General features: G+C 48.6%; 1 protein-coding gene across 2 annotated transcripts; it reads left to right on the plus strand.

The window, feature by feature from the left end:
- The first annotated feature begins 36026 nt into the window (after positions 1-36026).
- Positions 36027-223268, plus strand: LOC138570729 (SURP and G-patch domain-containing protein 2-like). Of its 2 annotated transcripts, none has more exons than XM_069649140.1 (11): positions 36027-36176; positions 36841-36969; positions 61535-62788; positions 88216-88312; positions 108246-108652; positions 124907-125018; positions 139907-140361; positions 152447-152502; positions 174980-175125; positions 220211-220325; positions 222989-223268. In XM_069649140.1, exons 2-10 carry the CDS (start codon positions 36846-36848, stop codon positions 220323-220325), a joined length of 2766 nt encoding a protein of 921 aa, XP_069505241.1. In that variant the 5' UTR covers positions 36027-36176; positions 36841-36845; the 3' UTR covers positions 222989-223268. The 2 variants fall into 2 exon arrangements, with proteins under 2 accessions (XP_069505241.1, XP_069505242.1); XM_069649141.1 differs by having other exon boundaries at positions 36159-36467.
- Positions 223269-288358: the final 65090 nt, after the last annotated feature.

A 288358-nucleotide genomic window follows, 5' to 3' on the forward strand; every position in this document is an offset into this window, starting at 1 on the left:
TGCTTGTGAGTTTGTTTGGTGAGTTGGGGGGTGGAGGGTTCAGGTCTGTATGGATGCATGGTGTATGCATGTGAGTTTGTATGGTGAGTTGGGGGTGGGGTCTGTATGGGTGCATGGTGTATGCTTGTGAGTTTGTGTGCTGAGTTGGGGGTGGGGGGTTCGGGTCTGAATGGGTGCATGGTGTATGCTTGTGGGTTTGTGTGCTGAGTTGGGGGTGGGAGGTTCGGGTCTGTATGGGTGCATGGTGTATACTTGTGAGTTTGTATGGTGAGTTGGGGGTGGGGTCTGTATGGGTGCATGGTGTATGCTTGTGAGTTTGTGTGCTGAGTTGGGGGTGGGGGGGTTCGGGTCTGTATGGGTGCATGGTGTATACTTGTGAGTTTGTATGGTGAGTTGGGTGTGGGGTCTGTATGGGTGCATGGTGTATGCTTGTGAGTTTGTGTGCTGAGTTGGGGGTGGGGGGGTTCGGGTCTGTATGGGCGCATGGTGCATGCTTGGTGGCATGGGGCATAGTGTTTGCTTGAGGGGTGGGTGTCTTTGGGCATAGTGTTTGCATGAGGGGTGGGTGTCTTGGGGCATAGTGTTTGCATGAGGGGTGGGTGTCATGGGGCATAGTGTTTGCATGAGGGGTGGGTGTCATGGGGCATAGTGTTTGGTCGGGGAGTGGGGGCTATGGGGCATAGTGTTTGCTTGAGGGGTGGGTGTCTTGGGGCATAGTGTTTGCATGAGGGGTGGGTGTCATGGGGCATAGTGTTTGGTTGGGGAGTGGGGGCCATGGGACATAGTGTTTGCATGATGGGTGGGTGTCTTGGGGCCTAGTGTTTGCATGGGGGTGGGGGCCATGGGGCATAGTGTTTGGTTGGGAGTAGGGGCCATGGGACATAGTGTTTGCATGAGGGGTGGGTGTCTTGGGGCACAGTGTTTGGTTGGGGAGTGGGGGCCATGGGGCATAGTGTTTGCATGAGGGGTGGGTGTCATTGGGCATAGTGTTTGCTTGAGGGGGGTGTCATGGGGCATAGTGTTTGCTTGAGGGGGGGTGTCTTGGGGCATAGTGTTTGCATGAGGGGTGGGGGCCATGGGGCATAGTGTTTAGTTGGGGAGTGAGGGCCATGGGGCATAGTGTTTGCTTGAGGGGTGGGGGCCTTGGGGCATAGTGTTTGCTTGAGGGGTGGGGGCTATGGGGCATAGTGTTTAATAAAAATTAAGGGTTGAAAAAGCCTCCTGCCACGCCACGCCACGCCACGCCACGCCTACCGCCCCACCCACATTTACTTTTCGGCCCACTATAGCCATCATGTAGGGTGCTTTCGGCCCTCTGTCAAAATCAGTTGTGCACCCCTGATGTAGACGATCTCTTAATATGCAGCGAAAGCGAAGAGCAATGTAGAGCAGATTCAATAGCTTTATTGAACCTACTAGCAATAAAAGGGTACAAGGTGGACAAGGGAAAACTGCAATACTGCTTAGCAGAAGTATTGTGTCTAGGGCAGCTAATTTCACAGGATGGTTAAAGGATTGTACCAGACAGAGCAGCAGCAATATGTCACATACTAATGCCCAAAACTGTGAAGGACATGCAAAAATTCCTCGGCATATGCAATTACTGCCGTGCATGGATACTAGACTATGCTGCATACACACGCCCCCTTCTCCAAGCGCTGAAAGAAGCGCAAAAGAACAGCGTCCCCATAAAATGGACACAAGAGATGATCACATAATTACTTAAATTACAAAATCTCATCAGAACAGCACCCGTTCTAGCGACACCAGATTATGATCAGGAATTTTATTTATTCTCCCATTGCAATGGAACACTAATAACAGCAGTACTGACACAGAAAACATCATTAGGCCACAAGCCATTAGCCTATTACAGTGGCACATTGGTCTCAGTAATGCAAGGGTACTTTGTGTGCGAACAAGTCATCGCTGCAGCAGCATTCACGATAGAGAAAAGTGCCACCATAGTGATGGGATGTTCTGTAGCACTATTTGTCGAACACTCTCTGTGTGCCATAATAGAGAGCAGGGCTGGACTGGGAACCAAAGTGGCCCAGGAAATTATTTTCAAAGTGGCCCCATATTTCTCTGAAGGAGCGAGCACAGCGTGTGAGCCCAACCCTTCTATGTGGGGATTGCGAGTATCCCCCAAGAAGATGTTGAATCAAATTAGTCAAAATTAGTGCATTTAAACCATGTTTGAATCATATATGGATTGAAAAAATTCATGTTTTAAATAAGTTCATGATCTTACAAAGTATATCTTCAATGATATACACACCAATTCGCTCTGTAACACCTATGCGTGCTCTCGCACTTCACTAATGTACTATGCACTTTCTGTAACTAGCACCTAGATGCCTAAGGTTTTGGTGCACTGAAATAAATGCAAAAATAAATAAATAAACAGATGCAACCATTCCTGAATTCCAATGAATTCTGCATTTAAAGGGGACAACTCATCCCTTTCCCAAAGTCATTGATCCCAGAAGGTAGATCCCACCCGCAGCCAGGATCTTGTTGTTGGCCTTTCTTGCGAGTGTTTGCTATCCTATGGAAAATATGGGAAATAATACAAATGCCTTATCCAGGAGTCTGTCGATGGTGTCATCAGATGTGGACCATGTAGACTTTTCCCTCTCCAGATTCACACAGCCCTCCTCCTAGCACTTTCCAGCTCTCAAAGGAGATGTACATTACAGGAACACCACACACTTTTATCCTGTGAGTCACCCTTTGCTACTCACTTGCAAGGAACTAGCATCCCTGCCCCATGGACCCACTTAGCCTGAGCAAGCACGACATACGGGCAACAGAATATCGGCAACTCTGAGTTCAATCGCAGACAGGGAGAGTAAAAGCTCACTATACAGGAGTCTAGGACATAGGATTGGGGGGGTGCAGCGAGTGGGGAGATGGAAGGAAGGAAGGAAGGAAGGAAGGAAGGAAGGAAGGAAGGAAGGAAGGAAGAAAGGAAGGAAGGAAGGAAGGAAGGAAGGAAGGAAGGAAGGAAGGAAGGAAGGAAGGAAGGAAGGAAGGAAGGAAGGAAGGAAGGAAGGAAGGAAGGAAGGAAGGAAGGAAGGAAGGAAGGAAGGAAGGAAGGAGAAGTTAGTTTGGTTGTGGAAATACTGTGCATGCTGATTCAGACCATTCAAGGACAACGACGTGCATATGTTGTCAATCTGGTGAAAACATAACACAATGGCGCAGCTGTAAAACACTCGAGCAATAGGAGCTAGTGCTGATTAAACGATCCATTACTACAATATTATACTATTGCAGAGTTAGCAACACTATGAATTCTTGGACAATAACGAAATAAAGCCAAGGCACTTACAGGTTTCCTGCTCAGGTACTGATGAAGTGAACGCTCAGGCAATGATGGGTGGTAGCTGGATGCAAGTTATAGAAGGATGTAGTTATTCTAAGAGCCCTGTGGGGTGGGTTTGATGCAGAGGCATTACTAAGCGTTCCCATTACCAACCCCACTTTATCGTCCCGGGAATTAAGAATTGATGATTAGGCCCTACTGGGATTCTTGCCTTCACTGCAAACCCTGTGTCCGGTGCTTATCCCACTGCTCATGTGCAGAGCAAGCATGTACATGGCTTAAGTCTTAGGAGGTCAGAATCGAAAATCTCTGGACGCAAAATATTGTGACAAGGAAGGGACGCGTAATAGGATTGAGAAATCAATGATCCTAGTTCATATTATGAGGGTTGAGAGGGGAGGTTGGTATGAGAATAATAGACCCCTCACTGAATGAGAAATGACTGCATTGAACAGCACCCCAGAATAAATGGCAGGGGAATGATATGCAGGTCTACTACAAACAGGGGGTCCAGTAGAGCCGAGGGAGTGTAGCACAGCTAGAAACCATGTAGAAGATGTGTCAAGAGTAGGCGGCTAGACGGTCAGATAACATGAGCCAGCAGTGTGCATAGACAGTTTGCGACAATCCGGCACCTTTGGCCGCTGAAAATCAGGTAAGGATGGATTAGGTTCTCTCAGTGATCTCTGAATTTCAGGACTAGTCAAGATGAGGCCAGTCCACCAGCTACTGTGTTAATACCCCCAGAGATCTGTGGCAGGAAGGGTCTTCCGTCCTATTATCTCAGCTCCCATGTGGCAGAAATGGCACATGACCCCTAGCCCCCTCTAGGCACCGACATGTTAGGAGACAGTGGATGTAATGACCCGAAACCCTTGTGTGCCCAAGACCCTGTCATTGTCATGTTGATTCTTAATGGTAATGGGTGTAAGTAAGCTGTGGGAATCCGGGCAGTCAAGGCTTTTCATACCTTTTGCACCCATTACCAGAAACAGTGTAAAATGCCACACACTAGGTGTCCATGGCAGGCATCATTAATATGGGACTACACACGATTGTTGTAAGTCTAAAAAAACAGGTGGAATCCATAGGGATTCAAGTGTCTCCACACAGATGAACATCAGTGCATTTGCAGTAATGAGCTGCTGTGGGAAGTGCGACTTGGAGCAGACTTCACACTGACCCTATACCACAGTGCCCTTCTACAGATGCAGGAAAAGGGCACATAAATACGACCCGGGCACTCCTCCTCTACGTCGCAAAATGCCATCAAAGAGAAAAAGCTGAGGGAGAGAAGGAGTGAAATAAGACAGATAACGGGAGAGAAAAAGGTGAGGCAAAGATGGAAAGAAATTCATAGGCGAGAGATGGGGTAAGAGGCGAGATGGGGTGCAAGAGAAGTCTCAGAAGCACGCAACTGAGGGAGGGACTATAGAGAGCCACAGTAAAGTTTAAAAAAGACACTGAAATAGTCAGGACTAAATCCTCAGGAGAAATTGAAGAGGGCAAGAAACATTGGGAGGCAGGGGCCGGAGTGATGCAAAACTAAAACAGAACCATACATAGAAGAAGGAAAGGGAAAGTGATAGTAAGGGATACAAATACATTGGAGAATGGTAGATTATTAAAAAGAAAAAAATCAGGAAATGGAAGCAGAAACCTGCGTATATATCAATAGGCATTAAGTCTGAATATCAAGGCACGTCACGCGGACACTGGATGCACAAAGAAGTCTTGATGGAGACAGTCAACCTCCGATGCTTCTGCGAGACAGCCTTGGAGTGAAAAGTAGGCAGGAGCTTTTCTTGGGGCTGGGATTACTCACGGCAACAAGGAGCAGCAAGAGCCCTCCCTTGTCTTTATGCTGCACGGTCGGGGATATCAGCGTTGCCAGAGCCAACATTTAGGGAGTGAGCAGGAGCTAAGAAATTCTAGCAGCACAAAGGCGTCCACGATTCGGTAGAAGAGGTGCTGCCACCCTTGTGCAGCCGGGTTATGGGGTAGGGGGTGTGTAAAAGACCAGTCGTGTTGGTTAGGTGAACGAGCTGCAGTCTTGGTAGTGCTTTTGCATTATTGTGCCTGACAGGGTCTGGGTTTGCTCTTATGACTAGAATGCCGGGAGTCATGTAAATGTCCAAGGACCTGAATGCGGGCGGGCCTTAGTAAATAAATGGGACGCCTTTGCATCTCATGCCAGCAATACTGTGTGTGCATATTTATTGCATACAAGGCGCAAGCGGGCCCAACTCAATTTTACAGCCCCCTCTCCACAACAACTGGTGACAAGATCATGTGGCACAGCCTCCTGACCCACTGTGTTCTGCATGGCCCAGGTGATGCTGTGTAGTGCCCCAGTTCACCTACTTGCACTCCTAACAGTGGTAGAGCCATGGTAGGGAAAGAGCAGGGGGTTGGGGGGCGCTGTGATTACCGGCTTGCCAAGGCCTCATGCAGCCCGGACCACCTGCCTGCAGTCTGCTGACCTGCCTGGCTGCGTGCGCTGCCAATGTGTGCACTGTGCACAGCCTGGGCTGCAGCAGGAGCATGTGCGGTTACAATCCGGTGCCCAGACCAGGAGGCCCTCATGCGCAGGCGCGGGGCCCTGCTGCTGGGAAGAAAAAAGAATTACAGCGCCTGCATCGGTCTGTGGTGGCAGCCAATTCAAGGCAAACCACCCAGACGGAGCTGAGGCGAAATCCCGCTATGTGCTTAATTTATGTGCATGTATACTTCCACTTGAAAAAGAGGCCCTACCAGCCAGAGGCCTACCGGGGGATGTCCCGGTTTCCCGGTGGGGCAGTCCAGCCCTGATAGAGAGGTCAAAGTCCAACCACACAGAGAGCAACTGCATACGAAATAATAATATCCAGCCCAAACATACACGTTGTACAGTGTAAAACTGTAAACCCAGCCACCTTCATCACAGAACCCTGCACAGTAGAAGACATGCAAGCGCACAACTGTGCAACATATGGGGGGAAAGTGATGGTATCCCTAATGCCCTTGAAGAAGGTGAGATATAATGTGTGGATGGTTCAGCATCCATTGACTGTGAGACAGGAGCAAAACATGTAGGGGCAGAAGTGGTAAGAAAAGAAGGGGAAGAATATGAAGTGATAGTGCAAAAATGCCTCCACTCACACTTTTCAACACAGGCAGCAGAATGTATAGCCTTAAGTGAAGCATTGCATACTGCCAAAAGATGTGCAGTGACAATTTACTCTGACTCGGCATACGTGACATTGACGGTGCACTCCGGCTTGTCACGATGGCGACGAAGACGATTCAGGAGAGCGGATGCCTCTCCCGTACAACACGCACAACTATTGAATGACCTAATTGAAGCATTAGCAGAACCATCAGTAGTGGCCTTAGTGAAGTGCCAGGACCACACAAATAATACAGACACTATCTCACTCAGGAACGCAGCGGTGGATGCCGCTGCGAAAAAAGTAGCATATTTTGACGTTCCCCAAGCAGTAGAGTGTGTAGTAAAAACACCTGTATAAGACGACAAGGAAGAAGGGTACAGTGCCACACCCATAATTCAAATGATAGAATGACAGCAACGCGTGCCACCACATGAGCAGGAAATGTGGACAAAAAGAGGGTGCAAACAATCACCCACAGATCTCATCTGGCGGCAGGAAATGACGGGGACAGTGGTAATGGTGATAGAGTTATTACAAATTGCATTCCAACAGCTTCACTTCCCTGCACACGTAACAAAACAACACATAGCCACAGATACACTTTGCACGCACACTTAACGAAATTGATAATAGAGTGCACGACATGCCAAACATACAGTTCAGGTATGACCCTCAGAACGCTGCAAGGAACCCTGCAACGCCCATCAGGACCATTCCGAGAATTAAACATTGACAATGCCAATATGGGAGAACGGTGCAACGGGGCGAGATATTTCATAGTTGTGGTATGCCCCTTTTCACGTTGGGTGGAAGCAGAACCCTGTGCGCACCCAGACGCCAAATGCGCAGCAAAGTTCCTGGTGACGGAGGAGTTCCCGAGGTGGGGAATATGTGACATGATCCGTTCAGACAACGGCCCTCACTTTGTAAATGATCTCTTCAAAGAAGTAACCACATTGCTGGGTGTTAAACACAAGCTTGCTTGATTTATCACCCGCAAACAAACAGAATTGTGGAGACGATAAACGGCCTCCTTAAGAGTATATTGTCTAAACTGTGTCACACCCTAAAAAAGAATTGGGTATATTGCTTGCCCCTATCACTGTTACACTCAGACCACAGCCAATTAAGGACCACCATCTGTCCCTGCATGAAATAGTGATGGGAAGGCACATTCAAACGCCACTATCTCCAGTGAGAAGAGCATCAGACGCTCACAGACCTGCCATGGTGCTAGGGTATGAATTTAAGGAATATCTCACCGAACTGACACAAGCTGTGCGGAGTATAGCAAAACAAATAGCACCCCGATTTACACAAGAAAATGAAACAGATACAAACACTCCAGCAGCCGACAGCCCAGCATTACAGTTAATGCCCGGTGAAAGCGTGTATATGCGCAGTTTCGTGCGGAGATGGAACTCCCCATGATTCCATGGTCCATACGACGTGGTTTATTGCACACCCTCGGCTGTAAAGATTAAGGAGTTTAAGTATTGGATACATCTCACAGATGTAAGAAAGGCACACAATAGCACAGCACCCCAAGGTGAACACCCACAAGAGCAAGAGAGTGCAGTGCCATAAAGAAAAAGGGGCACTACAACCATGTTGGGTAAAGAAAATGAAAAAGAGAAACTTGAATGCAGACATTTTATAAGAGTGTGGAGTAGTATTAAGAGTATTTAAAGAATGACACAATTGTCTCTCTCTCTCCTATTATTGCAGCAAGTTATGGTTGATATTTTCCCATTTTCTGCTTCTCTTCCTCTGTTCTCCTCTCTCACTGTTAAAGTTTTCTAAGATATGTATAAATAAGATGCAATGGTTTGATGAGGAGTTAAAAGATTATATTTGATGTATTTGTGTGTACTTAAAGGCATGGTCTAGTAAAATGTTTTATTGTCCCTACGGGTCGGCCATGTTTTTTTAAGCCTAAGTGGCTCGATTTTAGAAAACTTTCCTATGGGCCTTACCCGAGTTTTCGTCCATTAAACGCACGCGAAAACAAGCACCAGGGAGCCGCCATTTTCTGATAATCCTATCTTTTCCCCGATCGCCCTGGCTGACCTGCTTTTGCGGCACTAAATCAATTCCCCCGCCCCTGAGCCTGTCATCAGCAGACTCGTACCGCCCATTTCCCAACGCCAAAGCACGTCTCGTGTCAACATTCGCTGCGCTTCAGCTAATGACGTGTCGCCATGGAAATGGCAGGACGCCTCTTTCCTCAATAAGTATAAACAGACCGTTTCACAACACACAGCAGCAGATTTTCGATTCCATTCCTCTCTCTGTGTTACTTTGAGTATTCTGTGACTCGTTTCAGTGCTCTGGTCAGCTACCTTCGCCGCTTGTAGCCCGTGTGAACAGATACCAGTACCACCGCTATAAATTATTTTAGTTTGTTTAACACACAATGGCTACAATAATGCCCTACATGTACGAGCCCGAGTATACCGAGGAGGAACTACTGGAAAGGGAAGCACGTGAAAACGATGGGGATTCGGACGGCAGTTGGCAGGACGAATCAACAGATGAAGAGCCTGGGCCTAGTCGAATGGACGGCGTCTCCACCTGGTGCACATGCAATTGGTGCGAGCTAATGCCAACTGAGGACGAGAACTGCTGCTGCCGAGAAAACTCGGGATGCTTGACCTACATTTCGGAAGGCGAGCCACGACCGCAATGCATCACCGAGCTGCCAGACTTCAGGGCAGCCTGCCTCACACGGGCCGTGTTGAGAATAATGATGGTGCTTATGCATGAACTTCGAGCAACCGTTCGTCCTCGTAATCCGAGTAACGAGTAAGTATACTCTGCTTGTCATGCCACTCCTATTTCATGTTCTTCTACTATATCCAAAATTACATCTACATATCATTGTAACGCATGTAAGTCGTTCAATAGTGTGCATTGTCTAGATAACATTTGTCCATGTAAAATGTCATTATTTACAAGAATTGTCATTGACAACAAACGTTTATTAAACTTATCTTGGTCATTTAAAAACAGTTTGTTTCATTCCTTTTCACAGGTGGCCTATCGTTCCTTTACATGGTGGCTTCATGGGAGGCTTGGACACCGCGTTCGAAGAGTGATACCCGCCTGTGCCGTTCGTGCCATTAGAGAAACGTTCCCGAGTGACAGCGGTCAGTACAGGGGATTTTCTCTCGCTGTGCTGCAACCTGACCTGTATAATCTTTAAAGTCTTGTATTTTTGTGTCATGAAAATAAGATACAAAATAAAACACCACATATATTTTAACAACGGTTGTCTCGATTTTTTAAATGAATCAAGTGTGTCTCCATTCAAGGATGGACGTCAGACATCTGTGCTCCGAATGGGTGAAGGTCTGGTCGCTGTGAAGCAGGGTGGTCACTATCTATCTAAGCTAACATAACATATTCTCGATAATGCATGCACTAAAGAACACTTGTTCAAAGTCTTTCAGTAGGTTATGTCTCTATAAAAGTCACACATATATCTATACTAACAATTACCATTGGATTATACAGGCCTTAGGGTCTTGACCACTATAATACACCGGTTGAAGTGTGGGTCTGTGCTCACAAGAATCTCTGGTATGTGGCATTTGTTATTGATAAGCAACGATATACTATCATTGATATAAAGGCGATATACTGTATATTGATATAAAGGCGGTTCGTGCCGGTGGATGCGCACTGGCATGGGGGGCTGTCAGGGGCGCGAAAGGCCAAGGTGCCAAACTACATGTACACTTCAAAAGGTGTCCCACGCCAAGGGGCCATCGGTCACATGGCCTCCTCAGACCCCGTGTCTCCAGCCAGGCCTCCCCTTGAAGCAGGCCGCCCCCCTAAGACCACGACATACATATGTCATTCTTTCACAAACACACCCCAGTTTCTAATACTTTAAAAACCACTCGATATGTCTGATGAGAACATCTTTGTGCTTTGCAAGTCAACTCCTGAACGTGCTACCTGGGAACCACTGAGATCTATGCTAATCTGCTCGTCGTCGTGCTATCCGTGAACTTCTGTGACCGCTTCGAGCATACCCATCAGTATGTATGTATGTATGTATTTAGTTTTTATATAGCGCCGATAGCCCGCAGGCATCAGGGCGCTTGTACATAGAACACTGCTACTGCGAGACCGAAGACAGACAACACGTATGGGACGAACAAACGGTACAGCTAGCTAATGAGCGACACAAACTCTAACTAAGGACCTGCGCCCACGGGTTCTTATCTAAAGAGGTATGTCTTCAGCCTCTTCCTGAAGACTGGGTGACTGACTTCGGACCTAAGTGATTCAGGGACGCTGTTCCACAGTTTGGGAGCCAGCACAAGAAAGGATCTGCCCAGCCCTGTTTTTAGCTTAAACTTGGGCACAAGCAGAAGACATTTTCCACCCGAGCGAAGGTTTCTGGTGGGGTTGTAGGGCCTTAAGTGTGTTTTCAAATAGGAAGGCGCTGAGCCATACAGGCATTTGTGAACCAAGCAGAGGGCTTTGAACTTAATGCGCTCCTCTACCCTGAGCCAATGCAGCGCTAGCCTCTCTTCAGTAACATGGTCTTTCCTTTTCAGGTTTTTTACTATTCTGACCGCATTGTTCTGGATCACCTGACAACTAGATAGATCCTTGGAAGTGGCCCCCAACAGCAGGGCATTCCCATAGTCGAGCCGTGAGAGAATGATGGCTCTGGCTATCGTTGCCCTGTTTGCTTCATTAAGCAATGGTTTGATTGCTTTCATGAGCCTAAGATAATAAGCTGAATTTTTTTGGAGGAAGTTGGTTTGGGCGTGAGAGTCGACAACTGAATCGACCATCATGCCTAGGGTCTTCACCTTGGGAACCACTTGGATAGTGGCATTTTTAATTTGAAAATAGCTGTACTCTGCTCCCAGTTTTTCCAACTGACGACTGGAGCCAAACAACATCAATTCTGTTTTGGAGTCGTTCAGGCACATCCAATTTGCCTGCATCCAGTCGTCAATTAGCTTATAAACCTTGGTGAGCGTTTCACTATCTGTGGCGTGGTTCCTACCCCCCAACTCCAATATGAGTTGGGTGTCATCTGCGTAGTTAGTAAATGACACTCCGGCATTCACCAGAAGGGTGCACAGAGTGCGCATGTAAATGTTAAAGAGCATTGGGGATAGGCTAGCACCCTGTAGCACTCCGAATAGGATGTCGCAAGAGTCGGAGAAACTATTACCCCAGTGAACTCTCGCTTGGCGGTTAGAAAGAAAGGATAAGAGCCAGTCAATAGCTCCCTCCGAGCAGCCAACGCTCTCCCTAAGCGCCTTGATAAGAAGACTGTGATCCACTAGATCGAATGCTGCACTGAGGTCCAAAAGCATCAGCATCCCCAGTTTGTTATCGTCCAGCATCGTCAACATCTGATTCTGCAAATCTAGCATAGCTGTTTCGGTGCTGTGAGATGCTCTAAAGCCGGATTGTTGTTGGTGTAGAATCTCCTGTTCTTCAACGTAGTGTTGGAGCTGTTGTGTAGCTACCCTGTCCAACAGTTTGAGAACAAAATTCGAATTAGTGATGGGGCGAAGATTTGCGGGATCCTTGGGATCTAGTCCCGCTTTTTTGACGAGAGGAGTGATGGTAACTCTCTTCAGATCTTTAGGTACCATACCCTCCTGAAAAGACGCGTTCACTATTCTCCGGAGGATGGGAGCAAATAAGTCCTTGTGTTGTAGAATAATGCTGGGGGGCAAGACATTTTCTGCACAGGTCGTAGGTTTCATGTTGTTCAATACCTCTAGCATATATGCTTCTGAGATGGGGTCAAATTTAAAGAGTTGTTCCCTGACCGGTGCATTCCCTTCAGTGGGGCGGATCTCCTGGTTATGGGTGGATCTAGCCTTAATAATGTTTTGCCTCGCCTTTTCTGTTTTGGCTTGGAAAGCACTAAGCACCATGTTGCAGTCCTCCTTGGATGGGGTAAATGGGGGAGTAAGAGATACAGGTTTTTCTATGCTTTTCAGAATGTTGAAGAGTTTGCTTGTGTTGTTATCAGCATGCTCAATTTCGGTATTGAAGAAATTAGCCTTAACTGTCTTGATTTTCTCTTTATATTCCCTATCCTTCCTTTTCCAGCTTGCTTTACTATCCACCGATTTATCTGAGATCCATTTTCTTTCCAGGATCCGTTTTTCCTTCTTCAGTAGAAGAAGCTCAGGTGTGTACCATTTTTGGTTGTTGCTGTTCCCCCTGGTTAGTTTGGTGGTGAGTGGCGCCTCAGTTTCTACTAACTCGACTAAGTGTTTGTTATATTTATCTAATAGTTCGGTGCAAGCGTCCTGATCCTGAAAAGAGCGCCATATTTTCTCCAAGCAAGGCTTGAGCTGAAGTTCGTTTAAGTTTTTGAAGTTTCTGATTTCTGCCTTAATATGGGGATTTTGCTTGTGTGTATAGCATGGCAACTTTAGTTTGGCTAATATCAAATGATGATCACTCCATATGCAGGGAGTGGTGCTGCAGTTTTGTAAGAGGATGTTGTGACCACACAGCCAGTCCAGCTGGTTTCCCTGGGGGGTGGTAGGAACTTTATTAAGGACTTTAAAGTCGAGATTATTCAAAGCTTTCTCTAGTGCTATGGCCCCTTTGTCTCTCTTATTACCACGCCAGAGGTTCCAGTCTCCCATGACGACCGTGGACACGTTAACCGATCTCAAGGAGTTTAGGTGGGAACAGAGTTCCAATGAAAAATCTGAGACCAATGATGGTGGTCTATAGATAGCTATTAGGTTGAGACAATTGTTGGGGGAGAAAATCAGTTTAAGGTGTAGTGCTTCGCACCCGCTAAAGCCTATAGATACCTTGAAGAGTTTGAGACTGTTCTTGGCAATAATTGCTACTCCACCTCCCCTACCCCGTACTCTGTTGTCGTAGTAAATAGTGTAATCTGCTGGAACGGCCTGCTCGCATGTGGGCCCCTCAGTGCGCTACCTGTGGCCATCCACCTATTCTCCCGCAACATACTGCTCTGCTTGCTGAATCCAACTGTTTGTTGGTCAAGGTAAGGCCATGTATCCTGGTCATATTTCGCAGCTTTTTAAATTTCTATCTATTTGCGAGTAGAGTACCCAATAGTGCTATGTTCATTGGTCTCATTGCTATTGACTTGAATTTCCATTGCTATGCTATCAATAGATCTATTTATTTTCATCTGTGTCAATTGTCATCGAATTGCATCCTTCGGGGGTCCAGTCTATGATGTAAGCATGTTTCCTTCTCGTGCAATACAGAACATCCAAGGGATGAGTCACATGTTCAGTTTTTAGTCACATCATTTATACATTTCTGCAACTTATGCAAATACTAAGCCGCACATAATGAACTGGTATAGTTCCTGCGACCAAAACAAACCTTGCATTGATCATTGTATGATTCATTTACTTTTGTATCAAATCTTTATTCTTGAAGATTGTATAATAATGTCGATATTTACTTTTCAGATTTATCAACAATGCCTGCCTGTTCGATTAGCGGTTGCCCTTCGAAGACCCATGCGAAATCTGAAGGCACTACAATGCATGTATTCCCGAAAACTGTTGATCGAATAAGAGAATGGGTCAGACATTGCGGATATCCACTGGATGAGCTGGAAAGTAGAGTCCAACAAGTCTTACAGGACAAGAGGGGTGATCGATACCGCATCTGCAGCCGGCACTTTTCCTTGGACATGTACACAACATCTTGGGTAACAAAGAAGAATAAACGGCGAACGACACGGAAATTGCTCGAAAACGCTATTCCCACTCTATTCGTCCACATTCCGCCACTGGTGAGTCAAGTGTCTGGATTTAGCTTTAGGCCTTGGAGTAGTGTGTAGGTATCCGAACGGATTAATTGATATTGTAGGTGTTCTATCCCTTGTAATAATTTCGATATTGATATGATTGTATAGTTTTTTGAATAATGACATTTACCAATATATTCTTTTTTGATTTCATAACCCACAAACGCAATGTATATATATGGGAACAGGGAACTGTGCTGTATTGAGCATTTTACAAGTATTCTGTCGCCTTACATGGCTATTTTTAATATTGGCATTTCATTATCAATCATTAATTGACCTTTACAACTTCTTGACTATCCCTTCAATCTGAAGCAAGAACATTCTACATCCTTGACGTGGTCGCAGTTATCAACCACTTCTAGCGCGTATCAGGTAATCTTACTAGGCTAATCCGCTACATACTTGTTTTATGCATGTCAAGTAATAGTTTTATTCTATCGTGTAATTACTTTACCGAATGTTTGGTTACTGCTTTCCAATTGATATACACCTTAGTTATCGTCCACTGGTGTTTGTTTTCAGTTCTAATTAGTGTTATCCATACTAATGCAAGTACTGTCTTTCAGGGAGATGCTGAAGCGTCCGCCACATCTACAACATTTCTAGATGTTCTTCAACAGCAGGAGGTATGGATACTGACAGCTCCATCGAGCGTCATCATCAGAGCTGGAATTCTTGTCGTTTGATTGTTCTACACAATGTTTCATTCATGGTTAGCCGTTGATATGTACCTGTGCTGTCGACCCTAGGTGTGTGTTATGTTTTCACAATTGTAATCCTCGCTAATGCAAGTACTATGTTTCAGGCAGTTGATGGAGCGTCAACCTATGCACTTGATGCAGAGCCTGACATTCAAGTATACGAATCGGCGCAACAGCTTTCGGAAGTGCGCACTACATTTGCAACATCCATAGATATTCTTCAGCAGCACGAGGTATGGATAATGACAGCTCCATCATGCGTGATCATATAACGTGATTCCATTTGCTATACTTTCTTCCCTATTAACGCAAGTGCTGTGTTTCAGGGAGACGACGAAGCTTCCACCACAATCACAACATCTCATATAGATGATGCAGATGTAAAGGAATCGTTGAAAAAAGTCGATGAAATGTGATCATATTTAGATTTTCCTTGATTCTTTTGGACAATGCATCATTTGCGGTTATCTCTTTATATGTACCTGTGCGTTCCACCCCAAGTGTGTGTTATGTTTCCAATATTGAAAACCATACTAATCCAAGTACTGTGTTTCAGGGAGATGACGGAGCTTCCACCACAATCACAACATCTCATTTAGATGATGCAGATGTAAAGGAATCGTTGAAATAAGTCGATAAAATGTGATCATATTTGGATTTTCCTTGATTCTTTTGGACAATGCACCATTTGTGGTTATCTCTTTATATGTACCTGTGCCGTCGACCCCAAGTGTGTGTTGTGTTTCCAATATTGAAAAGCATACTAATGCAGGTACTGTGTTTCAGGGAGATGCGGATGCCTCCTCTCCAATACAACCATTCATGGCAGTCCATGCAGAACCAGAGGTATAGATACTGACAGTTCCATCGAAATAGATCATCACTGGTCGAATACTTGTCGTTTGATTGTTGCACACAATGTTTAAATCGTGTTTGGCTATTGAGATGTACCTGTGTGTTCGTCCTCACGTGTGTTTTATGCTAACAATATTTTGATACATAGTAATGAAAGTACTATGTTTCAGGGAGACGATGGAGCCTCTTTCCGTGCTGTCTATGCGGATACAGAAAATATAGTCGTTGCAGCGCAAGAGGAAGGGAGGACATGCGGAAACGAATCGGAGCTACAGCGTGCAGATGTTGAAGGTCGAGTCAAAAAAGTTGCAAACAAAAAAGGTTAGTTACAAACAGTTCATAACTTTAAAAATATGTTTGTGCTGGGGACTATTTTATGTTTTTTTCCAGTCAATTCTACTACACTCCATCTTGTGTTTAAACTGAACATCCCTTTTCCAATCTCTCCTCCAGTTACCCGTGGGTGTCAGAACTATACACACACAGACAGTGAAGCGAATGAGAGATGTGGCTTGCCAGACCGTGTACACTATGGAGGAACTATTAATTGAGGTGAGGCGTGTTCAGGCTCTAGATGCTCATGTCCAATGGCCAGAACATGAATTAACTGTGTTTGGAGACTACAGCAAAGTTGCATTGGACCATAGTTACAGTGCGACCACACCACCACAAGAAGATGTTATTGAATGTATTGAAGATAGCTCTGAAGTAGTTGCAGATCAATTCACACAATCTACACCCACCAAGAATTTGCCACCCAAAAACCTGTCGACATTGTTGTGTTCTCCCATCAATGTTGAAGTAATAGATGTCGAAATGACAGAGAATGAACCAGCCGCAACATCCATAGACGCATCAGAACTTGATATCAGCGATATTACTTTCCAATGTGTTGAAATCTCCACAACGTCACAGGCCGAAACAACGTTGACGCAGGATGACAGTCTAATGAAAGAGAGCAAATACATTGTATTCGACAGTTGTTTGATGGAAATTATAAGTATGCTGAAATGTGTGCATTCCATTAGAGGGAAAGTATGTGGGAAGCCATTGATTAATGTGACTCATCAAATAAAAGGCAGTAACGTCAAAATAAATGCCGCCTGTAGATTAAATCATAGGTTCTCATGGTCTGCACAACCGATACTGGGGAAACTGCGAGCAGGCAATCTACTGTGTGCAGCTGCATCACTTTTTAGTGGCTCCAGTTTTAGAAAGTTAGAGGCTTTCTTTCAGTTTGTGGGACTCCATTTCATTTCTAAAGCGCTGTACTACATATGCCAACGTGATTATCTGTTTCCGGCCATTAGTGATGCTCGGAAAATTGAACAATTGTCTCTAGCAAGTACATTCGAAGGCAAACGATTCAGGCTAGCCGGCGATGGACAGTGCGAAAGCCCTGGATTTTCTGCCAAGTACTGCACCTACCACTTTCAGGTCATGGATAGTAAGAAAATTGTGAGTTCGGTGGTCGTGCAGGTAACACAATGTACATCTTCAGTGGCCATGGAGAAACTAGGTTTTATAAAAACAGTGGAATATCTACAATCGAGGGGAATGCACATCGACCTCATAGCCACGGATAGACACGTTTCAATTGCCAAGACAATGAGAGTGCAGTTCCCACATATTAAACATCAATTTGACGTATGGCATCTTGCTAAATCAATCAATAAGAAAATCTCGGCTGCAGGGGAAAAAAAAGGTTTTGAAAGTATTTTGCAGTGGTCACATTCTATCACCAACCATCTTTGGTGGAGCTCAAAAACTTGTGAGGGGTCAGTGGAAATACTACTTGAAAAATGGCGGTCACTGGTGCACCACTGTACCAACGTTCACCGCTGGACAGCAAATTAACATTTCCACCAATGTGAACATGGCCCTTTGTCCCCAGAGGAGGCACGGAAGAAGAAGTGGTTGATTCCATCTTCACCGACACACGAAGCCATTGAGAAGATTGTTTTCGACAAAACTCTATCAAGAGATTTGAGAGGACTGACAGAATTCTGTCGCACAGGAGATTTGGAGGTGTTCCACAATATGTGCCTAAAGTACAGGCCAAAGTGCTTGCATTTTAGCTTTCGGGGCATGAAACATCGCACTCTACTAGCGGTCTTGGCCCATAACAGCAATGTTGGACTCGAACAATCTAGGACAAGGGTTACGTAAGGATGCCTCGCTACACTAAGGTGTTTTCAAAACGAAGTAAGCAATGGGTGATCAAACCAGTCTATGATGAAATGCAGTTCGACTTTGTGAAAGGCCTTATTGTTGCTGTGTTAGAGAAGCACAGATATGGAATTTTGGACGTTTCTGTGCAGAGCAGTGATCCATTGCCACCGAACATTGCGACTGTGCCATGCCCACCCGAAGCACAGCTGATTGTGAAGTACAAATCCCGGTTTAAATAATTGCAATACGATTGTCTTTTTGTAAATAAATGTTATTGTACAGTGTACATGTAAACCTAACCCCTACCTTCACCATCATGGGTGGCGAACAAGCTGGGTGTCATCTTTGAATTCTCTCTATTCACCTCACATATGTGTATGTATATATTTTTCTCATGTCTCATCTCATGTAAATGTAAATGCTGCGCACTGTTAACGGAGGGGAGGCTTGCGTATTGCAAATAATAAAACAAACAAACAAACAATAAATCTCACTTTTAACTCAACTCCTGTGGTACTTCATACTTTCCCTGACCTTCCGCCAAAAATTAAATGTCTCAATTTGGGCTGCAAAGCTCGCAGACAACGGGGACAAAATTGGGGCACTTAGAACACGCCAGCCAAGCGGGCCGTGGCATTTGGGAGAGAAGCCAGTTCGCATTTGCAGATTGAGGCGCACTGCATAGACGGATTCTAAACTTCAAGTTCTCACAGATGCCTATACTACGTGATGTTGCAAATAAAGAATGCGAAGGACAGCGCCCAGATGAAGCCCACAAGTCGCACTGGGAGTATAAGGGTCTATTGTTTTTTGACCTTGAGACAGGGACCATGCCGAAAGAACTACATTTGAAGGGAGTGCGCAATAACGTAAGAGACGATAAGGCAGAAAATTCAGAAACTAGACCGAGTTTCATTTTAGGTCAGTATACGAAAAATCATTGTCAAGAGCACGGTCCGTTTTACAGACTGCATTACGAAGAGACACAATGGAAATTTCAAATATAATGTAAGTAAATCTTTACACGCTTTTATACCGGAATGAAGATTTAATGAATGGATGCATGGATAAATGAATGAATGAAGAGCTAGGAAAAGCAAGTAAAACTGTTCGTAGTGGGCACATGGGCATGCAGGTCCACTGGTCTCACCAATCTTGGTTTTGGCCCAGCCACTTTTCCCTGCACTACGGGACTGTCTCTCTATCCTTCTGCCCCTTCTCCCGGCATTTACCTTGCACTTGCCACCAGCTGGCCCTATTATTTAATTTGTATTCAACTAACCATGTACAGCCCTTCCCCATGCGCGATCAGAAAGACACCTGGCCTAGTAAGATCGTTGTCTGTCTGCCCTTGTTCCCCACCTGCCTCGTCACGCCTAGAAACATTTGAGTATAGGCGCGTTACAAATGCCATATCATATATCATATCATTCCTCACGCATGTAGACTAACTGTCGTTTATCATTGTGTGTTGGCCTCGATTTATTTCGTTACTTTTCGCATTGATTTTAGAGACAAACATACTCCACTGAACTATCCTTGCAAGCAAATAGTTTCTGATCGGCCGTAATAAATAAAATGAGTAATATTAATGAAGTTCGGCTAGCGAGACTAATTATCATTTTTTTGTTTTCATAACAGGTATTTGATCCCATTCTGCCACTGCCATCTGTTTGAGACACCGGTGGATGGATTCTTCAGCAGACACCTGCAGCTTCGTGTCAACAACTGGAGCACGATCACCATATTATGGGACGATCGCCAAGGGCCCACATGCCCTTACGCTGTACTAGTGGCTAGAAGCAACATAACAACCTTTAGGCTGGACTAGTGCCTAGTTGATGGAACAGCCTTGCGGTTCACCGTGCTTCCAAAGTGATTCTTTTTACGAAAATGAACACCCTGTGTACCATAAAGGAACAGCGCGTGACTCAAGATGAAACGGAACAGTTATTGGGGATACAGATAAAAGAAAATAAATGGCTTCCGGAGTTCATATGGCAATTGCTGAATATTCTCTAAACATTTAATGTCAAATAAATGTACTTTACCAAATGTACCGTGTTGCTGTTTCATTTTAAAGTACAGTTTCATATTCCGAATTGTGGCGCGCTGTGTTGTGAGTTGATCTGTGATGGTTTCCGGGTTCTGTGTGGCGTCGCGCAGAAGACGACTGGGGTAAGGTCCATAGGAAAGTTTTCTAAAATCGAGCCACTTAGGCTTAAAAAAACATGGCCGACCCGTAGGGACAATACAAATTTTTACTAGACCATGCCTTTAACCCATTTATATCGCCCCTTCAGGTGGGAATATGGTGGAAAGGAGGGCCCTCACTAACGACACCACAAATGTAGATAGCGATAGGGAAGAAATTAGCGCTACTAGAGCTTATAATTATGACTGCGGCCTGTACTTCGTAGCAATAATTTTCTCTGTCATGTTATTTTGTCTGGGGCTCTACTGGAGCATCACTTTTATATTGGGAGATATAAAAGAGGGAGGGCGGGGTACATTTAATACAAGAAGGGTCAAGCTTTATTTGGAATGGGTTCAAAGTAATATGGGCCCACAATGCTTCCTTAAATGCCAATCTTACCACTTTGCACAAAAACCGAACTGTCGAAACCCCTATTTTTACATATGCTACTATGGGTTATGATATTGATAATGTGTCCATCGATTATAATGTTGACGCTTCTATGTTTCATGTTCTGGGATCGCCATATGTAAATATGCACACAACTGAATAACCTACCTCAGATGGCGATAATATACACTTTAAGCCTCATGTCCAAACCACACAAGCGTACCTAATCTCACAGTCTTGGCACAGTGGTAGTGAACAAAATGATGGACCGTGGACAGACATTTTTCCTGTACGATATCAAAAGGTGAAAAAGATGCACAATGGTCTAGGGGGCAATAAGAGACGGAAAAGGGAGGTGGAAAGAAAGGGATATGATGCATACCATGGCCTGGGATTAGATGAAGTAGAAGACACCCGCCACCCTGACCAATCTAATAAATGGTATTCAGATATGAGTGCCACGGCTAAACAGCAAACCAACGAGAGCTGTTAAGTTTGCTCTTTGATACCTCATGCCTCTGACACACCCAAGGTTCTCATACCCCAACAAACACCTTTGTTGGATGCCCTGTAACTGGTTCATCTAGCCTTATGTAGGATTCGGAGTACCTTCCAGGCACACACAGTAACAATACAAATGCTGCAGAACGAGAAAACATGCGCAAGCAGCCCTCAAGGCGTAATATGCATGAAAGAACCATTTTTTATAATAAAAGGGACAGTGTTCACAGAAAATAAATGGCACAAAGAAACAATCACATGTAAAGCTGAAGCACTGCGAGGACTGACAGAAGAAAACTTTCAATGGGTCAAACGAACATGCACTCCAACATGGTCTCAACACATCGCCAAACATCTAGGCACAAACAAATGCCAAATGGCTGCAGATCGTGCGCTGGGAACTGATACAGCTGGCTAATCACACAGAAGAAGGGTTAAATGTGATCAAAGTGAAACTTCGAGCCCTGCGGTTGATGACCATGCATAACCGGTACGTCTTCGACCTACTCACAGCAATGGACAGCAGTGTTTGCTGAAAAATCGGGAGTGCATGCTGTACATTTGTACCTTCTGCCGATGCTGACAATGAGACCATATCACACGTGATATCTGCAGTACACAACCTAGGTGAAAGAAAGACGAAAGAAGGGGGTTCGAACCCAGCAACTGGTTTGACGACATTCTCGATTGGATACCTTCCTGGTTCAGAAAAATAATGAACATTTTTTTGTCCCACTCATCGTTTTTTTGTTGTTGATTTTTTGTGTGTGCCAGGTAGGGGTTCGATGCTGTGCAAAATCAATGTCTAGTTCTGCAATGATGATGGTGACAGTGGGTAAACTGACAAAGGTACAAAATATGAAGGATGCACAAATGCAGACCGGGGAATATGGCAACTCCAAATATCACATGACTGCAGTGTATCGTTATCATCCAGGGGACAGGGTGGACAACTTATATCACACCACAATTAAGGAGCCCCAGGAATTAAAATGGTATAAGGAAGTGTGGTTGGATCTGGATGGGGATGGGGGAATATACATGACATGCACCCCTGATGAGTGTGCTAGAAGAGGTCAGCGCCTACGAAGTGTATGCAGAGCATGGATGCCAATAAAAGGGACACCTGCTTGGGATGAGGCAGTGATGGAGGCGGAGCACTACATGAATGCCAATAATACTAAACAATAGGTTTGTTACTTTAGATGTAATGAAAGGGGGGAATGTAAGGAAGGAGGGGGCGGTTGAGCCCCCATACCACTACGCGAAAGGGACCACTTGCTCTTGCACTAGTGGGGGACGCCTTAATTGCCCTTCAGCAGCCATCGGGAATAAGGCCCTAGCATAAGCAGAGGTGGGGCTATTGCAAGACACACTTGGACTCAATTTTGTGTACTCACGACTCCATCTTTGCACTAAGCCACATTCTGGCATTGCAAAGTCTCCTCTCCCCTCAGCAGCGCCGCACACAGCGAGCACTGACAGCCCCCACCTTTTCCGTCCTGCGCCTCTGCCTCCCAAGTCCCTTTCTCACGGATGCGCTGAGACAAGATGTTGCAAGCAAACAATGTATTAATTTCATTCTTCCTCTGAGATCACTGTCCTGTGTGTGACCGGGCCGAACCATGACTTGTAGTTCATCCATCTCAACAAACCTGCTCCCGTGCCTCCCACCCCCGCTGTTGGAAAATTACTGCTTGATTGGATATTTTGCTGGATATTTAGTGTCACATTTCTACTCCTCTCATTATATTAAATTAAGCCTTGAGACCCGGCTTGTTTTTTAGTTATAAGGGGGTTCCCTATTTCAGTCAGGAAGATTCCTCAGGTTCCAGTTGCCATCTACTTCCTCTGCTAACTGATACCTAACCTGTTTTCAGTTCCCTTCTCCATTTACCCATTGATAGCAGCTATTCCCATCCTTTCCACTGAACTTGCGCTTGTACACCAGGGTCTCATTTAATTTACCGAACTTGCTCCCCTGCACCTGAGCATCATCACTTCTACAGGACTAGCGCCCCTGCATCAGAGCAGGATGGATAGCTCATTAATTTAAAGACACAGGTGAGCGTTCCATCTTCAAGAGGAGAATCATCTTTAGACATCAATGTTCATGCATTGTGGAATAGACTGGACACTGTAGGGTTATTTTAGGAAAATGAAGTAATTGTTTAATTATTACAGAACACACCTGACCAGTTCAACCAGAGGGAACCTGGGAACACCTATTCCAGTTATGGGCGCTCCTGCGGAGACCAGGTAAGTGTTACAGCTAAGGATAAGAGCAGATTAGGCTGCTGCGCGTTTCCTGATGCTGTTCTGACCATGGTGTCAGAATAATTTTGTTTTTTTTGCAGTGCATTGCTACCTTGCTCCTTCTCTGTTTATGCTATGACTACTGAGTGCCGGAATCTCAAACGGTCCTGTCGGATCCAGTGTCGTTTCTGTATGGAGGAGGAGGACGAGGACGTTGAGCCCGCCGGAGCCTTCAACCTCGTCGCAGGCTCGTTTCATAACTTATACTCCTCTAATGATTGCGGTTATGCTCCACCAAGCAAGTTCTACGCTTTCCATACATATAAATCACTTTCAAACAATTGTATCCCTCATTACACTCAAGATTGATTATAATTCAAAAGTACTTATCTGGCTGCCTGAGCAGCAAAGAAAGGACCAGGACTCAGGAATGTGGAGGAAGATAAGGAGCATAGTGTGACGTGATTGGTTGAAAGTGTCACATGGTTTTATGGTAGGGTGACCAGATTAAAAATAAAAATAAAACGGAGCAGGCCATAGAGATAAAGGTAGGACTAACATAAACACTAATACAACTGTAGTCCTACTTCTATGTTTCTGGCCTGTTGCGAGGGGGCAGGAGAAGGGGTGTGCTCACAGGTACACTCCTCTCATTGGAGGAGAGCGGCCGGGGAGGGGAAGGGGGAGGAAATGGGGGGCATTCATGCCCCCATTTGCGCAAGAAGAGTCACGCCGGGCCCGATTTCGGGATTTGAAAATTGGGTTCCGGCAAAAACCGGGACCGTAGCCACCCACCCTGGCAAATCCGGGATGGGGTTTATAAAATGAAAAAACTCCCGGGACCCCGGAACGGAGGGGGATATCCCGGGACTGTTCTGGGAAAACTGGGATTTCTGGTCAGCCTATTTTATGGACATATTTAAAAATGAACTACACAAAAAATACTTTATCTGGGAAATGTAGTTTTTGATTGTGAAATGTTTTATATGAGTTGTAACTGTTATATGCTGCTCGAGATTTAGTAGAGAAAAGCATAACTATTATTTATTTAATGTGATACAGTCTATTTAATAAACTTTACACATGTTAATAAGTAAACATCATATATAAAAAAAAAAAAAAAAAAAAAATAAACTTCCACAAACAGAATAATAACAATATAGCAAAAATACAACACTGTAATAATAATAACCTATTTACACATATAAATCAATCTCGAAGCTCAAAGCTCCGGTAACAAAAAAACAAGTGCAAAAAAGAGAAGACCAACTGGCCATGTCAAAGATAGCTAAAAATTACGGATACTGGTTTTAGATCTGAATATTCAATAATTCTTCTACCTTAATCCAGATATTGAAGAGAGCTATCATTTCTCGCATGCTCTCAGAGTTCATGCAGTGATGCCAGAATAATGACGTTCCGATTGATGCTAGATTATGAGAAAACTTTCCCAGATGACAATGAATTACATCAATCATAGTGCCACATTCTGTCAAAACATGTCTTGCTGACTCTAGTACTTTGTTTCTTACACACAGCCGACATATGCGTTGTTCCAATGGCAGCTGCTGTCTTCTGCCCGTGACCAACAGAATGGGCAGTTGGCCCATCCTTAATAAAAGGATAAATCGTCGCAGTTTTTTTGAGGGGCATAGATTGAGATACCCTTGAGGTTGCAAGAATGAGTACAGCCTATATTGTACAAATGCGTAGCTTTTTAACGTACTAAGATGATCGAAATTCTCTAGCCAATCCCACATTTCTACCCTCTTATCAAGTGCATTTTGGACTTGCTTGGTATATGGGCCTGCTCGCCAGGTCCATCCAATGGTAGCAAGAAATTTTGTCATCGTCACAGATGGAGACTGAGGGTTTTGTCTATTACACAATTCTTGGAAGATGGTAAGCAGGAGCGGATTAGCTGTTGTACTGCGCATTTTCAGAAAATGCCCCAATCTCCTTTTCATGACGATAGCCTTCATTGAGGGTAACCCTAGTTCTAGTCGAATGATTGCCATCGGGACTCCCGGGCCCAGGCCAAGTATGCGACGCCAGAACTTACCCTCAATGATTTGAAGCCAACTAAAATCTAATTCTAGGAGTGAATCTAGACCATAGGTCATCATAGGGATAAATACCTGCATATATAATTTACGCGTACCCCAAAGTGTAAATCCTCCTTGTTGATTAGTAAAATTGGCTATTAAGGATGTTACTTGTGCTGCTCGCATCGTACGTGAAAGCTTAAGGGCCGCATAGTCCCCGTTAGGTTCAAAATCAATACCTAAATAACGGTAGAGTGGGGCGTATGAAATCAGGTTGTTATTTACCATAAGGTTCACACGAGACACTTTTTTGCTAGTAAATCTCAGTACCTTCGTTTTGTCTAGATTAATGATAAGACCATTAGATTCGGCATACTCCCATAATGCAGTAGCTGATCTACGTAAGCCACTGATGGTATGGTCGAAAATGACCAAATCATCAGCATATGCCATAACGGGACAAGCGGAGTCCCCTATTTTGGGGGGGGCAATTACGAATAGAGGATAGAGCAAGCGGGATATCATGCACATAAAGATTGTACACTAGAGGGGCAGTCACACAGCCCTGTTTGACCCCCCTGTTTTGATATACCTTACCAGTCAGATGCCCCTCCTGATCCAATTTTAACCTGACTGAGGTGTTATGATGCAGTAATCTGAGAAAATATAGTACGTCAACAGGGCAGCCTAGGGAAGCCAGTTTAGACCATAGGCGTTCTCTGGGTACCATATCAAAAGCTGCTTTAAAGTCAATGTATAGTGCATACAATGGTGGCTCATCCCTTTTGCGAGCTCTTGCTCTTAGTAGGTTCATTACCATCAAGTTATAGCCTGTGGAGTAGCCTTTTCTAAAACCACATTGAAATTTGGATAATATATTGGCCTCATCTACCCATATCTGAAGGTCCTTAAGCACCAGAGCGGCAAACAATTTGCCTGTCGTGTCTAGCATAGAGAGGAGTCTGTAATTATTCGGGTCAAGACGGTTTCCCTTTTTAAATACCGGGATCAACACGGCCGTTTGCCATGTCTTCGGTATAACTCCTTGGCTCAGAATTTTCTCAAACATAATTGTCAACAATCCCGCCCAAAACTCAGGTTGGGTTTTGATAACTATGTTCGCTAGGCCATTAGGGCCGGGAGCTCTAGAGGATTTTAGAGTTTTTATCTTACAAAGTATTGCTGAGTATGACATGTCAAATGATATACTTGATCTCGGCAGAGGCGATGGCAGACTCTCCTCTTGCTGCATGATAGCATTACGATTCAACAGGAAATTCTCCCATTCCTTTACACCAATAGGATTTGCAAGTTGCCCCTTAGTAGTTTCTCTAGCTTCACGTAGGAGTGCCCAAATGCTACGAGTGTTTTTCGAGCAGATGGTGTGAATCAACTTCTGGTATGCCAGAGTTCTTTCGGTAAGCCGTAGTTTTTTGATATTAGTTCTATATTTATTCTTGCATTTCCTAAGAGCCGCCCTAAGATTTTCTAAGGGTTCCCTCCTTTGATTGATCATACGCAGCTCCCTTCTATGTTCCCTCTTAATGTCTCTAATCTTTTTGTTAAACGGGGGTATCCCACCCTCTATATTGATCATATTCCGATTAGGGGATAAGGCATGAATATTAGAAAAACGACTGATCCAGGTTTCTATGGCTTCTATAGACATATCATTGAAATTGGGTAATAGGGACCAATACTCCATATTTAATGCTTCTGAGGCTAAATGTATGTTCTGGGTAGTCCACCTGATGCTAGAGCCCTTTTCATTTACCTGGATTGTACCCAGATTGCTCTTCTTCGATTTAGTGTGAACAATATTTAATACACACTGAAGTGCAGCATGGTCACTCCATTCATTTAAAGATACCGTTAGGTCAGCAACACATTGCAACATTTTAGGGCACATAAATATATAGTCAATTGTACTGTAGGCAGAACCATTGGTCCATGTTTGTTTTCCTGGATGATCACTAATAGTGTAACCGTTCACCATCTCAAGATCCCAGTCGTCAAACAGAAGACGCCATTGCGGGCCTTCAGTATCTTTTTTGCTATGTGTGAGTAACCGCTTGTTTCTAAGCCTAGTATTTTGTGGGTGTATCCCTCCCTCCCCTGGTATTCGGCAATTAAAATCTCCAACTACCATTACCGCGCCCTTTCCCTGAGTTGCTGACCAGAAGGCCAACAATTCTTGAAGGGCCGCTTGAAGTGGTTCACTTATACGGGCATGAGGAGGATTATATATATTTATCAAAAGTAGCTTTTCTTCTTTGTCCTTAGGCCCATATTTGACTTCCACTGCCAAAATATTATTGTCTAGGCTACAGGGTATCTGTTTAGAGATCAAACAACTTGCCACCCCAATCAACAACCCGCCGAATGGTCTGCCCTTCTCTCCCCTATTCGCAAAAGACTGATAAATCACAAAACCATCCAGTAATAATGGGTCCATCGCCCAGGTCTCTTGTAAACATAGTAACTCATGTTTGGCGACAAAGTTTGCTGACCCCTCGGGGGACAGCAGGTGCGTGAATCCTCTACAATTTCACGACAGTAATGTCCAGGTTCAATGATTGGATAGAGCTTCAGGAAGCGCTTCAGCCAACCATTTTAGGACGCGTTGTATTTCTGCCATTTCTACTTTCTTTCCTTTAGGTAAAATCGGGCATACATCTAGGACAGCTAAACCACTTGTTTCGCCGTTATCGATACAGGTGTCAGGATCGTCCAAGTCGGCATCTATCTCCACATCAACTGCCCAAAGTTCGTCACGATACTTCCTGATTAGCTGTGCGGTTGACAGAAACTTGCAATGCAGGGCAGAAACACACGAATTCCGCCCCTTCAATGGCTCCACAAACTGAAAGTCATCAGATTGTAATACTCGCAATTCCGGAACAGAGTGTAGGCGGGTTAAGAGTTCTGACCGAGATAACCATCTGCGCCCGCCATTATTATAAAGGTTCTTGATCCGACATATCCTACTGAACGGAGTACTTGAGCCCTCCTCCATAGGTTTACTAGGAGGATGGATGGTTTTAGCCTGAGGGGGCGGCGGGTGGGATGGTTTCACTGAGGGCCCACATTCCCTTTCCTCAGGGAGCTGAGCTTCATCTTCAAGTTGTTCCCACTCTTCGTCCAATGCTTCTAGGTCATCCAAAATTAATGTACCTTTAGCCTCATTATCCTCATCCTCCCTGGCAGGCATTGACGGCATCTTCGATTGTTCCTTGTTCTGATCTTGGTCTGTAATCAGCCAGCTAGTCAGGCAACCACCTCCAGGGTTGTTCCTTTTCTTAGCTCGGGCAGCCCTCTTCTTTGCTTTTTTTGAACGGCCCCCGGTTTTCGCAAGTTCTTCTGCTGAGGGGCACTCTGACAGTTTTTTCCTGTTTTGTTGCGCCTTCTTGGCCAGTTTGCGCTGTTTGCGAGAGTAAAAAACCATCTCGCTCCGGTCCATGTTTGCGGATGCTTCTTTGTTGGGCAAAACATTTATCTCTTCAGCTATATCAATAGCCTCTGCTAAATTGATTTCTGCCTCATCTTCCACAGGATTTTCATCAGTTTGGGGAATAATCGGCGCAGTGGTATTGGTTAGTATGCGTCCGGTCATTTAGAGCAAAATTTTTAGGGCGAACTGAATAGAGGCTACAGAGGATTGTATCTCTGCTATTGCGTTTGCTCCTGGAGACAGGATAGAAGGGTCCACATCCTCATTGTTCGGGACGTCCTCCATAGATACCATTACTAGGTTGGGGGAGGCTGATAATCTGCCCCTCTGCTCAGTATAGTCCAAGATGGTGACAGGAGAAGCCACAGGATGCGTTCCCTGTGTCAGATCTTTTTCATCCTGCCTCTTAAGCATCAGGGGGGTCATCCCACGTTGTATGTTTAGGCATAAATCAAGTAGAGAATTATTATCAATGTCATCGAAATTAGTGGAACTCATACAGTCACCCCCACCTCCTCCAGTGTAAGTTGGATCCTCTATTATCGTTGAGTTGGTTTCAGGTATACAGTTTGTAGGGAAAAAACCAGTAATCTTCCCTTGACCTGGGAGGGTGGATTTTTTTAGTTTCTTCATAGAGGTTTCCTTAAAACTGCCCTTCTCCTCACCCAACAATGCCTCTGCTTCCCGAACTTTCGACGTCTTTCGTAGATTGTATTTGTTTTGTGCTGTCTTCTTCCCTGGATGCATAATTAGAGGGAGGGTGGTAATCCTGTCCGTCACACCCCCAGCAGAAATGCAAACACAAAAAAAGAAGGGGTTATAATAAAGAGTGGGGGGGGCTCCGTTGGGCCTCTTCTACTGTAGATACAGTGAGTATTTCCCACCCCTCTTTCAGTTCTAGCACCACCCCAGCAAAGACTTAGGGTGTCCCCTAAACCACAGGTGCTGTTTACTATAATGTGCTAAGAAGAGGGGAAAAGGGGGGGGAGCAAGGACACCAATAGGCACCAGTAGGGTCACAAATAGGCACCAATAGGCACCAACTATGCTGGTACCTTACATACAGCGGTCATGGCCACCGTACCCGCACCGTACCCGCACCTTCCTTCCGCGCTTCCACCTCGTCGGGGGAAAGTGCAGGTACTCGACACCCGGTGTGTAGGTGTTTTTCTAAGCGCGGGCCGACCACCGGGAGAGGCCCCCTGCAGCTCCCCACTCGCAGCGAGTACTTGCCTCTCCGGTCGGGTTCCCCCGACAGCGCGCTGGTCACTCCAACAGCGCTCCAATGCCCAACGCCCAGCACTCGGCACCCAGCTTCCCCACAGCACTCCGGGAGCTGGTAGACGCGAGTGTTGGAGGACTAGAGGAAAGAACCTCTGGCAACAACCGGCCGTCAGTCAAGCCGCACCGCAGAGACAATCTCCCACTCAGTCGATCAGAGAATAGGGCGGCCGCTTCCGACTGACTCAGAAATCATCACTCTGCATCGGACAAAGCATAACCGAGCCTCCGGTCTTGACTTAGAATCCGAGCCTGCGGTCATGAAATAGATTCTATGTCAAGACTCAGAGGCTCAGATTATGCTCTGATCTTCTCTTTAATTCCCGAGCAGCAAAGTATACACAAACAATTATGAAAAATAATATAACATGACAAACCACAATTCCCAAGAACTGCAGTGAATTTGTAGTTCGTTTTTCATAAGTCCATAAAAACCATGTGATCATTCCAGTCCAATCACAAAACACTCTCCCTTGTAAACACTGTCTACACCAAACTCCTTCCTCTTTCTTTGCTGCTCGAGCAGCTGAGATAAGTACTTTTTGTTTTTATTTATATGTATGATGTGATTGTGGAGTATGGTTTAACGTGTTCGTGCACGCATGGGTAACACTTGTTAAAGCGCGCAGCGCGGCAGACAGACGGCAGAGCATATCCGTTTATAGAAGTAGGAGCCCAACAGGACTTTTTGCTCCGGCGTTTGCTTTCCTCGCTAGGAGGCACTCTTCATGGAAGTAGGCAATGGCGCGACAGGACTTCTGGGGTTCCGGCGCCAGTGCGAACATCTGTGAGGAGAGAATAGGAGGTTGGTTTTTATGAGCGCATTCAACGACAAAATGCCTTACTTCAAAGGCAAAAATGAATCTGCCGAGTTACACGAAGCATGTTATTACGGCAAATCGAAAGGCGTGCAGATACAGCAGCAGAAGACAGATGCCACTTGGTGGCAAAGCACAGCACTGCACCTTGAATAGCCAGTAAGTGACGGGCTCAGTCCCAGGTTAAACTGCTAGCAGACCCCTCATTATCTGCCTGAAATAGGAGGTGATATCCATTAAAGGGCGTATTGATAATTTAATAAGATCAATGAGGCGGGCACAGTCCCAAGCAAACCTACAATTATAAAGGGACCCGCGAAGCTACAAACAAAAGTATATTCTGATTGACGGGGCAACCCAAGAAAACCGCACATTATTGCTACACGGCAAATCTGCAGAATGAGTGGTTATTCTGAAGATTCTGAGGGACCACATGTTAGTTGTTTACGCATGAGTCAAGCAGAACAGAGGATGCACGGTGCCGGCAGACCCCATAGTGGGGAAAGGGGCTTAATGCAAGACCTGGCTGCTTTGTCTCGGAGCATCACAGATCTGAGCAAAGCTCACAGGGACAGAGGGGGAAGAAAGAAAAAGACCTGCATGGATCGTAGCACCCAGACCCACACCCCAGCCCCCCGGTTTCACTGCACAGGTCCAGAGCGGACAAGAGGAAGGCGAGGTCTCGCGATACATATAATTCCATCTCAGATGACTCATCTGAGGAATACTGCAGGAGCAGTTCTAAATCTGACGGGTATAGTGCATCAGGAAATCAAACCTCCTCAGAAAGCGACGGGCGGAAGCCCAGAAGCAAAAAAAAGCAGGGGGGAGGGGAATCTCGTAGAAACGAATTCAACCCGGATGAGCTGGTGCACATAAGGTCGAATGAATGGGAACCCCCAGAGAACATAACTGAATATATAAAGAAAAGGCTGAGAACACCCCTGAGCAAATAGGCTAGAAATAAATTAAGGGCTGAATGCCCCAGGCCTAGAGTTCCAGACGGAGTAGCAGATACCCCAGAGATCGACGAAAGGATAATTACATTCTTGGGGAGGTACGGCAGAGATGTGAAGAAAGGAATAGACAGGTCCTGGAGATCATGTCAGGACAAGCTCTAAGACATGCTGGGCCCTATCACAAGGATATGGCAACTTGCTGAGGAAGCCAAGTCGAAGAAAGAAGCCATTGATCCAGAGATCATTGCTGGATGAGCACAGAGGACCCTATGCTTGATGGGAAAATCTAGCACTGCGTTGGCGACGGAGAGAAGGAGATCCATTCTGATGAAGGTGGACTCCAGACTAGGAGAAATGGCATATTCTGAACAGGCAGCAGCAGCAAAAGGTAAATTGTTTGATGATCTATTCATCAAAGACATGGCGGAATTCGCCAACACTTATGCATCCATGGACAAGGCTCAATCATCACTCAAGAAAATCTTCAGAAGGAAGGTTTTTGACAAGGATGGGGGGGCCGCTTGTCCAGCCGTTATCAATATAACAGATCAAACTCTTTCTTCCCTTCCAGAGGAAGAAGCAGGGGTAGAGGCTGGAGAGGCAGCGGTAGACAACAACACCAGAATACCACAGGTGAGAGAAACAAACGCGCTGGCGAAAGGGATGGAAACACACGTTCCTCCAGTAGGAGGAAGACTGAGGTTGCATTTAGGGAAATGGGAGGAGATATCCTCAGATGCATGGGTGATGCAGACGGTTCAAGGTTTTCAGTTAGAATTTTGTCAAGAACCATCACAAGTAACCATACCAAAGCAGATAAGGTTCAGCAAACAAGACGAGGACCTACTAGACAAAGGCGTAGAGTTACTGAAACTAAAAAAGGCAATCAGCCCAGCCACAGAAGGACAGGGAGGTTTCATAAGCAACCTGGTTTGGGTAAAAGGCAAACACAAGGTAAGACCAGTGATAAATCTCAAGGGTCTGAATTATTTTCTCATATACAGACACTTCAAGATGGAAGGGATTCACCTACTAAGGGACATCCTACAGAGATGGGATTGGTTAGCAAGAATAGACCTCAGGGACGCTTATCTAACAATTCTGGTTCAGCAGAATCAGAGGAAACTACTACAGTTCCTCTGGAAAGGAGATAAATGGGAGTTCATGTGCCTTTCCGTTTGGTCTAGCATCTCTTCATGGTGCTTCACCAAATTATTTAAACCAGTGGTAATTCACCTCAGGGAACAAAGAATCAGACTGATTATATACCTGGACGACATCTGTCTGATGTGCCAGGATAAAGAGATTCTTGTAGAGCAGATTTGGAAAACAACAGATTTATTACAACAGCTGAGATTTCTAATAAACTGGGAAAAGTTAGAACTAGAACCAGCATAGGAGATGGAATTTCTGGGATTTATCTTAGAGATGGTTCAGGGTACTCTCAGACTACCTTTGGGAAAGGTGAACTCCATAAAGAAAGAAATAAAGAGCACGATGACAAGACAAGTGATTTCTTTGAGTGAGATAGCGAGGTAGCTAGGTTGTCTGTAATCATTGATACAGGCAATCTTTCCAGGACCGCTGCACTACAGAGCATAGCAGAGGTTGAAGATGGAACAGATCAGGAAAGGTCTATCTTACGAACAGAAAGTGCCCATCTCTCAGGAAGCGAGAACGGAGCTAGAATGGTGGTGCTGCCACATGGAGGCATGGAATGGCAGGGCGATATTTGGTTCATCCCCGGACCTGGTAATAGAATCGGATGCCAGTTGATGGGAATGGGAAGCCAGATGCGGTGACCAATTGACCGGGGGGAGATGGTTGAGCGAGGAATTGGGCCTACATATCAATTGCCTCGAACTCCTGGCGGGATCCTTCGCAGTCCGTTGTTGGACACAGGAAGGAGTGAGATGTGCCATATCACTCAAGATGGACAACGTTTCGGCAGTCAGGTACATAAATTGACAGGGCGGGACGAGATCCAGGATGCTGACAGAGATAGCCCAAGACTTTTGGCACCTATGTCTCCAGAGAGGAGTCAGCATGAAGGCAGAACACCTGCCGGGGGAACACAACCAGGTGGCAGACTGGAATTCGAGATACCTGAGAGACTCCAGCGATTGGCAGCTGGAGGACTCAGTATTCCAGGAGATCATGCTTCAGAGAGGTCCGTGTCTGACAGATTTATTCGCTTTGAGGTTGAACAAGAAGATCTCCAGATTTTTCAGCTGGAGACCAGATCCAGAAGCGACAGTGACAGATGCATTTCTCCAGGTATGGGGACCAGCGAAGGAATACGCTTTCCTTCCGTTTGCCATGATAGCACGTTCCGTGGCACAGGTCAGGAGACAGGAAGCGACAGTGTTTTTAGTGACACCCCATGCCAGGTCTTTCGGGGCAGCTCAAGGATTTATCAGAGAGTCATGGGCTCAGAGAACCGGAAAGGCCTACAGAGTGGCATGGAAGAAATTGATTAATTGATGTATGGAGAGGGAAGTTAATCCCATACGAACGGATGTAATTCACATAGTGAATTTCCTAGCAGGCCAGGCAGATCAGACTAAAACATACAGAACTATTAACACATACAGATCTGCGATATCTGCAGGACATGAGTACATTGAAGGGAAACCAATAGGTGAACATCAATTGATATGTAGATTATTGAAAGGTGTCAGGTACATGAGACCACTGATGCTTAGGTATTTGCGTGTTTGGGACGGGAGTGTGGTTTTGAGGATGTTTGAATCATGGCCAGAAAATGAGAATCTTTCTAGGAAAGCTCTTTGGGCGAAATTAACTACTTTGTTATGCTTAAAACAAACTACACATTCACTGCAGTTCTTGGGAATTGTGGTTTTTTATGTTATGTTATGTTAAAGGTACTTATATAGCGCACCGTCACCAACGGAATTGGTCCCCAGGTGCTTTGGATTATCTGTAAGCAGGAAGGACGGGCATGGTTAGTCTGGAGGAGGGGAGCAGGAGAGTGGGAGAAGTGATGTGCTGTTGGCAGCTTCAGCTCTGTATACACCCAGTGCTGGGTTTTGGTGCTAGTATCGGATCGGAGAGACCTCGAGTGCTGTAAGTGATGTTCATGTGTTGTTGATGCGGTGTGGTAAAGTGCGTGCGGATTGCTGGGAGAAAGATGGTTGTGTGGCTTTGTGTGGTGTCAGTATGCAGAAGGACGAGGGTTGGGTTAGTGGGGCCTGTGTCCTGATTCAGGTCATTTCTGATTCTGTTAGAGTTGTATCCCTGTGGGTTGGGTTGATGCTGGTTCTTCAAGGGCCGACTCGCTTTGTTGGTGCTGCGCTGACCCTACTGTATCATAGTGGGTATTGTTTGGATTGATAGGTGCGTCTGAACCTTTCTTCTGGTGGGGGACTGGTGGGTTGGTAATATGTCTATCATAGCTCTCAACTCACACGCTTTTGGCAGGTGCCACCCGCCTTGTAAAGGGCTGACTCACCCGCCAAGCCTCCTGGACGCCCATTCATTCCAATGGGCGTCTCACCCGCCAAAAACAAATTCGGGTGATTTCACCCGCCTTTGTGACACAAATGGTTGAGACCTATGGTCTATTATCTTGTTATCTGGTGTGACACTGGTCAGTTGAGGTTTTGAAAGGTACAGGGTGGTGTTTATGTGGTGCTCTGGTGCTTCCATCTTGGTCGGCCTGTGAAATCAGATGTTATATTGTTTTTCATAATTGTTTGTGTATACTTTGCTGCTCAGGAAGTAAAGAGAAGATCAGAGCATAATCTTTCGCCTGGAATCTTTAATAGAATCATGACTTTACGAATTTGTGGAAAATATGTATTTGTTTTTACTGTACCACATACATTTACAGAACTAAAAATACAAGGGCCAGTTGTATTTGTTTTTACTGTACCACATACATTTACAGAACTAAAAATACAAGGGCCAGTTATGTAAATCATTAAGGGATTTAAACCCATGTCTTTTCTTACTTCTACATTTCATAGTAGCATAGTTTAGCCAGCGCAATTTTTGGCTGAAAAAACACAAAGGGTTACTTTGGAAACCAACTGATTCCACGGCCACTCCTTATTTCAGTCCTTCCTTAATGTCCATAGAATTCATTCTAGGGCGGTTTTTTCGTATGACGTCACATGCGCGACTCGTGGGCGCGCGTGGAGGTCTTGCGCAGTGGAAGTTAGTGAACGCGCATCCGACGGCCGTGCCAGTAAAGGGAGAGTGCGATTAAAGCAGCCGTCTATCTTGTTGATATTCTTGGTAAGGTTTCTTCTGCACACTTCAATTCCACTGCCAGGGACATTCAGTGCAAGCCGAATGGGACATAATCCTATGTTTATGCTTTTATAATCTCTGCCCCCATGGAGTTCCGCCATTTTGCATTTTGAGTCGTGGAGAGATCTTATGTGTTCCCGCTCTCGTTCGGTCTGTGGTCCAACCCCGATCGTGGTAGAAAGCATTTTCGCACCCCATGAAAGTGCCCGCGCTGTTATGACCATTACTAATACCAGTGTTCGAAATCGCGAGTTTCAGTTTCTCCACGTACATATGGTGAGTTGGCAAGTATGTTTTTACAGGCCTTGCTCGTTTATTCTGTGTACTGGCCAATCCCGCGCCTCTGTAAAATTACCTCTTTTGTGGCTCAGTGGGTCTTCTCCGGAATCGCCCCCCCCCCCCTTTTCAGAGATGCTTCCATCGGCGCCTCTTGGCATCCCAAGAGGCCACCGGGAAACTCATTACATTAAATTCTTTATTTCACCCCCAGGTAACGGCACCCAATAAAAATGTTTTAGGTAACGTTACAAACGGCTATTCGTTGTGCCCCTCTCCAATCCGTGTTGCGATGCTCCGTAAACGACGACACTTAATTGTATATATCAAAATATATTTTATGCTAAAATATACTTATATATTTTTGTTGCAGTGGTAATGATGCCGGAGCACAGAGTTACCCGGGATACATTTGATGCTTTAGTGCTAGATAAAATTCGTAACTATCGCTTGACCAAGGATGAGGCAATTCGAGAAACTCTCCGTGAACTACAGTTGGCAGGTATTTACCTTTTTGTATTTTATTGGTGTAAGCGGATGTGCTTTTATCAAAAAATAGTGTATTTCTCACCGCTGTATAATCGGAGAAAGGATACATGCATAGTTTTGTCCACTCCTGTTTTTTTAATTTACAATTTTGGGAACTGTAATCCTGGGTTCATAGTCGGGAAAACCTCAACTATATATATACACTTCAGAATGTGAAATTAAACCAGGGTGGACTGGCGTCTCCAGGCGGGAATAGGGCATGTATGGTGATAAGAGAGGTGGGAAATTCGAAGGTGCTCCTGTATTTACATTTATTTTCATTTGAATAACGGATGTCAATTTCTAACAGAAATTACTTGCGATAACTCGTTTAGATCTGGTTAGAGGCAATCCCAAGAACGGTGTGTGTAAAATGGCACAGCTATGTGAACAAGTGGTCCGCCCGTTTATGGGGCTGTAAACAAGTGGCGCATATAATGGGGATAGAACAATAATCTATGTAGTCACTTTTACAAGGTAACTTTTATCATGCAGTGAAATTTGCCGTAGAGGCCACAACTTATCAGCATCCCATAAACCTGACCCTGCTGACTCGATCCTCTGCCCAGCATTTCCACGTACTGCTTAACCCTACTGCCTGCTACTGCATACTTCTCCCACATGAAAGATATTGTCAATACCTCCCGCGGCCCGGCGGGACGTCAGACCCTTGGAACTATTCTGACCCTAGCCTTGTCACGCCTAGTCACTTGGTCCTTTTTAGCCTACTGCACTGCTAATCTAGGTGCTGCACTTCAGCCCACTGAGCTGTCTCAAATCTAGGTGATGCCCTGCTCTGTGCTGTTAGCCCCCTGTACTGCTGCCTGCGCTTTAGCCCACTGTACTGCTAATCTAGGTACTGCATCTCAGCCCACTGTGCTGTCTCAAATCTAGGTGATGCTCTGCCTTGCGCTTTTAGCCCACTGTGCTGCTAATCTAGGTACTGCATTTTAGCCCACTGTACTGCTAATCTAGGTACTGCATTTTAGTCTACTGTGCTGTCTCAAATCTAGGTGATGCACTGCCTTGCGCTTTTAGCCCACTGTACTGCTAATCCAGGTACTGCATTTTAGCCTACTGCACTGCTAATCTAGGTACTGCATTTCAGCCTACTGCGCTGTCTCAAATCTAGGTGATTCCCCGCTCTGTGTTTTTAGCCCACTGTACTGCTGCCTCAAATCTAGGTGATGCACTGCCCTGTGCCTTAGCCTACGGTACTGCTAATCTAGGTGCCGCATAGGTATCTGCCACCCAGGCCCTACCTCCAACCTCCGAATTTAAGTGAACCCTGTTTGCACATGCATCTTAGCCCTACGTTTGAATCCCTGAATTTAGATGAACCTGTTTGCACATGCATTTTAGTCTCACTCCTCATTTCTGAATATGAGTGAACCTTGTGTACCTAGACTCATTAGCGCAGCCGTTGTGTTGCCTTAACAAGCCATTGTGCAGCCCACATCTAGCCACGGTGTTGCCCACACCTAGCCAGTGTGCCGCCCATACCTAGCCATTGTTACCACTGCCCATACTTAGCCACTGTGTTGACAGCCATTGTACGCTCTATAGAATGATCCCCATCCTCTTCCACCTGATCACCCTTTGCCCTACAATGACAACAGCAAACCACCCACCGCAATCTATGCCTACTGCAACGTCAAACTCTGATGACGAGCCCCGACGGACCAGCACCCCAGACACTAAGCCACAAACTATAGAGATAAAGATACCTACCACCCACCACCCCATAACAAATATCCCATGCAATACCTTAAGTAGAAATGCAAAATTACGATCTAGACTACCCAAAATCTATGAACCACTAGCCAGGCTAGCCACCAAACCTAGCAATACAAGAAACCACCAACGCAATGCCCCCAAACTAGACACCTCTCCCACCAAAAGAGATTCCCACGCCGACAGTCCCACTAACAACCACCGCAAATCAAGCAACAGACCCACCATCAAGCAACAGACCCACCAAAAAGAAAAGCCATGTCACCCCTGCGACACCCAAACCAAACATACCGCTGAAGGGTGCCCTCATTAATGCTAGATCATTGATAGCACATGCCACCCAAATAGGCGATTATGACCTTCTAGCCATAACGGAAACCTGGCTTCACCAAGCAGCAGGACCCGATTTGATGCTTGCCCTGCCCCCTAACAACATTCTCAGAGAGGACAGAACCAACTCTCGAGGAGGCGGCCTAGCCATCATCGCTAAAAACAACCTCGCCATAACAATGTAAATGCCCTCAATCACCAAATCTTGTGAATCCTTAACCGCCAAACTCTCAACATCACCCTCCCAATATATCAATATACACCTCATCTATAGGCCTCCAGGTCCCAATGGAACCTTTGAGGAGGACGTCTCTATGATCCTCTCAAATAATCTAAAAAACTAAACGCAAGCCATCCTCCTGGGAGACATGAACTTAGGTTTCAATGACCACAAAGACTTGCAAGCGACTAACATTGCCAATGTCATCACAGAACTGGGATTTACCCGAAGAATCTCACAACCTACCCACGAAAAAGGTCGAACACTCGACTGGGTAGCCAACCACAAATGTAATGTAACAATTACCGATGTCTGCCCACACATCTGGACAGACCATGCACTAATATCCTTCCTCATAAATGAAAACACCACCCAACCCAAGGAAATTGTACTGCCTCCCCCCTCTACCGACTAGAAATAAAAAAAAATACATAACTACTGACAAACTGCTACCACTTATCCTCCTAACCCTAAATTCCTTATCTGAATCGCTAAACCCAACAGCCCTAGTGAACAAATTCAACTCAACCATGGCTACAGCCTTGGACACTATCGCCCCGTTGAAAATGCGAAAAAGCAAGCCCAGAGCACACTTAAATACTTGGTTCACCCCTCACCTCAAATCCCTAAGAATTGAAAAATGCAAATGCGAATCCGCCTGGCGACTAACTCCATCAGAGACTAACAAAATAGTTCTCCTCAGTGCCTCTAAGATCTAAGGAAGGCCAAAAAAGAAAACTTTAACAAAATATTACAGGCTAAGTCTGGAACCAAAGAACTATTTCTTATACTAAAGTAACTTGAAAACCCTATCCCTGCTCCAGACAACTGCGATAAAAATAAAACGTGGTGCTCCAACATCCAAAAAGCTCTAAATAACAAAATTGCCATACTCCAAACCAAAATTGAGAAAAAGAAACAAACTATACCCACCTCCACCAAGCCAGAACACAAATTCAACTTCACCAAGGTAACAATCCTGGAGATTGAAAAAATAATACTCTCGCTCAAACCAACTAACTGTCGAGGCGACATATGCCCAGCCCAACTGATAAGACGCGGCCAGAGACCTTTCCCCATTTATCAGCAAACTTATTAATGCTTCCTTTGCATCAGGCCTATACCAGACAATCTTAAGCAATCATGGGTCCTCCCCCTCCTTAAAAAGCAAACCCTGGACCCCGCCATCCCGACTAACTACAGGCCAATCACCACAGTACCATTTCTGCTAAAAATCCTAGACGGAGTGGCCTACCTACAGATCCAAAAATAGAGAAGCACCAACTATTAGGTACCAGACAGTCAGGCTTCAGGCCTCAACATGGCACCGAAACTGCACTTATCGATCTCAAAACCCAGGTCGATGAGCTGAGAGATCTTGGAAAAACTGCCCTACTCCTCCTGCTGGACATCTCAGCGACATTTGACCCGATGGATCATGATGTGCTTTGTACCCACCTGGAAACCGTGGCCCACTTCTCCACACATGCCATTGCATGGATTAGGTCGTTCTACGCGGCAGAACCATGGGGGTTTTCTCCACCTCTGCAGCGGCTGACCCAGTACCTATCACATGTGGCGTCCCCCAGGGATCCTGTGTCTCTCCGACAATGTATAACATCTTCACGAAGCCCCTGTTCGATGATCTGGACCTTCTGGGTGTCACCTACACAAACTGCAGATGATTCTCATCCCACTTTCGGGGGATTATGAACAGGATTTGGCCTTGGCGAACAGAATATACCTAATCATCATTCAGGCATGGATGGCCCGTCATGGTCTATGCCTGAATGATGCCAAAACGGAACTCATCATACTGGGGAACACACAAAATATCAAAAAACTGAACGGTGACTACTCATTTGTCATAGATGGCAACACCATTAAAGTAGCGAAAGAAGTAAAAACACAAGGTTTTGACCTCGACTCTTACCTCTCCCTAACAAAGCAGGTGAACGCAATGGCCTCTAGCACCGCTTACACCTGTAAGCTGATTAGAGCAGCTAAACCATATCTATCCACCGCCAGCTGCCTCACCCTATCAAGAGCCCTGGTATTATCCAAATTGGACTACTGCAATGCACTATACATAGGGTCCAAAAAACACACGCTGCAAAAAATCCAAACCCTGCAGAACGCCCTTCGAGCCGCCCTAGGAATCCCAAGAAGAGAGTACATCTCAGACGTCAGACAATCTAATTGGCTATCCACAGCTGACAAAATTAAACTCAAAACAGCATCACTGACTTTCAAAAGTATTAATGACCTAGCCCCCAAATACCTAACAGAAAGATTCAAAAGGAGAACTTCTAACAGACCTACCAGAGAAGCATACACCAACCAACTAGCCGTACCCCCATTTAAGCTGCACCGAAGCCCCAGACAAGATGGCCCCCGTCTCCATGGAAGCACAATCAACAAAATGTGCTCCTGAAATCACCGCCGCGGGCCCGTGTCCCGATTCGCTGCCTCACCCCGCCCACCCCTCCCTTCCTGCTTTAAATGGAGGGGGAGAGGGCCGAGAGGCGAAGCCGAGCAGGGAAGGCCGTAAGGAAAGGCCTCCGGTGCTCTTTGCAGCTCGAAGTCTGCCGTTTGCCGCGGACACCTACTGGAACCACAAGGTAAGGAGTCCCGCACTCCGGAACTACCCCACACACTCGCAAAAGGCGAGACCGTCTACGCACACGTACTCTACCTAGCGTATTGGTCACTCTGCCCATCCCCACAAGTGCACGCAATGCACGACTTCAGTCGAGAACCTTAGCTACAACTAACCGAAAGGCCACCTCCCCAGTACTGCATCTATACCATAAACTAAGCCGCACATCGAAGCTGAGCCCACTTATCAAGCACCACCGTGAGCCATTTGCATTGGCTACAATGTCTAAGACTCTTGTTAATGTGTCACTCACACGTATGAATGAAATTACCGCTATTTGCAATTCTTCTACCACTGCCTTGCTACCTAATGATGCAAATGCAACTTTCTGTGTCTATGACCCCAGAAAACATGCCCCCCACTGGTTTGAATGAAATTACCGCTATTTGCAATCCTTCTACCACTGCCTTGCTACCTAATGATGCAAATGTCACTTTATCTGTGTCTATGACCCCAGGAAACATGCCTCCCACCGGTTCTGATGTGCCACCCTCGACCATCAATGTCACCCCTGAACCACACCTCAAATGTGCTCTCATCAACGCCTGCTCCATCAATGCGCATGCACTAGACATCCACGACCTTATTACCACCCTAGATCTAGATCTTCTAATGGTCACCGAAACTTGGCTACATGGAGCCTCAGGCCCCGCCCTATCCCTCGCTCTCCCACTTGGCTATGCCATCACGAGACAAGATCGCATGACCACTGGAGGCGGTGTCGCACTCCTAGCCAAAGACTCAATCACCATCAGAAAGGCTGACAAAACTATCAACAATAACAGCGACTACCTTCAATTAAAACTCACCATCTCGCACCAATGCACCATCACCCTACACCTCATCTATCGACCACCAGGCCCCCTAGGAGACTTCCAGGCCTCCATCACCCACCTCCTGGCGGACAACCTCAAAAAGTCATCCAAAGCCATTCTCCTTGGAGACATCAACCTTGGCCTGAATGACGCCAAAGACCCCACAGCCAAAGCACTTGACACAGCTCTAGCCACCCTAGGATTCGTCAACACCATCAATAACCCCACACACGCCCTAGGCAGATCACTAGACTGGATCGCCCACCACAATTGCCCCATCACAGTCACGGGCAACACCCCCACCCCATGGTCCGACCACCACACCATCACCTTTAACATCCCCACCACTACAACCACATCCCACCCCCCTCCTCCCTTGCCTCCTGCCCTCACAAGGAGTGCCAGTCAACTGACCAAAGAAAGACTCCTACCCTTCTTACTGGGACCTGCCTTCACAGCCCCATTCTCCAACGACCTAGAAACTCTGGCAAAAAATTATGATAGGGCCATCACAGCAGCAATCAATACCATCGCCCCACTTACCTCGGAAAACCAAACCCACTAGACACGCTAATGCGTGGTTCACCCAAGACCTTCTAAAACTACGCTCCGACAAAAGGGCAGCATTAGCTCTCTGGCAAACATCCCGGGATGAGAAAGACAAACTCAACTTCAAATCCCTTGCAACTAATTACAAGAAAGCCATCATTAAAGCCAAAGCTAAATCCTTCGAAGTGAGAATTACTGAGGCCAAGTCGAACACCAAGGAAATGTTCGCCATTTTCAGGGAACTTGAGAACCCCACACCCACCCCCCAAAACTTCACTAAGGACAAAGAATGGTGTGACAACATCCAAACAGCCATGTGCAATAAGATCAGCTCTCTCCAAGCCAAAATCTTGAACACCAAACTAACACTATCCACCCACACTACACCCTCCCCACCACCACTGCCCCCATCACCCACTGAGGCCCCACCCACCTTCTCGTTTAAAACCATCCAAGAAAACGACATGATCAACATTATGAAAAACATAAAACCCTCCAATTGCAAAGGCGACCCCTGTCCTGCCTCCATCATCAAAGACTGCGCAGACACCCTGGCCCCTTTCCTAACAGCCTTCGTCGACGCCTCTTTCACCACAGGGAGAGTCCCCGCCTGCCTAAAGGAAGCATGGGTCCGACCCCTCATAAAGAAACCCACACTTGACCCCACCTCCCCTAATAACTACCGCCCCATCACCACTGTCCCTTTCCTCCTCAAGATTCTAGACAAAGCAGCTTACCTGCAGGTCCAGCACTTCCTCGAAGAACAGCACCTCCTTGGACTGAGACAATCCGGCTTTCGCCCTAGGCATGGGACAGAGACCGCCCTACTCGACCTAAAAAACCAAATGGACGACGCAAGGGACCAAGGCAAACCTGCCTTGCTCCTTCTCCTGGATCTGTCGGCAGCTTTTGATCTTGTAGACCACAACATCCTCTGCCACCACCTCTCCTCCACAGCCAACTTCTCTCAAGAAGCCATTACATGGATCACCTCCTTCCTCCAAGGCAGGACCATGCAGGTCTTCTCTGACCTAGCCACTGCATCACCCTCTATCATGCTATGTGGGGTGCCCCAAGGCTCCTGCCTCTCCCCCACCCTCTACAACATCTTCACCCGCCCCCTCTTCCTTGACGCCATGGGCATCTCTTGCACCAACTACGCCGACGACACACAGATCCTTCTCACTCTGACAGGCGACTATGACACGGACTCCGCTACCCTCAACATCTACAACACAATTCAAATGTGGATGGCTATCAACGGCCTCTGCCTTAACTGACAAAACTGAGCTCCTACTCGTAGGCTCCCCTGACACCATCAAGAAACTTGACGCTCAGTTCAGTCATTTCACCATTGACTCAATCATGATACCAGGACTTGACACGGTAAAAACATTAGGCGTCTACTTAGACTCCAATCTATCCATGACCAGACAAGTAAACTCCATTGCCTCCTCGGCCGCTTACCATGCAAAACTCCTTAACGCAATCAGACCTCATCTGTCAAAAGACACTTGCACTAACATTGCCAGGGCCATAACCGGCTCGCGACTTGATTACTGCAATATTCTTTTCCTTGGGACCTCCAACAAAAATCTTGAGAAGCTCCAAGTAATACAGAATAATGCCCTACGCGCTGCACAAGGCATTGCCAAGAGAGCACATCACCGCTGCCAGAAAAGCATCCCACTGGCTCCCCATAAAGGAGAGGATCCTATTCAAGGCTCTAAGCATCACCCACAAATGTGTCCATCTTGCCGTCCCAATGTACCTCTCCCAGAGGATCCACCTGGTCTCCTCCACAAGACCCACTAGATCGCTCTATGCCATCATGCTCTCATTACCTAGGGTAAAAAGGACCAGAGCAGGGGGCTCCAGTTTCCCGTACCTCGCTGCCGTACACTGGAACACCCTCCCTAGCTCCCTGCGCTCTGAACCCTCACTGACCGCCTTTCGGAAAACCCTGAAAACGACCCTGTTCATCTAACAATTACATGGCCTAGCCCTCATAATTGTATTGTATGATGTATTATGTGGTATATCTGATCACAGGTCACTGCCTCACTGTAACTCAAGGCACAACCTGCACACATTGTAACTAAGTCTTCCTTGCAAGTAACAGCGCCACAATGCCCCTGGGCTGCCTGCGCGCTATATAAATTTAATAAATAAATAAAGCTGAGCACAGCCGGAGACACCAGCTTCCCTGTCAAAGCAGCCCAGCTATGGAACTCCCTCCCATCATCCTTAATATCTGTCCAATCTTATCCACACTTCAGACTCAATTGCATTAAATGGCTCAAAGAAAATGACCTATAACCTACTAGACTAGGACTATCCACGTCTGACCCACCTGTCAATCTGCAGCCGAACGCATACCGCGTTCATCACCCGCTTAACCTACCTTGCTTCCGACACTCAATGCTTACTGTGTACACATCCCTGTGCACACTCTCCTGCGCATGTAACCACGCATACTGTCATCACTTACACATTTCAGGAAGGTTACAGGGTGTAGCAATAGTAACTGTAACACGTACATTGTCATCACTTACTGTTAATGCACCTTGTAACCCTCCTGAAATGTGTAACTGTAACATGTAAGCTTAAAGTATTCTTGAACACGCGCCCGGATACCCTCGGGTCTGGCGCGCGCTACAAATAAAATAAACATAAACAGTAAAGCATGTGACTTATAAAGTTAATATTAACCAAAGGAATCGCTTTTAAATATGAAAAATTTACATTAATGAGCCTTATTGAGGCAGTGATGGGCGTCGGGTAGGGAGAATGGTGGAGAGGAGGTTCCTAGTCAATGCATCAACTGCCAAACTGTCGAATGCCATACCATTGGGAAAAGGCATCGGATGCATTGCATTAAAAAAATACATTTGTTTAATGGGTGGGTCCCCAAACCCCTGCCCCCCTTTTTTTTTTTTTTTTTTTTAAAACTAAACCCCTTACCATTTAGAGAGAAAAAAAGCATTGAATGTATTTTTTTTCAATGGTATGGCCTTCGACTGTTTGACAGTCAATGCAATGACCAGATGCTGGGAGAGGGCAGGCGAGCTTGCTATTTAGCAAATAAGTGAAGTTTCAATCTAGCTCTGGCGAGATCCACAGTTGGGCTGGCTTTGGATGTTCTGGGCAGTTGGTTTCAGTGGAGTAGGGGAAAGAGCGGAAGTGAGAGATGGCAAAGGGGGAGATATGGGACTGAGGTGTTGAGGGCAGAGCAGGGAACGAGATTGTGGGTAAACTGAGATACAATCAGGCTGGGACTGAGGCACAAGGCCATTGATGGCTTTGTACAGTATCAGGGGTTTGAAAAGTGGGTACCTGTAGCTAACAAGCAAGTTATCAGTGGGGGATGATCTGGGTAGAGTGCTTTGTGCAAAGGGAGGAAAGAGTAGATATCAAGGCCAAGGAGTAGGCTTGAGCCGTAGTCGTTTACTGAGCATGAGAGTGAAGATTAGTGGTTAGTAAGAAAAGGCAGAATTTTCCAATAAGTGAGGGTGCTAAAATACTGGCATCTGGGGCAGTGGCAGGGGGTGGGGGAGCGAGAAGGTCAGGTGGGAAGGTGATGGGGGTGATATCGGAAGCCGAGAGAAAGGAGCTTCTTGCAGTTCAGCATGAGACGTCAGACAGCCATCTAGGGAAGAATTGAAGTGAGACAGGTTGTAATCTTTCAGAGGTGGCTTGAGTTAAGGCGGGAAATGATATATGGCATTTATAACGTGCCCGTACACAAGTGTTTCTAGATGCCACAAGATAAGAGGGAGGTGGGAAACTTGGGGAAGACAGAAAACACAATACTACTAGGCCTTGTCATTTGGATCGTGCAAGTGCAACACTATAAGCACAAGGGGTCGAGCGGGGGTGCAAGGGAGAGGGGGGGGGGAGGGGGTTCAGCCAGGGCCAGCGTTGCTCTGTGTAGGGCAGGTGGCAAGGCAGGCTGTAGGGCTTAGTTACAGCCCCTAAGTGTGCGGTAGGCCAGGGGGCAGTGCAAGGAAGACTTGTCGTGGAGGAGCGTGGTACTCGGCGAGACTCTGAGGTAACCAAGCAACCAGTTGGTGCAGCAGACCAGTAAGTTACTATGTGAGCGAGAGGGAGAAGGCAGAGGAGAAAAGGAGGGTCTTGAGCTGCTTCTGGCGCTTCAGGTGGTCCTTCTCAAGTCTGAGAGTAGTAAAGATACACTGACACTAATGTGGGCACAGCACTTCTCACAGCTGCTGCTGCCAGCATCTCTTCCCACCACCACCATCGTGTATTGCCTCCATGGGTGCTGGTGCTGTTACTGGAGATCCTAGAAACACCTTTCGACTGACAGAGAGGTGAAGCGCTGCATGTGGCTCTGAGGTGCAGAAGTTCGTAACTCTTCACCTTACTGCAGACTCGGGGGAGGAAGTGTGTTGCTACTGCTTCCTGGACAGCCCATTTACATCCCTAGGTTAACCCCGACATAGAGAGGCTCAGCTAGAAAGGAGGCAGGCAGTGGCCAGATGTTCAATACCATCTGTGCTAGGGTTTGATACCTCGCCACAGCTCCAGGAACGATGGGTGGAATGTGCAAATATGGAGCTATTAAATACAGTGGAGTGCACCCTGGCAATGACCTCGGTCATCAGGTGCTCAATTGCTGTCAAGTGTCGACTCCATGTCCTGATGTCACCTTCATGACAGTCCTGGTTTTATAACTGAAGCCACTCTGCATGTCACCGTGACTAATGGAACAAAGTGAAACAACTCCCAGAATGTAAAGCACTGTTGCCTAAAAAGAGACTGTTTGGTGATGGCTCACCTCATCTGCCCCCTTTTCCGGACTTTTCTTCCCGGTCTTCTGGTCCTATGTGGGTTTCTCCAGTGATTTGGGATAGATTCTCCCCAGTAGTCCTGTATGGACTGCTCGCTAATCTCTTGCAGGATTCAGAGCAAGGGACGAGCAGCCCCGGCTGCATTGAAGACCTCACTACACACTAGGGCGTTCCAAAAATATTTTAGTTTAATCAGCAAAAAGATCAGTCAACGCTAAAGGATAAGTCTTCTAGGGCAGAGGTACAGCGGGTCAAGAACAAAGGTCCAAGGACTAATCCTTGGCGGACACAAACTGGGTCGAAGTTGCAAGTTTACAAGATTTTATAGGATTGATTTTCCAGGTAGGTGATCCAGGCAAGAGCAGCTTTGTGGCCTGGTTCTGGGGTGTGAGAAGGAGAGGAGTGGCTTGAACGTCCTAAAAGTTTGCTGTGGTGGACGTTATAGGGGACTTTGGAGACCTACATCAGCCCACTCTCGCTACAGAAGCCAGATTGAAGTTTATCTCTAAGGCCTTATCCTCAAGGCACTCAGTGGTCCGGTCGAAGATCATCCGCTTGAGGACTTCTGAATCGCGGGGAAGAGGAGAAACTGGGACATAGTTGGCTGGGATGTTTGGGTAGGCAAAGGGTTTCTTCAATGGCAGATTTGATTGAGGACGGGATCCATCTGTGAGGTGTGGAGGGTAGGGTTAAAGAGCTCTGAGAGATGTGTGCGACAAAGTCCCATACCATTTGGGGACCCAAGGGGTCCATTGGCGTGCAAGCGGGGTTGGCACTGCAAGTAGAAGAGTAGATAGGTGGTGAACAGGAGGAAGATGGGAGTGCAGAGTGTCATGAATTTTAGAGGGAACGTAGTGGGCAAAGTCACTAGCAGAAAGGGGAGAGGTGGTGGATATTGGCTGCGGGGGTGAGCAAAGATGAAGTTTGGGGGTGGTGTTTGCAAAGGGGGGCGATTAGGTTTGTTAAGTAGGATTTTGTAGTGGTTAAGACGGCAAGGGAATTCTTTTTACTGTAATTTATGTCAGTGTAGCGGGTCGCAGTGCATGTCTGTTTTTGAGGGTCTGAATTTCAAAGGTGATCTAAGGCTGGGAAAGGCAATGTGTGAGCAGGCTATTTTTGGTCAGAGTGAGTCATGCATAGTGAAAGTCAGAGATGGCCCAGTAAACAGAGGCATGACTAGGGATAAGAGACAGGGCATCAGTCCTCACATCGAGGTAAGGGGCTAGAGAGTCCCACCTGACATTCCACTTAGTCATTTGAGGGGGGGTGAGTAGTAGATGGTGGGGGGATCGAAATGTTAAAGTGAACAATGGGGTGATCCGAAGGAGGGGGGGGGGGTCAAGAGTTCCCACCAAAGTGGGTAGGCTGGTAGTAGAGTGACTGGTCCGATTGGGGGGAGTTAAGTTCAAGGCAGCTGGTTGCAGAGAGCATGGTCGTTTAAAGTCCCCCTGCATGGCAGAGGGCATGTTGGTAGGAAGTGACTAGAGGCGAAGGTGGGAGGGACCAGGGATTCAATGGCGAGTGAGAATGGTAGGAGGGAGGAGCTCAGTAGTGGCATTTAACAGGTGAAGAGTTGTTGGCAGATGGGCATAAAGGGGCAGTGTTGAGGGCCTCATTAATAAGGAATCCCAGACCAGCGCCCTTCCCAACAGGTTAGTGGAGAGAAGGTAGCAGTCATGTTTCTGACTGCCTCCTATTACCCTCAATGTTCACTTTGTGCAAAGTGGTCAGTGATGTAGGGGGACTTCTTAAAGGGGGTTGTGCATTTCAAATGTTCAGAGGTTAGTGATTGGTGGGGGAAGAGGGGGTGTTGTGCAGTAGGTGAGGGAGAATGATGAGGTTGGCGATCGGAGTACAGAGCGTCTTATTTGAGAGGTGCGGGTACAGGGGGAAGGAGGCAGATAGGGTGGCTGGAGAGTGATGCAGAAGTTGCACCAAGTTGAGGCGAGAAGGTGAAGGAGAAGAGTGAGTAGAAGGAGGAATGAAGCAGTCTGGATGCACAATGAAGGGTATGAGAAATAGGCAAGTGAAGACCATGAAGATGGGGCTCAATCTGAACTTCAGAGCATGGGTAGGTGATTGAGAAGAAGCAGGTGAAGTTTGAGTTGGACTAGAATGGGGCTATAGGTAACCAAAAAAGTGTTACCGGGCCCAAAATAGCATTGTTCTTGATCCTATAATGGTAGCCTCCACAGTGAAGGCATTTTATTTATTTTTGCATTTATAACCACACACAAAACCCAGAGGCATCTAGGCACTAGTTACGTAATGTACTATGCACTTTATGTAAAGTGCAAGAATACACATGGGTTACAGACAAAATTGGCGTGACTACAGACTGGCAAAGCAGCCCCTCCTGTTGCGGGGGGCTTAAGGCCTCTAGACAAGCCTACAAGACAAAAAAGGTGTGGCGCTACAGACTGGCAAGGCCTCACTGTTGAGGCCGATTTTCTTTTCCATGCTCCTGGTGGAGAGATGTATCAAATGCGAACCTGGTATTGTGACGAGGGAGCTGTAGGTAGACGAGTGGTCTAGGCGAAGTCTGGAGAGGTGGCGAGTTTGTAAGGAGTCCACAATGGGCACACAGTGAAACAGTCCAGGAACACGCTTGGACAAACGGGTATAAAATACTTCTTTACTTGTGGCCATATAACCAGTGAAAGTTGCCTACAAACAGGTAATACTATCAAACAACACTAATGGATACATATACACAATCACTGGAGTAGGGCAAAATGCATATCAAGCCCCTGAAAGGGAATGTACAGATTAGTATAGTATAAGCACTACAGGTCCACAGAGATACAGTCCCAGCTTCAAAAATCCATCTTGGATTTATGGCGCCTTGTGCCCAAAAGATCAGCAGAGCTCCATACAGTTTTGTGAAGCTGGAAAAAATCAATGTAGGGTCTCTGGGGTCCAATGAGCAGTTCCCAGTTTTAAGGGATGTTAATCTAGCAAACGTGCCCACAATGTTTGGAGTGCATGTGTAAATGAGCAATGGCAAAGTCAAACTATTACAAAAGTTATCAAAACTTTTAGCGGGAGGAGACAACCAGGGGGGCGCAGGCATGATGGCCGCCTGAGCCGAGAGCTCTCATCCCAGGCCCGGGAAACCTGTGGAGAAACAAGAACAAAAGGGCCCCAGCCCGTTAATGGTGCTGCGAAAAGGCCGTCGGAACCAACGCCCTACATAAACGACCGGAGTCTGGAGGTGCCCCAATAACTAGCAATACGGGTGGGATCCTGGGCGCCCTTTTCACCGCTGGAGAGGGAAACGCTGGAGGGGTCCTTCCAAAGATGGGCCACGACAAGATGCACCACTTGACCTGAGCGACTTGACCCAATGCTCCCTCTATACGGACCCTCTTCCCATCTCGAGCATGGTCCACACACTTGGACCCAGGACCCCCCAGAACCTGGGCGGCCCGCCCCCACCAATGGTCGCAGTGTCGGGCCCAGGAGGAGCTGAGGGTCCCTGGTGGGAGACCCAGGCACGGGGGACAGGCGAACAACCTGCGGCCCACCCATAATCAGATTTCCCCCACGGACTTAATAACCACGGGCAGGGTAACCCAACCACCGGAGCCACTGAAACATCTACGAGGGAAGAATTTGGAATAGGCTGATGGCACGGCCATCCTCATAGACGAGACACGGGCTACACCCACGTCCGGCCTCGGCACAACCTCTGAGTTGGAAGGAACCCCTCTTCAGATTCCAATTCTGAGCCGGAGAAGACGAGATGGCTTCCGGAGGCCTTTTCGCCCCTGCACCGGACCTGGCCGTGATCCAGAACAACATCAAATGATCCTAGAGGAAATCCAGGGGATAAGAACGGATGTGGGAGCCAAGTTGGCAGACCTCACAACGAAAGTTAACACTGGAGGAACGCATGGAAGGGGTTGAGAACAACCAAACCTCCACTGCACTCCTAGAGACTCAAATGGAAGCAAGGTTTATGGAGGTCCAACGTCGCAAAGAGGAACTACGATTCAAGGTCAGAATCGGAGGGAGAGAGCCCGCTTGGCCTAGAGGGCAAGGGGCACGACATCATACGGATTATTCTTGGTACAGATGGCGTCGAGGAGATCAAAATGGACAGAGTTCACTGTGCGGGAGGCGGAGGCAAGGGCCCTCGCTCAGTGCTGGCAAGATTACACTACTACAGGGACAAGGCTAAGATCCTAGAAAAGGCCAGGACCCTGGAGGGTCATGGAAGACTAAGTGATCGGGCTGGCTCCTTGGGCGGCCGTGATGTGAGGGACCCTGTTCGAGGCCCCAGATACTTTCAGGGGCAAGGCAAAGGTGAAAGGGGCCCGCAAGTTTTAAAAAAAATTAGACGCTCCTGTCCGGCTGCCGAGGGGCACTTAAAATAATACTGAAGCTGTGGAAAAGCTCCTGGCCAAAATCGCCTACGGTTTGCTGGCCACGCATGAGGGCATTGGAGATGCAGAGGGTAGAGGCCCCAAAGTACCACGTTCAAATGCCACATTGGCGCCAGGTTTGCTCCCGAGTTTGAGGAGCCAGTTGAAGTTCACTTATGGAAACTGAAGAGTGGATGGGCTGACGGTCCTGGAGGGGGTAGGGAAGAGCGATGAGATCTTGGTGGGGTCCCCACCGACGATCCTAATAAGGCAATGGCTCCGACACTAAGTCGAAGCTGGGGAACCCCGACAAACTGCTTTACCCCTGGGGCTGGGGAAGAGACCCTGGTAGTTCGTTGATCAGTCCGGACGATCGTCGAGGGATGAGGACTAACTCCTCAAAGGGGGGGGGGTTAAAAAATGGGGGGGGGTTAATAAATGGGAGAGGGGGTGGGAGACACCCGCTAGGGTTAAGGGGAAGGGGCCAGTTGGATCGAGCCTGGGTTCCTTGCTTCACAGTGGGCTCTACACCGGAAACTGAGGAGCACAAAGAAAGCGAGATCAAGGACGACAGACAATGGTTGAAGGCAGGATAGGCACACTGAATGTCAAAGGCTTAAACTCCCAAAATAAAAGATCATGGACAACCTGTTCCAAACAGTTGATGGTACTTTTCCTACAGGAAACCCACTACAAAAGGGTAAAGAATCGACGGTTAAGGGAAAGTAAATTGGGAGCAACTTCTGGGCCTCTAGCAGAAGTTCAAAGAAGGAAGAGGTAGGCATTCTTCTAAACAAAAGTATGGAAACTAAAAGGGGCTTCGGGGGGCGATTCCTGGGGATTTAGGGCACCTGCGAGGGGGAACGCATCCCACTAGCCACCCTATATGCGCCCAACTCGGGTCAGATACGTTTTTTTACCCAGATCTTCAGGCTAATGGATGAGGCTAATGGATGAATGGGCAGCGGGGACCATGATACTAGGTGGTGACTTCAACCTCATAATGGACCCCAAACTAGACTGGTGGGCGTCAAGAGGAGCCACCAAAGACAATTTAGCCTTACAGACGCTATTGGTAGACGTATGGCGCAAGGCATGGCCAGCTCCGGGGGGGTGCACACCCCCCCACACATTACACCTACACGAGAATTGATCTGCTCTTAACCTCGGAGGAAGGGGGAGGGGTGGCCACGCTCCCAGGGTGGAAGCAATAACATGGTCTGAACGCGAGTTATTAGTGGCAAACTGGTCGCTGCCGTGTCCCCGAGATCCTCCCGTTGGCATTGTAATGATACTCTCCTGAGGGACCCGGCCTTCAGAGACTTCCTAAGGAAGGAAATGGTAGCCTACTTTGAAACAAATGATAATGGGGAATCCGACATGGTGATGGTATAGGAGGCCGCGAAGGCCACATTCCGGGGTCTCCTGATAGCTGAGGGCTCCAGGCGCAAGCGAGAGAGTGGGCCAATTGAAAACAAGATCCAAGACGAGCTGAAGGCCCTGCGCGCAAGGCTGGGCCTCAATGGGGAAACCCTCCTGGTAGAGATGCAAGAGAAGCGACAGGCACTGCACACGGTCCTCGTAGGGGAAGTGGTCAAGAAACTGAGATGCACGCGGCAAAGATATTATGAAAGTGGGGATAGAGTGGGGACTCTCCTGGCACGCAGGGCTAGGGGATGTAGAATGGAAAGAAGGGGGGGGACCCTCCAGAGACAGAAGGAGCAAATAGTAGATTGCTTCGCTGACTTCTACAGGGAACTCTATACAAAACAGGGGGGGGGTCAACAGAGAAGATTTATGCATACTTAGCGGAATACCCACTACCCCGACTGACCCGGAGCTGCAGCGACTAGAGGGGGACATATCAGTGGAGGAAGTGAAAGGCACCATTGAGGTTAAAGGTGGGTAAAGCCCCGGGGGGAAGACTGGTACATATAGGCCAATTTCCCTTCTGAACCTAGATGCCAAGATCTTTGCCAGAATTTTAGCAACTCGTTTAGAGAGTCTTTCCCCGCCTGATCCACCCAGACCAGGTGGGATTCATCCTAAACAGACAATGCTCCAATAGCATGCGCAAAACCCTCCTATTCAAGGATGGTCTTGACGCAGAGAAGGCCTTCGACAGGGTTAGTTGGGAATTCATGAGGGAGGTTTTCTCGGCAGTAGGGATGGGACCGAGGTGGCTGGGTTGGATGTCAGCACTGTATTCCGCTCCCCTAGCCTAGGTGGTCCCAAATGGGACCGAATCGAGGGAATTTCTCCTGGGGAGAGGCACTAGACAAGGCTGCCCGTTATCCCCCCCCCTAATATATGCATTGGTCATGTAGCCCTGGGCGATCTCGGTCCGAAAGGATGAGGCAATTAACTGAGTACAGATAGGGACGCTAACTGGAAAATGAGTCTCTTTGCTGACTACATCACTAAACCATCCCAGATGGTTCCCTGGGTGCTTCAGGGCCTAGCGCGCTACAGAGATCTCTCGGGATTCAAGGTTAACTTGGCATAGTCGGTGGCGTTCATAGGGGGTAATCTATCAGATGCAGAGACAGACTACTTGGGAGATCTCCCCTTCCGACTCCAGAGGGACGGGTTCCGATACTTGGGAATCCAGGTCACCAGCGACCCCTCAGACTTCTACCCCAATAACTTATCCCACTCTGGTCAGAAGTAAAAAGGGACGTGGAGAGATGGGCAAGCTCAGGGCTCTCATGGATGGCCCGTCTTAACCTGATTAAAATGGTGATCCTCCCCAAATTCCTATTCCTGTTCCAGATGCTCCCCGTCCAGGGACCCACGACTTTCTTAATGGAAATTAAACAAACCCTTTTGAGATTTCTTTGGGCGGGTAAGAAGCACAGGATTTCATACAAGGTTCTAACAAGGCCCAGGGAGGACGGGGGTGTGGGGTTCCCAGACCTTGAAACATACTATAAAGCTGCCCAGTTGAGGGTCCTGACAGACCATTTCACCCCCGGTACGGAAGAATAATGGGTGGCAATGGATAACAAGGTACTTGCCCAGTCATACTAGATGAATGGTTAGGAGTCCCCAGATCACGTATTCCAAGAAGGGTTTTACACCACCCGGTGCTGGGGGTCCTGTGGTCGATCTGGAAGGAGGGGGGCTATTATAGATGGCTCACAACCTGGCCTTCTCCGCTGAGTTGCATTTGGGCCCCACCGTTCATAGACCAAATAGCCGTACCTTCCGCATTCCAAAAATGGTACGAGGCCGGTCTCACCAGGCAGGCCATCTATGGGTGGAAGGGATCCTTCATGCCCCTAAAAGACCTGGAGGAAGCTTTGGGGCAAGGCAAAATATCACTGTTGCGCGCTACCTCCAACTCAAGGAAGTACTTACCGAACCTTCATGGGAGGGGGGGGGCACTCTTGGGAGAGACCTGACCGACTTCGAGAAATTGCTAATCTCCACCTGTGGCACCATGGGGGGGGGGTGTCATATTCATCTGTACAAACTCCTCCTGCTCTTGGCCCCTCTGGATCCCCTGCCAGCACGGACACAATGGGAAAAGGACCGGGCCAAGGCCAAGATGCCAGTGTGCAAAGGACCGATAGACTGTGCCTTGAAAAGTTCTCTGTGAGCTCTTTGTCCGATTTAGACACCAGTGCTCGATCCGTGGCTAAAGGTGGGGGGTGGGCTGGCGGGTGTAGGGTTATTGTTACAATGTTCCCAAGGTGAATAATGTTGAAATACAATGCATGATGTGATAACCTAAAAATGGCAAAATATGATTTTTTAAAAAAATCTTTTAGAGGGAGATAGTGGTGCAGCTAAGTTTTGCTACAACACGCCCGTACTCAGATTATTCTTAGAAATGAAGTGTCCGAGGTCTCGGCCCATGATCTCCAGGTGTTGCAGGTTCGAGCACTCAGGCCGGCGATTAATGCCGGTGCAAGGTCTTCAGTTGAGAAATGCAAAGGAATTCGATGCAGGTAAGCAGTTTCAGAGGCCGGCCACCGATGCACAGTGACTCAAAGGGATTCACTTTTCGTGGTCAAACTTGCATCCCATCTCTGGTCCCCTTGATGCTAGGGCCATAAATGTTTGCAGAGGAAAGTCTTACTGCACAAGCCGAGGACCCCCAAATTCCAGGCTCAACTCAGACCGGTGACACCTGCAGCACGGTAGCCCAAACTGAACTGGTCGGCCACTGAACGGCCCAAAGGCACTCCAAGGGCTCTTCTTCCTAGGACACCGAGCTGACGTCGAATGGATGTTGCCTCCACAAGGGTCGCAGCTCCTTCGCAGGACTGGTGGAGATATTCTACAAGATGGGCTCTACCAGGACAGCAGTGTAAGTTGGCTGCCAGGCCTCCTTCCAACAGGTCTCCGGTCTCCTTGCGTGTATTGCACCTGGACAGGATTTTTGGCTCCTTAAGTTTCTTCCAGGTCTCCAGAGTGGGCCAGGGGTATTCTTTTATTTATTTTTTAAGGGTGTTTTGTTAGCGACTTTTCTTTGCAGAGCCAGTAGTAGCGAGTTTTTCTTGTGTGGTGTGTGTTGCCTGTATTTTGTGCGGGTGAGCGCTTTTCCTAGCAGTTTAACTAGAATTACTTATAAGAGCACAATATTGATATAATGTAGCCATTCACAGGAATGCTATGGTCTTTTACACAAAAGCCTCATTGCCTGAGATTTTGTTAAACGTGTGCCGAGTGGACCAAGGCCGCCGTGTTCATAAATACTCAAAGTGGGTTGGGTAGGGGTCAAGCAACACCTAATTGTTGGCCTCTAGATTGAGACTGAAAAGTATGTCAGTACTTTTGAAAGTAAGGCGCCATGCTGAAAAGTCCTTGTGACATCCTATTAACAATTTAGAAGCCATGCTCTTTTAACTACAGGAACATCCATAAAATGTATAACTGCTATTTGTATGCCTGTTGCTGTTCCGTGACTGTCAGACATTTTGAGCATATCAAATCAAAGTAGCTTTGTCAGTACTGTTAAGTATAGAAGGGCTCACGTTGCCAATTAAATGCATTGCTGCTCTTGTGAATGTTGCTTGTACAGTGTGATGGGGTAATGAGGCAGCCACCTGATTGAGTGGGACCTTTTCCTTACTCGCTTATGTTTATCCTGACTGGGATATTTGTGTGTTTTTATGGCGTCTTGACAAAATCCCTAGGCATCTGCTTTTTGTATAGTGATGCACAGCACCCAAGGTCCCTTGGACTTCTCTGAATGTTTAAATACATTTTCTTGGGTGAACTACCGTTCCCAAGAATAGTAAGATAATCCCTGTCTTACTATTCTCTTTGTGGTAGCAGCACATGGCCCCCTATGTGGAGTGCTGGGGGGGTTACCTGGTGATTCCTATTCCATTTCTCATGTAACATGGTTTGTTGCACTACCCTACTTTAAATCGCTGGTGGCAGCAGTGTTTTAATTTTTACTACCAGTGTGCATCTTTACTGCAGGCTGGACCCTCAGCTGCAGTACAGCACCCATGGGTGTCCATTTTCCCAAAATGGACCCAGTCTTTTTTTTTTTTTTGCCATTTTCTGTTTTTCAGTTTCTTCTGGGCTTTTACCCTGTTAGTTGATGCAGGTTTGAGTCCTTTGTGTTTTACCTTTGGCTGGCTTCAACCCTGAAGCCCGCACAGGCTCCAGTGTGTCTGGAAAGGCATGAAGTGAGGGCGGGTCCGTAAAATGTCCCTGTCCTTTGTCTCTGGGCGTGTCTGAACGAAACCAGTCCTGATTGGTTGGCCGGCTGGCTGTCCTAGGAGGACAGCCACCCTGCTGTGTGGTTGCCGGCATAGGCGCTGAATCAATGGGAAATCGCATAAAAAGCAAGGTTTTTCGGAATAGAGGCAGTCAACACTGTAGAGTAACATCCGAAGAAGAAATTATGAGATGCACATTCTGGACCGCGAAGTGCCTTGTGAACCCCTGCAGCAGTGCTGACCGCGATTTTATATCGACTGGCAAGACCAGTATTGGATAACTTCCTCCATTGGGCTAATCGGACCAACTAGCATCAAGACAAGCTTCCATTTGGCGCAACCCCTGACTTGTTGTGCCTCACCAGAACTCCAGAAGCTCAATACAGGTACTGTGGGACTTGGGGTGTTCACCGTTTAGCCATAAATAGTGCCTACTATCCTGTGAAGTGCTTTTATTCCACTTTAGAGTTGATTCCAACTCTCATGCCCTGGCCTGAACAGTTGTGCTTTCTACAAAGTAGTTTACTTAAGTTACTGTGATTTCTGCCGACCTTACTAACTTTGTCAAGACTAGAAGTGTATCAGAACTATTGACTCTGACAATTCACTTTGGTTGTCCTGGCTCCATAAAGGCACCCTCCTAACCCTACTGGCTTTGGCAGTACTTGTGTTGGGAAGGGGCTGGCACCTTCCTTCATTCCCAAGCGCTTTGGAATTAGGCAATACAACTGTTTCTAAGCGGTACAAGAGTCCAGGGGGGAGGAGGGGCACTAAAAAGCAGGCAGTTATTTAACTAGAAGGTGCAAATGACTATTGGCTGAATACGTTTGTAAAATGTTAAATTCTATTTAGTTTTTCTCAAAGCAGGATAAAGAGCAGCAGGCTCTGTGCCAAAAGGAATGTGGCCGGCACTAAAAAGGGATCACAGAGCATGCAGTGTTGCGCCACTGCGGGTAAGCTCTGGCAGAGCACACAAAGTGGCTGGGCAGCAGTTAGCTGTCTTTCAAAAGCCCATATATGCTAAATGGGGATTTTAACATGCTCAATGCACGACATACAGAATTACGGAAAACAAAGGTTTCGAGGGGAATTACTGGACCAGATATTGATTAAAGTATGTAGAGTATGATGGGGAAAATGTGTCTATATAAATGTTCATAATGTAGCAAAATGGTGATAAACTAGCGCTACAGAGTATTCTTGCATAGGCTAGCAGTACGATATGGCATTTGTAACGCGCCTATACACAAGTGTTTCAAGGCATGGCAAGGAAGGGGGGACGGGGAGGTCAGACAAAGCTCTTACTAGGCCAAGTAACATTGAGATTGTGCAGGGGAGGGTGGTTCGATGTTTGTGTGCGCAGTTCTATCTCTGAAGCTTATCGAGCTCTGCATTGAGGGGGACATACAGTCGAAACTCGTGTCGTCGAAAGCTTAATACATGGCTTCCCCAATTTGTAGATATAGAATGTTTTGATGGAGACCTTCTATTCAAAGAATAAGATTAAAATTCACTTTGCCCAGTGGGATGTGATGCTGTGGGCTTGACTTCATATATTACCATACAAATACCATAGCCAGTGCGCACCCACTAGCGTTTTTACCCCAATCCTCTCATACTTTGGTCCTAATGTACGCAGGTGTGCTGCGATTTCAACCAGTAATTTACAAGTTACATGTCTCTGTGCAAGCACATGAACACAGTAAGCTGTTTCAGTGGTGGTTCTTTCTGGTTCCGTTTGGCTAAGCAGTAGATACACTGCAGTAGATACACTAACCAACTGGGCAATATTTCCCATAACGCCAGTGCAACTGAAGGACTGGTAGTTGTGCTCATTTGTGGCATATTTGACTTTGTTTCTTGCCAGCCACATCCCTGCTGGAAGCAATAGCCTACATAGAAGTAAGTAGAAGCAAGCAGCTTCTTCTGAAAAGGAAGATTGGCTGTGGCAATGGGAGACGTTTCTCAGCCACAGGGCAGCAAGATGTCAATAAGGGTGTCTGTACATGTGCCTAAGGTCAACCCAACACTCATGCAGCCTTTTCAAAATACCCACAAGACTGTACAATGCCTGCCATGGAGGGCACGTAGGGAATTCACAAATGCACTTTCAGCTCTTTGACTTGTTGCTGAGAGCTCCAACAAGTACTAGTAGTCCTGTACAGCAGCTGTTCAGATAATTGGCAGCCGCTGTCCCAACAGAATGTCCCTCCTGCCTAGAAATAGTCACTGTGCTATTAAAAATGATGTACCTGAAAATGATTGATGTGGTGCCATACGAAACAAAATCCAATTCTGCTGAGAGGCTTACCTTGAAACTTTAACCAGGGTTAGCAGTTGTGAGGAGCTGCATGCTATTTAGCTCCTGTTTGTAGCCTAGAAGAGCATGGTTAGCTTGACTGCAGCGGCTACTTCTGTCTCCCTAGACCAATTGAAGCAAAACGACCACACCCATGTGAATTTTATTGTGTGGATTTGGGACATCTATGTGACATTTAAAACCTGTGGGGGGCCATAAAAAATGGACAAAATGTTTGCATGTAATGTCGAAGTTAGCGTTCTGTTCTAGTTCCTTGGCCCTACTGTGGCAGATCCCGGGCACTGGTTAATGCTGGATACAAGTTCATTTTAGCTCCTGCCTATACACTCATAATTTTGATCCCTGGGGTGTAATAAGTGTAAATAATATTTCAGTGTACGTATGGTGTCCTAAACCCCCCCCCCCCCCCCGGGGTTAGTGGTTGTACAGTTGACACCAGGGATTTGTACATAACTGCTGTAAGACTAAGAAATATCTACACTTCCACTTTACAGCGTTTCAATCTAGCCCTTGATTCTCTTTGCGTCAATACCGACTGCTGGTTTAAGTGTTCAAGCAGCCATTCCAACCTAACAGTTGCTCTCCATATGCTTGTGCTGTCACAATCTCGACTCTTCATATACTGCAGGGCAGACTGCAAGAAATTCAGGTCAATCGGATGGTATTTGTGTCCTCCTAAACGGCGACTTTAGTGCAAAGCTTGAGAGCTTACGCACTGAAATGTCTGGGCAGTTTATCAGTTTTTCTGCACGGCTGCTCAAACTGCCTGCTATGTTGTACCTTCTGCACTTCGCAGCAATATCATTTCTTAATGTAAAAAGTTACTCTAGCTGCTCTGCCGCCCATCCCGAAAGAGATTCTTACACTTCAAAATTGTACTTCCAGCTATCCCTAATCATGGAGACGAGCATTACAAATATATTCAATTTACTTCTGGTGAGCTGATCTAAATGTGCACGTTTGTTGGTTCTAAAAGCCCATCATTGAGACCTTACTGCTGGTGTTTACTACTGCATGTTTAGCACAATAAACGTTTTTTTGTTTATCCAACAGCTCCTTCAAGATCTGGCCTAAGATTACCAGAGCAACGCTATGAAGCTGATTTTCAAGATGAGGAAAGGATTTTTCGATCGAAGCGAGGTGACTTTCCAATGCAATCCCGTCGGGAGTTGGAAGATGAAGTTTCTGCTAGTCTTCACTTTGTTTTTCCAGACCGTAGACGATCTCGCAGCCCCCCAATAAGCGATAAAATCTACTTCAAGGAAGATTTTGCCAGTTCTGAGTTAAGGGGCAGAGACTTCAACCCCACTTCAAGAGAGTCCTCTTGGTCTCGAGAACAGGAACGTGCTCGTTCTCGACTTAGAGATGTTAGCCCTCTTAGACCACATGAACGAGACTTTGAAGGAGGTCGCCTGGGAGAAGGATTTAGGGGTATAATGGGTTCGGATTATGACCCAGTGCGGTCAGAATTCAGAGGCCGAACAGTGCAGGGACATGAGGGTTCATTTACTCCGCGTGGAACAGTAAGGGAGGAGGAATCGTGGAGTGTTAGAGAACCCAAGACTGATGTATTGGATGATGCAGATGTCTTTTCTAAAGTTGGGAGTCAGCTGATCCACTGGGCAGAGTTTAACAAAATAAAACACTCGCCCGATTTCTATCAACAACATGGTGCTCTTTTTTTGGCAGAAACAGAGGCTTGTGCCAAGACACTGGCTTCGTTCAAATGTTCACTGAAAAATGAACACCGGGATTTTTGTTTCAACGCCGTCCGAGAGCTGAAGCACCCAGCCCTAAAAAGTCCAAAGGTTGATAATGAACTATTAAACCTGCTGGTGAATAAAAATGCTGTGCAGACGAAGAACGACTTTTTTGAATTAATTAAACCTTTTGATAAAAGTATGATGTCAATTCAAGACTCTCTTCTAAAGAGCGTTATTCCACTTTTAATGGCATGCAATACATATGAATTAAACAAGGGCTTTGATAGTTCAGCTGACCTGCGCAGTGCCCTTGAAAACACAATATCCCTGTGCCGTAAATCACTTGTGCTTTTTGGACAGACCTATTCCCTTGCAACATGGTTCAGACAGGAGAGAATTCTTGAAACGGTTGGCTTACGGGGAAAAGGACCAAGACCTTCAGCATTTCCAAATCTTGATGATTCCTATCTGTTTGGGAAAGAATACATGTCTCATCTGAAAACTTTTCTGGAAAGCAGCAGCACGCCTTTCCGCATGAAATCGAATGCCAATGCTTCGGAAAAGAAGAAAGACAGCGATACACATGTGAAGTCTGAGGCTGAAGGTAACTGTTGAAATGCAATTTAATGTTATTTTTATAGACTGAATTTGATTTTGGAGTCTGAACAAGGTCCATGCTTCAGAATACCTGGGAGATGTGAGGTGTAGCCATGCAAACGTTGGCTTTAAAGTTTAGTCCCCGTGGAAAGGAAACCGGGGGTCCTGGGATTTTGGATGCTTGTGCTTTTGTTAATGGGTGAACATGGGTTTGAGAGCAAAATATTTTGGTCACGAAGTACATTGCATGCGAGATAAGCTGTCCCTCTTTCTGACCCCTGATGCAAGGTCCAAATCCTTAAAACTCTGAGCTAATGGGCATAACTGTTTAAGTGCAATGCTGCCAGACAATTGATGTGGCAAATTGCAGGAATCGCTGTAGCAGATTTGTGAGGTAAGCAGCCATGGACTTGGATGAGTGAACTTCCCAAGTGGCCACCCAACCTTTCCCCTAACTAAAGGAGATCCAGTACATCTGCACATGGCCCTTCACTCCCATCCTCTGTTATCCCATACCATTGTTTTGCTTATCTGTGGTGTGGTATGCTATATTGTATTGTTTTCATTGCTCTGCAATATATGTGCAACTTTTTTCTGCGATGGTCATCCTTTTAACCTGACAACTACTTGGTTTTTCACCTGCCTGGGAGTCTGTTTTGGAGCAAATGTTTTGTGTTTTCAATGGCTGTACCTTCATTGCCCAGGGAGTACACTTTCCCTACAGCAAAGATTGTGGGGCCATGTAGCTGGTAATGCTAATTTTAAAGTCCATGTAGTGGGTGGTAATTGAATGCGTTCTTCTGCTTGAGAGTTAATCTCTGGGGACTGTGCTAATGTCCTTTCCTGATCTGGCGGAGGGGTCTGTCCTATTGTGTCTGGATTGAAATATTCTGCCATGCGTTATTATGCTGCAAATACGGATGAAAACCAAGGCCGTTTCTCTTGTAGCTGGGACCCATCCTGAGATGAGTACCTGTTCCCTTCCCTGCAGGAACTTCATCAGGCCAGCTACAAACCTAATGGTGGTCCGTTTTATTTCTAAGCTGCCAATCTTGTCAAAGTATCATAACTGTACCAGTTTATGAAGTTTAATACCCCTGCATTCAAATTTCAAGCTGCAAGCTACTAGCCAGGCACTCGCCTCCTCAATGCTACCCACAGCACGCCATTTCTGACTAGTTGGCTGCTAGTCGAGAGTGCACGTTTTCGGGCGTGCCAGGGTACATTGGTTCTTGACATTCCATGAAGTACCGTTTTACTGCATTTGAATTGCCCTGCTCCCTTCCGGAAGGTGCTCTATTAATGGTCAGTCCTCACTACCACTGTGCGCGCACACGCACAAGATTCTTAAACTTGTTTGCTACCAGACGATCAGTTTCTCTCATTCCAACAGTCCTAAAAGTAGTTCCTGTTTTGTTGTGACCACCTACTTCTAGCCAAATAAGTCACTATCTCACTTTGCAATGTTTCTTGGAATCTTTCCTGTGGGCGTTCCCAACTATGTTATCAACGTGGATTTCTAAATATTTCTGCATCATCCCCACCTCCTTCATTTGTATGCATTGTTACAAGCTTGTACAGGGCTTTTCTCAGCTGGCACATATTTGTTTCTATCCTTTTGAAGCATTTCCAACATTGTGTACCCCTTTCCTAATGATTACAAGTGTAATGAGGCCTTCCTATGAGTTGACCTGTTAGGAAGATGTTTTCTCAGCCCTTTTGTATGCTTGTGAAAATATCCCACGGATACACAGGGTCCCAAAAGATTGACCAAATTCTTCACATTGGTAACTAAGCAGGAGCACTCTGGCTTCGCTTTAGGTTGGAAGGTTATTGAGCAGGTACAATTAGTCGCACATATGCTCCCCCCAAATAGTACTGTACACTGTAAAAATAAGTGTAACAATCAAGTCAGTTAAGTACTTTGCAGTTTACTGTTTAACGCAATAGATGTTGGACTTGCCTTCATCAGTAGCAAATTGCTCGTTGATTCTTGGCAAGTAACAAATGGTGAGCTTGGCAAGTAAGAAATGAGCTGTGTATGTGGAGAATTTAGGGGGAAAGTGACTTTTTATGCTTTGCTAGTAAATTGCAATTTGACGACTTTCTCCCTCGTGTATGTATTAAAAAGAGCATCCTACGCCTAAAGCTATGACTTACGCTGTAAGGTTAAGTGCTGGGGGGGGGGGAAGGAACCCACGCCAGTGACTAAACTAGATTCCTACAGTCGTAATCAAGGGGGCCCACAAATGCAAGTACATGAGCATAAGCAAAACTGAAGGTTGATTGCTGAAAGGAAGGTTATGAATTAATGTTGAGCGCTGGCAATGGCTCTGTCCAAAGCTCCAGACAATTCGTTTTTCAAACTGCTGATCCATTTTGTTACAGAAGGGTGCAATCCATGTGCAAATATGGTCGCGCCAAAAAGGAGCAGTCCAAGCTGAAAACATGTCTTGAGGTTGCTTGTGTCGGTGCAGAGGTGACATGGCCTAGCCGTTCAACCTGGAATGCTTGCTTGGTGGCAGGCCCATAAATGCTTTGCATATGGCTGTTCTTCTATAATGTTGCAAATGGTCTATAAGCAATGGTGTGGACGATTGCCTAGAGTAATGTGAGTGGTTGATTTTTTTTTTAAATTAGAAACTTCCACCCATCCCATTTTCTTCCTTCTATCCCACCTATTAAATAGCAAACTCAGGTTATACACAGGTAGACCATAAACGATCTCTCCTTAGAGGGAGAGGCAGGGGGTCAACAGTTCCTGGTAAGATGGATTTTCAGAATCCGCGCTGTGGACCTATTCTGAGGGGCCAGGGTTCAGTTAAGAACACACAGGGCACTCTAAATACAAGTTGGGCAGAATGTATAAAAGGTATTTTAGTCCTTAGACAAAATCTTACCACAGAAAACGCACTGGTAAGTAACCCTAAAACAATGACACTATACTCATTCACCTTCGTGTGCTCTGCTAAAAAATGTATTTGAAAATAGTTTTCAGAATACGGCAAGTGTAATTAATAAATTGAACCAAAATCTAAGCAATTTAGATACAATAAAGGAAAACCTATTCAAAATGATTTGGGGTTCAATGCCCGAAGCAGAAATGTCTTTTCTCCCCTGAACATTACTGACACCCCTACTTACCTTGCATTCCGTTGTCCGTGCGACACCTGTTCCCTTTCACTTCTGTGATCGTGAACCGGCGCTGCGGTTGCCTTTTTTGGGCCAGCTGCAGGTTTGTCCCCCACAACCCCTGCTCACAATATAGTGAGCAAGGGTGCAGGGGACAACCCTGCAGCCCCCAGCACCGAATGTGATGTGATGTCGAACGTTTCGGCCGTTAGGAATTTTCGAACGTCCGAAAATCGGCCAAATCACGAATTGGGGGGGGGGGGGGGAATAAAAATTCTGGTTATTTTGGCCTGAACGTTCGGTGGCCATTCCTACCTAGAGAAGAATGGGCCTATTGCCCTTTGAACAAGTGTTGGCTTGAGACAAAAAGTAGATTGAATGCCCCCTAAGTACAATAAGATTGCTCTTAAGAACAAGAGGAAAGTTCTTCAGACCCTCTCCCAATCAGCCTCCTTGGGGGAGACCCGGGGAAGGATACTTGACCAGAACACTGACGTTCAAGGCTAGGCAAGAGTTGCATACTCTGGGAACCCTGTAGGAGTTTCCACATTTTGTAGGACTTCCGGATTATAATCTTTGGTAGGAGCTCCAGGGGCCTTTGGGGCATAGGTGTCTGGTTTTGGGCCAGCGATGGCCAATTGATGAAAATGGCAGAATGCGGTCCCTGGTGATGGAAACAAAGAAACCGTCCTGCAAGGCCCTGCTTTGAGTTGGAGAGCTGCAGATTCCGGGAAATGCTTCTTGTTCTGTACTATGGATCTGCAGTATCCCAACATTTGACTCTGGAGGACGACTGCTGCAGGACTTTGCCACGCAAGTGCAGGAAGTGTTGCTGGCAAGCTTCAAACTCCATGGTGCTTAGCGCGGTGCAACGAAGTGTGCAGCCATAGCTCCCATTGAGCCGGCAAGGAAGAGAGGCTGTAAGAGGCCTGCGGAAGGGAGCAACATAAAGGGGCACTAGGGAAGGAAAGAGGTTGGAAAGGGTAGAGTGGAGAGGGTGCGAAAAGGGAGAGGGAAAGAAGGAACATCCATGGGTAAAAGGGTGGATTTGGGCTTTCATGGCTGGTTTTGGGTCTTAATTAGCGCTCTCTATAGTGAAAAGCTCCTAGGTGCTACACTTCATATAGATGCGAACGGTTAAATCCCTTTCGTGGTGAGAAGGGGATTCAGGGTGCAGTGAGTGGAGGGGGGGGAATCAGGAGTGTGAGGCGGGATAGTGCGTGCAGGCAGGAACCTGAAAGGAAATTACCGAAAGATTGGAAGCCTTGGGAGGTAGGCAAAGTGTGGAAGCCAGAACACGAGCAAGTACTTGGAGAAGGAGGGCGCAGATACCTTTTCAGGGTACGAGGAAGAGTATGACAAACAGGAGCCACCATGATGGAGATGATCGGCTAGAGTCTCACATCTGCTGTGCCCCTGTATGGGATGATGGAGCTGGAAACACACTGGTGGAAAGGACAACTGGTATTCACTAGGCACCTACGAATAGAGATCCTCCAGAGCACCAAGAGACCACACAAGTGTATACCATGCGCGGTATAAGAACATAACCTTAAATGAATAATTATCCTGCCCCCGAAGAAGCTGAAACGTCTTGCTCCCTCGAGCCCCCACCTCTTCCCTCATTGGAGCAGCATGGCATGAAGGTAAGCCCAATGGGTTTTTAAATCGCGGGACACTTCCACTGCATCTTGAGAAAGCAATGTTTATTTACCACTATAATGTTCGCCGTGCTCGCTAGTCGCTACACGCACCAACAATGTGCTTGTGTTGCTGATCTGAAGTTTCATCAAATCGTTTAAGATCGTAATGCATCCGTGAAACTTTTATTGGGACATTTTTCCATATTCCAGCATTGATTTTGCTGTTTTGTGGTCACTTTCAAAGATGGCCACCACTGCTGAGGGCAGTGGAACCATCCTTTGAAGCCTAGACCCTCTGCAATTGGCTGGCTCACTTCCATTTTATCCAGTCTGGTTCCTTCTCTGTACTTTGTCCCCTCTGTGTGATTCCAGACGTCATGACTGCTTCCCAAGTGAGATCGTACCAAGGGATCACCACGCATCATGCACGCCTACTAGTGAGTGATGGCTGAGCTATCCTGTTGCCTCCTCCACGAACTGAGCTTTGTCATGTGCCCTCGTGCCTCCCTTCCCACACCTAATCCTACCACTTCTCTTACTGCATTTGCATTTAAAAATCGTTTTTTGCTGTTCCCTTTCATCTGTGCACCATTTATTTTAGGCCCATGTTTGAAAAATTTGCATTTTTGCTTTCTTTGAAGGCCTATGTTTGAAAATAGAATTTAGCGGTACCCTTTTGCTTGCATTTAAAGCCTACTTTTGAAATATCTCTACTTCTGAATTGTATTTTCGCCTTTTGGTTCTACTAGGACACCTGGCCAGTCAGTTTAGCTAGAACTGTGCAGTGCAGCCACTGTTCCTCATTCCTCTACTATCCTCTTTCGCCCCTATGTCTCTCAACATCTCACCCGTTTTCTCTAACTGCTACACTATCACCTATCCCCCGCCCCATCTCTCTCGAATTGAGGAAAGAGCACAAAAAAGACATCTTGAGTGCAATTCCTGGTTTCCCATTGCAGACACCTATGTCAATGCTTCTTCCAGAGAGGTTTTCACCGATCTCTTCTCTGTCCCCTCTTCAGACCTATGGACCTCTCCTCATCTCTACTCTCACTCCTTCCTCATTCTCTCCCATTAATGGTGGTGCCAAGTGGGAAGTCCTCTTGGCTGGCTTCTCATGTTCACATTGCTTCGTTAATGTCTACCACACAGGCGCTATCGTTGAGGGTCCTCAACCCAACCTCCTTCTCTTTGACCGGATCCTGCCATCGCTTAACTTCCTACCTTCTCCTCCCACTACTCTCTCTATACCTCCCCACCAGTGTTCCATGCCCTTGAACCCCTCCTCTGAAAACGTTCACAGGCAAAGCGCTCCTTCACCTGGCAACTCAACACCCGCTCAGCCAACAAACACTTGGCTTACATCTGCCTTCTCCTTGAAGACATTGACATCCACATTCTCGCTCTTACCGAGATGTGGTCCAATGCCAGCTCAGTCAATGCTTTTGACTCCCTCCTCCCTGATGGATACAAAATAATTTCCAAGCCTCGACCCCACTGCTGGCGGTGGGGTTGCCTTAAACTTCCCTGAGTGGGTTTCTTCGACCATCTTACCCACCCAGCTCTACTCTTCCTTTGAGAGTCTGGTGTGCAAATTGGTAATCTCTCTCCCTCCACCTTGCATTGCCAGCATTTACCGGCCTCCAGGAACTACCACCCTGTTCCTCTTGAATGGAATGATTTCAGTTCTTCCTTACTTTCATCCACCTCCAATCTACTCCTCTTGGGGGATTTCAATATCCAGTTGGACATTCGTGTCACATCTACTCTTTTCATTGACCTCTGCCCTCTTTCCTTCTCCATTCTCCCTTCTGGTACAACCCACTTGGCTGGACACACTCTTGATACCCTCATTCACTCTGGCCCCAGTCTCTCCTCTCCGCTTGTTAGCCGTCTTTCTTGGTCAGTCCATTCTCTCCTCCCATTTGTGTATCTTTGGCACTCTGACCGCACCACCAAAATTCCTGACAACACTAACATTCGCCCGATGAAACGTGTCAACTTCACCTCCACATTCATCCCACCTCACCCCCCTTGCCCCTGACTCTACCACTGAGACTGCTCTCAGCAACCTCTATTTGTCTATTACCAATACCCTTGACATTCTTGCCTCAGTCATGAGGATCTGCCTGAAACACGTCTTGAAGCGTAACACCTGGTACGACTCTGAACTTGCTGCCCTGAAACTAAGTGCAGAGGGGCTGAATGCAAGTGGCAAACCTCTGGCGCATCCTCTGACAAACTGGCCTGTCGCCTGCTCCAAAGGCAATGCAGACTCGCCATCCGTCCCATGGAAAGAGCCCACATACAGACAGATTTCTGGTGCATCCAACAACACAATTGAACTTTTCTTCCGCAGTAGTCTCCTCTGCTTCCCCGGTGCTCTGCAAAGCACTGGACACCTCTCCACAAGAACTCGGGACATCCAGAACACCCTTGCTTCTCACCCTCCCAACCCTTCCCACTCCACCTCACTCCCCTACCCCTGTCACCTGAAGTTGTTACCGGAGTTGTCAGCTCCATGAAGGTCTCCTCTAAACAGGTTTCCTCTTGCTCATCCAGAACCATAAAGGACAACCTTGGCTGTCTTGCCCCTACACTCACTGATTTCTGTAAACATTCTTTTGCCACTGGATCTTTCCCCTCCTCCCTTGTGCGCCCCCTCCTTAAAAAAAAAAAAACCTTCAGCAGACCCTACCTATCCAGCAAGCTACCGCCTTATTTCCATCACCCCCTTCCTGGGGAAGCTGGCCTTGCCACAACTCGACTTGCACATCAGATTCCGAGCCTCCAGAGGCACGGAAACTGCTCATGAGAACACCTGTGAAGAACTACTTGCATCTCTTGACTCCAACTCCCCAGCTGTACTCCACCTACTCGCTCTCCCCTTTGCTTTTGACAGTCAACTATTCCAGCCTCATACAAAGGCTCCACAATACCCTTGGTGTCTTGGACCGGGCACTGGAATGGCTGACATCCATCCAAACGGACTGCACGTCCCAGGTCATCCTGGGCTCCTCCTCTCCTACTTACTTCTCCACCTGTGGTGTCCCCCAGGGCTCTATCCTCTCCCGTTGGCTCTTTATCATCTACCTTGCTCTGCTTGCTCGCCTCATCTCCTTTCTCTGCCAACTTCCAGTGTTATGCTGAGGACACAACTTTTTCAAACTGCCTGCTTGACCCTTTTGCACCTTCCATCATCCCAGACTGGCTATCTGCCATCCAGTCCTCGTGCACCGCCAACAATCTCTGCCTCAACGCCTGTAAAACTGAGATCCTTCCCGTTGGGACGCCTGTCCAGTTTCAGCTCTTACTTTTTGAAGGAATTCTTCCTTTTCTCACTTTCTGCAAGAGATTCGATGTTACCTGAACACTGGTTCTCTCTAGGCTTGACTTACAATAGCCACCTCCTGAATCTACTTTCTTCCACTCTGCGACCCCCCTCCAGTTAATCCAGAATAGGGCAGGGACCGCATCTCTCCTGCCCTAAAATGTCTTCACTGGCGTCCGTTTGCTGCATAGATTAAATTCAAATCCCTCTATCAGCCACAAGGATGTCTGTGCCGGGGACCTCTCTTCAACTTGATCTCACTAAATGCTCTCCTTGACCTCTACGTTCTCTGGCACCAGCTCTGTGTGTAAAGCATTTTGCTAAACAGAGTAGGTGGTTGATCACAGCCCCCCCCCCTCTCTATGCCTTGAGCAGAACTTCCTTAAATTCAGGAAGCTCCTCAAGACTTTCCTCCTTCTTTCCCTTCTCTCCTTTGCTAATTTGCACAACTTCTGTGATGGATGTACTGGGTCCTTGGGGCCTCCGACTTCCCACCTCAATCGTCCCAGCTTCCATCTACCCTCAGCACTTGCCGTTGCACTCCCTCCCTTTGGAGGCTCGCACTTAGCCAACGCGGCCTCTGGTCGTCTAGCACTCTCCTCATCATGCACTTATCTGTGGCTTGTTAGGGAGAACTTTCATTTCTGTGCTAATTCACTCTTTTGCAGCACTGAAGACTTTTACATTTTAACTCTTTAGTGAGTGGGACCTTTTTTTTCACTTGTTCCTGTGTTTTTCCCCGACTGGGATATTTTTTCTGAGTCTGACAAACTGCATAGGCATCTGCTTAATTTATAGTGACCCAGCCCCCTCAGTGCAGTTCTCGTAAGGTTTAAAAACCTTATTTTTTTTTTTTGGGTTATACTACAGTTCCCAAGAATAGTAAGGGGAAATTGATCTTGCTTAGCTTTTTACTTTGTAGTTCCAGCACACGCCATTTTATGTGGAGTGTTGGGCAGGTTACCTAGCAGCTTCTTATCCTACCTTCTCATGTAACATTTTTTGTTAAATTTACTACTTTAAATGGTTGGTGGCAGTGGTTTATTTTTTTACTACCAGTGTGCATTTTTACTGCAGGCTGTACCCTCAGCTGCAGTACAGCACCCATGGGTGACCATTTAGTCAAAATGGCCCATGTTTTCTTTTTTTGACATTTTCTGTTTGTACAGTCTTTCTTGGCTTTTACTCTATATTGAGACAGGTTTGACCCCTTGCCAGGCTTCAGCCCTGAAGCCTGCCCCTGGCTCCAGCATGATGGACAGGAAGTGAGGCACGGTTCCGAAACTCTCCTGTCCTTTGTCTCTTGGTGTGCCTGAATGAAACACAGTCCTGATTGGCCTGCTGCCTGTCCGGGAAGGACAGCCACCCTGCTGGCTGATTCACAGCCTAGGGCTGTGAATGAATGAGAACAAGCTTAAAAGGCGAGGTTCTTGGGACTATAGGCAGTCCACCACTAGAAGAAAATCCGAAGAAGAAATCGTGAAGAGAAGCCCGCTGCAACCTCATGGACCTCAAAGTGCCTGGTGAAGCCCTGCTGATGTGCTGACCGCTTATTTTTTTATTTTTTTTGTTTTTATTTAAAAAAAAAATTTCAAATCGACAGAAGCTCCGGACGGTATGACTTCTCCTCTTGGGCTGGTGAGACCAACTAGCCCCTAGACTAACTCCACTTAAGCACAACCCTCGCCAGTGTTGCAGGAGCCCAATGCTGGGCGTTGAGTGTCCGTTATAGAGTGCAGCGTCTTCTGCAGAACTAATCCAGCCAAAAGCTCCAGAAGCCTCCTACGGACTCGGGATATCCTGATCCAGAGTCCAGGACTGAGGGTGCAGGGAAAGTCCAACCTGGGATATTCATTCTCGTTCTCCATCAGTGCTGTTTGAAAGATGCTGAAATCACAGAGCCGCTGAATCTTAGAAAATCTGTAGCTGACTGTCCTCTCACGAGTACTGTCCCCACGACTGAGGCCCAGAAACAAGGGTCTGCTGTAGCAAGGGGGCATCCAGCTGGAACACTTTCTTCAAATCAGAGGTATTGTGGGGGCTTGGGGTATTTACCTTATTGCCATAAGTCGTGCTTCCTCACTTGAGACGTGCAGTGGCTTAGCTTTTGGAGTTGAACTCCACTTCCCTTGCCCAGGCTTAACGGCTTGTGTTCCTCCAGTGATTTTCTTGAACTATGACTTTGTGAAAGACTTTATCCAAGAACTGCATCTGAACTATTGACTTGCTCCAATTGACTTTAGCTGTCCTGGATCCTTAAAGGCACCCTTCCAAATCTATTGGCTTTGGCATTACGAGGACAGTTACTGCGGGGAAAGGCTTACCTAGATTTCAATAAAGGATTCAAACTGTCTTCACATTATCAGAAAGTATTTTCTAACCCATCCTTCCTGAAAGCAAGAGTCTAAATATATTGGTGTTTAAGATCAATAATGATAGTATTGCATTTAAGTCACTCGGGGTATAGGAGAAATGTATTGGCATTACCAAAGAGTATTTACCAACTTTATTGACTTTGTGAAGTGATTCTACAGTTTGCTTGACTGTTCTCCAGCATGGGGTCTGCAGATCTGAGTGGGTTTTGTCCTTTTGAAGGCACCACTCCCACGGGGGTACAACAAAAGGCCAAGTCCGCTACCGTCGAGAGCGCCGTTGCGGCGGGCTCATCAGCAGCCAGGGCGCGTTCGACATCGCCATCTGCATCGGTCTCCAGTCAACGCTCCGGATCTTCATCCAAGAGGAAGTCGGATCACCCTTCAAGCTGAAGGTGGCCCCGGAGACGACCAAGGAGAAGACCAAACAGGGTACAGTGTCTGGCCTACCCTTGGCGGAGGAGAAGACCAAAGGGGAATGGGCCTCTGAGCCGGCCTCGAAGTAGGCCAAGCAGGACAAGGGGACTGGCCTGACCATGAAAGCCCATGTGCACCAGACTAAGGTGGCTCCTTCTGTCGATTTGGTGGTGGTAGCGTACCTTTCAAAGGCTGCGGCGGCGGACCGGCAGGGTGCCCTTCCGAGGGCAAGAGTGTCCCTCCCAGCCAGGAGGGAGACTTCATTCCAGCCCATTGAGAAGACCCCAGAGAAGATGCTCTTCCCGAGACCGTCCCCTCTGGATGCGATTGAGAGGGCAGGGAGGTGCTAAAGTCCTTCAGGGCACGGACATCTCCTCTGCTTAAGAGGAGAAACTCCTCTACCTCCAGACCATCCAGGAGGAGGGTGGCGACACGAGAAACGTCTGAAATCACAAAGAGCCGCTGAATCTTAGAAAATCTGTAGCAACGAGGGTGCCGATGAGGACGGGGATACAGTCGAGGGCGACTGAGGTCCTCAGATTGACCCTGCTCCTACGCCCCAGCTGCCTCTCTGTACACCACAGCTGCCACCTAGAGATCTTTCTATGGACATTCTCTCCACTCTACATACACTTGTATCTGAGATACAGAAGAGGATGCCGGTGTCGCTGCCTGCTCTCCCAGCGGCTCCGGTACCGACTGCCCCGCTGACAGGGGAACCGTCATCAAAGAGGAGGCACACGCTGCCTCCTTGCCAGCAGTCGCCTCCTTCTCTGCCAACCTCGGCAAGTGAGACTGAATCGGACACTGACGCCAGCGGGATGGGGGAACCTCCCGTTGCTTCCGGCCAGATCCTCTCTGCCAGACGAGATAGGATCCTTCCATGCTCCAGAGGAGAAGGAAGGCTTCTTGTATCAGCTCCGCGAGGCAAAGAGGAAGACCATCCTTTCAGTCCCTCTCTTGGATGACATTTGGGATGAAGGACTGGCACTCATGAAGAACCCTTATACGGCCCCAGCTAAGAGGGACCGTTTAGAGAAGTACATGGTGACGGATTCCGTGCCCAAGTGCTTGCGAGACCAGCTGTCCCCGGCCTCAGTTGTTTCAGCAGCGGCCAAGAAGTCAGTCTGGCTCGGCGTTTTTGGTGACGTCCACCCCTCCGGACAGCGAGGGGATGAAGTTGGATGCACGATGGGAAGGCAAGTTATCTACTCTGGGGTGATGACCATCAAGGCCTCCAACGCCATCACTATGGTTGCGCGCTACGACCGGGAGCTGTGGTTCAAGCTCTCACCTCTGCTAGGCGTTGGAGATTCTGCAAATGGACAAGGTGGCTTCGGACCACGCCATCACGGTGGCCACAGACATCACAGATGCAGTTTTCCACCAGATGGGCAATGGCATTTGCCTTCGCAGCTCTGGCCGGGTCAAGGCCACCAACCTTCGACATGAGGTCCAGAGCAGGGTTTTAGACATGCTCTTTGACAGAGACCATCTTTCCGGGAAGGCTGTAGGCGAGTCTCTAAAGGCCATCAAGGCGGACACAGACGGCACGTGCCCAGGGCACGGTACAGCTGCCCTTTCGGTCCCCAGGAGGCAAGTCTCCCCAATGCTCGAAGGGTTACGGCGGGTGCTCCTCCGCTTATCGCCACCCCTCTGCCCAGGAGACCAACCTGGGCTGCTCCAAGGCCTTCGAAGAAGGACGCCGCCATCGTTGCCAGGGACCCCAAGGCAGCCCGTCTACCTCTAAGCAAGAATGAACTGGCTGGGACGTTGGGCCCCCAACTGTGCACCCCGGTGGGAAGCCGGCTGGCGAACGTCAGCATGTGGAAGACCATCTCCACCGACCCTTGTGTGCTGGATGCTCTCGGCCACAGACACTCTAGAGTTTCAACGGAAGTGTCCCCAAATACCACTGGTGGCCCGGCAGGAAAACCACATCCCTCAGCTGCTGCTGGAGGTTCGGGCCATGCTAAAGAAAGGGGCGATTGAGCCCATAAGTGGCCTTGGAACTAGCTCCTGAGTGTATTCAAGGTACTACTTTTTGCAAAAGAAGACCGCGACTGGAGGCCCATTCTCGACCTGCGACGACTAAGCAAGTACATCAAGTGCCAAAAGTTCCGAATGGTCACTCTTCAACACGTGCTTGGACAGCTGGAAGTGGGAGACTGTCGTCGTTGGATCTGGAGGATGCGTACTTCCACATCCCCATTCACAAAGGACACCGCAAGTTCCAGCGGTTCTTTGTGCAGGGGGAAGCATTACCAATTAAAGGCCTGTACCTTTTGGCTGAAGTAGGCACCCAGAGTCTTCGCCTGGTGCCAGTGGTGTCCCATCTACGACTACAACGGATATTTACTCGGATGACTGGCTCATCTGGGCCAGCTCAAGGAACATCACCATCGACCACACGGCAAAGACTGCCCACCTATTGACGGATCTGGGGTTCTCAGTAAATTATGCAAGGACCTGCTTGACTCCATCGCACGACGCGCGCTTCATGGGATCCCGGCTCAGCAGTTTCATGCCTGGCGTCGCCATCGGAAGAGAGTAGCGGCCATCCTGGACAAGGTACAGGGATCGCCATGGTGAGGGCCATCAAGTCTCTGCTAGGCATGATGTCATCGGGCATTTACCCCATTCGACTCGGCAGGTCAAGGATGCGCCCACTGCAGGAGTTCCTTGACGCATGTTGGATTCAGGTGCTTTCAGGACAGGATCACGCTCGACGAGGGATTCCGTCAGGTGATGAGGTGGTTGGGTGTGCGCTCTCACCTGACCGGAGGTGTGGATTTCCAGGCACCATCACCGCAGCAGGAGGTGGTCATGACCGACGCTTCCCTGGAAGGAGGGAGAGCCCATACCAGAAGTCTTCACTCCAGAGGTCTGTGGCTGCCGGAGGAGAAGACACTGCACATGTTTTGGGCCCTCAAGTCATTCTGCCGTTCCTCAAGGGCAAGGTGGTGCAGGTCTTGTATCCCAGTCAGTCAAAACACTGGGAGTCTACCTGGATTCCAACCTCACCATGACAAGACGGGTGAATGCTATCAGCGGCAGCCTACCACTCAAAACCTATCACTGCTGCCATGCCCTTTCTAACGCAACAAAACTCCCTTACCATTGCCAGAACAATCCTAGGATCTCGCCTAGACTACTGTAACGCAGTCCTACTAGGCACATCAGCTCAAACAGTGCAGAACAATGCTTAGAGCAGCCACAGGAATCTTGAGAAGAGAGCACACCTCTGACGCCACAAAATCCGTCTACTGGCTGCCCGTTAAAGAACGCATCCTCCTTTAAATCCCTTGCACTGACCCACAAATGTCTCCACGACGCAGCACCTCACTATCTAAATATCTCGCGCAAAGATTCTCTGCGCCCCCATCTAGCAGACCTGCTAGATCTGGCCAAACCAACTGTCTCTCTATTCCCAAAAGCCTCAGGATTAGAGCAGGCGGCTGCAGCTTCCCAGTCCTTGCGACCAACTGGAACCTACTACCTCCTGCCATCAGAGGCATGGAATCCCACACGGTCTTCAGAAAAGCTCTAAGAACCCTGTTCGTGTAAGGCACTCGCTCGTCATGCCTACCTGTAAGGCATTGGACCACTGCCTGTTAACAATGTATAATTTATGCCACCCCAACCCCTGTAACTAAGTCACATTCTTGAAACAACGCCACGATGCCTCAGGGCTGCCAGGCGCTTTACAAATATAAAAACAAACGCACAATGTTTAACATCAGGAAACTGGAGGCACCAGGTCCCTAGGGCTCTTCAAAGAGGCGCAGGACTTAAGGCACTGGGCCGTCGTCCAGGGCATGTTCCTCATCTTGTTTCATCTGGCGGGAGTAAAGAACACATTCGCTGACTCACTCAGCAGGGAGCTTCGCTCTTGCCACGAGTGGGAACTTCGGCAGGACCTAGGACGAACACCAAGTGCCAGAGGTTTGCCAGCAGGTTCCCCAGCAGGTGATCATGAGGGACACATTCTCAGTCCCATGGGATCGCCTTTTTCTGTATGTTCCCTCCGTTGCCGTTGTTACTTCGAGTCATCAGTCAACTCAGGCCGAGCAGATCTGGTACCCGGACCTTCTCAGCATGACGGCTGCCAGTGCTTGCGGATCTTCTCGTAAGGGAAGGAGGAGCCATTCTTCACCACGATCCAGGGTCTCTGAACCTGAAGGCCTGGCTCCTGCAGCGCTAGAATTCAGTGGCTACGATATCCCGGCGGACTGCAAGGATGTTCTCGCCAAGGCTAGAGCATCGTCTACTTTGAAATGCTACGAACTCAAGTGGAAGAGAGTTGCTATTTGCTGCCGTTCCCAGAAGATTGACCCTCTGAGGGTCACGGCTCCTCTGGTATTTCTGTATTTGCTGTCGTTGGCCAAATCGGGACTGGCTCGCATCTCCATCAAGGCCCAAGGTGCCGTCAGACTTTTATCTAAACAAGCCCTTGGTGTTGGCTGTGTTTGTTCAAATGCCTTTGTCGCCAATTGAATGGACTTTGCACTCGCTGGATGTGGCTAGGGCGCTGAGGTTTTATGTGGCCTGCACGAAGAGTTTTGGGAAAAATTCTCTGCTTTTTGTGAACTTTGGTCCTGTGAACCATGGGAAGGCCCTGTCCAAGGCTTGCATTTCCAGGTGGTTCTCCGGCTGTATCACCCACTGTCACCGGTTGGCAAACCGACCGCTGCCTGGCCGTCCGAGAGCCCATTGCACCAGGGCGATCGCTGCTACAACGGCTGTTCCTGTATGGTGTGCCCCTGCTGGACATCGGCAGGGCTGCTACGTGGAGGTTGATGCACACCTTCACGAAGTTCTACCGGACCCGGTGCAGGATGATCATCGTCGCACCGGCGTGGCCGAGACAGATATGATACCCAGACCTTCTGGACTTGTCAGTGTCCCCCTCCAGTCAAGCTTCTGGCGGCCGCAGACCTCACCAGAGAAGGAGGCGCGATCCTGCACCATGACCCAGGGTTGCTGAACCTGCAGGCCTGGCTCCTGCAGGACTAGAGTTTGGAGGATACGATATCCCAGTCTAATGCAAGGAGGTGCTTGCCAAGACCAGGGCTCCGTTTACACTGAAATGCTACAGACATAAGTGGAAGAGGTACGCCGTCTGGTGCCATGCACAGAAGATCGACCCTCTACGGATTACGGCTCTGCAGGTGCTCTCGCTGGCCAAAGCAGGGCTGGCGCATTCCTCCATCAAGGTTCATCTATCGGCTATCTCCCGCTACACCATAACTCCGGGGCGGTCGTCGTTATGATCACCGCCTGGTCAAGGAGTTCATCAAAGGACTTTTCCATTTGTTCCTGCCGGTGAAGGCCCCTGTGTGGGAGCTCAATGTGGTGCTTACCAGGCTCATGGGTCCTCCATTCGAGCCCCTGCATTCTGCACCATTCTTGTAAATCACCTTACTTGACATTCTACAATACGGGGGTGGTGCTACGGACGCACCCCTCCATGCCCAAGGTGCCGTCTGACTTTCATCTAAACAAGCCCTTGGTGTTACCTGTGTTCTTCCCGACTCCTTCGTCGCCGGCTGAGAGAACTTTGCACTCGCTGGATGTGGCTAGACCGCTGAAGTTCTACGTGGACCGCACAAAGTTTTCGGAACACGTCGCATCTTTTTGTGAACTTTGGCACTGAATCATCGGAAGGCCCTCTCCAAGGCTTCCATTTCCAGGTGACTGGCTGCATCACCCATTGTCACCGGCTGGCAAACTGACTGTTGCTTGGCCGTCCTAGAGCCCACTCGACCAGAGCGATTCCTGCAACTAGGGTGTTCTGTCTGGTGTGCCCATGCTGGACATCTGCAGAGCTGCTACGTGGAGGTCGACGCACACCTTCACGAAGTTCTACTGCGTCGACAGGGATTCCAGGGAGAAAAGTCGCGCAAGCAGTGCTGCGCAACCTGTTTGCTTGAAGGTGAGCCTGGTGAGGAGGTAAGAGATGCTTAATCTTGAGCCTTGCCACCTCCCGTGGTAGTGCAGGTGTGTACTACTATGTATTCTTCATGAGCATGTGAATCTGCGCCAGACTCCATGCTGGAGAAGGAACTAGTTACTTACCTGTAAATGTTGTTCTCCAGCATGGGTCTGGCATGGATTCACATGCGAACCCTCCCGCCTACCCCTCTGCGGCTCTTCTCTTGGTCCTACTGCCACTTTACGTGCTACCAAATCTGAAGATGGCTGCCGGAGGAGGTGCTTATGTAGAGGGCAGTCATTGGCTGGGGGCAGTATGACCCAGAGACCAGTGATTGGTTGTAAGGCGAAAGACAGTTCAGAAATGAAACTTTATTCTTTTACCAAGGATTCCCAGCCAGACAGGGAATATTCTAGAGTATTTGAATCCATGCCAGACCCATGCTGGAGAACAAGTGTTACGGGTACGTAACTTGTTACTTACAAACAATTGCATCTTTTTTAATTTTTAAGAATGCTCAACTAAAACTGATGTGTAAATAATGTATAACTGGACCCTTGAGAGTGTAAGTATTGTATAAAGTAGTAAGTGTAACATCAAATGTTACATAAGAAAAAAAGATAAAGGGCTACTAGGTATAAACCTCCCCCGCCTGCTCCCCGCTGGCACTCCACATAAGATGGTGTGTGTGCTGGACCTACCTACAAAGTAAAATCAATTTCACTTTGCTATTCTTGGGAACGGTAGTTAACCAAAGAGAGGGTATTTAAAACTTAAGGGAAATCCAGACTTCTCAGTGACACTGCACTGAGGGTGTGCTGTGTCGCTATACAAAGAGCAGATACATGGAATTTGTCAGACTGCAAACATTTTGAAAACATAATCCTAATCTGGGGGGGGGGGAGAACAAATGAGGGAGGGAGAAAAGGGTCCCACTCAGGAGTTACAATTATAAGTCCAGCAAAAGAGCTGGTGGTCTCTAAGGTGGGAGGGAATTGGCACAGAAATGAGATTGGGGTAACCTTTTTAAATGCTCATCTCCACAGGGCTCACTCGCGCATAGATTTCTGTATGTTAGCCGGGAGCAATCATTGGGATACAGTGGGACAACTTATTTGGGTTATCGGACCATGCCCCCTGGCCTCTTGACCTCCATGAAGACGTGGGGGAAGAGAAGATACACAGTACGCACATGGCGTTTCGGCGTGGGGGTGATTTAAGACACTCTTCAGGGTGGACATATGGCAGGCTATCGCAGCTTATTTTAACCAAAATGAAGGGTCGGTGGGAGACTACGGGCTCCGGTGGGACGCGTTCAAAGTGAATAATGAGGGGCAAATGCCTCACCACCACCTATGGCCTAAGAAAAGAATAACTAACCCGCTTGAATGACACAAGGGCCTGCATACAACAACGGGAGGGGATCTAGTGAGGGGCTCAGTGTGGCGTAGAACTAATCCAGGAACAGAGGCTTGGGGTCGAGGCACAAGTCAGACTTGGGAATCATGATTATGCTCAATATCTCAAGCATATTCACTGGAAGCGGGACAACGCAGGGAGGCTGTTGGCCTGGCTACTAAAATGGGAGAATCTGCCAGTTAGTCACGCATATCGTCACAGATGAAGGGACGGTAGCTGCATCACAGGCGGACATTAATGGAGCCTTTTGGGATTTTTACAGTAAACTATATTCAAATGGGGGGACCCCGAACATGGAAGACCTAAGGGAAGTATTGAGCCAAACCCATCTGCCAAGCCTGAACGCTGCAGAGGAGCTTCAGAGCCCATTTACAGATTAGGAAATGAGGGGTGCGATTAGATATCTGTCACAGGGTAATCTCCAGGGGAAAATTACTCTAGGTGTGCAGACATTTTGGTCCTTAAATTGACATTACTCGATCATGCTGCCTGTCATAAAGGTATGCTGCCGTAGTCCATGCGGGAGGCCATGATGGGGATAGCACAGGGGCAACGTGCTGATCTTGGGAGCAAGACCACGCAACACAACATAGGTACGAATCGAATCCCGCATCCACGCATGGAAACCAAACTCTGGTATATATTGTGTGTTCTAAAAAAAACTGTAGGTATGGACCTTTAGCTCCGCCCCTTTACCCAAGTTAGGCCACCTCTAAAATTAGTAAGTGTGCCTTTTCTCCATAAAGCAAGTTTATTGTACCCACGGCCGGGAGGGGGCTTGGATGACATCTAAGAGTCAAACTAACCCTGGTGTCTCTGAACTATACAAAGAACATACATTATATACAATTTGCAACAGTTAAATCACTCCCCCAGATGGCATCGCAAAGTCACCCTTGCCAAACATGATTGATTTTCCTGTACAGAAGAATCTAAAACCCATGCAGTTCATTGGGCATTTATATTGTAACGCAATCCTTTAAAAACGTATAATTACAAGGTTTACATTTTAAACACACCCCGTCCCTAAAGCACCTCCATATTTGGTGGCAGCCTTACCTCTTAGTTACATAACAGAATTCCTATCCATGATGCACACAGACCTACTCACAAAATACCTAAGCACATGAAGACGAGAGACGGACATATACATTCCCTTTTGACCTACTCATGTTTGCAAATTGATTTTTATGATTTCAACGTGACTGACCTTTTTCCTAGTCACATGAGTTCCGCCCACTTTGACAACACAATCCTTCTCCTAAAATGTATTGCTACTGGTGCCCCAGGAGAGCCACCTGATTCAAACAGCCCCTGGAATTCACAAGATGCCTTTCTCTTAGATCATATCTTCCCTTGCCCTTCAGCACTCTATCATCTGCAAACTGACCGCAGCTACCCCATTGATCCACTTGAAAATCCTGTTCCCCCCAACTGCTGACTATTCCTTTGCAATCCTTTGCCATGATGGAAAAACACCCTTCTGATTGATCCACAATGCGGAGACCCATGATACAGACCAATCCCACCTCATATATTTAATCTTTACTACATTCCAAAAACACTTCCCGTACATGTTTGCCATTATGTGTGCATTGTATATCTATCATGATCTCCCCTCATGACTGCCATTCATACAGCTAAACTCCACGTGCACATATTGATCGCCCGCCGTGTGACAATGTTTCATTGTTATGTTTCTGCGCGCCTGCACATCTACAATTGTATCGCCTCTACACAAAATAACCTAAATGTAACCCCATTTACTATAAATATTGTTATTGTAGCAGTTTGCGAGTGACCGAAATGTCTGTCCACCCCCCAGTCAGTGGTATGGCACGCACAGTTCGAATTTTTCCAATTTCCCTTCAAAACCAATTAAATTACTGGTGGTGCTTGCAAAGCCTGGGAAGGACAGATGCAGATGTGAGTCTTACTGCCTCATATCCCTGTTGAATGTGGATGGTAAAATCCTGGGGAAGGTTCTACCCGAGCAAGGAACTGCCTAGAATTGTCTGAGTTCAAATCGCCAGGTTGCTCAATCCCTCCTCTTCCCAACTTTCATTCCCTCTGCGATGCCTTATCAGAACTTTTTCGTAACATCGCTATGAACAGACATTCTGCCATCACCTCAAAAAATACAAATTATTCCCCCGCCTGTTGCCTGCCCCAACTCCCTCCTGATGCTAACCTCCGCCTCCTTCTCAATCTCACACCAGTAGTTCTCTCTACTAGCACAAAACCGCCCGTCCGGATCTCATGAGGACCCTTGCCTGGCCACCCTCCTCAAACATCCTAACCTCAACCTGTGCAGGCAGTATTGCACAATCCATCCGTAACCAATCTCTTACATTGGGAATCTCCCCGGAAGCCTTAACCTCCTACATCAAACCCTCCTAAAAAAAAAAACCTAGTCTCCCCCCCACCCCGTTCCGACACCCGCTTCATGGCTAAACTCATGGACTGCACAGCATACGAGCAACTCTAACTTCACTAAAACTAATAACCTGCTTGACCATGCTCCATCCGGCTTCAGGCCCCTCAGAGGAACTGAGCCCTTCCTAAACCATTTGGGACGATCTAAAAAGAACTGCGGACACGGATGGATGCACTGTAGTCATTCTCCTTTACCTCTCTGCTGCCTTTGATACCAGGGACCACACCATTCTCCTAAAATAGCTAGTCTTTAAGAATCAACTACTGACCTCACTTGGATCTCCTCCTAAATCTCTAATCGCTCGCAAATCATGCTCCCCCACCACCTCTGCATCCCGCCCAGTGCTGAAAGCGGTCCCACAGGGAGCATCCCTATCCCCCTCTTCAATATCGATGAAAAATCACAGATGCACACTGGACACAGATCTATCCTCTCCCAACACATCAACTCTGTATCCAGAACCTGCGCATCCCCTTAACTCGCCTACCCTCACTGAATCGCTGCCATCCTCCCCATCATCCTCTTGTCTAGATTACGCAAACTGCTTTTAGACTCACCAGTGTTCCTACTTGGGGGGGAAACTACAGAATCCAAAACACAGCGGCCCACCCGCTCATTGGCCTCCCTCCCAGAGAAAACATCAGCCCCACACTGAGTCCTCCACGGTCTCCCTATTGGACCAAGAAGTGCCTTTTTAAAACTATGTGCATTATTCAGTGTGCCGTCCACAACACAGGACTGGAATTCCTCCAGGACACTGTTCCAGGCCAACCTTTCTCCTAGTTATCCCCCAGTATAACTACACCAGACTGGATGGATCATCCTTCTCTGTTCACGCTCCCACCATCTGGAACTCTATGCCCCTCCACATCTGCAGCAGCATTAACAATCACCTCACATTCAGAAAGGCCCTCAAACATGCCTTTTTTTCTTCATCTTGAAACTCACCCACTCTATACTGTGATTGCCCGAGCAATTGTCCCGGACCCACCTACTTTCCAAACCTCCACTGATGCCGGCAGCATTTGCATCGGGACACCATTAGAAATGTGCACTTTGCCTGTCCCACACACTGAAGTACTGGTTCAGTCCCAACTAAACACCTACTCTTCAAAACCACCACGGATAACTACAGCGCTCGTAGCGGCACACAGAGATACTTGCACACTACACCCACCACCCCCACAGACGTTCATACTTGACACTGTCCCTCTGGGCCTCTCACCTGCCCATGCCCGAACCACCAACTCTGACCGTTGCAATCTGGTCACCAAACGACGCTGGTAAATATGACCTTGGATGTGGCAACTTAAGATGCAGGGACAGAACGCTCGTTCAGACGTACCACTAGAGATGGCAACTGTAGCAGGATCAGTAAAACGGGACAGTTTAGATTCGCGCAATCACCTTGAGCGCCCTACCTAATTATCAAAGGACTTACCCAAGAGCACACCGCTAAACCCATAGGTCGCACTGGGGGGGGGGTAGTGAGGAAATGCGCTAGTTCAACCGGGACTATTGGGCACAGAATGCACTGTGGCGGTAGGAACAAACACACCAAGAAGAACTTAGACGGTTCTTTCCGACGGGGATGATACCATTGATCTTGGCCATAGGTGGCAAGAAATATTTAATTTAATGTCTTCTATTGCACGCATAGAAGGGCACCGGCCAGTCCTCCCCCCCCCCCCCCCTAGAGGTAGTATGCTAACACCACAAAACATACTCGAACGACCGATCTACCTTGCTATGGCCTCATGACCAGAATCTTCCCTGCAAGGATATGCCCTTGGCAGCCAGCTAAGTACTCAGTGCAAAGGGCAGCTCCTTCTGGGCAGCTCGTCTCCCGGTTCGACTATGGACAATCTGCAAAGCACCCTGCAGTTACTACAACTAACATACAGTGGATTGGTTAGTGTCTCTATCGCATCTTGTAATGGAGTAGCCGTCAGGGATGGCGAGAGTGAGTGATGGCCCTGCAGCTGCATGTAGCCAGGTCTCGGTAATGGTTAAGAAATCTAGGTCCTGAACTGTGGTGTCTGCAATATCAAGAGCATGAGCAGGAAGTGACCTTGCGCTAATTAATGCACCTTTAATAGAGGTAGCTTTTCAGAGGGAACGATAGTAGTATGAACCCTAGGTATGATGTTCTTGGGCGTTGTTGTCTTAGGGATGTTAGTGTGTTTGAGAGAGGTATTGAGTTTTTGCAGTGGTGGTAAGGTTGTGTGCTCGTGGGGCTGCAGATGGGAATCTAGAGCCTAATCTAGAGTTCCTAAGATGCAAGGCGCAGGGTTGGTTGGAGGTTTATTAGTGAAGTGTTCCAACCATAAGGCTGGTGAGTTCAGGTAAGGGTTAGGTGATGGCACAGTAGTGGGGGGAGTAGTACTGGTGATAAGTCGATGGCAAGAGGTAGGAGCAATGCTCTCTCCAGGTGGGCAATTAGGACTTGTGGTGGGAGTTGCACAGAACATTTTGGTCATATGAAACTGTATCCTCGTGGACAAGGATGGTAAATCCCTGCTAGAGCTGGGAATGGTCCCGGCATGCTTTAATTAAATACATGATGTTTGTAGTATATAGTGTATTAAGTGGGTCACATACATAGTGAGGTCTTGGTAATCAAATGAATATCTAAGGTGCTCAGGTTCGTGTTGAGCGAGGAGTAGCTGGGCAGTAGGTGGTCTAGGCACTTGAAACCAGCGGAACAGTTTGTACATACATACAACAACATAATCACTATGGCCTAAGACCGAAGATAAAGTATCTGTAGTTCTGCGTAATTGGTGGCAAAGGGAGTGCACAATTAATAGCCATGTGGTTTGCTCGTTGGGATTGTGGGAGACAAGTGATGCACATGGGTATGAAGCAGTCGGGGCAAAATCAGGCCAGTTGGAATACTGCTAATTAGGTATGGCATGCAGCAATGCAAGGTGAGGCAGCTCTCTTGGACGAGGCAATAATGCAATATGGACAGTACAGATCGTCATGCAGTCTGTCGGTGACGTGGGTGTGCTGGCTGTGCAGTATCAATTGTGCACTGATTATACAAATAGCGGGTGAAACGCTATAGGCTATGCAGAGCCAGCTGAGAAATACTTGTTCTAGTGGGAGGCACAGTATTTCACCTTGAGTTATGCTAGTAAGTTGGTCTCGGTGAGTGGACACTGGCGAAAGAGGGAGGGGAGTACGGTGTGAAAGTCTCATAAAAGCGATGCCCTGGCTATGTGGAGCTAGATATTAACATTGCGCAGAGTGTAAACATGATATTAACATTGCGCAGAGTGTAAACATGACTAATAAAACGCATACAAAAAACATTAGCTGGTGAGGTTTAAATCATTAGAATCTTACAGCGTAGTTATAGAATATATAGGAATAAGGTGGTGATACTACAGTGTAATGTGATAATAACTTAGTACTGGCATGGCTATGCTGTATAGTGAACAAAGGTAATGCAAAGCAATAGTTAAGACGATGTTGATACAGATACAATGGCTTAGCAGGGCAGATGGCGCTAGGCTAACATTTAGAGTAGGCAGAGTTTAATGCAGTCGAACAACATATGCTGATGTGTGGGGTGGATTAGTTTGTGCACGGCAGGGCAGCGGATATATGGCTGATGCAAAAGTTTGAATTGCAAATCCAAAGGCACAATAGGTAGATGACCTCCCGGCTAAGCCTGGCAAAGCAGGAAGGGTTACGGTTGTATACTGACATGCAGGCAGTTGACAAGCAAATTGCCTATTGTGTAACTAATACACAATTGCGGCTCACTTTTCAAACGCGGATTGGACACGCAGCAACATTAGTAAAGATGATGGTAAGTAGGTAGAATGGGCATATACAAAACAGTTGCGTCTCAATGTGAATTAGGTTATGGCTATGCATGGTACGGCCGTGGTAGAATAGTTATGCCAAGGTCTTGGTGGATGTAAGTAAGTGGAGGGGATTGTAAAGGTTAGTGATCTGCTGAGCGGGTTGGGGGTGCTTCAGTTGTATTGCTTACCCTAAGACGAAGAGTGTCAGACAAAGGTATGCAATGTCGGATAGGGTGTGTTGCCTCGCGGCTCAGATGCAGCATAGACCTGCAGGAGACAGGCGTTGGCCTTAAGAGGCGGGCCTTGTAAGGATTGGGCCGGCTAACTCCTTCCGGCGGTGGCTTGCTGAATATCGGGATGCGGAGCCCCAATCAGAGCTCATGGCTCTATTAGCGGGGTTGCTAGGCAACCACACAACAAATACAGGCGGCGGCCATCTTAATGATACGTCCTTGTGGTTTTCTGCTGCGGTGGAGACTAAATCAGATGATTTGGCCATCAAAATAATTTGTTTTTTGAGAACTGAAGCTGCCAACAGCACATCAAAGCTCTCTTGCTCTTATCCCTCTCCAACCTCCCTAACAGACCCTCCCCCCCGTCCCCCGCCTCTATCCAACCATCCTTCCATTGCAGATTCGCCAGAGCACCAAGAGACCACACAAGTGGCAGCAGTGCACGGTACAAGACCACATAATCGAAGAAATGGAACATTACACTCTCTTAAAACTAACCTACTCTCCAAACTATATGATTGACTGGTGCCTGGCTGCTAATCTATCATTTCATCAGTAGCATCTGATTAGGAACTGAGATTTTCTCTGGGCCCCGAGTCCAAGAAAGGCTTGCATACTCATTCTCAGTATGTTAGGCTTGCTTATAAGAAATTTGATGGAACATTTGGAAGAACAAAGATTTATATTCTTTTTACAGATTCAAACATGTTTCATGCAATTGATGATCTGCTCGAGAATGCCATGGACAAGAAATCAAAAACTGCAGAGAAGAAGGCTAAGAAACCTCCTTTCTGGTAAGTTAAAAGAATTATTCCCCATCCCTGGATCGCCATTATTCATACAGGTGAATATGCATGTGATTGTGCCCCAGGGCAATTTGTACAAGAGCTACAGAAAGGGAGCCATTGAAGGTGCGATGGAGAGGGAGGGGGCGATGTAGGAGAGGAGATATATAAATGAGTTAAAATGATGCATTAGTCTACATAGTTTGAATAGCACAGTTAAGGTACACTCACTGCATACTACCACCCTGTTAGTGGTATGCTCTGGGTCGGTCTCCCCCTCTCTCTCTCTCTCCCCCTCTCTCTCTGGGTCGGTCTCCCCTCCCCCTCTCTCTGGGTCGTTCTCCCTCCCCTCCCCCCTCTCTGGGTCGGTCTCCCTCCCCCCTCTCTGGGTCGGTCTCCCTCCCCTCCCCTCTCTCCTGGGTCGGTCTCCCTCCCCTCCCCCTCTCTCTGGGTCGGTCTCCCTCCCCCCTCCCCCTCTCTCTGGGTCGGTCTCCCTCCCCCCTCCCCCTCTCTCTGGGTCGGTCTCCCCTCCCCCTCTCTCTCTGGGTCGGGTCTCCCTCCCCCTCTCTCTCTGGGTCGGTCTCCCTCCCCCTCTCTCCTCTCTGGGGTCGTCTCCCTCCCCTCTCTCTCTCTGGGGTAGGTCTCCCCACCCCCTCTCTCTCTCTCTCTGGGTCGGTCTCCCACCCCCCCTCTCTCTCTCTCTGGTCGGTCTCCCCCTCCCCCCTCTCTCTCTCTCTGGGTCGGTCTCCCTCCCCCTCTCTCTCTCTCTGGGTCGGTCTCCCTCCCCCTCTCTTCTCTCCTGGGTCGGTCTCCCTCCCCCTCTCTCTCTCTCTGGGTCGGTCCTCCCTCCCCCTCTCTCTCTCTCTGGGTCGGTCTCCCTCCCCCTCTCTCTCTCTCTGGGTCGGTCTCCCCTCCCCCTCTCTCTCTCTCTGGGTCGGTCTTCCTCCCCCTCTCTCTCTGGGTCTGTCTCCCTCCCCCTCTCTCTCTCTCTCTCTCTGGGTCGGTCTCCCTCCCCCTCTCTCTCTCCTCTCTCTCTCTGGGTCGGTCTCCCCCCCCCCCCCTTCCTCTCTCTCTCTCTGGGTCGGTCTCCCTCCCCCCCTCTCTCTCTCTCTCTCTGGGTCTGTCTCCCTCCCCCTCTCTCTCTCTCTGGGTCGGTCTTCCTCCCCCCCTCTCTCTCTCTCTGGGTCGGTCTCCCTCCCCCTCTCTCTCTCTCTCTCTCTGGGTCGGTCTCCCTCCCCTCTCTCTCTCTCTGGGTCGGTCTCCCTCCCCCCCTCTCTCTCTCTCTGGGTCGGTCTCCCTCCCCCTCTCTCTCTCTCTCTCTGGGTCGGTCTCCCTCCCCCTCTCTCTCTCTCTCTGGGTCGGTCTCCCTCCCCCTCTCTCTCTCTCTCTCTCTCTGGGTCGGTCTCCCTCCCCCTCTCTCTCTCTCTGGGTCGGTCTCCCCTCCCCCCCCCTCTCTCTCTCTGGGTCGGTCTCCCCTCCCCCCCTCTCTCTCTCTCTTCTCTCTCGCTGGGTCGTCTCCCTCCCCCTCTCTCCTCTCTCTCTCTCTCTCTCTCTCTCTCTCTCTCTCTCTCTCTCTCTCTCTCTCTCTCTCTCTCTCTCTCTCTCTCTCTCTCTCTTCTCTCTCTCTCTCTCTCTCTCTCTCTCTCTCTCTCTCTCTCTCTCTCTCTCTCTCTCTCTCTCTCTCTCTCTCTCTCTCTCTCTCTCTCTCTCTCTCTCTCTCCTCTCTCTCTCTCTCTCTCTCTCTCTGGGTCTGTCTCCCTCCCCCCCCCCTCTCTCTCTCTTCTCTGTCTGTCTCCTCCCCCCCCCCTCTCTCTCTCTCTCTCTGGGTCTGTCTCCCTCCCCCTCCCTCTTCTCTCTCCTGGGTCTGTCTCCCTCCCCTCCCTCTCTCTCTCTCTGGGTCTGTCTCCCTCCCCCTCCCTCTCTCTCTCTCTGGGTCTGTCTCCCTCCCCCTCCCTCTCTCTCTCTCTCTCTCTTGGTCTGTCTCTCTCTCTCTCTGGGTCTGTCTCCCTCCCCCCCTCTCTCTCTCTCTCTGGGTCTGTCTCCCTCCCCCCCCCTCTCTCTCTCTCTCTCTCTCTGGGTCGGTCTCCCTCCCCCTCCCTCTCTCTCTCTCTCTGGGTCTGTCTCCCTCCCCCTCCCTCTCTCTCTCTCTCTCTCTCTCTCTGGGTCGTCTCCCTCCCCCTCCCTCTCTCTCTCTCTCTCTCTCTCGGGTCTGTCTCTCTCTCTCTCTGGGTCTGTCTCCCTCCCCACCTCTCTCTCTCCTTTCGGGTCTGTCTCCCTCCCCCCCCTCTCTCTCTCTCTCTGGGTCTGTCTCCCTCCCCCTCCCTCTCTCTCTCTCTCTCTGGGTCGGTCTCCCTCCCCTCTCTCTCTCTCTGGTCGGTCTCTCTCTCTCTCTGGGTCCTCTCTCTCTCTGGGTCGGTCTCTCTCTCTCTCTGGGTCTCTCTCTCTCTCTGGGTCTCTCTCTCTCTCTGGGTCTTCTCTCTCTCTCTGTGTCTCTCTCTCTCTCTCTGGGTCTCTCTCCTCTCTCTCTCTCTGGGTCTCTCTCTCTCTCTCTGGGTCTCTCTCTCTCTCTCTCTCTGTCTCTCTCTCTCTCTCTCTGGGTCTCTCTCTCTCTCTCTGGGTCTCTCTCTCTCTCTCTGGGTCTCTCTCTCTCTCTCTGGGTCTCTCTCTCTCTCTCTCTCGGGTCTCTCTCTCTCTCTGGGTCTCGGTCTCTCTTTCTCTCTCTGGGTCTCTCTCTCTCTCTCTCTTGGTGGGTCTCTCTCTCTCTCTGGGTCTCTCTCTCTCTCTCTGGGTCTCGGTCTCTTTCTCTCTCTTGGTCTCGGTCTCTGGGTCTCTCTCTCTCGGGGTCTTCTCTCTCTCTCTCTCTGGGTCTCTCTCTCTCTCTCTCTGGGTCTCTCTCTCTCTCTCTCTGGGTCTCTCCTCTCTCTCTCTCTGGGTCTCTCTCTCTCTCTCTCTTGGGTCTCTCTCTCTCTCTCTCTGGGTCTCTCTCTCTCTCTCTCTGGGTCTCTCTCTCTCTCTCTTCTCTTCTGGGTCTCTCTCTCTCTCTCTCTCTCTGGGTCTCTCTCTCTCTCTCTCTGGGTCTCTCTCTCTCTCTCTCTGGGTCTCTCTCTCTCTCTCTCTGGGTCTCTCTCTCTCTCTTCTCTCTCTCTCTCTGGGTCTCTCTCTCTCTCTCTCTCTCTCTCTGGGTCTCTCTCTCTCTCTCTCTCTCTGGGTCTCTCTCTCTCTCTCTCTCTCTCTGGGTCTCTCTCTCTCTGGGTCTCTCTCTCTCTCTCTGGGTCTCTCTCTCTCTCTGGGTCTCTCTCTCTCTCTCTCTCTCTCTGGGTCTCTCTCTCTCTCTCTCTCTGGGGCTCTCTCTCTGGGGCTCTCTCTCTCTCTCTCTGGGTCTCTCTCTCTCTCTCTCTGGGGCTCTCTCTCTCTCTCTCTCTCTCTCTCTCTCTCTCTCTCTCTCTCTGGGTCTCTCTCTCTGGGGCTCTCTCTCTCCAAGTATAGATCTTCTGTGGACCCTGATTTTCTCTCGGCATCCAACACTAGAGCTTAGTTTTACAGGTGGCAGTAAAGAAAACACATTACAATTGCACTACGTCTCAATTCTATGTTACTCCCGTTACAGGTGAATTTCAAATCTAGTTGCTCCCCCACTACTCTCAACCCCTTCCTAACTCTGTTAGTAGCCTAAACTGCAGCTTGTCTAGCAGAACTCTCTTCAGGTGGCAACCAGCCCCTAGTTCTCCACCCCCTTTCATCCCTACCACCTGTGCAAACCAGACACAGACCATCCACCATGACTGCCAACTCGCTCGCGCGTAGGGCACACTGCAACCTAGCCCACCACCTTTGTAACACTTGCATACTCCATTCACCCTCGTCCATGCACCTCCGCACCTTCCTGAGATCAAGAACTGCCCTCCTCCTTGTCACATCCCCCCTCCCTCCACCAAAACCACACAAGATCAGCGGGGCCAGCACCACCTTAAATCTGGCGCAAACAATCTGGACCTCTTGCCCATATTCGATCCTACTCAAGACTACACATGGCATTCCGAAAAGCACTCAAGACCTTGCTCTTCCATTTAATCGAACTGAGAACCCATCTCCCTTTTCTCCCGGCTAACATGTTGCGTTTAGGAAAAGGCCAAGTACCCTCTACAATGGACAGGTAAGAATGCATGGGACAAGGAACCCTGGGCCCTGTAGCACTTAACGGTGCATTGCTCCGTACCCCACTTTCGAAGTTTGGCAATGTACTACGTTCTGTAGATCAGCGATTTTGTGGCATGCTCAGTGTGGGTGGGGAGTGCAGCCATTGCTGCGCTCCAGTGGAGCCCCACAGCTCTTGTTGCCTGCTTTTCTTGGACTTGCTCGCTTCTGCCCGGACTGTGAGCTTGTGTTCCACTGCACTTCCATGGTCTGATTCTGGACAGTTTAATTGCACTGCTGATATGTGAGGTTCAAATATTAGATGCATTTTTAATTGCTGTCTCAAATCTAGGCTCACCTTTTGCACTGTTATAAGTCTCAAATCTATGTGCTTTTTCCAACTGCTTTCTGGTCAAAATCTGCTGTGTTCTTATATCTAGGTGCACTTTCCACAGCAGTCTGCTTTCTCCACTGCTGAAGTCTCAAATCTGGATGTATTCCCCCACTGCTGGACATCTCTAATCTATGTGCATATCCTCTACTGTGTGTCTCAAATCTTGGTGCACTATCCCACTGCTGTCACTGGCTGTTTGTACTCTACCTGAGCGTGCCAGTTCGCCTAGAACTGCTGATCGCCTGATTTAGTAGGTTGACCTAGCTCGGCAGCCTGTGTGACTGTGCTAGTCAGCCCAAACTGATCTTGCAGTTCACCTATCTGGGCAAGTTTGCCTAAAACTACATTTCGTTTATGTGAGTGGATTGCAGGTGGAGCTTAATTTATACTTGAGGTCCCAGGCGCACCAGACTCTTATAGCGGAGCATAGTTGTTGGGTAAGATTTTCGGTTCTGATATGATATGACCTTTATAACGCGCCTATACACAGTGTTTCAAGGCATGTCATATTTTTGTATTTTAAAGCCTAAACAGTTTTTTTTATGGCAGTTTTTTGTTGGCTTTAAAATGCAGAAATGGCACATACTGACACCATTTCCCACCGGTTCTCTCCTTATTCGGGGTGATTTCCATTTCCCCTCCCACACCCTTTCCGGCACTACACATGCTTACTTCCCCACACATACGTATACACACAGAGCTCTCAACGACTCCTCTTGGGGTCACAGTGCCTGTGTGCACTCGTGTGAGGCAGGGGCGTGACGGTGCAATTTAGAAAGACTGCTCATTTTAAAAAAAAGATTTAATTCTTCCCTTATCGGGAATCCTTTTGACCGACAACAGATTACCTATCTATGATAAATCTTCCTGAACTGTCAACCCCAGAACCTGTTGCTTTGACTAGGTAACTTTTACCTTAAACATAAGTTGAAAAAAGACCCAACGTGCCAGTTGTCTTAAGATTTAGCAATATCAATTCTAAGTTGTTTAATGCAGAAAAGCGACACCTTAGAAATCCAATAGTTCTAAGTACAATCTTTGTTACAACTGAAAACTGGTCATTTGCTTCCCGTTCGGACAGATTTGTACAATTCCTGCCAACATGTTTCGACCTTCTTGAGGGTTATTGTACATATTGTTAACAAGAATACGTCCTAATGAAAACGGTATATTTAAATAGAGAAACAAAATACATTGGTTTGTTGTGGAGCATTTAAGTAAGTGAATGGTTAATTGTTATAGATCTGCTTTTTGCCCAAACAATAAATTCATGGATTATCATTAGGGCATACATGTGTGGCACACATGGAATACCATTTGAATAATAGGAGGGATGAGCTAACATTTTGTAATTTTAACGAGATTTGACAAAGCTGTTATTAATCTGAAGAATATGAAGCCGAATTGGCTAATATTTGGCAATGAGTGCGTAAGTCTCGAGTCATGTGGGTATTTGCTGTCACAACTGGCTTCAATAGTGATGTCTGGCTTGAACTAAACCCACTTAATGTTTTATTAGGTGCTAAATAAGACCAAACAAAGAAATAGATTGAAAGGTAATATATATCATTATCGCTTAACACAGCAGTTCTTTAGATTGAGGATAGATGAGAGATCACATGCAACGCTCACATGTGGTTCTTTGACGGCTGCACTGGTGCATTACTTTAAAGAGTAAGTTTTACAAATGGATTTTCTTGTGAATTTGGATTAGTTGACAAGTCAATTTGATGTATCATGACTGGTATTACCATCATTACAGAAAGTTGTTTTTTATTTAACTCCCACCGTCTCAATGTGGCTTGTCGGTGACCTGGTGTGCTGGTTCGTATTAATTCCCACTTATTTTCCTTTGCATTTTGTTTTCCTATTTAAATGAACTGTTTTCATTATGACCTATTCTTGATAACAATATGTACAATAACCCTGAAGAAGACCGTAAGGAGGTCAAAGCGCGTGTTGGCAGGAATTGTACAAACCTAATTGTCCGAACGGGCAGCAAATGAACAAAGATTGTACAACCTTTATTGTATAACTATTGGATTTCTAAGGTGTTTCTTTTCTGCATTAAACAGAGGTGTAAATCATTATTTAATGGATCTCCAACTTAGAATTGATATTGCTAAAACTTAAGACAACTGATGCGTTGGGCGGTTATTTCTTTTGTTCTTAATTTAGTGATTTCAGGCTTGTGGGTCACAATCTTAATCACAACTGATGCAGCCAGTTGACTGTGTGCGAACTTTAACTATTGATAAGTGACTATCATTTATGGTTGGGAGCGCACAGAAATACTGAGCCTCATCTTGCTACTCCTTTAACTGTTTTACCTTGTCCCTAGGTGAAGGGAAATCTTTTTCCCCCTCAAGTTTTTTACTCTTTCGAATGGATTGTATCCTCCCACGTATTCCTCCTCTTAGATCTCCATATCCAGCTTTAGCTGCTTTGGAAATGTTTTCCAGCAGGGTGCCCTGCGCGCCGCTGCCTGTGAACTCGATGTCCCTAGAAGAGCTGTCTCGACGGCATCGATGGTGTATAGCCCAGCAACCGTTGGCTTCAGCAGTTTTTCGCTTTGGTTCATTTGCACGCTTCGATTCCTTGACTAAAATATTGTTTACTGAAAATGGTATCGTCGGCATCATCGACTCCGAGATCAGGGTTAAAAAAATGCCATGACTGGGGCAAAATGTCCCTTACGGACCTCCATCGGGTGTCTCTATGCTGCTTGGGATCCTCTCATTCAACTGAGTCCTGCCGATCGATGACAGCGAAGGCCCTGAAAGAGCGTAATGGGAAGCTAGCGGCAGTTGGGTCCCATAAATCCACTTTGACAACCCCATCGAAAAGGCAATCCTCCGATTCAAGAGATGAGACTCCTCGTTTTAAGAAAGCTAACAGGTCGCGATCACTCACGCTCAACACTCGTTCTCTTCCTTACATCGGTCAAAGAAAAGGCGCCACAGGTTGCCATTTTCATTCAGTTCCTCCCTGGAACGGGTCTCGTGCCTGACCAAAATCGGCCTCACCGGCCGAGTTGGGGAAGTTCAAACTAAAGATGCTCTAAGTATTTGAGAAAGCGGCCTTGACCCCCTCAAAGAAAGATACGAGCCATGCCAGTGTCGACAAACCCGACATAAAAGGCGGCTAGGACAAAACAAGTGCACGCTTGGTCTCCCTGCTAGATAAAGATGCTTTAGAACTAGTACCTGTAGCAGAGAGGAACCAGGGTTGGTACTCCACTTACTTTACGATCCCCAAGGAGGACTGAGAATTGAGACCCATCTTTGACTTGAGACTTGCAAAAGTTCTTCAGGAAAGACAAGTTCAAGATGGTTACTGTAAAGGAGGCGATGGGCGAGTGCAAAGTTTTATTTAATGCAGGCCCGCTCGGAGCCCGATGAAGCATTCATCTCATTAACCGTCCTTTCTCTGTCTCACGCAATCAAAGAACAGTCGCGGTACAGAGCCACACCAACATTCCAAATGTTCATGCCATCTTTACAGTTGCCCTTTCTCAGATACTTCAGGCCCTCCAGCTTCAGGACTGGATGGCATCATTGGACCTTCAGGAAGCTTACTTTCATGTGCCAATCCATCACAAGCACAAAGTATCTAAGGTTCGCCGTTGGAGGTTCTCATTAGCAGTTTCGAGTATGTCCCCGGAACAGGTCCTGGAGCATCTCTGCTCCACCGGTCACTCCCTCAACTTCAAGAAGTCCCACATGCTACCATCTCAGTCTCCAGTTCATTGGGGTTGTCCTAGAAGCTTCCTTGATTGCCACAAATTCCAAAATGGCCAAAGCCTTCTGGCCTTCGTTTTTTTTTTTCTGAGGTTGCTCGGCCTCATGGCATCCTGCATTGTACCTGGTGCGAGAGGCTCGACTGAGACTATCCCTCCAATGGGCACTCGGGACTTAATGATCACAGTTCTCAGGCAAAATGTCAGACCTCCTTCAGGTCCCAAGCTAAGTAGCACAAGATCTGCTGTGGTGGACCTACCAAGAAAATATTCGGAGAACCTTTTTGGCAACAGTGGCCGGAGATAATTGTAGTGACTGGACGCCTCACTCACGGGAGGGGGGAGCCCACACCAATGATCTCACAATCGGCGCTCGATGGTCTGTCGGACTCCAAACTACACATCAGTCCTTTGGAGCTGAGGGTGATCAGACTAGTGTTGAAGGCCTTTCTGCCCTCTGTACAGGGAAAGAATGTCCTGATAATGACGGACAACAGAGTGACCATGTACCCCCTCGAGGGGGGTGTAGGGTCACTACCACTGTGCAGAGAAGCAATGCAGCTCTGGTACTGGTATTTCAAGAAGGAATCTATCGGCATTTTACCTAGCTGGAGAGGAGAACCCGGTGGCAGATGCTGTGAGCAGGCAGAGCAATCTCCCATGAGTGGGAACTAGCTCAGGAAGTCCTGCAAGAGATCTTCGCCCTTTGGGGAACCCCTCAAGTAGATCTGTTTGTGACCAGTACAAACTATACTGCTCCGGGGAATTTCCCCAAGAGGAGCTCTAGGGGACTGGGAGTTTCCACTCCTGTTAAGTTTCCTCCAGTGTCTGTCATTCCTCACGTAATCGGGAGGTTGAGAAAGTTTGGTAAACCCATGATCCTAATAGGAAAAGCCCCTAAAAAAATGGATTCTGCGGCACACAAGGGGAAGTATACTTGAGATAAGTGCTTTTTTTAATGATCACAAAACAGAAACATAGGTATTAATCATGTTGTATCCCATAGGTGACACGTGTTTTGGCAAGTACATCATTGCCTTTTTCAAAGAATGTTAATTCTTTTTTTGCCATTTTAGTGTTTCTTGACCTTCCTTCTTCCGTCTCCTGGCATCCAGGGCAGGCAATACTTTTGCGCGTGATATCTTCGGCGTGAGTCCCATGGACTCTTCCCCACCCAGTCTGTCTGTGAAGGCGCAAGAAGCGTGGGAGGAACATTCGGTTACCTATCTAGAATAACCTTGTCATTTACAAAGAGTAACACTGGGTTTTGCTTTCCCTGTTTTATTTTTCTGTCAGTCTTCAATAATACCTGCCCCAAGTTGATGGCGCCTTGAAAATGTATGTGTTTTACTTAACTTTAGTGTGCCATCCTAAAATAAGTTGAGTTACAGCTTATCTCAGTCTTTGTTTTGCTGATCTCAAAAGCACCTGTAAATAAATAAAATGTTCATGCTGGATCCACGATGCTGCAGCTCTGGACCAGACCTCCGGATTCCTTGGTCTGGTGACTGTATGCATGGAGAGGAACACCAGATTGTGTGCGTTGCTTTCAAGTTGGCTTGGAGCTCCAGGAAGATCCTCCGGACTTCCAGGAAGCAGGACTGACCGAGCCTGAGGCCCCTCAACAGAGTGCGGGACACCAGAAGCAAGGAAAGTCCATCTCGACAGCCAGGAACCGCAATGTTGCTGTTAGTGGTAGACGCAAGGAGCTGAAACACTGAACAGCCATTGATTTGAAGATTGCTGGTTGCGAGCGGCGACCGTCCCATTGCAGTGCAGGAGTCCCCAGAAGTCCTCCCTCTTGTCCCCACAACTGAGTGCTAGGAACGGTGAGATGGAGCGGCACAGGAACAGAAGTAATATGCTTCACTTTTTCTTCAATACCAAGGTACTGTAAAGTCTGAGAGAACTTGCCTAACTGTAGAGCTGCTTGCACTTTCCACTACTCACAAGCCTAATCAGCTTGTGGCCCTAAATTGGATGCTTCTTTTCTTCAAAGACTTCTAAAACCTTGTACGTTTCTACTTGCCTACCAGAAGTGCTTCATCCTATATAAGACTTTTGCCCATTGACTTGGCTTAACTTGGTGTGTATTGAATGCCTCTTCTTGGTGGGGGTTCCAAAAGTATTTGTCTACTCAGCAAATATTTGTGGTCACTTGTTCTAACAATCTTTTCCTTTTACCAACTTCTAAAAGTATTCTAAATGCAAGCAGTAAAATAGTAATGTCCCCAGCACCCTAGTTATTGAAGTCACTTGAGGGTGTAGGTTGTCTGTGGGCTTTCCCAAAAGTGTTACTGGTTTAGAACGTAAGAGAGTACAGAATTGAAGTTTCTGATGCTTGGTAATCTGCTTAGAACCACATGCTGTGCATATGGTCCGACATCCAGTGGTAACCAGAGTATTGCATCTTGTCTTTCGACGATCGAAAGGGGAAGTCGGCATAGGCGTGTCGAACACTAGCCCTATCGTGATGTGTAGTGTACCCAAAAAACGCCACATTGCCCCGAACTCTGCCAGGACTACGTTGAGAGTCCTGTGCCTTTGTCAGGCACATGAGGGGAAAAATCTCGATGCCACAGGAAAGGAGATCCTCCCCTGGACCCCACTTGTTCACCCTCATGGACCAGGGAGAAATTTGAGGGATGTATGGACAGATTAGAAATATTTTTCTTATTCTGGGGCCCTTGTTCCTAAGAGACCTTGAAGACTTTCCTTCTACTCCTGTATCTAAGTTTCAAAGGACCTTGGAGGATCTACATGAAGAGTTTAATTGTGTCCTCACAGATGTTGATGTTATGGACACTCGTGATCAGGATGAAGATGGCACCTTTCTTGAAAACTACAATGTGGATGATCAGACCAGTCTGTCAGGTTGATGCTTTACCCTGGACGCCCCCTGATGTCATGCGCTTAGGATCCCCCTCCACTCCGGCTCGGCAATGGTCAACCATCTTGGAGGCAACTGACCACTTTCAGATCGCCACTCAAGAGGCCTTACCAGACTCTTGTATAGTCCAGCTTAGTCCCCAGCCAAGTAAAACAGTTCCTGGGGGCTCTAATTCGTACGGAAGCTGTCATGATCCCTGCTTCCAAGGGGTCAGGACTTGCCCCACATCCTTGGAAGCAGGCCCATAACCTTGATCCTGGGTACCAGCCAGTCCCTATCGGGACCTTGTCGACCTTGTCCTGGCGCCAGTGGCACCAGGCTCATAAAGATGACCGGTCCCGGCGCTGGAAGCGCCGGGCTCATAATGCTTAAGAGTGCTTGGGTGGACCTACCTGCAGCAGACCATGCTGCTTACTTACCAGCTCGATGGTCTTCTGATCCTTCTCTGCCTGGAACTACTTTTCCTGTCTGGGTGGGGCAGGAGCCACTCCCTGGAATCAGAACACAGGAACTTTTTTCTTACCTGGGCGAGGCTGTGGAAGAAGACTCCTAAGCACTACAGAAGGCTATTTAAACCACACCCGATTGATGAAACGTGCTTCGCGTTATTCTGCATCTGCAGCAGGACGCTCGCCGTGTCAGCTCCAGTCTTCCTGAGATTCTTCAGCTCCAGTTCCTGTGAAAACGAATTCCTTACTTGCTAGAGATCCGATCCTCAGCTGCACCTGCCAAGACAAAGCAACAGGTTAGCAGAATTCAATTCGAGAGCAGCGCTCTTACTTACCAAATACAGCGGCATCTTCCAAAGCCTTCCACCGCTTTCTTCGGCTCCCCATCGACATCTGCAAAGAAAAGGACTTGATTAAGCATTGCATTCTTGAATTGCTTACCTGCGCTCCGCACGTTCTGAACTTCAAGAACCGCTGCATGCCGGCATCTGCAAAACAAAGGGAGACATTTTAAGGCGCATTCTAAACCAACCATAAACTTTCTACTTAAACGCTCGCATGTTCGCCGGCATCCATCTAGCAACGCTCTCTGCATCCACGATCTGCAAGGACAAAAGAGACATTAAGGCGTGCTTTTGAAACAAACAGCAGTCATTTTACTTACGTGCACCGCGCTTCATCTTCTTCGTACATACGCGCTTGCACGATCCTGGGCACTTATTCATCAGCGTCCATTGCACCTAAACCTGCAAGACAAAGAGACATTAGAAAGGGTGACGGCAACCGGTCATCTTTCCTACTCGCCTGCTCGCCGCATCATTCCTCTACAATTTCAATCTTGACACCCTGAGACTGAGCAAGGGACTAAATTAAGGGTGCTCCAATAACTATCAAGAAACCGCTCGTGCGTTAAACAGCGGTATCTTCCAACTTCAACCTCTGCAATCAAGAGGATTGTCAGTGAACCAGTGAAGTAACTGGTACTTGCGCCCCTGCAAAGACGCAGGATAGAGAGCCGGACCTTAATATATCTAAGGTGAGCAAGCCACGCCCTTGGTTCGAATAAGAGGACTGAGGAAGGAGAAGTTCAGTCAATCCAGTTCCTAAATCCTTGTTCTTCCGTCTGCAGACACCTCACTCTACACGTCCGGTACATCGTGAGAAGGGGACCAGCCCTAGGAGAAGGCCGAGATCTACGAGTCACACTAGAAGACACGGCGACAGCTCAGTCCACCCAGCGCCTCCGTGGAAATCAGGTGAGCGTTACAGGAAGACGGTCTAGTCTTCCCTTCCAGCGAGAGGGTTCAGAACATGCTCGCTCAGGTTCCTCAGTATGTAACCAGTCGAGAGGTGACGGTACGCAAAGCTATGCGTTTGCTAGGGATGATGGCGTCATGCATATACTTGGTTCCCCACACGCGTCTGCGCATGCATCCCATGCAAGAGTGGCTCAACAGCCAGTGGTGTCAGGCCAGCGGACAATGGGAAGATCTGGTAGTTGTCTCACCAGCCCTCGTTCTCTCTGCAGTGGTGGTCGAGGGAAAACACCTCTTGAAGGGGAAAACCTTCACCACCCCCGCAGTTGAAGCCACTCTTGTGACCGCATCTCTCACAGGGTGGAGGGGGGGGGGGCTCACCTGCTTCCGCAGACGGCACACGGCGTGTGGTCCCCACAAGTAGCATCCAACCACATTATTCAAAGCATTGAAAGCCTTCCAGACTCCGTTACAGGGGAAGACAGTCCTGATCTTGACAGACAGCACCACAGTCCTGTACTACCTAAACAAACAAGGGGGCACACATTCGCCAGGGCTATCCAAGCGTTCCCAAAACATTTGGCTATGGGCTCTCAAACACAGCATGTTTCTGTTCCAACGTGTTCCAGGGGAACTCTATCTTCTGGCAGACGTGCTCAGCAGAGACTTCCCACTGCCCGTAGAGTACGAAAGGCAACTACATGAAGACCTAGTCTCCCAACTTTTTCGCAGAATGGAGCTTCCCAGAGATAACTTGTTCAGAACTCTGGAGAACGCCCAACGCCTCCAGGTACCCACAGAACCACTTCAAGGGGAACGGACTCTGGATGGCAAGCTCAAACCCCCCTCCCCCCCACCCCCACCCCTGAACTAGACCACTGAGAAAGACAGTGGCAGCTGGCAGAGAAGGTGATCATAGTTGGCTATTTCAAGGTGGATAGTCCATTGCATCCCACTTTGTTTATCTTGCTAAGAGAGAACTGCCCTTCAAGCCTAGAGCACATTCTACTCGAGGCACTGGGGCTTCCATGGCATTCATTGCAAATGTTCCCCTAGAGTCCATTTGCAAAGTGGCAACCTGGAGTTCTGTACACACCTTTACAAAACACTATTGCCTAGACACTCATTCTAGGCCTGATTCTCATCTTTTCACTACTGTTACTTCTCAAAACCTACCTCCAACTCTGGGTACTGCTCGCTAGTCTATGCACAGCATGTGATTCTAAGCAGATTAACAAGCATCAGAAGACATGCATTACTCACTCAGATTAACCTACTCCCACCCTTCCTCCCCGCTCGGGTGGAAGGAACATAGACTTCTTTCTACTTTCTCTCTTGTATATACTCACTCACATTAGCGTTGGGCTCCCTCATGGCAGAAAAAATATAATCGGAGGTACCTCGGCGCGTGAGGGATCTTGGGTACACTACACGTCACGATAGGGATAGTGTTACAGACACGCCTATGCCAACGTCCCCTTTCGATCCTCGAACGACAAGATGCAATACTCAGCGGTTACCACTGGATGTCGGACCATATGCACAGCATGTGAATCTGTTTCTATTATATTGCTCCCTTCTAAAGAAGGCTTATTCTAACTGACAAATTAATAATTGTTTAATCAAGAAACCTTGAGTGTAAGAGTTTATTTGAATACGTGTCACTGTATCTGTAACTCCCCTACAGCTCACATTGACCCTTCTTGAGATAAGCATGGCTGCTCAACACACTACTAAAACTGTGTAGTACAAGCGTATACCAAAGGTTGGGTTTCCTATACCTGTGGTCAGAGGTGTGTAGTGCACCCAAAGGGTACTGCATACAAACTTTGCCTAACACAGCTTGATACAGGTTCTTGTACTCCTATTGGTATAGAGGAACTGGGTCCTATTTCTCAAGGCCTGTTATGGTTTGCGCTGAACTCGAGATCTCTTCAACATGGATCTGAGGTTGAGGACTGACTATCCCACTCTGAAACTGATTTTCTGGCCATTAGAGTCTTGGCTGAGTGACTACTTCATCAGAGCCCACTTCAGCCACCCCTGCTAATACCACATGTTGCTGAGTGATCGTCAGGGTAAAAAGGGTGTCTGTGGGGGGGTGGGGGGGCTTGCCATTCTTGGTAACAAACGCCTAAAGTTTCATTAACTCCTAGCGAGTCACTGGATGAATGTGAAAGCATTGTGGTGAAACTTAAGATCAATCATAAGATAACTCTGACCATTCTTGTTATCTATAGACCACCCAACCACCCAAAGCCATGCCCTCTTTGAAGAGCAATTCATCTGCCTGCCTAATAAGCTTACCAAGGCTAATGCACCTGTTATTGTGCTAACCTTTGGGCTGATGACCTCCCCAAACCCCCCCCGCCCCACCACCCCCACCACCCCCTCCTCCCTCAGACAAGCCAGAAAACTCCCTATTGACTGCCCATGACATCTTAGGGTATCTACAATGGGTAGCTGGAAATAACCATATTGGTGGTCACACTATTGACTGGATTCTGTCGCACAGTCTTTCCCTTTTTGACGTTTGTCTCTGCCTGTCCATGATCTGATCACCATCTTGTTTCCTCCCTGGTTTACCCTCCAGCCTCTCCCCAAAAAGTCAATGCTCTCAAGACTTGGCAAAGATTCTAGACATTTGAAAAGGATAATTTGGGAGATACTATCCTCCAAACTTAAACCCAAATTGATTGGTCTGGAAAAGTTTGACAATGCGACAGATTAGGCCTTTTTTCTTACCAATACACTGCAAGGCGTAAAATAAGCAGTGTCACACAGCAAATTACTATGCAATTCTGTGGGTTTGCTAAACACTTGTGTAGCAAAGTTAGCTATTTAAGTTGCCCTCTTCAATGAAAGCAAAGCTTGCCCTGCATTCCTCTTGCCCTTGATGCTCTCTTCAGCCTCTTTTCTCTGTTCCCTTCAACTGTGACTGGTGAGAAAGTGCAGCAGTAATCCTCTCCTCCACTCTTAAATGCCAAAGGCATGTGTGGGAGTACTAGGCAAGACTATCTTTTTCTTTTTCAAATAATTGCAAACCAGAAGTAATCGGGATGATGCTTTTGTGTTCTATATCCTGTCTGGCAAAGATCACGATGTGTCAACTTTATATTTTTTTTTTAATGCAGTCATGCAATCACATTCCTAAAATGTATGTCGTTGCATAATGCATAATTATAGTATTGATACTGTAAAACACTGCATCATCTCAATGCTTTACAAGAAAGTTTAGGTTAGAGTATCTAAATTTCACAGTGTCAACTATATTTCATTTTTTTGGGTAAGTTGCATCATATTGACTGGTAAACACTTTTGAAAAAGTACATGATCAAATGTTTTTGATGGAAAACCTAGTTCTGTAACCTGCAGCTTGCATTCATCTTGCAACTAGTGCTCATCCCATGAGCAAACCCATATTCCTTGACTTTCTATAGTATTATCCTTTTGTTTTATACAAGGTACCCTGAAAGTGAGATGACCACAATATACCACCTAGTCAGCCAAGTTCTCTGCCTACTTCGCAATCCACTCTTAGTCTTTCTCTCCTTACATAATGAATACACAAAGCAAACTAATTACACAAAGTAGTGATCAATAGTTCCATCCAGTCTGTACATCTACAGATCTACTGCAATAGCAAATGCAGTAGTTGCCCCCCAGAGCTCACTTTGGTTTACGATTATGGTCCTATTATATTACCACCTGCAGGAGACAGCTGGCCAAACAGTTTTCATAGCCTTTTTATCATATCTATTTGTTTCCATTTCATGCAGCTGTTTTACTTTTTACAGACACTCGATGGCTCACAAAGTCTTTACCCACTTGAGTAGATTTTATGCAGTTTGCAGTAAAGGTCAAATAAAAGTTTCACTGTGCATGGCTGGCCTCTGGGTGGCAGCAGTGTGCAAAATGAAGTGGGTCTGTAGTGACATGCAACATTTTACAGAAATGGCATTTTAAATGCGTTGTCCTCCGTTGCTATGGGTCGATTGCATTTCTCAGGTTGAATAGGTAAACTAAGTTACCTGACCTGTGGGTCTAACTGGAGTTTAAAGAATTTGCAAGGCCTGACTCCTCTCACTAATGTCTTATTTCAGCGATAAGCAAAACTGCTGGATTGTTGCCCATTTATGTCTTGGGTACAAATAACGTCTGGTGACATTAACAATATTAGTATGAAATTGCTAATCAAATGGGTCTACTTGCTAATCAAAAACACATTAATTAGCAAACGCTGCTAATCAATTTTTGAAAACTAATTTATGCCTTGCACTGAAGCAGTTGATTCTCGCCCCTCTTCAGACCAGATAGGTTAAGCCGCAGTCTAATAGGAATACCTGGTTTAATGGGGATGTCCTTGAGTTAAGACATTAAATGGGCAGCAGAAAGACTGGTGAAAATCCCCATCAGCCCTCTTCCACTCCAAACAAGCAGTGCAGCATCTAAAATGAGCCATTATTGAAGCTAAAACTACCACCTTTAACAAAAGGATCACACAGGCCAAATTGAGGTCATAAGTCAGCCATAGGCCCAGTGACCAACAAATCTGCCTGGTGTCAAGGATTTCATTTAGAATCCAGCTTAAAATATCAAAACACCAGGAATCCATCTGTGAGCAATTGATGGCTCTCGCCTGCCGTTTCCCCCTCTGCGCGATACAATACTAAACCCTTCCTCCTATTACAAGGTATGAGTTTTTCTTAACCCTCTTTACTGAGGCAGCATTAGCTGAAATTGTAGGTGCCATGAAGCCCACTGTTTGTCATGGTGACATCTGCCCCTCTGACATCTTTAAAACATCTTTAAGAACTGCCTGGACCTCTTAGTTCCCTGGGTCACAAAGTTGGTCAATCTCTCCTTTGCTGAAGGCCACGTTCCCCTATTTTTGAAAGAAGTATGGATCACACCACTCTTGAAGAAAAACTATCTTGATCCTTTCCAGATAAAGAACTATTGTCTTATTATGAATGTGCCCTTTCTGCTTAAAATCTTGGATCGGGTCACGTACCTTAAGCTACAGGATTTTGAGAACAACAACATTCTTGGCCCTCAACAGTCAGGCCTTCGAGCCAGACATGGTACTGAAACTGACTTGCTGGATTTAAAATCCAATCTCCAACATCGTGGATAAAGGACCTCCTGCTCTCTTGATGCTGCTAGATCTCTCGGCAGCCTTTGGCCTTGTGGACCATTCTCTCTTGGCCTCCAGACTGCAGGATCTGGTGGGTTGTTCGGGTGTTGCCACTCAGTGGGTCGCTTCATTCTTGGCGCCTCGTAATGCAAGGGTTGCCATGGAGGATGCACAGTCTCTTGTGGAGACCCTCTGGGTTCCTGCATTTCCCCAATTTATTTCAATATTTACATTGTGTCCGGCATACTAACTATGCTGATGTCACCCAGATGGTCTTGGAGCTTTCTGGCATCTATGCACAGGATGCAGCTTCACTTACAAGATCTATGGTGCCATTCAGGCTTGGATAGTTGCCAACGCCCTTGCCCTAAATATTGACAAAGCTGAACTTTTGATTGTTGGCTAAAAGAAAAAACTGCCAACTACTACAGCTTCACGATTGCTGAAACCACCATCCCAGTGGCCAAGAGTGTTTAGACTCTCGGTGTCCTGTTTGATGCCGAACTTATCATGACGCCTCATGTTGCATACCTTCGGGCCTCCTGTTAACAAACTACTTGGCCATATTTGTCCTTTTTTCACCTAAGAACATCTACTTGCCACAGCACTTGTCTATTCACGCCTGGATTAATGCAATTTCTTGGCACCTCCCAGGCTAATCTCGCAGCGCAGCAGGTAATCCAAAATGGTGCAGGCTATGCTATGTGTGTCTCTGCCTGAAGGGAGCTTAATCTCCAGTGAAACAATGCGTCACTCATAAAGCCCCAACACTGTGCCACAAGTGCATGAATCGGGAAGTTCCCTAATTTGATTTATTTTGCAATTTGTATAGCGCACCCAACCCAAAGGCATCTGGGCGCCGTTCTTAGTAAAAAAACACAATGGTTACATAGAGCTCATACCTCTTAGATTGCATTAAGGTCTACCAACCTACCTGCTGCCTTGGGCCATGCGACCAGGTGACTCTACCAACCCAAATTCAGAATTGAGGGGTTCGGAGGTACCACATTTAATGTCCAAGTGCCCCTAGCCTAAAATGCTCTTCCTCCATACCTGAGGAAGATCAAAACTGACAGATTTCAAAAAGATAATCATGACCTTCCTCACTCCATTACTCTGCTTCCAGTGGCTCTTGTTCCTTTTATGTGCACCGTGAGACCTTGGGATGTGGCGCGTTAGAAAAATTGAAATATTGGGTGTCCCTAGGTATACGTGAGTGTGGTGGGTGCCAGTTTCTCAGACTATAGAGTTTTGGTAGGGATACAATCTCTCTATCCTTATAAACTGTAGTTACTCTAGGATAAAAAAAGAAAAACCTTCAAGGAGGACCCCAAAGGTCCCAAGCAACATTGCCCATAAGGAGCTATGTGTTGCAGTAGTAAAAACACAGATCCCTTTGAGAGCTATGGAGCAGACGGGCTACATAGTACATGTAGAATGCAATGAATAGAGTTGCAAAAGACCGACCCCACAAGAATAAAAGGAAAAGAGTAAAATGAGTAAATGTTTATTGCCATAGTAAGCAGTGTTTAAAACCATCCACATACTTGAGTAATCTGACCTGATATTGACTTCTCATGCTCGAGTACCTTCATGGGATAAAATGACTGATTAACGATGACAAGTAGGTGTTGCCTTGGAAGAGTGCAAACCTCCCACTATGAAATCCAAGCTCAAAAGCCTATTTGTCAATCTGTCCCCTTTGGTTTTACCAAGCTTGAGATACAGGAATTATTATGGCGAGTAACGTTTCCACACATTGTTTTCGAAAAGCATAATACATATGGACCGTTTGGCCACCCCCAATTATTTTCAATGTCTTTCATATTTGGTGCAGTCTTTCAAAGGTAGTGTGCTTAAATTATGTCACTATGCTTTGAAAGGAAATGATACATTTTTTGGTAATTTAATTGCTCTTGAAAGTAATTGTTTTTTTCTTTTAGGTTTTTGTTTTTTGAGAAGAGCCAGGAGTTTAAATATTATCAGACGAAACTTGCAGAATTACGGAAGTTGAGGAAGGTCACAAAGGAGGCTGAAATACAGACTAGCCAAGAAAAGACACCAGAGGAGTTGGCAACAGAGTCCATGAGAGCCATGCGGTATGCTAAGAAAGTTTTGGAGATAAAGAGAAAACTTTCTAGAGGTTTGGAGGAATCAAGACGCAGAAAGCTGAAACGCTCAAGCATTGGTACGCAGACTGTGCTTTCATCCTCTCTAATGTTGAAGCTAAAAGCAAAGCGTGGTCCCCACCAGCGGAAAGCTCTTGACAAGAAGTCCTCACCATCCCACCCAAATTCTTCCAAACTCAAAGCATCTGTCAAGAAAAGTGGCGATGATGAATTCCTTGCAGGTGGGTGGCTTTATATCCATTCTTTGTGTTGCTCATTGTGCAAATGCTTTTACTTTCATTGTACAAATACATTTGGTCTGTCCAGTGTTTCTTCTCCAATATTAAAATCCAATACTGTAAAGGTTTTTCAGAAGCCAACCAAAAAGCAGAACCAGTTGCACACTTATGACTTTGACCAGACTTGGTAGTAGAGACGGCAGGTCTCTGGTGGTCCTTGGCTTCAGTTGTTTGTATACTATTCAATTATCTGAAATGGCTCTGGATACTCTTTCTTGATCTAGAATTTGGGCTTGAAGCAACGCCAGCTCATCTGTGGAATGAAGCTACCTACCTAGCAACAGGGCACAGCCTGGCCCAAGTGTGCATTGCTACCAGATAATCTGAAAAACCACGCCAGTTCAGAGTACTGACCGGTAGTCGAGAGCTAGATTGCAGAAGGGGGTAGCTTCTTATTTGGCAGTTTCCGACCTGGGAAAGGAAGTACAATGACCAATGAAGATTGCACAAAGTATAGGTTATGTTCCAAGAGGAACAGCAGTATTGAGTCTATGGTACAAGAAAAGGCATCATCATGGTAAAACAAATAAGTGTATGGCTGTGCACTGGGTAATAGATGAACTGTTCCATGCCCGCCAGCCTTTTCCAAACAAATCATAAGCTTAGTTGGGTTTCTACTTAAAATTAGAGGAAAGAAACAGGGTCGCCTCCACATTCCACTAAAAGTGGTTTGTGCTACACTTGTGAAAAGCAACGGGAGACCTATTTTGTTCGGGAGATCTTATGGTGGGAAAGGTTCTAAAAGAAATCTTAATCAACAATCCCATGTTTCTATTTACCCCCTCCCCCAAATGTTTTGCCTTTGTTTTTTGACTCTGTCCTTACTTTTCACATGGAAGCCACTCCCCTGAGTCCTTCAGACTAGCTGTACTGGGACACTAGGTTTCCCTTTTGACTAGGTAGATTTTTAACATTACAAAAGTATCCCCATTGTAAGAGGTCTATTCCCCCCCCCCCCCCCCTTGACGAGCTACTGTCAGCAGTTACATTTTTACAATTTTTGTTTTATGCATAGTGTGCAGATTCATGTTTACGGCATATGGCTACTGAACGTAACTAGTGAACTAAAATGGCTACTCAATGATATTTTTGCTTGTTTTTTGGCCCTAATGTAGGTGAGTGTAGGTGGCCCCATTTGGGTGATGTGACCACCCTGAAGTTGAGAGGTCAGGGCCCTGCCATCTATAGGGGCAGGCCACTGCCAACCACCAGGATCTGTCTTGCCACCAGGGTCAGCCAGGACTAGCTAGTCACCATTTAGCCTGTACCAGCCAAAACCGAGCCAGCACCACCAGAAACAGACTCCAATTTACTCGGAAGGGGGTGACGGCAGCACTTAACCCATTGTGACAGTGTTTTATTTTGTGTGTGTATATATGTTGTAATTCAATATGTATGTGTAGTTATGTGTATATGAGTACTGTTATCGCAGGTAATTTAGTGGGAAGTGTAGAGTTGGCGAAGTGTTGGGGTGTAATTTAAGTAGCGGTAGGACGATATATAGATGGCCATTATTTAAAATGGGGGGGGTGGGTAGAGGTGTGAGGTAGTGGAGTGTGGCGGTCTTTCTGAGGCTGCCAAGCCAGATGGGACCACCCACAGAGGCCATCCTCTGGCCTCGCACTCAATGTGGTTTGGACCGGAGGGGGTCTATTGCGCCAGACTGACCCTAAGGGTCCCAGTTGAAACTCAAGCCAGTGGAATCCTAGGATAAAAGATATATATATATATATATATATATATATATATATATATATATATATATATATATATATATATATATATATTTTTTTTTTATTAAATGAAGAGGGTCCTTGGGGGATCTCTACTTTTCACTGTGGTGCCTTAAGAAGACCGTGTTGTCCATCTCCTGTTAATTTTATTTTTAGCAGGTTCAGCACCCCTCCGTACCCAGCAGGCTGGGGGGGAGGGTAGGAGGTAGTGGGGGTGGTGATATCCATGGGAACTTTCCCTGCTCCTGGGATGTGAAGTGTACACCCTTGCACGGCCCTTGCCAGGAAACGGGGACTACACTTGGTTAAGTCATCTAGTAATATCTTTTAAGTGGACCTAATGGTGATTATATATGTTTGTATTAGTGGTGTGTGATAATGATACCCGCAAGTTTCATTTTTCCGTGTTCTAAAGGCCTAAATAAATATTTTGAATGAATTGTGTCCGCCCATGTATCCCTCATCTTAAATATCCATATCCAGCTTAGCTGCTTCGGAATATTTTTTTTCCAGCAAGGGGCACTGTGCGTTGATGCCTGTCGACTGTCCCTCAAGGGCCTCTGTGCTTGCACAACGACCGCTGTCTTCAGTTTCCGTTTTTCTGCAAGTTAACGCTTCGGATTATCCTCGACTAAAACTTTAGTTTTGTGACTGGCCTAGTCGTCAGCGTCCTACTGAGATCGGGGTTCAAAAACTGCCACGATTGTGGGGCAAAGATGTCCCTTACATACCCCCATCGGATGTCGCTATGGTGCCTCGGATCCTCGCATTGAAAGTTTGGAGTGTGGGTCCTGCCTATCGATGACAGCGAAGTGCCTGAAAGAGCGTAAAGGGAAACTAGCTGCATAAATCCCCTCTGACAACCCAGCCGAAAAGGCAATCCTCTGACTCGTCGCAAGAACGCTAAGGTCCCGATTATGTAGTGGCTTACACCACTAGACAGCCTCCTTGCAGCAGTCCACGAAAAAAGGTGCAACAGATCAGGAAGGACAAGCTCAAGATGGGTACCCTTTCTCAGATCCTTACAGCCCGCCAGCTTCAGGACTGGATGGTATTATTGAACCTTCAGGATGATTAATTTCATGTGCCAATCCATCACAAGCACAAAGTACCTGAGGTTTGCCATTGGCGGTTCTCATTATCAATTCAGAGTTCTGCCTTTTGGGCTGACCTCCACCCGGAGGGTTTTCACCAAGTTGTTGGTCGCGGTGGCTGCAATTCTCAGGAGAGGGGGGTGGGGGGAATCGTGTCTACCCCTACCTGGACGATTCGCTGATCAGGACATGTTCTCCCGAACAGGTCCTGGAACATCTCCGCTCCACCAGTCACTCCCTCCACAGACTTGGCTTCTTCCTCAACTTCAAAAACTTGCACATGATACAATCTCGAAGGCTCCAATTCATCAGAGCTGTCCTAGACTCGTCTTTGGGAAAAGCCTCGCCACCCGAGGTGAGGGCTCACGACATTCTGCAGATGGTCGTCAAATTCCAAAATGCCCAGAGTCTTCCGGCCTTCGGTTTTCTGAGGTTGCTCGGCCTCGTGGCTTCCTACATTTTCATTCTGTTAGAGGCTAGCCCGAGTATGGGATCTCTCCAATGGGCTCTCGGGACTCGATGGTCACAATTCTCATGCAAAATGTCAGACCTTCAGGTTCCAAGCAGAGTAGCACAGTATCTTCTGTGGACCTATGAATAAAACATTCTGAAGGGAGAACCTTTTTGGCAACCATGGGCAGAGATGATTGTAGTGATGGGCGTCTCACTCACTGGGTGGGAGCCCACAAAACGATCTGACAATTAGGGGTGGGTGGTCTCCATCGGAGTCCAAACTACACATCCATCTTTTGGAGCGGAGGGCAATCAGACTAGCGCTGAAGCCCTTTCTGCCCTCTGTACGGGGAAAGAATGTCCCGATAATAACACTGTCAGAGCCTTCAGTCTTCTTCTGGCGCAGAGGCAGCACAAACACCTCCCTTCCCGTTAGGTCTTGGGGCCTGGAGATTACACCATCGCAGGCTTCCGCGACCCTTCGGGGAAAGAGGGTTAGGGTCCGTGGATTGGATAGGCTGAGGGTTTTAGGATCACCGGAAAGAGGTAGAGGAAGGAGTTGTGGATAGGGAAGGGGGAATTAGGATAACATGCTCCTTGGCTCCTGCTTCCTTTCAGTGGAGTTGTGACTTGTCACTCCAATGCTCTTTACCTCATCTGGTAAACTCGGGAGCCTTTGTGCTGGAGCTCCAACCAGTTTGGCCAATTGCTTCTGCAGAGCCTGTGTGATTGCCTATGTTATTCACAAACACCTACTAAACATATCCCAGGTTACTGCATGCAAAATCCCCACATTATATCATGTAGAAATGAGCATTCCCACACTACTTCATGTAGAAATAAGCATTCCCCACATTGCTTCATGTGAGGGGCAATTCTGTGCTAAGCCCACTCCGTCATTAAAAGCTACAAGAAAAACTCGGACTTAGCTTCGTTTTCTGATGATCTGCGGCGACTGCCGTCTTTCCTGTCTCAGCACCGTTCCGCGGAGTCGTCTTTCTCTAAAAGCAAACAAGGAAAGTCAGAACGAATGTGTGCGCTTGTTCTACCCTTAATGGGTTAATTGTTCTGAGATCGAGCGGCCCGTGTCTTTCGTTTTCCCCATACGGGTCTTAGTAGTCTGGACCATGCAATGCCCCCCACGGTGCATGCGGTAGTTATGCAAGCACTACCCAGGCAGGGTTAATAGTTTGTGCCCCAAGAGTTAGTTTCGTTTTGCACGCGACTTGGTTTTCTTGTTTTATAGAAATCTCTTCCATGCAATTTAGCCGCTGCGCGTGGAACCTTGCGCTACTTATCTTAAGTGTGACGCGGGGCCTGGGGTATGCTTTCAGGCGGGCTGGTGCCCCGCAGATGCTTGCCGACCGGAGCTCGTCGGATGCACGTCAGCTCAGGTTGCCGGGCAGGATTGCGAGCAGCGCTCGTGGGGCACGGCTCGCGCATGCGCCCTCGCGTTGGCGCGGTTCTCATGTGTCCTGCCGCTGGGAAATGTAGTCTCTTGGCTGTTCTCCACCCCTGGCCACACGACCTGCTAAAGGGGTGGAGAACACGTCTTGAGAAGCCCGTTGGGCGCTGCAAAGGCCCCCTCCTCCCTCCATAACCCAACATAGGGGCTCCTTTCCCTGCCACCACCCCAACACTTGCCAGGGTTCTGACACAGACAAATCAGTGGCCATGTACTACCTCAAGAGGAGGCGTAGGGTCACTACCACTGTGCGGAGAAGCAAGGCAGCTCTGGTACTAGGCAACTGAAGAAGGAATCTCTATTGGCAGTTCATCTAGCTGGCGATAACACAGCAGTCGATGCTCTGAGCAGGCAGCAGTCTCCCATGAGTGGGGAACTAGCACAGGAAGTCCAAGAGATCGTAACCCTTTGGGGAACCTCTCAAATGGATTTATTTCAATTTTTATAACGCGCCACATGCCCGGAGGCCTCAGAGCGCACAGAAAAAACAGTGACAAGACTTGCATACGGAAAGCATGCGGGAGCTATGGATGAGCTGAGGGTTAAAGCTGGTTATTCTGGCCCAAGGTTGAAAAGGTGGGTTTTTATGGTTTTTGGCCTTCTTAAAGAGAGGGTAGTTCTGTATTTGGCGTATGGCCGCTGGGAGCGCGTTCCATAGAGTAGGAGCTTGAGTGTCAAAGCTAGTGCCACCGAACCAGGCCACTTTTAATCTCAGCTGGACGAGTACCGTGGCTGTTGTAGAGCGAAGATTACTATTCTTAGGCTTGATCTTGATACGCTCTGATAGATATGTGGGGCTGGTAAGAGACTCACATTTATGAGCCAGATTGAGCACTTTGTGTGATATTCTTTGCCTTACGGGAAGCCAGTGTAGAGTTTCTGAAAATAGAGATGTGTGCGACGCGATAGTTTGAAAATGGTGCACGCAGCAATGCTCTGTGTGACTTGGGAGTTGCCTGCATGTTGGCAGCAGTAGTGCTAGTCAGCAGACTATTGCAATAGTCCAGTCTAGAATTTATCAACGCTGTGAACAACAAAGCGCAATTGTCATTTGTTATGAAAGGTTGGATGTATTGTATCCATTTGTTAATGAGTCCGCAGCTCAACAGGATATTGGATACATGAGACTTCATTAAGAGTTCGTCATCAAGACTAACGCCTAGTGTTTTCACTTTTGAGACTGTTATAATATGATCTGCGATCAAGAAGTTGGTATAGTCTGGTGTTAACTTGTTCCGAGTGTTTTTGGTGGCGACGATCATGAGCTCCGTTTTTATTTTGTTATTGAGAGCTAAATAATTACAGGCATCCATTTCTGAATGGCACTGTAGATGTTACTGCGTCATTCTTGTAATGGCCTACGTGCTGAATAACAACCCGAGTCTCTGCGTAATTTGTTTATTGGACACCCAGGCTTTTCAGTAGATCTAAAAGTGGCCGAATATACATGTTAAAAAGTAGTATCATCAGGCAAGAGCCCTGCGGAACACCGCAGGTTTGAAGGATAGGAGTAGTGATTGTTGCCAACACAAACCCTCACTGTGCATGGTCCTAAGGAGGCAAACCGTTTCGATGCCAAGGTGGAAGTTTGCGACCTCTCCCAGCCTCGTCGCTAGAAGGGTGTGATCAACAAGATCGAAGGCTGCGGAGAGGCCTAATAGCATCAGCAGAGCAGATTGTTTTTTATCTGCTATACTTGCCAGGGTGGACTTGAGGTCAAACAGAGCAGTCTTTTTGCCATGGCGAGCCTTATAACCCGATTGATGAATTCTCAGGATGTTATACTCTTCAACATGAGCTTGGAATTGGATATATGCCAGTTTATAAAGGTCCTTCAGAATGAAAGGTACATTGGTGATGGGTCGATAGTTGTCCCTATTTGTTGGATCCGGGTTATCTTTTTTCAGTAATGGGGTTATCCATGCTGATTTCAAAGCAGATGGAACCGTTCCCTCATCACAGTGGATCTGTTTGTGACCAATGCCAAAAGGAAGGGCCAACTTTACTGCTCCGGGGAATATCCCCCAAGAGGAGCTGTAGGGGACGCGTTCATAGTGGACTGGGAGTTTCCACTCCTGTATGAGTTTCCTCCAGCCCCAGTCATTCCTCACATAATAAGGAGTTTGAGAGTTCAGGAAAACCATGAACCTTATTGCTCCGGATTGTGCCAGCAGGACGTGGTACCCAAACCTTCTGGACATGTCCATCTGCCCTCCATTATCTCTTCCACAAAGAGAGGACCTGTTGGGTTCTCAATCAAGAGGTAAAGACTCTCAAGCTTGATGCATGGTATCGCAGAGGCAGGATTGGGACCTCCCGGACAACGTAATGGCGATTCTGGCATTCGGCCAGAAGGCCAGCAACAAAGTGATTGTGCCGCTGCCATTGAAACAAGTTCTGCAGCTGGTGAAGAGATAAAAATGTGGACCCTTTTACATGCAGTACATCTATGGGTATCTGGCAACGCTATCTATTTTTAAGCGCTCCTGAAGAGGCATGTTTCTTCCCGATTAAAGGATTGACAAATGTCTTTTCTCCGGTCTCTTGAGTACCGGTTTTCTAAAATTTCTAATGTGTGCTCCTTTCGAGCCCATCCACTCCTGTCCATTAAAATTATGGACTTTAGGACCGTTCTCTTTGTGGCCCTTACATCAGCCTGTAGGGTGAGTGAACTGCAGCCTCCTTACAGTCCTCTTTAAGGATAGTAGCCCTTAAGGTTGAACCTACCTTTCTTTAAAAAATTGTCTGGGAAAAAAGGCTACACAGGCTTGACCCAAAACATGCACTTAGCTTCTATATTTCCAGAATGTCTAAATTAAGACAGGGCGATCAACATTTTATTGGAGATATAGGCCATAAATTGGGTATGGCGATGTTAAAACAAACCTTGTCTAGGTGGATCATCCTTGCCATCTCTGCTACAGATCCTTTTGAGTGTCTCGGAGCACATTTGACCTAGGCGCATGGTTACTTCCTCTGCCTTACAGAGGGGAGTCCTAATTAAGAACATTTGTGCGGTGGCCACATGGGCCTCAGTCCACACATTCGCCAAGCACTATTGTCTGGACTCTTCATCAGGCAGGGAAGGAGTTTTTGGGAAGGCTGCGTTATTCTGTACACATAGGCAATTGGAACTCCGAAATGCTAATTTCAAACTGATAATTGACTTTTCTTCCAGAAATTCTAACTGCTCTGGGAGTCTATCATAAGATGAGGAATATGTGAGGGGACACAATCCATTCAAAGATAAAGCTACTATAAACCAATAAACCAATCACTGAGCTCTGGGTCATACTGCCCCCAGCCAACCAATGACTTCCTCTACCCAAGCCCCTCCTCTAGCGGCCATCTGCATATTTTTACCCCACGTTCAAGTGTTTGGAGTCCTCGCGTTTCGGTGTTAGAGAATTTTTTTTTTCCCTTTTGTGATGGGAAAATTTTATTTCAGTCATTCAAGCCAGTGTGCTCATCGCTTACTCTTCCGTTCAACAGGGACCTGTTTAAAAAAAAAGTTATCGCAAGGCAGAAATCGTCATGTTCCTCTTGGAAGCTTCCTGAATTTCTTCAGGCCTACACCGTGTGGATCATGTCTGACGAGAAGGATGGCGCTTCCCTCTTCAAGCTTTGCTCCAACTGCAGTTTGCGGAATGTGTACATGGATGACCAATATTCCCAGTGTCTGTATTGCCTACACCCGACGCGTAAGGAGGAAGATTGTGTGATTTGCTGTGGCTTCACGGAGCGCGCGATGAAGGATCGACACCAATGGCTGGAGTCGTGGCTGCAGGCCAAGACCTCTGCCCCGGGTCGTACCCAGGGGAATGCCGCTCCCGGATCCGGCAAACCTGAGCGGGCTTCTAAGTATTTTAGGGCGCCCCACCCTTGAGGTCCCAACACAAGGTTTAGCACTGCAAGTCTGCTTCCGTCTGGGTCGTCGCTGCTGCTGCGGGTCCTGTGACAGTCTGGGCGCGATCGTCGTCCACATCTGCATCGATCTCTAGTCACCACTCTGGTTCTTCAGCCCCGACAAAGTTGGCGACCCCGGCAAAGCTGAGAGAGAATCCTGAGAAGGCCAAGTACGGTACAGTGTCTGGCCTATCTCTGACGGAGAAGGCCAAAGTAGACCAGGTGTCTAACCCGGCTCCGAAGGAGAAGGCCAAACAGGACAAGGTGTCCGACCCGGCCGTCGAAGGCCCAGGTGCACCAAAATCATCCCCCTCCATCGAGGTGGTGGTGGCATCTCTCTCTCTCTCTCTCTCTCTCTCTCTCAAAGGCTGTAGGGGCGACCCGGATCAGGGTAACCAGATGACGGCCAGGGTGTCTACCCCGGAGCAGAGTATGCCGGATCTCTGCCAGAGACTGACACCTCAGGACCCGAAGAAGGGGATGCGAGGGGGTGTGGTCTTGCCACCAAGGAATGGACATTTCTTCAGCCGATATGAGATCCTTTCCGTCCACACTGTTCAGGTGGATGCGGGAGACGTCAGAGAATCGCCCCACGACTGGGATACCTTCTATGGAGACGACGAAGGGCCCTGGGACCAGCGCACCTACCCCCAGGTACCGCTGAAGGATCTAGATACAAAGGAGGATGCTGACGCCCACTCCACCTGCGGCACCAGTTACGGCCACCCCATTGACACTGGGGGAATCGCCGGCCAGGAAGAGGAGGCATCCCATGCCTCCATGCCACCCATCGCCTCCCGCTCCACCAAGGGAGACTGACACAGCGACGACAGGCACAGATGACTGTGGGATGGGGGACCTCACGTCTGCTCCGCCCAGGGCCTCTCCGCCAGACAAAGTGGGATCCTTCCAAGCAATGATCGTCTGAGCTTTCCCAGCTCACACCGTAGAAGGAATGTTTCTTATATCGGCGCCGGGAGGCGAAGAGGAAGACATCCTTTCAGACCCACTCCTGGACAATGTTTGGGATGAAGGGCTGGCTCTGTTGAAGAACCCCTCAACAGCCCCAGCAAAGAGACCGGCTGGAGAAAAAGTACAGGGTGAAAGACTCTGCACCCAAATGCCTGCAGTCTCAACGGTTGCCGGACTCTGGTCTCAGTGGCCAACAGGACGAATTCCTAGAGTTTGGCGTCTGTCTTCTTCCACTCCTCCAGACAACGAGGGGAAGAAATTGGATTCTATGGGTAGAAAGGATATCTACTCGGCGGCGACGGTCCAGGCTGCCAATGCTCTCACAATCGTGGCCAGATAAGACCGAGAGCTGTGGTTTAATCTGGTGCAGCTCCTGGACTTCCTCCCCAATGACAAGCTGGTAGAGGCTTTGGAGATCCTTCATGAAGGCGAGGTGGTGTCGGACCACACCATCACAGTGGCCCTGGACATTATGGACACTGGCTTCCACCAGATTTGCCGTTGTGGCTGGCTCAAGGCCACCAACTTTAGGCAGGTTGTCAAGACAAGGGTTTTGGTCAAGCCCTTTGACGGGGACAAACTGTTCGGGAAGGTTGTGGATTAATCCCTCCAATCCATCAAGACGGACAGACAGCTCGTGTCCTGGGCAGGTTTCAAAACTGTCCTTTTGTTCCTTAGGAGGGAAGTCTAGCAATTCTTCGCAGTGTTTTCGCGAGGGCGCCTCCCCTTACCACCAGCCCTCCAGCTCCTTGACCCAGGAGGCCAACAGGGGTCACTACAAGGCCTTCGGTGGCGGGCGCCGTCGTCGGGGACCGCAAGACGGCCCATTGACCTCCAAGCAATATTGAACCGGCCAGGGCGTCTGGCGCGCTCCCTGGTGGGAGGCCAGCTGGCGAATTGCGTCGGCGTGTGGAAGACCATATCCACCGACCGATGGGTGCTGGACGGTCTCTCCCACGGACGAGTTCCCACTGGTGGCCCGGCAGGAAGAACACATCCCTCAGCTATTGTTGGAGGTTCAGGCCATATTTAAGAAAGGGGTGATGAAGCTGGTTCCAAAGTGGCTCTGGGCTCCAGAGTTTACGCAAGGTACTTCCTCGTACGCAAGAAGACTAGGGGATGGAAGCCCATCTGACGACTCAAGTACATAAAGGCCCAGAAATTCAGGATGGTCACGCTGCAACACGTGCTCGGCCAGCTGGAGGAGGGAGAGACTACCTGTCGTTGGAGACTACCTGCGTACTTCCACGTCCCCATTCACCAAAGACACCAAGTTTCTGTACCTTGTTGTTAAAGGGAAGCATTGGCAATTCAAGGCTCTCCCCTTCGGGCTGAAATTGGTACCCAGAGTCTTCAACACGTCTTCAACACGTGCCTGGCCCCGGTGGTGGCCCATTTACGACCGCAAGGGATCCATCTGTACCCTTACCTGAACGACTGGCTCAACCGGGCCAGATCATGGGACATCACTATCGACCACACAGCGAAGACCAGGAACTATGGCACTGGGCTGTCGCCCAGGGGCTGTTTCTTGTCCAGTTTCATCTAGCAGGTGTGAAGAACAAAGTCGCTGACTCTCTTCAGAGAGCTGCGCTCTTGCCACGAATGTGAGCTTCGGCAGGACCAAGTGAATTAACTGTTCCGCAGATGGGGCAATCCCCAGATCGATATATTTGCAACAGCAATGAACACCAAGTGCCAAGGTTCGCCAGCAGGTTTCCCCAGCCGGATAGTCCATCAACTCAGATGGTCCTGGTGCAGGATGATCCTCGTCACACTGGTGTGGCCGAGGCACATTTAAATGTTAAAGGTATTTATATTGCACCATCAGAGTTGGTCCCCAAGAACTCTGGCGGATCTGTAAACAAGGGGTGGGATTGGGGTAGTCTGGAGAAGAGGGAGTAGGAGAGTGAGAGGTAGTGTGCTGTTGGCGGCTTCAGCTCGGTATACAAAGTGTGCTTTGGTGCAAGTATTGGACCGGGGTGAGACCGTGTGCAGTTGGTGCTGTTTGTGTTCGTTGGTGTGGTGAAGTGCGTGCGGTTTGCTGGACGAGAGTAGGTTGTGTGAATTTTCGGGTGAGGTAGGTATGCAGCATGGCAGAGATTTGAAGGAGGGGTGCGAATCCTGGTTGTGGCGCATCTTGTAAGGTTTAAATTATATTACGAACTGTGGGATTAGTTGCTACCATCCTTTCTTGACCGTCTGTTGCAGGTTTTAGCGCAGTGCACTCCCTGTTGTATTCGGATGAACTAAGTATAATGTGAACCGTCTATTGAGGAGGGGGGGTTGGGTGGCCCTTTTTCCCTACTATCTGTGAATTGGTCTACTGGAACTACGGGTGTGGTACAGGGTCAGGATGCTATGGATGAGTCGTCCAAGTGCCTCTGTCTATTCAGTCTTCAGTGTCCTCCTCTTGTGGGTATCTCTCATTCTGTCGTATGGTATGGTATGTCGTGGAGTGCATTCCTTAGATTCTGTCTGTGATTGATTGCTTGTTTGGGACCGGGATTGGTATTCATCTTTGTTTTAGCAGTGTGTTCTTGTGGATGGTATTCTAGTTACGCAGTGAAGAGCCAGGAATTGAGTAGTTTCCTGAATTGTAGGTGGTTTCTTGTGTTCTGTATATCCTTGGGCAATTAATTCCAGGTTTGTGTTGTAGGGTTTCGGTTCCAGGCAGATGTTGCTGGATCTGAGCATTCTTGTTGGCTGATGTAGGCGTCATTTATCTCACAAATTCTACGCCCTGGTTGTGCATTGCACTGTGCGTGATGCACATTGATTTTAATTGTATTCGTAGTTTTATTGGTAGCCAACGTAGTATATTTAGTGCGGGTGTGATGTGTTATTTTGGGGTAGTTTGAGGAGTCTGCTGCTGCATTTTGTATGCATTGTAGTTCTTTGAGAAGTCGTTCCGGCATACCCAGATATAGCCTACTGGCGTAATCTACTCTGTACATGACGTGAGAGTGTTTTTGTTGGCGAATGACAGGATACTTTTTGCCGCTCACAGGAGAAAGAAGCATTTCCTTTAGAGCGTTTACTTGTGGCTGTAGAGTGAGAATGTTGTCCATCAAGACCCCCAGGTTTTTTACATTCGGTGATGGAACTGGGGTCATACCGAATTCTCTTGGCCAAGGGATGTAGTTGTTGCCTCTGTTTTTTTGTGCCGATTATCTCTGTTTTGCCTGGGTTCATTTTGAGGTGGTTAGAGTTCATCCAATTGTATACATCGATAATGCAGTTCTCTAGTGTTTTCTTCTTGGGTGTCTTGTATTTTGAAGGTTTTGTCTCGTCAATGTAGTTGTAACCGGTGGGGCCGTGTTTTTGTGATTTTGATTAATAGAGATGTAGATGTTGAATAAAAGCGGGTGGAAGATCCTTGTGGTACTCCGCAACTGGAGTCTCTTGGGTTGGACTTGAAGGGTTTCATCCATACGGGTTCTGTTTGTTAGGAAAGATTTGATCCATAGAAGGTTGGTGTTTTCAGTCTCCAGTCCTTCTAATCTCGTTATGCGGATGTCGTGGTTAACTGTGTCGAATACTCTAGATAGGTCTAAATGTATCAGGGCAGTACTGTTGTCCGAGTCTGTGTTTTGCGTTTAGGTCGTCCCATGAGGAGAACTGATTCCGTTCCCCTCATTGGTCAGAAGCCAACTTGTGCCTGGTCTAGTAGGCAGTGCTCTTTGAATTCTTGGGTTGTTTTGTATATGTACGTTTCTAGCTATGTAAGTGATGTTGGAGATGGGTCTGTAGTTGGATAGGTCCTCTACGTTTACTGCTATATCTTTGAGTAGCGGCCTGATGTACCCTGATTTGAAGGAGTGTGGTCCTTCCCCAGTTGAGATTGAAAGGTTGAGGAGATTTCCATGGTATTCCATTGGATTTTTGTTTGAGGATTGATTTGTATATGTCCGGGGGGCTGGAGTCTTCGGGAGAGCTTGATTTGTTGCTTTGACTTGACAGTTTGACGAAAGTCTCCACTGATCTTTCGGGAAAGCTTTGTAGTTTGATTGGGTATTCCTCATTAGTATAGGTTGGGTATGTAGTGTGATCGCATGGTCTGCTTTGTATGGTTTGTTGAAGGGTAATTTTGTTTTTGAAGTGGTCTCCTAGATCATTGCATAGTTTCATTGCTGGAGTTGGTGCGTTGCATCCCAGTGGGTTTTCTATTTCATTAAAGATTTTAAAGAGTTCTTTTTGAGTGTTTGGTGCTTTGACGATGAGCGGATCTGTTACAGAAATTTCATTTTATTCGCAGTATTGTTCCTCCATTCTGATTCTAGTTTTTGGTTTTTCCTTTTCATGGTGCTGAGTAGTGGGGTGAACCATTTTTGCCACTGTTTTACGTGAAGGGGTAAAAGGTTTTTCTTCTACGATATCGTCTAGGGTTGATGAGATCCAGGTGTAGAGTAAGGTTACTTTTTTCTCCATGTCGGCCTCTTCCATAATTATTGCTAGAGGTTTGCGGAGTTCCAGGAGTTCAGTTAGGTTGGAGATTTTTTATGGTTCTCCAGTTTCTTTTCATGTTGATCAGTGGTTTGTCTTGTTGCTTGTTTATAGGGGCGGCTATGGTGATTATGAATGGAATGATGAGGCGGTCGCTCCAGAGTATTTGAATTAGGGGTTCTGTGGTAATGAGTTCTTTATTGGCGAAGATTGCATCAAGTGTATACCCCGCAGAGTGTGTTGTTCCTTTGACTAGCTTTTGTAAATTCTTTGCTGCTAGTCGGACGGTTAAGGATTTATTTATTCATATTTGTAGAGTGCACCAGCCCAAGGGCATAGAGGCGCTTGTTACAGTGAGTGATCAAAGCTTACTTACAAAAAAAATATACATGCATACTTATTGTACAATTTTTGAAAGGAACAAATTGTAGAGCACATGGATAGGTTGGAGGTGGGAAGGGTAAGAAAGTAGAGTGGATTAGTTAGAGGGCTGTTTTTTAAGGTTTTTTCTAAAGTGAAGTTTCTGCTCGTAGGGCGGTGCGCAGTGCATTCCATAGCTTGGGGCTAAATATGGGAAGCCTATGCCTCTGGCTTTGGCCCCGTTGATGCGAGGTCAGTTAGTTGATTAGTGTAGCATCTTCTAGTAGGCCTAATTGAAGTAGCCCTAGATATTGTGTGTGAAAGGTAGGACTTTCACAAAGGATTTTTGTGTGGTTGAGGTTTCTTCATCGAACCAAATGTTGAAATCTCCGAGGATGATCAGATGATTGTGCTTGATAGCTAGGATGCTGATTGCTTCCGTGAAGGTTGCATCATAGGTTGGTGGTCTGTATATCCGTATGAATTTTGGGTTTGTTTTGGGGTTTACTGGTGGATGCAGTATTAAGCATTCCATTAAGCATCGACAAATATGATCTTCCAGTCTGATAGCAAGAGGATGTTGAAAGATATTACAGCCAACCCACGTTAGAACGCTCTGGGAAAGCGTATCTCACAAGAAGAGCCGGCACAATGTGTCGACCAAGATCTGACTAGACCTTGGCTGACTAGTCCCATTTTCCATAAAGGACATTACAATTTCCTTTCCACATCGGGTCGCATGTACATTATAGATGAATTGAAAGCCAATGTGAAGGGTCTGAGTTGGCTGTAAACTTTACATCCTCTGCCTTATGTACTTGGTGTGTTGTGTGTTATAGACTATTATGAAATAAGTTAAATTGTTTGAGTCGGTGGGGCAGGACCAGAGGCGGGTCTGGGTGCACCAAAGCCTGAAGAGGGTGTAGGGCAGGCACACAGTATGAAAATGGCCCAAAACACTGACCATACACATTCTGCCTACCAGAGAGGCAGATGGGTTGCTGAAAGTGGGGGACTTGATGATACCTATGACACAATTCTTGTTGTGCAGGTCTACCACACCATCAGAATGCAAATGGCAATATGGTCTGGAATAAAATCATACAACATATTGCCATCCACCCTTTTAGGCATGTTTTGATTCTGTGAGCCTAGTAAGTATGTAGGAAAGGGGGGGGGGCAGGATTCAAGAGCAAGTTGCTCACCATGGCCACTAATGCACTCCCCTACGGTCCCTTTTCCTCTATAAAATTGCTTGCTGCCATTCATATTTAAATGGCTTGCAGTTGGGACTGGGAGGTTGTGCAAGGGTGTATCCCAGGCCAGGAGAGTTCACTTGTGGACCTGCAGGGTCTCTAAATTGTATTTGATTGCAGGTCCTCCTGCTCCAGTCCCTGATTGACTTACCCTGATGTTTTTGGAAGAAAGCGGGCTTTGGACTAGGTGTGTAGTAGTCAATACAGCGAGTAACTTTTTTTCTTCTGGTGGCAGAGCATCCCATTATTATGCCTTGCTGAGTGAGCTGTTGGGTTTGGTGGGTGATGTGAGGAGGCGGTACCTGTGGGGGAGGCAGCAAGCTCTTGGGTACCCTCTGCATCTTAAACCGGTGAAAGATGTTATGCGTTCATTGGGAGCAGGGGATCACTCACCGGAGAATTTAGTTTAGAAGTAAAACCTTAAGTATTTTCATAGAGATTTACTCAATTGTCTTGAATTGTGTCCCTGCTGCATATTGCCTAATACTTTTTTTCTCAATACTGTCATACAGTTGATGCAGCAACAAAGGACACTGCAGAGAAACTGGCTCAGTTTGTAGCCCAGATGGGACCAGAAATAGAAAAATTCAGCATGGAAAACAGTGAGAGTAATCCAGAATTTTGGTAAGTATCTTTTTGCACGCCATTTGCAGCATGAAGTGTTCTTTAAATCTGCCCTCACCCTCTTTACTTATTTTTTTTTAATATATATATATATATATATATATAGATTATTTTTTTTTGCATTGCCTGCACTGCTGGTAGGGCCAGAAAGCTTCTCCAAGATTCTGTCCCTTCATATATTTTAAGTCTCAACTCTTAGTACCGACACACCCTAATTTCACCTACTGATGGGATGTGGTAAAGTTCCTTTTTTTAAAAAATGTTTATTATTAAACTGCCTACCTTGCAGATGTGATTTCCTTTGGGGTGATTTCCAAAATATTGGTGGGGTGAGGCGAGTCGGCATTACAGGGCAATTCAACCTGGTGTCCTCCCCGCACTTCCACATTTCACTCAATATTTCCTTGCCCGCTCCCTCCATTGCGTGCCCGCTGCACTCTGGCATCAGTTACATTTTAACCAGATTTGCTTTTCTTTTGGTGTGCACGTTGACTGCATAAGGCTACTGAAGGTGGTCACCGTCCACATCCTTGGTGGCAGTCTGGTACTGGGGCGGATGTGAAACCAGTAGTTGTCCATATTGGACAACTGTCTGCTTGTAGGACCTCTGCAGCTATTCAGATCTATGTTGGTGTTGGGCAAGATTGTATGTAGTAACCCTGTGGGGAGACTACACCAGCCTTGTCCTCTTGGCAATAGGTAACGCAGCCTTTGGTATAGGCCTGTACTACACAAGTAGGTAGAGTGACTGAGCAGCAAGGCTCATCTCAAGAGTAGCCAATGTGAGCTGTAGGGTTGTAACATAGTTTCACAGTGACATGTAATCAAATAACACTTGTACTCAAGGGTTCTTGATTAAAATAATTGTATTAAATTAAGTTTTAAAAGATTAAAAGAAGTCCACTTTAGAAGGGAGCAATATCCAACACTACTGAGGTGACTTCAATAGTTAGGACTCTGTGGACAGTAATAGATCACTTTGCACACTTAAAAGGTAATACTGAGGTTATGGCATAAAGGTAAGGGAAGGAAACTATAGTTAACAGGTTTCTCAAACAGGTAAGAACTTTTGAATCCCCCAATGAAATGTAGGTTAATCCTTTCCCAGCTATACAAGTAAGGTATTTATGACTTTTTGGAGGGACAGTTAAACACAACGTTGGATGGTAAGAGTCTGCATGGAGACAGGACAGCCAATGTCAATTGAGCAAAATCTAGGGGAGCTGAGGAACTTCTTGAAGATGGCACAAGAAAATGTGAGTTTTGTTGTAAAAAGAATCACTGTTGGGCCACAAGCTGGGAGGCTTGTGAAGGGCAACTCTGCAAAGGGCAGCAAATGTAAGTCTCCAGTGAGAGCAAGCAAGCTAAACACAAGAGGTAAGTACCCCTGGTTACACAGTCCCTTGAGTCTGAAGGAAAGGTTCCAGCTGGTTTCTGTTCCTGTTGTAGTCCTGCATATCCCGTACTACGGTTTGAAGGTTGGCAGCAGCAATGGGCACAATTCAGCTCAGAGGCACTTCGCTGTTTCAGCTGTTCACAAATAGCACCACTGCGGTTCTTGGTCACTTTGTGGAATTTCCTTGCTTGTGGGGGCATACACTCTGCGGTGGCTCAGGCTTGGTTAGTCCTACTTCGAGGGAGTCCTGAAGATCTTCCTGGAGCTCGGGGTCCGGCTTAAAGGCGATGCACCCGATTTTGCTTTTCCTGTCCCCTGACACTCTGCTGGCTGTTCTTATTTGCTGCTGCAGGAACAGAGAGGGCTTCCCAGCCAAGTTCGTCTTGTGGGTGATTGGTCCCACCAACCCAAGGGGAGAAGCCATCCTTTCAGGCCTTCTCTAGTCTATTAGAAATTCCTTGATTCCGCACTGCACCAGGGCTTCGCCGGGCAAACCAACAGTCCAGGAGGGTGCAGCAAGCTTCTCTTACAGTTTCTTCTTTGGTTCCTTTGTCCAGTGATCAACTCCTGCTTCCTTGCAAAAGACCTTGCCTTTTATTCAAGTCTCTCCCATTAATTCGCAGCCCAGCAGTCACTCAAACAGCAGGGTGGCTGTCCTCCTCTTCCGGATCCAGCCAACCTGAACAGGCTTCTAAGTCCTTTGAGGGCGCTACATCTGTGGGGGCCCAACACAAGGCGAAGCACTGCAAGTCCGCTTCTGTTGGGGTTGCTGCGCAAGCTGGTCCCGTAACAGTCGGGCTGCGTTCTGCCTCTGCCGGCCTCAATCTCCAACCACTGATACAACTCTCTGTCCAAGAGGAAGTTGGCTACCCTGGGGATCCTGCGGGAGACACTGGAGAAGGCCAACCTACTTGTGAAGGCCCAGGGAATCCAGGCCAAATCGTCCTCGTACGAGTTGGTCGTGGCCTCCCTTGCAAAGGTGAAAGGGGGTGACCCAGTCCAGGGTACCCCGGTGGCAGCCAGTCTCTCCCTGCAAGGCGAGTCTTCGTTCAAGCCAATAGAAAAGCCTCCGGAGAAGAGAATGCTGTACCTTAGCCCGGGGCCGTCCCCCTCAGGACCCGAAGAGGGGGAGGAAAGGGGTCGAAGAATTCCAGGGCACTGACATTTATTTGACCGACGAGGAGATCCTTTCTGTCCACACCATCCACTGTGGTGACGACGACCAGAACGTCGGGGAGACGCCTGTCGACGGGGATGACGACATGGGTGCTGAACCCAGCGACCCTGTCACAGGTGCCTCCTAGAGACATCTCTCGACCATCCACATGCTTCAGCGGCACCACCAGTGACCCCCGTTGACACCAGGGCAACCACGGCAAAGAAGATACATCCTACACCTCCATTCCAACAGTTGCTGTCCCCCCCTGCCCCCACCCCCCCATCCCCAAATCCCCTCTTTAGGGGGAGGGACACAGACCAACTGATACGAACCACACAGGAATGGGAGACCCTGCATAAGAGCTTCTCCACTGGAGGAGTGGGGTCCTTTCATTCCTTGATTGCCCAGGTGTTGGAGCTTCTCCAGCTTCCTGTTCCAATGCCGGGAGGCTAAGTGGAAGACTATGCTGTCAGTACAGCTCCTGGAGGACGTTTGGATTAGGTGCTGGCGTTGCTGAGCAACCCCTCAGCCCCAGTGAAGAGAGACCAGCTTGAAAAAAAGTACCGGGTGCCGGAGTCTGTGCTCAAGTGTCGGAGGTCTCAACTGTTGCCCAACCCGGTGGCTGCCAGGAAGAAGCCGTCAAGTTTGTCTTCATCTGCACCCCCGGACAATGAGGGGAAGAAATTGGATTCCATGGGTAGAAAGGTAATTACTCGGCGGCGATGACGGACATGGTGGCCACCATCTTGGCTATCATGGGGAGATACGACCGGGAGCTTTGGTACAAAATGGCCCCGCCCTGCTCCTGGATTTCTCCCCGATGACAAACAGGTGGAGGTGTTGGAGATCCTTCAGGAAGGCGGGGTGGTGTCTGACAATGCCATCACAGTGGCCCTGGACATTGCAGACACAGGTTTCCACCAGATGGGCAACAGGGTTTGCCTTTGCCGTCATGACTGGCTCAGGGTCACCAACTTTAGGCAGGAGGTCCAGACGAGGGTCCTGGACATGCCGTTCGATGGAGACAACCTGTTTGGGAAGCCTGTCGATGGATTCCCTCCAGGCCATCAAGACTGACAGCCGGTGCTTTGGGCACCTTGGAACAATACTGGCCGTCCTTTTGTTCCTTGGGAGGGACGTCTAGTAGGTTTTTGACAGGGGCTTGTCCTCTTACCGCCAACCCTCCTGTTCTTTGACCCAGGAAGCCAACAGGGGTCGCGCCAAGGCCTTCGTAGATGGCTGCCATCGTCGAGGACCCCAGGGCGGTACGCCAACCTCCAAGCAGGATTTAACCAGCCAGGATGTCGGGTCCCCACTCACGTACCCCCCGGTGCGAGGCCGGTAGTCGGCATGTGGGAGACCAATCAGTGGTCTGACAGGAGCAACTGCTGCTGGAGGTTCGGGCCATGTTAAGAAAAGGGGCGATGGAGCTGGTTCCACAGTGCCTCCGGAGTTTACTCAAGATACTTTCTTGTAAGAAAGACCAAGGGCTGGGGGCCCATTCTTGACCTACGACGATTCAACAAATAAAAGTCCCAGAAGTTCAGGATGATCACGCTGCAGCACGTGCTCGGCCAGCTGGAGGAGGGAGACTTTCTGTCTTTGTTGGCTCTGGAGGACACGTACTTCCACGTCCCCGTACACAAAAAGCATTTCAAGTGCCTGCGCTTCGTCTTTCATGGGAAGCATTATCAGTTCAAGCCTCTTCCCTTCGAACTAAAGTCGGCGCCCTGAGTCTTCACCAAGTGTCTGGCCCCGGTGGTGGCCCATCTATGACTACGGGGGATTCATCTGTATCCTTACATGGATGACTGGCTCATCCGGGCCAAGTCGAAGTTTCTCGAGGACCGTCCAACTTCTGACTGACCTGGGATTCTCAGTGAATTATGCAAAGTCCTGCTTGACTCCATCGCAGGACGTACTGTTCCTGGGATCCAGGCTCGATAGTGTCCTGCTTGACGTCACCGTTAAAGGGGAGGATAGCAACCATCCTGGGCAAGGTGCAACGGCTGTTTACACTGAAGGTCGCCACTGTGAGGACCACCAAGTCGCTGCTCGGCATGTCGTGCCTATATCTGATTTGGCTCTGCCAATTGCGGATGCGTGCACTCCAGGAGTAGTTCGATGCCAGTTGGGTCCAGGTGTCCGGAGGCTCCAGGACAGGATCGCTCTTGACGAGGAGTTCCGTTGAGCGATAAGGTGGTGGGGCGTGCGCTCGAACATCGCCAGATGCAGACTTCCAGAACCCCCATACCAGGAGAAAACAAACACTTCCCTGGAAGGATGGGGAGCCCACACCAGACATCTTCACACCAGTGGCCTGTGCCTGCCGGAAGTTAAGACTCTGCATATCAATATACTGGAACTACGGCAGTATTTTGGGCCCTCGGGTAGTTTCTGCCGTCCCTCTAGGTCAAAGTGGTGAGAGTCTTCACGAACAATACCACCAGTTTTTTACATCCAGAAGCACTGTTGCCGACTCTCAGCAGGCAAGTTCCTCAAAGGCCTCTTCAGGACTTTTTCACCATTGAAGGCTCCTGCTCGGCTTGGGTGCTCAACATCGGTTTTTATGAAGGTCATGGGGCCCTCGTTTAAACAAATGCATAAGGCCCCTTTGAAGTTTCTCTCGTATAAGACTGCTTTTTTGGTGGCCCCCTCAGCCAGGTGGGTCGGGAGATCTAGGCCCTCACTTGCAAGCAGCTGTACTTGTCTTTCCAGGCTACGAGGGTGGTGCTAATACCCACCCGACCTTTATGCCGAAGGTTCTTTCAGAAGACCGCTGTACTTTTTGATGCGGCTGCGTTACTTTGAACTGCAAGCTGTTCGTGGCAGTATTTTCAACATTACGTCACAAATTTCTCATTAAGATTATATCAGTTGTTGACTGCTGAACACACCCACTGCAGCCAGAAGGTTCTCCTCTTGACCTTCCCTGCATTGGCTTAAAGAAGCAGGGTAAAGTATGCACCCTGTGGCAGACAATGGTGACTGATGTTTGAGCATCACCATGTGTTTTTTCGCTTTTAGAAGACTGTCCTGATGAAAGTGGTTCCACCAAAATTTACACCACTGAAACAGGTAAACGGCGGTTTTTACGTGGTGGAGGCTATAAACCTGCTCTACCTGTACCTTGAACAACTTGTCATGTGTGTTTTATGTCTGTCACACGCCTCGTCCTACTATTTAGTATCTCTCTGGGACGGGCGATATGGGCAGTGTTTGTCTTCATTTTAAAAAAGCGGGCACAGCCATACTAAGGAGTACCATCTGCAGTATATTATTTAAAATCTGCAGCGGCACCTTGAGTTCCCTTACTCTTTTCTTAACTTTGAGCTACCCTGGGATGACCCGACTAGTCTACGGGATATTAAAGTACTGTTGACCCAGAGTAGACTGGCTGGTCCTGGGCTTTTTCAGTCCTAGGTGTATTAACTATTTAACACCCCCATTGTTTGCCCGTAGCCCCTTTGAGTCTTGCAGTGACCTTGGATATACAGGAGTTAAACAATTTCTACATTAAGGTTTTTTCAAAAATGGCTTTTCTTTGCCTTCCCCCATTTTTGTAAGCGTTACACCAGCGTTTCCTAAGGAATTTTTTCCTACGAGTGGTTCTAGACAGGGACAGAAAGTGTTTTTTCGATCTAGCTTTCTGTCTTCATCGACCCAGTATCTCCCTGGTCACTGTATATGCGCCCGTCGTTCCTTTTGAGGGATTTCCGCACTGCCCGTTGTGTAACTACATACAGTTGTGTGTTGCCCTCTTTTCCGTGTTAATACAATTGCCTGTTAGGGCTTCACTCTGTACATTGTACCTTTAGTGCCCCCCTGGGTTATAACCTTCTTTCAGAATTCCAACAAGCCTTTGGTTCTGCCCGTCTTCTTTCCGAATCCTTCTACACCGGCTGAAAGGATGTTGCATTTGCTGGACTTTGCTCGTGCTGTGACATTTTATGTGGCACGCATGAAGGACTTCCAGAAGACCTCAACTCTATGGAATTTTGGACCTGTGAATCACAGGAAGGCCCTGTCAAAGGCTTCCATATCCAGGTAGCTCTCCGGCTGCATCATGCACCACCTTCTGGCAAACGGACCACTACCAGGCCGGCCGAGAGCCCATTCCAACAGATTATCACAGCAACGACTGCGTTTCTCTAGTGTCCCCCTGATTGACATCTGCAGGGCTGCTACGTGGAGGTCGACCCAAACCTTCATGAGATTCTCCTGCGTCAAGGATGCTAGGGAGGAGTCCTGGGTCGGCCAGGCGTTGCTATGCAACCTGTTTGTTTGAAGTGAGTCTGTTCAGGGTTGAATGTATTGCTTCTGTTGAGCCTTGCAACTTCCGTTGAGTATTGCTGTGATTGCATTCATGCACATGTACCATCTGGCATTGATTCACAAGTTCTCCAGCATGGGGTCGGGCATGGATTCGCAGGCTCATGAATATTCCCTATCAGGCCAGGAATCCTCTGTAAAAGAAAATTTTCACTTTCACGTACAAACTGTCTTTCTCCTATAAACCAATCGCTGAGCTCTGGGTCATACTGCCCCCAGCCAATGACTGCCCTCTCCCTAACCCCGTCTGGCAATTAAGTTTTTACTGCACGTTCAAGTTTTGGGAGTCCTCGTATTTTGCTGAGAGCTTTTGTACATTTACGTTGGTTTCTATTTTTGTCAAAGCTTGTGTGCTCTTTTGTTCCTTTTACCGGCAAGCAGGGATCCCTTTGTCGGCGTCTTTCAACGCCCCTCAAGTGTAAGAATCGTTGAGTTTCAACAAAGATTGCAGGAGGCCATCGGGCATACACCGCATACCGGACCATGTCAGAGGAGTAGGAGGGAGGCCTAATCGGCTAACCCAGGGAAGCTGCAGGAGAAGCCAGAGAAGACCAAGGCGCAGGGAAAGGTGTCTGACCTGCCCCTGAAGGCCCAGGTGGTTCAGGCGAAGTCATCCTCTATGATCGAGCTGGTGACGGCCTCCCTCTCAAAGGCGAAACGCGCTGGCCCACAACAGGGGAACCCAATGGCACCCGGTGGCCCCCCCCCCAAAACCCGTCCCCCACCACCCCCGTTCCGAGGCAGGAGGCCTCAGCCAAGATGGTGTAGAAATTGCCCGAGAAGAGGATGCCATCCCTAAACCAAAGACAACCCCTCGGGACGCAAAAAAGGATGGGGGTGGTGGAGGCCTCAACCATGCTCCAGGGCACAGATATTTCTTCCTTGGACGAGGACCACCTGGTGTCTGTTAACATGGCCCCGGAGTATATGGGGACCGATAACCGAAACGGATGACGGAAACTGCTACTACGTGTGGGTGCTGGGCCCAGTAAGCCTATCCCCACCTCCCAGGGACTTATCGCTCCACATCCTTTCAACTATCGACACACTAGTGTCGAGGATCCAGAAGAGGATGCTCACGGAACCCCCGGCACTGTCCCCGGTGGTACAGGGCCCGCCACCAGCGAAGAAGGGAAAACTGCACCCTATGCCGCCACACAATTCCCACCCCCAATTGGGGGTGGCAGCAGTGTTTCTCTGTCACTGAGGGCTTCTCCCCTGTACAAAGTGAGGTTCCATGCCCTAGTTGCCAGCGCGTCTGAGCTCTTCCAGCTGATGCCAGGAGAGACCAAGAAGGAAAGTTTCCTTTACTAACGACATAAGGTCAAGATGAAGACCATCCTGACAGTGCCTCTCCTGGACAACGTTGGTCTGGCGCTGATGAGAAACCCGGCCCCTGCGAAGAGGGACCGGCTGGAAAAGAAGTTCCGGGTGCCGGAGTACTCACCAAAGTGCCTACGGTCACAGCCCTCCCCAGACTCTGTGGTCTCGGCGGCTGCGAGAAAGAAGCCTTCTAATCCCTCATAGTCTGTCTGTTCCCCCGGACAGCGAGGGCAAGAAGTTTGACTCCATGGGTAGGAGTGTGCTCCTCAGCATTGACAACAGTCAAGGCAGCGAATACGCTACCGATCCTGGCCAGATTTGACAGCGATCTGTGGTATAAGTTGGCCCAGCTGCTGAAATTTCTCCCCGATGGCAAACGGGTTGAGGTGCTTGAGTTCCTCCAGGATGGCGAGGTGGCATCGGACCATGCCATCACCGTGGACCTGGACATCGCGGACACAGGGTTCTGACAGATGGGGAACGGTGTCTGCCTCTGTTGTCATGGCTGGGTGAAAGCCACCAACATTCGGCAAGAAGTCCAGACGAGAGTTCTGGACATGCCTTTCGACGGGGACCAGCTCTTTGGGAAGGCCGTCAACGAATCGTTGCAAGCTAAGACCGACACGTAGATGGCCCGTGCCCTTGGCATGCTTCAGCAACATCGTCCTTCTTTCCGTGCCTCAGGAGGGAAATCTGGCACGTCGCCCGAGTTTCGGCGGGGGATCATGTTTGTGCCTCCAGCCCTCCTGTTCCAAGGCTTTCAGAGGTGGCCAGCGTTGTCGCTCCCAAGGCGGCAGGCAGGCCGAGAAGCAAAATTGAACTGGCCGCAACGCCAGGTCCCCACCCTTGCACCCTGATGGGAGTACTGGCTGGTGGGCTTCATTAGTGAGTGGGAAAATCTCCACCAACCGATGCAATCTCTCTCACACTCAGATTACAGCAGAAGTGTCAGCGGATACCACCGGTAGCCCGGCAGGAGCTGCACATCCCTCGGCTCCTGCAGGAAGTACGGGCCATGCTTTAAAAAAAAATAGAGCTGGTTCCAAAGCGACTCCGGGTCTCCGGAATCTATGGCAGATACTCCTTGATAAAGACCGGGGGCTGGAGGCCCAGTCAAGATCTGCGGCCCCTCAACAAATACCTCAGGTACCTTAAATTCAGGATGGTCACGTTGCAGCACGTGTTCGGCCAACTGGAGGAAGGAGACTTCTTGTCGCTGGATCTGGAGGGCGCATACTTCCCTATCCCCATTCACGAGGCATCGGAAATTCCTGCGCTTCGTGGTGCAGGGAAGGCACTACCAGTTCAACTATTCGTGAAGTTTGGTCCTGTGAACCATGGGGAGGGCCTTGTCCAAGGCTTCCATCTTCAGGTGGCTCTCTGGCTGCATCAGTCACCGGTTGGCAAACCGACCGCTGCCCGGCCGTCCAAGAGCCCATTCCACCCGAGCGATCACTGGGACAACGGCATTCTGTAATCTAACCAGTTCAAAGTAGCAAGGCGAGTGGTCTAAGGGGTCCACAAGGAGTACAGAATGAAGCAGTCAAGGAACGCAGACAAGCATGTATAAAAAAACTTTTTTAAAAACTTGGTATGGTATTGTTTGGAAAGCACCCATACACAAAGCAAGTGTTTTAAGCGCTCAAGGAGGGAGGCAATAGGGGGAAAGTCATTCAGAGCCCTTCAATTTCTCGATGATAAAATTATGCACAGGCAGAATGGGTACAAGGAACAAGTACATATGTAATACAATTAACAGTATAGATAAACGCATATAGTTTTGATGACGATGCTGCAGTTTTTCCAAGTGCATTGAGGCGCCACCATGCCAGGAGAGGAGACGAGGGAAAAAGACTCTTCAAGGCATGGTGGATTCAGATTGTGCAAGTGTGCAGACTGGTACAGGAGAGGAAGGGGGAGGGCTGGGTAGGGTACCAAGTGCGTCCAGTCAGTCCAAAGCTGGGATAATTGCTGAGATTCCACTTTCATTGACCTTGTGCAGGAACAATGCAATGAGGCAAGTGCGAGAGGATGGTGGCGTTACCAGGGACCTGTGAGACTGAGGTACACAAGGCGGCCAGTCAGGCTGCACGGAAAAGAGGGAGAGAGCGGAGAAAAGTGTTAGCTGGGTAGAGTGAGTAGAGTGCGTGAGAAGAGGAATGTCTTAACAAGTATCCGGAACTTGAGGAGATCAGGCTCAAGACTGAGTGCGGCAGGTAGGCTATTCCTGAGGGAGGCCCCTGGAAAGGATAAATATCGCCCTCCAAATCTCTGCTTGGAGAACCGACTCACTCACAGAAGGTTGAAAGTAGATAAGATGGCTCGGGAAGAGGTAGGCAACGTTGCAGATAGGTAGGTCACAGGCTCCAGTCACGTGGACCGATTTCCGTGCCGGAGAGATGTGATCCCTGGGCTTGAGGCCATGGATAAATCTTGCAGTTCTGTTATGGATGAGTTGAGAGGGGGCAGAGCAGAGGCAGGGAGGTTGGGAAAGGCTGTTGCAGTAGTCGAGCCTTGACAACCAGGGCTCTGGAGACAGTGAGCTGCTGGGGCAAAGTGAGAAAAGGAAGAGTACATCTGAGGAGGTGTAGCTGGTAGTTTGACTTTTTAGAGATGTCCGAAATGTGAGTGGAGTTGAAGATGACCCCAAGGTTTTTTGCCTTGCATGTGGGTGCGGGCGCAGGGCCAAGGGAGGACGGCCAGAGTGAGTGTGGGGAAAGTGGGAGCAGGAGTCCCCATGTGAACAGTCTTGGTCTTACTGGCGTTGAGGCAGAGGTTGTTTTCAGCACACCACGACTGAATAGCGGACAGTCTGATAGGTAGAGGAGGTGGCTGAGGGTAGCCTAAAGGAGAGTTGCGTGTCAACCGCATAACACGAAGTAGGATATGAAAGTGGTAATCACATGTGCATGGGCAGCCACGTAGACATTAAAGAACAAGGGGGGTAGGTTAGAACCCTGGGTAACGCCACAGGTTGAATGAGTGGTGCTAGAGAGAAAGGACCCAAGTTCCCCCTGTGATGAGCAGTGGGAAAGGAAGGAGGTTTACCACGCCTGAGCCTGACTCGTGATTCCCAGGGTGTCCTGCAGATATGCGATCAGGCTGTGGTTTACTGTGTCCAAGGCAGAGGAGAGGTCAAGAAGAATGAGGACAGAGGGAGTGTTGGTGTTGAGATTTGAGAGCAGGTCTTCGCCTGTGTTCAGAAGAGTAGTTTCTGTGCCCCTGGATGCTATAAAGACACTGGTGGTTGTGGATGCACCCAGCAGTTTCATTGTGGAGGTTGAGCTTGGAGATGGCCAGCTTCTCCAAGAGTTTGTCCTGGAAAAGGGCGATATAGATAGGGCGGTAGTTTGCTCGACTGGAGGGGTCAGCAGAAGGTTTCTGTGCACAAAGGAGTGCTTAAGAGAAGTTGGGGAAATCTCTTTACGTATGGCCAAATAACAGAGTGAACAATGACTAAAGGTAATATCGCTCCATGCTAAAAATTTGATACATATACAATTACTGGCCTAGGGCAAAATACATATCCAACTGCTGAATTAGAACTGTCAACAGATTCAATCCTAACTTCAGAAGTCCATCCCTAAGATGTGTATGGGGCCTTGTGCCCAAAGGTTCAGCAACTATTCGATAGTTGTGAAGCTGTAAAAATGGAGGTAAGGTCTCGCTGGTGGGTGGGGGGGGTGGCAGATGGGTTGGGGGGGAATTCAGTGAAAAGTTCCAAGTGTCACTGTTTCAGAGTGCTTGTGTGAACAAGCAATGGCCAAGCCAAAGTTGGACAAATGTTTCTAAGTTATCTAAACTTTAAAAGGAGAGTTTAGGGGTCAGGTGTGTATTACTACAGCTCACCCCCTTACTCAATCTTCACAGGACTTTGCATGTTGATTGAAGAAGATCCAAGGTCGCTTTTCCCGTTAGTTGCCTCTGCCCTTGATTCTCAGGGGTTGCATGTTCGAGCATCTCTCCGGTCGGTGTCTAATGCTGTTGCAAGGTCTCCCATTTGAAGAATGCAGCAGACCTCTATGCAGGGTCCCTCTCAGGAAAGGAATAGACACTGGTAAGCAATTACGGATGACGGCCATGATGCACGGCAACACAAAGGGATTCACTTGCCGCAGACAGACTTTACTTACTATCTCGGGTCCCCTTGATGGTAGGACCACGACATTTCGCAGAGGTAAGTCCTGTTGCACAACCTGAAGATCGCCAAGTTTCGGGGCTCAACTCGGAATGGTGACGTCTGAAGCACGGTAGCCCGAAACATCTTTGTAGCGATCTGACGTCAAATGGATGTTCCCTCCACTCCAGGGGTCGCAGTTCCTTCGTAGGACTGATAAACATCTTCCACAGAACAGGCCTCTACCAGGCAGCATCAGAAGTTGGTCGCCAAGCCTCCTTTCCGGCTAGTCCAGGTCTCCTTGCAAAGTCTTTAAGCGGCACAGGAGTCTTGGCACCTTCAGTTTCTTCCAGGATCTCTCGAGTGGGTGCAGAGGTCCTCTTATCCTAAAAGCCAGGAAAGAGCAGCAGCTCCCACTAGCAGACATACCCCACACACAACCCAGCAGTGGCCCAATCAGGACCACTGGTGGCAAAACTCCTGCATTCCACCCAGACACACTGGCACAAGTTTGTTGATTGGGACCAGACAGTCCAACCCACTTCCTGTCAGCAAACACGCATAGCCCTCCAGTAGCCCACCAAAAGCCTCTGCTTTCCTGGGCACTGGAAGTCCATATCATGATTTTACTGGCCTTCACACGCCAGGACTCGGGCTAAAAAATAAGATGGCCAAAGAGAAAGCGAAAAAAATCTCGTGGCATGGCCATGTTTGACCACTAGCCACAGTTGGTAGCCAAACGCATTAAGGTTAAAACAAAATGCACCACAAAATTGTAAAAAGTCACTGCTTGCACCAGCTTGTCAATTTAGCACACCTGGAGTAACCAAAAATAAAATGTACCCCATTGTATTGCATTGTACAATGATTAAGTTTCTGCAAGTGATTAGTTACTAAGTAGTAACAAGACTAAGGCAAACAATGTACTGACGGTCTGAAGGACTTGTAAGTTTCCTCATAACCAATGGGCACAAGCCAGTGTAGTGCTTCACTGTACTGTGAAAAGAATGGATCAGATACAACAATTAAAGCAAAACATTTGAGGGCCTATTGACATGGAAGGGACAAACTAACAAAATGCCGGTTCAGAATGGTGTGCTGCTCTCATCCTCCTGGATCTGTCAGCAGCCTTCGATACCACAAACACCTCAATACTCAGGAACAGTCTCCTCACCTTAGGCATCAGACGCCACTCTTCATTGGATCACATACTTTATTTCCAAACGCTCACAAATCGTTCTCCTCCCACCTTTCTCCTCTGTCCCTCGCCTATCACAAAAGTGGTGCCACAAGGACCCTCTTTCACCCCTCTTCAACCTCTGCCAGCTCTCATCCGCTCACACAGCCTTACTTGCTACAACTATGCAGACACCCAGATTATTTTAAAAATACCCAAGACTCCCCGACCTTGCCACCTGCCTCTCTATTGTCGACCTATGTAAACCAATCCATTGAACTTGAAACTTTCTTTCAGCATCCCACTAGCTCAGCTGAGTAGCCTCCATACACTAGATATTAGAACAGTGTTGTACTACCTTGATAAGACAAAACCACTACGAAAGACATATTGTTTTGTCTCTGTTGCTGCTGGTAGTGCAAGGGACCCTGTCTGTAAGTTGGCAATATCTAGGTGTATCGTTAAATGCATCAAACGTGTTACACTCTGGCTAAGAGATTTCCCCTTTATGCCTAGAGCACATTCTACTCGAGTCACTTGAGCTACAATAGCTTTCATTGCATCTGATCCTCTTCAATTTGCAAAGCAGCTACCTGGAGTTCTGTTTACAACTTGACTCTACATTACTGCGTATATACACATTCTAAGACTGATTCTCAGGCCGGTCCACTGGTGTGAAGACATCCCTTCGCTGTTCCTTCTCACATCCCACCACCTTCTCCTGGTACTGCTCGCAAGTCTATGCCCAGCATGAGGTTATAAACAGTCACAAGCATCAGAAGACATGCATTACTCTGCTTAATCGTATTCCTTGTGCTTGTATCTGCTTGTACCCACGCTTCCTCCCCTTGCTCTCCTCTTGGAGTTGAAGGGACATGGGCATCTTACACCTTCCTTTCTGTACTCCCGCTTTCTCTTCAGACTCCCTCATGACAGAACAAACAACCGAAGAAGGTGGTGGGGGGGGGGCCCTTGATGCGTGAGGTCTCATGGGAACACTACATGTCACGATAGGGGGTAGTGTTACAGGCACGCCCAGGTCGACGTCCATTTTCTTCAGAAAAAAGATGCAATACTCTGAGATTACCACTAGATGTCGGACGAAGTACGCAGCATGTAAATTAAGTGGATGCAAGCACCAGAAATATTATTGGTGAGTAATGTTTCACTTTAGCAGTGACAATTGTGGGGTAATTTTTTTGAGGGGGAGATGTTGGCAGGTGGGTAAATGAGATTTTAGTATTGTAGGAACTGTTCTGACTAAAATCAATAAAATTTGGCTTTAGAAATTGTGCGATGTCTTGCCCAAGAATGTGTCCATTGCGAGTAATATGTATATATTCAGACTTGCTGTTGCCTTTCAATTGGGTTATTTGCATTTCAGGTTTTTACATGCAAAGAACAGTCCAGCCTACAAATATTATCAGGTGAAAATAAAGGAATTCCGCCAAGCCATGGGTATACCTGATGACTTTTTTGAAGCAAAGGCGCTTGAAGAAGCAGCTAAAGCACAAGCTCTTGCCGAAGCCTCCAAACTCAAACCAGATTCAGAAGTTGAACAACCAGACTTTGAAAGGTTGAAGTGTAAAACAGCAGAGTCCTCCAAATCCCAGCTTAAAGACTCTTTGTCGGGGGAGCAGTCCTCCCAAATGGATATGGTGCCGGACGCTCCTTTTGGGGATTGGCAGCACAGCACAGCCTTTAACGATGTCCTGCAAGGAGTATCCACTGCTCCAGTTGCTGCTCCTGCCCTTGCAGCACTCCCACGGAAGAGAGTGGGAGCACTAAAGGTTGGAATGCTTCCATCGAAGAGGGTGTGTCTTGTACAGGACTTGAAAGGCAAGTATTATGGCTATCTTGGGGGTTATAAGAGGAGCAACTATTTCTTAAATCTTTCAGAGAAAGTATGTGGAGCCCTTAGTCCCCTAGTATTTTCACTCCCATCCCAGAGACCATGCATAATCATTGCATAGGCAAATCCTGTAGTAAAGGGACACATTCAGTCCCAACGCAATTTTCATACCCAAATTACCAGTTCAAACCCCTGTTTGGGTGATGTTTGCGCAACCGTCTGGTGAGGGCTGTGTTAAGCATTTTAACCTAATGGTAAAATTGTCACTCAAAAGGATAGACCAAAATCTCCTGTGAAAACTGTAGTAGAATGGTCCAGCTTAACTTGGAGGGTGAATAGCTAGCATGGAGGTACAACTATTCCCAGTAGTCCTCACAAAAGAACACACCACAGTGGTGTGCAGAAAAATCTATACTTTTTTTTTTTTTACTAGATCACATGTATATCTGTTAAGGAAAAGTACTCTGTTGAAACATAACACTCAGCAGAGCATTTTGTAGCACATAAGGCAGGGTAGTCTCGCGCCATACCTGGAAACCTTTCCAAATATCGAATTGAGATGGAAATTTCTATTTTATTTAATCTTTCTATTCGAGGTTAAACATTCCAACAGTTCTGTGGTAAATAGTACATGTACCTGCAGTCAATACTTTACAGTATAACTGATGAGTATGGCATTAATGACATTGTCCCGGCAAGGCTGGGTTGAGTAGGTTAATTTATAATAATGTGCACACAAATCAATAAATCTGTTGCGTATAATGCAAACTGAGAAGAAAATGTCCATGTGGTTGGGGGTATCTTGACCAGATTTACTCCTCATGGGTGGTATATCACTCATTAATGGAATTTGAGTCTGCATACTGTGTTGCTGTAATCTCTTTACCCACATTCCCTCCTACAAATTGGTCAAACAGATTACTCCTGTCCAGCTGAGGGTATGGGGAGGGTAGCTTATTTTATATAGGCTTGTCTTTCATAGGCGCAAGCTTGTGAGCGATGTCCCCATTTCTCTCGATCCTGGGGACACTTGGATTTCCATTTAAGGATAATGGCCTTAAGGGCTCTAAAAAACATAGGTATGAGCTTTCTCACCATGCTATCTTCATGCCAGTCCTCCACTTCTAACAGGAACAATGTCTATATAGGGGAGTGTCATAGCGGACCCTTGTAATTGAGAGATTTACCACTATGAAATCCAACTCTGGTGAATAATCTAGCCAGGGAACAATTCTGCTCTGCAACAGCCCTACCTCTGAAACACCCAAGTATTAGTAGTTTGTCATTTTTATAAGGCCTTTATCCCATTTTAATCCCATCTCCAGCTTGTGTGAATCCCAGAGCCCTATCCCTCTTTGTGTGGCTTTGACCATTTAATTTATTTTTTGATATTGCACAAGCCACCTTGCGGCAGGGGTGTTAAGCTTCCCCTTCACTTCCATAGCCCCTTGTGTCCCCTTTTACCCACCCGCCTCCCAGCAAACCTATGACTCCTGATTGGTCCTAGTGCCCTCCCTGAAACACCTAGGAGGGTGTAATCACCCTGCTTGCGGTCTGTACTGGTTTTTCACCTCCAGCGGCAGCCCAGATGAGTCCCAGAGCCCCATCCCACTTTGTGCCTGCATCGGAACAGACTTCCGATTCTAATAATTTTGCTTCCTGACCAGGTTGAGTGGTGCTTTAGAGCCCTCAGGCCCCTCCTAGTATTCCTTTTACGAGAAGCTTGTCCAATCCCCTCTCCCGAGGCCCGCTGCCACTTTCTGACCCCTCTTAACCTCCCATCCCTCCCCTGAGCCACTATTGGTTACCAAAACGTAATCCCATCCCCAATTGTGACTGGCCCAGAGCCCTCATAACAATCATTGTGTTAGAGCAGCCCGGTGAAGGCCCGAGGCAAAGGACCGCGCCTGCAGAGTTGACTCCAGACAGTGTTGGCCTGTGTTAGCCTGTGGGGCTGGTAAGTCACCCAGTAACCACTGGCTAAGTGCAGTTACGGGCAGGGGGTGCAGCCATTACTGCCCCCTGCTAAACTGGCCAAACCCTCCGTATTACCTTTGCACTTACCATCATGGCTTGCAGGTAAGCACTTTGCCCTGATGCCCCTGCCCTTTTTTCCATTACATTGTGTAATAGTTTCACCTTAGACGGCCCTGCGGTCCGCGATGCTCCCTTGCTGTTTTCTCCTATTTCCGCCTCCCGTTCCCTCCCACCGTCCCTTACTGGCCAGTTCATCCGTGTTTGCTGGTGAGGGCCTAACCCCCGGCAAACGGGCTTCCTGCGTCATTTACCATCGTGGATTTGCAGGTAAGCACTTTGCCCCGATGCTCCTGCCCTTTTTTCCATTACATTGTGTAATAGTTTCACTCTAGGCAGCCCCATGGTCCGCGATGCGCCCTTGCTGCTTTCCCCTGTTCTCGCTTCCCGTGCCCTCCCACTGGCCCCTATTGGCTAATTACACCTTTATCCCGGGCCTGTCTTGGGCAGCCCACTGCCCGGCAGCCCTCTTGGCTAAGGGCCTTGAGGCAAAGGGCAGCTACAGCATTGGCGACTCCATGATGTCTGCAGGTGTCCGCAAAGGAAGCCAGCAGCCAACAGACACCAACAAAACTGTGTGTGGCATGGGTGGGGTGTAGAGCAATTACTCTACTCCAGAAAGCCTTTGTCACTCTACATTACCTTTCCATAACGTAGACTGTCAGTTTTACAACATGTATACTTGGAGGTTAGTGGCCACCAGCCCAAATCCATTCCTGGCTTGACAGTAAATGTTGCTTTGCATCACGCACGAACATACTAGCCAATGTTAACTAGTGCTACACCTATATAGAACGGTCAAGATTAGCCTGCGTTGCATCTAGATAGAAATTTGAATGCTAGAACACTTAAATTAAACTGTAAAACATGACAAGTGCAACACTAGAATGGAATCGCGATCACTAGCCTGCCTCACACCTAGACAGAGTATTGAAAATTAGCAAGTGCCACACTCCGATGGAATAGTGAATGATAGCAGGCATCACACCTAAACATAATTGCAAGGACAGCAATGCCAACTAACCAATCCACTAACAATTTCATCATTCTGCATACACATCTCAAACTCTAACCAAACACAACCACAAGCCTAAACGCAGCAAACGCACAAACTGCACTACACTGCAACAACAAAACAAACCACACACAGACTTGCACAACAGCATACGACTACTACCGACCGTAAAACGCCCCTATCCCAGCCAACGGACCCACTGGGCTGAAGATGCCAACAGCACATCACTGCTGTCTTGCACTTTTCCAGCTCATTCCCACTAACTCGCCCCCCCTCTCCCTCTTTCAGAGCTGCCAGAGCGCCAGGGGACCACTCCGATGGTGATGGTGCGCGGTACAAATATCCTTTAACATTAACTCAGCCTGATTGTGCCTGATCTCTTGAATAAAGAGAACTATTGGTGAGCAATATCTCACAACTAGGTACACTATACTCTGTGCTATTGCATATCTGCGCCCCTGTCAATTAGACAGAATTGTGAAGATTAGCCTCTGTCACATCTAGAGAGAATTGTAATGCTAGCTTACGTCACATCTAAACGGGTGTTGAAGAATAGCATTGTATCCCATCTAGCTAGAACTGCGAAGATTAGCATTGCGTCAGATCTAGATAGAATTGTAAAGATTTGCTTGCGTCCCATCCAGACACAATTGTGAAGATTAGCATTGCGTGGATATGGGTTGTTTGACGAATCAAAAAAAATTTTTTACCTACTGTCCATTTGACCTAATTCTTTTTGACCTACTGTGTGGGAAGACACCACACAAGACCCCTCACCACCTCAACCTATTCCATTAGCCCACAACTATTTTGTAATTAGTGTACCATTTGACCTCCCCAATATGGTCAAAAAGATGCAGTCAAATGGGAGTAGTTCAAATTGGACAATACCCATTGCGTCACATCTAGACAGAATTGTGAAGATCAGCATGCGTCGCTTCTAAACAGCGATCCCACTATCCAACACCACTAAACCATCTCACCCCTCTGCATACACCTCACACACACACCTCCAAAGCACTACGAACTGCATGCAACTACATTGCAACAGCAAAACATAACGCACATAGCCTTGCACAACAACAGTAATTTATTGGTGGTATGGCTAAGCCGTGCTAAGCTACCCACGATGGTCAGGCATGTGGATGGGTGCCGAGATTATTTATTGTGCATGTCAAAGGCGCTTATACATCAAGTAAAATGTTTCAAAGTGCCCACAGGGCAACAGGGAGGGAACATGGGAGTGAAAAACAAATCTAACCATGAAAGAGAGGCAGACCTACTATGTCTTGTGAGCATTCAGAGCGGTGAGAGCTCTAGTGCAAGAGACTTGTCCAGCTACACCAAATCTTGTGTCACAGGACATAGCTGCATTCTGATGATAGAAGTGTTTTGCTTTGTGTTTAGTCTGGTGTATGATGGTAATGAGTGCAGGAATGCGGCCGTGCATGTGGCTTAGTTTCTTCAGAATGGTGTTTGACAGGTTTGATACATTGGCTATACTATAGTGAATGCCTTGGGTCATGTCCTTCGCCCCATTCTAAATTCTAGGTAGAAGAAGAAATTAGTGGTAACTTTCTGCATGAGGCTGGCTGTAGTGTATTTCGTCTACATTCAATCCATAGGTAACACGCTCTGAAACACTTGTGTATGACCGCGATACAAATAAAATATCATATCACACTCTACATTCACTTGGAACTAATATATTGGCTAAGTTCAACTGGGTTCAGGTCATTCTACATTCAGCCATATTCAATATTAATTTACATTTATTACAGTGCACCAAACCCTCGGGCATCTGGGTGCTAGTTACAGGGAGTGCAAGTACAAGTGCGGGCTAAAAATGGAACCGTTCACTAATAGTTAAAGCCGGTAAAGAGTGAAATTGTTCAGGGTATACAATTTGGAAAGCCTCACCTCATTTTGCAAGGGGTTATGTAAAACATGCACTTATAAGTAGGTGAGAGCAACATATTTGTGTGCCGAAGCGGAGAGGGGGGAAGGAGGAGGGCAGTCGTGGGGAACATTGCCAAGGTAATAGAAGCATGAGCCAGATACTGTAAAACCTGGCAGGCGGCTAGGCATGTTATGGCATGGTTCAGTGTGTGTTAGGAAACGTTTCCCTCTGTATTCTATGGACCCCCAAAACCTTTTGCTTTTCGACCTGTTCTAACATTTTACAGAGCTTCCCTGACTGTTTGCTCATTTGTCATGGGGAAACTGCTGTTTTGTTGCAGTATACCGTGCACCGCTACGACCCAAGGGCAGTCTCCAGTTGCTCACGTGACTCTGCAAGAAAGGAAGGCTGGGGGTGTGTTGATAGTTTCAGAACCAGGAGGAACTGGCGTTTGAGCCTTTTGCATGTGGGAGATGGTTCGGGAGGGCCATGTGTGTTGTAACTGTATGGGGTAGGACTCAGTGCCTCGGGATGTCTGCTAGTGTTTGTATGCGTCATGTTTTCTTACGGTGGATTGTGGTTGTGCGCACTCGCTAGTTGTGTCCATAAGGGTCCAGAGTCGCAGATGGCAGTTTGTGTATGACTATTGTGTTGGTGTGTAATTGTGGAGCTGATGGATTTATGGACTATGTGCTGAGGAGTTCCTCTAGGTTTGTCTCCAGAATCTGAGATGGTAGGGTGCGAACATTAGATTGATTCTTGGTGTGTTTGTGTAGTGTGGCTAGCTCCTATTCAGTAGTGGTATTGGATATGTTGGAGGAGCAGGAAGTGGGTTAGCTGGTTGGTTTGGTGAAGCCTCTGGTGTAAGTCTTTGGTTGCCGCTTCAGGGGGTCTACCAACGTTGTTGGTTGTAGTTCGTCACACCATCTCGCCTCCTCTCTAGGTCAGAGGGCTGACTTCCCCGCAGTTATGGTGGCATGGCAGGTGAATGGGTGTACCTAGTGTGTTCCTGGTTACTCCTCCAGGTTAAATGGCTGTTGGGTGTGGACCTGATGTCTGATCAGTTCCCGAAAGGGAGCACAGCAGGTTTTATGACGGTGGGTGATGTGCTGGACCAGGCAGCCCTAGTTATGGATGGGTGGGTTAGGGTGGGACAAGTGGGTGGGGTTAGGTTGGGGGACTAGTTGGTGGGCAGGTTAAGGTGATACGTGATGCTTGGGTTTTAATGGTTTGCCTGTCTGAGCTGCCTTGTTGTATAGTTGTGCACAGTGCTATCACCAAATCTGTACTTTGGTAGGGTGGCATTCTCTTCGTTGATCACTAGTTGTTGGACATGGTTGGGGAAGCAGTGGGTGGTGCAGTGTTCTGGTTCTCTAAGAAATTGCTGCTATCTTTGACTTTGTCCCTTAGTGTATTTCCTTTTGGTCTGTAAAATTATTTCTGCCCATGTCACTTTGCGGTTGTCGTCTGTTGAATAACCATGTTTTGATTAGTTTTGTGTAGGTAATGTGCTTTTCTGTGGTTCTAATTCTTTGGGCATGGTGTTCCAGAGGCTTGCAATTAGACGTTGCTTTGAATTTCCTTTTTCGTATTTTTATCTCGATTTGTAGGTAGCTTGATCCTAGGTCCCTTCTTGGCTTGGAGGAATTCTGCTCCTTGCCTGTGTAAGGCTTTGTGGGCGATGCAGAGCGTTTCTGAATTTAATGCATATCTTTTACTGGTAGCCAGTGGATGCTTTTCAGTGCCAGAGTGATGTGATCTCTTTTTAATCTTAGTAGAATACTGGCTGCAGTGTATTTCACCCTTTGGAGTTTCTTGGTGTCTTTCCGCTATTCCTAGATGAAGGCTGATTGCGTAGTCAATTCTTGTAAGTATAAGGCATATATATATGATTGAGGGGAGAGGGGCTGGTTCCCTGTGGTACTCCGCAGGGGAGATTTTTGGTGTTTGAGGTGAATGGTGGTAAGTAGGTTCTTTCCGTTAGTGAGGAATGAGGTAAACCACCTCAGTGCGGATTCCTGTATGGTGCATTCCATCAGTTTTTTTAATTAATATTGCATGGCTATGTTGAAAGCCACAGATATGTCCAATAGCATGAGGGCTGATTGGGCCTAGTTTGCATTTATTTTCAGGTCGTCCCATGTCGATGGGAGCGCTGATTCTATCCAACATGTGACTGGTCGCATATTCTGTTAGTTTCGACGTATTGAAGTGGGATCTTGTACACATGGTTCTCCAGCTTGTGGTCTGGCATGGATTCACATGCTATTGAATTGTCCATGTCAGGCTGGGAATCCTCGGTAAAGAAAAAATCTGTTTCATTTCTGAACTGTCGTACTCCTAATAACCAATCACTGAGTTCTGGGTCATACTGCCCCCAGCCAATGACTGCCCTCTACCTAAGCTCCTCCTCTGGCAGCCAGGTTCAGATTTTTAACGCACTTTTAAGTGTTGGGAGTCCTTGTGTTTAGCTCTCGAGCTTTTACTGCGTTTTTTGCTTTTTGGAAGAGCATTTCTCTATTTTTCAGTCAATCGGGCCTTGTGCTCATTGATCAACTTATCCGATTAACGGGAACCCATTTTTGGATTCTTCAGCACCCCTCAAGGGTGAATTTCACAGTTTCTTCGTGGAAGCTTCCAGGAGATTCTTTCGGGCTTCTGCTGCATGGACCATGTCAGAAGAGAAGGATTCAACTCCCATGTTCAAGATCTGCTCCTGCTGCGGCTCGCAGCTTGTCTTTTCAGACAAGCATTCCGAATGCCTTTACTGTCTGTACCCGATGCACAAGGAGGCAGATTGTGCGTTTTGCCAGGAGATGGTCCCTCGCACGATGAAGGATCAGCACAGGCGGCTGAATGAGTGGCTACAGGCCAAGGCCTCTGATCTAGGCGGGTCCCAGCAGCATGCCTCCCCCAGTTCCAAGAAGGCTGAGTGGGCTTCTAAGACCTTTGAGTGTGTCCCTTCCACGAGGGTCAAATGGAAGGCTAAATACCGCAAGTCCGCTGTCACCGGGAGCACCGTTGCGATGTGCTCCTCAGCGGCCAGGGCGCGTTCAACGTCTCCAGCCTCTGTCAACACTCAGGATCTTCGTCCAAGAGGAAGTCAGACCATCCGGGCAACCTCAAGGAGAGGCCCAAGTCCGTCCTACCGGAAAGGCCCAAGGGGGAGCGGGGCTCGGACCCTCCCCCTAAGGAGGAGGCCAAGCAGGACAAGGCTCTGGCCCGGACCATGAAGGCTCTGGTGCACCCAGCGAAGGCCCAGCCTTCCATCGAGGAAGTGGCGGCGTCTCTGGCGAAGGCTGCTGAGATGGCCCTGCAGGACGCAACCCCCTAAGGCCAGGGTGACCCTTCCTCCAAGGAGTGAGGCTGCGTTCTGTCATCTCCCCGAGACCTTCACCGCTGGAAATGGGGGTGAGGGTGGGGAGTTGCGGGAAGGGGGCAGAGTACAGTGGCCCTCGAGGGTACGGATATCTCATCGAGGAGGAGCTTACCGGTCTGCAAACCATCCAGGAGGAGGGAAATGTAGGAAGCGGGCCCTACGACGAAGTCGCCGACGGCGAGGACTCCCATCGAGGAAGAGCAGCAAGGCAACGATGGCCTGGGCTCCAAGCCGGTGCCCCAGCGGCCTATTCCGCCTGCACCTCAGCTGCCATTCCCTCCCAGAGACCTCTCGGACATCCTTTCAGCCCTGCATGCGCTGGTATCGGAGATCCAGGCGAGGATGCCTATTCCGGCAGCCCTGCCCGTGGGGCTGACACAGGGGAGCCCCCAGCCAAGAACACCCTCCACCTCCTTGCCACCCTTCACCCCCATCGGGACACCCCACCCCCCCTCCTCCTCCCCTGAGTGATGAGACTGATCCAGACACAGCGACGGGCACGGGCAGCGGTTTAGGGGACCTCCCGTCTCTGCCGCCCAGATCTTCACTGCTGGGCGAGATTGGCTCGTTCCACTCTATCTCCAGATTGTCAGTACTTTCAGCTCGCTCCAGAGGAGGAGGGCTTATATCAGCGCACAGAGGCGAAGAGGAAAAGAGGAAGACAATCCTCCCGGTATCACTCCTGTGTGACATTTGGGACAATGGGTTTGGCACTCATGAAGAGGGATCGCCTCGAAGTACAGGGTGTCGGACTTGCCATCGTGGCTCGATAAGACAGGGAGTTGTTTCAAGATGGCTCCCATCCTGGACTTACTTCCCGACGACAAGAGGTAGGAAGCGTTGGAGATTCTGCAGGAAGGCGAGGTGGAGCAGGGTTCCGCCACAGGGCACACGTTTGTGGAAGACCATCTCCACCGACCATTGGGTGCTGGACGCTCTCGCCCACGGACACACCCTGGAATTTAAACTGAAGTGTCCCCGAATACCACCAATGGTCCGGCAGGAAAACCACGTCCCTCAGCTGTTGCTGGGGGTGTGGGCCATGCTAAGGAAAGGCACAATGGAGCTCGTCCTGAAGAGGCTCAAGTGTACTCAAGGTACTTTCTCATCAGAAAGAAGGCCGGGGGCTGGAGGCTCATTCTCGACCTTTGTCGACTGAACAAATACATCAAGTCCCAAAAATTCCAGATGGTTACTCTTCAGCACGTGCTCGAACAGCTGGAAGAGGGAGACTTCCTGTCGTCGTTGGACTTGGAGGATGCATACTTCCACATCCCCATTCACAAAGGGCACCACAGGTTCCTGTGTTTCATGGTGCAAGGGAAGCACTACCAATTAAAGGCCCTTCCCTTGGGATTGAAGTCTGTGCCAACAGTCTTCAAGTGCCTGCCGCCAGTGGCGGCGCAGCTGCGACTACAGGGGATTCACGTCTACCCTTATCTGGACGACTGGCTCATCTGGGCCAGCTCAAAGGAGATTGCTGTCGACCACACAGCGAAGACCGTGTGCCTGCTGAACAAGCTAGGGTTCTTGCTGAAGTATGCAAAGCCCCGCTTGATTCCATCGCAGGACGCAATGTTTCTGGGATCCCGACTCAACAGTGTCGTGCCTGGCGTCTCTGTTGGAGGAGAGTATATCGGCCATCTTGGGCAAAGTTCGGCTGTTGTTGGCCCTGAAGATCTCAAAGGGTGCGGTCCATCAAGTCTCTGCTAGTCATGTCGTTCTGCATATACCTCATTCGGCTGTGCAGGCTACAGATGCGTCCACTACAGGAGTTCCTTGACGCCCGTTGGATACAAGTATCGGGAAGCTTCCAGGACAAGATCACACTTGACGAGAGTTTCCGTCAAGCGATATGTTGGTGGGGAGTTTGCGCATATCTGTCCGTAGGTGCAGATTTGTAGACCCCACCTCACCAGGAGACGGTCACGACAGACTCCTCCCTGGAATGATAGGGAGCTCACACTGGAAGCCTTCACGCAAGAGGCCTGTGGCTACCGGGGAAGACGTTGCACATTGTGTTGGAGCTGCGGGCAGTGTTTTGGGCTTTAAGTCTTTCCTTCCATCCCTCAAGGGCAAGGTGGTGCGGGTCTTCCCAGACAAAGCCACCACAATGTTTTACATCGGGAAGCAGGGAGGCACCAGATGCCCGGCGCACTCCAAAGCAGCGCAGGACCTGTGGCACTGGGTCGCCGCCCAGGGAATGTGATGAACACTGTCGATGACTCGCTCAGCAGGGAGCTGCGCTCTTGCCACAAGTGGGAGCTCCGGCAGGACCAAGTGTATCACCTGTTCCGTAGATGGGGCAATCTATTTGCGACCGTGCCGAACAGCAAGTGCCGGAGCTTCGCCAGGAGGATTCCCCAGCTGGGGCACATGGGGGGGGACGCATTCTCATTCCCCTGGGACGGCATGTTTCTGTATGCGTTCCCTCCCTTGCCGTTGCTGCTTCGACTAGTCCAACTCAGACGGTCCCGGTGCAGGATTATCTTCGTCGCACTGACGTGGTCGAAGCAGATCTGGTACCCAGACCTTTCGACATGTCGGTGTCCCCTCCAGTCAAGTTTCCGGTGGTCACAGATCTTCCTCGCCAGGGAAGGGGTGCAATTCTGCACCACGACCCAGGATCGCTGAACCTGAAGGCCTGGCTCCTGCAGCATTAGAGTTCGGAGGTTACGATCTCCCAGCAGACTGCAAGGAGGTTCTTGCAACGGCCATAGCATCTGTTACTCTTAAATGCTATGGACATAAATGGAAGAGGTTCGCTGTTTGGTTCCGTGCAAAGATCGACCCTCTACGAGTCACGGCTCTGAAAATTCTACTGTATTTGCTGTTGGTCAAAGCAGGACTGGCCCATGCCTCATCAAAGTTCATCTGGCGGCTATATCCCGCTACACCAGATCCCCGGGCTGGTGGTCGTTATGGTCCGAGTCTGGTTATAAGTTTATTAAAGGAACGTTCCGTTCATTCCCACCGGTGAAGGCTCCAGCCTCGGCGTAGGAACCCAATGTGCTGCCGACTCTAGACAAAGGGATAGCCTAGAATAAAATGGCTATGGGTAGGGCTTAACAAAAAAAAAATTAATACCCCCAGTGACTACCATACTGGTACTGCCCCAGCCTATTCCACAACACACTTCTAGTGAGACGGAATCACACTGAGGCCAAAATGGGGTGCTTAAAAATCACCCTATCCTAGATATATCTGCTAACATAGGACAATAAATCAACCAGTATTCCAAGAGGGTTCATCACTAGAAATCCCCCTGGTCACAATGGTTGAAGTTCAGGAAAACCAAATATTCCATTTGATGACAGGAGAACCTCTAAAATGTAGTTCTGTCATTAATCTCCCTGTTACATTTTGGTTTAACAAAGTATCCCCAGCATGCCCCTCAAATAAGCATAATCTCTAGGTATTGAGTGAACTATTTTCGTAATTGTATTTTGTTGACCTCTTTTCAAAGTAATAGTTTTACTATGCATTTTTTATCTATCCCTTGCCCTCTCAAATTTAACCTTGATGGTTCGACACAATGTGTGAGCCAATGAAATCCTGTTGGCTTTAAAGAAGGTGACTCCCTTCCCAGAGTACATGTCATTAAATCCTCCTCAATCTATTAAACTGACATTTTACATAGCTCCTACCTCTGAATAGGTGTTCTGTAATTTTGCTGGGCACTTGTAATCATTTAGAAAATCAAACGGGTCTTGTGTAACATGAATTTCTGTTTTTTATGTTCAGTTCATGATCCTGTCAGAATTGCCTATGAAAGACCTCAGGGGAGACCAAATAAAAAGGTAAGGCCTCTTTAATATGAATGTTAGTTTGTGGCTGTCCATCCAGAGATTTGCATGAAATGCTTATTGAAGCTGAAGTTCACTTCTAATCAAGTGCAAAGTGTACATTGACGTATAAATGTTGATCTGTACTTCATGTCTGTCAAGAAAACATGCATTCAGAAGAATTACAACACATTGCCAAAATATGCAGTTACTAGATTGCTCCATGGACTCATTCCCTCCCAGCAGCCACTTCTGCCATTGTACCTCTTGATACACCAACCCAACATCTACCTATTGAATCTATAAATGTGCATAGTTATTAATATTCCCAACGCTTAGGCTTGGAATGACCTACCTTTTTATTTTTTTTACTAGCACTAGACCAAGAAAATGGCAGCGTCTTGCGTTTTCCTTGTGGAAAAAGAGGATTTTAACAAGTTTCTGCTCTTTAAGAGCTCATGCACAGCCATGCCATTGACATTACAAAGTATTTCTACTTGTAATTGTCATTATTTATGTTGCACTTTTTACCATTACTATAGTCTCAACGCACTTGTGGTGCAAACGCCCTTGGGGACTGCAGTCCAGAGTATGGGAAATTCTCATAGGTTTAGAATGCCTGTGTGCATTTTGGCTGAGATATGGAATTGGGTAGGCTGGCCGGGCTCCTGTAAGTAACCCAAGAGGTCGGGCATGTGGGTGAGTGCTGAGGCGAGTGCAAGAGACTAGTTATGCATCCAGCTAGACCGAATTTTCCTACGTCGTAGCTGCATTCCAATGTGTGGCTGGATGGCCATGCCTGCGGCAGAGATCCACCGAAGTGGTAGCGGTACCGAGCTTAGATGGAGCTCATCTTTGTTGCTTTGTCATCAGATTGTCTGTGGGGAAAAAACAGCTTCCCTGATGCTCTTCTAGGCACTATAGGGTGGCAACCTTCAAGTGCAATTGACTGGCTGTCCTCGTACATCGTATAGGCATGGCAGGCGGACTACCATAGGATCTACGATAATGGAATTCTATAAACTCCATGGGCAGGCTACTTTTTTATAGTCTTACTAAATATCTTCCAAGTTCTGTAAATGCTACCAGACATCTATTAACTGCGAGATCTGCAGAGCTTGAAATTGAGATTAGATGGGCAGTAGCTAAAAGCAGCTCTTGGGTATCTAGCATTAACCAGTGACCAGGAGCTACCACTGGGGAACAAGGAGCTAGTACATATCGTTCCACAAATGTCATTTACACATAAAATGGAAACCTAATTTCTATCAATTATTTGTGACCTCTTAATGCTTTAAATTTCATAGAGGCGTCCTAAGGTTTATTTATAGATTGCGAGTTAAATCCGCATAGGTGTGTATGTTCGGCATCAATTTGCCTTGGAAGCCAAAAGTAGCTCCTGGTAGCTGTTGGTGTGAAGCTAACCAGACTCTTCAAATGGATTGTGTCCTCCCACGTATTCCTCATCTTATGATACCTTTGTGTCCAGCTGCTTCAGAATTATTTTTTTCATTCGGCAGAAGGCACTGGGCGTCGACTCTGTCCCTAGACAGCCTCCATCTCAGCTGACGACGTGTACATATATCGGTTTTGTTTTTACCGGGAACGCGATTGCTTGGAGAACTACAATGCGCTTCAGTTTTCTACGAAAACGTTTCGAGAATGGTCAGTCTTTAGCCCCGAATACACTGAAGACGTGCCTAAAATGCAGCGCCAAAATGTCCATCACTGACCCGCATAAAATATGCATCTGCTGCCTGGGCGTTGAGCATGTAACAAGACTGTTGATCCGACATGTAAGACTTTAAAAGACATTGAGGCTAAACTCCGTGGGTAGGATTGTCCCCAAATCGCTGTCCTTTCCTTTTGAAATTTGGGTCATCCCACGAGTCGAGATTCAAAAAACAATCCCACTCGACGAGGAGCAGACATAGATCACCATCATACTTTGCTTCCTCAGATGAAAGTGTAGTCTGTCGACTAATCATCCAAAAATGAGTGGGAACTCTTAAGAAGAAAATGGTAAAAATCTGAGTAGCAGGCCTCATCGTCCTTGTAAGATGAGAAAAGTGGCCATGCTGCGGTCGATGACCACCATAAGGCCAAGGCAAAACCATGCGCACCCTCAAGCCCGGGTCATAAGCCTAAGTCTTTGAATACTCTACGAGAAATCGTCGAAGAAACAGTTGAGGACCCAGTCCTTCAAAGCACAAGTGCATGGTAAATTATCGATTCCATCGACGCTACTGACTTCGATACAAGAAACATTGATGCTGACTGTGTATACATCGATCCTTTGCCTCAAAGCCACAAAGACTTTGACCTCTACCAAAACTATATTTTGACATTAATATGAGGGCTATGAAACCTTAAACATTGTTTATCTTTACTGAATTGTCGGTTTATTCCCTGTTAAGTCCCTTCGCCCAACAAGAACATCTTCGACGAAGACTACGGGGGAATAGTCTACGGCTGTGGATTTCGGCGCCTAAGATCTGGCGGCCGGATTTTCCACGTGGTCGGGCCCTCTGTCCGACCTATACAGTAGGGAGAATGGGGTCGGGGTGGCCATATTGTTTAGTATGTCTTTCCTCCTTTTCCCTGTTGGTCTGGTCATCCTTCACTTTGGCTATGGAAAGGACTCCTTTTAGATTCTGGAAGGACGAACACAGGACGTGTATTGCCTGTCTCCCCTTAGAGCACGACAAGAAGCGGTGTGCGGCATGCAAACTCCTTCGGCCTAAGACCCTTAAGGAGTGCCGTGTAAAGTGGTGGGCCGCATATGGTATGACACACGTGGAGCCCCCTTCCCCCACCGCCACGCCAGCTGAAAGTGACTGGGGTACTTCGGATGACCAAACGTCCGTTTCGGATGTTATAGACCTTGAGGCAGACGCTTCTAGGTCCGCCACGCCCGTCCCCGACCCTTTAATGCTCGACTCTGGTCTTGCTTCAGCGACCACACCCCGCGACAGGGGCGTACAAGCGCATCGCACTAAGCACACAACCCCTATGCCAATTTCGACATCTTCGTTGAAAAAAGCGAAAGCGCCAACGGGGCCGCCGAAAACCTTGCCGGTTCCTTCGGATCCAAAGCCTTGCCTGCATCCGCAGCAGCGTTTTGCGGCTGGGCAAACCAAATCAGCTAAGGGCGCTACTCCGAAGCCTACACGCGTCAAAGTGCAGGAGTCCGATAAATCATCGGACCCTTTGTCTCACGACGATTCGGCGACTATCAAAAGTAGCATCGGAAGAATTACAGCGGTAGTGGGCCTTACTCCGGTTCCGCCTAAGGTTGTGGGCCAATCCGCGGAAAAGATTTCGGCGGATTGGGTTCCCGATTCTGATGAGGCTTACGAAGATGGACGAGAGCCTCTTTCCGACACCCTGAGAGGTTCCTTTCAACGCTGCAGTGCGGAGAATGTCGTTTCTCCTCACGTAGCCCCGTTTAGGTCCTCTAAATGGAGTACAGAAAAATTTGAAGGGTGTATGGATCGGCTGGAGCAGATTATCAGTTCTTCTGATCATCCGCCCCCGAAAAAGGCTCGGGTAGACCCTAAACTCCAAATTCAGGAAGATCAGTCTCATGTTTTCCAACAGCAAGACGTGGTCCAGATGGACACATAGACATCTATAATGAAGAAGCTTTTTTCCTGCAAAACTACGAGGAAGATCTACAGGATACTACAGGCAACTGGGAGGAAACCCAGCAGGATGGTCAAGACCCATGGACACAGCAAGATCAGGACACTGATGTTTTGTGCCTACTCTCCTCCGTCCACCCCGGCTCGCCATGCCTCTCCTGTAGATGAGCAAATGGCATTCAACTGCATGTTGAAAAAAGCAGCTGAATACTTGCCACTCGAGGCGGTTCCTGAGCAGGATTTCATGGAGGATATCAAGGAAAACCTCTGGCGAGTCAATCCATCCCCCTCCTTGACTGTTAAGAGACGGGTAGCTCCCTCATTGGTGTCACCTGCTCAAACACGGGCAGTGAACCCAAGAGTAGAAAAACTATTTCGACCTTCTCCCTCTGACCCTCTATACATCAAAGGGCATGCTATCCCAGATTCACTAGTAGTGACTACCACTCGAAAGAGGGCAGGGGTACCCCTTGCCACGGGAGAATCACCACCGGACAAAGAGTCTAAGCAGCTGTATGCCCTGGGCAAACGTCACTTCAGCAGCTGTATACACCATACGGGCTGCTAATAATACTACTCTATCAGCAAGCTATGCTGATGCCCAATGTAATTTGCTCCAGGAAGGAATCCAAGAGGTTCCCGAACCCGTCAAGTCAAAGCTTATCTCCATTATAACGGAGGGAAGACTAGTTAACCAGAATGTGGTGAAAAACACACTGGATAGTGCGGAAACTGCAGGCAGGTCTCTTGCACAAGGGACCCTACTGAAAAGACACGCTTGGCTGCATACATCAGGATTTAGACCTGAGACTCTGGCTTCTCTCATTAATAAACCCATTGATGAGACTAACCTCTTCGGGAAAGCAGTAGATGAGGCTTTGGAAACAGCCAAGAAGGAGCATGAGACTATTAGATCTTTGCATCAAATTACACAGAAACCCTCCTCCCGGAGGGGTAATAACTCTCGACGGTCCTTTCGAGGGCAAGCCCGTGCTGGTCAAAACTATGGCACGGGTAATTTCAAAACAAATCAAACATCTGGAAGCCCCACTTACGACCCCTAAAGGGGTCAGAAACTCGGCAGAGGCCCCAATCCCAGATGAGCCACGGCCTCTAGTCAGAAATGACCACCAAGTCCAGGTCCCTTCCCATGTCACCCTGGTCGGGGGGCGATTAACCTCTTTCCTCAGGGCATGGGAGGGGATAACTTCCGACCAGTAGGTCTTAAAGACGGTCGCCCATGGTTACTGCGTGGAATTCGCCCGACCGCCACGGTTCAGACTGCCGCACTCACAACGCCTTTCACCAGACCATCTGGAAATCCTAATTCCACTGCTGGGAAAGGACGCCATATGAGCTGTCCCTATTCTTGAGGTAAACCAGGGTATTTATTCAATGTCCATGCTTGTACCCTAAAAAGGATCTCACCATGCACCCTGTTCTAGACCTGTGCCCAGCGAGCAAGTTTATAAACTCCAGAGGTTTTGCATGGTAACATTGCAGGAGGTGATCCTATTGCTGAAACAGGGGGAACTTCATGGCAACATTGCATACTTTCATATTTCAATGTTGCCAGCGCACAGAAAATATCTGAGGTTCATGATCCAGGACAAACATTACCAATTCAAGGTACTCCCCTTTGGCATCGCCTTGGCGCCAAGGGTGTTTACCAAAGTCCTGGCAGTGGCAGCAGCACACCCGCGCAGACTATCAGTCGCAGTTTACCCTTACCTCGACGACTGGCTCATCACAGGGGACTCGTTTGACGCTTGTTTTCCCAACACCCAAAAAACAGTAGATCTCTTCAGCTTGGGTTTCTCGATCAACGAAAAGAAATCCAGTTTAGTCCCCAGCCAAGTAAAACAATTTCTGGGAGCTTTAATTTGGATGGAAGACTGTTTCGTGTTCCCCTCCAGCGAGAGGGTTCAGAACATGCTTTCACAGATCCCTCAATATGTAGCCAGTCAGGAGGTGATGGTACGCAAATCAATGTGCTTGCTAGGAATGATGGCGGCATGCATATACTTGGTTCCCCACACGCGGCTGCGCTTGCGTCGCATGCAAGAGTGGCTCAACGGCCAGTGGTGTCATGCCAGCGGACAATGGGAAGATCTGGTAGCTGTCTCCCCAGCCCTCGTTCTCTCTCTGCAGTGGTGGTCAAGAGACAACCTCTTGAAGGTGAAGACCTTCACCACCCCTGCAGTGGAAGCCACTCTCATAACTCATCTCTCACAGGGTGGGGTGTTCATCTGCTTCATCAAGTAGCGTCCAATCATATAAACTTACTGGAGCTGTTAGCGGTGTTCAAAGCTTTGAAAGCCTTTCAGGTGCAACTGCAAGGGAAGACAGTGCTGATTCTGACGGACAGCACTACAGCTATGTATTTCTCCAGCATGGGGTCTGGCATGGATTCACATGCTCATGAATATTCCCCGTCGTCAGGCTGGGAATCCTCGGTAAAGAAAAAAACCAGTATCAGTTTCATTTCTGATCTGTCTTTCGTAGTAATAACCAATCACTGGTCTCTGCGTCATACTGACCACAGCCAATGACTGCCCTCTACCTAAGCACCGCCTCTGGCAGCCATCTTCAGATTTTTACCGCACGTTCATGTGTTGGGATCCTCGTGCTATTGCTCTCGAGCGTTAATGCTATTTTTTTCACGTTTTTTCTCAAAAACTTCGTTTTTTCCGGTCAAAAGAGCCTCAAGCTCCACCGACTCTCCATCCGATCAACGGGGACCCGTGTCGGATTCGTCTGCGCCCCTCAAGGGTGAAGATTTCGTCGAGCTACGTTTTGGAGGACTCCAGAAGCTTCTCAGGCCCGGACATGGCCCAGGAGAAGGGAAGCTCGACGCCCGGAAAGCTGTTCAGGGTCTTCCCTGGATGCCAGCTGCAGAACGTCTTTAAGGAGGACGAACACTTTTGTCTCTACTGCTTACATGAGGACAAGACGCACGTGGAGAAGGACTGTGCGTTTTGCGGCAATATGTCGGAGTGGACCATGAAGGACCGCCACCAACGCCTCGCCAACTGGCTGGAAGGGAAGAGCCCGTCGGGCGAGAAGAAGAGGAAGAAATCCGAGCGGTCTTCTAAGACCTTTGAGGACGCCCCGGCGATGGGGGTCCAACACAAGGCCAAGCACCGCGAGTCCGCTGGCACCGGGAGCGCCGAACGGTCGGGCTCTACAGGCGCCAGGCAGGGCGCACCCTCCCCGGCTCTTTCAGCCACGAGCCAACGCTCTGGGTCAGGTAAGAGGAAGGGCGAGAACCCGGCGAAGCTCCTGGAGAGGCCCCGGTCGAGCTCGAAGGCCCCATCGAAGGGGGAGCGAGGCAGTGTCCCCCCCCCCCCCCTCAAGGATAAGGCGGTGAGCGCACCTAAGGTGGTGAAGGCCTTAATCCATCCGGCCAAGCCCTCTATCAATACTGTCGCGGCGGCCCTGGCTCAGCCTGTGGAGGCTACACCAGTGGTGGCGACCTCGGGGCTCAGAGTCTCCCTGCCACCTCGGAGGGAGTCCTCTTTTGTGCCCATCGATAGGACCCCCGTGAAATCCCCGGCGGGGAAGAAAAAGGGGGGGCAGGGCGTCGTCGTAGATTCGGCTTCAACCTCGGAGGAAGAGCTGATCGAGGTCTTAAGCCACGGGCTTGGCCCCTGATCGACCGTCGGATTCCCCTCTGCCAGCGCTGCAAGACAACTCGGCGGCCATTTTGTTGGCTATACAGTCCTTATGCTCAGAGATAAGGACGAGACTATCGTTGCCGACGGAGGAACCTCTCCCGTCGGGGGATCCTGAACCGGGACCTAATGGTGTTCCCCCGCCCAAGAAAAGGATTCACCCTCCACCTCCTTTTCAGCCGTCGCGACCCGTCCAGCCCTCCTCCCCATCCACCCGAGGGGATGATACGGGGACTGACACGGCAGCGACGGGTACGGACGACTAGGTATACGACGAGGATCTACCGTCATCACCTCCCACCAGGGCTTCTCCGCCCGACGAGATTGGATCGTTCCACTCCATGATCGCCAGGGCATCCGAGCTTTTCCAACTCTGCCCTGAGGAGAAGAAAAAGGAAGGATTCCTTTATCAACGGCGCGAGGCCAAGAGGAAGACTGTCCTCGCGGTGCCTCTACTGGACGACATTTGGGATGAGGGCCTCGCCCTCCTCAAGAACCCTTCCACGACGCCAGCTAGAAGAGACCGGTACGAGAAGAAGTACCGGGTCCCGGACGCGGCCCCCCTGTGCCTCTGGGTGCAGCCTACCCCGGACTCAGTCGTCTCCGCGGCGGCCAGGAAGAAAGCATGGGGGGGGGGTGCGGCCTCCACATCGACTTCCCCACCGGACGGCGAGGGAAAGAAATTGGGCGCTATAGGACGCAGGGTCATCTCGTCTGCAGCGACGATTAAAGCGGCCAACGCCTTGGCTATCGTGGCCCGCTACGACAGGGAGCTATGGTACAAACTGGCTCCCCTGCTGGACTTCCTACCGGACGACAAGAGGGCGGATGCCCTGGAGATCCTACAGGAAGGTGAGGTGGCGTCGGACCACGCCATCACTATTGCGACGGACATCGCCGACACTGGGTTTCGCCAGTTGGGCAACGGCGTGTGCCTTAGGCGGCGTGGATGGCTCAAGGCTACGGACTTCCGTCAAGACGTACAGACCAGAGTCCTGGACATGCCGTTCGATGGGAACAACCTGTTTGGGAAAACGGTGGACGATTCCCTTCAGGCCATTAAAGCGGACACTGAGACGGCCCTGGCCCTTGGGGTTCTGCAGCAACGACGGACGCCCTTTCGGAGCAGCGGAGGCAAGGGCGCCTCCAAAGGTTCCGGCGGCGGTTTCTCCACCTACCGTCAAGCGGCCCACTCGTCTCAGGAGGCCTACAAGAGGACGAGGCAAATCTGGCGGACCCCGCCGTCGTCACCAAGGAGGTCAAGGCGGCAAAGCCTCGTCGAAACAGGATTGAACCGGCCGTGGGGTCGGGCCCCCACCGAAGCACCCCGGTGGGAGGCCGGCTGGCGAGCTTCGTCAGCGTGTGGGAGTCCATCTCCACCGACCGTTGGGTGCTGGACGCCTTAGCCCGGGGCCACGCGCTCGAGTTTCAAAGAAGGTGCCCGCGCGTCCCCCCCGTGGCCAGGAAAGAGCTTCACGTCCCTCAGCCTCTCCTGGAGGTGAAGGCGATGCTCAGGAAGGGTGCCATCGAACTCGTCCCAAAGAGGCTTCGGGGCTCTGGAGTTTACTCGAGATACTTCCTCGTGAAGAAGACGGGAGGATGGCGCCCCATCCTAGACCTGCGACGTCTGAACAAGTTCATCAAGGCGCAGAAGTTCCGGATGGTCACCCTCCAGCACGTCCTGGGTCAGCTGGAGGAAGGAGACTTCCTGTCGTCGTTGGATTTGGAGGATGCCTACTTCCATATTCCCATCCTAAAGGGGCACCGAAAATTCCTCAGGTTTGTGGTCCAAGGGCGTCACTACCAGTTCAAAGCCCTCCCCTTCGGACTACGGTTGGCACCCAGGCTATTTACCAAGTGCCTTGCACCGGTGGCGGCGCAGCTGCGGCGCGAGGGGATCCACGTCTACCCCTACCTGGACGACTGGCTCATCCGAGCCAAGACGAGGGAGCTCGCCGTGGAGCACACGGCAAGGACCATCCAACTTCTCACGGACCTGGGATTCTCCGTGAACTACGCCAAGTCCCACCTGGTACCCGCGCAAAACGCACTGTTTCTGGGAGCGAAGCTCGACAGTGTCCCTTCTGGCCTCCCCGTCGGAGGAAAGGACCAGGTCCATCCTGGGCAAGGTACAGCGGATGTTGGTTTCCGACGCGGCCAAGGTGAGGTCCATCAAGTCCCTCCTCGGAATGATGTCTTCTTGCATCTACCTCATTCCCATGTGCAGGCTCCGGATGCGCCCGTTACAGGAGTTCCTGGACGCGCGCTGGATCCAAACAACGGGCGGCTTCGAGGAGAGGATCACACTCGACGAGAGTTTCCGCCGAGCGGTCCGGTGGTGGGGCACCCGCGCGCATCTGACGGTGGGCATGGACTTCCAGACCCCAGACCACCAGGAGACAGTGACCACGGATGCCTCCCTGGAAGGGTGGAGAGCGCACACCGAAAATCTGCACGCAAGAGGCCTTTGGCTCCCGACGTAGAAGTCCCTCCATATCAACGTCCTGGAGCTCGGTCAGTGTTCTGGGCCCTCAGGTCCTTCCTTCCGTCCCTCAAGGGCAAGGGGGTGAGGATCTTCACCAACAACACCACCACCATGTTTTACATCAGGAAACAGGGCGGAACCAGGTCCCCAGCACTGTCCAAGGAGGCGCAGGACCTGTGGCATTGGGCCGCCGCCCAAGGGATGTTTCTGGTGCCGTTTCATCTGGCAGGGATAAAAAACACCATCGCCGACTCACTCGGCAGGGAGCTGCGCTCGTGCCACGAGTGGGAACTAAGGCAGGATCTAGTGGATCGCCTCTTCCGACGGTGGGGCACACTCCAGATCGACCTGTTCGCGACGGCGACGAACTCCAAGTGCCGGAGGTTCGCCAGCAGGCTTCCCCAGGCGAGGAGCATGGGCGATGCTTTCTCGTTCCCCTGGGAGGGCCTGTTCCTCTACGCGTTCCCTCCTTTGCCACTGCTAATCCGGCTCGTCAACCAGCTCAAGAGGTCACGGTGCAGGATGATCCTCGTCGCACCTGCGTGGCCGAGGCAGATATGGTTCCCGGACCTTCTGGACTTATCAGCGTCCCCGCCAATCAAGCTGCCGGTGGACGCGGATCTACTCTCCAGGGAAGGAGGCGCCATCCTCCACCACGACCCGAAAACGCTGAACTTGCAGGCCTGGCTCCTGCAGCGCTAGAGTTTGGAGGATACGACATACCGGCCGACTGCAGAGAGGTTCTTGCAACGGCCAGGGCGTCCTCGACTCTTAAATGCTACGGACACAAATGGAAGAGGTTCTCTGTCTGGTGCCACGCACAGAAGATTAACCCTCTACGGATTACGGCTCCCCAGGTACTGCCGTACCTGCTGACGCTGGCCAAAGCTGGACTGGCACACGCGTCCATCAAGATTCATCTTGCTGCGATCTCCCGATACACCAGAACCACGGGCCGGACGTCCTTGTGGTCTCATCGTCTGGTGAAAGAGTTCATGAAGGGACTGTTCAGATCGTTCCCGCCGGTGAAGGCTCCGGCCCTGGCGTGGGAGCTCAACCTGGTGCTGACCAAGCTCATGGGACCTCCGTTCGAGCCTCTGCACTCGGCCCCGTTGAAGTTTCTGTCGTGGAAAACAGCGTTTCTTGTGGCCATCACCTCCGCACGACGGGTGGGAGAGATCCAGGCCCTTTCCTGCAAGGCCCCGTACTTGACTTTTCACGACACAAGGGTAGTGCTCAGGACGCACCCCTCCTTCATGCCCAAGGTACCGTCGGACTTCCATCTCAACGAACCCTTGGTGTTGCCTGTGTTCTTCCCGTCGCCGGCTGAGAGGACTTTGCACTCGCTGGATGTGACTAGAGCGCTGAAGTTCTACGTGGACCGCACGAAGTGTTTTCGGAAGACGTCACAACTCTTTGTGAATTTTGGACCTGTCAATCAGGGGAAGGCTCTCTCGAAGGCTTCCATTTCCAGATGGCTCTCCGGCTGTATCATGTACTGTCATCGGTTGGCAAACCGACCGCTGCCTGGCCGTCCGAGAGCCCATTCCACCAGAGCGATCGCAGCCACCACGGCATTCCTTTCTGGTGTGCCCCTGCTGGACATATGCAGGGCTGCTACGTGGAGGTCGACGCACACCTTCACGAAATTCTACTACGTCGATCGGGATTCCAGGGAGGAGTCCAGGGTCGGCCAAGCAGTGCTGCGCAACCTGTTCGCCTGAGGTGAGCCTGGTGAGGAGGTAAGATGCTTAATGTTGTGTTTGATGTAATGCTTAATGTTGAGCCTTTGCCACCTCCCGTGGTTGTGCATGTGTGTACTGCTATGTATTCTTTATTCATGAGCATGTGAATCCATGCCAGACCCCATGCTGGAGAAGGAACAAGTTACTTACCTGTAACCGTTGTTCTCCAGCATGGGTCTGGCATGGATTCACATGCGAACCCTTCCGCCTACCCCTCTGCGGCTCTTCACTTGGTCATACTGCCACTTCACGTGCTTCCAAATCTGAAGATGGCTGCCAGAGGCGGTGCTTAGGTAGAGGGCAGTCATTGGCTGTGGTCAGTATGACGCAGAGACCAGTGATTGGTTATTACTACGAAAGACAGATCAGAAACGAAACTGATACAGGTTTTTTCTTTACCGAGGATTCCCAGCCTGACGACGGGGAATATTCATGAGCATGTGAATCCATGCCAGACCCATGCTGGAGAACAACAGTTACAGGTAAGTAACTTGTTCCTACCTGAACAAGCAGGGGGGCACTCACTCTCCAGGGTTATCCAAGCTGTCCCAGAACATTTGGATATGGGCTCTCAAACACGCGATGTTTGTTGTCCCAACATGTTCCAGGGGAACTCTATCTTCTAGCAGATGTACTCAGCAGAGATTTCCCTCTGCCCGAAGAATACGAATGGCGACTGCACTAAGACATCGTGGCCAACATCTTCACAGAACGGGGGTTCCCAGAGATCGACCTGTTCGCTACTCTGGAGAACACCCAATGCCAAGACTACGCCTCCAGGTACCCCCAGAACCGATCCAAGGGAAACGGTCTCTGGATCCCATGGTCGGGGAGATTTGTCTACGCTACCCAAACACCCCCACCCCCAACTCCCCTTCTCAACAAGATAGTGCACAAGATGCACCAGTTAGCATGATACTGGTGGCCCTCGTGTGGGCCCGCCAAACCTGGTTTGCTCACCTGATGGAAATGTCCCTCTCCCCGCCAGTCAAGCTACCCTGCCCGTACAACATGTTGTCTCGGGACAGGGAGTCGAGACCCTACACCCATGCCCACAAACTCTGAACTTGGCGGCGTGGCTCCTGAGATCATAGAGTTTGAGCACCTGCAACTCACTCGGAGGTGCATGGACATACTCGGGGGAAGCGAGAAAACCTAATACGCGATATTGCTATGCCAGCAAATGGAAACGTTTTGTCATCTGTTGCAATTCCAAGGGCGTCAATCCCATCGATTGCTCGCCCTGACACATTGTGCTGTATCTAGCCCACCTGTTGGACACTGGGTTAGTATTCAATTCCCTAAAGGTTCATCTGGCTGCTCTGTCAACCTACACCACATCACAACTAAAGGTGTTGTGGTGGAAAATACTCGTGATTAAAGGGGATAAGAGGATTTATCCTCTCATTTCTCACCCAGACCCTGGATGGGATCTGAATGTGGTTTTGACCAAGCTCATGGGAGCTCCCTTTGAGCCTATGCATAAAGCAAGTCTGAAAGACCTGACTTATAAGACCGTCTTCTTAGTGGCTATCACTTCTATCAGAAGGGTTAGCAAACTACAGGCTCTTTCTGTTGTTAGACCCCTTTGTTATAGTCCACAAAGATAAGGTAGTTCTGCGCACACATCCCAGGTTTGCACCTAAATTAATCTCCAAGTTCCATGTTCTCCGTCCTCCTCTTCCTCTGTTTCTCCTAAGAGAATCCCTTGCCCCACGAAACATAGTTCCTGGGCTGAATGGGAGGAATTCCGCAAAAATATGAGCATCTTCGAGAAAGCGGCCTCGACCCCCTCAAAGACTACCGAGAGCAATGCTCTGGTCGAAAGACCCGAAGGTCAAAAACGCTGCGAGTCGCAGTACCCGGCGAAGGAAGCTTCTCGAGCGCGTCGCGAACCCTTGAGTAAAGCTATGACCTCGAAACCTTCTTCGAAGGTTTCGTCGACGCCGAGGTCGGTGTCTTCGACGCCGATGTCGAAGGGGCCTTCGACACACGGGTCTGTGGACTCGACACCATCTTCGAAACCGGCGTCGACGCCAAGGAAAGTCACGGTTGCAACGCACCCAGTGGCTATCCCCAGGTCCTCGGTGGCGTCGAGATTGGCGACTTCCTTGAGAAGAATCCCAATTCTATCGAGGACCTCAAGGCCTCCGCCTTTGTTTTCGACACCCTGCTCGAAGCCTTCGGCGTCGACGACATCGACGTTTTCAAGGCCAATTACAACAAGTTTGGCACCCTCTGCCTTGGAGATGGGTTTCACACCCTTTGTGAGTTCAGAACAATTGAGAACTATGTCCTCAATTATGGAAGAGGGAGAACTATCTGAACAAGAAGACACATTTGAGTTGCAGGGACCTGCAACCCCAGTTCAAGAGGAGTTATCCTCGGAAGAACGCAGGTTAAAGGATCTCCATGATTCCTTACATGAGGCAAGTGGGTTAGTCACTTCCCCTGAGGTGGAGTTCGCTAGGCCAGACCCGGGGGAGCATGCTGAAACCCCCTATAGAGCCTTAATGGCCAGGATCACAGAATTTATGGTGTGGTCAACATCTTCACAGGTTTTCCAACAAGATGACCTCACGGATATTCTTGATAAAGGTCCACAGGAGGATCCTGTAGTGCCCTTTCATAAAGCTCTTCAGAGGAAAATCATGACGAACTGGGAAACCCCAGATGTCGTCCCGGCAGTAAATAAAAAACTGTACTAAATACAGGTTATCTTCTGCAGACCCGGAGTTTGTCAAAACACCCATCCCCAGAAAGTCTGGTGGTATAGGCAGCATCTTCTACTGATGTCAAGACTGCTTACCCTACCGTCCCACAGGACAGCGACGATAAGAAATATGATGCTATGGCAAAGTTTTTTCGGCATGTAGCATGGCGTTAAAATCTGTTAATGCTACTTGCACCCTTGCTAGATTTAGCCATACACTTTGGGAGTGTGCTTCTACAGCGGCTGACTGCATCCCGGAGGGAGAAGAAAGGGAGGCGTTCCTAAATATCATACAGGACGGTAAAGAAGCTGTGTGAATCCCTCCAGACAGGCACTGATTCGTCTGACAGTATCAGCAGAGCAATGGCGGCAAGTACAACAACCAGGAGATTCGCTTGGTTTAGAAAGTCTGGTTTTGCCCCAGATGTGCAAGCCAGGCTCTTGAACCTGTCATTCGATGGCTCTTTGTTTGGGAAAAAGGCGGATGACAGTTTAGAAAAACTGCAAACATCAAAGGCAGCAGCAAAATCCCTAGGCGCTGCAATCCGTCAGACACCTTTTCGTCCCACAGGAACCTCTGCGAGGGGCAAGTCCTTTCGCTTCTACTCCGCATTCGGAAGAGGTAGAGGACGACCGGCTCAAAGGGGACAAGGAAGAACTACCCGAGGTGGACGGGGTAGATATTCAAAAGCCGCAGCAACAGCAGGTGCCTCTTTACCATCGGCATCTGCATCAGCCGCCCCAAAACCACTGAGGACTTCCCTCACAAGACACCTGTAGGAGGCAGGTTAACTCAACATCTGGCGGAATGGCAGGCTATCACGTCAGATGCTTGGGCATTGGAAACAGTTGCCCAAGGTTACTGCCTGCCTCTCCCACGCATACCTCAGTCATCCACCGGGGATCAGCTCTCAGAAAGCTCCAGATCCGCTCCTCTTGCAGGAAATTTTAGACCTGCTAATGAAAGGTGCCATAGAACCGGTACCTGTAGCGGAGAGGAACAAGGGCTGGTACTCCCCTTACTTTCTCATTCCAAAGAAAGACGGAGGACTGAGACCCATCTTGGACTTGCGAGAATTGAACAAATTCCTCAGGAAAGACAAATTCAAGATGGTAACTTTCTCAGATCCTTCAGGCCCTTCAGTTCCAGGGCTGGTTGGTATCTCTGGACCTTCAGGACGCTTATTTCCATGTGCCTATCCATCTAAAGCACAGAAAATACCTGAGGTTCGCAATTGGCAACTCTCTATCAATTTCGAGTGCTGCCATTTGGGCTGACCTCCTTCACCAAGTTAATGTCGGTAGTGGCTGCAAGTCTAAGGAGGGAAGGGATTCACGTCTACCCCTACCTGGACGATTGGTTGATCAGGGCTGTATCTTCGGAACAAGCTCAGATCCAGCTAAATCACGTTTGCCACTCCCTTCACAGACTGGGCTTCTCCCTCAATTTAAAGAAGTCCAAGGACCAAGTGGACAACCTGTTCGGCAGATGGGGCAATTCCCAGATCAATCTGTTTGCAACTGCGACGGACACAGTGACGGAGGTACGCCAGCAGGTTTCCCCAGCCGGGGAGCATGGGTGACGCATTCTCGTCCCCCTGGATGGCCTGTTTCTGTATGCTTTGCTGCTGTCTGAGTCATCCACTCAAACGGATCCTCGTCTGGCCAGCATGGCCGAGGCGGAGCTGGTACGCAGACCTTGTTGGCATCTCCTCCAGTCAAGCTGCCAGTAGTTGCAGATCGTCTCGCCAGGCAAGGAGGGGCCCTTCTGCCCCATGACCCAGGATCTCTGAACCTGAATGCCTGGCTCATGCAGCATTAGAGTTCAAGGGTTACGATCTTCCAGCGGACTGCAAGGAGGTACTCGCCAAGGCCAGGGAGTCCTCTACTTTAAAATGTTACGGACACAAATGGAAGTGCTTCGCAATTTTGTGCCGTTCGCAGAAGATTGACCCGCTGAGGGTCACAGCCCTCAGATGCTGCCATATTTGCCCACGTTGGCTAAATAGGGGCTGGCTCACGCCTCAAAGGTTCATCTGGCGTTTATTTCCCGATAAACAAGATCCACAGGATGACCCTCCTTGTGGTGGCACTGGTTGGTTAAGGAATTCATCAAGGGACTGTTGTGCTTGTTCCCGCTGGTGCCGGCTTCGGAGCTCAATGTGGTACTTAATAGGCTCATTGGGATGCAGGGGGCGTTCGAGCCTATACATTCTGTTCCACTCAAGTTTCTGTTGTGGAAGACCGCTTTTCTCGTGGCCATCAACTCTGCACGACAAGCGGGTGAGATCCAGGCCCTATCCTGTGAACCACCTTTGTTGACTTTCCACAAGACAAGGGTGGTGCTGCGTACACACCCCTCCTTCATGCCTAAGGTGCCGTCAGACTTTCATCTAAACCAGCCATTGGTGTTGCATGTGTTTTTTATTTTTTATTTTATTTTTTTATTTTTTTCCCCCGACGCCTTCGTCTCCCGCTGAAAGGACTTTGCACTCGCTGGATGTGGCTAGAGCGCTGAAGTTTTATGTGGCCCGCACAAAGTGTTTCCGGCAAACTTCTCCGCTTTTTGTGAACTTTGGTCCTGTGTACCATGGGAAGGCTGTCCAAGGCTAACATTTCCAGGTGGCTCTCCGGCTGTATCACTCAGTCACCGGTTGGCAAACCAACTGCTCCCTGGCCATCCGAGAGCCCATTCTACCAGAGCGATCGCTGCTACTACAGCGTTCCTGTCTGGTGTGCCCCTGCTGGACATCTTCAGGGCTGCTACGTGGAGGTTGACATACACCTTCATGAAATTCTACTGCGTTGCCAGGGATTCCAGGGAGGAGTCCAGAGTAGGCCAAACAGTTCTGTGCAACCTGTTTGCTTGAAGGCAAGCCTGGTGAGGAGGTAAGAGATTGCTTCTGTTGAGCCTTGCCACCTTCCGTGGTTGTGCATGTGACTCCATGCCAGACCCCATGTTGGAGAAGGAAAAAGTTATTTACCTGTAACTGTTCTCCAGCATGGGTCTGGCATGGATTCACATGCAAACCCTCACGCCTGCCCCTCTGCGGCTCTTGGTCCTACTGCCACTTGATGTGCATACCAAATCTGAAGATGGCTGCCAGAGGGGCTTTGGGGGAGAGAGGGCAGTCATTGGCCCAGAGTACAGTGTTTGGTTTGGAGGAGAAATACAGTTTTGAAACTATTTTTTTCTTTTACCAAGGATTCCCTACCTGACAGGAAATATTCATGAGCATTTGAATCCATGCCAGACCCATGCTGTTTTCTCTGGCCATGGTTGCTAAAATGAGTTACTCCCCTCAGAATGTTCTCGCAAGCCCACCACAGGAGATTGTTACTGTTTGGGACCTGAAGAAGTTCTGTCATCCTGCCCACGAATTGAGACCACTGTGTCCTGAAGGCCAATTCTCGGGCGAGCCTCTAGCACCAAGAAAAAAATGAAGGATGCCATGAGGCCGAGCAACCTCTGAAAATCGAAGGCCGGAAGTCGCTGTGCACTCTGAAATGTGGTGACCATCTGCAGAATGGCAGGGCTCGGCTCGGGTGGCAAGGATTTTCCCAGGGATGAACCCAGGACTGCTCTGATGAACTGTAGATTTTGAGATGGTAAGGCGAAGCTGTCTGTGGAGAGAGTATGCTGAGATTTTTCAGGGCTTGTTCGGGAGAACGTGCCCTTATCAGCCAATCGTCCCTCTAGGGGTAGATTTGAATCGCGCCTCTCCTGCGACTCTTTGCAACCACCCCCATCTGCTTGGTGAAAATCCTTGGGGCGGAGATGATTGTGATGGATAGGCACATGAAAGTAAGCATCCTGAAGGTCCAATGACCTACATCCAATCCTGGAACTGGAGGGCCTGAAGCATCTGAGAAAGTGTGACCATTTGTTCAAGCATCTCCAGTCCAAGATGTGTTTCAATCCTCTGTCCTTCTGGGGGGGGGGGGGTCAGAAAATGAGTACCACCCTTTGTTCCAATCGTTACAGGTACTGGTTTCCTGCAGAAAGAAAAAATCCAGAACATTGAAGTGGCTCCCCGATGGATGGCCTCAGTTTAAGGTGGCTGAAGCAGCAGCTGTTAGGGAGAATTCTCATTCTATGGCTAATTTCCCTTACATAGCGAGTCCCGCTGAAGCTTTGCTGGATTTCTGGAGTTTTTTTCCACTTGGTAAGAGTGTGAGCTTTTCCCCCACTCTTACCTGTGTTTTGGCATGTGTATTTCAACTGTTTTTGTGATTGTGGACTCTGGAGTACACCACTTCAGTAGCCCCATTCTGTGTTACACAGCACCTTCAGTGCAGCGACACAGGGTTGTCTCTTAGACTTCCCACCGACTCCATTTTCTGGGGCTGACTACTGTCCCCCAGAAAAGGGTAAAGTTGCCATTAACTTTAAATAGTCACTTTTACTACGGATCCAGTACACCTCATCTTATATGGAGTATTGGAGAGGGTTCATTCTTGGCCCTTTTTATCTGTGCTTCTTGGAGCACCATTTCGCTCCCTTGGCGGCAGTGGTATCTACCCTAATTTTCCTACCGCGATTATATTACATAACGTAACGTTTTAGGCTATTTTTGTAGTCTTGAACTTTAAACCTGCTTGCCCAAATACTTTTTATTTCGGCTCTGGTTTGGTTTAATCGCCAATTCTTTTTGTTAATATCCTTCTTGGGTCTTTCTTTGCGCGGCAAACCAGGTTTGCCTCCTTTGTACGCTGACCTTTGGCGGGCTTCTGACCAGAAGCCCTCCTTTGGTGTCTGGGTGTATAGGTGGGCTGAATGTGATGGAGGGGTGTAGTTCCCACCCCCCCACCCCCGCACAGGGTCTCTTTGGAGACCCAAATTGCACTTTGTGTTTGGCTGAGGTGGTTGTCCGTGCTGGACAACCCCCCTGCTGAGAGATTGACCGCCAGGCTGTGTGAATGGGGGATTTTGGCATAAAAAGCAGGACTCTTGGGATAGAAGGCAGTCGCCACTAGAACTGCAAAGAACCGAAGAGAAGCGGAGAAGAAAATGGCTGCTGCAACCCCGAGTCCCGGTGAAGCCCTGCTGCAGTCCTGAGCTATCTACCCTTCAATGACAAGAGAAGATCCAGTCCGGAGTCGTCTTCCCTTGAGCCTGGTGGGGGATCAACTGCTCACCCTTCAGTCAGAGAATCCTCTCCTGGGTCGAAATCACTCCTGTGCTGTAGTGGTCCGGATAGCCATCAGAAGAGCCCTCTCCTGATTTAAAGGAGCGCACCTTTTTATTCACTCGTCTTTTTCGCTGCTGCCCTCATCCCAGGGTAGTGCAGATTGCTCCAGATGTCGTCCTTGTCCCCACGACTGAAGCCGCAGGAACAGTGTCTCTGCAGGAACTGCCATGGCCCCAGCTTTTCTCCAACGGAATAAGGTACTGTGCACATTTGGTCGTTATCTCTGTCTGACCATCCGGAATCGGGGTTAACCCTTTTCCTCCTCGAAGATTTGTTCCTTCTTCCTTCCCTCTTGACAATATATACGTACTCTTGGCATCTCGAATCACGAACTGTTCAACGTGTGATCCTCGGCAACTGAGCATCTGCTCCATTGACAATGGCGCAGGCCTATTGACTTTAATCTGTATCTTGGAACAAGTCCTCCGATTCCCTTGCCTTGATAAAAGTTTTGCCTGTGATTTTATCCACTTTCCCTTGTTTGAAATTCTAAAGTACAAAGAGTGTTTTAACTTCGTGAGCATTTCTATTCGCGGGTACGCGTTAGTATCGCAACACCGGTCTGTCAAATCCTAATGTACTTACCTTGAATTTGCTGGAACAAGTGGATTTGGTTGTGTAGTGTATTTTGCGTGTGGTTTTGAATTTCTAGAAGTTTTTTGTGAACAGATGGTTTAAAATAAATGTACTTATATTGTTTACCTGAAACCTTGAGTCAGTGTTTGCTTGAGTCACAGTAGTTGTGGTCCGCTGTGTAATCTCTACTACTGCTCATTTACTCTTGAGATAAGTCTGGCTGCTCCTCTACTACTACCACTTTAACAGTGTAGTACAGGCTTGTACCACAGGTGAACTTGTATTGCCACCTGTAGTATTAATTGTGTGTAGTGGTCCCTAAGGGCACTGCACAGGATTCTGCCTACCAGCGGCTGAGGGTAAGGTAGCCGTTGATTGAGCAGGCTTTGCACCTCTCCCTCGTCCCCACGATGGAGTGTCTTTTGGCTCTTCGACTAGCCAGTCTTCTCGCTCTTCCAATGGAGGATAAACAAAAGGACTACCCCTCCAAGATGATCCACTGGGGTGAGATGCTTGTGGCTGTCTGATGGTGGCACAAAGGGATTTGGCAGCCTTTCAGGTTTGCAGCTTCTCTAGGCTTTAGTCAGCCTTGCCAAACAGCTGTATGCCATCAAAGGACATGTTGAGGCTGCATTGCACGTAAGGCGCGAACCCCGACTTGCTCAACCGCGCAAATCTTACGATCGCTGTGCTTACCGCCATGGCTCTGCTGATGGCCATCAGCAGCGTCCCGTCCCGATTGTAGAGACTTGCACATAGCCTCCTTACCGTCTTACAATTATTCCGGAAGCAGTCTCTTACCCTTTGTGAATATGGTCAGTCGCCATACTTACACAGTCCCATAAGGTGAATGTAAATTTTTCTACAACGCAAGTGACATTTTCAGTCTTGAGAGCCATACTCCCGGTAAATTATAGCTTCCTAGCCATAGTGTCATAACGTTCATCCCGGTCTGGTGGGATGGTGAGTTAAGCAGCCTGTTTGGTAGTGGCTGTTACTGATTGAACTACCCGGCTTTCTGGTGTAGGGTGGTTGGACAGATAGCTAGGGTCGCTACTTGAGGGTTTGTACATCTTGGTGAGATTTTTATTCACTGCTGGACTTGATTCAGGAACCTTCCAATTTGCCATAACCCCTTTTTGGGGTGCGACATGAAAGGGAAGAATGGGTTCCTTTTTGTCTCGTTGTCCTGCTCAAATAGTGGACATGGGCCTACCCATCCCAGAAAACTGACTGGTAGGCATGGTCTGCCGGGTCTGGCTTTCCAAATTAAAGTTCTGGTGATGTATCAACACCACTAGTAGTTTGTAGATTGATATACAAGTCTTTGAACCGGGATTCTTCTGAAACTAGGCTTTCTGGAAAGTTGGCGTGCCATACTCCAACCCAAAAGGTGAGTGTCGTGGTCTGATGGCTCTTACTCCTAAGTTGAAGATAAGGACTTTTAAAAATATTTTTTTGGCAAAAGTTAGTAGGATGTTTCGACTTGTTAAAGTTTAGAGGACATAGACTTGATGGCTTAAACCCTGATGTTGATGATTTCTTCGGTTTTGGCGAGACCTTGGGGGTTCTCGATGGATCTGTGGATCTCATCCCGGGCTCGAGGGTGCACAGGATTTAGCCTCATCTTTGTCGACTTTCGATGGTCTCCAGGAGCATGGGATTTCACTTTCGAGGGGGTCAGGCCTTCTTCTCAGAAATGTTCAGCATTTCCTGCTCAAGTTCTTACCACTTGGCTGGAATGGAGGATTTGGTTGGACAGGTTAAGATTCTCTGGGTCTGGGTTGATTTGTGTCGAAGACAAACCCCCTTGTTCTCGAGTAAACTCATTTTCAAAAGTGTTATCAGTAGTCAGTACATGTTTCTTACTTGCCTGGTATCTCCCCAGTACTCCACAATGTGTAAATGGATGTAAATCACACTTTTATCCAATAGTTCACCCAAGTACACTAAAGAGAAATTACTAAGGGAAGCCCAAGGGCAGCCCAAGTCTAAAAGTTATAGGAAACTAGAACTCCACTCGCACAGTATGGAGAGACCTAAAAGGGTCACCCCCGTAAAAGACTAGGTGAGAGGGGGAAAAAGATTCCCCAAAAGGTTCTGCGGTTGACTCCGGTCAGTAAAATAATTCACATTTATGAACATCTTGCCTAACATCTTACATTGAGTATGTGTTCATGTGCTGTTTTGTTTTATTTCTGCATGATTAACTGTACTGTTGCCCCGCACCTGTATATCCTGAAGCCTGCCTTATTACTCTTCTCCGTTAACTTGATAATTTGATTAGGCCGAAGTGTCAATTACCCTGTTAATCAACTAGGGTGACGGATCGGAAACCTCACACTGAAAATCCATCTTAACTGCACACGTCTACAAATTTGGTCACCTAGCTCACATTCCCTTTTAGGATAATTTGGTTATGATGCAAACTAAGTATTGTACGTTTCTTCCTTCCTTGCACAGAAAGTACCAAAGCCAAAGGATTTAGTATATGAAGATAAGAAAATCACTGATGGCAATGTTGGGTTTAAGATGCTGCAGAAGATGGGCTGGCGAGAAGGGCAAGGTCTTGGTACTGTAGGAACAGGAATCAAAGAGCCTGTCAAAGTGTATGTAGCATGAATGGCTTTTTACATATTTATTTTAATCAAGTTAAAGTTGATCAAAGCATTTTTGCTGTTAATTGTTTGCATGTTTTTTATAAGCTGTTGCATTTCACGTTTGGTGAGTGTAAGCTGATGCATATGATTTTCCTTTTTATTTAAAACAGTTATTGGTAAAGGTATTTTTTTTTTAATGCTTAGCAATTCTTACATTATAGGGATTTCTTCTAAATTGGAGGATGGCACTGATGGTTTTTTAAGTTGTACTGTTTCGGGGATTCTACTTTTCTCCAGTATGGGCTTTGTCATGAATTCACATGCTCATGAATATTCCCTGTCAGGCTGGGAATCCTCAGTAAAAAACTGTTTCAGTTTCTAAACTGTCTTTCTCCTATTAATCACTGAGCTCTGGGTCATACTGCCCCTAGCCAATGACTGCCCTCTACCTAAGCCTCTCCTCTGGCAGCCATCTTCAGAGTTTTAAAGCTCGTTCGAGTGTTGGGAGTCCTTGTGTTTTGCTCTTCGAGCTTCTGCGTTTTTTTTGCCTTTTGATAGGAAATGTCTATGTTTTGGTCAATTGAGCCCTTGTGCTCCTTTGCTGCTTCGTCCGATAACGGGGACGTGTTCGGCATCTTTCAGAGTGTTTTTCTTGGAAGCTTCCAGAAATTCTTCAGGCCTACACCGCGCCGGATCATGTCGGAGGAGAAGGACGGACCGTCCCTATTCAAACTGTGCACCTGCTGCGGTCTGCGGGATGTTTATTTGGATGACATTCCCAGTGCCTGTATTGTCTACTTCTGATGCTTGTTAATCTGCTTAGAATCACATGCTGTGCATATGGTCCGACATCCAGTGATAACCGCGGAGTATTGCATCTTGTCTTTCGGGGACCGAAAGGGGACGTCGGCATAGGCGTGTCTGAAACACTACCCCTATCGTGATGGTGTAGTACCCAAAATCCCTCAGGTGCCGAGGTCCCTCAGATTGTTTGTTTCCGCCCAGATAACTGGCCGCCCTATAGCGGAGCTCTTCATGAGACATTGTTTATCTTACCGAATTGTCGGTTTTATTCCCCGTTAAGTCACTTCGCCCATCAAGAACATCTTCGACGAAGACTACAGGGAATCGTCTACAGGTGTGGGTTCCGGCACCTAAGATCCTGCGTCCAGACTTCCACGTGGTCGGGCCTTCTGGCCGGCCTACACAGTAGGGAGAGTGGCTTGGGGTTTGCCATACTGTTATGTCTTTCCTCTTTTCCACTGCTTTCCCTTTTGGTCTGGTCACCCTTCCCTTCTGCTATGGAAAGGACTCCATTTAGATTCTGCCCTGTGTGCAGGGTTAGATATCTGTGGAAAGACGAGCACACCTCGTGTAACGCTCGTCTCCCCCTAGAGCACGACGAGAGGCGGTGTTCGGCGTGTAAACTCCTTAAACCTAAGACCCTTGGGGAGCGCCGGTTGAAGCGGTGGGCCGCGTACTGCATGTCACGCGTGGAGCCTCCTTCCCCTGCCGCGACACCAGCCGAAAGTGACAGGGGCACGTCGGATGACCAAACGTCCAATGTGGACGTTATAGACCTTGAGGCGCTAGGGCCACCACGCCCATACCCGACCCTTCCAGGCTTGACACCGGTCTTGCTACAGGGAACACCCGGCGACAGGGGCGTACAATCGCACCGCACCAAGCACACAACCCAAACGCCGTCCTCGACATCGGCGAAGAAGGCGAAATCACCAACGGGCCCGCCAGAAATTTCAGCAGTGCCCACGGATCGGTCAGGTCCGAAGCCTTCACCGCATCTGCAGCAGCGCATGACTGGGCATAACAAACATAACAAGGGCGCTACTCCCCAAACTACATGCGCCGAAGTTTCAGCACAAGAAACTTCGACGGATTCCAATGGTTCCAAGGCCCGTACAGGCCTGAGAACTACGAGTAGGCCTCTACCCGAGAAGCCATCCGCTGGCCCTTATGCAGCCGCGGGAGACATTTTCACTGCCAACACATCGGAGGCGTTGTCTCCCGAAGATTAGTGACTATCCGTAAGAGCATCAATAGGATTGCTACGGCGGTGGGCCTACCGGCTCCGCACACAGTTATGGGTCAATCCGCCGAAAAGTTTTCCACGGAGTTGGAAGATGATCCCGAAGACTCTTACGAAGAAAGCCAGGTACCCCTCTCAAGCACCCTGAGGAGATCCTCAACGCCTTCGGGCAGAGAACACGGTTCCTGCTCAGCTAGGTCCATTTGGGTTATCCAAGTGGACCACAGAGCAATTCGAGGGGTGTATGGATCGGCTGGAGCAGTTTTTCAGGGCTTCTGATCAACCTCTGCCGAAAAAAGCTCAGGTAGACCCTAACCCTCAAACACAAGATGTCCAACACCAAGTTGACTACCAAGAAGATGTCCAGATGGACACGTATAGAGACATCTATACAGAAAAGGAGTCTTCTTTTCTGGACAATTATGGGGAAGATCAAGGAGCAACTGACAACTGGGAGGACACCCAGCAGGACGATCACAGCTCAGATATCCTTGCCTCGACTCTTCCCCCATCCACCCCGATTCGACAAGCTTCCCTGATGGATGATCAGATGGCTTTCAACAATATGTTGAAAAAAGCAGCAGAATTCTTTAAAATTGCCACGCTTGAAGCCTTGCCCGAACAAGATTTCGCGGAGGACATTATTAATGAAAAGCCTCCGGCAAGCCAGTCTATCCCTCTATTGAGCTCTGTAAAAAGACGGCTGGCCCTTTCCTTACTCACTCCCACTCAGACTAGGGCTGTGAACCCAAGGGTCGAAAAACCTTTCCGACCCTCCCCCACTGCCCCGCTTTATATCAAGGGACATGCAATCCCAGACTCGCTGGTGGTGACCAACACTCGCAAGAGAGCAGGGGTTCCCCTTGCCACGGGAGAGTCGCCCCCGGACAAGGAGTCCAAAAGGTTGTATGCCTTAGGCAAACGGGTTACGTCGGCGGCGGCCTATACCGTCTGGATTGCCAATAACACAACGTTGCTAGCAAGCTACGTCGACGCCCAATGGAACCCACTCCAGGAAGGCCTTCAAGAGGTTCCGGAACCAACCAGAGCCAAGCTTCTCGCCATTGTGTCGGAAGGGTAAACTTGCTAATCAGAATGTGGTAAATAATACCCTGGACACCGCAGAGACAGCAGGCAGGTCTCTCGCACAGGGAACTCTCCTAAAGAGGCACGCGTGGCTGCGCACGTCGGGCTTCAGGCCTGAGACCCAGGCATCCATTATCAACAAACCCATCGGAAAGGCCAACCTCTTCGGGAAGTCGGTAGACTATACGTTGGAGACAGCCAAGAAGGAGCACAAGACTATTAAGTCGCTGCACCAAATTTCCCAGAAACCCTTTTCAGAGGGGCAGTAATTCTCGACGGTCCTTTCGAGGACAAGCCCGCGCCATTCAAAACAATTTCGGCACGGGCAACTTCAAGTCGACCGGCTGCAAGCCCGACTTGCTACCCCCAGAGGGGTCAGAAGCGCGGAAAGAATAGAGGCAGAGGCTCCAATTCCAGAGGAGCGTCAACTTCGGGTCAGAAATAACCACCAAGTCCAGGTCCCCTGCCATGTCTCCCCGGTCGGGGGGCGATTAACATCTTTCCTCAAGGCATGGAAGGGGATAACTTCAGACCAGTGGGTCTTAAAGACGGTCGCCCACGGTTACTGCGTGGAATTCGCCTGACCTCCACAGTTCAGACTGCCGAAACATCGACACCTTTCACCGGAACATCTGCAGATCCTGATCCAAGAGGTGGAAGCGCTGCTGGGAAAGGACGCCATAGAAGCTGTCCCGATTCTTCAGGTAAACGAGGGTATCTATTCAGTGTACTTCCTTGTACCCAAAAAGGATCTCACCATGCGTCCTCCTGTTCCAGACCTGCGCCCAGCGAACAAGTTCATAAAGCCCCAGAAGTTTTGCATGGTAACACTGCAAGAGGTGATCCCATTGCTAAAACAGGGGGACTTCATGACAACATTGGATATGAAAGATGCATATTTTCATATTTCAATGCTGCCAGCGCACAGAAAATTCCTAAGGTTCGTGATTCAGGACAAACACTACCAGTTCAAGGTACTCCCCTTCGGCATAGCCTCGGCGCCAAGTGTTTACCAAGGTCCTGGCAGTGGCAGCGGCACACCTGCGCAGACTTTGTTAGTTTACCCTTACCTCGACGATTGGCTCATCACGGGGGACTCGTTCGACGTTTGTTTTTCGAACACCCAAAAAAAAGTGGACCTACTGTTCAGCCTGGGATTTTCTATCAACGAAAAGAAATCCAACTTAGTCCCCAGCCAAGTAAAACAGTTCCTGGGGGCTCCAATTCGTACGGAAGACGGTCTAGTCTTCCCTTCCAACGAGAGGGTTCAGAACCTGCTCGCTCAGGTTCCTCTGTATGTAGCCAGTCGAGAGGTGACGGTACGCAAAGCTATGCGTTTGCTAGGGATGATGGCGTCATGCATATACTTGGTTCCCCACGCGCGGCTGCGCATATGTCCATGCAAGAGTGGCTCAACAGCCAGTGGTGTCAGGCCAGTGGACAATGGGAAGATCTGCTAGTTGTCTCGCAGCCCTCGTTCTCTCTCTGCAGTGATGGTCGAGGGAGAACCTCTTGAAGGGGAAAACCTTCACCACCGCTGCAGTGGAAGCCACTCTCACGACACTCACGGGGTGGGGGGGTGCCCCCTCACCTGCTTCAACAAACTGGCGCACGGAGTGTGGTCACCTCGGGTAGCGTCCGACCATATAAACCTACTGGAGCTACTTGCAGTGTTCAAATCATTGAAAGCCTTCCAGGAGCAACTGCAAGGGAAGACCGTGCTGGTCCTAACCGACAGCAAAACAGCAATGGATTACCTGAACAAACGGGGGCACTCTCTCTCCAGGGCTATCCAAGCTGCCCCCAAAACATCTGGATATGGGCTCTCAAACACAAGATGTTCCTGATATCCCAACGTGTTCCAGGGGAACTCAATCTTCTGGCAGACGTGATCAGCAGAGATTTTCCTCTGCCAGAAGAGTACGAATGGCGACTGCAGGAAGACATAGTATCCAACGTCTTCGCAGAATGGGGGTTTCCAGAGATCAACCTTTTCGCTACTCAGGAGAACTCCCAATGCCAAGATTACGTCTCCAGGTACCCCCAGAACCGATCCAAGGGGAACGGTCTCTGGGCAACTTGGTCGGGGAAATTTGCCTATGCTTTTCCCCACCGACTCCCCTTCTGAACAAGATGGTACACAAGATGCACCAGGAACCAGTCACCATGATTCTGTGATTCTGGTGGCTCCCATGTGGGCCCGCCAACCTTGGTTCGCGCACCTGATGGAAATGTCCCTCTCCCCACCAGTCAAGCTGCCCTGCCCGTACAACATGTTGTCTCAGGACAGGGGGGAGACTCTGCACCCATGCCCACAAACTCTGAACTTAGCAGCCTGGCTCCTGAGGTCATAGAGTTTGGACATCTGCAACTCCCTCAGATGCATGGACATACTGAGGGAGGCAAGAAAGCCTAACGCACGTTATTGCTATGCCAGCAAATGGAAACGTTTTGTCATCTGGTGCAGTTCCAAAGGCGTCACTCCCACCGATTGCTCGCCTTCACACATTGTGTTATATCTAACCCATCTGTTGGACTCTGGGTTAGTCTTCAATTCCTTTAAAGTTTCACCTAGCGGCATTGTCAGCCTACACCATGTCACAGCAGAAGGTGTTGTGGTGGAAAATACCTGTGATTAAAGCCTTTATGGAAGGGGTTAAAAGAATGTATCCCCCCATCACTCACCCAGCCCCTGGGTGGGATCTAAATGTGGTTTTAACTAGTCTCATGGGACCCCCTTTGAGCCTATGCATAAAGCTAGTCTGAAAGACCTGACTTACAAGACAGCCTTTCTAGTAGCTATCACTTCTATCAGAAGAGTTGGCGAACTACAGGCCCTTTCGGTTTTGGACCCCTTTGTTACAGTCCACAAAGATAAGGTAGTTCTGCGCACACTTCCCAGATTTGCGCCGAAATGTATTTCGAAGTTCCATGTGAACCAGTCAAACTACACACGTTCTTTCAGAGACCTACTAACATGGCCGTAAGAAGCCTTCACACACTAGATGTGCGCAGGGCAGTCATGTTATACATGGATAGAACTAAACCGCTGAAGATAACAAAACAATTTTTTGTTTCAGTGGCAGCTGGTAGAGAAGGGGGCCCTGTCTCTAAATCGGCAATATCAAGGTGGATTGTCAAATGCATCACACTGTTGCTCTTGCAAAGAGAGAACTGCCCTTCAAGCCTAGAGCACATTCTACTCTAGGCACTGAGGCATCCATAGCATTCATTGCAAATGTTCCCTTAGAGTCCATTTGCAAAGCGGCAACCTGGAGTTCTGTACACACCTTTACAAAACACTATTGCCTAGACACTCATTCTAGGTCTGATTCTCAGGTGGGACAAGCAGTACTAAGACATCTTTTTTCTACTGTTACTTCTCACAACCCACCTCCAACTCCGGGTACTGCTGGCTAGTCTATGCACAGCATGTGATTCTGAGCAGATTAACAAGCATCAGAAGACATGCATTACTTACCGTAAAAGCATTTCTGATGATTATCTGCTTAGATTCACATGCACCCTCCCTGCCTCCCCGCTCAGGGTGGAAGGAACATAGACTTCTTACTACTTTCTCTCCATGTACTCGCTCACTATAGCCTTTGGCTCCCTCATGGCAGAAAAAATACAATCGGAGGGACCTCGGCACGTGAGGGATTTTGGATACTACACACGTCACGATGGGGATAGTGTTTCAGACATGCCTATGCCGACGTCCCCTTTCGTCCCCGAAAGACGAGATGAAATACTATGCGGTTACCACTGGATGTCGAACCATATGCACAGCATGTGAATCTAAGCAGATACAATCGTCAAATGCTTTTACGGTAAGTAATGCATGTCATCCAGCGCATAAAGGTGATTGTGAGATCTGCTGTGGTTACACCAAGCGCACCATGAAGGATCGACACGTCTGGTTCGTGGCGTGGCTCCAGGCCAAGGCCTCTATCCCGGGTGCTTATCAGTGGCATGCCTCTTCCGGATCCAGCCAACCTGATCGTTTTTTGTCCTTTGAGGGCGCCCCATCCGTGGGGGCCCAACACAAGGACAAGCATCGCAAGTCTGCTTCCGTCGGGGTCGCTGTGCCTGTGGCGGTCAGGGTGCGTTCATAGTCTCAAGTCTGCCTCAATTTCCAGTCACCGCTCCAGCTCCTTGTCTAGAAAGAAGTCTGCTACCCCTGGGAAGCTGTGGGAAAAGAGTAAGGTGCCCCAACCGCCTGTGAAGACCAAGCGGGACAAGGTGTCTGAGCTGCCTGTTAAGATGGCCGTCCTACCTGTCAAGGGCCAGGTGGTCCAAGCCAAATCTTCCGCCTCGATCGAGATGGTGGTGGCCTTTCTTGCGAAGACAAAAGGGGTGGACCCCGACCAGGGTGCTCCGACGACGGCCAGAACATCTCTACCGGCCAGGAGAGTGTTTGTTCAAGTCAATAGTGAAAACCCCAGAGAAGAGGATGCCTGACCTCAGAGGCCAACCCCTCAGGACCCGGAGGGGGGAGGGACAGAAGAACTCCAGGGCATGGACATTTTCTCATCCAACGAGGAGAGACTTTCCGTCCACACCATTCATGGTTGGGGACGAGGATGGAAATGTTGGAGACGGCCGTCGAAGGTGACAACAACCAACGGGGGCAACATGGGCGCTGGTCCTAGTGACCTTGTTCCCCAGGTGCCCCTAGAGATTTGTCACAGGATATAGTTTCTACACACTGGTGTCGGAGATTCAGAGGAGGTTGCAGACAACCCCGCCAGCACCATCAGTGACCCTGTTGACACCAGTGCCACCGGCAAAGGAGACACACAATGCCTCCATTCCAACCGTTGTTGCCCGCACCCTCACCCCCACCACCCGCCCCCTCCAGGGGACGGGCACACCAACGACTGACAAGGACGCAGGACTGGAGACCCTGCATCGCCGGCACAGGAGGGCTTCCTGTACAAACGCTGTTAGGCGAAGAGGACGACTATCCTGCTGTTCCTGCTCCTGGATAACATCTGGGATGAGGGGCTAACGCTACTGAAGAATCCTGCTTTAGCTCCAGCTAAGAGACAGGCTTGAGGAAAAAGTACTGGGTGCCAGAGTCTGCGCCCAAGAGCCTCCGTTCTCAACCGTCGCCGGGCTGTCTTGTTGGCCCTCAGCAAGAAGTCGTAGAGTTAGTCATCTTCATCAGTACAACCGGATAACGAGGGGAAGAAATTGGATTCCATGGGTAGGAAGGTGATCTACTCTGTGACGACGGTGAAAGCGGCCAACACCTTGGAGATCGTGGCAAGATACGACCAGGAGCTTTGGTTCAAGATGGCTCCACTCCTGGATTTCCTCCCTGATGACAAACGGGTCGAGGCTTTGGAGATCCTCCAGGAAGGCTAAGTAGCGTCGGACCACGCAATCGCGGTGGCATCGGACATGGGGTTCCGCCAGATGAGCAACAGGGTTTGCCTTCACCTTTGTGGCTGGCTCAAGGCCACCAACTTCAGGCAGGCGGTCAAGACAAGGGTCCTGGAAATGCCATTCAAGGGAGACAACCTGTTCGGTAAGATAGTCGATGAATCCCTCCAGGCCAACAAGGCTGACAGAGACGGCCCGTGCCTTAGGCACCCTGCAACAACACAGTCCATCCTTTCGTTCCTCAGGAGGAAAGTCTTGCAGGTTTTCGAAGGGTTTCGGCAGGTGCTCTTCCTCTTACCGCCAACCCTCCAGCTCCTCGACTAAGCAAGCCAACATGGGTTGCTCCAAGGCCTTGGGGGGTGGCAGGCGCCCAGACTGATCGGCCAAGATATCAGGCCCCCACTGCTGCACCCCGGTGGGAGGCCGGCTGGCGAACTACATGAACGTGTGGGACACCAGCACCACTGACGGATGGGTGCTGGACGCTCTCGCCCACTTAGTGTCGTGGCTCGACAGGAACACGTCCCGCAGCTGCTGCTGGAGGTTCAGGCCATGTTAAAGAAAGGGGTGATGGAGCTGGTTCCAAAGCAACTCCGGGGCTCAAGTGTACTCTAGGTACTTTCTCGTAAAAAGGAAGACCGGGGGAATGGAGGTCCATTCTCAACCTCCGACAACTCAAGTACATAGTCGCAGAAATTCAGGATGGTCACACTGCAGCACGTACTCAGCCAGCTGGAGGAGGAAGACTTTCTGTGCCAGTTGGATCTCGAGGACGCATACTTCCACATCCACAAGGGACACCGCAAGTTTCTGCGCTTCGTTGTTTAAGGGAAGCGTTACCAGTTCAAGGATCTTCCCTTCGAACTGAAGTCAGCGGCCAGAGTCTTCACAAAGTGCCATGTGTACCCTTACCTGGACGACTGGTTCATCCGGGACAGATCAAGGGACATCGCCGTCCATACAGCAAAGACCGTCCACCTGCTGACGGAGCTGGGGGTTCTCTGTGAATTATGCAGAGTCCTGCTTGACTCAATCGCAGGATGCGCTGTTCCTGGGATCCAGGCTCAACGCAGTGACCTGCCTGGCGTCGCCGTCGGAGATGGGGATATCTGCCATCCTAGGCTAAGTGCAAAGGCTGTTGTCATTGAGGATCGCCACGGTGAGGACCATCAAGTCTCTACTCTGCATGATGTCATGCATAGACCTGATTTGGCTCTGCAGGTTGCGGATGTGCCCCTGAAGGAGTTCCTAAACGTTAGGTCCAGGTATCCAGAGGCTTCAGGACAGGATCACGCACAATGAGGTTTCCGTCGGGCGATAAGGTGGTGGGGCGTGTGCTCAAATATTTCTGGGGGTACGGATTTCCAGAGATACCCCACCCCCCCAGCCCTCTGGTACCAGGACAGTCGCAACAGAAGCTTCTCTGGAAGGATGGGCAGCCCACACCGGGTGTCTTCACCCCAGAGGCCTGTGGCTACCAGAGGAAGAGACTCTACACATAAAGGTTCTGGAACTACGGGCGGTGTTTTGGGCCCTCCAGTACTTTCTGCCGTCCTTCAAGGCCAAAGTGGTGAGGGTCTTCACAGACAAAACCACCATGTTTTACATCTGGAAATGGGCGCACCAGATTGGCAGCGCTCTCCAAAGAGGCGCAGGACTTATGGCACTGGGCAGTCACCCAGGGGATGTTCCTCATTCCATGTCACCTGGAAGGAGTAAAGAACAGTGTCCCCGACTCTCAGCAGGGAGATGCGCTCTTGCCACAAGTGGGAGCTTCGGCAGGACCAAGTGGACAGCCTTTTCCTCAAATGGGGCAGTCCCTAGATCGATCTGTTTCTGACAAACACCAAGTGCCGGAGGTTCGCCAGTAGGTTCCCCCAGCCGAGTAGCATGGGGGATGCATTCTCATTCCCTTGGTAAGGCCTGTTTGCGTATGCATTCTCTCTGTTGCTGTTACTTCTTAGTCATCAATCAACTCGGACAGTACTGGTGCAAGATGATTCTTGTCGCACCATTGTGGCAGAGGCAGATCTGGTACCTGGACCTTCTCAGCAGGTCACCATCCACTCCAGTCAAGCTGCCAGTGGTTGCGGATCTTCTCGCCAGGGAAGGAAGCACCATTCTGCACCACGACCTGGGGTCTCTGAACCTGAAGGCCTGGCTTCTGCAGCATTCAAGTTCGGGGGCTACGATTTTCCGGTGGACTGCAAGAAGATAACGGCAAGGCCAGGGCACCATCTACTTTAAAATGCTACGGACACAAATGGAGGCACTTCGCAATTTGCTGCCACTCGCAGATCAACCCTCTGAGGGTCACGGCCCCTCATGTACTTCCGTATTAACCATCATTGGCTAAATCGGAGCTGGCTCACGCCTCTAAGGTTCATCTGGCGGCTATCTCTCCCACTACACCAGATCTCCCGGGGCAGTTTTCGCAGAGGTCGCATCGGCTACTTAAGGAATTCATCAAGCGATTGTTCTCCTCGTTCCCGCCAGTGAAGGCTCCAGCCCCGGCGTGGGAACTCAATGTGGTGCTGACTAGAATCATGGAGGCTCCATTCGAACATATGCATTCAGCTCCACCCAAGTTTGTCGTGGAAGACCGCTTTTCTCGTGGCGATTCCATTGCACGACGAATAGGTGAGATCCAGGCCCTTTCTTGCAAGCAGCCTTAAACTTTTCACGTGACAAGTGTGGTGCTACCTCCTTCATGCCCAAGGTTCCGTCGGAATTTAATCTCAACGAGCTCTTGGTGTTACCTGTTTTTTTTCCCCGACGCCTTCGTCGCCGGCTGAACGAACTTTGCACTCACTAGATGTGGCTAGAGCACTTAAGTTTTATGTGGCCCGCACAGTTTCCGGAAGACGTCGCAACTTTGTGAACTTTGGCCCTGTGACCATGTGAAGGCCCTGTCTAAGGCTTCCATTTCCAGCTTGCTCTTTCACTCACTCATCCTCTGCCTGGCTGTCAGAGCCCATCCTACCATAGTGATCGCTACTACAACGCGTTCCTGTCTGGTGTGTCCCTGCTGGAAATCTGCAGGCCTGCTATGTGGAGGTCGACGCACACCTTCACAAAATTCTACTACATAGACAGGGATTCCAGGAAGGTGTCCAGAGTCGGCCAAGCAGTGCTGCGCAACCTGTTCGCTTGAAGGTGAGCCTGGTGAGGGGGTAAGAGATTGCTTCTGTTGAGCCTTGCCACCTCCCGTGCTTCTGCATGTGTGTACTGCTATGTATTTATTCATGAGCATGTGAATCCATGCCAGACCCCATGCTGGAGAAGGAACAAGTTACTTTTCTGTAACTGTTATTCTCCAGCATGGGTCTGGTATGGATTCACATGCAAACCCTCTGCCCCTCTGAGGCTCTTGTCTTGGTCCTACGGACATTTTCCGTGCTACCAAATCTGAAGATGGCTGCCAGCGGAGGGGCTTGGGTAGGGGGCAGTCATTGGCTGGGGGCAGTATTACCCAGAGCTCAGTGATTGGGTTGTTAGGAGAAAGACAGTTCAGAAATTAAACTGATTTTTTTTCTTTACTGAGGATTCCCAGCCTGAGGACGGGGAATATTCATGAGCTTGTGAATCAATGCCAGCCCCATGTTGGATCACAAGTTACGTAACTTTTTCCTTAATTGGATCCTGTTCAAGAAGATTGGGTCCACCATCATCCCCAAATCAGACTTTACTACCCACAGCCTCTGCATATTCTCTGATCACAGCAGGACTGCTTTGCTTGTACATACATTCCCATTCTCCACTCCTGCAGCCAGAAGATGGTGGAGGAAATGGAGAAATAAACTGTCCAAGATAATGGTTTTGGCCAAATACTGCATACTTCTGTTGGATCCGACAGATTGCTAGGGTTATGTGCTGTCTTAAACACACCTGCTCCTTAATATACGTACATCATTGCCAAAAGCACAGTTCTTTACTACACACCTTGCCTCTAGACGAGAAGAAACAAACCAAATGAACTCTGCACTTTACCAAGCAGAACACTTTTCTTGGATGGGCAAACAGGTTCGCTTAACATTATTGTAGATATGGCCGACATTGTAAATAACATGAAAGCTTAATTCTGCAACATTGGCACACTGTTGAAGTTTGTGTTTTGGGTACTTCATTTGACTTCAAACACAGCAATTTAATATATTGCTTCAAATGGTGTTTTTGGTTGTTCTTCAAAAATTGGGCTGTCAGAACATACCGCATACACAAACTGCCCTGTAATCTGTTCTTTTAAAAAGCAGTGTTATGGCGTTCCTAACCAAAGTGATGATGAAAAACCTATTCTTGCTGTAGTCGTGGCTTTTGTATGTTGGCCATGGCTTGTGTGCCTTGGGTAATTGATTCTAGCTCACCAATTGCGTTTTTCCTTTTTGAAAAAAAGGCCTGCATAAGCTATTTTATCTCCGAAGAGGCACTTACTCTGAGGATCTTAAATTGAGGATACTAAGCAAAATGTCCTCTCCAGAAGGAGCATACTACTAGATCCCATTTACAAAATGCATGGAAGTTTCATCGCTCCCTTTTTATTGAAGCACAACCAGTGTGCATGTGCCAACAGCCGGCTTAGCCACATACTAAACTGATTCACCCAACTCACTCCCCTCTGCCCCCAGTTCTTAAAGCTCGGTGGGACTGGATGCCTAGCACATGCAGGCTATTTGCTTTTCCTACTAAACTCATTTGATCTCACTTTGGTTGGCATGTCTTGCTATTGGATCACCCTACTCTAGACCTCGAAGGTGTTTCTGACGCTAGGAGAGGGCCCATGCAGTGGTGGCAACTACTAATTTGTCCTACAGTGTGTAATGCCCCTGCCAAGGGTTTACCAGGACAGATAACCAGAGTTTGCCCAGAGGAGTTGTATTTATGGCCTGTGGTGATTGAGGGCGTTATATTTTCCTGGCTGTTCCCCTTGTCCCCAAACCCATGAAGCTACATGTTTGTGAAGTCTCAAGGAGCTACTGGGTTCACTGTTTCTTGCCTTAACGGCCTAATCCCAGGACAGTGGGTAGCACTGGATTTGCAGGTAATCTGTACAGTAATTACTCTGACCTGATTGTTCTCGCTTTATTATTAAAAGGAGCACTGCTCCTTGTCCACTTCCTCCACTGCTCCTTTTGCATGATAAATGTTCTGACGCCTCTAAAATAGATTGGCAGCCAATATTTTTGCTGCTTTGTAAGAGTAGATTTTGAATGCAACCATCTGAGGCTTGGTTTTCTGATTACCTCAGGGCCCTTCGACTCAAAAGGAGACTAGCAAAGTGCAAATGGTACACTACCTATGAACAGGGCAACAAGGTACTACTAGCTATACTTGAGCAATAGGCCCCGAGTAGGGGGGGCATTACCACTTTAGTTACTGCCCGAGCAAAGCTGTACCTTTCTCGCCTAGAGCACATTACACTCTGGAAACTGGCTTCTAGCGTTTCTTGCAAATGCACCTTTAGAAGCCATTTGCAAAGCAGCTAAGAAGCTCAATTCACCAGTTCACCCAACACTACTGCTTAAATACAAATTCAAAGCAAGATTCACAGGTGAGACAAGTGGTGTGACCTCTTTTTGCTGCTGTACTGTCAAACAGCCCACCACCTTCCCCAGGTACTGCTTGCTATTCTATGCAAAGCATGTGATTCTAAGCACATCCACTAGCCTCAGAAGGCATACATTACTTAATGTAATTGGATTTCTGATGCTTGGATCTGCTTAGATTCACATGTGCCCACCCTTTCTCCCCTCTTGGGGTTGAAGGTACATACACATCCTATTTTTCTTCTGTTCTCACGCATACACTTAATGATCCCTCGTTCAAAATTAAACGATCTGAGGGACCATGACGCGGGAAGGACCATGGGTACAGTGCAAGTCCCACTAAGGATAGTATTACAAACCTTCCCATTCAACGTCTTTTCAAAATTCGGAAAACTATGCTGTGCCCTACCACTAGATGTCGGCCTATGCAAAGCATGTGAATCGAAGCAGATGCAAGCATCAAATAAGATTACGGAAAGTAATGTATGCCATATACAATCGCCATTCGGTTCAGTTTATCAACATTCTCAAATAACTTAATCAAGCAATGCAGGTAAATAATGTAGATACAATAAGATGAATGGTGCCTTGTGGCCAAATGTCTGTGTCTAACACAATGTTTCCCAATTCCCCCAAGGATGTTATTTTAAAGGATGTTTATACAGCGCACTGTCGCTACCAGAGTGGTCCTCTAGCGGATCTGAAAGCAAGAGGGTGGGTTGGGTAAGTTGGTGGGATTGAGTGGGAAAACGCAAGAGCTGTGATGTGCCGTTGGTGCTTCAATTCGGTTTACACCTCTCGCTGAGCGTAGGTGTTTTTTTTTTTTTTGTGGTCGGTAGTCCTGTGCTGTTGTGCAGTGTTTGTTTAGTTGCGGCATGGCGAAGTGTGTGCGGTTTGTTGTGCAATAGGTATGGTTGTGTAATCGGTTGGATGTTTTTTTTTTGTCGGTTGGTTAGTGGGGGTGCTCCATCATACCTCCTCTGCTTTGGCCACCTGTGGTACATGTCCCTGCAAGACATGGGACACCTGGACAGAGGGTGAACTGCCCAAAAAAGGGGGCACACCAGTAAATGCAGTAACAGCTAGATTTTTGACACTTGGATAGAGAATTTCCAAAAATGGGGTATAACTGCAAATGCAGCAGCACCCTGACCCGGGAAACCCGCATAGGGGGAGAATGGCCTAGAATGGCATCATAACAGTGGATGAAGTCACACTTGATTTACCAGAGCAGTCGGGCTAGATGGCTAACACAACCTACTTGGATGCAAGATGGTTACCATGCAATTGTGGAGCATCACACTACACACAATGGGGCAATAAGAATGGTCAGTTTAATGGGGTATACTGAGCAATGACTAACGTGCCCTCTATACTTTTCTGACCTTCGTTCCAGAAGGGGCGAAAGACAGGTAAAACACGGAAATTACCCAGCCATTATTCTTTTAGGACCTTGGACCCTGCAGCAGTCATGCGCTACCATTATTCAATCGCACCAATACTTTCCTTCACATCTGGAACAGATGATTACATTGCACTCTTTGGGTGCTCTTTCCTGGTGGAAAACTACATCTAGTTACATGAAGCATCCCTGTGCCACAGGTTTTGCCCTATTATCCCAGGAATCGTATGCACCTGGACAAAGGTTGGGTGCCACGGAAATGCACACCCAGGCCCCTGTAGCAACAGATCCTTCCTATAGCAACAAACGCGCTGCCGCTCTACTTGCTCCGATGAGGCGCACTCCTCATAATACCCCACTCTGTACTCTTAAAGCAGAAACAGCCCACCCCACATCTGGATCCATGATACGCTAACCCTGTGCTCGCTAATACTGTTCCTATATGTGCCACTCGCACCATGCCAGTCATAGTGCAGCTTACCTGAACAAAGTGCCACTACAACATGCACTAATTTAGGCCAATTGCAGTCTCCCCGAATTGTTGCCAAAGCTATCGGAAATTTTAAAATATTGCACCCATTCTACTGCAGTAACTTATTTCAATGTCCTGCCCCTAAACATAGCCAGCCTGAGCCATCTTTTAAAATGAGCTTTTGAGGCCACCAGGTCAAGGCACACAGCCGTCAGAAGATGGGACACTGACATCGACACCTACCGTAGTACTCTTGGCATGCTCCTTTAGCCATTGCCCCCAATACATGGCCCATGGTGCCTCACCTTGCCGACAAAAACACCCTGCCAATGTTCCTGTGTTCGTCTAAGCTCTCCCAAGCAATGTTCCTCTAGCCTACTAATGGGGGTTGCAGGTGTGTACGTGGGGTCATCTTTACTAGCTCTGTATGAATTTATGAAACTTGAGCTCCCATGAGAACATTGCTATTTTTCCACCCCAATCTTAATGACCCCACTGCCGCCTCGCACAGTCCACGTTACCCACTTAAGTCTGGTCCCTTCCCACTACAATACCGCCTTTGCCCCAAGGTTAACACTGCTGCCGACCCTATGACATTGGCTTAGCGGTAAAGCACCAGTATTTTTAAAGACAACAGACTGGCCCCTGTGTGGCCATGCAGCGGATATCACCAGGAGGCATCCTATGCCTCCACTGACCAGGGGTCATGCTGTCCAGCTCAAACAATCGCAAGCCATACATCTGGAAGGTGGATATCTCTCAAACTGAAAATATCTGAGGTTCTTAAGTGTAACTTTCATATACTGCAACCTCCATGCTATGGTTACAATTTAAAATGGCAGCCTAGAAAAAACCATTGTTTTAGAGTAGCAGGGATATAATCGCAACGCACTGTCTGCGCTATAACAATCCTTCAACTAAAAACCTTCAGTACTTGAACATCTGGGTGTGCTTTTTGTGAGTTCCAGCATTTAACTTTATTAAACCCCTCACAGACCGCCCAGCAATGAAACACCCAATGCATACAAATAACACTTACTGCACCCTGCCCGCCAAAACATTCCCGACCATCACCCGAACCTGCACTGTGGAGGGCACCAAACCGGTTTGCTGCAAAACACAAGCCCAAGGCTGCCATGCTAACCTGACCTGTCCGCGGGAGACCCACCTCCTGGCCGACCCTTTCTTGCAGGTGCCTTTTTAAACCACCTGCCACTTTGCATCTGCACATGGCCCAGAGACTGCCCTTGCAGCGCAGCCTCAATTCACTGCCATTGTCCCTGGCGGCATGAAAGCCGCCATACCACTGCAGCGGCGCCTTGTGCCCACAGCACGGGCCATAAAAACCCATCGTTGTTACATAACATTGTGGCAGGTAAGTTTCCACTTACTGAACGATCAACCATCTGATTCCCTATGCAATCCACCACTGCAAATTTCTTACTGCGAGCGCATGAAGGGGGGGGGCCCTGAACCTTGGAGGAAACTCGTCAGCCTTAAGCCTCCTGGCTTTCCCGCCAGCCCCCTACAACACCAGGCATACCTCCCTTACCACTAAAGCTACTTCCTCCACGGCTGCCCTGGTGATCCGGATGGTGAAACAAGAACTGTCCTAATGCTGGTGCCCGGGCTGCCAAGGTAAGTTCTCTATTTCTCCAGCATGGGTTCTGGCATGGATTCACATGCTCATGAATATTCCCAGTCGGGCCGGGAATCCTTGGTTAAAAAAAAGCTTTTCACTTACAAACGTCTTTCTCCTATAAACCAATCACTGAATTCTGGGCCATACTGCGCCCAAGCCAATGACTGCCCTCTCACTAAGCCCCTCCTCTGGCAGCCATATTCAGATTTTTACCGCACGTTCAAGTGTTGGGAGTCCTCATGTTTTGCTCAGCTTTTCTATGTTTGTGTTTTTTTCAATAGTTTCTATTTTTGTCAAATGGAGCCAGTGTGCTCTTTTGTTCCTTTGACCGGCAAAAGGCCATTGGGCCTACACCGCACGCCAGACTATGTTGGATAAGGAGGGAGGCTCACTCAAGCTCTGCTCCAGCTGCAGATTGAGGAATGTGTTTGTGGAGGAAAAACACTCCCAGTGCTTCTACTGTCTCCATCCGGACCACATGGAAGCGGATTGTGAAATCTGCCTTGAGTTCTCAAAGCACAACGTCCAGGATCGTTACAGTAGGTTAGCGCCAAGGCCTCTACCCTGTGCGTCAAGCAGGGGCATGCCTCACCCAAGACAGTCCGGTCCAAAGAGCGGCCTTTTAAGTCTTTTGAGGGGCTCCATCCGTGGGGGTCCAAGACGAGGTCGGGAACTGCAAGTCTGTTTTCGTCGGTCGCCGCGGAAGCGAGTCCCGTGACAGGCAGGGGGTGGTCATCTTCACCGTCTGCCTCCATCTGCAGTCATCGCTCCAGCTCCGCCTCGGAGGAAGTCTGCTAACCCAGGGAAGCTGCGGCAGATGCCGGAGAAGACCAAGGAGCAGGGAAAGTGTCCGACCTGCCTCTGAAGGCCCAGACAAAGTCATCCTCGAAGATCGAGCTGTTGGCAGCCACGCTCTCGAAGGCGAAAGGGGCTGACCCTGTCCAGGGGACCTCAACGGTGCCCAGTGGCCCTCCTCCTGAGGCGGAACTGCCAGGAACAACCGCCACCGCAGGAGCTTCTTCTACATTTTAAGGTACATTGTTCCGCCAGGCCTCCCTTTTCGTTTGGTAGCGCTAAAGGTGTTTTAAATCCTTTACCTACCTGCTGGGTTGGCCGCCCCCATCATCTAACATTACCTTTCACCTTCTGCAACCACCTTATCGAATCGTTTAACAAAGACTTGACTGCAGCTACAAGAACATTTTGCTCCTGGGCTCTTTGCTCTGTATTGACTCTGGCTGAATCTGTTAACTGCCCTCTCTAGATTGCTTCTCACGTAGAAATGTGTTGGTGCACCCAACTCTTAAAACCACCTTTTCCTTCCCACTTTTAAAACTTGTGAAGTGCCCATTATACATGCCAAGGTACTGCCTTGCCTAAACTTGTTCACAATCTTATTGGGAAGTGTTGCTAGGGTGCCTAAGAGTATATTTCTGTATAACTTGTCCTTTCCCTCCCTTGTGAGAAATTGATAGAGTGCCATTTGTGTTTGGTTTTCACTGTGCCGTTTTGCTCAGTTTTCACTCTTGCTCAAACTTATCTACAATTTAACCAGGGAGTTGTGTGTACTTTTTTTGACTGATTTTAACTTGCTTTAATAACTGATCTATGTGTTGAACTAGAAGTGTGTAAAATAAATATATATATTCTTTTTAATACAAAGCTTTGGTCCGTAGTATTGTAGTCCTATTGTCTAAACCCTGAAAACTGCTAATCTATCTCTTGAGATAAGTCTGACGGCTTAGCCACAGCTACCAACTAAATCTTTGTGGTACAGACTGATACCGAAGGGGATTTATTACTCATACCTGTAGTCTTAATCTTCTGTAGTGCTCCCTAAGGGAACTGCACAGGATTCTGCCAACATTCTGTACCCCCATCATTTGGCGGATGCCTGCGAGATAGGCATGGGGTTTTCGCAGAAGACTTTGAAAGACCGTAACCGCCAGCTCATCTGTTGGCTAAACAAGGGCACTTACCCGGCTTTGGAAGTGGGTTCGGCCCGGGGGAGCCAGTTTTCGTTGAGGGTGGAGAAGGCCTGTGAGCACAGAGCAGCGGTGGAACCCCCAGCCAAGAAGCAACGGACAGTTGCCTATGTCTGAGGTGGGGAGAGATAGCAAGTCCTCCACATCCAGGTCGCAACATTCCAAAGGGGTGAGTAGCTCCTCGCTGTTCAAGGGGTCTAGTGTTGGGCTTCAAAGCACCGGTTCTGCTTCCAAGAAGTCGGTGTCACCGGTGAGGCTAAGACCGTGGAGACCATGGTTCCGACGACTAGAGTGGCGTCGACAGTTTCCCCTCTCCGACAGTGACGGTTCCATCTGCTTTTACGTCGATGGTGGTGTCATGGGTTCTGTCCATGACTGTGACTGACAGTGGTCCGCTGTTGTGGTCAACGCAGATGGATTCGGAAGCCTTGTTGCCGATGGGTGGACCGTGGCAGTCTGCCCGCATTAGGCCATGCTTCCTGTGGACATTCTGCAACAGGAAACGGCTGCGTATTCTGTTTCTGCAGGGATGGAGGAGGAACAAGCTGCTTTTCGATCAGTCGGCTCTGGGTCTCCAAGGTGAGCGCCCGTCGACGTGGGGTGGGGGCTTGACCGCCTCTTTCCCTGTTTGTGAATTCAGTCCCTGCTATCCTTGCAGGTGTTAAATACGCTCCTGTCATTGTTAGGGCAACTGGATGCGAGGCTTCCACCGCCTCAGTCTGTCGGCGCCGGGGGTTGGAAGTGTGCCTCGTGAGGCCCCTAGGAAGTCTCCTACGGTGCGGTTGCTGGTGGGGTTGGACCATCCTCGTAGTCATCCGGAAGAATGGGAGTTGCCTGATTTGGATCCGGAGAGTGCTCCGCGTGATACCTGGTCGACGGTGTCTTCGTCGCCAACAAGGTATGATGCCTGGGACACGGATCCTGAGGTGGAACAGCCCAGTAGCCCGGCGCAGCCATCTCTGCCGGATGATTGGGCGTTCCACGCCATGATGGCGAAAGCGTGTCGGGACTTTGGTCTGGCTCCTGTGGAAGAACAAAGGGACTGCTTTCTCTTCGACCATATGGGAAAGCGACAGAAGGCAGTCATCTTGGTTCAGATTCTTGACCACGTGTGGCTGGGGCTTGCGCACGATGCGCCACCTGATAAAGGGACGCCTGGAGAATAAATTCAAGGCTCCCGTGTCCGACCCCCAGATGTCTCGTATCGCAGCCCGAGTCAGTGGTTTAATCAACGGCTAGCTGTAAGGCCAGAAGCCAACACAAATGCGTTATGCCCCTGGACAGTGAAGCCAGAAAACAGGACGCATTTGAGAAGAAGGTCCTGACGGAGGGGGCTACTAAAGTGAAAGCTGCAAATTCCTTGGCTATTATGGCCCGGTATGATGTGGAGATGTGGCACAGGTTGGCCCCGATTCTTGATCATCTCCCGGGGCAACACCGCAGAGAGGCAATGCTGTTGGTTCGACAGGGGGAGGAGGCCTCCAACCACAGCATCAATATTGCAGTGGACCTGGCAGTTGGGATTTGAGCAAATCAATAATGGTCTGGTGCTCAGATGGCAGGCCTGGCTGAAGTGTTCGGATTGTCACCCAGAAGTCCAGTATAAGCATCTATATGCCCTGTGAAGGTGAACACTTGTTCCGGGAGAAGATAGAGGAGGCCCTGAAGGGGATGAAAGGGGATACTGAGACTGGGAAGTCTTTGGGTTCCCTGCAGAGTGCCCGCTCTTTTTGCTCCGTTCGGTCTTTTCGTGGAGCCTCTGGTATGGTATGATATGGCTTTTATATAACGCGCCTATACACAAATGTTTCAAGGCGTGACGAGGCAAGCGAGGGGCAACAGAGGGAGGCCTGACCATGATCCTACTAGGCCAGGTGTCATTCACATCGCGCGTGCGTGGGAAGGGACAGTGCAGTACATGGAATAGATAATAATAAGTAAAGTAACGGCCAGCATGTGGCAAGTGCATGGGTAAGTGCAGACATCGGTGTCGAGGGCTGTTTGGGGGACTGTAGGGATACAGAAACAGTCCCCAATTGCAGGGGTAGCCAGGTGGGCAGTGCAGGTGTGATGCTGGTGGGGGAGGGACCTGGACCCGAGATCAGAGGGTGTCCAGGTAACCAGTGCAGCTCCGGATACAGCCAGGAGGTCAGCGGAGAGGAGGAGAAAAAGCCGAAGCAAATAGGTTTTGAGGTGCTTCAGGAACCGGAGATGGTTCTCAAGTTTAAGGGAGGCATGGAGGCTGTTCCAGAGGGAGGCCCCAGTCGAAGAAAGATCTACCACCAACTCGTTGCTTGGAGAAGCAACTGACCCTGAGGGAGTGACGAGCTCGAAAAGGCAGATATTTAGGGAGAGTTGAAGGCATTGAGGCCCCATGCCCCAGAAGGCCTTGTGGACAATGCATCAGATTTTGAACTTAATCATCGCAGCCACTAGGAGCCAGTGCAGAGATGTCAGTCTAGGGGAGATATACGATGCCTGGGCTTGAGGCCAAGGACAAGTCTTGCAGTCCTGTTCTGGATGAGCTGCAAAGGGCGGAGAGTAGAGGCAGGAAGATTTAGAAAGAGGCTATTGCAGTAATCCAGCCTAGAGAGAACCAAAGCTCTGGAGACGATGAGCTTCTGGGGGAAGGAGAGGAAAGGAAGAATACCTCTGAGGAGGTGCAGCTGGTAGTGCGACTTCTTAGAGACGTCGGATGTGAGGAAAGGAGTGTGTGGAGTCGAAGGTGACCCCGAGATTTTTTGCATTGCAGGTGGGAGCAGGAAGACGGCCAAGAGAGCTACAGGAAAGCGAGTGTGCCAATTAAGAGAATCTGTCTTACTGGCATTAAGGCAGGTGTCGTTGGCGCCACACCACTCCTGAATAGCGGACAGTCTGATATGAGGTAATGCCCGGTTTGCCTCCTCCCGAGATTTAAGTTACGGGCGCTCCAGCTACTCAAGACTACAAGCGCTCTGTCCAGTAGAGACTTCCAAACTTGGCACAAGAAAGGTTCTCAACCCTCGGCTGCTAAAGGGAGTCAGTCAAAGTCTCAACAATGACTGCCATGTGGGCAATCTGCTGGGGGGCAGGTTGGCGATATAACTTCAGATCGCTGGGTGCTGGATACAGTGCGTCTGGCCCACTCAGAGTTTAGGGCATCCTCGGGTCCCTATTCTGCCCTTGTATGTCCCCAATCTTGCGGCAGGAGGTGGTACTCGTGCTAGGGAAAGGGGTGCTAGAACCAGTTCCGGTCTCGGAACGGGGTCAGGGGTGTACTCACGGTATTTCGTTGTGAAAAAGCCCAATGGAGGCCTATTCTAGATCTTTGGTCACTAAACCAGAATCTACAACGCCTGAAGTTCAAGATGCCCACACTACAGGATGTCATCCGCTCGATGCAACCGGGCGAGTTCCTGGCGTCGTCGGATCTGCAAGACGCCTATTTTCACATCCTGATGAGGCAAAAACACCAAGTTCCTGTGTTTTGTGGTCTGGGAGGATCATTACCAGTTCTGTCCTCCTGTTCGCCTGAAGTAATCTCCCAGGACATTTACAAAGTGTCTGGCTCCAGTGGCTGCCTTCCTCCGCAGGGAAGGCCATCATGTGTACCCCTACCTGGACGATTGGTTGGTAAGGGGTCTGTCGCCGGAGCAGACAAGGGAGTCTCTCATGGCAACCATGGGCCTGTTACAACGGCTGGGATTTGCTGTAAACTTGAAAAAATCCTATTTGACGCCGTCCATTGAATTGGTGTTTCTAAGGGTGCAGTTTTTTACCCAGCACAATCTGGTAAAACCTTCCAACGAAAGAGTGGTGAAGTGTCGCTGTGGTACGGTGGTCTCGGTCCGAAGTTGCATGTCGCTGTTGGGAGCCATGACGTTGTGTATTCTGCTCCTTCCAAATTGTCACCTGTTCATGAGACTAGTGCAGCAGGAATTCCTCGCGGCAGGTGGTCGCAGAGTCGAGGATTATGGTCTGAGAAAATGGGGGGGGGTGATTGATGGAAGCCCTTCAGTGGTGGACTTGCAGGAGACATTTCTGCATATCCATGTGCTTGAGTTGAGAGCTGTGCACTGGGCTCGGAAGTAGTTTCTCCCTCGCATTCGAGGAGCAGTGGTGAGTGTGTTGACAGACAATACCACCACGATGTTGACCACCAGCAGGTGACAAGAATCTTCAGAAGATGGGGGAGGTCTCCCCGATAGACTTGTACGCCGCAATGGAAAACAAAGTGTCCGGTGTCTCTTCGCATATGCATTTCTCACCCTCCTTCCTGTTTCCACTGATTTGGAGGACGATCCAGTGGGTGCGAAGTACTGGTGCAGGGTGATCTTGGTAGCCCCTTTCTGTCCCCGGCAGACGTGGTTTTCAGATCTCCTTCACCTAGCGGTGGAAGAGCCGCTTCGTCTAGGTGCAGAACAGGATCTTCTGTCTCAGGAAGACGGCAGAGTATTGGATCACAATCCGGCATCTCTTAGCCTGACTCCTGACCATTTGGAGTTCGGTCACCTAGGTATCTCCCAAGAGTGTTGCCGGATCTTGGACCTGGTGTAACACTCACCTGATTCTCGCAGAGGCGCCGGTCTTGACTGGGCGACTAACGTATCTTCAAAGGTGATGTGTAGCACCCGGTTGGCTCTTTGGGCTGGACCTCTGTGCACTGTATGCCTGACCTGTAGAGTAAGATGTCTGCAGATAGAAAATATGGGGTTAATGAACTGGGGTTATTGGGGTGTCCCTATCTCTTTCCTCTTCTCTCCTGTAGACCCCCAAAGGTTAACGCTCTCACCTTAGGTAAGTGAATGCCGAGCTCTCCATCTGCCTCGGGGCAGGGTGCTGTAACCAGTTTCTTCACTGGATAGGTAGCGCAGGCCTCTTGACTTCAAGGGACTGCTGTCCATCGTTTACTGCACGAACGGTAAGTTTCGAGTCATTCAAATGTCTTTAAAGTCTTTAGTAATGATGTCTCTTGTTTTGCAGGGTTCCGGCGATGGCGGATGACGGGCTGAAGTGAGTTGAAGATGGAGCCCGTGTGATGAATAGAAGCGCCTGGAAGCACGTAAGTAAGCGCTTGTTGCCTGCTTCACTATGCGCTCTAACTGTCTTTTTATTTTGCAGGTACGAGTTCGGAGCGGCTGCAGGGTGCCGGAATACCCACTGGATTAGATGTGGAAAGGAGTAATGGCACGTGAGTATTAAAGTTCCCCAATGTCTTTAAACGCACCTTGTTTTGTCTTTCAGATGCGGGATGCAGCGCCGAAGGCCTCCGGAGCGTGCGAAGAGTTGGTAAACTTTTGTCTTTCAGATGCCGGAATGCAGTGTGAAGACCTCCGGAGCGCACGAAGAGTAGGTAGGCCTTTGCCTTTCCGATGCCGGAATGCTAACCTGTTGTTTCTTGTCTTTATAGGTGTTGCTGAAGACTGGATTCAGGATGGTAAGCCTTTTTCCTTAGGCCCAGGACCGGATGCAGAAGACACGATGAGCGTTCTGCTGCAGAGGTTGCAGAATAACGCAAAGCAAGATTCATCCACCGGGTGTGGTTTAAATAGCCTCCTGTGGTGCTTAGGTGTCTCCTTCCACAGCCACGCCTAAGTAAGAAAAGAGTTCCTGGTAAGAAAAGAGTTCCTGCCTTCCAGAAGAGTTCCAGTGTTCTGAATCTAGGGAGTGGCTCCAGCCCCACCCAACAGGAAAAGTAGTTCCAAACAGAAGAGGATCAGAGGCTCAACTGGCAGGCAAGTAAGCAGCATGGTCTGCTGAAGGTAAGTCCACCCAAGCATTATGAGCCCGGCGCTTCCAGCGCTGGGACTGGGCATATTTATGAGCCTGGTGCCACTGGCGCCAGGACTGGGTCCAGAAGGTCCCAATTGGGACTGGTTGGCACTCGGAACCTGGGTTATGGATCTGCTTCCAAGGGAGTTGGGAAAACCCTGACCTTTTGGAAGCAGTGATCATGACACCTGGCAAGAGCTCCTTCTACCAATGTATCGTACGGTCATAAATGGGCGAGATTCTGTTCCTGGTGTGCGGGTCGCCTAGAGATACAGCCATTGGAAGTCTCTCCGGCCCAGGTTCTCCCGTACCTGTTGCATCTTGTGAAAGGTGGCCTGGCGTTATCATCCATCAAGGTGCGTTTGGCAGCGATTTCTAGGTTCACGAGAAGGTGCCATGCTACTCCACTGTTTAGTGATCGCTTGGTTAAACATTTTCTGACGGGACTGTTTTGGACATTTCCCCCAGAGAAGAGGTTTGCACCGGTGTGGAGCCTCAATGTGGTTCTCTCTGCTCTGATGAATCCTTTGTTTGAACCCATGTCGACGGCTTCCTTGAAGTTCCTCTAGTGGAAAGTTGCATTTCTGGTGGCGATTCCCTCGGCCAGACTGGTGTCTGAGTTGCAGGCACTGGTCATTGACCCGCATTATCTGAGATTTTTGAGGGACAAGGTTATCCTGGCTACTAATCCATATTTTATCCCGAAAGTGCCATCAGTGTTTCACAAACTCTTCTTTTGCTTTACCCCTGGTTCTTTGCTAATGTGTCCACGCCTGCAGAATAAGCCCTGCATTCTCTGGACGTTAAGAGCAAGGACTTTCCTGTTGGGTCTTGTCTAAAATTGTCATGCAGAGGCTGGCAAGCCTTTGAGGAGCCCGTTCTACATGGTCCACGGCGCTACGGGCTGGTATACTGCTTGTGGACACTTGGCAGGGGCTTCATGGGCTGTGCCGCATACCTTCACCAGGCACTACTGTCTGGGGCAGCAACATGTGCAGGTGGGACGGGCAGTCCTCCAACTCCAGTTTCTGTAAGGTAGGCCCTGCAGCTTCGGTGGTTTTCTATTTTACTGTCACTTGCTGGGTTTTTTGTTCTCATGCATGTTAATGGATGTTATTTGGTTTGCCTTTTATGCACCGCCACATATTGGTTTTAACTGCTATGTAATCTATTCACAGCATGTGAATCCATGAAAGATCCAGTGCTGGAGAAGGGAATAGTGCCTTACCTGTAACTCCATTTCGAATGGATGGTGTCCTCCAACGTATTCCACATCTTTGGCATGTAATGTCCAAGATGTGGAATACGTTGGAGGAACATCCAGTAGAAAGAAGGTTACCAGTATGTAAGCAACTTGTTTTCTCCAGCATTGGTATCTTTCATGGATTCACATGCGCCTGCCGGCCACCCCTGCTGGCAAACCTTGGTTCGGGTTCCCTTTAATTTGGAGGTTAACGTCTGTTGGGCAGAAACCTGTGCAGTTCCCTTAGGGACCACTGCAAAAAGTTTAAGACTACAGGGGTAAGCAGTAAACCCAATTGGTAGGACTCTGTACCACCCAGATTTACCTGGTAGCTGTGGCTGAGCAATCAGAAGTTAGGCAGTATATACAGCATAAGTATATACACACCTCCCTAGTTAATTATTCGACAAGCCTAGGTTAGGACACCACTTATTTAGAGGTGTAAAACAGAGGTGAGCGCGTAACTGTAGATGGCACCCCAATAATTTGTTTGAAAAAGGGAGAGAAAAGGCAGAATAGGAAAACGCACAGTACCAACACTTTTGAAACCACAGCAAGTCAAGAAAGGCAGGGGCTACTGTAGAGCAAAAAGTTCATAGGCCAGGCCCACTCTGGGAGAGCGCAAGGCGGAATGTGCCCAAGATCACACAGTGGAAATGCACTCAGTCTTTGCAGAAAAGTCAAGAGGTTGGATCAAGTTATAAAGGTAATGTTAACAGGTCCGAGGTCACCCCAGGATAGTGAGTCAAGGATTTACGGGACACCTTGGACAGTCTGTTGCAAGGGAGACCAGGCGGGACACAGTACCTGAAATGGTGAGAAAGCTCCAGCAGGGGCAGTTGTTCCTGGCAGCGGGTGCAAGTCGGAGCTTCATCCAGGGGAAGAGATGATCTCGACGTGGAGGAAAGCTGGTGGTCGTTGCACTGCCAGGGAAGAAACCAGCAGCGGAGTTTCCCTGTTAAAAGGTACTACCCTTTTATTCGCTGTGGTGAAGCGTGGCTATCTGGCCGCCGGGGTGCTTGGTACGGGCGATTCGACCACGAGACGCTCTAGGAAGGCGAAAAAGGCGAACTGGTTGGTCCCACCAGCTCAAAGGGAAGAAGACTCTCCTGGAAGAAGATCTTCTGTCGGTAAAGTGGTGAGTTTCATACAGAAGGGCTCCACCGGTGGTGTTGTAGATGGCTCAGCTTTTCCCCTCTTCGGATTCTTTAGGTCCTGTGGCGACTTCTGGAGTTCAGTCCCCAAAGCCCTGCTTTTATGCAGCAAAACCCCCATTCATCAGCCTAGCTGTAACTCAAACATGCTAAGTGGTGTGCCGGGTGGCTCACCACTGAGCCAATCACACAAGAGTGCAACTTGAGTTGCCAAGGCAACTCAGTCCAGGGTGCCTAATCCCCCTACCACACATCCTTTTGACCCCAGAGTGGCACCATTTGGAGGGCTTCTGTTGACAAGCCTGCCAAAAAGTGGAACAAAGGGCCCGATTTGGGTTAGAGTTTCAGAGGCGAGCACAAACGCCATTTTAAAACCGAGTCCTGGCAAAAAAGACCCAACCGGGGAATAAATATTAAATAAATAACCCAGCTGTATCTTTAACATTGCACCAAAAAGTGGTGCGTTTAAAATGAAAGGGAAAATCCCACAGGAAATATTCCGGGGGAATATTTCACGTGGTATCCACTGCCACCAGCCAGAAACTCGACAAGGGGGGGGCTGGACAGTGCCCCCTTGGAAAACAGACCCCGGGGCAATCTAATTACCCCTACCAGTACTTCCACAATATGATGGTTTGTACTGGTTCTGTTCATAATTTAAGACTAGTTAAGCCAATGGTGGCTTTACATGCCCCGGGAGACAGTAGTCAGTCCCAGGGTATGGAGTCTATGTTTGGCGGTCACTATGACACCCCTGTGTTACTGTACTAAGGGTGCTGTGTAACACACATACAAAAACAAGAGGCCCTATGGAGTAAAAGACCCCATAGCCCATAAAATGCATTTCATAGTCAAAGGACATTCTCATGTTTAAGAGTGGGAGAAAGAGTTTCACTCTTAGCAGGAGAAAAATATAAACCACAAAAATCCAGCAAAGCTGCTGGGGAACTCGCTAGGTTTGGGAAATTAGCCTTAACAGAGAATTCTCCCTAACATCTGAAGGGAAGCAGCGGAGGCGGGGCTTTTTTTATATCAGTCGTCCTATTGGTGTAGCCTGAAGCACCCACAAAGAACGTCGATAGGACACAAGTGTCACGGTTTCCCAGCCTGACTGGAAATATTCACAGCATATGAATCCATGAACGATACCAACGCTGGAGAAATGGAGTTACAGGTAAGAAATATTCCCTTTCTTTTACCAACGACGTGCAGCCAAGAGGAAGACCATTCTTGGCAGTGCCTCTCCTGGATGACGTTGGGGATGAGATCCTGATGCTGATGAGAAACCCAGCCTCAGCCCCGGCAAAGAGGGGCAGGCTGGAAAAGTAGTACCGGGTGCCAGAGTCCGCTCCCAAGTGCCTACGGCCGCAGCCCCATTCGCCCTACTCCCCCTCCCCTTCCTGGACTCGGTGATCTCGGCGGCTGCAAGGAAGAAGTCTTCTAATCGCTTATCTTCAGCCTATGTTCCCCCAGGCAGCGAGGGGACGCCGTGGGTAGGAAAGTCTACTCTGTGGCGACAACAGTTAAGGCAGCAAATGTGCTTGCGATCCTGGCCTGATACGACAGAGCTATTCTAAGATGGCCCCGCTGCTGGAATTTCTCCCCGACAACAAACTGGTTGTGGCACTTGAGATCCTCCAGGAGGGCGAGGTGGCATCGAACCATGCCATCACCATGGCCCTGGATATCGCAGAGGCGGTGTACCGACAGTTGGGGCACGGTTTCTGCCTCAAGTGTTGTGGTGTCTGGTTGAAAGCCACCAACTTTCAGCAGGTGGACATGCCCTTCAATGGGGACAACCTCTTTGGGAACGCCGTAGACGAATCGTTGCAATCAATTAAGAACGACAGACTGCCCGTGCCCTTGTAACACTTCAGCAACATCGTCCTTATCATGCCTCAGGTGGGAAATCTGGCAGGTCGTCCAAGGGTTTTGGCGATGGATCAATTCGTACCGCCAGCCCTCCCACAACCCAGGAGGCCTACAGGGGCCGTTCCTAGGCTTTTGGAGGTGGCTGTTGTCGCTCCCAAGGTAGCACGCAGGCCCTTAAGCAAGTTTAATCCTGCTGGGACGTCGGGCCCCTACCCTTGCACCCCACTGGAGAGGCAGGCTTAGGCAGTGAGTGGGACAAGATCTCCATCGACCGATGGGTGCTGGATGCTCTCGTTCCAGCAGATGTCTGCGGATACCACCAGTGGGCGGCAGAAGCAGCACATCCCTCCGCTCCTGCAGGAAGTAAGGGTCATGCTAAAATAAGGGCGATGGAGCTGGTTCCGAAGCGACTCCGGTGTGCTGGAGTCTTCACCAGATACTACTTGGACATGGGGCTGGAGGCCCATTCTAGAACTGTGGCGCCTCAACAAATACCTCGGTTCCAAAAAATTCACGTTGCAGCACGTGCTCGGCTAATTGGTAGAAGGGAGACTTCTTGTCGCTGGATCTGGAGGACGCATACTTCCACGTCCCAATTCACGAGAAGCATCAGAAGTTCCTGCGCTTCGTGGTGCATGGAAGGCACTACCAGTTCAAGGCCCTTCCCTTCGGACTGAAGTCGATGCCCAGGGTGTTCAAGAAGTGCTGACGCCAGGGGTGTCCATCTGCGCCTACAAGGGATACATGTGTACTCATACCTCAATGCTGGCTCAGCCGCGCCAAGTCCAGCAAAGTAGCCATCAAACACAGAGGACTGTCCATCTGCTGTCAGATCTGGGGTTCTCCGTCAACTATCCAAAATCCTGCTTGATGCCATCGCAGAACACGCTATTACTAGCGGCCATGCTCAACCCGGTGTCCTGCCTGGCGGCCCCTTGGAAGATAGGATAGCGACCATGCTGCTCCAGTGCCAACAGCCGTTGCAGTTTGCCATGGTACGGACCATCAAGTTGCTGCTCTGCATGATGTGCATATACCTGATCAGACTCTACAGGGTGGAGATGGCAACCCCTTCAGGATTTCCTGGATGCTCGGTGGATCCAGGAGTCCGGAAGCTTTGCAGACCAGATTGTTCTTGACGAGGAGTTCCGTCGAGCGGTAAGGTGGTGGGGCGTGCGCTCCAACATGAGGGGTTTGGATTTCCAGAGGAACCCCCTTACCAGGAGATGGTTAACTCAGACTCTTCCCTAGAGGGCTGGGGGGCCCACACCGGACATCTCCACACCAGAGGCCTGTGGCTACTGGAGGAGAGGGATCTCCACATCAATGTCCTGGAGCTGCGGGCAATGTTCTGGGCCTGTCGTTCGTTCCGTCCCTGAAGGGCAAGATGGTGAGGCTCTTCACAGACCATACTAGGACTATGTTCTACATCAGGAAGCAGGGGGTGGTACCAGATCACCAGCGCTCTAGCGAAAGAGAGGCGCAGGAGTTGTGGCACTGGGCTGTTGCCTCATGTGCCTTGTTCCTTTTCACCTGGGGCGTGTCGAGCACCGTCGCTGACTTCCTCAGCAGGGAGCTGCGCTCTTGCCCTGAGAGGGAAGTTCGACAGGATCAAGTGGACAGCCTTTCTTCAATGGGGCAAACCCCAGATCGATCTGGTTGCGACGGCTACAAATTCCAAATGCCAGAGATTTGCGAGCAGGTTCCACCAGCTAAGCAGCATTGGGCGGGGGGGGGGGGTGTCGCCTGTTCCTGTACACTTTCCCCTGTTGTCTGTCCTGCTGCGAGTCCTCAATCGGCTCAAACGATACCGATGCAGGGTGATCTTTGTCGTCCCGGTGTGGCTGAGGCAGATTTGCCCCCCGGATCTTCTCAGCATGTCGGCGTCTCCCCTGGTGAAGCTGCTGGTGTTTGCGGATTTGCACGCCGGAGATGGATGCTCAATCCTACATCACAGCCCAGCATTGCTGAACCTCAAGGTTTGGCTACTGGAGCCTTGAATTTCAGAGGGTAGGAGCAGCCGGTGGACTGCAGGGAGGTCCTTGCCAGGGCCAGAGCATCGCCGACTCTTCAGTGCTACGGGCAAAAATGGAAATGTTTCGTAATGTGGTGCCGGATGCAGAAGATCAATCCTCTGGGTCTTGGCTCCGCAGATTCTTCTGTACTTGTCCTTAGCCAAGGTGGGGCTGGTGCACACCTCTATCAAAGTGCATTTGGTGGCTATCTCCTGCTATTCCAGGTCTCCAGGACGATCTTCTCTTTGGTCCCACCATATAGTCAAGGAGTTCTGGTTCCTGCCGGTGAAGGCCCCTGCCCCAGCGTGGGAACTCAACGTGCTGTTGACAAGGCTCATTGGGGCTCCCTTCAAGCCTATGCATCAGGCCCCTCATTACTTTCGTGGAAGATGGCTTTTCTCGTGGCCATCACCTCTGCCAGGATGGTAGGTGAGATCCAGGCCTTTTCTGCAAACGGCCTTATCTGACTTTCGCGACCCGAGGGTGGTGCTGCAGACGCACCCCTTATTCATGCCAAAGGTTCCGTCGGCATTCCACCTCAACAAGCCTTTGGTGTTGCCTGTTTTTTCCAAAACGTTTGTCACCGGCTGAAGGGACTTTGCAGTCTTTCGCAGTTGATGCTCGTGTGCTGAGTTTCCGTAAGAAATCTCAACTATTCGTGAACTTTGGTCCTGTGAACCATGGGAAGGCCTTGTCCAAGGCTTCCATCTCCAGGTGGCTCTCTGGCTGCATCACCCGCTCACTGGTTTCCGAGAAACCATTCCATCAGAGTGATTCCTGTCTGGGGTGCCCCTGCTGGAAATCTGCAGGGCTGCTACGTGGAGGTCCAGGCACACCTTCACAAGATTCTACTGCGTCGACCGGGATTCCAGAGAGGAGTCACGGGCCAGCCAAGCAGTGTTGTGCAACCTGTTCACTTGAAGATGAGCCTGTTCCGGAGGTAAAAGTAATTGCTTCCGTTGATCCTTGCCACTTCCCGTGGTTGTGTAATGTTTGCTATGTATTCGTAATGTTGCACTGCTATGTATTCGTTATTCATGAGCATGTGAATGAGGCATTTGTAACACACCCTTCTCCAGCATGGGGTCTGGCATGGATTCACATGCTCATGAATATTCCCCGTCAGGCCGGGTATCCTCGGTATAGAAAAAAATCAGTATCAGTTTCGTTTCTGATCTGTCTTTCTTAGTAGTAACCAATCACTGGTCGCTGGGTCATACTGCCCCCAGCCAATGACTGCCCTCTCCCTAAGCCCCGCCTCTGGCAGCCATCCTCAGATTTTTACTGCACGTTCAAGTGTTGGGAGTCCTCGTGCTGTAGCTCTCGAGCTTTTACTGCGTTTTCGCGTTTTTTCAAATTTTTTCGGTTAAATAGAGCCTCAAGCTCCACCGTTTCTACATCCGATGAACGGGGATCCGTTTCGGAGTTTTCTACGCCCCTGGAGGGTGACGTTTTTGTCGAGTTACGCTTTTGGAGGATTCCAGAAGTTCCAAGGCCTACCCCGGACATGGCCCAGGAGAAAGGAAGCTCGATGTCCGGGAAGCTGTTCAGGACCTGCCCTGGATGCCAGCTTCAGAATGTTTTCAAGGAGGACAAGCATTCGTTATGCCTCTACTGTCTCCATGAGGACAAGACGCACACGGAGAAGGACTATGCGTTTTGTGGGAACATGTCGGAGCGGACCATGAAGGATCGCCACCTCCGTCTTGCCGACTGGCTGGAAGGGAAGAGCCCGTCAGGCGAGAAGAAGAAAAAGAAGTCCGAGTGGTCTAAGTCCTGTGAGGGCACCCCGGCGACGGGGGCCCAACAAAAGGCTAAGCACCGCGAGTCAGCGGGCACCGGGAGCGCCGAAAGGTCGGGCTCCTTGGCTGCCAGGCAGGGCGCATCCTCCCCGGTGCCATCAAACACGAGCCAACGCTCTGGCTCGGGTAAGAGGAAGTCTGAGAACCCGGCGAAGCTTCTGGAGAGGCCCCGGTCGATCTCGAAGATTCCGGCAGAGGGGGAGCGAGGCTCAGACCCTCCCCCCAAGGTGAAGGCCCCAGGCGTCCAGAAGGTGACGATGGCCTTAATTCACCCTGCTAAGACCTCGATTGAGGATGTCGCAGCGGCCATGGCTCAGCCTGTGGAGGCTACACCAGTGGAGGTGCCCTCGGGACCCAGAGTCTCCCTGCAACCGCGGTGGGAGTCTTTCAGGCCCATTGAGAAAACCCCCACGAAGTCCTCGTTGGAAAAGGTGGGGGAGGGGCTGGTGGTCATCGTGGATATGGACACAACCTCTGAAGAAGAGCTCATCGAAGTCGTGGAAGAGGCTCAGCCCATTGGGAGGGATCCCGACGAGAGCGACGGTGTCGCGGACAAGGCTCCTCAAGAGCCCTCATGCCCGTTGTTTCCGGTGCCGCAGGACACTTCGGCGGCCATTTTGTCAGCGATTCAGTCCTTATGCTCGGAGATAAGGACAAAGGTTGCCCCTTCCTCCCCCCCGACGGGGGAACCGGAGCCAGGACCTTCGGAAAGTCCACCGCATAAGAGGACAACGCATCCTACGCCACCTCTGCGGCCTGCTCTGCCTTCCCCCCGGTCTACTACCCACGGGGATGATACAGGCACAGACACGGCTACGACGGGTACAGATGACGGAGGCGATGACGGGACGTGTCCCTCGTTGCCCCCTGCTTGGGCGTCCCCGCCCGAAGAGATTGGATCCTTTCATGCCATGATTTCCAGGGCATCCAAGCTTTTCCAGCTCTGCCCTTTGGGCACAACCAACCCCGGATTCGGTCATCTCGGCGGCGGCAAAGAAGAAAGCTGGGGGAGGGGAGGGCGCATGGGCCTCGACATCAACTTCCCCGCCGGACGGCGAGGGCAGGAAGTTGGACACGATGGGACGACGGATCATCTCATCCTCAGCGACGACTATCAAGGCGGCCAACGCCCTGGCTATGGTAGCCCGCTACGACAGGGAGTTTTGGTTCAAAATCGCCGCTCTGTTAGACTTTCTTCCGGACGCCAAAAGGGCTGAGGCCCTTGAAATCCTACAGGAGGGTGAGATTGCTTCGGACCACGCCATCACGGTGGCAACGGACATCGCCGACACCGGTTTCCTTCAGTTGGGCAACAGCGTTTGCTTGAGACGACGAGGATGGCTCAAGGCCACGGATTTCCGCCAGGACGTACAAACCAAGGTTTTGGACATGCCCTTCGACGGGAACAACCTGTTTGGGAAGGCGGATGATGAATCCCTTCAGGCCATCAAGACAGACAGACTGCCCGGGCACTGGGAGTGCTCCAACAACGACGGCTGTCCTTTCGGAGCTCCGGAGGCAGACGAGGTGCCTCCAAGGGATCCGGCAGTGGCTCCTCCACGTACCCCCAAGCGGCAAGATCCTCGTCCCAGGAAGCCTACAGGGGACGCGGCAAGTCAGGTGGTGCCCGTAGACAGGGAGGTCAAGGAGGCCTCCAAACAAGATTGAAACGACCGTGGGGTCGGGCCCCCGCCGAAGAACCCAGGTGGGAGGCCGGCTGGCGAGGTTTGTCAGCGTGTGGGAGTCCATCTCCACCGACCGTTGGGTGCTGGATGCCCTGGCCCAAGGGCACGCCCTCGAGTTTCAGAAGAAGTGCCCTTGCGTTCCACCCGTGGCCAGGAAGGAAAATCACGTCCCTCAACTACTGTTGGAAGTAAGGGCGATGCTCAAGCAGGGTGCCATCGAGCTCGTCCCAAAGAGGCTTCGGGGCTCCGGAGTTAACTCAAGGTTCTTCCTTGTAAAAAAGAAGACGGGAGGATGGTGCCCTATCCTGGACCTACGACGACTGAACAAGTACATCAAGGCGCAGAAGTTCCGTATGGTCACCTTCCAGCACGTGCTGGGACAGCTGGAGGAGGGTGATTACCTGTCGTCGTTGGACTTGGAGGATGCGTACTTCCACATCCCCATTCTAAAAAGACACCGAAAGTTCCTCAGGTTCGTGGTCCGGGGCGGCACTACCAGTTCAAGGCCCTCCCGTTCGGATTAAAGTCGGCACCTAGGGTGTTCACCAAATGCCTCGCACCGGTGGCGGCGCAGCTGCGCCTACAGGGGATCCACGTCTACCCCTACCTGGACGACTGGCTCATCCGGGCAAGGACGAGGGAGCTCACGTGGAGCACACTGCGAAGACCGTCCAGCTGCTCACGGACCTGGGATTCTCCAACTTTCCAAAATCCCACCTGGTTCTGTCGCAAGTCGCCCTGTTTCTGGGAGCCAAGCTCGACACAGTGGCGCGGCTGGCCTCGCCGTCGGAGGAAAGGACCAGGACCATTCTGGGCAAGGTGCAGCGTCTGCTGGCCACGGATATGGCCAGGGTAAAATCTATCAAGTCCCTCCTCGGTCGACGGGCAGCTTCGTGGACAGGATCCCTCTCAACGAGACGTTCCATCAGGTGATCCGGTGGTGGGGTACCCGCTCCCATCTGTCGGCGGGCAAAGACTTTCAGATCCCAGCTCACCAGGTGACGGTGATGACGGACGCCTCCCTGGAAGGTTGGGGAGCGCACTCCGGAGATCTTCACGCTAGAGGCCTTTGGCTCCCGGAGAAGTCACTCCACATCAACATTTTGGAGCTCCGCGCAGTGTTCTGGGCCCTCGGGTCCTTTCTCCCGTCCCTCAAGGGCAAGGTGGTGAGGATCTTCACCGACAACACCCACGATTTTCTACATCCGGAAGCAGGCGGAACCAGGTCCCCGGCCCTATACAAGGAAGCCCAGGATCTGTGGCATTGGGCCGTCGCCCAACGGATGTTTCTGGTGCCTCTTCATCTGGCAGGAATAAAAAACACGATCGCCGACTCACTCAGCAGGGAGCTGCGCTCGTGCCACGAGTGGGAACTACGCCAGGATCAAGTAGATCGACTCTTCGCGACGGCGACGAATTCCAAGTGCCAGAGGTTCGCCTCAGGTTCCCCCAGCCGAGGAGCATGGGCGATGCTTTCTCGGTCCCCTGGGACGGCCTATTTCTCCAGCATGGGGTCTGGCATGGATTCACTTGCTCATGAATATTCCCCGTCGTCAGGCTGGGAATCCTCGGTAAGAAAAATCAGTATCAGTTTCGTTTCTGATCTGTCTTTCGTAGTAGTAACCAATCACTGATCTCTGTGTCATACTGACCACAGCCAATGACTGCCCTCTACCTAAGCCCCGCCTCTGGCAGCCATCTTCAGATTTTTACCGCACGTTCAAGTGTTGGGATCCTCGTGCTATTGCTCTCGAGCGTTAGTGCTATTTTTTTCACGTTTTTTTTCTCAAAAAATTTCTCTTTCGGTCAAAAGAGCCTCAAGCGCCACCGTTTCTCCATCCGATCAATGGGGACCCGTGTCGGATTCGTCTACGCCCCTCAAGGGTGAAGATTTCGTCGAGCCACGCTTTTGGAGGACTCCAGAAGTTTCTCAGGCCCATCTCAGGCCCAGGAGAAGGGAAGCTCGACGCCCGGAAAGCTGTTCAGGGTCTGCCCTGGATGCCAGCTTCAGAATGTCTTTAAGGAGGATGAACACTCCCTTTGTCTTTACTGCCTACATGAGGACAAGACGCACGTGGAGAAGGACTGTGCGTTTTGCGGCAATATGTCGGAGCGGACCATGAAGGACCGCCATCAACGTCTCGCCAACTGGCTGGAAGGGAAGAGCCCGTCAGGTGAGAAGAAGTCGTCCGAGCGGTCTTCTAAGACCTTTGAGGACGCCCCGGCGACGGGGGTCCAACACAAGGCCAAGCACCACAAGTCCGCTGGCACCGGGAGCGCCGAACGGTCGGGCTCTACGGGCGCCAGGCAGGGCGCATCCTCCCCAGCGCCATCAACCACGAGCCAACGCTCTGGTTCGGGTAAGAGGAAGGCCGAGCACCCGGCGAAGCTCCTGGAGAGACCCCGGTCGAGCTCGAAGGCCCCATCGGAGGGGGAGCGAGGCAGTGACCCTCCCCCCAAGGAGAAGCCGGTGAGCGCACCTAAGGTGGTGAAAAGCCTTAATCCATCCGGTCAAGGCCTCGATCGAGACAGTCGCGGCGGCCCTGGCTCAGCCTGTGGAGGCTACACCAGTGGTGGCGACCTCGGGGCTCAGTCTCCCTGCCACCGCGGAGGGAGTCCTCTTTTATGCCCAACGACAGGACCCCCGTGAAACCTCCGACGGAGAAGAAAAGGGGGGGGGCAGGAGGTCGTCGTGGATTCGGCCTCAACCTCTGAGGAAGAGCTGATCGAAGTCTTAAGCCACGGCGTTGGCGTGGAAGATGATCAGCCTGTCGGGAGGGACCCCGACGTAGGAGACGACGATAACGCCGAGGTTGCCAACGGGGCTCCTGACCGCCCGTCGGACTCTCCTCAACCAGTGCCGCAAGACAACTCGGCGGCCATTTTGTTGGCTAAACAGTCCTTATGCTCGGAGATGAGGACGAGACTGCCGTTACCACCAACAGAGGAACCGCTCCCGACGGGGGACCCGGAGCCAGGCCCTTCTGGGAGCCCTCCCCCTAAGAGAAGAGGGATTCATCCTCCACCTCCTTTTCAGCCATCGCGCCCTGTTCAGCCCTCCTCCCCGTCCACGACACGTGGGGATGATACGGGGACTGACACGGCCGCAACGGGTACAGACGACTAGGTTTACGACGAGGATCTGCCGTCGTCACCTCCCACCCGGGCTTCCCCGCCCGACGAGATTGGATCGTTTCACTCCATGATGGCCAGGGCATCCGAGCTTTTCCAGCTCTGCCCGGAAGAGAAGAAGGAAGGTTTCCTTTATCAACGGCGCGAGGCCAAGAGGAAGACGGTCCTCTCTGTACCTCTACTGGACGATATTTGGGATGAGGGCCTCGCCCTCCTCAAGAACCCATCCACGACGCCGGCTAGAAGGGATCGGTACGAGAAGTACCGGGTCCCAGGCGCGGCCCCCTTGTACCTTCGGGCACAGCCGACCCCGGACTCGGTCGTCTCCGCGGCGGCTAGGAAGAAAGCGGGGGGGGGCGCGGCCTCTGTTGACCTCCCCGCCGGACGGCGAAGGAAAGAAATTCGATACGATGGGACGCAGAGTCATCTCGTCAGCAGCGACGACGATTAAGGCGGCCAACGCCTTGGCTATCGTAGCCCGCTACGACGGAGTTGTGGTACAAACTGGCCCCCCTGCTGGACTTCCTACCGGACGACAAGAAGGCGGAAGCCCTAGAGATCTTGCAGGAAGGAGAGGAGGCGTCGGACCACTCCCATTACGATTGCGACGGACATCGCTGACACTGGATTTCGCCAGTTGGGCAACGGCGTGTGCCTTAGGCGGCGTGGATGGCTCAAGGCTACTGACTTCCGTCAGGACGTGCAGACCAGAGTCTTGGACATGCCGTTCGACGGAAACAACCTGTTTGGGAAAACAGTGGACGATTCCCTTCAAGCCATCAAGGCAGACACGGAGACGGCCCGGGCTCTTGGGGTTCTCCAGCAACGGCGGCCGCCCTTTCGGAGCGGCGGGGGCAAACAGGGTGGTTCCAGCGGCGGATTTTCCACCTACCGTCAAGCGGCCCGTTCGTCGTCACAGGAAGCTTACAGGGGACGAGGCAAGTCAGGCGGACCCCGCTGTCGTCGCCAAGGAGGACAAGGCGGCAAAGCCTCGTCGAAGCAGGACTGAACCGGCCGTGGGGTCGGGGCCCCCACCGAAGCACCCCGGTGGGAGGCCGGCTGGCGAGCTTAGTCAGCGTGTGGGAGTCCGTTTCCGACCGTTGGGTGCTGGACACCCTAGCTCAGGGTCACGCGCTCGAATTTCTAAAGAGGTGCCTGCGCGTCCCCCTGTGGCCAGGAAAGAACATCACGTCCCTCAACTTCTCTTGGAGGTAAAGGCGATGCTCAAGAAGGGCTCCATCGAGCTCGTCCCAAAGAGGCTTCGGGGCTCCGGAGTTTACTCAAGATACTTCCTCGTGAAGAAGACGGGAGGATGGCGTCCCATCCTGGACCTATGACGACTGAACAAATTCATCAAGGCACAGAAGTTCCGGATGGTCACCCTCCAACACGTCCTGGGTCAGCTGGAGGAGGGCGATTTCCTGTCATCGTTGGATTTGGAGGATGCCTACTTCCATATTCCCATCCTAAAGGGACACCGAAAGTTTCTCAGGTTCGTGGTCCAAGGGCGTCAGTACCAGTTCAGAGCCCTTCCCTTCGGATTGAGGTTGGCACCCAGGGTGTTCACCAAGTGCCTCGCACCGATGGCGGCGCAGCTGCGCCGAGAGGGGATCCACGTCTACCCCTACCTGGACGACTGGCTCATCCGAGCGAAGACGAAGGAGCTCGCTGTGGAGCACACGGCAAGGACCGTCCAACTACTCACGGTCCTGGGATTCTCCATAAACTATGCCAAGTCCCACCTGGTGCCCGCGCAAGACGCACTGTTTCTGGGAGCGAAGCTCGACAGTGTCCCTTCGGGCCTTCCCGTCGGAGGAAAGGACGAGCGCCATCTTGGGCAAGGTGCAGCGGATGCTGGTTGCGGACGCGGCCAGAGTGAGGTCCATCAAGTCCCTCCTCGGAATGATGTCTTCTTGCATTTACCTCATCCGCCTGTGCAGGCTCCGGATGCGCCCGTTGCAGGAGTTCCTGGACGGGCGCTGGATCCAGACGGGCAGCTTCTAGGAGAGGATCGCGCTCGACGAGAGTTTCCGACGAGCGATCCGGTGGTGGGGCACCTGCGCGCATCTGACGGCGGGCATGGACTTCCAGACCCCCGGCCACCAGGAGACAGTGACCACCGATGCCTCCCTGGAAGGGTGGGGAGCGCACACTGAAAATCTGCATGCGAGAGGCCTTTGGCTTCCGACGGAGAAGTCCCTCCATATCAACGTCCTGGAGCTCCGTGCAGTGTTTTGAGCCCTTTCTTCCGTCCCTCAAGGGCAAGGTGGTGAGGATCTTCACCGACAACACCACCACCATGTTCTACATCAGGAAACAGGGCGGAACCAGGTCCCCAGCCCTGTCCAAAGAGGCGCAGGATCTGTGGCATTGGGCCGTCGCCCAAGGGATGTTTCTGGTGCCGTTTCATCTGGCAGGGGTAAAAAAACACCATCGCCGACTCGCTCAGCAGAGAGCTGCGCTCGTGCCACGAGTGGGAACTACGACAGGATCTAGTGGACCGCCTCTTCCGACGGTGGGGCACACCCCAGATCGATCTGTTCGCGACGGCGACGAACTCCAAGTGCCGGAGGTTGGCCAGCAGGTTTCCCCAGCCGAGGAGCATGGGCGATGCTTTCTCGTTCCCCTGGGAGGGCCTGTTTCTATACGCGTTCCCTCCATTGCCATTGCTGATCCGGCTCATCAACCAGCTCAAGAGGTCACGGTGCAGGATGATCCTCGTCGCACCTGCGTGGCCGAGGCAGATATGGTTCCTGGACCTTCTGGACTTGTCAGCGTCCCCGTCAATCAAGCTGCCAGTGGATGCGGATCTTCTCTCCAGGGAAGGAGGCGCCATCCTCCATCACGACCCGAAGTCGCTGAGCTTGCAGGTCTGGCTCCTGCAGCGTTAGAGTTTGGAGGATACGACATACCGGCCGACTGCAGAGAGGTTCTTGCAAAGGCCAGGGCGTCCTCGTCTCTTAAATGCTACGGACACAAATGGAAGAGGTTCTCTCTGGTGCCACGCACAGAAGATTAACCCTCTACGGATTACGGCTCCCCAAGTACTGCGTACCTACTGACGCTGGCCAAGGCTGGACTGGCGCACGCGTCCATCAAGATTCATCTTGCTGCGATCTCCCGATACACCAGAACCACGGGGCGGACCTCTTTGTGGTCTCGTCTGGTGAAAGAGTTCATGAAGGGACTGTTCAGATCATTCCCGCCGGTGAAGGCTCCGGCCCCGGCGTGGGAGCTCAACGTGGTGCTGACCAAGCTCATGGGACCTCCGTTCGAGCCTCTGCACTCGGCTCCGTTGAAGTTCTTGTCGTGGAAAACAGCGTTTCTTGTGGCCATCACCTCCGCACGACGGGTGGGAGAGATCCAGGCTCTTTCCTGCAAGGCTTCGTACTTGACTTTTCACGACACGAGGGTAGTGCTCAGGACGCACCCCTTTTTCATGCCCAAGGTGCCGTCGGACTTCCACCTCAACGAACCCTTGGTGTTGCCTGTTTTCTTCCCGTCGCCGGCTGAAAGGACTTTGCACTCGCTGGATTTGGCTAGAGCGCTGAAGTTCTACGTGGACCGCACGAAGAGTTTTCGGAAGACGTCACAGCTGTTTGTGAACTTTGGGACTGTGAATCAAGGGAAGGCTCTCTCGAAGACTTCCATTTCCAGATGGCTTTCCGGCTGCATCATGCACTGTCACCAGTTGGCAAACCGACCACTGCCCGGCCGTCCGAGAGCCCATTCGACCAGAGCGATCGCTGCTACCACGGCGTTCCTGTCTGGTGTGCCCCTGCTAGACATCTGCAGGGCTGCGACATGGAGGTTGACACACACCTTCACAAGATTATACTGCCTTGATCGGGAATCCAGGGAGGAGTCCAGGGACGGCCAAGCAGTGCTGCGCAACCTGTTCGCCTAAGGTGAGCCTGGTGAGGAGGTAAGAGATGCTTAATGTTGAGTTGTTGTATTGCTTAATGTTGAGCCTGTTGCCACCTCCCGTGGTTGTACATGTGTGTACTGCTATGTATTCTCTTATTAATGAGCATGTGAATCCATGCCAGACCCCATGCTGGAGAAGGAACAAGTTACTTACCTGTAACTGTTGTTCTCCAGCATGGGTCTGGCATGGATTCACATGCGAACCCTCCCGCCTACCCCTCTGCGGCTCTTCACTTGGTCATACTGCCACTTTACGTGCTACCAAATCTGAGGATGGCTGCCAGAGGAAGGGCTTAGGTAGAGGGTAGTCATTGGCTGGGGGCAGTATGACCCAGAGACCAGTGATTGGTTACTACTAAGAAAGACAGATCAGAAACGAAACTGATACTGATTTTTTTCTATACCGAGGATTCCCGGCCTGACGACGGGGAATATTCATGAGCATGTGGATCCATGCCAGACCCATGCTGGAGAACAACAGTTACAGGTAAGTAACTTGTTCCATACACCAGTGTTTCAGGGCGCGAATCATGCCAGACCCCATGATGGAGCAGGAACAAGTTACTTATGACTGTTCTCCATCATGGATTCACATGCAAACCCTCCCGCCTACCGCTCTGCGGCTCTTCACTTGGTCATACTGCCACTTTACGTGCTACCAAATCTGAGGATGGCTGCCAGAGGCGGGGCTTAGGGAGAGGGCAGTCATTGGCTGGGGACAGTATGACCCAGAGCTCAGTGATTGGTTTATAGGAGAGACCGTTTTTAGAAATTAAAGTGAAACATTTTTTTCTTTTACTGAGGGTTCCCAGCCTAACAGGAAATATTCATGCGCATGTGAATCCATGCCAGACCCATGCTGGAGATCAATAGTTACAAGTAAGTAACTTGTTCCTTACTGTCTTTAAATTTTTCTATAAAACATGCTTTTTCATTTTCCCCTCTAGCAAAATGGATTGTCCCTGGCATCCACACCATTTTATATTTAGTGCTTTACAAATGCTGCATCACATCGGAAAATGTCTACCAAGAGCGTTCCTTTTGGGGAAACTTTGATTTGTTCCTTTTGTCCGGCCTCTGTCTATTCAGATATATTTGCCTTATAAACTTTTCTTTCAAAAACTATTCTGGGCAGAATACTTGCCAATCAATATTTTTAGAATTACACTGTCTATTCTACAATGTTTTTAAATGTACATACCTTTTTCATGGCAATATAAGTTCAAGAGCAGGTTGACTGTTTTTAAGGTTTCTCTGGATCTTCTATTACGCCTCACAAATTTCTATCTTACACACTTAGTAAATAGTCTTTAGCATTACATATGCCTTAATGATGTAAGCATAACATAGAAGGCAATTTATTTTCTAGAGCACGTTTGTTGCAAACAATGGTCGCCTGTCTATCCTTTCTTGTATTCCCTTTGACAGTTAAATTCAGCCTCGGTTTACTACCACGTTGCAACCTTTTTTCCATGTTAGTTGGATGAGGCGGCAATCCCTCAAGTAGGAAGGAGGAAATAACTTTAGTTTGGGATGCTGCGAGTTGCATTGTCTTGCCCTCAGAAAATCTGTTTTGCTTCCAGCTACTCTGAACTTCATTGCAGTCATGTTAATGTTTGCAAACTAGGCCATCTGCTAAACCAAAGAAGTATGGTAACCTAGTTTGACTAATCGTCGATCCTACTTTTAGATGTGTTGATCCTTGTCTAATGCATCTGCTGTTGTGTGGATTAATACTTTATTGAAGATCCTTAAATTAGCCGAATTTTGGGTGACTGCTGCAAGACTAATTTTTGACACTTCCTCCTATAGGTTTTTAACCTTTTCATACATTATGTAAGTGCTTAGTTACACAGGCTAAACTCAAGTATGCAGTTAGTGAGTTCTTTGCAATTAACCCTCTTCAACCGTACACTGTTCTTATACTTTTTAACCATCTGTATTTGCATCAGTTGCCATCCACTTGGCCTTTCTGACTGGCTTTTAAGTATACTCTGATCATTTTAGGTTAATGCTCCTGTATGTAAATTTTGAAACCATTTCTTCAGTTTATTTAACTTCTTGTGGCAACTATTAGTGATTTAGTCCATTGCCATTCCGCTTTTACAACTTTTTTTGGATAGACGTGCCAATTCAGCAGACTGTAGAAATGTTCTTTAGATGCTTCTCAATCTATCGAATTTGTAAAAAAGAATCCAGAAACTTGTGACCCAACCATTTAAATAAAATAAAGTCGTCCTGGGTGGCCTTGTTGGGGAACAGCTTTTTGTATTTACCCTATTTTTACAATCTATCACTTTTAATCCTATTTGTAGTCCAATTCATCTGTCTTGAACTCTACATTCTTGCGTGCACTGCTTTAGAATCAATTCATTCCCTTTGCTCTGGTCATACCTTCATCGAATATTTTTTTCAGTTTGTTTCTGAACTTGGCTCTTTTCCCTTTTTTCTTTTTTTTTTTTTTTTACGGGAATGGTTTCCTAGAATACTTCAACCCTAGCCAGATTGTTTATTTTCTAATTGTTTACTAGCTGCTTCTTTTTAAGCATGTGCTAGCCATATTATTCTCGTGAAATGTGGAGGCTCAAACCAATGTCCTGACTCAAACTACAGACCGAGTGTAAAGGCCACTTTCAAAAGAAAATCTTTAGTTAGGACTCTACTTCGTCAGTTACTTTGTCACTTTTTTCCCTTCTTGGTATAGCGTGCTTCAACATGGCTTTGCCTATTCTTTTCATTTTTTTTGTGGTAATTGGTACCAATTTGTATCTATTGTTTTAACTACTTTTATTTAGTCAGAACAGTGGGTATGCCCTTCTTTGTGGTTTTGTGGAGTTGATTGTTCTTATTTCTTCCCTGTGTAAAATGATGTCTCCGTTGGAAACTGGTACATCCTGAATCTGATCATAAATGCAAAAATAGTACTTACTCTGCATTTTGTCCCGCAGGGGTTCAATCACTGGAGGGGAGGGCTTGGGTGTTGAAGAGCCGAAAGAAGATTCGTTCGAGTCTTTCCGTCAAAGGATGATCCAAATGTACAGGGAAAAAATTGTCAACAGTTAGGTAAGTTTATGGGGCTGTTACTTTTAAGAATGTCTGCTGCTTCATGGTAGTTTGTAGGAATGTTTTGATTTCAGGAACTTCATTTCACAGTATGCCAAAACAGTTTTTACAAATGAAAGGTTTAAGTTGTTCAGTTTCAATAATGCACATACAGTCCTAAAGGCAAATTTATGCACATATTTCAAACTGTAGCTGCGCCTAAAGCTCATTTTTGCGGATTAAAAAAAATAAATTCTACATTGTGTGGTAGATTAAAAGTCTTATGTAGTCCTATTTTATTACTCCACCCGGTTTTCTTTGCTCAACTTGGAAATTCTTTCCTTAAACTGCTTTCTCTTTGTATTTATTAGGCTTCAACATGTCACTGGTTGATTAATTTGCTCAGTCCCACCAGATAGCAATTGTTTTAATTTCTGGTGACTGCACCAAGAGAAGGAACATCCTGTGTTTTGTAGAAAAGGTTTCTCATTTTCCATATAACCAAACTACAGTTGCACTGCAAATATCTGTTTGGAGAAAGAAAGGAATGGAGTTTTTTTTTCTTTCAATGTAATCTACTCTCAAACATTACACTAGTAATGTAATTTCAAACTAGTTTGCGACTAATTGAACCTACTTTTCCAAACACGTTGTTTCCTCTTAAATACTTTCAAATTGGTTTCAGAAAATTCCTAGTTCTAGAGCACACACAAACAATGTTTCTGAAACAAAGTATTTGTCAGCCAAGTTCCTAGTACAGAAAGAAGCTAATATTTGTCTTTTTTATGATTCGGTTTCCATACCTCACACATCGTTCCCTCTTGCAAAGGTTTTTGTGTGCAAGATCACTGTTCTTCTAGTTTCAGAGCCTTTGCATTGCAATCAGTCCATATACATTCTTAGCTGTGACATTGGATCCCACTTAGGCTTGATTTGTATGATGCAAGATCTTTAAATTAGCTTATTTCTACTGGTGACTTATCAATTTTGACAATTGTGTGCAGGCGGCATTAGCTATTCCGATCAGAATAAATAAGGCAACCACTTGTTTCTAAATTGGCAGAAAATAATTTGATTTCAACCCATTCCAGGTTTTTAAATTCATGCTTTTTTCTTCACTACAAATTAATAAGTTTAAGTAATCCTTTTTAGAGCATCTTGCTCTTCTGAACAGCCTACCTCATAGATCTGTGTGATTACTCTTCGTTATAAATGCTTGTATCCCTAACCATTTGTATTCCTAAACTTGTCACCATTGTAAATTGTAATATCATGCAGTCTTGTATTACATTCATTTCATGAACACTTCAATGTTGGTGATGCACAATTTAGACATCTATTTTTTTGAGAACTTGATCATTGATTTTTATGATCCATTTCAACAAACGTGCGGATGACAACTTAATTTACAAGTGGCTGTTTTACTTTGTTCTTTGCTTTCGTTCTGCAACATTTCGCCAATTTTATTTGCTACACTGATAATGTCGCAATCCAATTCTTAGCAAATACAGGTCATTTGATCATGTTGCTGTGAATTTGTATACATGGTAATCGCAACAGTTCGTGGCTTGCTGTGACTTGCTGTCATGGTAGTTTTATCAATCTACAGAATGTAATTGGCAAAATGGTGACACAACCAGTCTTTTTAAACCTAGAAATTAAAATGCACATTTTATATTTGACTCCTTTTTACAGAAGAGATATACTCGTAATTAGTCTTTTTAACTCCTTCCAATGCGTCCTTGGGTAGACAGACTCCTTTAATATTGGACATGTTGCATCTTGCCTTTTTTTCTCATCCACATATTTTTTGCAGTCATACGAACTTTGAACAGTCCTAACATTATTTCTGAATCTTCTTTCTGCCACTAAATAAGCAGGTGCATTCATTTTTGTCTAAGCCCTCCTTGGCATCTAATTCTCCATCGCCTTAAAAAAATGAAGTATGCAAAGATCTTTGACTTGCAAATAGTCCCAAAAAAAGAGGGTCCTGCTCAATTTGCTTTTATTCAGAAAATCTTTCTTTTAAGCTGTCTTGTCTCTTTGTACACCACCTCCACATTGGCAGGTGTCATTCTGGAAGGATTTTATGAAATGTTAAAGGTATCTGTACCGCGCACCGTCAACAACGGAGTTGGTCCCCAGGCGCTCGTTAAGCCCATCTTAAATACTTTCTACTAACCCTGTCCATTCTTGGCTACAGGTGCTTCCAATCTCCATGGACGTCTGATTTCTTTGTTGAAAATGATGCGCTCATTTCAGTTTATTCTGTACCTTTATTTCTGTATTTGCACACTGGCATCCGGGGCATGTTTCCTTTAATTTCCCAGGTGCCTGGTATGGTGAAAGTAGTGCTTTCAGAGCTTACACACAGTAATGCTCAGTTGCTGTTACGCTTATGAATTGGATCCTTTCGTATTAGAAACTTGATATTTTATAAAGTCTGCTTCTGCAAGATGACATTTACAATCCTGCACAAGGTTGATAGAAGTTATTTTTCTGTAGGAAATTTGGGTTCGAATTTTGTTCTTTGGTCCTTTTTTTTTTTTTGCTATAGGAAGTCCTCAGTTATCTTAGGTTTTAAAAGAAGGGGAGGTTCCGATTTGAATACGTGACTTGTACATACATGAAACATTGTACACCAGTAATGCCTTAACACTCACCAACTCTTTTTGTTGTTTTAGTTTTGCAGGTTCTCTTCCATGAAGATCACAAGCATCCATAAACATGTTTAAACATCTGTCTCTGGCGTATTCAGCATTTTATGTTTTTAAAGTGTTATTCTGGAGGAGCAGTTTATATTTTTCTGTTGGAAAGTCGCTGATTAAAATGGTTCTTGGAGTGTTCGGCGTTAAAAATAAAGACTTGGCAGTATGCTAATTTTTTTGGTTAATAAATGTCAAACCTGTAGCTAGCTGACGAGTGTTTCTTTAACAGTAAATAAAATGTATTTTACCCATGTCATTGATTCTGAATTGTAAATTGCACTTTCATTGGTACAGGTGAAGACAAGTTTGCTGATTGCTTTTGTGTAGCACAACACATTGCAAATGTGGTTCCACATTGCAGCACTGTAATTCCATACTAATGGGATTTGTGATGCTTGTAGGGGTATATTTGGAAACACGGTTGCATGAGCCATGCCACCCAATATTTATGCTTGCTTCCAGTGATCCAATCTATTTGACTGGCTACCTACAGTGTTTCTACACACACTTGATTGTTTGCTGCTTTGTTATCCTAGATTTCAGTTGTCCTTGCTGTTATAATCATCAAAATTATTTGCCTTATCAAAAAACCTTGGAAAACATTTTATAACATTAACAGCTTTTTAAATAAAATATTTCTATATCCAGTTTTACTGTAGCCCCATTATTGCATCTTTAATAGATTTGCACACTTAAGAATATTCCTGACAAGTCTGGGAACCAGTACGTTTTTTCTCTCCACTCTAACTTGCATAACCTGCATAAACCGGCTACTGCTCCTTTAAAGAGCTGATGCACCACAATCCCATTTTGATGCTGTGTGCTGCCAGCCCACATTCTAAAATATAAAGTTTAACGGGATCACCCAAAAAGAACTGCAAATCTTGCAATGCTTTAGACATGACATTAAAGGACCGTAGAGCTAAATGCTAGGCTGCCCACGCCATGTAGGCAGAGCCCTTCATTGATGTGGAGGGAGCTTCCAGTGATGGCAGCGTTTGTGTCCTAAGTGACGCAGAGGACGAACAGGGTTTCGACAGACTCCCAAGTGTGAGACCCAGAATCCAATAAGCAGGCTGGTGGTCCTGTTATGAATACTACACCTGGTGACTCAAGTATGCACACATCGCACCACACACTAAGCACACATCCCATCGCAAATGTTGAAAGCCATGCGGTGTCAAAGGGAAGGTCCTAGAAAACATCTGTCCTCTGGGCCATCGCCTTTACCCCATGACAGGCTTCTGAAACAAACCCACAAGTCAATTTCTGACACCGTGCATAAGGAGCCCATTCGTGCGCCAAACCCCATGCGTCGAAAGGCCCTTTGACGGCTTTTCCACTATTTTCAAAATGAGAGAACTCATTAAACACATCCTGGGCCCTCTCCCAAGATGTCGAAATCCACTAACAAATTCGACGGCTCTAAGCCAGTGGTCTTCAAATGTTTAGGCATTGGAGCCCCCCCCCCCCTGCGTACAAATTGTGGGCAGGCCGGGCTCCCCCAAAAAAGCCAAATGGACACATCCTGCTCCCACCAGTCCCTGGGCTCCCCATCCTGCTCCCAGCACAGGCCTAGGCCCAGTGGTGGCTGGTGAATTTTTTTAAGTAGAGGGCCATAAATATTTCCACCAGATATGCCATCGCGACTGAGAGCAGCGAGAAGATCCCCCTTGAATGTTTCGAGCAGCGATCATTCAAAGGGGATCGGGGTTAATTAACTCCCCTGCAATTTTTTTTTTTAAATGGTTTAAAATGTTGCCTTTTAGAGCCTAATAAAAAAAAAGGGGGGGTTAAAAGCCAAACAGTTTTCAAGTGGGGCTGGGTTGGGGGGGGGGGACAGATGGCAGGCATGTTTTTTCTTTTTTACTGGACATGATAGATATTCTGGGGAGGGGGGGGAAGAATCTACCTCGAAAGCGCCTCAGGAGAGCTGAGTTTGGCAGGTGGGTAAGGGGATTCTGCAACAAAAGGCATTTTTACAATGCCTTTGTTGTACAGCCCTCCGGCCCCCACTCGCCAAAATCAGCTCAACTGACCAAAACACACAGCAATCGCACTATCATTTACATGAGCACCATAAACTCACTCATGACAAGCATACACACATTTAAATAACAAATAAATGTACCTTCTGCTGGGGCCTGCGCATGGGTGCTGAAACGTCCTGCTCCAGGCTGCTCTGTATGTGCGTGAAGGCGCAGGAGCCCCCCCATCTCATATACAGACATGCAGTGCCCCAGCCAGCATTTCCAAGGAGCTAATGCAAGGCTGGCGAAGCAAAACAACACTCAGTGAGCATGTGCGGCTGAGGAACCGAACTGTCAAAGGGAAACAGTGTTTCCCTTTGACAGTTCAGCCAGCCAAGGATAACTCCCGCAGCTGGGAAAAATATCTGAGGGAGTGCTCAGTGTTTCAGTGGGCTGGCTCCTCTGCACCGCCTTAATAGGTGACTGGTCCACTGGGTGGACGTCCCTCGCCCATTGTGGATGAGTTGCCAGGCTCGGACTGGCCTATAGGGCAATGCCTGTACCAGAAATGCAAAATGCTAATGTGGACCAGTTTGTTTACTTCGCTATGCAGCCCTCGTTCAGTCTCTGCAGTGGTGGTACAGGGAAAACCTTCTCCACCCCCTGCATTAGAAGCCACTCGCCACAGACTCGTCTGACTGCGTGGGGGGGGGGCGCACCTTCAACAGACGGCGCAAGGCGTGTGCTCACCCAGCTTTGGCATCCAATCACATCAACCTGTTGGAACTGCTAGCAGTGTTCAAGGCCCTGAAGGCCTTCCAGACACATCCAGGGAAGACAGTTCTAGTCCTCACAAACAGTACTACGGCTATGTACTACTAAAACAAACTAGGGGACACTCACTCTCTAGGGCTGTCCAAACTGTCAGAGAACATATGGCTGTAGGCTCACAAACACATGTTCCTCCTTTCACATGCAGACGTACTCAGCAGATTCCTGTAATCAAAGCCTTTGTGGGAGGGGTAAAAAATACTTCATCCTACTATTTCCAACCTATCTCCCGGGTGGGACCTGAATGTTGTTCTTACCAGACCTTAGAACCCATGCACAAGGCTAGCCTTAAATCACTCGCCTACAAGACTGCCTTTCTGGTGGCTATCGCCTCTATAAGGAGAGTTGGTGAACTGTAGGCCTTTTCAGTTCAGGGCCCATTCGTCAGGATTCACACATCCTCGCTTTGCGCCCAAATTTATCTCTTTGTTTCATGTAAACCAGCCCATAGAACTACCCACCTTTTTCCAGAATCCCACTAACATGGCGGAAAGAAGCCTCCACACACTGGATGTAAGGAGAGCGGTGATCTACTATCCGGGAAAAACAAGGCCACTAAGGAAAACAAACCAGTTTGTCTCGGTGGCAGCTGATAGAGAAGGGTATCCTTTCTCTAAATCTGCTATTTCTAAGTGGATCATAAACTGCATCACACTGTTACTCTTGCCAAGAGATCTACCCTTCACGCCTAGAGCACACTACTCAGGGCACAGGGGCTACCATAGCATTCATTGCAAATGTTCCTCTTCCATTTGCAAAGCAGCAACATGGAGTTCTGTACACACCTTTACACAACACTACTGCCTACATACGCACTGTAGGTCCGATTATCAGGTTGGACAAGCTGTGTGAAGACCTCTCTATGCTACTGTTCTTTCACACATCCCACCATAATTTCTGGGTACTGCTCGCTATTCTATGCACAGCATGTGATTCTAATCAGATTCACAAGCATCAGAAGACATGCATTACTCACTGTAATGGCATTTCTGAAGATTGCATCTGCTTAGATTCACATGCGCCTACCCTTTCTCCCATCGTGGAGTGGAAGAAACATAGACCTTACACCGTCTCTCTTCTGTACTTGCCTACGCCGACTATAGGCTCCCTCATGGCAGAGAAAACACAGCCTTTCCAAAGGTGGAGGCGTTGCCCCAATAACCAAAGACTCCCTCGCCATCAGAAAGATGGACAAAACCTTGAACAGTGATCATCTCCAATTGATCTCCCATCACTGTAACATCACCTTGTCTACCGCCCTCCAGGCCCCATAGCTGACTTTCAGGCCTCCCTCACCCACCTCCTGGCAGACAATCTAAAAACAAACCAAGCCATCCTACTCGGCGACATTAACCTAGGTCTGAACAATGCCAAAGACCCTGCCGCTAAATCGCTAGGCACAGCCCTCGGGACATTAGGATTCAGAAACTCTTTATCACAGACCCCACCCACACGCTAGGCAGAACTCTATAGGGTCGCCCAACATAATTGCCCTCTATCACAGGTAATACCCCTACCCCATGGTCTGATCACCACGTCATTACTTTTGGCATCCCCACTGCCAGAACCTCCCCTCCCCCTTCTCACCCTCTTCCTCCTGCACTCACCAGAGGTGCCCGCCAACTCACGAAAGACTCCTTCCATTCCTCCAGCGACCAACCTTTATACCACCCTTCTCCAATGACCCAGAAGCCCTTGCCCAAGCCTGACCCGCTATCACAACAGCAATCGACTCCATTGCCCCACTCAAACCTCAAAAAACCAAACCCACACCAATGCATGGTTAACCCCAGACCTCATCAAACTCCGTTCTGACAAACGTGCCGCCCTAACCCTCTGGCAAGCCACTCACAAAGACAAACAAAACTTTAAAGCACGTTCAAAATCCTGAACACCAAAAATGCACTCCCCAGCCCTCATACCCCCGCCCCCTCCTCTCCACCTGACACCTCTCCACTCTTCTCATTGAAGTCCATACAGGAGCAGGACATAATCAACCTCATAAACTATAAAGCCTTCCAACTGCAAGGGTGACTCCTGCCCGGCCGCAATTAAGGACTGTGCTGACACTCGCCCCATTCTTAACAGCCTTTGTCAACGCCTCTTTTGCTCCAGGGAAAGTCCCCTCTTGCCTCAAGGAAGCCTGGTTCCGACCCCTCCTTAATAAAAACCACACTTGACCCCACCTCTCCCAATAACTACAGGCCTATCGCCACTGTCCCCTTCTTGCTTAAGATACTGGACAAAGCAGCGTACTTGCAAGTGCAACACTTCATAGAAGAGAACAAACTCCTAGGGCTACAACAATCCGGCTTCCGCCCCAGGCAAAGGACAGAGACTGCATTATTTGACCTCAATCAGATGGACGATACTAGAGACCAAGGTAAACCAGTCTTACTCCTACTTCTAGACCTCTCTGCGTCATTTGACCTCGTATACCAGAATGTCCTATGCCACCACCTCACCTCCACAGTTAAATTCTCCCTTGACGCCACAGCATGGGTTACTTCCCTCTTACAAGGTAGGACCCTGCAAGTTTTATCTGATCTAGCCTCACCCACCATCATGCTCTACAGCGTGCCCCAAGGCTCCTGCCGCTCCCCCACTCTACATCTTTACACACCCTCTCTGTCTCATCCTTGACGCCATGGGCATCTCCTACACCAACTACGCTGACGATACTCAGATCCTCCTCACCCTCACAGGCAACTATGACAGACTCCACGACTCTTAACATCTACAACACAATAAAAACATGGATGGCTGTCAACGGACTCTGCCTCAACTCTGACAACACAGAACTGCTGGTAGCATCCACCGATACGCTCAATCATGACACCCAGTTCAGCCACTTCACCGTTGACACCATCAAAATCCCGGTATCTGACACAGTGAAAACCCTTGGAGTCTATCTGGATTCCAATCTATCCATGACTAGACAAGTCAATGCAATTGCCTCTTCTGCAGCCTACCATGTAAAACTCATTAACGCTGCCAGGCCCTTTCTCTCTAAAGAGAACTGCACCAACATAGCTAGAGCTATCACTGGCTCTAGGTTGGACTACTGTAACATGCTCTCCCTAGGGACCTCCACAAAAAAATCAAGAAAAACTGCAAGTAATCCAGAACAATAATCTGTGTGCAGCCCAAGTTATCTCTAAAAGAGAACACATTCGGCTCCCAATAAAGGTGAGGGTTATTTTCAAAGCCCTGACCCTTACCCATAAATGCATCCACCTCTCTGCACCAGCTTAACTATCACAAAGCATCCACCCCGCCACATCTGCAAGGCCAACCAGAACACCCTATGCAAACATGCTCACTGTGCCCAGGGTAAAAAAAGCCAGGGTAGGAGGCGCTAGCTTCCACTACCGTGCCTCCCTACACTGGAACGCCCTTCCGATGATGCTTTGTGGCGAAGACTCACTTCTTGCCTTCTGCAAAGCCATGAAAACCACTGTTCGCCTGTTCAACACCAGTCTCCCGATAAACCTGCAAATGTTTCAGCAACTAGCTGACTGCCTTAATGTGTTACCAATGTAAAATATGTATATTGTACCTCCCTTATCTATATTGTACCTCCCTGTAACTAAGCTCCCTGCAAGTAACAGCGCTGCGATGCCCATGGGCTGTTTATGCGCTATACAAATGTAAAAATAAATAACCAGAGGGGCCGCGAAGTGCGAGGGATTTTGGATACATTACACGGCACGTTGGGGATAGTGTTAGTCATGCCCATGTCGCCAGCTCCTTTCAATCTTTGAAAGAAAGATGCAATACTCTGCAATTTCCACTAGATGACGGACTATGCACAGCATGTGATCTAAGCGGATCGAATCAGAAATGCTATTACAGTGAGTAATGCATGTCATATCACAATTTGCTTACATTTTAACAAACACCCCCTTGGGTACTATTCAAACAATCAGTGACTGAATTAATGTATATCCATTTGCGACTGCGGGCCACTTTTTCATTAGTGCCTGAGTTTCATGCTGCAGTCTGACCATGTGAGCAGCCCCTGCTGATTTCCTCCAACCTAAACATTTTATTTTCCATTTCAAGCTGGGCTCTCGTGCCCCCCTGTTTGAATATCTCCTGGTCGAAGTCCTCCACTGCCCTCTTGATTGAAGGACAACTACAGCCTTTCAGGGACCATGCACCACAAGGAGCTTACTCCCTTACAGGACACTTGTATCGCAGTTTTCCCAAGGTCATCTGAGTGGACCCCAGAAAGCTTAAATAGGGTCATGAGGAAGATGTCCTCTTTTGTAGACTAACAAAGGGGGTCCTGGGAGTCCCTCTGTCAGACTTTAGTCCTGGTTACGAGAGACTTACCCAGAGTCTTTAGCTCACTATCTGTCACAAAGTAGAAATCTCCCAAACGTATCAGTCTTTGTCCTGCCCTGGTGCAGTCCAGCACCGAAATGCTAGGCAATTCTCTGAACAAGAGTACCAACGGCAACGCCAGACACGTGTTTCGGTCTGGTTGGACTTCATCAGTACGGTGGAGCTGTGCCTCCAAGAGTAGTGAGAAAGGGGTCCACGTCTAGATTCCCCTAAGTAACTTTCGGTCTCACCCTAAGTTACTAGGGGAATCCAGACATGGACCTCTTGCTCACTATGACGTGTGAAGATGACGTATGTGGATGGATGATGCATGGAGTAAGGATAACATGGGTAGAACGAATGAAAGGAGTAGTGCATAAAATGGCTGAAGTACATGGAACGGACGGGTGTGCATGGAGCGGGTTGGAGTGCACAGAATGGCGTGACGTACATGGAATGGTTTGGAGGGCATGGAACGTCTGAAAGGGCATTGAAAGCAACGGTCTGAGTGCTTGGAACGGTTGTAATGCATGGAACGAATGAAGTTCATGGAACTATTGGAGTGGGCACGATCTCAAGCACCTAAAGTACACCACCATATTCACATATCCACGCTTACTCTCTTTTTCACACCACCACTCAAATAGAACACAGCGATACTATGACACCATTCGGTATGGCTGTTCTCATACCAACATCTGCCTCATACTCCCCATCACTTTAACTAAACACTGCTGGTTACACACCCCCTAGCCAGGCGTTCTCCTCAGGCCTAACGCAGCCACAATCGGTCTGGATAAATCCTGCCAGAGCGAACACATACTCGACCTCTCAACCACCACACCTACCGCTAAGAAGCATCTATTACACAAATACCACACCAGCTGCACACATCCGGTGCTCACACGCACCTTTGACTCTCTACTGACTTGAACTTTGGTTCCCAAGGGCGTTCAACCTACCAGCGCCTTCAGACCATACCAATGGTACATAAGGCGCTATATAAATGCGAAGTAACATTTATTAATTTATTTAACTTATTTTCTCGCCTCTGTTATGCACTTTTCACTTCTCCCCCTTCCAGGCGCTTCCCCCTTTTCCCTTCTCCATGCACTTGTGCGTTCTTAATGTTACTGGGTGTAAGATTATTTTTATTTTTTGTTCGCCCTGGTTCCTCTCCCTTTGCTTGGTCGTGCTCTGAAACACTTATGCACGAGTGCGATATAAATAAAATATCATATATAACAAAACTACCCTTTTTGGCTAGCTACAGTTGCCATAAATGGGATGAACTGCAACTACAAATTGACAGTCCCAGAGCCCATAAAATGTCAGCTCCTAAAAACTAGTAACTAAAGGCAGACAAGTTGTTAACTGCATCCTAAAGAACAACCTGGATGCCACGAACAACGCAGGCTGTATTCTAGCCAAAGGCATGCTAATTAAGCATCATGCCTGGCTTAGTCCTGTTTTGAACCTGATACACAGGCCACGTTACACAATATGCCTATTGAGTCCAATGCTCTGTTCAGCAAAGCGGTTGAGAGATGCCCTTGAAAGTGCCAAAGCGTATAGCACCCTAAAGTCTCTTAGCAGCTGTCCAACAAGCCTTTCGTGCAACGGGTCTACCAAAACAAGGTTCTGTGGGCAGGGCCCTCAACAATCCTCTGGTTACAGCCAGGGTAACCTGGGGTAACTCTCCTCAAATTTTCAAAGAGGCAGAGGTAGAACCGCCTCAGATACTCCAACCAAACTGACACCCTGCTCCAGGTCCCCTCCCACTCCAGTGGGAGGTTGCATTTCTCAATTCACCCATGCACAGGAGGAGATAATGTCGGACAAGTGGGTGTTGTCCACTGTGGCAGGTGGGTATTTTATAAAACTTCTATAAAAACCACCTGCCAAAGCACAAGAAAATGACACCGGAAGAAAGGTGCATATTATTGGAGGAAGTAAAATACCTACTGGAGAAAGACTGCATAGAGTTCGTCCCAGCAAACAAGGTGAACTAGAGGTTTTATTCAACTTTTGTGCCACAGAAAGACCGAACAATGCGACGGGTACTAGATCTATGCCCAGCCACAAACTGTTTGCATGATACTTCAGGAAGTCATTCCCCTTCTAAAGCAGGGGAACTACATGGCAACATTGGATATAAAAGGAGCATATTTTAATTTAATCACTTGTGCTTCCAGATTGCAGGAGAACACTACCAGTTGAAAGCGCTCCATTTCGGCATAGCCTCGGCTCCAAGGGTGGTCAAAGTGCTTGCGGCAGCGCACATAAGCAGATAACCCATCCCATTGTACCCTAGTCTACACTGGCTGGTAACAGGGGTAGACCCTTCAAATTTGCAAATTCAACAGCCAGAGAACTATCAACCTTTGGTTCCAATTAGGTTTCTCCATCGAGAAAGTCCAGTCTCATACCCAGTCAAACAAAACAATTTCTGGGTTCAATATAAAGACTAGAAGGTTTGGTCCTCCCCTCAAACAAGAGTTCAGAACATGCTGCTACAAATACCTTACTAGCTAGCCTGTCTCCAGATAACCGCACGCAAAGCAATGTGCCTGCTTGGGATAATGGCCTCATACATCTACCTAGTTCCACATGTGCAGCTGTGTATGCTCGCACTGCCAGAGTGGTTAGCGAAACAATGTTCTCAGGCAAGTGGACCATCTACTGGTTGTTTTGCTAACCCTGGTACAGGCTCTTCACTGGTGGTCCAAGGACAACTTATTAAAAGGAAAACACTTCAGCAAAACACCAATACAGGCAATACTAACGAGTGCCTCACTCAGGATGGGGAGCCAATTTCCTTCACCACATAGCTCATGGGTAGTGGACACACACCACAGACAGCCCAAAACCACATCAACCTCCTAGAACTTCTAGCCGTTCTCAAGGTTCTACAATCTTTTCAGCAGCATCTACTAGGTCAGGCAGTAGGAGTCCTCACGGTTAGCACTACTACTGTTTTCTACCTAAACAAGCAGGGGGGCACACTCACTCCAAATCCCGTCCAAACTGTCCCCAGAGATTTTATAGTGCACACTCAAGCAGAACATGGTCCTAATCTCAACACGTTTCAGGGGAACTCAATGCTCTAGCAGACTCTCTAAGCAGAAATCTCTTCCAGCAGGCACAAGTCACCACTCCTCAGCAGAGTAGTGCACAAGATGCACCAGGAACAAGCCACGCTAATCCCAGCTGCTCCGATGTGGGCAAGAGGACCATGGGTTCTACCTCTGCTCTAACTGGCTATGTGCAAACCAATCAAACTCCCATGCCCCTACAATATGCTGTCCCAGCACGGGGGGGGGGGCAGCATTCCACCCACATCCTCGATCTATGAACTTGGCAACCTGGCTCTGGAAGACCAACTTTGTTTCCAGAGGTGTATGAATATCCCAAGGGGAGCACTAACACCCAACACCAGACACTGTTACTTAAACAAGTGTAAGAGGTTTGTAATATGGTGCCAATCACAATCCTTGAACCCAATTGAATGTTCCCCTTCCAACATTCTACACTACATGCTTCATCTACTAGACTGGCCTAGTATTTAACCCCATCAAAGTACTCTGTGTACTCCACTTGACAAAACAAGGTGTCTTGGTGGAAGGTTCCTGTTAAAGCTTTTATGGAGGGAGTAACAAGAATATACCCTCCCATTTATCACCCTCCACTGGGTTGGGACCTTAATGTAGTGCTCTTGGGTCCACCATTCGAGCCTATGCACAAAGCCAACCTAAAACACTAGAAAGGCAGCCTTGTAGGTCATCGCATCCATTAGACTGGTTAGTGAGCTACATGCACGGTCTGTAGAAGACCCTTATTTATAATCCACAAGGACAGGAACACATCCTATGGTCTTGCCTAAATTCATATATCCGAAGTTCTATGTCAACCAATCCAATAAACGACTTTTTTCAAAATCCATTTAACTCGGCTGAAAGGAACTTCCTTCCATACAGTAGATGTAAGGAGAGTGGTCTTGTATTACGTAAACAAAACTAAGGGCCTCATTACATGGATGGTGGTAAGGATTTACCGCCCTACTACGAGGTCCCTTTGCGGGTTGGGGGATTGAACGCCTGCTTTTTGCAGGCGTTAAAAACCAACCCGCAAAGGGACCCAGGGAGCTAATTACGGTACCGTAATTAGCGCCTTCCCCATTCCCATTGAGCCCTATGGGGCAAAAATGGATATGGGGAAGGGCAATGGTGGAAGGGGGAATTACCGCCCCGCCAACCTTGGAATGGGGCGGTAATTCCCCTTTCTGCCAAGGCGGTGCCGGTATTTTACCGGCATGAACCATGGCGCTAATAGCGCCATGGTTCTCCGCCATCCGTGTAATGAGGCCCAATGTCTATAAAGAAAACAGACCAACTTTGTTTCCATAGCAACAGGCAGGGAAGGGGGTCACATTTCAAAGAACCAAATCTGGATAGTCCAGTGTATACAACTGTTATTCATTATCAAAGAAAACCCGCCTTTCACACCGAGAGCATTCTACCAGAGGTACAGGAGCTACTTTAGCATTTATTGCAAACGTTCCCCTAGATGCTATTTGCTAAGCAGCTACCTGGAGTTCCGTACACACCTTTACCACACTACTGCATTGACACACATTCTAAAGCAGAGTCACTAGTGGCACAAGCGGTGCTAAAACATTTGCTGCTTTACCTGCTCATAACCCACCTCCTCCTCCTCCATATACTGCTCGCTAATGTATGCATAGCATGTGATCTAAGCAGATCCACAAGCCCCAGAAAGGATACAGTACTCACTGGAATTGTATTTCTGATGCCTGGATTTGCTTAGATTCACATGCGCCCACCCTTCCTCCCCTCATGGAGTTGAAGGTGCATGGATGTTTTCTTGCTTCATCGCTATTTTCTGCTTTATTACATATGTACTCAGGCTACACTTCACGCTACCTCATGTCGGAAAGAAAACAATCTGAGGGACTGTGACGCATGAAGGACCGTGGGTACAATAGACATCACACTAAGGATAGTGTTACTGACGGGCACACTCGACGTCCTTTTCAAATTTTGAAAACGAATCATGTAATGCTCAGCGACTAGCCCTAGATGTTGGCCTATGCATTGCATGTGAATCTAAGCAGATACAAGCATCAATTACGATTACGGTGATGTATCCCATATACATGGTTTCATATTTGTATTTTATATGTAGTTAATAAATACCTAAAGTCATAATAAAATATTCTTATGTATGTTAATGTTTTTATCCAACAAAATCAACCTTAGATTGACTGAAGGATTCTGCACTACCGCCCCTCATAAGTTGAAATGGCATGGCTCCAGTGGAAGGATGAAGCATCACTGTACTGAAATACCCTTCCAAGCTAATCTCTGCCAGTCTCGATTATTCATTAGATAACCTCACACCATCCATGATAGTTTGGTTAAATCTCTACACATCCGTTGGTATGGAGATGGTATAACACTACTTTTGCGCTTAAACCCCTTCTTCAGCCAAGACTGAAATTTATTTGACACAAACTGTGCCCCTTTTTCACTGATCAATTGTGCTGGAAAACCTTCCCTCAAAACATTCAAGAAATTTGATCAAATTCCTGAAGGTGACATCCCGGAGTATACCAACTACAGGCCACTTAGACAGCAGATCCATCAAGACCACTTTATGGCAGTCCTATTCACCTTTGCTGTACACATTATTCAGATCAATTGTGCTTTTCATAGTTTGATATGTGGAGAACATGCATCCTTGAAGTTTCCTTTCTCAGGATGGGAGCAGTCGGGGGTTTGAGCCACAGCTCTTGGGCTCATGACGCTGAAACTACTGGAAAAACAGACCAGCCTGGTGCAAGCAAGTGCAGTCTTTTAACTCCCATCCCTCCTTGATATGGATGCTAGCTTGCGTTGTAGTTACGAACGTACAGTGAAGCAAATCCCTGCCTTTTTGGCAAGCAGCTACTACGTTTGTGAATTTCTGTTGCGAGTATGTTGAGATTCAGTGTTCAACTACTGAATCTGGTTATGGTGCGCTGAAGGTCTGGGAAAATACCACAAGGCATTGTTTCATCTAATGCCTCTGGAGGAGGGAAAGAGTTTAAAATGGGTGTGCTCTTTTACAAAATAAAATATCCCCTCACTTCACTAGAGGAGGGTGCTTAAAGGGATAATCCCAATGCTTAGACTGTCGGGCGCTTAAAGAAAACTAAGGCTGGAAGATTGAAACTAGGACCTGCTTTTTCTTATAAAACTAGGACGAGCTTATTTCTTATAAAACTTAATTCGAGGGGATTGGGTACTCCGATCTATTCCATATCTGTGGCAGTAATCACCACAGCTGTGCTGCTTCGGAAAATCTTTTGGCGCCTGCGTCGATGACGCCGTCCTCTAGGGCCTCCGTCGAGCTGACGTCACCAGATGTTATAAGTAGGACGCACAACACCTGTAGCCTCAGTTCTGTTTTTTTTCACGAACGTGTTCCCTTCGGAGATCTCGGCGCGCCTCGATTCTACTGAATCATGTTCTTTCGGTTCTTCGAACCTATTTCTTCATTGCTATCGAATATGTCGTCTGGCTTCTTCCACCCCGCAGTCCGGGTTTAAGAAGTGTGCGGGTCCAAGATGTCCCTGACGGATACGCACAACGCTTGCCTCTGGTGCCTCGGGAAGGACCATGATACGGTCGACTGTGTCGACTGCCAATCGCCCACTTCGAAGGCCTTGCGGGAGCATAAGAAGAAGCTGTCGGTCGGTAAGGTGGCCAGCCTCGGAAGTCGTGTTCCACTGGTCTTTCGACGGACGAGTCGAGGGGCGACTCTCCGCATCGTCGTCGTGTGTTCCAACAAGCATTCCACTCCTGAGGAATGGGATTCGTTCCGAAAGGAGATGTTGGCAATTTTTCAATCGCAGGGCTCTGGTCCGGCCGTGCCGTCTGAGAATGCCGGTCGAGGCCGTGCTAGAGACACCGCTCGTCCGCCTTCGGGCTCGAGCAGTCGTTGCGTCCACTGGGTGCCTTCGAGGTCCCAGTCGGACAAGAATGGTCGCTCTAGGCATTGCTCGTTTCAGGTCCCGGTCCTCGACGCGACGCCATCGAGACCGGGAGACTCTGTGAAGTCTTCGGAGAAGACATCGACGCCGGTGGCACCGAGGTCATCGACGGACTCTCTCGAGGCCCTGCATCCGAGGAAGTCGTCGACGCCTAGGCTGTCGAGACACGTTCGGGGCTCCGCCCTTGAGGCCTGTGTCGACGCCCATTCCGTCGACGCCCTTGACGTCTTTCAACGCACCTCCCAAGAAAGGCGATGGTTGAGGCTAAACATGTCTTTGTGCCTGTTTCTGTACCCTCTTTCCAGCCTCTGGATTATATTTCTGAGGTGGAAGAAGGGTCTGAGGAAGGTGAGGTTCCTGATGACATTGTTTCTGGTCACAGTCAACTTGAGGACCTGCGTCAGTCGCTGCACGACGCCAGTGGTCTAGACACCTCTCCGGAGGTGGAGTTTGGTAGGCCGGAGCCCGGCATGCATGCCGAATCTTCATATTGGCGCCTTATGTCTAGGGTCACTGAATACCTGGGTTGGTCTGCCCCCCTGGGCATTTTCAGCAGGATGACCTGACTGATATCTTGGACCAAGGTCCTCCAACTGACCCGGTGCTGCCATTCCATATGGCCTTGCAGAGAAGGGTGGCTGCGGCTTGGACTTCTCCAGAGTGTCTCCCGGCAGTGAGCAAGTCCTTGCTGAAGAAATATCGCCCAGCCAGTGGCGACCCCTGCTACTTGACAACGCACCCTACTCCAGAGAGTTTGGTGGTGCAGGCGGCTACGGCCCCCGCAAAGCAGGCGTCATACCCTACCATCCCTACTGCTAGGGACAACAAACGGGTTGACGGCTGGGCGAAGAAGGTATTTTCTTCTGGGGGTATGGCACTTCAGGCTGCCAACTCCGTTTGTGCCTTGTCTCGTTTCACGCACACTCTGTGGAACTCTATTTCCCTAGCGGCTGATTATATTCCTGAAGGGGAGGAACGGGATGGTTTCCTTGCTATCGTGCAGGATGGCAAGGACGCCATGTGTGAATCCGTTCAATCGGGTCTGGACATGGTTGGTTGCGTCAGCCGGTCCATGGTGGTGAGCACTGTAATGCGCAGGTTTGCGTGGTTGCGGAAGTCGGGTTTTGCTCCAGATGTGCAAGCCCGGCTCCTCAACATGCCCTTTGATGGTGAGAATCTTTTTGGCAGCAAGGCTGGCGAGTCTTGAGAGGTTGCAGACCTCGAAAGCTGCAGCAAAGTCGTTGGGCGCTGCAGTCCGCCAACCTCTGCCTTTTCCACAATGGAGGTGAGGTTCCTTTCGTTATTACTCATCCTTTAGTAAATCGAGAGGAGCTGCAAGTCAAAAGGGCAACCGTAGGAGTGCCAGAGGTGGAAAACAAGGTACTCGAGGTGCCGAGGCCGCGCGTGCAGTTGCCTCTTTGCCCTCGGGCACTGCAGCAGCCGCTTCAGCTCAGTCATGAGGCCCATGCTTCTCCGGTTGGGGGAAGGCCGGTGCAGCATCTGGTAGAATGGCGTGCCATTACTTCAGATGTGTGGGTTCTGGAGATCATAGCCCACGGGTACTGTCTTCTTTTCCGGCAGAGGCCTCATGACAATCCACCAGGGAACCTCTTTGAAGAGTCCGGAACCGCTCTTTGCGCAGGAAATTCAATCCCTGCTGGAGAAAGGCGCCATAGAACTGGTGCCTGTAGCGGAGAGGAACAAGGGATGGTATTCCCCTTATTGTTTTATTTCGAAGAAATACGGAGGATTGAGACCCATCATGGACTTGCGCGGTTTGAACAAGCTCTTCAGGAAGGACAAGTTCGAGATGGTTACTGTTTCTCAAGTCCTCCAACCCCTTCAACTTCAGGACTGGTTGGTGTCTCTCGACCTCAAGGACTGTTATTTTCATGTGCCGATCCATCCAAAGCACAAGAAGTACCTGAGGTTCGTGGTTGGCGACTTTCAGTTTCGGGTCCTGCCGTTTGGATTGAACTCCGCCCTGAGGGTTTTCACCAAGCTCATGGTGGTTGTGGCAGTGCATCTCAGGAAAGAGGGGATTCACGTCTACCCCTACCTGGATGATTGGTTGATCAGGGCGCGCTCTCCCAAGCAAGTCCTGGATCATCTGTCGGTCACCTGCCACTCCCTTAACAAGCTGGATTTCTCCCTCAACTTAAAGAAGTCTCACTTGACGCCAACTCAGCGGCTCGAGTACATCGGAGCAGTGCTCGACATGTCCCTGGGGCAGTGTTTTCCTCCCCAGGTGAGGGCTCCTCACATTCAGCAGATGGTACACAAGTTTTGACATGCCCAGAGTCTCCCGGTGTTCGAGTTCTTGAGGCTGCTCGGCCTCATGGCATCCTGCATTCTTCTGGTGCCAGAGGCCCGACTGCGGATGAGATCTTTGCAGTGGGCTCTCAAGATGCAGTGGTCACAGTCCTCTGGCAGGAGGTCGGACCCGTTCAGGCCTTCACCCAAATATTCAGTGTACCCGTGGTGAGAGGTAGCATACTCGGGTACAAACTAAACTTATACAAAGAAAGTAGTACTGCTACTGGAAAGGTTCATCATGATTATTTATCATTGAATAAAGCATGACCAATTTATAGTGTCAAGGAACCTTAACTGTGTTTACTAATATCTTAAACCAAAAAATGTCCAGAAGGAAAACTCGCGTTATACTCCAGGGGTTGTGAACAACAAAAAACTTGTATTGAAAACGCCTACTTACAAATATATACAAAACATTTTTTCTTTGATTACACACCGAAATAGGACATAATGTTTGTAGAAAAACCATACTACTCAAACCTGGTGTTAAAAAGACAAATTATAAAATGTAACATGTAGTACGAAAAAAAACGAGAAAGAGACATATTCATATTAGTCACCAAATTGTGTACTTAAAAGTATTTTTGTGTAGTCATTCCTGGGTCATTCCAATACTCTTGGAACTATCTAATTGGGTAAGTTCTATTTGAATCCCAATATTCAGATTTCTGTTCTGGTAGATTCTATTGGGAAAAAAAAAAATGAACCCAACTAGTTGTATGCCAACATCGCAGGGGGTGTATTGAAGGAAGTTCAACATGAAAGTTTAACAATCCGCGTGCGGTATTGTTTCACAAAATCATGGTTTATTGAAATGAGTCCCCCCCCTTGCTTGAGAAATGACGTTTCGGTGGCCATGGCGTCCATCTTGTAACCAAATTGGAAGCACGTGAAAGCCACCTTCTTCAGGGCGATTGGGTGACCCCTAGGGATAAAAGACCAAAACAGAAATGATGGTCAATTCTCTTGGTATCGTGGAGTTTCCCTGCTGGACTTTTCAGGCTATATTAGTAAAGAAAAAGGGAAGAAATAAATCAGAACCTAAGAGGAAATAATTACCTATTAATGTTAAAGAGTTGAAAGAGGGAGACCTGATATTAGAGACGGAGAATAAATATTTGTTGAATTCCTGTCTCTAGTTTGTAGTGGTGGGGGTATACAATAAAGCATCTCACCACAGAGAATCTTGTGGTCACACTCTTGATCTTGCAGGTTACCCAGCCTGGGCCTGGCAGGATACAGGACTGGTTGCTGTGCTTGGAGGGAGGGAGGAATAAGTACTGTCGACCACCCTTGTACGGAGTAGATGAATCACACTTCAGTTATTGGCCGTGAAACTCTGTGGGTGTGAAAAACGGTTGCAGACATGCTAATGAGGGCGGGAATATGGAGGCGAGAACAGTTTGAATATAGAAAGATACCAGTGTCAGGTGATGTATTGCTGAACGTGTATCAGAAATCTAAAACTGCTGGCCAGTATGGCTGTTTTCGAATAAACGTGGAATTTAATCTATACAAGGTAACGAATAAATGTAGTACCTGAGTGCCTTTGATTTATTTAATAGTCCACGTGTTCTAGAATGTAGGACCATATTTGGGAGGGCTCAGTTGGTGAGTTGTCATGAGTCCCTCGAAGTACATATCTGTGGCGGAAGAAGCCAAAAAGTACAAAGATTTAATGTAATGTCAAGACTTCCAGTTCATATGTGCATGTGAGACTTGGCTCATATCTGTCATTCTCTAGTACCGAGTATGTGTCACACTGGACGTTGTTCTCCGAAAGGGTTGTGTGTATAATTATGTAAAGCCATTTACCTGCGGTAAAATAGCGCAGAGTGCCAGATCTGGTCTGCGTTGTCTGCCTGCAACTGGGGGAGGTGCGTTCGGCAGCTGCACGGCTTGCTGGCCGCTGCTGTAATGAAGGAAAACAAGAGCTGGAAGTGGAAGGGGGTGTGTGAATCCCTACGCCAATCTGGATGCTGGAAAATTCAGAATCCTGATTGGCTGTGTAGTTGGCACGGCGGAAGAGAACGATTCCAATGTTGTCATTCTCGCCGTACTTTCCGAAGTGTTCTAAATAAGGTTATTAAACCATCCACAAACTTAATGACGAGGGCTATCTGGAGGTAATATTGTGTGCACGGTTGCTTAGAATGGTAGAGTAAATATCTGACTCGACTCCGAGCAGATCAGGATGCTGTAGAATGCAGGTTCATGATTGGCTGTGTTGTATATAATACAGATGGTGCCATTGTAACTAATGTCTACGTATTTGTAGCGGAATGTTCTGAGCTGGATTACACGGACCTCTGCAGATTATGTGAAAAGAGCAGCCTTAAAATGATATTCGGTAGCAAATGATTATGCGAATGCTTGTTTGTACTGGCAGTATTGATGTAACGTGATCTGACTTGCCCATAAGGGGTTTCGATTGGTCGCGTTGTGGATAATTAGACTATTGCAAGTATCAAATGAGAAAATGCTGTACGTGGTGCATTAGGAGTGCATGAAAAGTGATGCCTCATAGAGCGCCTCTGTCTCGGTTTCGTAATGTCTAGATTGAAATATGTGAGACTTCATCTGCTTTGGGTGGCCATTGAGAGAACCAATCTTTACTGTATTTGTGATCTCTGGCTCTGTCTTGAGTACTGGCATGGATAGATTTTGATGCTGTGGGTGAACCCATCTATGAAAGTATATTTTATTCGGTGGCATGAGAGGAGAATTGGTACAAAAATGTCCTGGTATGTTGTTGTTCATCCAGGTTTATATTGATGCCGCATGGAAAGCAACTGGAAGAGCTACACAAATTGCTTATCTTTGTGGAAAAAGTTGTTGTTCATTAAGGCCATGAGTTACATAGTCCATTCTGTGTATCCATTTACATTCTAGATCTAACAGGCGGCCCTGAATGTTGGGTCCATTGCGTACCCGTTCGATCACCCACCATTTAATGTCATAAGTATTATGTTTTTTCTCCACATAGTGCTGCACTAGTGGAGATGCCAGATTTTTGCAGCGGATTCTTGACCGATGTTCAGATATCCGTGTGCCAACATTCTGCGTGGTCTGTCTGGCGTAGCGCAAATGGCATGGACATTCAATACAGTAAACCACTTGGTTTGTTTTGCAATTTGAAATGTCATTTAGGGTCCATGTTTTTGTTCCGATCTGAAATTGCTGTAGTTTGGTGGTGAATTGACAGATCGAGCAGGTTCCGCATGGGTAATGCCCTTTAAGTGGTCGCAAGTTCCAGATATTTGTCTGGGGGGATTTTTTTATTATACATAGTGTACCAGGTGTTCTCTCAAATTGCGTACCCTCTTGAAGGCGAACCTGGATTTTTCCTGGTCCGGTAGACAGAGTCTAACTATTGGCCAATATTTGTAAATGATTTTTTTAATCTGAAAAACATGTTGGCCATGAGTAATGGCACATGTGATTTGATTGTTCTCTACAGTCCGCGTTTTGGGTGTGAGAAGTGAATCACGGCATGTGAATCTAGCTCTTTTAAGTGATCTTGCTACCAGTTTTTTTAGGGGAGCCTCGTTTTAGTCTATCACTAAGCAGGCTTGCAGCATTATAGAAATTATCCAAAGAGGTGCAATTTCTGTGGAGTCTTAAAAATTGGCCATATGGCAAGTTTTCTTTGATATGTTTAGGATGATCGCTTTGAAAATGTAAGAGTATTGCGGTCTGTGGGTTTGCGAAACGTGGTACATACTAATTTGCCTTGGTCATGTTCTATTCTTCGGTCCAAGAAGTGGATGGAGGAATTGATGTATTCAAATGTGAATTGAATGTCTTAACTACATGTGTTAAAACAGGAACAAAACTCTAATAGGGTCTCCTTTGTGCCTTCCCGTAGGCATATTATGTCTATGTACCGACGCCATTGTTTAATGTGATCTCTCCATCTGTTGGCTTGATTGAGGACAAATTGTTGTTCAAAGTTTGCCATAAATAAAATTGCCAGACTGGGGGCAAATGCTGCCCCCATGGCGGTGCCTTTTGTTTGTAAGTAAAATTGTTGGTCAAATACAAAAATGTTTTTGCATAAGGCCAATGTCATAATTTCAATAATGAATTCTGGGGGAGTTGTCATGTCGGTATTTGTTGCAGTCAGATACTCATACACACAGTCAATTGCCGCCTGTTGGGGAATGCTGGTGTATAATGCCTTGATGTCAAGAGTAACCAGTAGTTGTTTTTGTTGGTCAAAGGCTAGATTTTCAAATAACTGAATGGTATGCATGGTGTCCCTGATAAGTTTCTGTTTTACTGCTAATGGGTTTTAAGAAGTGATCCACGAATTTACATAAAGGTTCAAGTATGGATCCTCACCCCGACACAATTGGTCTTCCCGAGGGGTTGATCGGGTCTTTATGGATCTTAGGTAGGGCATATAGGCATGGTGTTCTGCCTTGTGTTGTCTGGAGAAATTCAGATTCTTTCTCTGATATCCAGTCCCTTTCTAATGCAAATGAGACCATAGCTGTCATTTCTGTTTTTAAATCTTTGGTGGGACCCCCGTTCAGGTGCAGCCCTCCGTCGCTCAGGACCTTCTGTGGTGGGCCGACGAAGGCAATCTGATGAGGGGGGCTCCAGTTTGGCTGCCCTGGCCGGAGGTGACGATTGTGACGGACGCATCCCTCACATGATGGGGAGCTCATGCCAACGATTTGACAGTCAGTGGTTGTTGGTCTCCGTCGGAGTCCAGACTCCTTATCAATCTGTTGGAGCTGAGGGCCGTCAGGCTTGCCCTGAAGGCTTTTCTGCTGACTGAGTGAGGAAAGAATGACCTGATCCTGACGGACAACACAGAGGCCATGCACTACCTCAACAAAAAGGGCCGGGGCAGGGTCACTTTGTCTGTGCAGGGAGGTGATGCAGCTCTGGTTCTGGGCAATCCAGCAGGAAATGTCGATCTCGGCAGTTCATCTGGATGGAGACGAAAACGAGATGGCGGACGCTCTGAGCAGGCAGAGCGCGATCTCTCACGAGTGGGAGTTGGCTCAGGAGATTCTCCTGGAGATCTTCGCCCTTTGGGGGACCCCTCAAGTGGATCTCTTCGCCTCCAGTGTCAACCGGAATTGCAAAAGGTTCTGCTCGCTGGAATTTCCTCCAAGAGGAGCCTTAGGAGACGCGTTCGTGGTGGAGTGGTCCTTCCCACTGCTGTATGCGTTTCCTCCAGTCCCCGTCATCCTGCAGGTGCTACCGAGGTTCGGTTCCCGGATGATCCTCATTGCCCCTGCTTGGGCCAAGAGGGTGTGGTACCCGGACCTTCTCGACTTGTCCATCTGCCCTCCACGTCATTTTCCCTACCGAGACGATCTGCTCTCACGAGAGGTGGGGGTCAGGTTCTCCATCCAGAGGTCAGATCCCTCAACCTTCACGCTTGGCTTCTGAAAGGTTGAGGTATAAGGATTGCTCCCTCCCTGAAGACGTGATGGAGGTGTTGCTTTCGGCCAGACGGACGGCAACAAAGTCTCCGTACACTTGCCGTTGGAGAAAGTTTGGCGGCTGGTGCAGGGTTAATGTGGATCCTTTTTCATGTGACATTCCTGTAGTTCTCTTTTTTGCTTTCTTTAGCCCATAGGGGCTTGCAAGTGGGTACCATTAAAGGTTACCTGGCAGCGCTGTCCATATTTAGTGCTCGTCTGAGGAGTGTTCTTATTTTAAAATTCCTTACATTTCTCAGTTTCTGATAGGGCTCACTAATGTGTTCCCTCTGACACCTTTCCAGGTGCCCGGTTGGGATTTGAACCTTGTTCTCAAGTTTCTAATGGGTGCTCTGTTTGAGCCTTTGCATTCTTGTCCTTTGAGACTGTTAACCCTTAAAACTGTATTTTTAGTTGCGGTCACTCCTGCTCGCAGAGTGAATGAGTTACAGGCACTTTCAGTTAAGCCACCCTTCACTGTGTTTCATAAGGACAGGGTTGTCCTTCGAGTTCGTCCTTCCTTTCTTCCGAAGGTGGTGTCGGAATTTCAATTGAGCCAGAAGGTTGTTCTTCCGGCATTTTATCATCCTCCGCATCCTGGTAAGGACGAGGAGAGGCTCCATAGGTTAGATCCTAGGAGAGATTTAAGTTTCCACATTTCACGCATGTCCCGGGTCAGAGTGGACGATCAGCTCTTTATTGGTTACGCTGGAAGGCGTTTGGAACAAGCTGTGACTAAGCAGACTTTATCCTGATGGATTATCTTGGCAATTTCTGAATGTTACCGCCTGGCGGGTAAGGATTCTCCTGTATGTTTACGGGCCCATTCGACTAGGGGTATGGCTGCCTCTACTGCCCTGCAGAGGGGTGTTCCAATTCGTAACATCTGTGATGCAGCCACTTGGGCTTCGGTCCATACCTTTGTACATCACTATTCCCTTGATTCTATCCATGGGCAGGATTTGGCCTTTGGCAAGGCGGTCCTTCACTCTGCAATTTGATTGGCCATTCTAAATTTGTATATTCTAAATTCTTTTCCCACCTCCTTACGTTGGTACTGCTTTGGGAGTCTGTCACAGATATGGCATACGTTGGGGAACCCAATCCCCTCGAAGAACAAGTTACTCTCTTGACTGGTAACGTCTTTCGATGGAATGGTCCGACGACGTATTCCATTTCGCTCCCTCCGTGTTACAGAATTTCTTATGCGATTGCAGCTTACATTTCCGCAAGGCTTTCTGTGGTCATATTGGCAGTAGATTGGTGCCACACGTTCTGGGAAAAAACTACAACTGAGGCTACGGGCGTCGTGAGTCCTACTTATAACATCCGGTGACGTCAGCTCGATGGAGGCCCTTGAGGATGGCGTATCGACGTCATCGACGCAGACGCCGAAAGATTTTCAGAAGCAGCACAGCTGTGGTGATTACTGTCATAGATATGGAATACGTTGTCGGACCATCCCATCGAAAGAACGTTACCAGGTAAGAGAGTAACTTGTTCTTCTGCTTTGAAACTTGACTAACACAATTGTGCCACCTTTTGAAAGGTCACTGTTTGCCCCGTTTGGGGATCTTGCTGTTGGCATAGTTTACACGAACTTGGAATAGCTTGGGTGATGGAGAATGCCCCCTGCGTAGGGCAGAGAGAACTGACACTACTTTCGCGTGTCCTACATCATTAATCTAAGGATGTTAATCAAGACCGATCATCAGACTTGCTGGGGTTCACACAACCAACAAAGCCATGAACTTACTCCTTTTTTTTTTTTTTTTTTTTTTTCTTCTTTCTTTTCTGGACCAGCAAGTCTTGGCTACTGCATGTTGTCTTCAGAGCATGGTTATTAAGGAAATGTGCTATAGGTGTGGACTAGGTGGTTGTGCAGTAATATAACGTTTATGCCATGGTGTTCCCACCCTTCTCATGATCTAGTAATTGTCTTTGTGCAAGGCTCGCCCCACCAACTGTTAAGCATCTTGCTTAACTGTGCAATCTGTCTTTTTATAATGATGTATTTTTCTGTTCAGTTTTTACTGAAGTGCAACATGTGCTTTTAACATCTCTTGCTTCTGTTGGTACTGAAATGAATTTCATTTGTTTGTGCTTCAAGGTTGTATACAGAATGAACTTAATATTAAACTATATATGAATTAACTGAATATTGGAGTTGGTGCTGCCATGATCTGTATACATAGTGAGCCTTGTTGGCTCATTTCCTAATGGTGTGCAGTGAGTTCCTCACAAATTCTTCTGTCTGGACAGTCTTTGCATCTAAAGTTTAATGTGCAAGCAGGACAAAAAAGCACAATGCAGGCTGTGGTGATATCCTTTGATGTCCATGAAACTCCTAACCCTCCACACTAACCCTCCACACCCCACCTTCAAATCCCCCGTGACAACCTCAATCATCCCAACACATGCGTCCATCCACTCCCACCCGAAACCCACCAACTTTTCTGCTCGACCACTCTTCCCATCGACCATCAACCACCCCACTCCTCTCACTCTCCAGTTTTATTTATTTTATTTATTTGCATTGTTAAAGCGCTCACACAGCCTGCAGGCATCGAGGTGCTATTACAGGAATTGTTTGTTTTTAGTTGCGTAGTTTGTCTTGCGTATTTATAACACGCTTAAATACCCAGAGATTTATTAGCGCGGACCCGGGGATCGAACCCGTGTTGCTTCATGTCATCTTGCTTCCAAGGTGAGCACGTTGCCGGTGAGCTAGCCTGACCCTCTTCCCCTACCTCTCTGCAGCTCCGACAGCAACCTCTTCTACCGAAGTGAATTGCATCCTATTTAATGCCCAATCCCTAGCAAAAAACAGACACAGCATCTTTGACCTCCTCGCCTCTGACAAACCAGACCTGGTCTTCATCACCGAAACATGGTTCTCTGACGACTTCGCCCCTATCGCCAATGAAGCCTTCCCCCCCCCCGTCCCCCGACTACTCCTTCATCCCACTGAACCGTCCCTTTAGAGGAGGAGGAATAGCATTAGCCTTCAAGTCTCACTTCTATGCCTCAATCATCGACAACCATCCCAACCTCACCCTACTAGGAGATTTCAACACATGGCTGGACATTCCCACCAACCCTATGACACACTCTCTGGTTGACGGTGTAGACGTGATTAACCTCCAACCCCACGTAAATGGCCCGACTCACTGTAAAGGATACACTCTTGATGCCATCTTCAGCTCCCACAACCGAATACACAAACCCCCCCCCCCCCAAACCCCTATCATCTGGTCCGATCACGTCATTGTCTCATTCGCCATTCGCTCACCCATCCCGCTTCCCGAACCTGAACCTCCGAATCTACGCAAATGCTGGAAGAAACTAATAATCCTTCCTGATCTAGCTGACACACTCCTCCAGTCTCCCCCCGCCTACCTACCTACTCAATAATCAACTAACCCCCGACGCCTTTGACTCATGGCTCAACACCTCACTAATGCGGCTCACACCCTCCTGCAAACCATCAGCCCGCCGTGACCTTTTCCCTAGATGGTTCACACCTGAATTGAAGACTGGTAAACAACTATATAAATACCTAGAGCGTAAATATTGGAAAGACAAAACTCCCCTGAGCAGATCCACCTTGGCCCGGCACCTTCATCAGTACAAGGCCGAATCCTAAACTGTAAAAACCCCAGCAAAGAACTCCACAAAATCACCACCGAATTTACCAAACCATCATCCACCACCACCGTCCCGACCCCCTCACAATCGCTGTGCGACTTTCTCTCTCCACTTTTACACCACAGCTCTCGAAGAACAAACGCTCTAACCAACAAACTAGCTCTTACACCCGCCAGGCAACCCACCCTCCATACCGGCCAAGCCACTGCCTGCGACCACTACCCAACCAACATTCGACTCCTTTAGTCCAATATCAGCTGACCAATTTCTCAAACTTTTCTCTGCCCGCAAACCATCCGTCTCTCTGCTGGACCCTTGCCCGGCCACAACCCTCAAAGAAATCCTCGCATCTACCTGCACAGGAGAACACGCAAGAACCATCATAAATGACTCCCTTGCCTCGGGAATTCTTCCAGACGCATTCAGAACGGTTCATGTCAAACCTCTAATAAAAGAACCTTCCCTCGACTCGCTTGAGCACAAAAATGACCGCCCCATCTCAAACACAAGATTCCTTGCCAAATTTATCGACCGAACCACCTACTCCCAACTAAATGCCTTTGTCGAAGCCAACAATCTCCAAGACTCCGCTCAATCAGGTTTCAGAGCCCGACACAGAACCGAAACCACCATAACCTCAATCTGGGATGAGCTTAAAAACACGGCAGACTCTGCGGGATGCGCCGCACTAATCCTTCTTGACCTATCCGCCACCTTTGACACAATCAACCACTCAATCCTCCTTGACGGCCTGCACTCCCTAAGGATCCGTGGAACCGCTCTCAAATGGATTGACTCCTTCCTCAAAAATAGGAACCAGATAACCCTAGTCTCCACCTATTCGTCCCAAGCCCAACCAGTCGACACAGGAGTTCCACAAGGAGCATGCCTATCAGCCCTCCTGTTCAATCTATACATGGCCACTCTCCCACGAATAATTCATTCACACAACATCCTGTGCTACAACTACGCTGATGACACTCCACTAATTCTGAAACTCTTGAACTCAAAACCCAACTGCCGACCTGACCTTGCTTCCTGCCTCCTCGACATAGAGCTCTGGATGACCACAAACCACCTTTTGCTAAACCCCTCCAAAACCGAAATCATGGTATGTGGCAACACCGTACTTCTTCCACACCCACTACCCTGGCCATCTGCCATGGGCAACTCACCGACCCCCTCTAATTCAGTAAAAAATCGTGGATGCACCCTAGACTCTGACCTAACACTCTGGCGCCAAGTTAACGTCTCAAAGTCCTGCCACTACCACCTTAAAACTCTTAGATGCATGTTTCTATACCTCTCCTTTCCCAACAGACTCCACGGTCCAATCAATTGTTATATCAAGACTGGACTACGCTAAGCCCCTCTACCTCGGAATCCACGCATACCAACTGATCACACTACTAAGAGCACAAAACTCTGCAGCTAAACTGCTACTAGTGCTTGGCCTGAGAGACCACATCTCCCCAGCACTCAAAACTCTGCACTGGCTTCCGGTTGCACGAAGGGTGACCTTCAAAACCTTATGCATTTCTCACCGAGCACTCCATAAAACCGGACCTCAATATCTTCAAGACAAACGCATTCCCACCCCACATCCCACTCACTGAAGACCTCATGTCTTTCTGCAAATTACTGAAAACTTGGCTCTTCCCCTAAAACCGACCTCAAACTCAAAATAACTCAAACTTGATAACAGCATTGCACTGACTTTGCCAAATGCTAGATCATAAATAGCAAATGTAGCATCATGATCCGAGCGAGAAATCGAAAACTAATAACCTCTATTGGTTAGCCAAAAAGGACAAACAAATTGGAATGAGTAAAAAATAAATAAATAAAAATAATTTTAATAAGGGTGAACGAACGAAGCGGATGAAGTTGGTCAAGTGGATGAAGCGGGTAGAGTGGATGAGTGCGCAGAGCGGATGAATGCATAGGTTGTGGTGCGGATGTAGGGTGTGAGTGGATAATGGAGTGGAGCGGATGTAGGATGTTGAGCAGATTTAGGATGTTGTGTGGATGTAGGGTGTGATGGTGCTGAGCAGATGTAGGGTGTCGAGCGGATTTAGGGTATTGAGCAGATGTAAGATGCAGTGGTGTTGAGCCGATGTGGGGTGTTGAGTGGACGTAGGGTATGATGCGGTGCGAGTGCGGAGCGGGTGTAGAATGCAGAGCGAAGAGTGGGTGTAGAATGCGGAGTGGGTGTCGGTTGCGGAGCAAACGGGAGATGTATGTGGATGGAACTGGTGAAGTGGTTGGAGGGAACTGGTGAAGTGGTTGGAAGGAACGGGTGTAGTAAGGCGAAGAAACGGGTGAAGTGGATAGATAAAATGAAAAATATGTTTCGAACGGAGTAAGTATGAAGTTGGAACAGGTGAAGTATGTGAGTGGAACGGATGGACTGGGTGGAACGGATGTCGTATATAGATGGAAAAGTTGAAGTATGTGGATGGAACGGGTGAAGCATGTGGATTGAACGGGTGAACTGATGTAGAATGGGAGAAGTGGGTGGAATGGGTGAAATGGTAGAACGGATGAAGTAGATGGATGAACATGTGAAGTGGGTGGAACCGGTGAAGTGGATGAAACGGGTGAAGTGGATAGAACGTGTGAAATGGGTGGAACCAGTTAAGTGGATGAAACGTGTGAAGATGTATGTGGATAGATGATGCATGGAGAAAGGATAACGTGGGGTAGAACGAATGAAAGTAGCAGTGCATAAAATGGTTGAAGTGCTTGGAACAGACTGGAATGCATGGAACGGACTGGAGTGCATGGAACGGATTGGAATGCATAGAATGGCGTGACATACATGGAATGGTTTGGAGGGCATTGAACGTTTGAAAGAGCATTGAAACGAACGGTTTTGAGTGCTTGACACGGTCGTAATGCATTGAACAGTCGGAGTACATGGAACGGCTGGAGTACATGGAACTATTGGAGTGGGCTTGGTCTCCAGCACCTAAGGTAAACCACCATATTCACATCTCCACGCTTACTCTCTTCTTCACACCACCACTCAAATAGAACACAGCGATACTATGACACCATTCAGTATAGCTGTTCTCATACCATCATTTGCCTCATACTCCCCATCACCCTAACTAAACACTGCTGGTACACACCCTCCAGCCTAGATGGTTCACCCCAGGCCAAACGCAGCCAAATCGGTCTTGATAACCTCCCAGAATGAACACATACTCTTGATCTCTCAGCCTCCACACCTACAGCTAAGAAGCAACTGCCACACACATATCGGGTGCTCACATGCACCTGTTGGCTCTGTATGCTCTCTACTGACCTGAACTTCGTTTCCTGAGGGTGTTCAACCTAGCAGCGCCTTGAGACCATACCAATGGTACATAAGGCGCTATATAAATGCAAAGTAACATAACCTGAAACCAGTACAGTCAATGGTCTTAGTAAATAAACTGCCACGTTTTCCAGGGTACACCAGGAACCACCATGGGAAGGACCCTATTCTCCAGTACTTTATCGCTTTTGTGACATTCCTCATACTCCTTTATTCGCATCTAAATGAATGATGGACTTTGTCTTACTGATTCCCATGTGGCTTCTGTGACCCAAATCAACTATGGTTTCTCTCATGCCACTTGGAACTAACAACCTGTGTCCCCTACACACAAACTTCCATTCCAGGGACACTCATAATTCACCCTCCTGAATTTGCTCAACCTCTCCCCAACAGACCAGTCTCCATTCCTCCGCACAAGATGTTTGACTTCTTTAACCCTCATCTTCTTCACAACTACTAACCAATCGCCCTCTAGAAGGCTAGCTTCAATAAGAAAAATATCCCGGATATTTTCAGCGGGCATCTCAACCTCCCCCACCTGCCTCATGCACAAAGCATTCTGCCAACAAACCAATGCAGCACAATAAAGGGGGGGGGTTGGCCCGTTCAGTCTGAAAGACAGTCACCATCATTCTTTTTCTATAGCTGCAGGTGTGCAGGCTAGTGGTCTACTCTCTGGTGAGCCTTAATTGAATATTTGTATTGCCAGCAGCACATGCGCTTGGTGCAGATTGGATTTCCCCCCAGTGCCATTTCCTCCTTCCCTGCCTCTTGATATGCCATGCCACCCACACCCCGTATTGGTTCCTGCATCTGTGTGATTCTGTTTGGATGCTGTAGACTGCACATCTTCCCCACCGAGGATAGCACCCGGAAAAAGCTGCCCCTATTAGTGTCTGCAGTTGTCACCAGGGGAGGCAAGAAACCAGCAGCTGTCAATCATCAGTGAATAACACGGCAGGGGTGAGCAGGGGCAACAGCCATCGCTACTCATCAAAATGCCTCACCATCCTTACTATCTGTATCACTACTTTACTCATGTTATCGCTAATATCACTTTGAATGGATTGTGTCCTCCCACGTATTCCTCATTTTATGATAAATCTCTCCAGCTGCTTCAGAATTTATTATTCTGACTGGGCGCTGTGTGCCTTCTTGTCGAGTCGATGTACCTCGGGGGCCGACGGTCAACGTCATCAGTAGTATAAGTAGTGCCCAGTAGCTTGTTCCATTTTTTTCGAGCCAACGCTTTGAGTGAGTTACAGCACGCTTCGGTTCTCATGTGAATCACTAGTTATTTTTGTACGGAAATGTCTTCATCGGCACAGTCGATACTGAAATCTGTCTTCAAGATTGTGGATGGAAGATGGCGATTACCGCCCCACCGTACGTCTGTGGTGCCTTGGTTATGAGCATTGTACCGCCGACTGTCAGGCGATTACCGAAAAGGCTCTGAGGGAGTGTAAAGGCAAATTGGCAGTGGGGAGTTTGCCTTCAAAGTCTGCTTTGAGGAGTTAAAAAGACAGAGTAGTCGAGGGACTCCTCTCAATGCAAAAAATCAAAACGGTCAAGATTGAGAAGTCCATCCTGCCATTCTTACTCTTCGAAGAAGGCCAAGAAACAGCGTCCTAGGTCGCCTTCGACCCCTAGTAATTCCTCGGCTGAGGTAATCGGGTGTCAAGCAAAATCGGACTCCCCTGCACAGTGGGATGTTTCATTCCGAGATGCTAAAAATCTTCGAGAATGCGACATCCACGCCATCCCCTCTTGAAGGACAAGCGGCAAGCCCATGCCCTTGTCGATCAACAAAAAGTCAATGGGAAGTTGAAGACTAAATCTTCGAAACCGTGCATTAAGATGGTGCTGCATCGAGAAAGTTCTTGATCTCACAAATCGGCGAGGGCTTCGAGTCAGGAACCTAGCCTATCAGGGCTTCTGTCCAAGAAGCATAAGAAATGGACTACGTCGACACCTTCGCTGACTGCGTCGACTCCGACAAAGGTGATCACGTCTTTGAGCTCATTGTCGACGACTACTTCGAAATTGTCAAAGCCATTGGTGGTTCAGGAAAGATTTACAAACCCTTACCTAAACAATGTAAAGTCTTTATCAGCATTATACGAGGAAAATCATCCTTCTGATAACACACCTCCTTTTGGGCTATAATTTGGCACCCTTGTGTCGGGAGAGCTCATCTCGGAGTCCAGATTTAGGGACTTGTATGACATCCTTCAGTTAGCCGGTGGTTTACATATGTCTCCTGGCTTAGTTTGACCAACAAGACCCAACTGAACATGCTGACTCCTCATATAGAAAGTGAATGAGTGAGGTAATCGTTTTTAGGCTGGAGCAGGCCTACTCCTTGAAGATATGACAGACATCGTAGACCAGGGTCCCCAGAAGAATCCAATATTATCGCTCCACACAGCGTTACAGAAATGCGTCTGCAAATTGGAAGACACCAGAAACAGCGTCTGCAGTAAATCCACATTTTGGCAAGAAATGCAGACCATCCAGCAGTGACCCAGATTATCTAACCAAACACCCAACACCAGAAGCTTTGGTGGTTCAGGCTGCTACGTCTACCAAGCAGTCCGCATACCCGTCTATCACTCCTGAGATAAGAGTGGATGCCTGGGCAAAAAAGATTTTTATGGTTGGTAGTATGGTATTAAAATCCACTAATGTGAATTGTACTTTTATCAAGATTTATGTTTACCCAGTGGGACTGCATATCTATGGCAGCTGACCACATCCCAGAAAGGGAAGAAAGACGGCTTCCTGGCACTCGAGGATGCAATGGGTGAATATCTCTATATCAGCAGATCCATGGCGGCTAGCAGTTTTACGCGGATTTCCATGGTTGCGGAAGTCTGGGTATGTACCAGATGTGCAAGCTAGACTACTCAACATGCCCTTTGACGGCTCGAGGCTATTTGGCAACAAGGCGGATGAGTTTGGGGAAGCTGCAGACCTCGAAAGCAGTTGCTAAATCCCTCAGTGCTGCCATTAGACAGCCTCAACACCCTTCCTCCTCAATTGGAAGAGGAAGATGACAAGTCGTTCAAAGGGGGCAGAGAAGACTCCCTCGTGGTTGCCGTACCTCAAGCAGTGGCAACTTTACCCTCAGCCGCTGCTTCAGCCACCTCAAAACCACTCTGAGGCCTTGACTCACAAGACCGCCGTGGCAGGCAGACTTGGCATCTGCATGAATGGCAAAGCATTACTTCAGATGCTTGGGCACTGTAAACTGTAGCTCAAGGTTACTGCCTTCCTTTCCAAAGAAGGCCTCTGGATCATCCACCGGGGAACAACTCTTTCAAAATTCTGGATTGGCTCCTTGTGCAGGAAATTTTGCCCCTGCTAGAGAAGGGTAAAATAGAACATGTACCTGTAGTGGAAAGGAACAAGGGTTTGTATTCCCCATACTTTCTGATTCTCAAAAAGGACAGAGGATTGAGACCCATCTTGGACTTAAGAAACTTGGACAAGTTCAAGATGGTTACCCTTTCTCAAATCCTTCAGGCTCCAGACAGGATGGTGTCATTGAACCTTCAGGATGCTTACTTTCATCCATCAAACACAAAATTCCTGAGGTTGGCGGTTCTCATCAGTTTTGAGTGCTGCCGTTCGGGCTGACCTCCGCCCCTAGGGTTTTCACCAAGTTGATGATGGTGGTGGCAGCAAGTCTCAGGAGAGGGGGTTCACGTCTACCCCTACCTGGACGATTGGCTGATCAGGGCTCTTTCACCGAGCAAGCCACGGAACATCTCAGCATAACCTGACACTCGCTACACAGACTGGGCTTCTCCCTCAATTACAAGACGTCCCACATGATACAATCTCAAAGACTCCAATTTATTGGAGCTTTCCTGGATGCTTCCTCGGGAAAAGCTTCACCACCCGAGGTGAGGGCTCAACATTTTCTGCAGATGGTTACCAAATTCCAGAGTGCTCAGCATCTTCTGGCCTTCGACTTGAGATTGCTCGGTCTCGTGGCACTGTGCATTTTCCTGGTGCCAGAGGCTCGCCTGAGAATGGGATCCCTCCAATGGGCTCCCGGGACTGGTCCCAGTTCTCGGGACCTTCTGTGGTGGGCTTGCAAACATTCTCCAGGAAGAATCTTTTTGGCATCCATGGCCGTAGATAACAGCAGTGATGGACGCCTCACTCACGGGGTGCAGAGCCCACACCCCACACCAACGATCTGAGAATCGGCGGTCGTTGGTCTCCATTGGAGTCCAAACTACACATCAACCTTTTGGAGCTGATGGAGATCAGATTAGTGCTGAAGGCCTTCCTGCCCTCTGTACAGGGAAAGAATGTCCTGATAATGACGGACAACACAGTGGTCATGTACTACCTCAACAAGAGCAGTGTAGGGTCACTACCACTGTGCAAAGAGGCAATGCAGCTTTGGTTCTGGGCAATTCAAAAAGGAATCACCCTATCAGTTGACCTAGCCGGAGAGGAGAACATGGTGGTAGACCCTCTGAGCAGGCAGAGCAGTCTCACACAAGTATGAACTAGCTCAGGAAGTCCTTCAAGAGATCTTCACCATTTGGGGAACCCCTCAAGTAGATCTTTTAGCAACCAGTGTCAACCGGAAGTGTAATCTATTTTGCTCAAGGGAATTTCCTCCAAGAGGAGCTCTAGGGGACGTGTTCATAGTGGACTGGGAATTTCTACTCCTGTACGCGTTTCCTCCAGTCCCCGTCATTCCTCATGTGATCAGGAGGTTGAGAAAGTTAGGAAAAACAATGATCCTAATTGCCCCAGATTGGGCAGGCGGGCGTGGTACCCAGACCTTCTGGACATGTCCATCTGACTTCCAATGCGTCTTCCACAAAGAGGCTCTTCTTTCGCAAGAGGAAGGTCATGTTCTCCATCCAGAGGTCAAGACACTCAGCCTTAACGCATGGTTACTGAAAGGCTGAGATACAAGTATTGGGACCTCCCGTATGACGTATTGGAGATTTTGCTTTCGGCCAGAAGGCCAGCAACTAAATTTTTGTACTACTGATTTTGGAACAAGTTCAGCAGCTGGTGCAGGGATGCGAATGTGGATCCCTTTTTATGTGACACACCTAGGGTGCTTTCCTTTTTGTTACGTTTCGCAAATCTGGGGCTCCAGATTGGATCAATTAAGGGTTAGCTAGTGGCGCTTTCTATTTTCAAGTACTCTTCAGAGGGGATTCATATTTTAAGATCCCTCTGATTGATTGTTCCATTCCTAAAAGGCCTTACTAATAGATTTCCACCAGTCCCATTCAGTGTCCCTGTATGGAATCTCAAATTTAACATGCATTCCTTTTGAGCCTTTACACTCATGCCCATTAAGACTTTTGACATTAAAAACTGTTTTGCTTATTGCAATAACATCAGCCTGCAGGGTATGATATGGCATTTATAACGCGCCTATACACAAGTGTTTCAAGGCGCGACGAGGCAAGGGAGGGGGAACAAAGGGAAGACCGACAATGATCCTACGAGGCAAGGTGTCGTTCAGATCGTGCAAGTGCATGGGAAGGAGGAAAATGAAAAGTGCGTGGGGGAAGGGAGAGGGGAAAGTGCAGTACAAGGGATAGTAGAATAAATGAGATAAATAAAAACGGCCAGCTGGTGGCAAGTGTAAGGTGAGTGCAGACATAAGTGCTGGTAGGGGGACTGTAAGGATACAGAAAACAGTCCCCAGGTGCAGGGGTTCCCAGGGAGGCAGTGCAGGTGGGCAACTGGCGGGCTTGGGCCTGAGATCAGAAAGGTTGTCCAGGTAACCAGTGCAGTTTCTGTCAGGAAATTCAACAGGGGAGAGAAAGCAGAAGCAAAGGGGAAGGTTTTGAGGTGCTTCCGCAACTGGAGATGGTTCTCAAGTTTCAGGAAGGCTGTTCCAGAGGGAGGCCCCTGCCGAAGAGATAGATCTACCACCAACTCGTTGCTTGGAGAAGCATCTGACACTGAGGGAGTTGGAGGTGGATGAGCGAAGAGCTTGAGAAGGAAGATGTTTAGGAAGGGAGAGTTGAAGGTATTGCGGCCTCAGAAGGCCTTGTGGACAATGCAGAGGGTTTTGAACTTAATCCTCGCAGCCACTGGGAGCCAGTGCAGAGATTTCAGTCCTGGAGAGATGCGATCCCTGGGCTTGAGGCCAAGGACAAGTCTTGCAGTCCTGTTTTGGATAAGTTGCGGAGGGAGGAGTGTAGAGGCAGGCAGATTTAGATATAGGCTGTTACAATAGTCCAGCCTAGAGAGAACCAGGGCTCTGGAGACAGTGAGCTTCTGGGGGGAGGAGAGGAAAGGAAGAATACCTCTGAGGAGGTGCAGCTGGTAGTGTGACTTCTTAGAAACGTCAGAGATGTGAGGAGAGAAGGAGAGTGTTGAGTCGAAGATGACCCCTAGGTTTTTGTAAGCCTCCACATAGTTTTCCATAAAGACAAGGTTATTCTGAAGGTGAAACCTCCTTTCCTACTGAAGGTAGTCTCCGACTTGCATTTCATGCAAAAAATTGCTTTACCAACTTTCTATCCACCGCCTCATCCGGGAAAGGAGGAGAGATTACATGGACTGGATCCAAAAAGTGCTCTGTTTTTTCATATCCAGAATGGCTAAATTCCATCAGAATTACCAATTGGTCATTGGCTATACTTTCCCAAAGTTGGATATATCTGTTGCTATACAAACCATATACAGATGGCTCATCCTGGCTATTGGTGAATGCTACAGATTAGCGGACAGAGACCTGCCAGAAGGTTTAAGGGCACATTCCACAAGGCATGGCAACCTCTGCTGCTCTTCTGAGGGGTGTTCCAATCAATGATTTGTTCAGCGGCCACTTGGTCATCTATTCATACCTTTGTGAGACATTACTGCCTGGATTCATCATCCAGTCAAGGAGGACAATTTGCAAAAGCGGTCCTTCATTCAGTCCATGATTAGAACAAAATGTAATTAGTACTCCCTCCAAATTACTGCTGTTTTGTGAGTATCATAAGATGAGGAATATGTGGGAGGATGCCCTCTATTCGAAGAACAAGTTACTTGCCACTGGTAACATTCTTTCGGATTGCATGTTCCTCCCACTTACTCATCGCCCCTCTCAGCCTACCCCGCCATACAATTTACATGTTCTTACATTTTACGCTTTTTGTGAGCCTACGGCCTATGGTACACCTGGTAATTGCTCTTCAGGAGGTTGAAAAACTGAACTGAAGCCAACGGGCACTGAGTGCGCTACTTGTATTACTGATGACGTCGACTGTTGAACGGAAGCCCTCGAGGGACATCGACTCGACGAGATTGCACACAGTGCCCCCTGTTGAAAAGAAAATCTGAAGTTGGAGAGATATTATAAGATGAGGAATACATGGGAGGAACATCCAATCGAAAGAACATTACCAGGGGTAAGAAACTTGTTCTTCTCTGCTTCACATAGCACACTGCCCAATGTTATCGCTAGCTACAACCTAGGCATATTTTGGGGAAAGTCAGTGCTAGATGTGTTTTCACTGACTGCTGCAGTTTGAAATTGTAGACCTTTTTCCCCACTATCCAGGAGAGCCAATACTAGGTATATTTCACATGTAACTGTAACACTAGGATACTGTATCACTACCTGGGTGAAAGCTCCGGCACACACCTCTATCGTAGAATAAGGACACTAGTCGCCCCTCCACCTGCAGCCTTCCTACCCTATATCTGACACCATCCAGACTGCATCTCACTAGACCACCCCAGATCGCCCCGTATAATATATCACAAATGCAAGGAAGCCTAAGAACCCATACAATCCCAAAACTGCGTTTGCTACTTCAGTTCTTTGACATTGTTGAAATGTCTGGAGACTTTGGCTGAGTATCAGAATTCTTCACTCTAGTGCATTAATTCCCATGCTCCACTCCTGCAGCCACAAGATGGAGGAGGAAATTGAGAAATAAATACTCTGTGCAAGATAATGGTTTCGGCCAAACGTCTCATACTTTCTGTTGGATCAGGCATGTTGCTAGGGTTTTGTGCTGTCTCAAACTCACCAGCTCATTAATATACGTACATCATTGCCAAAAGCACAGTTCTGAAGAGTCCTCCAAGGACCTCTTTACTACACACCTTGCCTCTAGATGAGAAGAAACAAACCAAATGAACTCTGCACTTTACCAAGCAGAACACTTTTCTTGAATGGGCAAACTGGTTCGCTTAATATTATGGTAGATATGCCAAAGACATTGTAATTAGCATAGCAGCTTAATTCTGCAACATTGGCAAACTGTGGAAGTGTGTGTTTTGGATACATCAATTTGACTTAAAACAGAGCAAATTAATAGATTGATGCACAGGGTGTTTTTGTTGTGCTTCAAAAATTGGGCTGATAGAACATAGCACATGCATAAACTGCCACTTAATCTGTTTTCTAAAAAAAAGCAGTGGTATGGTGACCCTAACCGAAGTGATGATGAAAACGCTATTCTTGTTGTAGTCATGAAAATACCATGGCTTGTGTATTTTGGGCATGGCTGGGTAATTGATTCTAGCTCACCATTTGCATGCCTCCTTTTTGAAAAAAAAGGCCTGCATAACTAAGGATCATACATGGAGGATACTAGGCAAAATGTACTCTCAAACAGAAGGAGCATACTACTACATCCCATTTACAGTAGGTGTGTAAGTTTCATCGTCCCCTTTTTATTGAAGCACAACCAGTGTGCATGTGCCAACACCTGGCTTAGCCTCATCCTAAACTGATTCACCCAGCTCACTCCCCTCTACCCCCTGTTCTGTAATGCAGGTATAACTGGATGCCTAGCACATGCAGGCTATTTGCTTCCTGCTACACTCATTTGATTGGGCTCACTTTTGTTTGCACGTGTTGCTATTGGATGACTCTACTCTAGACCTCTGTCGGGTGTTTCTGACGCTAGGAGAGGGCCCATGCAGTTCAGTGGCAGCTTGCCATCACATTGCTGGTGGAAACTACTAATTTACCCCACAGTGCGTAATGCCCCTGCAGAGGGTCTATCTACCGGGAGAGATTACTACGGTTCGCCCAGAGGAGTTACATTCGTGGCCTGGGGTGACAGAGAGCATTATATAATTTTCCTGGCTGTTTCCCTTGACCCTCAACCCCCCTGAGACTACCGGTTTCTGAAGTCTTAAGGGGCCCTTGAACTGGGTTCACTCTGTTTCTTGCCTACACAGCCTAATCCCAGGACAGTGGCCAACACTGGATTTGCAGGTAATCTGTACAGTAATTACTCTGACATGATTATTCTGGGCGATTAACCCCCCTCCCCCTGATTTCTCCTGTAAACCACTTTTTTGAGTGCATGATGGATTTGGTGCTGAAGCAACATGTTGACCCAACCCACCCACCAGCTAGGGAGTATTTTGGACCTTTTTTTAATTTACTCACTTTTTTAATCACACCCACCTTTCAAATTGCTTGGTCCGACCACTTTGTTGTGCCGTTTCATATACTGTCACAAGAAGTACAGATGGCGTTGAGGGACCACGTGAGCTTGAGACACCAAGTAACTCTGACTCCATCACCTTCTTTGCAGTGGTTGAAGTGCATGAAAAGAAGTAGTGGAACTATGTTCCCTGCTGGCCTGCCCCACTCCCTATAAACCCCATTGCCACACCCCCTCCCATGCACAATATAAACCCCCCAAAAAATGCGCCTGCTGTTTAAGGGAGCATTGAGTGCAGTGTACTGTGGGGGTCACCTTTTCTAGCTCTGTATGTATTTATGAAACTTCAGCTCCCATGAGGACTTTGCGATTTTCCCGCCCGATCTTAGACGACCCCACTACCACCGCAGCACGTTCCATGTCACCCACTTTAGTTTGTAACCACAATACTGCGTTCACTCCAATCCTAATCCTGCTGCCGACCCGATAACATTAGCTGAGTGGCAAAGCACCAGTATCTTTAAAGGCAACACAACAGAGACTGGCCCCCGTGTGGCCATGCAGCGGATATCACCAGGAGGCTTCCTATGCCTCCACCGACCAGGGGTCATGCTGTCCAGCTCAAACAATCGCCAGCCATACACCTGGAAGGTGGATAGGATAACGCACAAACTGAAAATTCCTGAGGTTCTTAAGAGCGAACCTTTCATATACCGCAACCTCCATGCTATGTTTACAATTTGCTCCACCTGAGCAAGTGATTTAAAATAGCAGAGTAGAAAGAAACCCTTATGGTTTAGAGTAGTGGAGACATAATCGCAACGCAGAGCGCTGGCTACACTAAAACAATCCTTCAACTAAACCCCTTCAGTACCTGAACTTCTGGGTGTGTGCTTTTTTGCGAGTTCCAGCATAAAACACCTTCTTTGTAAACTCCCACCCAACCCCCAGCGGCACAGACCACCCTGCAATGAAACACCCAATGCATATTAGTAAGACTTACTCCACCATGTCCGCAAAGCTTTCCAGCCCATCACCTGAACCTGTGGTGTGGAGGGCACCAAACCTATTTGCTGCAAAACGCAAACCCAAGACCGTCATGCTCACTTGACCAATCTGCGGGAGACCGACATCCTGGATGACCCTTTCTTGCAGGTGCCTTTTAAACCACTTGCCACTCTGCATCTGCACATGGCCCGGAGACTGCCCTCGCTGCGCAGCCTCCTCAATGAACTGCCATTGTCCCCCGTGGCATGAAAGCCGCCATACGACTGCCGCTGCGCCTTGTGCACACGCCACGGGCCATAAAACCCATCGCAGGTACAAAACATTATAATAAACAAATCACAAGTGCACATGCGGCAGGTAACCGTTTCTACTTGCTGAACGATCGACAATCAGATCGCCTATGCAAGCCACCGCTGCCAATTCTTACTGCGAGCGCAGCCCCAGCAATACTTCAGTAGAGGGGGAGCCCTGAACCTTGGAGGAAAATCGGTCGCCTTTAAGCCTCCTGGCTTCAACTCCAGGCATACCTCCCTTACCGCTAAAGCCCCTCCCTCCCACAGCCGCCCTGGTGATCTGGATAGTGAAATGAGAACTGTCCTATTGCTGGTACCCGTGCTGGTGCAAAGGTAAGTTCTCTACTTTCTACCAGATGCAAAGCTAACCCAGGGGCAGGATACCCGACCTAGGTTCCATGACCAAAGGTGAGCGGAGATAGAAGCACTTGTTCCCAATGTTATCCTATAGAGCCCCAAGACTCAGGTTTTTTGAGATGTCATGATGGGTTGTCTTGTTGGTGTGGGGGGGCGGGTGAGAGGTATCCAGTGGTTGTGGGTTCAAGTATTCCTCCGGTCGGATGACTATGGAAGCTTAAATCCCAGTCAATGAAATGCAGAATCCAACGGTGGAGACCTCTTCAGGATGGAGGAAGGAGAGTTCCAGCAACGACAGACTAATTTGGGGAGAAGACGACTTATGGCACAAGCTGGCGACCACCAAAGTTCTGGCCTTGAACGCGGAACACAGACTGTTCTGGCGAATTAGCTCACAAGAGAGCAGGTCGGCTCACCGGGTAGTCCAGGTACACTTCTGAAGGGCTGGATCCTCATAGGTGTCTAGACTAGTTGGTCCCACTAGTCCAAGGACTAACTCACCACTCAGTCTTTTGAGATCAGGCAGGGGATCAGGGCTTCACTGAGCCAGACACTGAAAGGAATGCTGGTCCACTTTAGTAGTCTTCAATTCCTCGCTGGTCTGCTCGTCTTTGTGGGATTCTAAGCTCCAATGTAGATCTGAAGAATCGCTGCAAAAGTGCTCCTATTATCCAAAATCGGCAGGAACCAAGTCCAAGCCCACCAATGGTAAGCATCTGTTCCATTCCAACAACCAGTGTTGCCCAAACAGGGACAACTACTGCTTTGTCTCACCAGTAGTAGACTTTGACACCAGTGCTCTGGGCTCAAAATGGATAGTCCTCTCCCCCTTCGTGGGCTACACATAGGTTCACTAGCACGCAAAAGTGCATGACCTTTACAAGGACTTTACTGACCTGAGAAGGCAGGAAGATGACCAAACTACAATATGGTCAAAGAACAAGTGAAAATCTTGTTGCACGGCTGTTTTAGGGCACAAGCCACGTTTAGTAGCCATTTGTGGTAAACGTGAATGTGCAAACCAAAAATAATGCAAAACTGTAAAAATGTAACTGCGGCAACCAGCTTGTCTTTAGGGGCATATAAAAGTGACCTAAAATCCCATGTATAAACAGCTACGGTGATATTGTAGTTTGTCCAGTGCACAGCACTGTGATGCTGTGTGCAATGTTAAAAATTCCAAAGGGAGCAAAGTTTCCCAGTACTGATATTCTCTTTCCCCATAATAAACTAGCAAAATGCAATGGAGGTGAACCTGAAGCCTTTACTTCCCTTCAAAAAGTCAGAACAGGTTTCAAAACGGAGCAACAAGAATGGGTCCCATAGAAAACTATGATAATGATGTGTTATTTATATAGCGCCTTAACCAAAAGTGCTTTACAGAGCACATTTACATACAATATCACCCAACCGAAATTGGTACTCATTAATTGACCTCGGAAGGATGAAAGGCTGAGTTGGCCTTGCCGGGATTCGAACCTGCGACCTGCAGATCACGCTCAGATCGCAGCAGCGAGCGCTCAACCCACTGAGCTATCTTACCGGCGGTGGTGAAATTGGCAAAAAGAAAATCATTTCCAACACCAATAACCTTTCATTCTCCAGCATGGGGTCTGGCATGGATCCACATGCTCATGTATATTCCCCGTTGTCAGGCTGGGAATACTCTGTAAAAGAAAAAAGTTTCACCTACAAACAGTATTTCTCCTTTAAACCAATCACTGTCCTCTGGATCATACTGCCCCCATCCAATGACAGTCCTCACCTAAAGCCCCTCCTCTGGCAGCCATCTTCAGATTTCTACCTCACGCTTCAGTGTTGGGAGTCCTCGAGTTTGCTCTGAGCTATTTATATGTTTTTTCAACGGGAAACAGTTCTATTTTTATTTCTAAGGTGCCTGTGTGCTTTCTTCTCCATCTGCCAACAGTGGGGATCCATTGGCAGCGAATTTCGGCGCCCCTCAAGGGTGAAGATCGTTGAAGATTCTAGAAGGGTATTGGGCCTACTTTGCACCCTCCAACCATAATGTAGGAGAAGGAGGGAAGGTCCCTCTCCAAGCCCTGCACCAAATGCAGGCTACTGAACGTGTTTGTGGAGGACAAGCACCTGCAATGCCTCTACTGCCTGCACCTGGACCACAAGGAGGTGGAGTGTGAAATGTGCCTCCTGGTTCTCCAAGAAGACGAGGGACAGGCACAGTAGACTGGCAGCATGGCTCAACGTCAAGGCCTATGGCCTGTGCGGCAAGCCGGGTCATACCTCACAACGGACCAGCTGGTCCGAGGAGCGGTCTTCTAAGTCCTGTGAGAGTGCTTCATCCGTGGGGGCCCAAGATAAGGCCAAGAACCATAAGTCCGAGTCCACCGGGTAAGCTGCAGAAGTGGGTCTCAAGATGGGTAGAGCGAGATAAACAACACCATCCCTCTCCATTTCCAGCTGGCAATCGAGCTCCTCCTCAAAGGAAGTAATCCACCCTGGCTAAATTGAAAATCTGTGAAGCCGTGGATGGAGGAGAATGCCGAACAGCCCAAGCAGGTCCACTCGGCGCAGGCTAATACCTCTGCAGCTAAAGGCGCTGACCCTGAGAGGGTAGCCCCAGCAGCGAGTCTGACAAACTCCATAGGCATCTACTTTTTGTATGGTGACACACAGCACCTTCAATGCAGTGTCACTGAGAAATCCTTTAGATTTATCATAAGGTTTACATACCTTTTCTTGTGTGAACTACTGTTCCCCAAGAATAGTAAAGTGAGATTGACTTTACTTACCTTTTCTCTTTATGGGTCCAGCACACACCATTTTATGTGGAGTGCTAGGGGGTTACCTACTATGCCCTTCTCCTACATTCTCATGTCCGATTTGTTATGTTACCCTCACTTCTTTAAATGGCTGGTGGCCGTGGTTTAAATTTTCTACCATTGTGCGTTTCTACCGCAGGCTGAATCCTCAGCTGCAGTATAGCACCCATGGGTGACCATTTAGTCAAAATGGCCCAGTCTTTTTTCGCCATTTTCTGGTTGTGAGGTCTTTCTTTGGGTTTACTCTGCGCGCCAAGCCAGGTTTAGGCCCTTTGTTCATTTTGCCTTTGGTGGGCTTCAGTCCTGAAATCCGCCTCTGGCTCCAGTGTGTCTGGAAAGGCAGTATGTGAGGGAGGTGCCTGAAACTCCCCTGTCCTTTGTCTCTAGGAGTGCATGAATGGAACCAGTCCTGATTGGCTGGCTGGCTGTCCTTTTAGGACAGCCACCCTGCTGTTGTGACAGCCTAGGCTGTGCATGAATGGGAGAAACCTGCTTAAAAGGTGAGTGTTTTGGGACTAGAGGCAGAGTCGACCACTGGGAGACACACCCGATGAAAAAACCGTGAATGAAGCTTGCTGCATCCTCTTGGGCCTTTGAATTGCCCGGAGAAGCCCTGCTGCTGTGCTGAAAATCCTTTTTCTGATTGACAAGAGAAGCTCAGGAAGGGACGACTTCTTCCCTTGGCACCAACTAACCCTGAGACGAACTCCACTGAACCATTTTCTCTGATTGGCTGTACTTCTTCGCTGCTGCAAGAACCGAGTACCAGGGGTCGAGAAATCCGTAGTGGAGTGAAACGTCTGCAATCTGGCCAGAACTCCAGGAGTCTCATAAAGACACCCCAGAAGCAGGACGACCAGAGCTTGTATCGCCTCACCAGAGTGCAGGATTCAAGGAGTGAAGGAAGCCCAACCGGTATCTAAAATCTGCAGTGGTGCTGGTTACCACATGCTGAAACCGAGAAGTGCCGCTGATCGAAAAGAGCCCGTAGCTGCCGACGACCTTCAAATTGATGCTGCAGGAGTCCTACAGACGTCCTCCCTCTTATCCCCACGACTGAGGCTCATGAACCCAGGATCTGCATCACTGCAACCGGACAGAATCCAGCTGGACCACTCTTCCTCAAACCAGAGATACTGTTTAGACTTGGTGTACTTACCTCAGTGTCTCTAGCTGTGCTCGTCTCAGTTGAGACTTGCATCAGGTGCTTTTGTTAGAGTTGATTCCAACTCTGCTTTTTCAGAAGTGTAACTGCTTGTGACCCTACTAGTCATTTCTACAAAACGCTCTAACTTTGTGCAAGACTTTTACTATCTAAGAAGGGCCTCGGCTCCATAGACTGATCCAATTGGTTTTGGCTGTCCGGGCTCCCTGCAGACTCTTCTAGTCCATTGACTTTGATATTTCTGTCCCTCAGAGGTGGTAACTTGTTTTAGACTGTTATTGCTGGGAAAGGCTTGTCTAGATCTCATTGGAAGATTAATTGTCCTCACCTATTCTCAGAGCAGGTTTTAACCTCTTTCTTTCCTTTAACCTTTCCTTTCTGCAACCTCAGAATCAGCAAAGTATAACTAGAGATATATAAATGCCATTACTGTCCTTATTAATGAAGTCGCCTTTGGGTGTAGGATGTGTGTAAAAAGCATCTAACGAGTATCCACTAAACTTATGCTGATTCTGGAAAAGTATTGTAAAGTATATTTGTATATTGTATTTGGTTATTTATATTGCGCTCTTTCCCCACTTGTGTGGCCTCAATGCACTTTTTCCTTGATTGGTATGCCCTTGGTGACTGTAATCGAAGTGGTTGGAGATTCTAGGGAGATTAGCTCAGATGCATATGTGCATGCTGCCATTCTAAAATTTAGGTGGCTGGCAAGGCTCGACTAGGCAGCCCAGTAGAGGTCAGACACGTGGATGGGTGCTCTTTGAGGGTTAGAGATAGATTGCTATTGTTGAGGAGAGTCTATGTGGGGCCAACTATACCGGATTCCTTTCGGGTGGTGGTCGCTGTATGCTAGTGACAGAGGTGGTTGGGTATGTCGGCTGTTTGGACGGCTATGTGTGAAACTATGCCGGATATGCTTAGCTGTAGACCTGTTCTATCGTGCATGGATGTTTGGCCGTGCCTGTGGCCTGTGTCCATACTAGTGGTGTGAGTTATACGTATCGTAGGCTGCGAGATTGCTTATTTGTCCGGGTCTAGAATTGAGATTCCTGTAGCGATGGGCCTAGGTTTCAAACTGTAGCCGGTATCGGCATATAATAAACAGAGATGGAGTCAAAACTTAGATTAGAGGATCCTGTACAGTGGGAGAAAGGCCTATGTTTCAAAACGCTGTATGTTTAAGCATGTGGCACACCTAGATCGAGGCTACTCCTAGATTTGAGGATTGTGTATAGTGAGAGAGAGGCCTAGGTATCACCCTGCAGTATGTTTTGTCATATAGTAAGCCAAGGTGGAGGGTTCACCTAGTTGAGAATCCTGCATAGAGGGCAGGCGGCACAGGTTTCACAGTGCAGGAGGTCTCAACATATAACGAATAAATGGAGGGGGTTACACCTAGATTGTTGTAGCTGGAGGGGATCCTAGGCTTGAGAGGCCGTAGGTTTCGGATTATTGTATAGTGGTATCCGTAATGTGACAGTCCTCGAATGGTGTGTTATACCTAGCTTGGGGAATAGGTTTGTGGTAGGGGATTGCAAGTGTTGGGAGTTTCCCTGGATGAGCGATGCGGGTTAACAATGGCAGTGAATAGTTAATGATGTGCATGTGGTCTGGTGGGCAGGGGCGCAGTGAGTATGATGCGAGTGTAGCCACAGCAAAGACTGCTGGCTTAGTTCGGGTGCTTGTCAGGTGGGAATGTTTTTGTGGTTGGGTTGATGGTGGATCAGGAATGCCGCAACGAAAGCTGCTGGTTTACCTGAGTACTAGTTGTCAGGCCGCATTGTTGAGCGGTATGTGGTGGTGTCAGGTGAAACCGCTGCGAGAGCTGCCGGCCCCTGAGTTGTGATTGAAAGCGGTTGAGTTTTACTGGTGTATTCATGGGGTGCAGTGGCTTAGGAGAGTAATGGGAAGAGCCAGGTATTAAGGGCCTTCCTGAATTTCAGGTGGTTTTCAATGTTGCGAATGTTTAAGAGGATGGAATTCCAGATGATTGGTGCTTGGACAGAGAAGGAGGAGCTGCCAAGTCTTATGGGGCTATGCAGTGGGATCACTAGGCGAAATTAATTTCGAGATCTGAGGTTCCTGGAAGGTTGCAATGGGGCATTCATGTCGTGCAGGAATTCAGGGCCAGTGTTGTGGATTGCGCAATGGGTGATGCACATGACTTTGAAGGTGGTGCGTCGAGCAATAGGGAGCCAGTGGAGGACTCTCAGGGTAGGCCTCATGTGTTCCCTGGCGGGAAGGTTAATGAGCAGGCCCGCTGCCGCATTTTGGATTATTTGCGGTTTCCGTAGTTGGGATGCGGGTGCTCCTAGGTAGAGGTACTTTGCATAATCAATGAGGGAGAGGACGATGGAGTTGATAGCCGAGAAGCGTTGGGGATAGGTGAGGTAGGGGAAAATCCGCTTGAGGATACACAAGTGAAAGAAACAGGTTTTGGATACGCTGGTGGTGTGTTGGGTGAGGAATAAATATTATCCGCATCCAAGATTTTTAACCACGTTTGAAGTTGCCAGTGCTTTTCCTAGTGTTTTGGATCAAGGGATCGGTTGGGGGATGAGTGATGTTTTCCCGCAGAGTAGGATTTGGTTTTCCCAGGGTTGAGAATGAGGGGGTTGGTCGTCATCCAGTGATCAATATCAGAGAGGCACGATGACTGGTCCGGGCTCCCAGATCCTACAGAATTTGGGATTTTGAGGATGATCTGGGCATCATCTGCGTACTTGTAGCAGGTAAGGTTGTGCAAATGGATGATTGTGGGAATGGGTTGTATGTAGAAGTTGAAGATTAGCGGTGACGTGGATGCTCTTTGGGGAACACCTTTGCAAACTGAACGTGATATGGATGTGAATTGGTCGAGGTGCATGATTTGCGACCGGTTAGAGATGAAGGAAGAGATCCACAAAAGGGCTGTGCTTTTTATTCCTAGTGTTTGTAGTCTGTCTAATAGAATCATTTGATCGATTGTATCGAAAGCTACGGAAAGGTCTAGAAGGATGAGAACCGCGCAGCCGCCTGCGTCATCTGTTCTTTTTAGGTCGTCCCAGATGGAGACTAGGGAGGCTCCTGTTTACCTTAGTGGTCTGAAACCTGATTGTGCTGGGTCTAGGAGGTTATTGGCTTCAACAAATTGGCCAAGCTGTTAGTAAGACGCGCGGTCAATCAGGTTGGCGATGAAACCCGTGATGGAGATAGGTCGGTAGTTTTGGGGAAGAAGTGGGTCAAGCGTTTTTATTTTAGAATTTGCTTGGTGTAGGATGTTTTTAGGGCTTTTGGGAAGGATCCTAAGGTGAGTGAGTGGCTAAGTATTGCGCAAGCGACGTTACCTGCACAGGTGGCGGTTAGTATTTTCTTGAGCATTGTGGGTGGGCACAAGTCTTCCGGAAAGCCTGATGGGCGGCTGACTGCTACCAGCAACAGGAATTCTTGGTGTGTGATGGGAGAGAAAGAATCAAAAGAATATTGTGAATGGGGTGGGGTTTGTGTGGGGTGCTCCGAACGGGTGGGCAGTGGTGGTAGGATTTTCTATTTGGCGATGATTTAGTGAGTCTTTCGTTGGCGGGGTTGTAGAAGCGGAGTGAGAGGGTGTCTCATAAGGCTTTCTGCTATGATTTTATGTAGTTCCTTACTTGGGTCGCCGGCATTTTGGATTTGCTTCCCATAGAATTTCTTGCTTTTTCTGATTTCTGGTTGTCCTTGCTAGGGCGGTTTTGTTTTGGGATAAAGGGTCGGTTCTCCAGACTTGTTCCAGTTGGTGCTAGAGAGTTTTGAGGGGTTTGAGATTGGGGGTGAACCACCTCGGCGATGGTCCACATCTCTGTGGTGAGCGTTTTGACGGGGTGAGGGCATTGGTAAGCCAGAGGTCGAAAGAATCGATAGCCGCAGGTCCTTCCACTAACTAGGAAGAGTGAGTTGAGGGAGTTGCAGAGCAAGAATTCAAGATAATCACTTTGTTCCATAATGGGAAAGTAGAGGCAGCTGTTTGTGGTGGACGTGTTGGGGTTGGCCGCTGACCATTCTAGACTTATAACGTCTGAGCAAATACCTCCAGTCCCAAAAATTCAGATGGTCACGTTGGAAAACGTGCTTGGCCAACTGGAAAAAGGGACCTCTTGACGTTGCTGGACCTGGAGGACGCCTCCATCCACTTTCCCATTCACAAGAAACATCAAACATATCTATGCTTCTTGGTGCAGGGACAGCACTACCAATTCAAGGCCTGGTCCTACCTTTCGGCTTGAAGTTGGCCCACAGAGTGTTCACAAAATACCTGGCACCAGTAGTGGCCCATCTGCGCCTACAGGGCATATTTCATTTATATTTTTTTATTTATAGAGCGCACAACAGCCCGTGGGCATTGTGGCACTGTTTCAGAGGTAGGTGAACTCCTGAGATACAGTGGTACATACATCAAATATTATAGCTATTACAGTGGTGGGTTACTTTGTTACAGTGGCAAAGGACATAACTTATCAAGTGTACCCAGTTCGTTTGGTTATATGGAACCTGAGTATGCAGGAGCAGCTCAAAAGCGGGAGCTCTGAGGGTAGCTGAACAGCCAGGTTTTGATGGCTTATGCATGTATACCCATACCTCGATGACTGTCAGTGTTGAGCGGAACCGTGAAATAGAGTGAGTGATCAGACCATGACAGTGGGCGTGGGGGTTGGGTGGATATGTTTGTGGTGCTGAATATTGCATCGAGGGTGTGGTGGATGTGTACTGTTTCAGGTTGAGTGGATCTAGACCGGGGGTCTCCAACCTTTACGTTAGCTAGAGCTACTTGTAGTGAAGGCCAACAGTGGAGAGCTACTAGCGGGCAATATCGGGGTGGGGATATTTATAAACCTCTGCATTTTTACCAATATTTTTTTTGCCCGATTATTTCCCCTCTATAAACAGATGGAATAACATATGCCTTCACGATTATATTAAGAACTTCAAAAACCTCTTTGTTGCATTATTATTTATTAGTAGCTGTCTCAAAAAGACAGATATTTTTTTGGACTACCACACATATATCCTGTAATTTTTGTGCCCTTCCTTTGCGTGTTGTGCAGGCTTTCTACATGCCAGGCACACTATTGTTTTCCAAATGTGCATTTCTCACTTCCATAAAAAAACAAGTCATTTCCAAATTGAAAAATGCTGCTTGAGTTTACGAGTTTTCTTTGACTTTTTTTTGTCAGACACCACACATACTCTGTTATTTTTGTGCCCCTCTGTGTTTTAGCACTAGTTATATTTATACAGATGTTATGTTTGTCAAACTGGTTAATCACAAATAAATGCTTCTGTTATGCTGACAGCAGTTTTTAGGAAATTAAACTGTGGGTTCATGGATGCCAACTTTTGATATTCTTGATGAATATAAGCAAGCAACCAGCCCAACCCATACCCTGGCCAAACACATTTTATAGCACTTTTTTTAATACAGCATTACAAAAACTCATACGATTAACAACCTGTAGTTTTGAATATATAACCTCTCAGCATCGGTCTGTCAACCTGCAGAGCTACCCTGGTAGGCTTCTACTGTACAGAGTGTCTATGGATCGCTTAATGTACTAAAAGTGGATGTACCTGCGTCATGGAAGTGATTTAAAGTGGAAATGTACAGTGTGGAGTTTGGAAAGAAGCCACATGAAAGAAATTGCACCATTTTTTAAATATTATTTTAAACACTTCCAGGCGAGCGGCAGTGTTTCTGTGATATTTTCATTGCATGGTCACAATGATCCTGATCCTTCCCCAGCCCCTCCGACATCTCTGGTAAACAAGAGCAGCTTGCTTAAGCAAGACAGTGTCGGGGGGGGCGCACAAGGCCAACTGTGGTACTACAGGCGGCCTGCAGAAGAAGATTGTGATACTGACACTTGTCTGTTAATTTACAAGCAGATTCACGTGGCACAGCAGCCAAGCTCCCCACCTGCAATTGGGACGACCAAAGTCTGGATCGGAAAATATCTGCAAAATACACCATTAAATAATTTATCTTAAGCAAGTGTTTATTTTTCGGTATGTTCAACGCGGGTGACTGAAGAGGCTCAGGCGAGCTACTAGTCGCCCGCGATCGACCATTTGGCGACCTCTGATTCTAGACTATCTGTGAGTGACCTGGTCATGGGATCTGATGGTGAGTCGAACCATTTATTGAAGTCTCCTAGGATGGTGAGAATTGGGTGTTGGATGAGGTTAGCAGCAAGAGCTTCACCAAGTGTGTCTTCAATGTTTTTGTTATAGCCGGGGGGTCTATAGAGGAGTAGGAAGCTGTGTGAGGTGGATGGTGCGAGTTGGAGTTTTACCAGGAGGGATTTGTAGTCTGTGGTGCTGGTGGAGGTGTCCTTGGTTAAAAACTTGAATTGGTCTTTATGTAATATTGCAAGTCCTCTTCCCCTACGAGATCTGTTCCAAACGATTAGTGTAGAGCCAGGTGGGAAGGTCTTGTGCGCAAGAGGTTCGTAATCATCGGAGAACCAGGTCTCAGTAATGAAAAGGATGTCTGGGTTTTCTTCTGTGATGAGGTCGTAAATGTGGAGTTTGTTTTTGGATACAGACCTAGCGTTGATGAGGGTGCAGGATATTTGGAGGGACGCCTTTGTTGGGGTTTTGGGGGAGAGCGGTGTCTGCTGTGGGGAAAGGCAGTGGGGGTAAGGAGAAGCTGGAGTGTGGGGATGAGGGAGTAGTGGGAGGGGAAGAGAGAGTGAGTACTGGGTTGGGTGTGGGCAGTGAGGTTTCTCCTATATTGTGGTGGCAGTGGTTGCGAATTGTCTGAGAATGGGTGATGCTAGGGTGGGTATTAGGTGACTGCGGTCTCACCCTTTCCTTGCATTATGTGCGGTCATGGGTGTATGGGAGAGGGCGGGTGGTTCTCTGCTGAGTGGAGTATTGGCTAGTGCTTCTCTTGCTGGGCTAAGTGAGGGGAAGTGGGAGTTGGGAGTGATCGGGTTGGGTGAGGGGAATGTGAGTGGGCGGTGTCGAGGATTGGGTGTTGTGTAGGGGGTGCTATTTAATCAGTCTCTCCATCTTGCCGCTCTTATTTGAGCAGAGCGGGATCTACGGGTGGGGGAAAAGTGTGACGATTGAGGCACGAGGGTATGGTTGGGGCGGGGGAAGAAGGGGAGGTGAGGGATGCCAGTTGGAAGTGCGCTGTGAAAGAGGGGTGGGCTGTGTGACAGCAGGGGTGATGAGAGACTGCGGTGGGTCCCAGTGGGGCTAGAGGTGCGCCAGGGAGTTTCATGGTAGTGGCCAGTGAGTGCCATGGCACCTAGATGACTGTTACGGATTGAGCCCTAAGTTTAACGATGCAGGTTGAGTGCAAGGTAGGACAGAACTACCTTTTGTACAAGACTGAACACCGCTAGCTTTGAGATTCCTGTGTGAGAGGGTTAAACCTAACAGTGCAATGTGAGTGCAAGACTCAACACAGCTATCTAACAATGCCAATTGGGTAAAGGCCCAACATATTCTGGTTATATAGTCCTGTATAGGGCAAGAGAGGCCTACACCTAACAATGCAATTTGTGTACAAGGTTAATCTGTGTAAAAGACTAAACACAGCTAGCTTTTAGAGTCCTGTATGGTGGGAGAGAGGCCTATTCCTAACAGTGCAATTTGTGTACAAGACTAAACTACCTAGCATATCTTGCCCTTTTTAAAGAACGCTTATTTAAAAATTGATGTTAAATAACTATTACTAAAACCTTAAGTGTAAGTGTTACTTGTATTTGCAAATGTCATTGCTACAGCTCTGCAGCTCACATCTACCCCTCTTGAGATGCCTGGCTGCTCAGTCACACTACCAACTTGTGTAGTACAGGCCTATACCAAAAGGTGGGTTGCCTAGTACCAGGCAGATAAGTGTTGTGTAGTCTCACACAGTGTTACTACATCAATTCTTACCTAACAGACGCCCCATTTCAACCTCCGCCACCACATCTGGTTCCTTCTCCCCCAGCGGTCCCAGACACAGTGATGAATACAGCCACGACAGCGGGCAGCAAATCCCCACATTTGGATGCTCCACATAGGATGTCTCCTCCGGATGAAGTGGGATTGTCCCATTCCATGATCTGAAGAGCCTCCAAGCTATTCCAGCTAGTGCCCAAGGAAACTAAGGAGGGCTTCTTGTACCAGAGGCGCGAGGCCAAGAGAAAGACGGCCATGGCAGTACCCCTTCTGGACAATGTTTGGGAAGAAGGCCTGGCCCTTGCACGGCTCCAGCCAAGTGGGATAGGCTGGAAAGGAATTATTGGGTACCGGACTCCGCACCCAAGTACCTGAGGTCGCAACCATCGCCAGATTCGGTGGTATTGGCGTATGCGAGGAAACGGTCAGCGAGAGGAAGAGGATGGACGCCATGGCAAGGAAGGCGATTTACACAGTGGCTACTGCTATCAAGGTGGCCAATGCCCTGGCGATCCTAGCCAGGCACGATGGGGTGTTGTGGTACAAGCTGGAGTTCTTTCCTGATAAGAAGATGGAGCCAATCGCTCTCTTCCAGAAAGGGGAGGTAGCATCTGATCACGCCATCTGTGGAATTGGAAGTCACCGATTCAGGGTTCCGGCAAATGGGGAACAGTGTCTGCCTTAGTCGCCAAGGCTGGAAGAAGGCCATGAATTTCCACCAGGAGGTCCAAGCTTAGGTCCTGGCCATGCCCTTCGATGGAGATAACCTATTTGGGAAGGTCGTCGATGAGTCTCTACAGGCCATCAAAGCGGATACAGCCCGTTACCTGGGCACCCTCCAGCAGCACCGCTCTTCTTGTCGCTCCTCCAGATGAAAGGTGAGCAGGTCTTCAAAAGGTTTCTCCACGTGTACTATCAGCCTTCCAGATCCACGACTCGGGAGGCTAAGAGGATGTTCCCAGGCCTACGGTAGCAGAGGACAGCGTCGCCATTGCCCGCAGGCCACTGTTGACCGCAGATCACTGGTGCCAAAGCAAGCCTGAACCGGCCTGTATGTTGAGTGTTAGGCAGAATCCTGTGCAGTTCCCTTAGGGAACACTGCAAAAAGATTAAGACTACAGGAGTAAGCAGTAAACCCAATTGGTAGCAGTCTGCACCACCCAGATTTACCTGGTAGCTGTGGCTGAGCAGTCAGACTTCTCTCAAGAAGAGTAGGGCAGTATATAGAGTATACACAGTAGGGCTAAAAACACAGTAGAGCAAACAAACACTGACCAGAGCTTTGTATAAAAAGTATATAATTATTTATTTAAAACACACTTTAGGCAATATACTAGCACTCTAAATCAAAAGCAAGTTAAAACACAGTCAGGTAAAGTATACATACCTCCCTTGATAACTATTAGACAAGTCAGAGTTAAAACGCCACGATTTGTTAAAACAGATGTGAGCGCGTAACCTAGATGGCACTCCAATAGTTAGGTTAAAGGGAGAGAAAAAGGCAGAGCATAGAAATAAAACAGGTCCCAACACTTTTAGGAGTTCTCAGCAAGGGACTAAAGGCAGTATACACTGTAGAGCCAAAGTTCATAGGCCAGGCCCACTCTAAATGGAGCAAAGCGAAATGTAACCAGGATCACATGGTTTAAAATGCAGTAAAAGTCTTTGCAGAATGTTCAAAAGAGGTTGGGGTGATTCAAGAAGTTAATGTTAGAAGGTCTGGGGCCAACCCAGTTGGAACGCCAAGGATTTAAGGGTCACCTTGAGCAAACCGAAGAAAGGGAGACCAGGCAGGACACCGTACCTTAAAGAGAGAGGAAGCTTCAGCGGTGGCAGTTGTTCCTGGCAGTGGTTGCAGTTCGTTGTTTCGACCAGGGGAAGAGAGGATCTCGTGGAGGAGGAAACGTGGAGTCAATGCACTGCACAGGGATGAAACCAGCCGCAAAGTTTGTCGGCAAAAGGTGCGTTCCTTTTATTCGCGGTCAAAGTGTGAAGCTTGGCTATCCGGCTGCCGGGGTGCTTGGCACGGGCGATTCGACCAAGAGACCTCTTTGGAAGGCGAAAGGGGCGAACTGGTTGGTCCCACCAGCTCAGAGGAAGAAGACTCGTCCAGCAGAAAATCTTCTCTTGTCGTTGGGAAAGTGGTGAGTTTGTTGCAGCAGGGCTCCACCGGTGGTGTCGTCATTGCAGATGGCTCGGCTTCTTCCCTCTTCGGATTCTTAGGTCCTGTGGCGGCTTCTGAACTTCCAGTCCCAACGGCCCTGCTTTTATGCAGAAAACCCCCCATTCAACAGCCTTGCTGTCACTCACACATGCTAAGTGGTGAGCTGGGCAGCTCACCACTGGGCCAATCAGAATAGAGTGTGACTTGAGTTGCTAAGGCAACGCAGTCCAGGGTGCCAATTCCCCTCCCCACACATTCTGTGGAACCCAGACAGAGTGGCACCATTTGGAGGCCCGCCAAAAAGTGTAACAAAGGACTCGACCTTGGTTAGAGTTACAGAGACGGACATGAACGCCATTTTAGAAAAGAGTTCTGGCAAAAAGACCCAACTGTGGATTTAATATTAAATAAATAAACCAGCGGTATCTTTAACATTGCACCAAAAAGTGGTGTGTTTAAAATCAATGGGAAAATCCCATAGGAAATATTCCGGTGGAATATTTTGCGTGGTAACCACTGCCACCAGCCAGAAACTCGACAAGGGGGGGACTGGACAGTGCCCCCTTGAAAACAGACTCAGGGGCAATCGAATTAACCCCTTCCAGTACTTCCACAATATGATGGTTTGTACTGGTTCTGTTCACAATTTAGGACTAGTAAAGTCAATGGTGACTTTACATGCCCTGGGAGACAATGGTCAGTCCCAGGGTATGGAGTCTATGTTTGGGGGTCACTATGACACCCCTGTGTTACTGCACTGAGGGTGCTGTGTAACACATACACAAAAACAGATGATACCCTATGGAGAAAGAAACCCCATAGGCCATAAGCACATACAAAGTCAAAGACATACCTCAAATCATGCCCAAGAGTGGGAGGAAAAGAGTCTCACTCTTAGCAGGCGAAAAAAACAAACCCCAAAAATCCAGCAAAGCTGCTGGGAGACTCACTAGGTTTGGGAAATTAGCCTTATAAGAGAATTCTCCCTAACATCGAGCCCCCACTCATGCACCCCGTTGGGACACTGGCTGACTAGGTTCGTCAGCGAGTGGAGAAAGATCACCACCGACAGATGGGTACTGGATGATCTTGCCCAAGGACATACGCTGGAGATCCAACACAGGTGTTCGCAGATCCCTCCGGTTGCCCATCAGGAGCAGCACATCCCTCCGCTCCTGGAAGAGGTACGGACCATGCTGCGAAAAGGGGGCGATAGAGATAGGTCCCCAGTGACTCTGTGGCTCCGGAGTCTATTCCAGATACTTTCTGATTAGATAGAAGACGGGGGGCTGGAGGCCCATTCTAGACTTACGTCTGAGCAAATACCTCCAGTCCCAAAAATTCAGGATGGTCACGTTGGAAAACGTGCTCGGCCAACTGGAAAGAGGGACCTCTTGACGTTGCTGGACCTGGAGGACGCCTCCATCCACTTTCCCATTCACAAGAAACATCGAAAATATCTATGCTTCGTGGTGCAGGGACAGCACTACCAATTCAAGGCCTGGTCCTACCTTTCGGCTTGAAGTCAGCCCACAGAGTGTTCACAAAATACCTGGCACCAGTAGTGGCCCATCTGCGCCTACAGGGCATATTTCATTTTTATTTTTTCATTTGTAGAGCGCACAACAGCCCATGGGCATTGTGGCGCTGTTTCAGATGTAGGTGAACTCCTTAGTTACAGTGGTACATACATCAAATATCATAGCTATTACAGCGGTGGGTTACTTTGTTACAGTGGCAAAGGACATGACTTATCAAGTGTACCCAGTTTGTTTGGTTATATGGAACCTGAGTACGCAAGAGCAGCTCAAAAGCGGGGGCTCTGAGGGTAGCTGAACAGCCAGGTTTTGATGGTTTATCCTTGTATACCCATACCTGGATGACTGTCTGATTTGTGCCTGCTTGCGGGAGCTGGCCGAAGGACACACCCAGGCAACCTTCCGGCTACTAACTAATCTGGGATTCTCTGTCAACTATCCAAAGTCATGCTTAACGCCATCACAGAATGCTCTGTTCCTGGGCGCCAGACTCAATATGGTGTCTTGCCTGCCGTCTCCCTCGGAGGAGAGGATAGCAGCCATTCTGGGGATGGTGCAGCAGCTGTCATCGACAGACGGCCACGGTGCGGGGCCATCTAGTCGTTGCTGGGCATGATGTCCTGCAGGCTGCATCTGCGACCCCTCCAGGAGTTTATGGATGCCCGCTGGATACAGGTCTCCGGAAGCTTCACAGACAAGATATCGCTCAATGACGAGTTCTGTCGGGCGATGGTATAGTGGGGCGTTTGCTCCAACATCACCCAAGGAACAGTGTTCCAGAGCCAGCCATACCAGAAGACGGTCACCACAGACGCCTCCCTAGAGTGCTGGGGAGTGTACACGGACATCTGCATGCCAGAGGCCTGTGGTTGCCAGAGGAGAAGGATCTGCATATCAACATCCTGGAGCTAGGTGCAGTGTTCTGGCCTCTCAAGTCGTTCCTCCAGTCTCTGAAAGGCAAAGTGGGGAGGATCTTTACAGACAACACCACCACCATGCTTTACATCAGGAAGCAGGGGGGCCCTCTATCCCCGGCACTCTCCAAGGAAGCGCAGGATTTGTGGCGATGGGCCGCCAGACAGGGGATGTTCCTTGTCCCTCTTTACCTGGTGGGAGTCAAGAACACCATTGCAGACTCCCTCAGCAGGGAATTGCGCTCCTGCCATGAGTGGGTGCTTCGTCAGTATCAGGTGGACCGCCTGTTCTATCTGGTGCCTGCCCCACTCGGCGATCTGTTTGCGACGGCAGCGAACTCCAAGTGCCAGAACTTTGCCAGCCTGTTCCACCAGCCGATGAGCCTGGGAGACGCGTTCTCCTTCCCGTGGGAAGGACTGTTCCTATACCAGTTTTCCCCTCCTGCTACGACTCCACAAACTCAGACGGTGTCCGTGCAAGATGATTCTCATTGCCATGGCGTGGCCGAGGCAGATTTGGTATCTGGACCTTCTCAGTCTGTCAGCATCTCCTCTGGACAAGCTGCCGGTGGTTCCTGATCTTCTCGCCAGAGAAATAGGCACAATCCTTCATCACGACCTGGGATCGCTGAACCTGAGGGATTGGCTCCTGCAGCCCTAGAGTTTGGCAGATATGAGTTGCCTGTGGACTGCAGGGAGATCCTCGCCAAGGACAGGGTGTAGTCGACCTTGAAGTGCTACGATCAGAAGTGGAAGCGTTTCGCTATGTGGTGCTGGTCACAGAAGATTTACCCCTCTGAGGGTCATGGCCCCTGCAATTTCTTCCATACTTGCTATCCTTGGCCAAGGCCTGACTGGCGCACGCCTCTATTAAGGTGCATCTGGCGGCTATCTCCTACTACATCAGGTCTCCAGGAAGATCTTTACTTTGGTCTCACTGACTCACCAAGGAGTTCCTCAAAGGACTTCTTCGATCTTTCCTGCCGGTGAAGGGTCCTGCACCAGCGTGTGAACTCAATGTGGTTCTGACGAGGGGCATGGGGCGGGGGGGCCTTCGAGCCTTATCAGTTCCCCCAAGTTCCTCTTGTGGAAGACAGCTTTCCTGGGCACTATCACCTCTGGTAGGAGGGTAGGTGAGATCCTGGCCCTTTCCTGCAAGCAACCATACCTGACTTAACATGATTCAAGGGTGGTGCTGCGTACGCACCCCTCTTTCATGCCGAAGCTGGCGGAATTCCACCTCAACGAGCCTTTGGTGTTATGTGTTTTTTTCCTGAAGCCTTCATCACCGGATGAAAGGGCCTTACACTTGCTGGACATTGCTAGTGCCCTGAAGTTCTACATGACACGCATGAAGAGTTTTTGGAATTTGTCAGTAGTATACTATGATACCTTTCTTCATCAAACTAGCCTTGACATGTTTCCACGCCCCTTTATGGCGGGATATCTGGTCCCTATGATGTCATATCCTGGGCGTGACCCCCTCGGGTTTCCCCCGGAAGTTCTGCCTGGGCAAAATCCTGCCCCGGAAGTGATGTAGGTGTGTTTAATAGCCCCTGGGTTCTTAGCGGGGGTGTCCCACTGAATGTGACACGATGGGGGCTAGCAGGAAGGCCCCCCCCAAGGGTTGGAGTCCCTAGGGGCCCCAAAGGGGCTTCCCCCGGATGCCCCCACAAAGAACCGGAAGTGTGGAGCTGATGTTTGAGCGGCGGCCATCTTTAGGGGGTGGTGCGTGTAGGGTGTATATATACAGCAGGGTTTTTGGCTGTAAGTACAAGCCAATCCTGAGGACCGGAGTGAAACTCTGATTAAACAGCATCAGCGCGAACGGGCAGGTGTGGTAACGTATACATCAGATTGAAGCTTTGGGCGTTGACCAGGGGGGGCTGTGTTAAAGAGGGTATTTAGTATAGTGTGGCAGGGTGTCTACAGTTGTAAGAATTAGAAAAAGAAAAAACAATCACAAACATTTAAAACATATATTTGTAACTATATAAAATGTGGGAAATTGTGAAATATTCATTTTAATAATCATATTTTAATGATTATTAAACATTAATATTTCATAATTTTCAATCGATTATGCTGGGTTAGAAAAGAAAAAACAATATTTTTAATTTATGAAGAATAATATTCATAAGAAATGTTGGGGTGATGCGTCTGAGTCGGACAGGCTTGTGAAGGAAGGTCCCTGGGGTTCTGCAAGGGTCAGGTTGTGGGTCCTGGGCCATCAGTGGAGGTCTCTGTCCTTTTCAAGGCATTCAGGCTGCAAAATGGCATGCACGTGGGTGGGGCATGTCTAATTTATGCATAGATGTAGCATAGGTTATACTTAAGTAGAACAAGCAATGCTAATTCTTTTTATTCATTGCTTACAGGAAAGCTATCCAGACCTTTCCCTAGGGGGGTGGGTTAGAATGTATCCAAGTTACAGGTAATAGTTTATATGTCTCTGTGTTTAAATCTATAATGTATATATGTGTGTATAGAATCCTATGTTTGGTTGTCAGGGTTGGGGTAAAAAAGGGGTGTGCCCTATGTGTTTGTGTAACCCTTGAAATGCAACAGCCTGACCATTTTCGTTTTTTTAAATAGGCAAAAATGGGCGGGCTGTTGTATTTCAAGGGTTACACATGTTATTATTGTATGTGCATCACTTAAAATACGCCTGTTTTTATGGCCATGTGCTTTTTTAAAAATGTGTTAATGTTTAAAAGGCCCAGTTAAGGGCTCTTAATGCCCCCGCCGTTGTAAAGACCCTTGTGGTCTTTTTGTTTTTAAACAGCGGGGCTTGGTGTGGCCGTGTGCGTGCCCCCAGTGCTGCCGTAGACTCTGCCTATAAAACATTCGGGTGCTAAGGATTACAACAGGGCCCGTACATTCAGAAAGGATCCCGTTTGTAATCCTTAGCACCCGGCTGGTTTATAGCGCCATATTACAGGCAGACCGTATCCAGCGGCGGGTTACAACCCGCTTCGGGATACGGTCTGCCTGTAAAATGCAATTTAAAAGCAGGCGCAGGCATAGCGTATTACACGCAGCCCTCTGTCTTTTAAACGCTATAACAGCAGGTCACCCGATCTGACTGTTAAGTCGTTTAAAAGGCAGAGCGGGCATCGTGTAATACGCAATGCCCCCTCTGGCTTTTAAACGCATTAACAGACTGATCGGGTGCCCCTCTGTTAATACATTTTAACGGTGACCCGATCCGTCTGCTAATACCGTTTAAAAACCAGAACGGGGCTTGTGTAATACACGAGTCCCGCGCTGCCTTTTAGATTACATTAACAGCACAACCCCCTAGTACGCTGGCTGTGAAATACGTTTAAAACGTATTTTACAACCGGTGTAGGGGGCTGTGCTGTAATTGGGCATGTGGAGTACGCCTCCTACAACCGGAGCCCGCCGCATACCTGTTAACAGGCCCTCCCCCCCGCCGGCTGTAAAATGCTTTAAAACCTGTTTTACACACGGGGTGGGGGCGGCTCTGTTAACGACCATGTGACGGGCGACGGGTGTAGGAGGCGTATGCATACGTGCCATCCTTTTGTTACCCGAAAGATGTAGGATTTTTCAAACATAATTCCCCTAACAATTATATCATAGGAAAATACAAAACATACATTGTTGACATCATTGAAGCATTCTAAAATACACACCCCATCAAACATCACAACATGGAAAGATGTTGAAATGTTAAAATGTATAATTCTGAATGGTAACTTAACACCAAATTCAATGACCTAACTTCATAGAAGGTAATCACACAGAGCTGCTATGCAACGTTTTCCTCTGCTCTGTAGCAGCAGCCCAGGCAGCACATACGTATTGCAAGTTGAACACCGAATGACATGGCGACTGATACCCCCCCTCAGTCTGATAGGCAGATGCTGTGTGATGGTGGTACTTTCTGCCACTTGCTTTCACTGGTGCTTCACCTAAGGGTTGTCCAGCAAGAGTGCAGCACCACGTCAAGTATATGTCAGGTCGGGGTATTGGCCTGAATGCAATCAAAGTGATCACCTACTGGCCACTTTATAGACGGACTAGTGTATTATATGCATTGTCCTGGAGCATGTCTTAGAGTCACATAAATTATTGGTCACTGTAAAAATCAGGAGGATCTGTCACTGTAATCTGTAGGAGGTAGTCCTGCTTAAAAAAGCAGTAGTTTCCTGCCTAAATATGGCAGGTTGGTAAGTATGCATTTATCAGAAATCCACCGTCCGTGTAGGGACAAGCCGAAGCCAGAGGTCCAGGCCTCGTCTATTTATTTAGTAAGGCAGGGGTCTCTGGCTTCGGATTGCCCCTGCCCTTTATCTGGGGGATGGTCGCTGCATGGTGGGTCTCTGCCCAACACGGCCGTGTTATTAAAAAAATAAATAAAATAAATAAAAAATAAGGTTGTCCCAGGCGGGGGGCGTGGCTTGATGGCTACATGAGGGGACGTTCCTTGGAGGAGCTCTCGATGATCCGATTTTGATCCTGGGAAGAAGTGATGGTTTTCGGTGGACTTTCAAGTCCACGGCGCATCCAAGGGTGCATGAAAGTGGGGGGCACATGGTGAGTGCCCTCCCCACCAGTGAGACTGCATATCCACAGAACTGGACTTCGAAGAAGGTGGTGGTCGCGCAGTGGAAGGGCAGCACCCAAGATGGCCGCTCGCGGACAAAGGGTCATAAATGGTCCGTGTAGCTGAGGAAGACAGAGCCGGCCGGAGCGGGGCGAACGCCAAACCAGAGGAACGCATTGCATGCACTTCTGGCTGGTGGCAGGAAAATAAGTGCGGGCCCCATACTGAGGAGGCCCTGGATTGTGGCGTGTCGGCAGACCGAACCCGAGCTCAGCGGAGCCTTGCTTAGAAGGGGCCGGCGAGGGGACCCCGCAAGGCGCTCCGCAGCGCCGGAGACCGAGCTGGGCGCATGTGGCAGACGGGCGCAGGTTGGGACGGCAGTGGGGGGTCTGTGACCACGTGGACTGTCCTGTGCAGAGGAGCACGGCGGGATCTTGCACAACCGACGCAGCAGGATGTCTTCCAAGGTGGTGCGACCCCGGATCAAACAGCCAACGATGGAGGCCTACGCTAGGTCACCCCCGGGCGCGGACGGGGGCAAGAGCAAAGAGACCCCTGCGGCGGCGACGGACCCACCGGGTACTATCCAGGAGGTGCTGGCAGCAATTGCCGACTTGAAGGTGGCCTGGGAAACGAAGTTGGGCCTGGCCATGAAAGAGCTGCAGGAGGGCCTGGACCTTAAGATCGGAGCGCTCCAAGAAGAGGTGAACCTGTTGCGGCAGGATGTGCGAACGATCGCGGAGCGCACTGGGGAACTGGAGAAAGAGTTGGACCCGACCACAGAGGTGTGCAATGTACAAGCTAAGGACCTTCATGCCCTCGTGCAACGAGTGGGCAATCTGGAGGACAGAGCATAGCAGGCAGAAGGGCGCGCCAGGTGCAACAACATTCGCATAGTGGGTGTTCTGGAAGGAATGGAAGGACCGAACCCCACGGAATACATTGAAACCATGCTCTTGCAGGAGATTACAGGCGGGGAGCTGACCCAGGGGTTCGCGGTTGAAAGGGCGCATAGGGCCCTCACCAGGAGACCGGCCCCAGGAGCCCCCCCGCGGCCGTTGATCGCGAAGATCTTGAACTATCGTGACCGCGAAAAGATTCTCGAATTTTTCCAAAAAGGAGGTACGATAGAAAGGGGGGCAGCGAAAATAACGGCGTACCCGGACTATACGCTGCTTGTACAGCGTAGTCGAATGAACTTTGGATCGGTGAAAAGGAGGCTTAGAGAAGCAGGCCATCGCTACATGTTGCTCTACCCCGCCAGGTTAAAGGTGTTTTAGAAGAATAGATCCCTCTTCTTTGAGACGCCGACTGAAGCGATGGAGTGGCTGGATATGCAGGGTCGACCTCAGGAACCGGACGTCCAGAAAGAAGCGGCTGGAGATGAGTAGCACGTTGCTGAGGCACCCGTGAGGCCATAGCTATGACATTGGGACTGGAATATAGAACGATATTGTGCTTGTGGGGAGGAAGTCATGGTACCCGCCGGTGGGTCCTGTTGTATGCACTTCTCCTAAATAGATGGGAGCTCCTAGGAAGCACCCTCTGAACCCAATAGTAGTACACTTAGTTAGGTCACTGTTAGATAGTTGGGGGGGGTGGGAGGAGGGGGGTATTGTTTGTGAAATAGATGGGAGAGAGCCAGAACACGAACTAGCACGGGGAGCATTATAGGAAAGGATGGGATGGGGATAGTCCGACCAAATGGCATCGGGTAATCTCAGAATTGTGCCCTGGAATGTACGGGGCCTTAACCGCTACCTGAAACGTAATAAAGTGATGCTGTACCTGAAGAGGATGCGTGTAGACATAGCCCTGCTGCAGGAGACTCACCTCACTAGGTAAAGGCTGGAGGTGGTCAGGAGAAAATGGAAGGGCAATGTTGTGGGTGCGGCGTACTCGTCGTACGCTAGAGGGGTTATTACTTGGGTGGCACCGCATGTGCCGTTTCGGGTGCTTGACTCTACGGTGGACCCGGAGGGTAGAATGGTGGTGGTAACGGGTCTCCTGGAAAACAGGGAAGTGCATATCATAAACTTGTATGCCCCCAATAACGACACAGTGGCTTACTTTAGGACCCTCTACAGTAAACTTGGCCCCCTGGCATGGGGTATGGTAGTGTGGGGGGGGACTTTAATTGTACCATGAATCCCAGAATGGATAGGTCCAAGGGTGGGGCAGGGAAAACGGCACCGGCGGCCAAAGCGCTGGGTACCTTACTGAAAGACCTAGGCCTAGAGGATGGGTGGAGAAGGATAGGCAGTATTCACACTACGCAGTGCCACATGATTTGCACACAAGGCTAGACTACATGTTTGTAACAGCCGAAATAGTGAGAGACATAGTGGGAGCGGAATACAAGGCCTGAGTACTATCTGACCACTCGCCCCTGGTGGTAGACTGGAGACACCAGCCCCCAAGACCGCGGATCCCTACATGGAGACTCAGGGCCGAGGCTCTGCAGGACGAGGGGTTCCGGAGGGTCTGAGGGATGCCATCGAAGAATACTTTGATATAAATACGGGAAGCGTACACTCTGTGGGCACACTGTGGGAAGCGTTTAAGGTGGTGATGCGGGGGGTAGCCATTTCCAAAGCTAAGGGGCTACAGGGGGGTATCGAAAGGGAACTCCAAGAAGCGGAAAGGGAGCTAGAGGATCTCACACGTTGTGAGAACACCGCTCATATTGACAGAGCCAAAGTAAAGGAGCTACAGTTGTCCTGTAGTGCACTCTGGGATAGGCTGTGCAGACTCAATTACAGGAAATATACGGAAAGGATACACGCAGGGGGTGACAAGCCGGGCAGACTGCTGGCCTGGCTGTATAAGAGTGAGACCCCCCGCTCGGTGATCAGTGAGATTAAGGATGAGAGAGGTTGCATCTGCAACACCCAGGAAGGGGTAAATGGGGAGTTCCTTAAGTTTTACAGACACTTATGAGGACACGGGGGAGGATGTGTGGTGACGACGTGAATAAGAACACTATATATATTTTACACCATGAACAGCACTATTATGGAATCTTAAACCTTCAGAGTTTCCTAGGGGCTCGCAATTTATGCCATCATTGCTGTCACATATACAGCAATAAAACAGCTCACAGATGCCACTTACACTGCAACATGTGTCAGAGAGACGGTTGCGTGGTGACCAGTGAATCAGGTTTTAAATGTCCCCGGTGTAAAACATTTGCCCGGTCCAAAGACTGTCTTCAACAACACATTGAAAAAGCGCCTCAAGGTACAGTCGTATGTCATCTTAAAACAGACTGCAGTTCCTGCAGGCGTTTTATAAAGGCCAATCATGATTGTAAGGGGCAGATATGCCCCCGCTGTGATGTAGAAGTGGTCTCCTTGGATGAACACCAGGGTTATATGATGCACCAAAAAGAAATAGCCAAAACCGAGAATTACATAATCTTTTGATATGGAGTGCATGCAAGAGACCGGCATACACATACCCAACTATATCTATGCCAAGCATCTCACTGGTGACGCCAGCTGGTCATTCGCAGGAATTGACTGTCAGCCGTTTCATTACCACATTTCTGACTTAAAAATTCCAGGGGTATAGCTTTTTGGCACACAACAGTCAGGGCTACGATGGCTTCTTCATAACACAATAACTGATTAAAGAGAGTCGACGTCAAGCTGATAACTCGGGGTGCAAAGTTGAAACTCCTTGCTGTGCCAGACCTTAAAATCCACTTTATCGACAGTTTGAATTTTCTTTCCATGAAATTAAGCAAACTGCCTAAGGCATTTGGTTTCCCTGGGTCCAAAGGGTATTTCCCACATTTCTTTAATATGGTTCAGAATTATGTGGGAGCCATCCCCCCCTATGGAGTGTTATGGGTCAGAATACATGATGCTTGATGACAAGGAGGCATTTCTTAAATGGTATACGGAGGCCCGAACACAGGTTTGTGATTTTAAGAGCGAGCTAAAAACCTATTGTCGTGAAGACGTCAATATTTTGACAACCGCCTGCAACAGTTTTCGAGACGGCATCATAGACATGACCCGACAGGTGCACACTATGGATGATCCTGAAAACCCAGAGATGAAGATATATTTTGTTACATATGTAGATCCCTTTACATTCATCACCCTGGCTAGCATGTGTATGCATATATACAAGCAACTGTTTCTAAAGTCTGAAACAATAGCACTCATACCCCAGACATGTATCATGGATGCCAGAAACGATTTTCCACACCCTCCATCCAGTGGCTACTGTATATGTCTGAACAGACCAAGACACCTATGCAGCATGCCCTGCGGGGAGGAGAGAAAAAGATCGGCCCCTATTTTCTA

The sequence above is a fragment of the Ambystoma mexicanum genome, chromosome 1p (assembly GCF_040938575.1).
Source record: "Ambystoma mexicanum isolate Mex_15411 chromosome 1p, UKY_AmexF1_1, whole genome shotgun sequence".
Lineage (NCBI taxonomy): Eukaryota > Metazoa > Chordata > Amphibia > Caudata > Ambystomatidae > Ambystoma > Ambystoma mexicanum.

What these genes read in the sequence shown, in the direction of transcription:
- LOC138570729 (XM_069649140.1), top strand. Translation starts at nt 36,846, where the DNA reads ATGATGCCGGAGCACAGAGTTACCCGGGATACATTTGATGCTTTAGTG. An exon ending in GCTAAGAAACCTCCTTTCTG is followed by an intron (nt 88,313 to 108,245) that starts GTAAGTTAAAAG and finishes TTTTTCTTTTAG; the next exon opens with GTTTTTGTTTTTTGAGAAGA. An exon ending in TCTTGTACAGGACTTGAAAG is followed by an intron (nt 140,362 to 152,446) that starts GCAAGTATTATG and finishes TTTTATGTTCAG; the next exon opens with TTCATGATCCTGTCAGAATT.